General features: G+C 45.7%; 5 protein-coding genes and 1 non-coding gene across 8 annotated transcripts in view; 2 read left to right on the top strand and 4 right to left on the bottom strand.

Annotated features, from left to right (window-relative positions):
- Nucleotides 1-7,604: 7,604 nt before the first annotated feature.
- On the top strand, nt 7,605-26,606 carry LOC144128893 (alpha-N-acetylgalactosaminidase-like). Its single transcript, XM_077662674.1, has 8 exons — nt 7,605-7,880; nt 15,683-15,857; nt 19,182-19,356; nt 22,182-22,356; nt 23,706-23,800; nt 24,312-24,473; nt 25,093-25,290; nt 25,586-26,606. The coding sequence occupies exons 2-8, from the start codon at nt 15,694-15,696 to the stop codon at nt 26,309-26,311; spliced, it is 1,695 nt and encodes a 564-aa protein (XP_077518800.1). The 5' UTR covers nt 7,605-7,880; nt 15,683-15,693; the 3' UTR covers nt 26,312-26,606.
- On the top strand, nt 10,698-10,769 carry TRNAS-ACU (transfer RNA serine (anticodon ACU)). Its single transcript has one exon. It is a non-coding gene; the product is annotated as a tRNA-Ser (tRNA).
- Nucleotides 26,607-45,542: 18,936 nt separating the features above from the next.
- LOC144130500 (synaptogenesis protein syg-2-like) lies at nt 45,543-179,135 on the bottom strand. The gene is made up of 9 exons (XM_077664414.1): nt 179,014-179,135; nt 106,103-106,498; nt 71,358-71,468; nt 69,813-70,016; nt 68,212-68,508; nt 66,999-67,322; nt 55,525-55,842; nt 47,199-47,519; nt 45,543-45,978 (listed from the first exon to the last, which is right to left on the bottom strand). The coding sequence occupies exons 1-9, from the start codon at nt 179,105-179,107 to the stop codon at nt 45,884-45,886; spliced, it is 2,160 nt and encodes a 719-aa protein (XP_077520540.1). The 5' UTR covers nt 179,108-179,135; the 3' UTR covers nt 45,543-45,883.
- Nucleotides 179,136-207,053: 27,918 nt separating this feature from the next.
- LOC144128891 (N-acetylglucosamine-6-phosphate deacetylase) lies at nt 207,054-223,094 on the bottom strand. 2 transcript variants are annotated; one of them, XM_077662672.1, is made up of 10 exons: nt 222,806-223,094; nt 221,999-222,246; nt 220,903-221,042; nt 216,696-216,750; nt 214,790-214,999; nt 214,554-214,642; nt 213,099-213,243; nt 211,734-211,863; nt 211,018-211,064; nt 207,054-207,422 (listed from the first exon to the last, which is right to left on the bottom strand). In XM_077662672.1, exons 2-10 carry the CDS (start codon nt 222,225-222,227, stop codon nt 207,193-207,195), a joined length of 1,275 nt encoding a protein of 424 aa, XP_077518798.1. In that variant the 5' UTR covers nt 222,228-222,246; nt 222,806-223,094; the 3' UTR covers nt 207,054-207,192. The 2 variants fall into 2 exon arrangements, with proteins under 2 accessions (XP_077518798.1, XP_077518799.1); XM_077662673.1 differs by lacking the exon at nt 222,806-223,094 and adding an exon at nt 222,721-222,790.
- A 3,862-nt stretch (nt 223,095-226,956) lies between these two features.
- On the bottom strand, nt 226,957-229,723 carry LOC144128890 (COMM domain-containing protein 5-like). The gene is made up of 7 exons (XM_077662671.1): nt 229,567-229,723; nt 229,125-229,285; nt 229,036-229,064; nt 228,902-228,952; nt 228,719-228,814; nt 228,581-228,656; nt 226,957-228,007 (listed from the first exon to the last, which is right to left on the bottom strand). The coding sequence occupies exons 1-7, from the start codon at nt 229,694-229,696 to the stop codon at nt 227,897-227,899; spliced, it is 654 nt and encodes a 217-aa protein (XP_077518797.1). The 5' UTR covers nt 229,697-229,723; the 3' UTR covers nt 226,957-227,896.
- Nucleotides 229,724-234,441: 4,718 nt separating this feature from the next.
- The window catches only part of hiw (MYC binding protein highwire), a 132,454-nt gene continuing 122,086 nt past the window's right edge, over nt 234,442-244,809 (bottom strand). For both annotated transcript variants that reach the window (XM_077662670.1, XM_077662669.1), the window contains 8 exons: nt 244,717-244,809; nt 244,012-244,112; nt 242,878-243,063; nt 241,670-241,777; nt 239,025-239,234; nt 237,673-237,780; nt 237,132-237,297; nt 234,442-234,658 (listed from right to left, as the gene is read on the bottom strand). The exon at nt 244,717-244,809 is cut by the window's right edge and continues 43 nt beyond it. In XM_077662670.1, the coding sequence (XP_077518796.1) occupies nt 234,543-234,658; nt 237,132-237,297; nt 237,673-237,780; nt 239,025-239,234; nt 241,670-241,777; nt 242,878-243,063; nt 244,012-244,112; nt 244,717-244,809 (1,088 nt within the window). In that variant the 3' untranslated portion in view covers nt 234,442-234,542. The remainder of the gene's footprint in view (nt 234,659-237,131; nt 237,298-237,672; nt 237,781-239,024; nt 239,235-241,669; nt 241,778-242,877; nt 243,064-244,011; nt 244,113-244,716) is intronic.

Below are 244,809 nucleotides of genomic sequence, written 5' to 3'. Positions count from 1 at the left end.
ACGGACCTAAATATTTCTATAATAGCTCAAATACCCGAGATCTTAATTATCGCGCTCCGGCCTTCGCTCTGGGCTTAAAGCTTGAATAAATGTGCTTCGTGCTAGTCTGTCTGCGTAGCTCCAGCAGTTATTCTAAACTCCGTAATAAATCAGTTATTTCGCCTTCATGATTAAAATTGCGAGTAAAATGTGTTAATAAATATGCATATTCTTCACTGCATTTTAGCAGTGCATAGTATATTCAGAAGAATTTGGGTGATTTGTGTACGAAGTGGAATCGGCTGAATTAATATGCTCGTTCATGTAACAAAAACCGCCGTCTATTGCACATAAAGTGCACGCAATCAAATGTAGCCAAAACGTAGCTAAGTCTGCTTGAGTACTTCTCCCAACACGGCCGAAATAGCGCTGCAAAGACAAACATCAGTCGGGAAGTTTTCGTCTTAAATATATATTGCAATCGCTAACGCTCGGTGGTGCTTTTGAGATGAATATATGAGTTTTCGGCCACAACTGCTCCGTTATGCATGAGCTATAGTCTCGTCACTTATAATGCGGCACCCTGACTTGTATTTCGGTCGCACTTGTAAAATTTGCGCTCTGCCTTGCTACAGCTGGTAAGCAGCTCTCGGAATATGAAAGCTAGGTGTCAGTTTCTCACAATCCTCTCAAATTTCTTTGGGCTATCATTTTTCTTTGTCTCTACATAGCTTACTTTGAATTGTGTTTACTTTGTTAAATTCCTCATGGCTAAGCCTGCACTGGTTTGAAGAGATGACAGGGACAATTCAGCGGCTGCTTACGATGAAAATACAGCAAATTGCGCCTCGAAGCTTCTCCTGTGGAACTTTAAACGTGTTTTTAGAGGAAACACCCCTTAAGCTCCGGAGCTTTTAAGGCTCTTTGCGCACTTGACAAGAAAAATGGCGCTCAGAGAATCTAATATTCCTGCAGAGGCAGCGTATGCAGCGCTAAGAATATAAGCCTACGTGATCACGCAGGAAGCCTCGTATGCAAAAGGCCTCAGCAGCACTTTCGCGGCGGTCAATAGCGAAACGTGGATGCTTTGGCTGCGTATCCGTGTGGCAAACAATGTTCCAAAGTACACTCTAGTGTAAAAAAAAGCAAACGCGGCGGATTTATCGGGAATCTTTGCAATACTGACTGGCTGCCAAAACACTTCACTGCTGACCGTGCAATTTTCTATAGCGGTGTGTGTGTGGGCTATGCTTACCGGAAATGTCTGGACGTGCAACTACTAGCGAATGTTGCAAGGCAATCGTGTATGTGACTGGAGCCGTAACCGGATTGTACGATGCCGCTGTAACCACTTTTGATGGCTGGTTTTGAGTCCGAAGCTGTCAAGAGCTTGCGAAAAAAAAAGGACAGACCTGTCATACCGCTACGAAATGCTGGCGCACTGCGTGAGAACATTTGCGAATACAAGCATTGCCATTTCAGTTTTCGTCATTAAACTTAAATTTTCTACCTTGCGTAATTAAAGTGAACAATACCGGCGGCTGAATGATGATCTGAAATTCCATCATTAAACACTCTTTCCTGCTTCTAACGAACGCATTCTTGTCGTGTTTTAAGAACATTAGTTAATTGCTGATTTTTACCGTAACATCTATTAAAACAACAAGTATAGTAAATAATCCGCCGCAGTTATCACCTGTAATGAACTAATCCGCAACCGTAGTCACAAAACAGAAAAAGTTGAGCAATAAACATGTCTTTTTTATGTTTGCCCTCTTCAAGACAGTAAAGATAAATTGGGATTGACTCAGTTCAGGAGACAAATTTACGCGTACGCAGCCTACGAACACTGCATACCTCTCACAAAAAGCAAGACCAAGAAAAGAGGCAGCGTTATCTTCTTTACGGGAAGTCTAACTAACCATACACAAAACGACCAGAGGTCATGGCGCAGATAGCATCCGCTGCGCTTACTTACTGCATGCGCACTCATTCGCCCTTTTCAACACCGTCTTTCTCCGGGTGAGGTCTACACATCTTCTTTTCCTAACGAAGTTGCCGCATGTTCCACTACTAGCAACAGCCTTTTAAAGCACACACTGAGACTATTGGCTATCGGCGCAATATATAGAAACCTGATGTTTGAATCCACAGGTCAAAAATGCAATCTGACTATGAGGTTCACTATACAACCTGACCTGACCAGTCGTGGTCTGCGGCGGACACAAAAAAATCTCAGCTATAGTTTGAAAGGCTGATCTTCAAGGTGCATTTGGTTGAACAAAATCGTTTTATGTAAAAAAAAAATTGAATGCATTATCGTCGAAAACTGTCATGGTTACGTGTGAGAAATGTATAACGTCGCTGAGGTAGATGAAAAGCTGGAAAGTAATATGTTCTTAAAATTTGGAAAGCAGTTTTTGTAAATCGGCAGCACACCACGCACCGAAAAAAAAACAGCACAAGGCGAAACTTGGGACAAACAGAGCCATCTGGACGGGCTCCCTGCTTAACTTTTACTGCTCAGCTGAGCTAGTCGTAAAGGTCATTGATGACTACCGTACTCATGATTCTTTCCGCGAAAACATTGCGACCTCACTTGGCATAGTGAGATACGTCGTATCGTTCCTGTTCACTTTTTTTTGTCTTATCATTTGAGTGAGACGTTGATGAGGAATAGCACCTCTCGTCTGCTGTTCAACAGCTCAAAACTGTCATATTCCTGACAAAAGACTTTGCATATGCACGTTCGTCCAATACAGAAACAAGCTTACGATTTAGGCTAAGAAGCGGCTTACTGCACACCATATCAACACTCGTGACCGTGCTTAGCTAGACAGGCCTACTGCAAAGGGAGTCCCAGAATCTCACTCTTAAAGGCTCTGTTAGCCCTTGAACCGCACTTTTCTGCACAAAGGCAGCAGCCAGTCAACGCACATACATTCCCGTGGTCAAGACGAAAACTTAAAGCGTAAGTTCTTTCTTCTTTCATTGAAAGCGAAGGAAATCAATCATTCCCGGAATAACATATCCTCGACCTCCTTGTTCAGTCAGTCAAAGAAAGGCCGCCGCCAGTTCCTCCCAAGAGCCAGGCTTCAACGTCATCGGCGAACGACACTCAAGAGGGCCATATTGAGCGCGCCATTGTTCTCTGTAAGCCGCTGGGAGCCGAATTGGAAGGTCGACCCGCTCCTCGGCTTTTGTGCAGAATAGAAGGAACAGGCACGCATTTCGTCGTATGAGCGATAGATAGAGGTAAAGGGGGGGGGGGGGGGGAGAAGACGTATGTTTTGCTCAATATAAACGGCTTCGGCACATGCGAAGACTCTCGAATTGCGCACGCTTGCATACGTAACAGCAAAATGTCATGCGTAGTTGCCGGTTTCGTGTGCTTACAAAACAGGAAGAAAAAAAACATGCACAACTCTCAGCAGCAATCCACTGTTTGAAGTCAGTATTCGTTCAATTTAGCGAAGAAATCGCATCGCCCGAATGGTGTGCACTAACTATCCTGGCAGTCCCGTGCATGACGTGCAAAAAAAACTTGATATTGTTACTCAGGTTTTCTACAGACTGTTGGCATGAACGCATTAGGTAAACATATACCAGTAACACAGGTGTGTTGCGCTGCATTGTTTCCTCGCAAGCTGCGCAAGACGGTCTCACTTATCTCGGGGGATCTCATTAGCGTATGGTCTAAGGAAATGGAAGAACCTTTGTCGCACCAGGTAAAGAATATAGTTGTTGTTGTTGTTGTGTTAGGTTTAATGGCGCATAAGCAACTAAGGGTATCATGCGCCAAGCTCAAGGTATAAAGAATTGTTTTCTGGAGATTTTTACAAAGATATAAAATTTGGCGGTGTGGAAAGCTGAAAAAGTTATATCCTTCTACCTAGTATTGAGAGCAAAACAATATTGATAAAAAGCTAATATCAAAAGTTTCAAAGGAGGTCGGGAACCCTCATCAGCCGTCCTTGGCTGTGCAAGGACTGGATGCCCCCAACCAATCAATACAAAACCTCAGCCCTTTTCTCGGGAATGAGAAAGTGACTGAGGGGCATCGGCGAAGCACTGGGTCATGTTTTACATCTTTACAAGAACACCAACTTCTGTTAAAAATCTAAAAACGCAGGACATGTCGGCAATTGCTTTTCACCCAAGAGCAGTGCTGGGTGAAAAGGGATGCATTTATAGATAAAGATTGTGATTATAGAAAAGTTCCCCATTAATGGAGCATCAGTTATATCACCCCCGAGCAGCCTTGAAATAAGGTATACCCATGCAAATATCAGAGCTAAATTTTATAAGTAAGACAACTTTGCAGCCTATCCTTACTTGTTGCTGCCGCATGGCACAGGTCTCGTTAAAAGGAATGGTTGCATGCGAAGCCTTTTAGTTTCCGGAAGACACACGCAGCACTGAGAAAGAAATAAGCCAGAACAAAACCTTGGCAGAAATTTCTCCTCCACCGAAAAGAAGTCGTTTAATCGGTGCTTGATAGACTCGCACCTCAGTGAAGAGTTTTTTTCAGACCTCCTATATTGCCAGTTCTTTATTTGCTTCGGCTTTGTATTTTTGGATGCGCTGCACACGAAGATTTTAATGATTTGCTCCTACCCTCGATCAAAATGCTGCAGCGAAGAAGAATGGAATATTCTGCCTGAGCGCGTTGTCATTGAGACTAATCTTCACAGATTAAGGTTGTTACTAATCAACCATTTCAACGAACAATAGCGATTTTTCCCCAGCTACGCTGTTCCGCAGTCCGATGAGTTTGTCCAACTGCACTACACCCTCTTAAATCTTTTTTGCAACATTTTTGGCAATATTTTGTTTTTACTTGATATTTTGAATTTGTTGCCAAATTGTTATTCTGGTTTACTCGACTTTTCATTTTCTTATTGGCTCTCTCATTGTATTTATGACCGCTGAACAACTCTGCCCGTCGTCCATCCCCTTCCCCTTAGGTATTGTTCCTTACGGTACCAATACGGGTTAATAAATGACGGTGAAGATCGCTATGATAGCCTTCTGCGATTTTATGGATTTACATTTGAAGCCCGAAGCTCTTCAAAGCTGCGTGCTAATGCGAAAACGCAGCTTTCACAACCACACAACATTCAGCACTCATCGCTCGTGCTTAAAACAATATATTGGCTCCACGCACCGCGTTCTGCTCCGTTTTTGAGCATGATATCCAAAGTCATCCTCACTTTAATGCTGTAGATAGACCTCGTTGTTGCATATACATGTTCCGTACTTATTCAAGCGGCTCCGCTGGTGATTATTAGCGCTCAGCATTAAGCACAGAGATGGCATGCTGCGGAGGGTGTTCTGGCACCACAGCCGCCGGTGTCTTTATTTCCTCGCTTTAAAAAATGAAGGATTCTTCGATGAACCCTTCCTATCGTGTGCTAGCATCCGTCAACGTCTTTCCATGAACAGACCGCTGTTAAGGATGGGGCCTCTATCCCATAGCAGGCCACCAGTGTTGGGGGATTGAGCTTCGATCCCACCGCTGCCACCAGTTGTTAAATGCGGGCCCCTGATTCGCCTGGCCCGTCTCTCGCCAGGCCGAGGTCCCCGGCTTCCGTATCGGGAGTCTGCTGCTACGGAGTACCCGCCGCGGTGGCTCAGTGGTTAGGGCGCTCGACTACTGATCCGGAGTTCCCGGGTTCGAACCCAACCTCGGCGGCTGCGTTTCGTTGGAGGCAAAACGCTAAGGCGCCCGTGTGCTGTGCGATGTCAGTGCACGTTAAAGATCCCCAGGTGGTCGAAATTATTCCGGAGCCCTGCACTACGGCACCTCTTTCTTCCTTTCTTCTTTCACTCCCTCCTTTCTCCCTTCCCTTACGGCGCGGTTCAGGTGTCCAACGATATATGAGACAGATACTGCGCCATTTCCTTTCCCCAGAAACCAATTATTATTATTATTATTATTATTATTATTATTATTATTATTATTATTATTATTATTATTATGCTACGGAGTGACGAGGAGACGTGATGGGCTTCGAGGTGGAGAAGAGACTGAAAAGCTGAAAAGGGTTTACAGAGCTCGAAAGAGTGAGGCGGGAGCTGATTGATCACATGCCAGACTGCTGCTTGAATAGGGTCCCCTGTCCACAGGTCCCTAGTTGGGAAATTTAGTTCATTAAAAATGCGTCCAATCACTGTGATGTCTATCACGTGTCCAGTCTTTAGGATCCGCCTTCCAGGACGTCCCCAACAATACACTCTCGTCACTTCTGGCAAGTTATGGTCCGTGCTGTCCCTGCAGCAGTGATGAAAAGCCCGAATGGGTGCCCAATCGGCGTCGAAGGTCAGTCACGTGCACTGCACAGCGCTCCGTGGGAACGAAAGCACTTGTACAGATGGCTCCACGTAAGGGAAGACACTTGGGGTAAGACGAGGTCGTTTCCGAAGCACGAGCATTCCGGCGTGGTTGGCTTAGTCAAACGCAGCCGCGTCTGCCGACTCACTTGCAGCCCCGCGCCACCCGCCGCCCCTTAGGGGAAGACGACGTCGTTATGTCCCGGGTGGGTCCGGCGTCGTGAACTAATAAGAACCATGCACCCGAGAAACGTTCCCAGGCAGCGGATGACCATTTTACCCCGTAAACAACAGGGGTCCTTCGTTGACGCCGCCACCTGCATTCGTAGCGCCGCAGCCACGCCGACAGCCCCTTGAAGCATCTGTCGATTAATGGCTCCCAGTCGCTTGAACATTCTTGGCATGTTGGCGTTCTCCATCCGTAACACCGCCGAGCGTGTTCATTATTCCGCCGAAAGATAACGTAATATCGGCTAGCTCGATCAACGTTTATGCTCGTTTCATCTTCCTACAAAACAATGAGAAAATTTTATTCACTTAAGATCAGTCACGCCAAAAGCCTCGCCTGCGAAACTGGGAACGAATACTGTCGTCAGAATCTTCCCTTGCGTGTATAAAACGAGGGAGTGACTCCGGTCGAAGAATCGTTTTCACCTATCCCCGACAGTTAGTTACACATCGAGGTCAATGTGTTACCGAACTGAACAGAGAGCATATACATCCGATTTAGCTTAGCAGGCATGGCGTTCGGTGTTCGCAGCCGGTTTGCGAGCCACCAGTGCATGTGACTGTGTTCTTCTGTTCAGTCCTTTCCATCAACACGCACCTGACTTAGCCCTCTTTTTGCAAGATAATGACTACAGTAGTTTACCTAGTTTACCCGCATTATTTTCTGCCTTTACTACAAACGAAGCAGATAAAAGTGCAAGGAAATATAAAATTAAACAATAAGAATTTGAGAAGGGCGCGACACGACACTGAAAAGAGCCTAAGTACGAGCAATATCGGCTCGAACAAAAGCTAACAACAGGCTCTTTCTAACATACCCATCTTTTCTTTCCATCTTTCTTTGTACAAAGGATTGCAAGCACAAAGAGAACGATGTATTTCTAGTATCTGGGTGGTGAGGGGCGGCGAAAGGGTTAAATTCGTCGGAAGATGACAGCGCGTGGCCGCCGGCGGTGCGGAAGATTCTCGAACACTGCCAGGCATGCACAATAAACAAAACAAAAGACGAGAACGTGGACGAGGACAGACAGAGAGAAACACGAGATGCCGAGGAAAAGGCTGGCTCAGTAGGAAGGAGAGCGCAACGCCAAGCAGTAGAACAAGTGCAGCTTGTTCTCCCCATATGCGAGAACTCTCGCCCAATCTCTCTCTGCGCTCGCCACGATAATCTCGCTCGGCGCCCTTCCCTTTTCAGCTATCACGCGACGGGACGGAGCGCTCTGGGCGTCTCCGATAGCAGCAGCAGCAGAGCGCCCTCGACGGACCAGTCGGCCGCATAGAGACACCAGCCCTGCGTTTCATTTTTGCTGTCGTGCCGGACCGACGGCCTGCGACCAAAGGTACGTGCAACGCCCGTTTATTTTTATTTTTTATTTTTTTTCTAACGGCTGAGTATCGCGGAACCTCCACACGCATTCATGTGTGTGTTAGGAGGCCGGCCTCCGTGAGCTAACACGCGCCAGAGGCGCGTGAAGTTTACGTGCTTTATGGTGTGTGAGGCACGTGCCCGATGTATTTTGTGGACGTCCGAGCGTCGCGTTTCCTTACATAAGCCAGTGCGCGGTAGATAGGATTTGCCTGGAGTTAACGCGCTTGAAACGCGAGACGGCGGGAGCCTGGAATTTGAGCTTACGCCCGCAAAGAATGAATTCCTTCTCTTTTCTGTGAATTATATAATTATAATTGGTTTTTGGGGAAAGGAAACGCCGCTGTATCTGTCTCATATATCGGCGGGCACCTGAACTGCGCGGTAAGGGAAGGGACAAAGGAGGGAGTGAAAGAAGAAACGAAGAGAGAGGTGCCGTAGTGGAGGGCTCCGGAATAATAATTCGACCACCTGCCTGCTGTCCTTTATTTCCGCTGCCCCAGCTCAGGTGCTTCAGTATCGATGGCAGATGCCGGGGCTAGCAAAAATCTTTTCCTTCCTTTTTACTATTATATTTAATAAAACCACTACCACCACCACCTGGGTATCTTTCACGTGCACTGACATCGCACAGCACAAGGACGCCTTAGCGTTTTGCCTCCATAAAAACGCAGCCGCCGCGGTCGGGTTCGAACCCGGGAACTCCGGATCAGTAGCCGAGCGCCCTAACCACTGACGTGCCATCGTGCCACTGAATTGACACGATGGTGGAACAGTTGGTGTGTACTTGACGATACACAGCAACATATCGTATTTGTGTTCCCCAGTATATGATGCGCAATGCTCACTCTAACGAAAAAAAGAAAAAAGCCCGCACGTACTAGGATCCGACTCGAGCAGTGGGATGTCAGGCTAGTTTCCGGTGTCCTTCACTGTTTGCACTTCACGATGCGATGAAGTTGCACTGGTTGCGATGAAGTTGTTAGTATACAGTGCGCTCTACTTCTTTAATATGTAACTAGGCATGAACGAATAGCGGTTTTTTGGTTTGAAACGAGTTCGAAGCAAATGTTTCGAATATTACTGGCACACAAATAAGGTTGAACGGCACAATAGGAATTTCAAAAATCTTGTATTTTTTGAGCGCACAAGGTGATTTCCGGAAAAAGAGAGAATGCATTTTCTGAATCTTTTTTGCGCACTAATTTGATCTGTGCCGGCTTTCTGCAGAAATGACCGCCAGAACTTGGGTGAGCCGACCTATAGGCAGTTCCGACGTATCTGTAGGGTTTGCGACCTGTATGTGAAAGGAGGGGGGGGGGGGGTCCAACTGCTGCTTTTAACTGCTATTGCGTCGCTGCGCAGCTGTTGCTTTTCAGCGGTGATTCCATGGACACCTACTAGGCATAAGCACCAGCGCCACCCCGCATCAGTCGCCGGAATGGTGCACCTATCTCCATGTGTTTCTTGCTCCGAACGTACGCCGAACCTCGCACTCCGAACGAGGTAGCAAGAGTTTCAGAAACAATATTCGCTCGAGACGAATACTTTGAGATTTCGAATACCAACCTTTCAGATCAAATCGAATACCTTACTATTCGAACAAATATTATTCGCAAATGTCTAATATATAACGCATACATGCGTTCAACACTCGATGAAGTTAATACTAGACCAATTTAAGACGCACATGCGTTCAACACTCGGACGCTAACACAAGTTGGCATCCGAATATCCGCAAAATATATAGTATGCAGGCAAGTGAGAAAAAATTCTCAATAATAAGCTGCATTGAGTACCCGAGGTCGTATTCACATGACGGAAGGAGGAAGACGCCTGCCTTCGGGCTTCCATTTCTTTGTCCATCTTTTTATATTAAGCGGATTAATTAATATAAAGTGTTCGTTCTATTTCGCTTCATTAATTTACTAGGGACATAGTCAACAAGGTACAAAAAGTGATGATGACAACGTTCTGGATGCACTGTTGTACAAAAAAGCATGGTCTTAACCATGCGGCCAAGCAAGAGTGCCTTGTGCTGGAACTCGTAAAACATAGTAAATAAGCTTTATTAGCCTGTACGGAACTTTAAACACGCCTTACGCAACACTCCTGCGGGTTATGCAAGAAATGGCTGAAATAGCCTATCATTCGAAGAGTACTTTTCCTTGCAACCGCTGTTATCGTTCTCATTTGAAGTAATCTCCACATCCGTGTAGCAAAAAGGCGACTTGTCGAAAACAAAAAAAAATGGGTGCTTAATTTCCTTCCCTGAGACAAGTGGAAAAGTTGAAGATATGCCGATAAGAATAGAACAAAAGCAAGAACAATGCCCATAATCTCTTCGCTGCTGCATTTATCGTTTCGTTTGCAGTGCAAGTGTTCCCAGAGCAACCTGTGAATCAAAGGCACGTCTTCAGCTAAGTACTGCATGTGAGGTCACACGTTGCTACTGCTTGTTATTGCTGGTGTCCACACGTTGGCTAATGTGTACGTAAAAATTAAAAAAAAACACTAAAGGAAAGCACTTTAGAAAGATCAAGCTCGAGATTACTTCATATTGATCCCTGGTAAAGAAAGCGTGACCTGTGGAGCCATATCCAGCGTTTTGCTTCTCATGATGGGTGGTTTCATAAAATGATTACGGTGGAAAAATTTGTACACATTAAGCGAAAAGCAGAAGGTGCAATCAGCGCCCACATTATGTGGTTTTGCGGCAAGTAGAGTGTAGCGGATTGTTAGAGATGTATTATCTCTGCGAATTAGCAGTTTCTCTGCTGCTTTTCAACCCGCCGCGGTGGCTCAGTGGTTAGGGCGCTGGGCTACTGATCCGGAGTTCCCGGGTTCGAACCCGACCGCGGCGGCTGCGTTTTTATGGAGGCAAAACGCTAAGGCGCCCGTGTGATGTGCGATGTCAGTGCACGTTAAAGATCCCCAGGAGGTCGTAATTATTTCGGAGCCCTCCACTACGGCACCTCTTTCTTCCTTTAACTCCCTCATTTGTCCCTTCCCTTACGGCGCGGTTCTGGTGTCCGCCGATATACGACACAGATACTGCGCCATTTCCTTTCCCCCAAAACCAATTATTATTTATTATTATTAAGATGTTTTTCAATTTTATTGCGCCTTTTTTGTATTGTTATTCGTAAGAAACCGTCCAACAAACTAAGTGCACTATGCACGAGTACGTACTCGCCAGCGTGTTTTAAAAGCTTGTACTAAAAGAAAAGTAAAATTGCAGAAGTTCGTCGCGTGGCTGCAGAAAGCCAGAGTAAGCTTCAGAAAAGAGTCGCATTTGATTTCTATTTTAATTTATATGTGCTTTTCGTTTCATAACTGTTACTCATCTTGTGTCGACTGCATAGTGGGTTGTAGGCTGCGAGTCCAGTGGCGCCGACGATGGCGAGAGAGGGGGCAGCCTACCGGCGCTCGGTAGACAAAACAAGGCCCCGTTCTAGGCCCGTAAGACGACACCGCAGGGAAAGACCCGCGCTGGTGGCTCCGGGGACGAGGTCGTGCCGAGATACCGAACGTGTCGGTCGTTCTCTGCGCCCGCTGTATGCACGCCAACACTGCACATAGAGCTGCCGAAAGTGATGTGCTGTTGATGAGGAAAAACACCTAGGCTACTTCCAAGCTGCCTGCCCTTGCCTCCTAAACAGCTTACTTGTTTCGTGTCTATTTTACGAAAAGAGAATAGAAAGATGAAATATAGCCAGAATAGATCAGCAGCAACGCAGGGATATGCGCACACGTGGGAAAGCTTATGAATTAACAAACTAAGAACGGAAAAGAAAACATAGGATGGATGTCCCAAAGCGGCTCAGTCTATGAGGGACGCCGTAGTAGAGGGCTCCGGATAATTTCGACCACCTGAGATTTTTAACGAGCACTAACAACGCGCAGTGCACAGACCTCTCGCATTTTTCCTCCATCGAAGTGTTACCCTAGCGGGCGGGTTCGAACCAACGCCTTTCGTGCACTGTGCGATGTAAGTGCACGGTAATTAACCACGGGTAACCGAAGTTATACGGAGCCCCCTCCACTAAGGAGTCTCTCAAAGGCTGAATCGCTTTGGAAGCTTCATCCTATAATGTTGAGCGAAATGTGTCATAATCCTATTTGTCGACCTATTCAAACTTGTACGCATTTTTCAATAGGGAATTGTAAGCACTTTAGTTATTTGAAGTGCAAGATTTTAAAAAATATATGCCGCATACGCAGAAGAGCAGCGTCAGACTGTGGGGATATGTCCAGAAGGTCAATGTTCACTGATGCATGCATTGCTGCAGACAGAGTCAGGCAATGTCCTAAGTAGCCGCAACATAGCGGTGCTGGGCTTTTTCTTTAACAGACTGTGCTATTGCGTCGGTGCATGTAAGCTTTTTGGCGCATTAAGATTTCCGCTAAAGGTAAGGGATAATCAATGCTATGTGGGCTAGTTCAGGGCTAAGCACGCTTTGCAGACGCTCAGATTTCAGCATCATGATTGCTACATTACGTAACTACGGTACGCTCAGCTCTTCCGGTTTAAGAGGACTCCTTATTTCCTAATAACGGGGCACACAGAAAATGTAGTAGAGCAGAGGCGTGATATAAGTTGTGTGTAAACGATGGAAATAAGGTGATATATACGAGTTAGTACATCTATGCAATGTCCAAAAATTTCTACTAAGGCTAGAAAGCGTAAGGAGGATCTAAATAAATTTTCATTGTCTTTGAATTGCGTAAAAAGAAAGTACAGATGCTACTTGGTATGTTTAAGAAGCAGACCTTAAATTATTATATTCAGAGTAATAAAGTCCCGACGTACTCTTAATTTCAGGTAAAGATGTTTCACTTACAACATCACAATCTTTACATTGCCCCAGTCTCAGAAACAAGTGGTTCTTTTTTGTTCTTCAATCCTCAACTTTCACTTGCTAAACAGGTTTGGCAGGAAATAACAGCCAAACCTGATTCGCTCCATCTATTCCTCTAAGTGACTGCGTTGTGAGTATCCCCTCAAGGACAGCATGGGAGACGCGGAACTTCAAAGCGCTTTACTGATCTACTTTCAAGTTTTGTAAAATAGTGTCAGAACGGAGTGCATGTTCTTTAGTGCGCTGCGCCTGAGAAATGTAGCGCTTAGTTCAGGTTGGTTTTGATATACGCAGTAGTAAATTACTGTCTGCTCACTGCTAGTGCCATCTCTCAAAAAACACTTTGAGGTGGAGCTGCACCTTACGAATAGAAGCACGTGGTTTAGAATGCATAATGAGACGCATGAAGATGTCGTGGTGGCGGGCAGTATAACTTATCTCATGCAGTTAATAAAGGAGCAACAATGCGCGAAAGTTTTCATAACAGAGATATGAAATATATTTACACTTCGCAGCTATACTTGCCTGGGCTGGGACGCGCAACCTCGCTCGAACTTTTATCTCACAATGGGATCGTCTTGCAACGTGCGCTACCACAGCACGATATGGCAAGTTCCTGGTTAGCCACACATATTCATGAGAATCACTAGGGTCTTGATCTAGCCGTCACTAAAGTCTATTTTATTCTCTTTCTCTGAATGACGCTTGGTGTTGAATGTTGTGTACTGCTAATAGATATCCTTTATTTTCCACCGAACATACTGCGCATGTGCTGTTTTGATGACTAGAAAAAGATCGGCACCTCTAGCGCTGGACGTGCATCAAATCAAGAGCTCGGATATTTGTCACGTCCTGTCGACGTATTAAATAAAGAGCACAAGCTTCCGAAACACTTCATGTTTGGAAATTCTGCGGATAAAAAGTTTTGGTTAATTATGATCATAATACGTGCATAGCATGCCATGGATACAAAACAGAACACTTTCAGAGCTACAGCATAAAACAAACAGCTTGCAGAACTGCATCCTCCACTGGTGCGAGCCAGTGACATTACTCCATTCTCATAAATCGCCGTGTGAAAAGGTGTTTAGATGTGCGCTTGTGAACTGTCGGCGAGCAAATCTGTCGAAACGAATGCTGGGGCTGGTATGTGTACTGTGTGCGGTACAGTACAGTAAGTTGAGCTTCAGCATTCTGTCAATTGAATACCATGGTTGCGCCGAAGAACTAAGCATAACTTAGGGGTAAAGGAATGTTCTCGCACACGTCTACCAGGTGCTCACGCTATGCGCCCAGGCAAAGTATTCCTATTTTACAGTGGAACAAAATGCGTCCTCCTTTCACCAGTTTTGTGCGGTAGCAAGGTCAATAAAGATACCGTCACATTTTTTGCATGGCGATGTACCTAGAGCGTGTGCAAAGAAGGAAAGCTGGAAGTTGGGAAAATGTACTGTCTGTGTAGCATGTCATAAGGAATTGCATCAACGGGTGGCATGTTCTGACCGCGTTTATGACTGTCTTCTCTTCACCAAGGCTAGCTATATTTAGCATTGTCCCGGTTTACATAACTGAAACTTGCTTGGCCCCTTGTTTTAGAGGGCGTAGGTGTGGGCTAGAATGTTAACAATCTAATGCGGGCATATTGAGTTTATAGAGACGCTTAGAAGTGAAAGACTATTATACCTATAAATAGTTTCGCCCAGACTTGAGCCTCAATGGCAGGGCTGACACCGTAGATCAGAGTGTCTCGCTCTGCAACTTCCAGGTATCAGTATCATGATCAGTTTGAAAAACAGAAATAAGCGAAGCATTGTTTTGGACTAGCAGGTGAGCTACCGAAATAAATGCGGCCAAAGAGGTTCTTACCATTTAGAAGAGTTGTACAGGATAGTTTTCTTTTCTAGTACGAATGACTGGTTTAATTTGGAAGATGTACTAGACAAGTAAAGCTGTAAAGCAGGCCTGAAAGGACAATTAAGATACAAGGGCCGATTTTCCTTTGCAATGTTTGATTTGCAAAGGTCATAGAGGCTTACAAAAGCGCAATAAACTCTTCAAATATCGGCTGCAAAGAAGGCTAGGTTGCAAGTATTTGAGTAATTGGGGATTCTTCTCCAACTAAGGAAGAAGTGTGTTAATTATCCGCAACTTAGCCGATTTACTCACGCGGTCAGATTATTAAAAGCCCGAAGCTGACAAGGTGGAACGACAACCGAAATTTTCCTGCAGACAAAAGCGAACGAATGAGATAATTCAGCGTGGCTAACGAAACCACAGTTCAGCGGGCGAGCTGAGTAGGTAGAAAAAGGCGGGCTACAGCGCACACAGTGCATAGAGGTTAACCCATGTATGATCATGCGGCTTTGTCTTCCTTCCATTTTTTGGCAGCGACCTGTGCTCGAATGACACAGTTTGCCCTCTTCACATGGAGTCTTAAATCATGGAGTTAAAATGCTGCCCCACAGGCACACTGCCAGACATTCGTAAAGCGATTAGCTGAGATGCGCAGCCTTTGTCAAAAGTATAAGGCTTAAGGTGTTTGCTTCTGGGCTATGTTATGCAACCCGTTATGCATCTCCGGCGTTCCACGTCCCTTGCAGATGTGAGATATTTCGTCCCTACTATTTTCTAAAGTTAATACTTCAACGAATGCTACATTGGCCCCACTACACGGCTTGTAAGCAAACCCTATTGGGCTCTTTGTTCGTCAAACCTGTACGTATAGTCACAGAGATTAGGGGAATTAGTGTGCGAAAACAGAAATGGGTGCAAAATTCAGGTTTAGACATTCATTATTTTGGCCATGTTGACCATTCTGGAGACATGAATAGGTGAACGAAGGCTGCGCAAGAAAAAAAAAACGTCGCTTTGTTTTCATGGTCACTTCCGTACTGAACGTCTCCTAATTATTCAGGAAACGAGGCGATGACTTCACGGTTGCTGCTTCCCCTCGTGGGAGTCCTATGTTTGGCGGGCACCGGTCGGGGCCTGGACAACGGACTTGCCCGCACGCCGCCCATGGGATGGCTCTCGTGGGAGCGCTTCCTGTGCAACATTGACTGCACCACGGACCCGGAGAACTGCATCAGGTACGGCGATCTGTATTAGAGGTGAAGACGAAATAAAAAAGCATACCAGAAATACTTGCGCTAACATGGAAACAAGGACTTCTTGTCAGGAAGACACGTGCCACCTAATGCAGAGACCACTGACTCTTGAATTACCTCTGGTATCCCGAAAGGGTTAGGTATTTTAGCGTTTATTAATTGCATCCTAACCGCATTCTGCCGCAAAGGCAACTGCAGAAGACCACTCAGACTAGCCTTTAGTGTGCTCGCTAGCATAATTAATAATGCACGTAGCGTTCGTTTGCAGCGCTTAAAAGGGATTGCTGTGAGCTCTTCTTCAGTTTTTTTTTATTTTGTGATGTTTATTGACTAAGGGCATAAAGGAGGCATGTAATGATGGTTGAAAGAAAAACATGGTTCCTTAGTCGTTTACTTCAGAATGTACGTTCGTTTAATGAATTGATAATTGCGCGTGAACTCGTTACTGCATTTGCTTTTATGCACCCGCGTTACTCATTATTTGTGCATGTGCACAGATAAGCGCCTCATGAGCAGTAATCGAGTTCTGTGTGCTGTCGTTCGCAAGCAGCTGAGTTGTTTGTACTTCGATCAGTGAGGCCGCTTATAGCTCCTACATTGGCGAGCCTTGCATTGCTTTCTGGCACAGTCGGAATGACCTGTACACCGTACATGTATGCGGTCCTTTGTGCGGCATTCGAAGGGGAACTCGATATAACAAGCAAGCGAAGGATCAATCATTCCGTTCGCTCGTGTTTTGTGTGGCGGACAATGGAAGGCCACAGTTTTGAAACTGCACAGTGAAGTCTATCATTTTCCGCACATGTGGGCCTTCAAGATTTTGCGACAAGCAGCGGCCAGGAGGGGACAAAGGCTACAGCTGTCGCTGTCTTTCCGCGGTACTAGGACTGAATTACTAACAAGAAAACCGTGCTCTCGAATGACCAACCTCTCTCTTGTGAGAAAAAAAAAAAGGCTGTTGGAAACGCTCTTCTCTTCAGGATTACGGCCACAGCAGGCTCCTGCTCAAAATAAACATGAACTCGCGTTTACTGACTGCGAAGTGTTGCTCGATTTTACCGTTACGAGGCTTACCAGACGCGGCAGTTCAAGTGCAAGGATTTTTCCAAAAGCACTTCGTGCTGGAGGCGTCGTGACACTGAAGCAAACTGAAGCACGAACAAAACTAGTATTTGCCACTTGAGCCACAAGGAGCTAGAGCTTTATAAAATAGCGAGTGTCTGGACCATGGGTGATTAATCATGGCGGACCTGAGTAATGCGAGAGACTATCTGGGCGAATAAAACTAGGTTGGATTATCTTGACAGACGCACCGAAGTGATGAACGACAGCTTAGAGACCGAAATGGCTGTTTGGGCGAGTTGGTTTGTCATGATGAAAGATTTAGTGCTTGCACACGAGGACGAAGATGAGGACGTGTTGTCTTGTTTATGTTCGTTCGTTTGCAAGCCCTAAAAGCTTCATAAAGCGTAGAGATATTCTGAAAAGATGTATACAACGAAAGTAATCGGTCGGTACTCAGTTATGTAGCCTTACCTCGACGGCTAGCAAAATGCTTGAATTATGAATATAAAGATAAAGGAATATGGCGGGAGTAACGCTAAAAGACCGATATCTCAGATTAGCAAAGATTTCGAAATAAACCAAGGGTAAGTTACATTTGATCTGAACTTAGAATGACTAAACTTTAGACAGGTCAGGTAATCCGAGGAACTGATGGTGGCTAGTCTAGTGGAAAGCAAGAATGGATATCGAAGGAAAGTGTAATTGGGGACGTCAGGAAATTGGGTGGAGCGGGGGAGAAATATAATTAAATGAAGTGGGGTGTCCAAAGCTGGCGCAGGACAACAGTTAGTTGGAATCCGTGAGGAAAGCTTTCGTTCTGTGGGGAACTCCCTTTTCTCCCTCACCTTTATGTCCCCTCAACCCTTTCCTTCTGTGCATGGTAACAAACTAGCTGGTCTCATCTGCCGGTTAATCTCCCTGCCTTTCCTCCTCCTCCTCCTCGTCCAGCTAATAGTGATGATATAAACGCGCCTCCTCAGCACTACGATACGTTCTAATTTGTTTTTTACTTGTTATATTTCGGTATTTTAAAAGGCGCCATTATTAGAGTTCCAAATTTAAAGTCAACTTTCACGCATTCATGTTTCAGAGCCTCTTGAATCAGCGATGTAACGTAAGCCGCGGGTAAAATATACTTTTCTGAAGCCAGTATTAATCTTCGGAGTCAGCGACGCTTACCCCAGGATGGGATATTGCTTGGTGGAGCCACAACTTGGGTCAAGTGACAAGTACTTATGAAAGAAATCCAATAACGCTGTCGCTTACGCAACGAAGCTTTTCACCGGCGGCGCTTCCCTTGTTTTACTCATCTGCGTACTCACGTGGATGTACAGTCGTCCACAGACCTGTCTAGAGCGCTTGAACTCCGTGCCGTCTGCGCTCCGCAGCGCGAAGAGCGACCTCTAGCGGCAGCGCCTGGTTCGAGATTGCGCATCTTTGAGTATCGTCTGAGCATCAGACATGCGCTATCTCGAACCAGGCGCTGCCGTTAGACGTCGCTAGACGTCGCTATGCGCGCTGTGGCGCGCAGACGGCACGGAGTTAGAGCGCTCTAGACAGGTCTGTGTACGACTGTACCATCTTGCCAAAATTAAACAGGCAACCGAGGTTGTTACTGGCCCTGCAGTGGACGACTTTTGGCTCCCCTTAAATTCTAAATATGTGGAAGTTAGGGAAAACCCTTGTCGTTGCCTTTGAGACATTTTGGTCTTTAAGGGGGCTGTAAGGGGTCGAACTCAAGGCTGAGAAGCAAAAGCCGTTGCCTGGCTGCTTTTTGGAAAAGATCGCAAAGCATTTTAAGCAGAAGTCAAGTTCAAGAAAAAGGAGCCGCCGCTCATGAGCGTTCTGTACAAATGTTCCAGATGACATGCGCCATGTCTGTAGAGTACATGTCCATGAAACTGCCAGTCGTCTCAAACTTAAAGGGGTCTACTGACTTTTTTCGAGCATTTTTCTTTTGCGGCAATATAAAGCTGGTTGCCCAAGTAAACGAATACCTGGCTGTGGAACTCAGAAGCATATCAGAAATATTGAAGACGTAATTTTTACCCACAGGAATCTCGCTTTCTCTTGGAATTCGCGTCTGCAAACCATGACATCAGGAACACTACGACCGCCGCGCCTCCAAGCAAGCGTGCAGGGGCAAAATGAGCATGACAAGCGAGATGCATAGGGGTTATAGTTTAAAGCGCCTTAGTGCTGTGTATAGTCGCCAGATGCGCTTTTTTTATTCATCGGCAGCGAGCGGCTCTACAAGACAATGGCGGACATCATGGAGACGCAAGGTTACCGAGATGCTGGATACGAGTTCGTAAACGTCGACGACTGCTGGATGTCCAACAGGCGCGACGTTGACGGACGTCTGCAACCCAATGCCACCCGATTCCCGCACGGCATCAAGGCGCTCGCCGACTACGTGAGTCGAGAGCCTCTTATCCGGCTTTGTCTACAAACCAACTCAAATACAAACTGTTCGTTTCCAGCAAAAACAACACCCAGGGGCGTGTTTAATTTTGTCTTGTACTTACCACGACAGTGTCAACAACACAAATCTCGTCACACGCAAACTTAGACACCCGCAAAAAACAAGATAACAAAATTGAACGGATGAACAGACAATCTTGCGATCAACGTGCGTAAGCAGTGGTGATTTTGCCTGAATGCTTTTATGATTAAATGTTTTTCATATGATTCTTTTACTTCTGGTGCTTTACCAGAAACGCCTGAACTTGCGTCAGATCATCCCGTATTTTCTTTTGCTGGTTTACCTGAACACGCCGCAGTAATGCACCCCCCTTTGATTGACAGGCTGCCTTGGGCTTGTTGCAATTTTGTTTGCGATGAGTGACTAACCGCGATGCTTGCCGCTGACGTCTTGCTGCTTGGTGAGCTCGCCGAACCGTCTCAGGCTCCTCGCTGACGTCTGACGTCCTTCCTCGCTGGCATCCTGGGGCTGGCAAAGCACGCAAGCGCGCAGCTTTCGGGAGCGAAGAGAGACACTTGCACAAGAAAGCACGGTACAATAGTACTATAGTACTATAGCGCGAGCGGCAGAGGGACCTCGGCGCGGCCACACCTCTCGATTGACGTTACCGTTTCCACGAGTGCCTCCAAGCATTCATTGCCCTCACCCCTCGCTATCTCGCTCCTAACTTTATGCCTTAATCCCTTCATCACCTATAGGTGAAATGTATGGGGCTTCACTTCACCCTGACACCATATTCCTGGCAATAGGGTTTAGCAGCAGTCCTTTTGCACAAAAATATGTCATTTGGCTTCACTATGCATACTGTTGATTCCTGAGTGCCTACCTTGGCTGCAATTATGAGACCGAAGCTGCGGTTCAGAAGGCTAAGAGAGAATGAGTTGAAGTTCACGAGGGATGTTGTTGTGGGCTAGTTGTGGGCTAGCTCTCTTTAAGTTTTGAGAATGAGTTATTGTCTAAGCGGATTCTTCTTCAAAAGCCGTTTTAGCTCCGTAAAAACACTTTATTTCAAGTACATTTGATTCCAGCGATTTGGTAGGTGTAAAGAATACATACTCGCGGGGAGTTTTCCCTGTCAAAAAGGAACTGAGATGGAGGTGCTGCTACATCGTGAGATGCTTCGTATTTAGCTTCCTTTCTTTGATTCTTCTTTCTCTCATTCCTGTCTACCGCTTTCTCTGCTTGCTGTCCGAAAACCTCCTCACGACATGGCTTCGCGATTTTGGAAAGCAGTCAAATGAGAAGCACGTTAGAGCAGCGAAAAGCTTGAAACACAAAAACGCAAGATGTGAAGAGCTTCCCGGGTTCTTGCCGTTACCTTTACGAAAAGCAGTGCTTCATGCCTTCTTTTTTCCCCATTAGCTTGTTAGCTCGGAAAAAGTCCTGTTATCCACTAAGCCCCATGCGTTATGGTGTCTCCTTTCTTCCTGTGGATGTGACGAGGCAATTGCTTAAGAGCTTGCGATGTCGTAACCACTCTGATTAGTTATCGTAGAAATGGCGTGTACGCTGCAATTCACGTCGAAACTCAAGAGATATGAAAACGAGTGGCTCACTAGGTGAATGAACGGGAAGAGGGTGGGTCCTTACTTATTTCTGCCCACATTTTCAAGCGTTACGCACCGAGTCAGCGGACAACGTTCTTTTCGCAGGAGTTCTGATAGCAGGACTGTATGTCGGTGTCAACATCCGGTCGCCGTTGTTACTTCTGCATTACCACCAACGCCACGTACCCGAACGGTTGTGTGGAATAACTGAGCACCGCTTAAAGCGTATCAGTGTATTCCGGCTAAGAGCGCGTTTGTTACTGACGTCATCTTCACAGTGGCTATGAAGATGTTGATGCGGCAGCAATACGAGAATGAGAGCCCAAACGAATGCAGGAGGTACGTGTCCGCCGATAGCTGTTCAGCGTCACAGACTCCATACTTGGCTATGCAAGCACAGAAATGCGGGGTAAAATTAACCGCAGTCTAAAGAACTCAATGCTTTATGGATGGTGAGGGGTTCTACTCCAATGAAAAGGTGTGGTATGGTATGGTATGGTACGGTACGGTACGGTACGGTACGGTATGGGTATGGGTATGGGTATGGGTATGGGTATGGTATGGTATGGTACGGTACGGTATGGTACGATATCGTATGATATAGGCTGTGAGGGACGCCGTATCGATGAAGACCAAAGAGATGGAGGGAGTAAATGGCATATTTAATAGCAAAAATAAAAACCTTCCCGGGAGTGCTCCTCAGTCCGGGAGCCCTTCCAGAATGAGTGAATGGGAGGGGGCTCAGATGGGATGGGGCACTCTCAGATGTAATTACATTGTGTGACCCACTTGAGGTTTTTTAACGGCCGCTGGCATCGCTCAGTACTACACGGGCACTACTTGCGCACGGGGACTTGAGTGAATTCCTTTTTATTAGGACACAAAGCAAGCCCATAGAACAGGCGCCATTGCAGTGCACTTGTGTTTTTCATTTATTCATCAAATCGGTGAACTCCATTAGTCCAGCTTCTCATCCTAACAATGAACTCGCATTTTGCGAATGCCTAACATATCAGTCACTGCTTCACTGAATGCATGCATCCCGCACAAGGTTTTCTGATTTTATTTTATTCGAATACTTTCCAAGTGTTGTATGAAAGAGGCTGTCGGTAAGCTTAAGTAGGTCATGAAGGCTGTTCTGTTCCAGAAACCTGATCAGGCTCCTAACGCTATTTCCTTTATTGCGTCACCGCTGCGTTCTGCTCCCAGATCCACTCCAAGGGCCTCAAGTTCGGCATCTACCAGGACTCCGGCCTGAAGACCTGCGCGGGCTACCCCGGCAGCCTGTGCCACTACATGACCGACGCGCGCACCTTCGCTGACTGGGGTGTCGACATGCTCAAGCTGGACGGGTGTAACGTCAACCCGCGCATCATGGACATCCGTGAGCAACTCTGCATTTCCACACGGTCTAGCTCAAGCGATAAAAGTGAAAAGAGAAACAGACAGAGTTTTCGTTCGAGTGTTAGATAACGGGATCCCCATTTCTGGAGTGGAGTTTGAATGCCACGCTATCTTAGTGGCGTCTCCCAACCCACTGCACTAACGTCATTTCATCTTCGCGTTGTCGATCATAGGCCCGTGTACTGTGGGATGCCAGTGTACGTCGAGGAGCCCCAGATGGCCCAGAATTATCCGGAGCCTTCCACTACGGCGTCCCTCATAGCCTTAGTTTCTCTGGGACGTCAAACCCCTACAACCCAAACCAATATAATCAGATCATCGGATTAGGTAAAGTTTTATGTGTTCATTTCATGCTAAATATTTTCTGGTGTCTACAAACAACAAAATTTCTTCTCTTTTTACTTTCGATATATGCTCGAAGGAAAGGAAAATAAAGGAAAGGGAAGACACGCAACTCGACGGAGTTATATATTTCAGTAGTTTACGGTAAGCATAGCACCTGTCTTGCGACACTTTTCTCTGTGCCGCTTTTTTCATCTTTCTTCCTTTTTGCCACGCCAAAAATTTTTCAAGTAGAACCATGTTAATACGTAATTTCCCTCGAGTAGGGGAGCGTGTGGAAATTTCGGTGTAAAAGAAGAGAAGAAAACTGCACAAAGTAAGAGACTGTCTCGTTGATAGGCGATTTCGTCATAGCTCAAAAGTTTCGCCAACTTGAATTCAGCGGTTACTTCAGGTCAGGTGTATCGCATCAACCTTAACGTAAAATTTTTCAGCTCATTTATGTTTCTTTTTTTTAGCGTAAGGCTCCCTGTCCAAGGTAATCCTTTTAGGACGGTTTCTGCTGGACTATACTTTGCTCAGCACCCTGTGTGCCTCATTACCCCTCGTGCGTCTTGCGAAAGCCTCATTATTCCTCGCAAAACCTGATTATTCGCTTTACGGTTTCGCGATCCCGGCGACGAGTCAAGGATCGTCAGTTGGCGGCACTTCTGGACAGCTTGGTTGTCACGTTCGAAATTTTCCGAAAGAGCCGCAAAACTCTTCGCAATATTCCGAAAAACTCCGCAAGAGTCGACAACTGCGTTCGAAAGAAAGGCTTTATGTTTAGAAAATGTGTCCAGCGCAGCCGGAGCCAGAAGTTAAAAAAATTAAAGTTGACACACGTTGCAGCAGTGAGATTAGCATAAAGCAGTATTTTTCGCAATAAATAGAAGAGATTAATGATGCAGGATTCATAAAAAAAACGTTATAGGTGGTTGTTCCTTCATCTCTTTATTTAAGTGTTTTCTGTGTGCTGAGTCTCATAACCATGTGCTCTTTATGCAGTGTACCCTGCATACACACAGGCCCTCAATAGGACCGGCCGGAAAATGGTGTTCTCATGCAGCTGGCCAGCCTATCAGGTCGACCTTGGCATGAAGGTTGGTTGAGTACTTTTGATTTTCCCAAAAATGATTTTCTCTCTCGCAGTAAGATTTGGTACTCAAGAGCTCGTTCCTGGCTTCGATGTGTTATGCTTTCACAACGACGCTTATTGAGTACGCCTCGCTAGTACTGAACGCTTAAAAATAAGTTCCTAATTTGAAAAAAAAAAGAACTGTACCCATGAGAGCGCCTACAATTCGCTGTGATGTTTTGTAACCGGTGCTTTCGCATATGCACGCGGACGGCGTCAAAAATAGCGGGGTTCCTGATTACAAGTTTATATAAAGTTTTTCGTGTCACCTTTCCTAGTCGGGATCATGAAATAGGCAGGGTTCGACCACAGCAGTTTCAGGTACCCCAGGAAAACGGCATGGTATAGACAGGACATGTTTGATCTGGATTCGGACCGAAGATGTAAATTTGAGCTTATGGTAACGTACGACAAGACATTAGATTCTTCTTTATGCAGTCGTGCCCTACTCCCCCATCCTTCCCTTTCGAGCGCAGCCCAACTACCGGGCCATCGGCCGATCTTGCAACATGTGGCGCAACTACGACGACATCACGGACTCCTGGGACAGCGTGCTGTCCATACTTGACTACTACGCCACAGTCCAGGACACCTTGGTGGGCGCGTCGGGCCCCGGACGTTGGAGTGACCCGGACATGGTGTGTTCCAAACCATGATGCTCTCTTACAGAATGTTCTTTTGTATACTGCATAGTCTCGTAGCCGCTTACGTTTGAAGCCATTTAGGTGCTGAATGGTTTAATTGTTTAATAGTCAAGGATGCAGTCGAGTATACAGTGAATGAGTCAGCCCTGAGATTGGGGTAAATAGCGTCTTCTGTCCTTTTGAGCATGATCTGCGCGCTGCATGGGCACTGAAGGAACTCGCTATTATTGGAACCAATAGTCGTGCCGGCTTACAACCGCCGGATTCAAAACCATTCGCACTGAATGGAGACTTAGGCAGCTGTGCAGTTAAGGTTAAGGGCGACAGGCGTTCACGTCTATAACGGCGGTGGCCCTATCGGAGTGATCTTCATTGAGCAAACCCGACACCAATGAACGCAGAGGCTTCGGCATCATTCCTAAAGAGTTAAAGTGAAGAGCTTAAGAGTGCTTACAAGCTACGCCAGCTACATGAGATATTTTATTCGCCACTATTTGACAGGGTAGCAATGATAACATGAAGTGCCTGCAGACGCCCGTGAGTGTTGAATTTTCGCAGTGATCCATCTCATAACCGCCGTCCTCTTATCGCCGTGCTTGTGGGTGATGCGCAGCTTATCATCGGCAACTACGGCCTGAGCTACGACCAGAGCAAGGCCCAGATGGCGCTGTGGGCCATCCTGGCTGCACCACTCTTCATGTCCGTCGATCTGAGGACGATTCGACCAGAGTTCAAGGAGATCCTGCTCAACAAGCAGATCATCGCCATCAACCAGGACCCGCTTGGCAGGATGGGAAGGCGCATCGTGACGGTAAGTCACCCTGAGCTGTTAGCGCGCAGCTGTATTATCTAAGAGCTCCCCTTGCCTTGAGATCACCTCGTGGTCGTCGTCTGCCCGAAACGACGCCACCACATAGTAATGTCACATGAGCCATTTTCATGAGTTGAGTGATTTATGGCTCTAATTACTGATTAACTGAATCTTTCAACACGTTCTGTTATAGCATTATATTTCCATATATCCCGGTTACATTGCCGCTGACGCTAAAAGTTGTAACTTTACGCGAACGCCTCTCCAACCTTTAATTATTCCTTCACTGCCGCAGGAGAAAGGCATCGAAGTCTGGGCTCGACCGGTGACGCCGCTGGCCGACGATGGCTCGACCTCGGCGGCCATCGTGCTCTTCAACCGGCGACACATCGGAGGCCCCGTAAAGGTCACCATCCAGCTGGCCAGCATCGGCCTCAATTACTTCAACGGCTACAAGGTGGCGGACCTGTACGACTCGTCCTCCCCGGTGGCCTTGTTCAAGCCACTGGATGACATCACGGTGGCCGTGAACCCGTCCGGCGTGGTGATGCTCAAGGCTGAACCCGTGCCCGCACCTCGCCCCAAGGAGCCGCAGCAGCCACAGCAACAACAGCCACAGCAGCAGCAGCCCAGCGCACAGGGAGGCGAAGGAGGAGTCGTTTCCAAGCCTGCGGAGGAAAAGATCGCCGAAATTATCGCCACCAAGACAGGTGGCGGTGGCCTTACGGGTGGTGCGGGTAACGTAGGTGGCGCTGGAGAAGTAAGCACAGGAGGCGAGTCGGGTGGTACCGGAGGCACGACCGGTGGGGCTGAAGCCAGCATTGGAGCGGGCGGCGGAGGTGCAGGAGCGGGTGTAGGTGGCATTGTCGGCGGCGGAGCTGCTGGCGCAGGTGGTGCAGTTGGCGGGGCCGGTGGCGGCGCAACGGCAGGCGGTGGCGCCAGCAGCGGTGGTGGTGGTGGCGGGTCGGAAACCGTTGTGGTTAAGGTTCCCGAAGGTACCAAGTCCGGGATCACTGCTTAGACGTCGACACTGAACAGATTCTATTGTAGTAGTGAACCCACGGATTGGAGCATGAGGCGATATAAAAAATTGAGAGAAAAACGATTTACTTGAGACTCGTTAAAAAATCGTTAAAGAAATTTTTCACTTTAAAAGCACCAGATTTTACGTGTTTAACAGAAAGAGAAAAAAAACGAGGTTGCGTCAATTTGGCCGAACTGCAGAAAGCATTCTCTCGCATGACATGAACAGTGTATGTACAGTTATTAGTTAATAAACACACCCAATGTTTCTTCTTGGGGGTTTGTTTTGTTTATATGCCAGATTTTTCGTTTCCGCCAATGTAACAGGTCATAATTATGAATTAAATTATTATAATATTGCACGAGGAGCAATACTAATTAAGAAGGACCGAACCCGGATACCGATAAAAGGAGCAGCACCGTGTAATATGGATTGCAAAGAATAACGTTCAAATGAAAAAGAAAATTACTAAAATCAAACGCACTCCAAGTAACAGGCCGCTGCAAGCATCGTAACGCTGTTAGAGCCAAAGTAAATTTTTTTGAGCCGAAAATAAATATTTTAAGCCAGGAAATGGAAGCAAGATATGACGACAGCATGGACAAGCGAAATCGGCACCTGGAAAAGTTTGTGGTGCGCCAGCCCTACCAAGACGTTCCATTACCGTGGCGCATGTGGAACTACTGAGTGCGTACGATATGAAAAAATATATGTGGATGGATGGATTTTTTTTTTTATGGCGCAAGGGCATCTATGGCCAAAGAGCGCCGCGGCACAAGGTATTTTTCGATTACACAAGGCAGGGTCAAAGACCCATTTTCCAAGCATTTCATCCTAAATAAGCCGAGCACCAGACCAAGCTTGTAGCCATTGTATCACTAGTGGGAACTCGGCGGCACTGGGGATCAAACCCCGCACCTCCCGCATGCGAGGCGGATGCTCAACCACTCGGCCACCGCTGCGGTACTTGAATATTGGTATGCTTTCTGTATTTTTTTCATATCATTTCTACACACTTTTCGTATAGCTCTACATTACTTCTACATGATGCGGAGGACATATGAATTGCGACTTTTTGTCAAGAACATCCGTATCATACAGACTATGTGGTTTTCAGGTGGGGCATATGGAAAACATAGAGGGGCATAATAATCGTCATATGAAACATTTCGCTAGGTATCACAGAAAAACTGCTTGTTGTGTGTCTGTTTTTCGCGCTGTTTATCCAAGGTGGACAAACTCCTCTCTATAATATGAGCCGGACACAAATAAAAAACAGGCTCAGCGAAAGTTTTTATAAGACATCTTTAGCGTCTACTACGTGCAAGCATTCAGGTGAAATATACGTACGCAAGGTTCCAGCTCGCCACGTAAGTGCAACGTCGTGCGGATATTTTTATTTCTCATTGGCACGTGACACTAACAAATATGCCGATAGTGCGGCGCACGTCGTCGTTGAAGCATGTTCAAAGAATCCTTAAAACCGTCTTGAACCCTTCCGCCTTTGCTTTTGGGCATGGTAAATTTCGAGTGGCCATATGCAGAGAATCCGCGCAAGCGTGAAATCGAGTTTGTAACGAACTTAACCTTAGTTTGCCTTACAGGCTACAACACACAAAATTATCCGACTCAACATTTTTGGAACTTCGGGACCCTCTCTCACCTGAGAAGCTAATGCGAGGAATTCGCGTATAAAACCTTGTCTTGATATAAGGTTGTTATTCAGAGCTTCTTTTATTTTTTCTCAAAGACTTCACCTTTCAAAAGTTTTAGCTAGTTGCTTGTTGAAAAGGCACTCAATGCGAAGACGCGACTTTCTGCTCAAAGAAGCCATTCTTGCGTGTGGTACGGACTTAGTTTTGCCACTCAGTGCGCACTTCATTACTTGTCGTATGAGAATGCTATATGTGCCTGGTTGCTCCTAGACACGAAGAGGGCAAACCCTCGGCAAGGGAATTCATTAATTAACATGGTGAAATTGCAGTGGCAACTATGCGTTGCACAGGTGCTGTTGAATCCAAGAAAACAAAGCAAGAAAAGAATTAAACAAGCAAGCATATCGTGTCATGACTTTTGAAAGGCAAACGCCTTCAATGCAAAGCCCAACATTTATTTAAAGGAAGAATTTTGCGGAGTAAATGGTACAATACACTGAGGTTAAATGCCAATGACATCGTTTTAAATGGTAGAAATGGTAGAAAACTTTGTGTGTAAACTGCCAATTTCGAATTTACGTATTCGCGTAAACTAATACACTGAAAAATTTACTAAGGAATTCACAGAAACACATTCAGAGCAGGAAATAATGTTTGCGTGCCACAATAGAGCCTAGGATGCCAGTTGTTTACAAGTAAAAGGACAAACACTGTTGTTTTAAACGTCATAACAATAAAGAGCCGTTTGAAGAAAATTCAAGCACTGACACTAAGATACAGTTCCCTATAGGGCACCGACTAGTGATATGTCTACGTGTGAATCCTCCAGGTATCATCACTTTCAGCAAAAAGCGCTAAATACTAAAAGAAAAGGAAAAAAAAGTCTGGACCTGGACGGGCTCAACGAGGCTTGCAATTACCAAACCGTGGCTTCGGATCGATATTTTGAAACGTGCTAAGTAACTCTGATGAGGGTAACGTATTGAACTACTCCTGTCACCTACAGCTTAGGCTGACATTTGTCTAGATCACTTCCAGTGACCCCAGTGTCACTAAGAGCCCAGCAATACCATAAAGTATACCACTGGATAGTTAACGTCATGTGAAGGAAAAAAATTAGGTGAACACTTAAGTTCCACCTTCGTGTGACGCAATAGCTTTAACGGTTATTTGCTGCTTTATTTTTTAACTAGTACATCTTTCTGATTACACACATTCATTTGCATACATCATCAGACATGCTAGACCACGTGATAAACTACAAGACACACAAGGCCTCCATTTAACCAAGCCAAACGAACGTGCGTCAGTGGCCTATAGGATAGCGTATTTGATACGCAACGGAGGGGTCATGGCTATGATTCCCGACCAATTATTTCAATTTTATCTTCAGCGTAATTAATTTACTTTACATCCCTATACGTCATAATTAGATATAAGTCATATTACGACCTCATAGTCACAGTTTAACCCCAGTTTTAATCATTTCGATTCCACAGCTCAACGGGCGAGGTCGGAACTCGCTCGTCGATTCCTGAATTAGTGTGACAAAGCGCGCGGCTTTGCCTCTGAATGTCCGCTTTAATGTCGTGTTAATATCAGAGGAGGCACTTTCGCAAAGTCATCCTTCCACTTGCGACAATGGTGTCCCTGGTCTTACAGCGTTGTGTTTCCTTTTTCTTTTTTTTTGCGCGGAGGGAGGGACTTGACTAAATTAACACCGTCAGTAGACGGGTGTGGAGCCACTTCACGATTCTTGCTCTCATCATACGCAGACAGGTCACGGCCGATAAATTTTGCTCATTCACCCTTCTTATAGATGTGGTGCAGCAGTCGGAATCTCAAATTATATTGCGCAATGGCCAATGTTTGCAGTTCATTTTTCTACTCAAACATGCGGAACAAAGTGATGAAGACCCCTAGCGTCCCCGTACGGCACCACGAAAATACGGAGGAATACTGTGTTTGTGCGCGACCACGACACTCAAACTCCCCAGCCTCCTCGCAGCACTTCTCAGGAACAGACACCAGCGCAATTTGGCTTGAAGTCAACCGTATTTAACATTTATTTGCTCGTTTGTTTTTAGGACAAGGAGATGAGCTATGTTTAGAACTTAAGGTAAAGTAGCATGAGATCCTCCACACTTCTCTCCCCCCCCCCCCCCCCAAAGTGCGAGGAGCTCCCATCCTCAAGCGCACGTCCTACATATACTAATTGCTACTCGGGTAACATCAAGGTATACTAACGTGAGGCTCATGATCCTCGAGAGAACTGATATCGGCTAAGAAAGAAAGTCTCTGACGACCTTCGCCGTGGGAATCACGTTTCAGGCCTGGGTTCAAGAAAGCGGCCTAATTGGTCCCCCTGTGTGGAATCCCCGCATGACACCGCCGTGGTCCCAACTCGGCCGTCGAAGGCAGCTAGCTGTTGTGCCAGAAATTCTGGGCATCATTTTTCAAGCACGTGATCGCAGGCATGTAGCGTCAACAAATACTAACATTTTACTGGCGCGACGGGTGGCAACAGCGCGAGTGGACGCGGGCTATAGAAAGGAGTGTACGCAAGTTAAAAAAAGAAACAAGCCCACAGCTCTCTTCAGCTGCAGGCGTGGCCGCTTGTTTAAAGGAGAATGCGGGTACTGAGATCGCAAAAAATCGCGAAAAAGTCGATTTCTAGAAAAATAGCTTTTCGCACTAAATATACGTTAAACTACAATTTCGAAAAATATACACGCTAAAAACGATCCCAAAGTAAGAAAAAAATGAACACTTTGAGAGTCGCGCGGCTGAAAAAAGAAGCAGGAGCTTCGAAATTACGTTCCACTTCACGCGATCACAATTCTGAAAAGACTCGTTTCGCGCCCTTTTTAAGATGGCACCACGGCAGCGCAGCTAGCGCTACAGCCATTCAATTTCTCAATTTATGGCGGCTCAGTAAAGAATGACTTCAAACCTCTTTATCTCTGTTCGTGATCTTAAGGATATAGTATCTACGTTACAGGCTTTTTTTGTAGCCAGGCTTGGACAATTGAAATGAGCTTGGTATCATTTTTTTCCCGGACGATCACAGTTGAGCATTGATGCTAGTCTTTCTGGCTTTTAGGTCACACATTAAGTTAAGTTATTTTCCTAAATTACCAGCCAACCCTTTTTGTGTGTTCCATTCATAGATTTTTTTAGCAAGATAATTGCACCGAGGAAAGTGTAAAAATAGCATCATCGAACAAAGTGGATCTTGGGTGATGCATGATGCAGTTCTGTAAATATTTCTATTAATTTATAAACATTTTCAGCTAAAGGCCTGTAGTGAAGAGCACAATTAAAATCACAAAAAGTCCTTATAACTCATATTCTCTTTGATTTATTCAATCTGACTGCATATTTTGACTCTGCATAAAAAAATCACACATTCGTGGTTAATATGATGAAAACACTGCCATAAATAAAAAATAGTTTCAAGACTACAATCCCCCCATGAGCCTGCTTTGCACGTGCAACAGTACACGTTGCTTCATTGCAGCTTTGCGGGTTAATGTGAAAGGCGAGTTCTAAGTGACCGCACAAACTTTCGGCGTATCTAGGTTTTGCTGATGCGCACCAACCTCCTGCGCATTTCAAGCACTACAATTTTCCTTCGCAGATGGAAGCACTTAAGTGCTTGTAGGAAGCAAAAGATTCTAACGGAACGCTCAGAAACGCTTGAGGTTCTTGACGTATACGCACGTGTAGACAGGAAGAGAGCTCGAAACTTTACTTCTGAAAAAAAAAAAACAGACTGGGGGTCATGTTCTCAATAAGGTTATCGTAAGTTCTTAACCTCTGTCGAGTAACTAGATAAGTGATGCCTGCAGGCAATGGCTGGATACCCCTACTAACAGCTTCAACATAACATTTTGCTACACGCGTCGGCGGGAACATATGCTTGACACTTACCACTCTATGCTTTTCGAGAGGCAGCTGGACGAGAAAGAGGGCGCCACTAGAAGGAAGGCTCGTAGGCCTAGAAAAGATTCCAAGTATTTTTTGAAAATCTGCCCGACCTTCAAGTCTTCTCTTCAATGCTCAGAACGTTTTGCTTTGCTATGAAGCCGAGCAAGTGCTCCGAAGCACCCAATTTGAACTGGGGCTTCGGTTATTTTTCTGTCGTAGTTCAACAATTCGCCGACACGTGGCTGCACCTTCGCAAACGACGATGTTGACTGAGCAGCCGTCTGCCATACACGGAGTGAGAGCATAGAAAGAAGAAGCTTCATTTTAGGGCAAGCCTGAGGAACCAGGAAGCACTTCTCGTCGTCTCAGAAGAAAAAAACAAATTGGCACTGTGCATCACGCCAAGATATGGAATATTTTATTCCAGTGACTGAGCCGGCTCGATCCGACGTCGTTAGTATGACAAGCCTTCCCGTACGCTCAATTTGGCTGCTGACGGCGGGGCAGACAGTTCTTCAAAGAACAAAATCAGCACAACAGATGGAGTAAAAAGAGGCAGTGTGGAAGACGGCACACGCAAAACTTCAAACAGTGCATTAACAGACGGTCATCAAAACATACTATGCATGACTGTGCTCATATGACAACATATTGTGATAACTTCGGCTAAGGGGATCGGCAAATTGTCGCCTGACTATAAGAACAAATGAAGAAAATGAGTTTCCATTTCATGCAGGACCACGCACGTCTCACTGATTCAGAACTTTCCCCCTTGCGTTGATATCAAGCCGTCCTACAAGTTCGCTTGCAGTTTTGTCTATGCAGCCAAATATCAACAAAATTGCAATGACAATCTCAGCGGGAGCGAGTATTTAAGGAAGAAATATTGTTTTAACTTGCTATGTAATGGTCTATTAGTTTAGCACTGTTCGTTGTTTATACTTAGAAGTGGCCTTTCTGACAGGTTGTCCAACTGGAATTAAACGGTCGTTCCTTTTTTTACCCTCAGTGGACGAGAAGTGTGAGGACAGAGCATGTAAATGGAAACTGCGCTTTTATACAATTTCTCATCAGGGTTCAATTTTGAATAACTTCGTTGCTTTACACGAAGTCGAACCTTTCAGTTTATTCGTGCGTATGTATGCTCTCATGAGCGAGAACATCTACATACCACGTAAGAGGAGCCTGATGCCATTCCTCGCTATTTTTAGCCCCCCTTCAGCTTACTTAGTCGTCACTAGGAATAGCTGCAGCTTTGTTTTTTTTTAGCTTTTGTTCCACATTGAAAACACTCACGGCGTTTGGCGAAACTTTCGGGGGAAAAAGTATTAATACTGCAGCAGATACCGAGTAGCATGTGCGTGTCAAATATTCGCGTTTAAGAGTGATTTCGGCGGAAGCACGCGTTGGTCTCAAATATGCGCGTGCACACTACTGAAAATGGCTTCTGCGCAAACAAGTTCCCGAAATTGCCAATCTGGCTCCGATATTTTATTCTGTTCTTGCTCTGTTATGCTTCTGTGCACATTCTCCCTTCTAGGCTAAATGGTCGCTAATGCGCGGTGCATCCCATCGTATTTCTTACGCCCTGGGAAGCCTCGTAAAAAGGCGGTGTGTTTTTATTAAGCTTTATTAGGCATAAAATGCTTTTAGCTTCCATTTTCGGTAAATTAAGGCGAACCTCATCCGAAGGCCGCGGCGAAACTCAAGCCGAACAATCAGGAGAACCTGGCGGAGAACACCAGGGTGAACTTATCTTAAATATTCCGAAGCTTTCTTTCCTAATGATATCCAGCATAAACTTCAGCCCCGAGTGCAATTCCAACCAATGGCGGCGCAAACAGAACAGCGTCGATTCGCGATTGCATTAGACAACCATACCTCCGCCGGTTGTTGCTGTTGCTGCGACTGAAGGAACAATGGAAAGGAAATAGCACGCGCCTGCCCACTGGCTCGAGCTGAGCCACAATCGCTGCCACGTGCAGACAGAGGAGAGTTGAAAAGGACGTGAGAAGATAAGATTTAAGAGGAGACGCGCATCGCAAAACCGCGTCCGCCGAAGCGACAGCGCCGGTTTTAAGAGCAGATACCCCAGTCCCCGCCACCACCGGGCCGGAGCCTCTCGCGTGGCTTCTTATAACTGGTAGTCCCTCTCGCTGCGCTTTGTATATCGTCCTCTTCATCTTTCATACGTACCATGGGGGCAAAAGTAACAGACCCCTCCTACCAGTTTCGGCCCGTGCCACTCTGCGTAGGGGCGCCACCTGACGAGGCACTTCTAGCGTCGAAACTGGCCCGCTGCGCCGGTCGGTAGTTTGGAGATAGCAGTCTATTTTCAAGCCTGTAAGACTAATAACAGACTGTTTACACTGTCGTCATGGCAACGGCCGTTTGTGTCATTTTTGTTTGGCTTGGGGCATGGCGTGGAAGCTGGAGGAACCATCTGGAAGTTCTAGCCACCCTACATCCGCCAAAGAAATAGCAGACGGCAAAAAGTGCGCGCTTTGCCTTGGCTTAGTTTGGATCAAATCGGCCTCAGAGTTTGTTTTTTTTTCTGACGTGCGGTGGCGCTACGTATTTGCCCAAACGTGGCTGAACCTGTGTGTTGTTTGTCCACTGAGCGCCTGTTGCGGAACAGTCCACAAACGCTCATCCAGAAGCGTCGTTCGCGCTTTGGATTTAGCGTGCGCAACATTCTTGCGTGTTGCGTGCGCAAAGAACGCGAACGCTATACTAAAACTGTCTATTTCCTTTCCACAATACCGATTTTCATTTTTTCCTGCCATGTATTTTATGCTTACATGTACTCTCAATCACAAGATAGACTGTCGATTTTTCACAATGAAAGCTGTTTCACGAAGGTTCTACGTCTTAAACGACGCCGTCGTAGTCTGTCGTAACCGAAAACGGCCACGCTACCTGGTTGACCAGTCAGAACGAGTTCTCGTGATGAGCCTGGCTCAAGTGGCCCCGGTAGGGGGCGCTCTCACTGGAAAGATTTCTCCCTTCCTAGAGGAAGTCGACGGGAAACCGCCACTAATACATGCTGCATGAAGGTCACTATTAATACTACTACTAATATGATATATCGCCGCGAGCCTTCGCAGTGTTTGCTTGTTCATTCTTCAAAGCTGCCTGCACGCAACTTTATCTTTTTCTTTGCGATGCAAGACGCGGCTAGATTTATCTCGATTGATCGCAGCCAGGAAGAGCTGATTGTACGTTGTTCCAGAATGTTCTAGTAACTTTGCAGGTTTTATCTCGAAGCGTGCACTGACATCGTGTATGCAATTTTTTTCTTGTTTTCCCGCTTACGGTAACATAGTAACGGAATGCTAGCGCTCTGTACTCTCAAGGTGTGCGCGCGTATTCTGCCTTTAATGTGTACTGGGGAATTTGCATAGGACGGACTTTCTTTTTCTTACCTGAAGGTTCCGGGTGGTTAGTTGATTAGGGGATGCCGTGCTGCCGAGGGCTTTGCCTGCACATTCCAGAATGCTAGCTGCGCTGAGGAGAGAGTGAAAATTCCGCACAAACATAGAAACAGTGGTTTTGACGGAAGGTGGTTTAGAGCACTGCTTCAAGGCTGGAATCGCCTCTTTCCCATCAGCATATTATGCACGCACCATCGCCGGCCTCATTTGAGAGAAAAGGAAAATGAGCTCCCAGACCTGCGCGATGGCTTCCTTGTTAGGCAGCATTAGAATCATTTTCAATGATATCTGCAGCGCATTTTATGCCGCTCGGAAGAAAGCTCAAGTCTACGCAGCAAAAAAAATAAAAGTCGACCTGAATTAACAGTTTGCAAGCTAATTTCCATCTTCAAATACGTAAACCTTTATTTTCTCCATTTCTTAGAAAGTAGTCTTTATGCGAACGGCATACATAGCTCGTAGAAGAGTGTCGATATTTCGTTCTTCACGCGGAAAAGGAAAGGAGTCCCGGTTTCGAACCCGACCGTGGCGGCAGCGTTACGATGGAGGCAAAACGCCAAGGCGCCCGTGTGCTGTGCGATATCAGTGCCCGTTAAAGATCTCTAGGTGGTCAAATTATTCCGGAGCCCTCCACTACGACACTTTTTTTTTCTTTCTTTCTTTCTTTCTTTCCTTCTTTCTTTCTTTCTTTCTTTCTTTCTTTCACATCCCTCCTTTATCCCTTTTCTTACGGTGCTGTTCAGGTGTCCGCCGAGATGTGAGACAGATACTGCGCAATTTCCTTTCCCCAAAAACTAATTTTCAATTTTCGAAGAAACTAAGGAGTCCAGGTTATGTTCATCATCGGGCTGCATCTGTTATTTCTGCACAGCACAACACACCTATTGGTGATGCGCTGGAAAGCAATAGTCAGCGACTGCACATGGCGTCAAAGTCGATTTTAACCGCATTGAGTAACAGACTATTCAGAGATAATTAAATACCACGAACAGCTTCGTGAGCGTGCTTCTGCAGCCGACTTTCTGCTGCTAACAGAAGTGCCTAATGTTTGACCTGTGGAAGCGATATGACATCGCTTCGGCCACACAATGTTGCGTCACACTAAAGTGAGGGTGTTTCGGAAAGAGCTCGTAAGGGAATCACGAGCCCCTGCAGTCATCAAGCTCGACATGAACCACTCACGGAAACGGTGCCGCAGCGAACATTTTATTAATGCAACGGTCTTATAAAAATAACGCCACACAACATTCCGTGGGTAGGTATTTACAGAAACAACATGGAAAATGTAAACTCTCGCGTGATGTTCAACACAACGGTGCTTGATACGTAGTTCGCATTGAACAAAGTGCACATGTGAGGAGTTTTGTAAGCCATGATGATGACAATGACTTCTCGGCTACATCGCGTCATTCTTCTAATTCAGTCTCTTAAAAAGAATGCAGCAATGGTTGTAATAATGGCAATAATGGCAAAGAGGTCTTTACTGATGATATGCCCGGAACAAATGTTCGCTTTTAAACGCCATACGGTGTTGCGTGGTACATACATTACGCAGCAATACGTACGTATTACATGTTAATGCAAACTTATGTACGTGTCCTGGTGAGTACCCGCAACTGCACACCGGTTGTTTCACTGCCTAGAATAAGCCCGGAGTGATCCAAAGTGTCTCTCCAGGTACATTTGCTCCTCCTGAGCAGCAGCACGAACGACCGCTCGCAGGCAAATCTGACGCTTTAGGAGGCCATTGCATAAAAGCAACGAACACCACAGACGCGAAACTGCTCGGAAAGCGACAGTAATGAGGCGTAAGTGACGACGTCATTAGTGCAGGAGGCGTGCAGCAAGCAGCAGCATATCGAACGCAGCATTTTCTCGAACAATACAGCGCAAAGCCGCCTGCATACTCCACTACGGTGGCAATAACGAGGGATCCAGCCTCAGTCCAAGTTAAGTTAAACCACTCTTTGACAGTTCTTGAGCGTCAACAAATTAGCGAGGACACCGCGAGCTGTAAGAGTCCAACAATTGAAACAGCAAGATGTAATTACCAGCATGAAAGAACATGGACCGGGAATGAGAAAAAATGACAGGCGACGCTAAACATTAACGATCATTACTCTCTGAAGCACGCGCGTATATGGGCAAATAAATACGTGGTCAAACATACAGGAAACTGAGAACGCATGCGCACCAGCACACTCCGATTCAAAAATTGTTCCTTTCAAGGCAGAGATAGTGACGGCGTACTCACACACGAATACTTTTCCGATTCAATAAAGAACACTTCGGGTATTTAGCGCTCATTCTGATTATCTTTTAACGCGATGTCACATGTTTGCTCAAAGACCGGAGCATTTATATTGACATCGCTTGCAACGCGCCGCGAAGTGCCCTGAGCCTGATAGCATTTCTTCAGAGCCCGCTTTGCTGCCTTAATCCCGATCAATGGTGCGTTGTTTTCTGGTCTGGCTGATGAAGAATTTTCCACATTAGTGTGCAGTTCTTTATACCTTATTAGTACTGCGTTTCAGACATAGCGTGCGTTGTTTTGATTTTTTTAACAAGGCGACTTTTTTCTTTGCCGCACCATTAACAAATGTGCCCAATCTCGCAAGCTAAGCACCACGCGGACATTGTCTTTCTCCACCACGCTAGCAGTTATGCCTTGCTATTCGAAATACCAGCCATCCCAGCTTTCGGCTTTATAAGTCCAACGACTGTGTGCTTTGCTACGACATGGTTGTCCTCTTTCAACATCATAGAAAACCCCACTTTTCATTTTATGTATCAATAGAGGCCAATATTCAAAGAAATGGAGTGTTGTAATTTAAAGAAACTGAAAACTAACATCATAAAGAAAAGTATGAAACATAACTGTGGGCACACGCACATAAGCTGAACTAAGGAGAAACGGTCATCGTAAAGTGAACAACCGACATGTGCATCAGTGTGCAATGACTGTTTTTTAGAAAAAAAAAACAAATGACAAACTCCCTTCTTTCTTTTTAAATCTAAATTCACTGTTGTAGTGTTCTTTGTTTATCGTGTATTTTGGCAACCAGCATATGCATTCTACCCCTCTCAATGAATGAAATAATAGAGTTATTACAGGAAAGGGACACAGCCCAGCACTGCTTTGATTTGTAATTGTTGTTAAGCGCTTTTGTGCGATCCCTTCTTTTCGTCCTATTCTTGGCGCTACTAAATTCCTTTGAATGCGATGTACCAACCAGCCGAAGTGGCTTCCTCTTTAGAAAGCTGTGGAAACGTGATGGCGCGAGGCACACTGGCACGTCTAAGTGGCTCCGCCCTATGCGGGGTTGATAGACTAGGCCTTGGTTCAACATTTTGGCTTCGAAAAATGCCGCGGTTCCCGTTTAAGTAACGGCGGTACAGGGGAAAGCCAGTGTGCTGAGATTTCCTTCCCTTGCGGTCCAGTGTAGCTTCAGAACGTGTCTTTCTTTTATTTTTAACCTGCGCGAAGTTTTGACGATGAAAGTGAGCGCCATAATTATAAGCCCCTGGCTGCCCTTTTTGCGTGCTAAGTTCGACTACGAGGATTCCTGAAAATGAAAATAAAATGAACTGTTTGTATTTCATCAGCATTATTTTCTAAAAGGACTTGAGACATCAAAGCTTCTTCAACCGTAATTTTTCTTATATGGTAGATACACAGGCTCTTTCACGTAGCATGAGTAAAGGATAAAAAACTTGGGGCCTTCTTAAACACATTCTTGGAGAATAAAATGTGATAACATTTAGGTTGCCTGCTGTAGTGTACAATGAATGTCTAATTTTCTTCTTTTGACTTCCCGTGCCAACTCCGGTTAGAACCGATTCCATTGCCCTTACATGGCATGCATGAGTCATCACCGTCTAGAATGTTCGAGTACTTTGCATTGGATTAATTTAATTAGATTATGCTAATCCGACCCACTTAATTTCTTGGAGGTGGGCCAACATGCAAATTTTGGGGGTCCTCGGATTTTTGAAATTTGGTGGCTCCCTATTATTGGAACACTGGTAATCGCGGGCTGCAGATGGCGTCACGACCATCTCAATCTCATTCATAAATCGCGGGGAATCCTCGTGCCACTTCTGGCGCAGTGGCGCAGTGGTTAAGCGATGCGCCACTGCCCCGGCAGGTGGAGATTTCAAACACAGCCAATGATGGGGCTTGTGAGACACAGGCTGCGCTTCCCAAGCTCCCGTAAGGCTCATGCGTATCGCCACGGTGGGCAGGTTGCCCCGTGCCATGGTGGTCAGGTTGTGATTACGTCACAAGGTCACGTGATCTGTCTCAACCAATCAAAAATCCGCCTCTTTCACGAGATATGGCGCCTTATGGGGAGTGGCGAAAATTGGTCTGCTACTAATCTACTGCTACTGGGAGTGGGAGACGCAGGCGTGATCCAGTTCTTCGAGGCCTCGACTGCGCATGCGAAGTGGAAAGTGCGTGCTTGACAGCTGCTGCCATCTGTCGCATGCGCCTCTCACTAACATGACCTGCGCATGCGCATTTCGTTTTCAGTCGCAGTTCGTTTTCAATCAGTGGAGTTAACTGCGGAATTAACTGCGATTTGCCTCAGTGGGCAGTTTTATCATAATCCGGTAGGCAGGCTGAGACGACGTCTCAATGTCACTTAACGTCTCTTGACCAATCAGGGAATTTCATGACAGAGGAGCGTTAATTTGTGAGAAGGCGGCGTAAATGCTATCGCATTAAAAACATTGTGGGACACTCAAGCTGTGCCTAAAGGGCATGGCGGGCTAGCTTTAATGTGTCCCTTCGGCGGCCTGCGGTCCTCTTTGTATGACTTCGCATACACAGACAGTTCTTTTGGACGCAGTTTCCGCATTGAGAAATGAAACGAAGACGACAAGCACTTTATGCTGCTCGCGCATCATCTGTTGGGGCGGCGGCGTTCATCAGATCGTGGACGTTCTCCAGTGGCCGCCGCATGCCGGCGCCATTGTGCCACGTCAAGCAAAGATGATACGATAAACGCCAAAATGCAGTTTGCTACACGCTTAATTACTACTTTTGTTATTAGAACTTCTCTAATTGCACACATACTTGTTAGTATACAGTCGTAAGTTACCACTTCACGTGATAGACCACATGACTAAATATAAACCCACGCTTGCACCCAGGCCGTGCAAGCGTACCGCGTGACCTAAGGTTAGTGCATATGACTCGCAACCCAAGGATCGCACGTTAAAATCTCGACTAAAATTCTTGAATTTACATAACCTGAGATGTGCGGCGACCTTGCATACCATGTTTTTAATCAATTTCATTGTGTGCCGCTTCTGATGGTATTTTTTTTTCAAATTCCCCTTAGTTAATCAGTAAAGATTAATTACGCTAAAATTTTAATATTCATATTCGCCTTAGGGCATGCGCGTTTACTTAAGTTGCAGAGGGGGTATAAGCAACAACCGATCCAGTTCTTTGCAGCACCGTACCTTCTATGTTGTGATTTTTTTCAGCATTAAAAAATCCCCGCGAAATATATTTTTTTTTTAATTCACAGATATATCTGGCCGTCGAGGGTATTTGTAAGCAAGAAATGCACTGCAGGGAAGGCGTACTTAATTCTAGGATGGCTCATATATATACTGACATCCACAATCGAGTCTCGGGAGCGTCCTTCGTCAGCCACTTTTCTTTCCTTAGCTTTTCTTCGCGAGCAACAGCGCTCTCGCCTTTCTTTACCGCTTTTCATGTATGGCGACCCACGTGACCGGAGCTCGCCACGTGCCGAAGAAGAAGGGATGGTCAGGGGCTCCGAAACTTTTTTTGAGTGGGGGAGCAAGACTTCGAGCTTATTTTTTATTTATTTCATGCTCATTTAAATAATTTTAATTTTTTATTTTTAAACGTTCAAGGGTTGATGCAAACTCTCACGTTGTGGTGATGGCACTCCAGCAGTCAGGGAGACGACGAAAATGCTTCCAAAAGAAACTTTTTAAGGGGCTGACTCCAGCCCACCAAGAACTGAATGACTCGGCGGTGGCGATAGCCTCAAGCGTGCTCGGCGGTCATCGAACTGAATGCCTGCAGTTCTTGGCCGCGCTCAATTTAAAGCTGGCGAGGGACCCTCGAGATAAAGAGCCAAAAGCAACTGCAACAATCTGGAAAAACTTTGGAAGCATTTGCACGTGGCCCCGATCAATGGAGATAAGTCTGGTAGCATCTCGCATTACAAAAGAAAATGATGAAGCCACGTGCCGGCAGTTTTGAGTGCGAACGAACTAACGGTGCAAAGATTCACGGCAATATAAAACGAACTGAATTGGGAAGCTTTATGCACGAGGAGTGATCAATTGCATTTAAAACGTTTGTGCATGGTTTGTTTAAATTCTGCTAGTCATGATCATGTACACGGGTCGGACAGCCTGCTTCTGTTGGGACGTACATGACTGGTTTAGATTACTCATATACGAAATGCTTTACAACTGGCTACAAAGCCGAGTGGCTCAGCCTCACTGTACTTTGCATTAAAAGAGTCGTAGAACTGAAGAGTTTCAATTGTCAGAAATCTGATCCAAGTGCAAGGATTTGGAGACTTGGAGAAGGGGGGGGGGGGGGGGTGGCGCTGCCCCCTATTAAAAAATGTTGGGGGGGGGGGGGGTGCCCGCCACCTCCCAACAGGAAGAGGGTGGTTCCGGGGTCTCTGGGGATGGTACCAGCACGTGCTACACAGAACACCACGTCTTTCGCCTTGGCCGGACGCCACCTGTCCCTGCCTCTGCCCCGCCGACCACCATTTCGAAGAACAACAAATAAGGGCTGGTTACTGGCCGTGCCGAGGGATGGCGCCAGGGGACGTGTATTCTATGGTTAGTTCGCACAACGTAACGACGGCAACTCAAGCAGCGCTGTCGCCTCACTCATCCAGTGCCTAGGGGCTTTACCAGTGTCACCAGGACAGCGCGTGCTCCTCTTAGGCTGCAGAGTAGTACTTAGGCTCCTTCGGGCCGCGCTCTAGCCTCGGCCACCACGGGACCATGAAGACGCTGCTGTTGACGCATGCGCCGCTCTGGCGGCAGAGCAGCACGTAGAGAGTGACTGAAAGTTTCGCCAAAGTTCGTTCAAGATTGCCTTCGTGTTCGTTCTTGGATTCTCCCTCCATTCTGGCGCCTTCACCCGCGGCGCGCCGAGCTAAAAGCATTTCATGCTTTTCAAGAAACGCTTGCTTGCGCATTATTGCGCTATCGTGTTGCAGCGCTGTCAAATCCATTTTGAACGAACGAAGTCGGGGGGGGGGGGTCAGCGTCTCGAAGTGAGCGGCTGACGTCGCTGTCAGCGCAGTCGTAAAAATGCGTCAGCATCTTCGCCCCTAATCGTGAAAGCACGTACCGTGATCTACGATAACCGATAGGCAGGCCACCGAAAATAAATTGAAAATGAAGTGAAGTCACGAAGTTCAAGGTAGCCTCTGTTATTTTAACGCGCTAGCGTTGAGGCTTCCTTCAAATGAGTACCCGTCAAAGCAGGCGGCGTGCGACAAAACGCGGATTGATTGAAAAGGTACAAACGTCACACGTGCAGCGGCGGATTTGAAAAGTCATTAAAACATCACAAATTGTGAATATAAGGTCGCAACATGACTGAAACGTGATTACGACTTGTAAGAATGTAATTAAACTGATTGCACTGAAAACAAAACAGGGGTGAGAAGGGAATCGAACCTGTGCCCCTTGAACCCTGAGACAGACATGCCACTCCTACGCCACCGCGGCTCGTTCGTTCGACGTGGTTAAAGGGAGGCCATGTGTGTCCTGTCCAACAGTTTTCATGCTCGCGGAATAATATGCAGCCTAAAAGCGGCGCTTGAATATACCCGGAATTTTTATTTGCATAATTGTGCAGCCCGTTGAAATGAGCGGCGATCGCTCACTTGAGCCCGGCACAGTGCGCACATTTCGTTTTTTTCAGCACACGGCTGAGAGCGCTGCAAAATGGTAGCGCATGAGCAGAATTACGTGCTTTTTTTCATATTACGAGGGCTTTCTTTAAACGCCGAAAAACCACGCCGGAAGTACGTTGCTAAAAAAATGGATCGGTTGTTTCTGACTCCCATCTACAAATTATATAAACGCGCTTGTCCTTAAACTAAACATTAAAAATTTGGCCGAATTCATCGAATAATTATTTAGTCTAGCGTAGTATAAAAATACTTTGGTGAGCGTCACGTGACAGTAAACGATATATGGTTGGTTTCACCCAACTGAGGCTTCCCGCCTTTTTTTGAAACCTTAACTCATGTTTCATGAAACACCAGTTACCATCAAGCGCGACTTTAAGCGCTTGAGACGGCGGCGACGTTATGCCCGACTGTGTCGAGAAACAGCTAATAAAGCCCCACATTTCATGCAAGTAGCCTCTGCACATTGTTTATGTTTTCGATAGTCAGCGGAGGTATTTTTTATACCAAGCTGAATTACTAGAGCTAGCAAGGAACACTACGCCGCTTCTTTCGACAAAAAGCCATTTACCCATACGGCGAACAAGCAACAGAAACTTTTTGCTTCAATTCATCGGGTCGTATAAGGTCCAGTGACGTTCCACTCGGGTAACTCTCCTTTTTCAAGACATTTTAGAAGTCAAAAATTGCCTCACTTTCTAAATTGACGGAGTTTTCAAGCGTGAAGTGAAGGGTCTGAAGGAATCCCATCTGGTCGGGATGGTACACAAGAAAATCAGGTAGTGCCGACCAAAAGGAAGACGACGAAAAGACTTTCACTGTGAACAAGGCTCCCGTGGGAGTGCCGAAAAGTGTTTTTCAGCGAGTTCATTTTTGACCCGCCGCGGTGGCTCAGTGGTTAGGGCGCTCGGCTACTGATCCGGAGTTCTCGGGTTCGAACCCGACCACGGCGGCTGCGTTTTTATGGAGGAAAAACGGTAAGGCGCCCGTGTGCTGTGCGATGTCAGTGCACGTTAAAGATCCCCAGGTGGTCGAAATTATGCCGGAGCCCTCCACTACGACACCTCTCTTTTCCTTTCTTCTTTCACTCCCTCCCTTATTTCTTCCCTTACGGCGCGGTTCAGGTGTCCAACGATATATGAGACAGATACTGCGCCATTTCCTTTCCACTAAAACCAATTATTATTATATAATAATTGGTTTTTTATTTTAGTTGGCGCCTTCTAATTTCGTCATTTTTCAAGTTCCTACGGGAGAAAAGGCCTGAAATAAAGGTTTTTGCGTCTAACAGAGGCAATTTTTAGTTACGGCACAGAAAATGACTTACAAGATCCCGTAGTGGTGGGACACGCACAGTGTGTTGAAAAGGTTGCCCGGCTGAATAGCTGCGCTCACAGTAAGTGCGGGAGGGGGGGGTCATTGCAGTGGCCCAGTAATCATCTGCGACGTGCTGCATTTGCGATCAAAACATGTAAAAAATATCCCCACTATCACAATCTAACATGTGCTACTGAATTAACACCACCGCTTCGCCAAGGAATGTTTCCAGTTTATCTCTCTCTGGCTGCAATCAGGCCGGCTTAGAAACTTCTCGAACGAATAAGCGCTAAAGAAACAAGAGTGCTGACCATAGCACATTGTTATGCCTGACGTCAACGAGTCAGCAGTGTCTGCGTCGCGTTGTAAATGCGACAGCATTTAGGTTGTCGTTATCTAAAAAATATCCGGTTCCTCGGTAACGAAATTTCCTGACTAGGCAAGAGGGTCGTGACGTCATCAGCACCACACCACAAAATCTGAAAATTTGACGGCTAGAATGTTCGAGTACATTTTGTTGAATTATCATATGGAAAATAAATAATCTGACCCACCAATGTACCATAATCCGTTATTAATCCAATAAGCCCCACTAATACACTTTAAACAATCCAACAATCCACATTAATCTACCCAGTAATACTCATTCATTCACCTTAATCCACCCGTTAATTGCCATTCATCCACTTTTATAATTTTTCTGGACTAGGCCTGTTTCTAAAATTTTCGGGGTGGTCACCTTCCAAATGCTATACCATTTTCATCGTTAAGAATGTGGTTAAGAACGCCCTAATGATTTTACCAGGTTTAAGTGTCGACAAACGGGGCGCTTGCCAGGTGCCTCAACGAAGGTGTTTGAGTACCTTCGCTCTTTTCGCGAAGGCGTCATGGGTGATGATCCAAACAAACCACTCGCGGCAAGGTTCCGCAATTTGGGAAAACAGACTGTCCCGGTTTGTCTGCACGTGATGTCACACAATGCAAAAACGGCCACAAAGCTGAGAGATAGACGCAGTCCGGAGCACAAGTTCCTTTCCACGGTCAGCTAGTGCCTGCACACGATGATTGTCCTGTGGAATCACAGAATGTCGAAGCGGGACAAGCTCTGAGAGAGAGGAGCGGACCGGCCTCGTAGCATTCGACGTGCAGTGCTGTGGTGCTGAGAGGAAAATTGCTGCTGCTGTTCTTGGTGCAAGGCTTTCACTCTTTTCACCGCCATGCCTGTGGACTGTGCGCGCTGAACGATTTGGGGAAGCAGTCCCGTGGTGATTTTCTCCATCCTCTGTGTCACTACCGTCACCGGTTTATGATGAGAAGCCACGTGGTAATGAAGGGGAGAGCCACTTGAGCCAGGCCCGTAGTTGTCAATAATGCGCCGCTTGGTTTCTTGTCTGAAAAAGAAACATAAAAAACAGAAACCACGAGTGTTGAAAAGAAATTCAACTTTCCCTAATACATGCAAAGAGTAGAATCTCAGGCCCTCAGGCATCTCTAGCGGGTGTAAAAATAAATTGGACGGCAAGCTTGCCTGTATCACTTCAGTGCAAAATAAAAAAAAGTAAGAAAAAGATTTGCATGATAATATCTCGCGCATAAATTCCTCCGGTGTTCATCCTCACTGCATCTTCTGAAAAGCAGTACACCTACGCCCCCCGCCCTCCCCCCCCCCCCCTCCCCCCTGGATTCTTTCCGGAAAATGGTCTAAAACAAACGCAACAGAGCTGTTCGGGTTAATGTGTACCGCATGTTGAATTCGGACGATACACGTCGAAACTTAAAAAAAAAAACAATACACGCGGACAGGATGAACACGCACTTAACACATGCCCGGCTCTGGCTCGGTTGTTGACACGAAGCAGCTGATAACCTTTATATCGATTCATATTGTCACGAAGTGGTCACTGCAGTCCAGAGAGCAGAAAGCCTGCGAAAATGGTGTCTAAACAAAACTCGAACAGAATGCCAGCCGCTGCCGGCCGTGCTCAATGTAAAGCTGATAGCGATTTTTCTAGATAAAGCGTGCAAAGTTACTAGAACATACTGGAACAACATAGAATCGGCTCTGCCTAGATGCGATCAATAAGAGATAAATCTGGTCGCGTCTTGCATCGCAAACAAAGCGATAAAGTGGCGTGCCGGCGGCTTTCAAGAATGAACAAACACGGCAAAGATTCGCGGCAATATTAAAGGGGAAGTTCTATTTTGCTCTAAAATGGCTTCACAAGACAGAGGGAACTGAGGCATATTACGTACTGCAGCGATTAATAATAGCTGAAAAAAAACAGATTCATTGGATTGGTTTATGGTTTATGGGGGTTTAACGTCCTAAAGCGACTCAGGCTATGAGAGACGCCGTAGTGAAGGGCTCCGGAAATTTCGACCACCTGGGGTTCTTTAACGTGCACTGACTTCGCACAGTAAAAAAGATTCATTCATTCATTCATTCATTCATTCATTCATTCATTCATTCATTCATTCATTCATTCATTCACGAATGAGATTTCTGCCTGGATAGATAACTCAACCTCTATAGCTTAACAACATTTTTATTTTAGAAATATGCACCCAGTAAAAATTGATCCCCCTGCACACGGCATTGTGAACAGCTCACCGGCCGAAGCGAGCGGCGCCGTGTAGGGGTCAGCCTGCAGCGAGAGCCTCACGGCCGGTCCCCTGGCCCCCGTGGCGCTGACAGCGTACAGCACCAGGCGGCAGGCGGCGCCGGGCTCCAGGCTGGGAATCCAGAAGGTGGGCCGCTCGCTGGACAGGTTGGCCAGCGGAGGCTGCGGCAGCTGCGACGATTGCTGCGACACCCCGTGCACCTCGAGCACGAACCGCTGTCCGGGCCGCGGGTCGGGCTGCCGGCACGACACCAGCAGGCGCTCGTCCGACTGGTTGCTCACGCTGCAGTCACGAAGCTGGCTCGGCTTCTCTGCACGGCGATAGAGCGAGAGACAAAAAGAGACACACATGGCTGATTACCCTGATGATGATGATGATGATGATGATGATGATGATGATGATGATGATGATGTCTTTTAGTGGTGCAAGAGTAGCCTGGTCAAGGGGTGCCATGGCACAAGCTTTTTGTTTTCACAAGGTGGGGCTAAAGACACATTTTTCAAGCTCTTCACCTCAGAGAAGCCGAGCACCAGGCCAGGGGAAAGCTTGTACCCATTGGAAAATCGGTGGGCACACGGCGGCACTGGGGATCGAACCCCGTATATCCCGCATACAGCAAAAAAAAAAGTAATACAGTTTACGGTGTCTGTAAACTGGTCGACAAGACGGCGAGTGATTGGCATACGACAAGGTTCTCTGCAATTCTTAAAAATAGGCTTTTTGATTTAGAACAGCGCTTTTTTGGCATAGCTTTGTCAGGGGTGTAGCGCATCAGAATACAGCTCAGACGTGCCAAGTAATTAACTTTCTACTATTACGGTTATTCTCCTTATTAATTGGACGGCGTGTAGCCCATAATAAGTAATATCCATATCGCAATGCTGTGCTGAAAAAACCGCTTTTCTAACTCAAAAAGCCATTTTTTAAAAATGCAGAACACCTTAAGTGAAACAGCCGGAACACTGCAAGACTGCTTCTCAAGAGGAAGGTTGAGCTTGGTCTGGATTCTGCCTTTTCTACTCGATCGAAGGAGTAGGGAATGTAGAAGCGATTTCGATACAAGAGCGCTGAGCCTATGTGGATGAACCTTTCTGTGGTGAAAAGAAAACTTTTATCGACAAGCATGCCGAACTTTGACTTGCGGCCCGTACGCCTTATTCTTGGAACTTGTCTAAAATTACATAACACGGAAATAATGTAGTTTTGCAGGTCCATTCGAACAAGAGGCATATACACATTTATTCTTACACGCAAACGTACGCAAATAGTACAGGCTTGAGAAAGAGTGGAAATACCACACAAATGGTGACAGAACTGATTGTGAGAGCTATCTAACGGCGCGTGCCTGTTGTCGAGATATGTTCAGGGCGACCTCCTTAACGTGCTGGCCTATTCGCACAATGATTTTCGTCTGACACGGATTTTTATACAGAGAAGCCGCCAGGGGCTGCTGTGCGCTTCCACGCGGCCAGGCTGTCTGGGCAATTGAGTTAGCGCACGCGAGCGTTTTATTAGTACATCGCTATCGCAAGTCGCTATCGAAGCACAACTTTGTGCACATGTTCTGCATGCTGTGTAAAGCAATGAAAGGGTTCCACTCTACGATTATTGTTCCCAAGTGACCATGCGACAGAGTGAAACTATATTGGCCAGTTTCTTGTGCCGAACTCATCCGGAGTTCCCGGGTTCGAACCCGCCCACGGCGGCTGCGTTTTTATGGAGGAAAAACGCTAAGGCGCCCGCGTGCTGTGCGATGTCAGTGCACGTTAAAGATCCCCAGGTGGTCGAAATTATTCCGGAGTCCTCCACTACGGCACCTCCTTCTTCCTTTCTTCTTTCGCTCCCTCCTTTATCCCTTCCCTTATGGTGCGGTTCGGGTGTCCAACGATATATGAGACAGATACTGCGCCATTTCCTTTCCCCAAAAACCAATTATAGCTGTGTCTCCTGTGAATGCTGCCGCCCGTGCAAGTCAACAAAAGACGACGGATCGTTGAGCTAAACTTGCAAGACGCTACCCAGCGCGAAATTTTTCGCCACATTGACCGTTCATGAATTTATAGATAAAAATTCTAGCGCGCGCCAACTGACTGGCCCAGACATCCTGCCACCGCGCTAGCGAAGAGCGCTCTCTTGCGGCTCCTCAACAAAGCCGTTTACAATGGAAATAAATGCACGTGTGGCGGGGCGCATCGCCCGTATTTCGACAACAGGCACACGGCATCAGTTAACGCTAATAAATAAACAGCTCTGCCACCGTCCCCGCGGTCTCTCCACTTTTTCTCACGCCAGTACATGAGCATACACACAATTTCCTGGCAATATATAGGTATGCAGCCAAAAACTGAAGAGTGTGCTCTGCACGTGCCTTCACTATGAACTGTGTGCCCGTCAATGTCAGGCCTCTCATATGCGCAGAAAGAAATTGAAGGCTTTTCGCGGCTTCCGTGTTCTGAAATACTTTTTCGGGAAACTAACTGTACGTGCATTGGTACATACGCAGAAGAAAGCTCAACTTGAGTGTGCAGCAGTAGAGGGTTCGCAAATATTATTCCGCGCGTCAGCAGTAGTGCTTTTTTGCTTCTCGTTCTGCTGTTATTTCTCAGAGCTGGAGATCCATAAGAAGTCACGTGTCCCACTCACAGGCGAAGAAGGATCGAGCGACGCTGTGGGTACCAAGGTTGGTAATTGCATTCATCGGCAATGCTTCTTCGCTTATCGGCTGGCTCGCGGAATGCAAAACAGCTGGACGCTAACAGTTAAGTCGGCTGCACGCGTGGAAAACTCACATCCGGAGTGTACACACACCCATCGTGCAAAGCAAACCAGCTCAGTCCGTTCTTTCGCTGTGGCATTCCATTAGTGCGCATATGCTTCAGGAAAGTGCTGCATTCCCGCCTTGTACGCAGTTGAAACGCTCATCGGCGCCGATCGATCATGCATAAGCATGCATTTCGTCAACATCGGCTCCCTCATTGTGGACTCTCATCCTCAACAGTGGAATATGGTTCGCGTATTTATTACAGCGACAACTGTTAAAGGCCTGTTCCCTCGCTTTAGCGTCGTCGTCGTCGTAGTAGTAGTAGTAGCAGTAGAAGTAGTAGTCAGCGTAACTGGAGGGTGGCAGCCATGAAGCAGGAAGAGGAGGGTTACCGTGCGAGGAGGATGGTATGGGGAGAGCAGAGGAGTGCGCAGCTGAAGGCTGACTACCACGGGCACCATCCGGACGATGTTTACCGTGGAAAGAGTAGGGTCGACGTAAAACCGCGAAAGTTGTAAACACAGACAGCCCATTTATGCAGTTCCTGGTGCTCGTAACTGAGTCGTGCGCTCTGACTCCAAGGCGGTTCTACAAGCTCGCAGTCCCATATGGACCAGTATTCCAGACCATAGTGCGAACACTCAGCACCGCGCAGGACGCGGTATAGGTATTCAGAGTAGAGCATTTGAAAGCAGTAGATATTTATGTTACTGCTTCGCAATTCGTGACGTACAGCGGAGAGGGACACACACACACTGTCTTTTAGACACTGCGAAAAGCCAATCCTAGTTCCTGTTAGTGAAGTTGATAGCATCCGCGAAATGTCACTTGCGGACAACCTTCTGCAAGCGAAACGCGCTTGAAGGCTTCTACTGAAGGCTATTATCTGGCCTTGTTGATAATATTAATTGGTTTTGAGGGAAAGAAAATGGCGCAGTATGTCTCATATATCGTTGGACACCTGAACCGCGCCGTAAGGGAAGAGATAAAGGAGGGAGTGAAAGAAGAAAGAGGTGCCGTAGTGGAGGGCTCCGGAATAATTTCGACCACCTGGGGATCTTTAACGTGCACTGACATCGCACAGCACACGGGCGCCTTAGCGTTTTGCCTCCATAAAAACGCAGCCGCCGCGGTCGGGTTCGAACCCGGGAACTCCGGATCAGTAGCCGAGCGCCCTAACCACTGAGCCACCGCGGCGGGTTGGCCTTGTTGGGTGAAGTCGTATTTATGGCTAAGTTTCAAACACTACTTCCGAAGAGAATCTCATTTGAGAGGCTCCGTGGTAATGACGGAGCACGAATTAGATCACCGCCCACAACCCTAGCAAAGGAAACGGCAAGAACAAGCAACAGCAGAAGAAAGCGGCATTTGGTCATCCTGAGATTCGCTACTAAAGAACGGATATGCCACATACGGCTGTCTGCCGCTTCCTTTTCTAAAGCCAGGCCGGGAGCTTCGAACGTTTCCGACAAGCCAATTGTGCGTCTTAAAATACGGAGGATACACGATCCTTCATCAAATTATGATAATTTATGGGAGAACTAATGGCGAATTCATAAAAATAAACGGCCTTCAGAGTGCGGCTCCTATCTGAGGTACAGAACATAATAGCGTTATATGTATGCGTCCAGACGTTCTTGCACAACAATCGTTCCGTGCTGGAAGCGCGAGCCGATGTGACTGTAGCGTTGCGATGCCGTGGAAAAATTTTTTTCCTCGAGATCACTGTTTGAACGGGATTGAATTCAACGTGAATTTAGGGAAATGCGATTCTCGGTCTTGGGTAGCGACGCAGTGCTATACACTTCATCGCGTGTGCAGCGAAGAGCCGAAATACGCTTCACATTTCCTTTAATTTGTTTTCTCTTACGCGATTACAAAGTACGCTTATAGATTCTCATTTCATACGCACACTGTACGATAAATAGCAGGCCGATCAAACCTCCTAATGAAAGTTTCTTTTTTGTTTTCCTTTCGTATAAAATAGCTTATAAGTCATGCGAAGTTCACTCCATGCTTTGCTACTTCCAGCTTCACTAAGCGAAAAGACATGAAGCCTGAAAAGAGTCCTCGGTTTTGAATATCCGACGTACGGTGAAGTGATACAATTTCCAGCTCGCATTTTTTTGGTCATTTATTTTTTTTTCCTGAGGCCGCTGCCCAAAATCTAACCCGGCTTTTGCGTGAGATCCACTTGAAACGACGACAATAACTGCTAATACCAGGCTACGAAAAATATAACCCGGTTATTCCATATCAAATTCACCTTATATAATTCTCTTAACTTCCCAAATTTTCACGTGCTTTGTGTTTCTGGAAACAAGATTTCGCTTCCTGAGCGTCGCTCGCATCTTAAAGGCAACGTAGGGCCTGCGCGCCCTCGTTAGCCAAGCAGTTTTTTTTTTTTCAAGTACTATGTATCATCGTGGATGAGAACATGTTGCAAATAAAACTCACAGTAAGGTACACTAAATGACGTTTACCCTGTTACTGTTGCGCTGTATGCGGTTACGGCAAGCTGCCTAGCTCGCTTAAGTGACGTGGCTGATTAAATTTTGGAAAACAGTGCGTTGTCGAGCCTTTTTTTCTCGATGTCAAGCTAACGAATCTGAAACTATGCTTTTAAACGATATTTAAAGCGCACACTGTCGCAAGCGAGCACAGGGTCACCAACTGCTTCGACGAGCTGACTCTTTGATAAGGCATTCTATTCGTAAAAGCGAACTTACTCCATTCGAGTCTGTTTTTTTTTTTTCAAACTCTTCAAAATACAGTTCGATAAACAAAGTGGAAAGCCTTTCAGAGAGCAGTTGTATTGCTTTACGTACACAATTTCTTCTAAAAAGCTCGTGAGCCAATTAGAAGTCGGGGCTGATTTAATTTTTCTCTTTTCTTTTTGCGTCGTACTTGCTATTACTGGTAACCCTTTCAGCCAGCTTATTGATACGGTTGATACCTATGCACGTTCGGGATAATGAAAGGTAATCGCCGTAAGGGCACTTCTTCACTTCAGTGTCGCCTTTCATTTAATCGATCAACCAGTTCTTTGATTGATTGATTGATCGCTTGGTTGATTGGTTGATTGACAAATCGATCGATCGATCGATTGATTGATTTAATGTAACCTTTAAAATACTTTTCTTTTTTCTGTTTTTCTCACCATGGAGAATATTCAACGATGTGGGTTATCACAGAAATTCTTTTATTCTTAGTGTATATGCCACAGTCAGTGCAGATGATATTATTATAAATAGTCAACGCACAAACTGCTTTTCTCTAGTCTCCATTACGGAAGAAAAAAAAAAGCCCGGTTTTGCTAAACTTCGCGGCTTAGCGCATAGTATTCTTTTCGCGCGGTTATAAGAGAAAAAGTTTTGACGAGTATCACATGAACTCTTGTAAAACCGAAATTTTCGTCGAGAGCCGGTTTAATGTGCGCTGTGTTGAGCTGCTTTACATTTTTGCTTGCATAGCTCAGAGCAGTTACAGTTTAGCGCAGAGCAGCCATAGCAAATACAGGCGGGCTGTGCTGAGCCCAGTACACACAACGAAGACGGGCGACATTATGAAACTCCTTTTTTTTTCTTTGTTGCAATCGCGCACGACAAGGGCTCTTCTGCGGCATCGACGACGTTCGCTCTGTTGAGAGCGACGGCGGGCGGGAACTTCTAAGCTCTAATTTAGGTGGCGCGAAGTTGCTGGCATTGCATCAAGTCCAGCTCCGACCACCTGCTTCTTCCATAGCTCTAGCTTATCTTAGGCCTCTGCTTCTCTTCAGTTACATCTTATATTAGGCCGCGCAATGTCACTGGAGTCGCGCCAGCTGTGTGAGCGGTTTACACTGAAGCTCGAGTGGCTCAGGGTCCGCTGAGTAAAATGGCTTTCACAGTAAAAAAAAAAATAGCATAACTATTACGAGTTTGTAACGTGGTTGTTCGTGATCACGGAGATATGGAGGACATTTAGAGATAATATATTAGAGTAGATGCTCTAACCACTGAAGGCGACGCAGCGGTGTCCTTGTAAACACCGCCAATGGCGTGACAATCTGCTAACCTTAAAATAATGAACCAATCAGAGCCGTGCCCCGCCTTTCTGGTTCGATGTTCCGCGTTTCTTGCTCTTATAGCCATTCACAACGTGCCAACCAACTGAGCATCGCGCTTACCCAGCAGCAATTCGGATCTGTTATGAGGTCACGAATCTGCAAGGGGATCATGGCCATGCATGAGGGGTTTAATGAGTTACATGAGCCATTTACAATTAATGGGGTCACGTGACCATTGGGGAGCCACATAATTCATCAAAGTGACCATTCTGTCCCATGACCGATGATGCCGGCACCGATGATTATCGTCATTTCGTGCGAAAGACGCGATATGCGCACATCAATCCTTTCATAGCTAACGCTGTGAAAAAAAAAGTTAGCTGTGGTTGAACCTGGCTCAACATAGCAAGACGAGCGAAAGCTCTGTCAAGCATAGCTATCTAATTTGACGTCTTTCCATATCATCAAAAAATTGACGGTGGTTTAGCTCTGGTTAAACCTGGGGTAACGCGATAGCTATAGCTGGCCGAGTGGAACTCGCTCAGTCAAATTGCAGTCAGTGTTTCGCCGCTCCATTTCGCTAGGCGTTCCTTCGTCATCTTCGTCCCACTGGATACGGCGCATGCGCACAGCTCTGGCAGCTCGGTTTCGGCGGCGCGCCGCGCCGCCGGCATCAGCAGCTGCTCCGCACCACGTGGCTGGCCACGTGATCAGCCACGGAGCCGCGCCGCCGGCAGTAGCAGCTGTTCCGCACAACATGGCTGGTCACGTGACCAGCCACGTGACGAACCACGTGATCAGCCACGGCGCCGCGCCGCGACAGCAGCTCCGCACCACGTGACAGTGTGGCGGCGCAGCCGCGGAATGGCGGCGTCGACACTGCCACGGCGCCGCCACGCTGAAGGCTCGAAATCAATCAATCAATAATTTTATTTCTTCCTCACAAAAAGATTAGCGGAGAACGAGGAGGGCTCGAAGAAAAAGTGGAAGTTTCCACTTGACGAGCTTCGAGCCCCCTATTTACAAGGCATATACAGTGGAAGATTAAGAAACATACATCTTTATACATTAGAAAGTTTAAAAGTCAGTACGTATAATATGCAATACAAAAATAATATACTCATTTTTGAGCCACAAATAAAGGTCAGTATGTACAAGGAAGGCAGCCACGGTAGCACACCAAATGCTACCGTAATGTAGCTATCGCTACAAAATCATTAGACTCCTCTTGACGGCGACGATAGATCGTCGAAGCACAATTTCCGGCACGTTGCTCATCCATGGCTTTGTGTGAAGGTAGGCACACGCCACACGCTTTTCTATAACGAACGGCGCGTCACGTGATTTCCGGAAGTTGCGAGAATGACATGACATCAGAGCCATGACATCAGAGCCAAGCCTCCGCCCTCCTGGTTCGAAGGTCAAATTTCATAGCCACATGACCTTCAGCTCTGTACGAGAGGAGCTAGTAGAGGATCCGCTTTAAAAGGAAAAGTAGCAACGTACCTGTTGCGTCCACTGCCAGGACGCAGGGGCTGCTCTGCTGCCCGACGGCGTTGCGCGCCCGGCAGTATATGGTCACGTCTCCCGCGGAGGCGAAGGCGCGGTGGGGCACCCTGAGCACGCTCAGCGTGGTGCCGTTGTAGCCAGGGGAGGGCAGTAGCAGGGCGCCGCGCTTGGCGGCCGGCTGTTCGCCCTGGGCGTCGCGCACGCTCCACGAGAAGCTCAGCTCGTCGTCGGGCAGCGCCCGGACACTGCAATGCACCAGGGTCTCGTTGCCACCGGTCGACGGGGAGGACCAGATGCGTTCGCAGCGCGGAGAGTCTAGGAGGCAGAGAGGAGGGCGGAAAAAGAAGAGAGCGTTTTTTTTTTTTCATCGTGTGCAGTTCTGTGGCACGTTTGCATGTTGTAATCGAAAGCGAAAGAGAAGTGAGTGAGTGAGTGAGGAGGAGGAGGAGGAGAAGGAGAAGAAGGAGGAGGAGAATCAGAAGAAGTAGGAGAAGAAAAAGGAGAGGAAGTAGAAGAAGAAGAAGGAGGAGGAGGAGGAGGAGGAGAAGAGGAAGAAGGAGGAGGAGGAGAAGGAGGAGGTGGAGAAGGAGGATGAGAAGAAGAAGGAGGAGGAGGAGGAGGAGGAGGAGGAGGAGGAGGAGGGTGAGAAGAAGTAGGAAGATGAGAAGAAGAAGGAGAAGAAGAAGAAGAAGAAGAAGAAGAAGAAGAAGAAGAAGAAGAAGAAGAAGAAGAAGAAGAAGAAGAAGAAGAAGAAGAAGAAGAAGAAGAAGAAGAAGAAGAAGAAGAAGAAGAAGAAGGGAAGCAGGCAAGCGGGGCAGGGGCAGTGCTATCAGGTTCGCATCACCGTGATCCGATTCAATTTCTGGTTGGCATAGGGCTGCTGGCTATATAATTTTCTTTTAGTTTTAAAATTATAGAAGGTGCCGATGTAGTCCCTGACTGCTGTACACAATAATCTCTAATCTTCGCACATATCAAACCGATTTCATTTTATTTTGAGATAGGATGAAAGAAGGCTGAGAAAAAGACAGAAAGAGCAAGAAAACAAATCAATTAATCTTTCTTATCGACGCTAAATTTAAATGATTAACTGCGCGCTTAAGTAAAAAAGTTCACTAAGACGGGTATTAGGCAGAGATTCCAGAAACTGGCTTACCAAGCTTTTAATACACGCACATAATCCGTGGCATAGCTACTCGATTTACAAATCGTGCAAATCACAGACACAGTGACGGCGGGCGAAAATCCCGGGTATGAATCTGTGCAGCAAGAATGTTCGCCGCCTCCACCTCGTCGTCATCCCCTTTAAAAATAGTTTTCTCTGTGCATGGAGCTTAAAATAGGTTATCACTATATCACGCCACTAGGAGTGGGCTACAGAAACGAAATTCGACTTTTTTTCAGACGGCGCTACATACGGTTCAAGACATTGCGTTAAGCACGGCGCAGCTGTTGATACTACCGTCGTGATTCGCACTCTGTTCATAACAGAAACTGCCAGCTGAGCAAAAGACAGCTTTCAAAACACGCACCGACAATTTTTTACGAAAAGTGCTTTGAGGAGGTTGCATAAGTTCACCACAACGAGTCAAGACAAAGGCTGGCTCAAGGCCACCAGCCATTTCAGTGCGCCGGTGCCTAAACCAATACGTCGTGAATCACTTGTTTCTGCTAGTGAAGGGACTTGATACCCGGGAACTGCCACTTGAAGACATTTGTAACTTTCAAAATAGGCTGACGCTATCGGTTAGGGGCATTTGAGAACAGCGGGGCGCCAGTGCGCATGCGCAGGACAATAACCGGAGGGACGTTATAACCGGAGGGACAATAACCGGAGGGACGTTATCGTCCTGCTCCTGCGCACTGGCGCCTCGCTATTCCCCTATGCCCAAAACCGAGAGCGTCACCCTATTGTAAATGTCTTTATTAGATACATAGCGCGTACCGCTACCGCTATTGCTTACCGCGTACCGCACCCCGTCCCTGCGCATTTACTGATTGGTCCAGGCGCTGCAGGAAGTAGTGCTGTTGACGGGAACGTGGCGCCATCTGGCGCCCTCAGGACGATCTCTCTGAACGCGGTAAGCGGTAGCGGCAGCGGCACGCGCTATGCTTAAATGTATCCGCAAGGCAAATACGTGTTCGTAAAGCTACGCAGCAGTCCGTGTAGTTATGTCTGCGCACACCACTATTTGTCGCAAGGCCACGACCATCTGCCTGCAGTTCGATATTAGAGATATTTGAGGTCGATACTAAAGAGGTGATAGCTGTACCGTGTTGTGCCCGGACAACCAGCCCGGATTCCACATTTACAAATTTCACAAATTCTCCTGCCAACGCCCTGTGACAGGCCCCCTTGGACTAGCCCGGTGCTGCGCCGCAAGGCAAAAGCGCCCTAACACTCCCTGGACAAGCTATGATGCTGCGCCGCTAGGCAGCGGTGGGATATGGAGAAGCATCGGCGAGCATCATGTCCAAACGTGTTGCAGCATTGCTAGACAGCCAGGCGCCGGTTCCCATTCCCCCTGGGAGTCACCGCGCGCGGCAAACTTGAAGCGGGTGGCCAGCGCGGTCGCTGGTTGGACCTCTCGGACGGCTGTCAAGTGCTGGATTTTTATTTGTTCGTTTGTGTGACGACAGTTTCTCGGGGCTATATAAGCCCCAACGCTGCCGCCTGGAGAGGACTCCGGACTCCGATCTTCCGAGCTCGTGCTGAGTGTGCCGCTCCCGAGTGGAGTGTGATGTGTGACGCGTTGGAGCCTCGCCGGACGTCACCGTGCGAGAACTGTCGCGTTCGCGGCTAGCTCTCGGCCCCTGTGCCGATCTCGTCCTGTATAATCCTCTGTACATAATGTATAAAATCCTTTTCGTTGTTCTCATCGACGCCTGACTCGGAGTCTTCGCTACCGACTGAGAGCTGGCGACGCTCTGTCACAAAACGGGTGGCGAGCGTCACGGGACCACCTCAAAGTCACAACAACCGACATGAAAAACGAATTAGAGTGGGAAAGTCTTTCTGCTCGAAGAAGAAAATTGCGCCTTAAACTGCCGTGTCAAATATTTCATGATAGAACCGGCATTCAAAGGAAAAAAAAATATTTACACAGGCCCCATTACGTCTCTCCTCGTATTGCTCACTGCTTTAAGATTTTGGAAAACCGTACCAGTACTAATATAATAAACTGAACAACTCCAACCAAAAATTTTAACTTTAACCAGTACTAATATGTATGCAAATTTATTTTTTGTACGTTCTATCAGTGAATGGAATCGCCTTTCAGGTCAGCAAGTGTGCTTTATGAATGAAGATGTCTTTTTTTTTCATCATTGTAACCCCCCTGCTGTAGCGCCTTCGGGCTAAGCGGGGTAAAAATTGAATAAAGAATAAAGAGGCATACCGCAGACCTACTAGCGGCGACGTATGCGATTTTTACGGAAGGGAGCAGCGCATGCGCAGAGGCGAGTGCGCGGCCGGGTACACGTCTCCGCCAGTACGTCTGCGGTATGCTAAATCTCTCTAGTAGACGTGTTTAGCACACCGGACACGTACTTCCAGATATGCATACCGGGCTCACCGGACGCCGCGCATGCGCAGTGGCCCCGCCTGGCCGCACATACCGCCGCCTGAGTTACTGGCTAGCGAGTTACGAGGCCAAACAAAACAATAAAACAAAATAAAACAATGCCTGTGCAGCGAACGTTGCTGTCAAGAGCACAGTTCCGAAAAGCAACTTGAAACTTCAATAAACTTATTCAAGACACTTATCTCGTATGTAAAGTACGTACTAAAGGTATCGGCGAAAAATCGACCTAATTGATAATCGCATTTCAAAAATGCGCAGTTTAGACCTTTGCAAATACCGCGAAGAAAAAACTAAGATTTAAACTCCCTTAATGCTTCACTTGGCGCCATGAGGAATAGGCAGAACAACGCAAAGGACACGGAGGACAGAGAAAAACAACACGCCGGCCAACTGCTAGACGACTTAAAGCGGCTTATGTTCGTGCTCAATATAAACCGACGAGAAACAAAAAGATCAAAGACAGCACGTGATAATAGGGAGTAAAAAATTGGCAGTGGGTTCATCTCAGCTATGCCAGGATATACGTAGCGAGAGCTGCAGTTCTCCCCTGGTCTAATCGCGTGGTCGGTTGTTGCTGCTGTTGCCTCAAATACGATGGCACATACCCACGGTGGGGATTGGCCAGGGTTTGGTGACGCCCAAACAGGAAAAACTCATCCATGTTTATCTCAAGCGGCTCATAAATATAGGGGAATTTGAGAGTAAAAGAAAATCACGGATTTTGAGACATCTGGAGGAAATTGTAATATAAATCGAGGAAACAAAGCAGTGTGGGTGGAATAACTAAATTTTAATGAATTGGTCAGTAAGAAAATAATTTTGAGAGGAGAGTAAAGGCATCGAGAAGTTAACACAAAAATCTCCCGGTTTCGATAATATACTTGTGACGAAGCTGACACACCTGCCTAATGGCATGCCCTTTGACGGTTGCACCGAAGGAGAGGAGCACGGGCAGAGTAAACGGCAGTCCTAATTGAGCGGGAGGATTTTGCAAAAACTGAATTCTCTGCCGTGCAAACCGCCAGCAGTAGAGGATGAAATGATCCATCCTTTCAACGTCCCCGCATGACGTACATAGAGTAGATGGCGTAAACCCTGAACGGCATAAATATAGATTAAGGCGAGGAATCCTGCAGCGCAACCGCGTCATGGAAACCTCACATTGTTTTGATGCGCAAGAACGTATGTTCCATGGGAATTTAAAATTTTCGAAATCCACTGCACCAAGGATGGGCTCATGGGTCATGTAATGTTGTATTTGGTAACGTTCATAACGGGACGTGGTCAGCAGGGTGAGGTTCGGAAAGGCATGGGGAACATGCCCATTGATGGCTGATTTCGCTAAAAAATCGGCCATCGAATTTGAAGTAATGCCACAGTGCCCTGGGATCCACTGAAAGCGCACCACTTGGACGTGACGTGGCACAAAGTACATTAGGGTTCTGTACAAGAGACTAGTTGCCGAACTTTACGACGGCATTTACATCTGCCTCTTCAGTTGTGGTTGATGATGATGTTGTTGTCATTGCTTCATATTGATTTTCTCGCGAAGGAGCCATGCTAGCTGCTATGAGCTTGCTACGCTCCGCCTCTTGGCGTCTCCGCTTGGCAAGACGTTCTTCTTTCTGCTCAGGCGCCCCCGCCGCTCGTTTAGCCTTCTTATGTTCATTCTTTCTGTGAAGAGCGGCCAAGTGCCAGGCGACAACTTCTGGGTCCGAAGAATTGATCTTCTCCTGACGATACCGCCGCATGGCGGCGGCTGGAGTCTCCTTTTCGTCACCAATACGAAGCGATTGTGATACACCGAGTCGTATCACGTCAGCTTTTATACACACAGCTGCACATACGCAGTTTATCCACACGTCCCCACACGCGGGGGCGGCGGCCGAGCTCTGACGTCAATGCGCCGCGCACCTGCTGCCCTTCTCCGGTTGCCGCGCATGCGCACTATCGGCATCCCAGGCTCACGGCGAAATGCTCGACTGGGTAGCGTAGTGTAGCTCTCGCTACAAAACGAAGCAGAAAAGGGTTGCCGAAGACAATTACAGGGATATAGGAACTCAAGAGTTCAGATCGAGCAGTTACTTCTTCAAGGGGGCGATCGATGGCCCAGTGACGCAAGTCTCTCCCCTCGTGCCGGCAATGAGAGCTTTGTAGGTTACCCTGGCTGCTTTCGCTTGATGTCTTCTTGAAACGCGCGTCTGGCGCAGTTTGATCCGCATATTTTATTGCATTGTATGGCGAGATTGCTCCCTGCCCAGTCGTTAATGAATCTGCATGCTAACGCAGCCAGTCATTAAGGCAACGTCCTGTCTGACCCACGTATACATGTGACCACATTTTAGCGGTATCTAATATGCAGCAACGGGCCGTCGCGGTGGCTCAGTAGTTATAATGTTCGGCTGCTGACCCGAAAGACGCGGGTTCGATCCCGGCCTCGGCGATCGAATTTCGATGAAGGTGAATTGCTAGAGACCTGTGTACTGTGCGATGTCAGTGCACGTTAAAGAACCGAAGGTGGTAAAAATTTCCGGAGCCCTCCACTACGGCGTCCCTCATAGCCCGAGTCGCTTTGGGACTTTGAACCCCATGAACTAAACGAAACCATATACAGTCGTGCCTCGTTAATATGGACACTTGTTCCTAAGAAAAAGCGTCCATAAAGCGAGTCATACGTAATAACGCATCATGAAAAAAACCAAAAATAAATCTGAAAAAAAAACTATAATTACGGACTGCTTCTCTGCATAGCGGCGGGCAGTGAAGTGGAAGTCGAGCACTCTTGGAAGCTCCAGGTGCATTATTCGTGTCGCCATTATCTTTAAAACCACGCGGTCCAAATTTTAGCTCGTTTGGAGCGCATAGTGGTCCATGAGACGCATGATGGCGCCTCTTGGAGGTGCTTCTTGCTAAGACTGTGCACATCCCAAGAACTCTGTACTGGCTCGGCTGGCAGCTGCTGAAAGTGGTTTTAAACGCAGCACAGAGAAGGAACTTTTTAGCAGCCGTTCATGCAATGCGGCAAATGGTGAGGAACGTTGCTGCTGTAAACCGTAGAAAACCAAAAAGACCTTTACCGGGGCATTCGCGCTTTCGCACTGCCTTTGGTTGGTGTTCTGCACTCAATATTCCAACGGCGGAAAATCTGGCAGAGTCGCTCGGGATTTTATTCTCATCGCTGTCCACATTAAGTGGACAGAAATACATGGGCCCCAATGGGCTCCTTACATTTTCACTCTGTCCATTGTCCGGACAGCGCGTTTTTATATTAACGAGGCGTGAACACATTGAAAAATTTCGGTCCCCAGAAAAATTTCCCATAATTCGAGTCGTCCACATTAGCGGGGGTAGTATTAACTGAACACGGCTGTACAGCACCCTTCTGGAATTGACCAAAATGGGTGTCATATTATTGTTTTTTTTACGTATGACGGGCGCTTTGCCTCTCTGAGCATCACTTTCCAACAAAGACTGCCCAGCTTGCTTCGTTCCGCAAAAGCAACCCGGATGTCAGCGTGGTTTCCAGCCCTCTTTAACCGATGGGTACCGAATGTGGTCGCAAAATGCGGTCGCCATCACATAGGTCAGACAGGACGTTGCCTTAATGACCGGCTACCTAAACAGGTAATTTTATTAGGGAGTGACAAAGGGCAACCTTGCGATACACTAGAAGTATAGTAAAAGATGTGGAACAAATGTTCGCCAGGAGACATCAATCGAAAACAGCCAGAGAAATGTAAACGAAGCTTTCACCATTCATACGAGGAGAGGAACTTGCGTCAGCATGCCCTCAGTCTCATTCTTGAATAATGAACTGTTCTACCGAACTATTAAGTTCCTGTATACCAGAAATTGTGTCCGGCCCCTTTACTGGTTTCGTTTTTTTTGCTCGCTATAACAACATAGTGCCTTGCATGTTTTTGTTTCGCGTAGTTTTACATTCCACACGCACATAAAACACTTTGGGGTTGGTAGCGTTCAGCGCGTGTGCTGCCTCTTTTTGTCTCCCGTGTCCTTTTCGCTGCCTTGACTATTCGTAAAGACCAACTAGCCCAAACCACCACTCTTCATTAGTTGGCTCTATGTTCTACATTGCGGGTAAAGTGACAGGGGGAGCTATGATACCTTAACCGCCTTCTGTTTTGTTCTTCTAATGAATACCGCCATTGTGATTTTCAAAGATAGAGTTTATACTTTTCTACTGCATATAAGGACTGGAGAGAAAATGTATAGCATCTAGCATAGCTGAGAGGCAAAAGCACGCACTGAAATTTTGGTATAAATGCCATATTTTGAAAGCATCAATCAAGGTTCCAGTAGCTGAAAAAATGAGCGCCCGATGTGAAAGTCGTACTCTCGTTCAGATCCTTTAAACGAAAACCACGCGTACTTAATGCAGCATGAAAGGATTACCGAAAGGGCAGAGAAAAGGGTACTCGAACTTCTTAGCCGAGCGTCTTTCTCACTAAACTGTGCTGCGTTGCAGATGCTACAACCTGACAAAGTTTTCCGGAAGTAAAGTGCAATTAGGAGGTGGAATTAGCGATTGTGAGTCTTTTCGGCTATGCTATCGACAGGCAAGAAACCGAACACTATGGTCGGTTAACACGGTCGCTGGTCACTGACGAACCTTTCTTGCAAAATAATGGCTTCGCGAATTCGGATCCTGTTTCGCAAACTCTAGACCTAGAGTACATTTAAATGCTGCACTTTATTTTTTTCAGGCTGCAGAGTATAGTGAACTCGAGATTCCCGGGAAACGTTTGCATCCGCCTAGACGCGTGTGCCTATTCGTTGGAATGATGAAGCGAGGACGTCATCGACTGCACACCCGAGACCCCAGGTGCATTTGAAACGGCGACTGTATTTTCTATCCGTGTTGGTCGTGGGATGAAGGCACGGCTGGCTCTATGTTATTTGAGCAGCTTTAGAGCATGCAGGTAGGAGGGATTCCGCTTGCAGTTGTTTAGGCGGTGACCTAACTGAGTTCTGGACTCCTACTACTACTGCTACTACTGCGACTGCACCCAACCAAGTTAGCAGTACATAACTGCCCATTTTTTAATAGGTACGCTGCGTCCCATGCGGTCAGACGACTTCTGGAAACTTCCGGACCTCGTCGCCCTCCCGGTTTCCCGTCATCTCTGAAAACGCTCTCCTTGATGCATTATATGTTCTGTTGCTCTAAATGTTCGGAGGTCGCAGCCATGTCAAACGCAAACGCGGTATGCCTTTATTCAGCTTAATTTCAGCCAGAATACTCTCGCCGCGTATTAATTCGATAACATAACAAACCTCATCATGAAAAAAAATACGTCGTCAGTCATAAAATTCACTTATTGGCTAAAGGAAAGTGACGTCTCCAGACCGAACGTGACGTCACTTCTGGTAAATGAATCAACAGCTTCTAGTGCTATCGCGTTGCCAACACATAATGAAATTAGGTGTCCCTGTGAATTGTGGTTCTATCCCCTAAATGTACACTAATTGTTTTCCTTTTTATCACTCTCCACGCTGTACTCAGATTTACCTTCACGTTTATTACGTTAATCTCAGATTTGTAAATGAGTTCTAGCGGTGCATTTGTTATGCAGTTTTTTTTCTTTTTCATTACGAATGTTAGCAACCTGCTATTCAACAGCAAGCAGTGAGTGCGAAATGCTGTCAAATCAATTCCTATTTTCTGTTATAAATTCTTTCCTAACAATCACGACCTACTATGATTTCTTGGTCCATATGTATTCGATGGTTGCTTCTATTATACCACTACGCTTAGTAAGTTGTTGCTTCTCGACAGAATATTGAAATCTCAAGCATGACAAAACAACGCTTACAGACCAAATACCGTCATACCCTTAAACAACAGAAATTGCGTTTTGTTGTTGCTTTCGTAAGTTTAGTATTTCGTAGCCAACTCGCTGAACCTGCTGTTATTATTTCGCCACAAATTGTATTGACTGACTGAGAATCGCTGTACAATCTTCTAAAGATGAGATCATCGCGTGAGTACTTCACAATTTGTAATAATTTTTTGGAAATAACAATACTGGTTGACTTGATCTAATGGGAATAGAGGTTGTAATTGCAATCTTAATAATTTTCGAAACCAGATAGCAGTGAAAATTTCTAAAAACGTATATAAACTGCGCACCTGCATCCAAGGGTGCTCATTTATGGGCTTATGAACTGAAAAATCGGCCAGTTTCATCCTTAGTTCGCTTTCTTTTAGTACCCTGATTTCTGTCGAGACTATTGTAGAAAAACAGAATATTTTTAATGCAAACATGATCGAAACATAATAAACAGGAATAAAAATTTTATACATACGCACATATTTGTTTCTCTCGGGCGTTGTGCACACGTCGAACTTAGGTTAAACGATTTTAGACGAGCACCGGTTTAAAACCGCACATTCTCTTACGACGCTACAAACAAGTTTATCTGGCTGTTGACGCAAACCAGACAGCATGGAGCTTTTAAAATTACCCGATAACTTGGCGTGCGACCACCCAGGCATCTTGAATACCTTTACTAGTGGGATGGACAGTCCTTTTAATGTTTAACTGTCACGCTTGGGATTAGTTTCTTCTGTTATATTTTACTCCTGTTTCTCTCCTTAATCGCTTAGTTCTGCTTGATTTTTCTTCTAGTTTGGCTACTTCTCATTAATAATAAGGGGTAATTACTCATTGACAACCCCCCAAGCGTAGCCCTATGGCTACAAAGGAAAGCTATACAGCTTTCACAGAAACTTCGCAGTTAAATAAATACTCGTCCTAGTCAGGTGTTCGAACCCGGGACCACCGCTTCGCCGGAGCAGTCGTTTTACCAAGCGAGTTAACCGGGACGGCAAGCTAATGGTAGAACGAGAGCGAATTGATCAATAACTCGAAGTGGGAACAGCGTTGGTTAAATGTTTAGGAAATCCCCCAAGGTGGAGTATATTTGTAATAAGGGAGTAATTACTCCTTGCCATCCACCCAAGCGTAGCCCTACGGCTACAAAGGAAAGCTATACAGCTTTCACAGAAGCTTCGCAGTCAAATAAATACTCGTCCTGGTCAGGTGTTCGAACCCGGGACTACCGCTTCCCCGGAGCAGTCGTTTTACCAAGTGAGCTAACCGGGACGGCAAGCGTATGGTAGAGCGAGAGCGAATTGATCAATAACTCGAAGTGGGAACAGCGTTGGTTAAATGTTTAGGAAATCCCCCAAGGTGGAGTATATTTGTAATAAGGGAGTAAGTACTCCTTGCCATCCACCCAAGCGTAGCCCTACGGCTGCAAAGGAAAGCTATACAGCTTTCACAGAAGCTTCGCAGTCAAATAAATACTCGTCCTGGTCAGGTGTTCGAACCCGGACTACCGCTTCCCCGGAGCAGTCGTTTTACCAAGTGAGCTAACCGGGACGGCAAGCGTATGGTAGAGCGAGAGCGAATTGATCAATAACTCGAAGTGGGAACAGTGTTGGTCAAATGCTTAGGAAATCCCCCAAGGTGGAGTATATTTGTAATAAGGGAGTAAGTACTCCTTGCCATCCACCCAAGCGTAGCCCTACGGCTGCAAAGGAAAGCTAATATTTTGACGATAACAATTCTCCTATTCTACAACAACGCATGTCCTTGTCTTCTCCAAAGTGCGCTCGGTACGCTAGGTGAAAGATAAATAAAAGGTGACAACTAATCAAATTCGATAGCCGTTATCATTAGTACTTAGGTTACTGTAGGGAGAAAACAAGATTATATATCTAGAGCAACGAAGGCGCACTGAGCCCCCCATTGTCATCATGTGTGACTTAAGCTGTTCTCTGATAACACCTTAAGTGACCCAGAAACTTTTGACTGAGAGTGCTCCGTCCACAGGCGCTCCCTTATATGCCTCGCCACTCACAGTGCACGGTGAGGTGGACGGCGTTGCTGCGTACGCTGGCCAGAGGGTTGGAGGCCTCGCAGGCGTACGCGCCCGCGTGGGAGGGTCGCACGCGCCGCATCACCAGGTACGGGCCGGCCACCAGCGGCGACTGCTGCTGCCGCTGGGAATGGTCGGTGCTGACGGTGGAGTTGCCAGGTTCCAACGGAAGGCCCCGGTGGAACCACTGAAAAATGTCGGCCGCTGGGTTGGCCGACGTCAGGCACTCGAGGTACACGTCACGGCCTTCCTCAATCACGGGCTCGTGCAGACCACGACCCAGGAGCAGGGTCACGTTGGGCGGGTCTGCGGTTAGACAAATAGGGATAAGTAAATTAGACGCGGACGAAAACCACACACCCATAGCTGCGATCTAGACCACGGCTCAAAATGAAAGTGTTCATGTAATGAGTAGTCGGCTAAAGATTACTGCAGAAGCACGAGATTCCCACTGCCTTGTTGTTGTTTGCTTGTAGAAGAATTAAACTTCGTTACGCTTTTCTGGTTCACCTACGAACTAATAGCAACGCTGGCGCTAAACAAAACAATAATAATAATAATAATAATAATAATAATAATAATAATAATAATAATAATAATAATAATAATAATAATAATAATAATAATAATAATAATTGGTTTTAGGGGGAAAGGAAATGGCGCAGTATCTGTCTCATATATCGTTGGACACCTGAACCGCGCCGTAAGGGAAGAGATAAGGAGGGAGTGAAAGAAGAAAGGAAGGAGGTGCCGTAGTGGAGGGCTCCGGAATAATTTCGACCACCTGGGTATCTTTAACGTGCACTGACATCGCACAGCACACGGGCGCTTTAGTGTTTTTCCTCCATAAAGACGCAGCCGCCGCGGTCGGGTTCGAACCCGGAAACATAACAACGCTAAACTACGCTAAACAAAGAAACACAGTGACAATTCTACACATAAGAAAAGAAATTCTTTGAATTCTTTGAATTTTCTTTGTGCGTGTAGAGCTCGACCGGACCACTGAGGGTTCCCTGAGAACTTGTGAAATATCTCTTGTACCATGAGCATCTTTGTTCTGGATCTCCTACAGAGCATAGCCCTAGCCACGCTCTCCACCGGCTCATCTCCGCTCATCAAGACGCGCTGCAAGGGTTGGCACCCACGATGAAGTCATCGGCACGTTAGAAGAGAACACAGCAATGACGGCACTCACACTGCACGTCAAGTGCCCACGCGGCCTCCAGGGGCTTCTGTGGCCAGCGCGGGTTGGCGGCCAAGCAGCGCACCGTCTTGCCGTGGTCCTGGGCCGTCGGCGTGAGCAGCAGCACGCTGAAGCTGTCGTTGCCCGTGTCCGACTCCTCGTGGAAGAACGGGTCGAGGCGGACGTCGTCCAGCCACCAGCTCAGCTGCGCCGCCGGCCGGGAGCCCAGCGCGCGGCAGTGGAACTCCGCGGGCATGTCGGCGCGCGACGCGTTCTGCACGCTCCACAGCCGCGTCGACAGCGGCCGCACTGCAAACCACGTAGCCAGGAGATTCGTAAGGGCGAGTCTCTCAGTGCTCGACAGACATGCGTGAGTATGGCGCAGCGTGCCATTTCGCCGCTCCTTCAGACGCAGCAGTGAGGTGTGTCTTTTAGGGCGAAAGCCTTTATTGGCTCATCGCTGTCCGTCCGTCCGTCCGCGAAACCTGTCACACTATAGCCGTCAATCAAATGGCGTCAACACGATAAGAAAAGAAATCCTTGTGCACGACGGGATGCGAACCATCGTCCTTCCGTTCCACAGCCGAGCGTACTAACGACTACGCTACTTCCTGCTTTTTGTCGTTATTGCCTGTTTAGCACTACGCAACATCCTGCCAACACGTACATGTAGTTCTCCTCGCCCGTTATACTTAGTGGCACGGGCAGGGACGCTTTATCTTTCATTCTTTTTACAGTTCCAGAATAATTTTGGTCTAGCGTAAGGATGCTGGAGAGTGTTTTCGGAAAGGCGTCGAATCAGATGGATGCCTCCCAAACGCCCTCCAGTGTCTCCAGCATTTAAGATTCACAAACAATTGCGTACTTAATCAACATCTTAACCACACATCTGTGACACAAGCACTCACCACACTTTAGGTCAACAAAAGTGCCCTCCCCCCTTGGAATTTTTTCATTCCTTTTTTTTTAAATTAGCGTAATTTACAGAAACAGTCTTTCCCCGGAGTATAGTCTGCATGCAGGACTCAATTTCGGCTGTCAAAAAAAATTCCTAGATTGTCCGCAGCAGGTACTACGGGGGGCAAGACTTTCTGGGACGCGAGTTATAGGAAAGACGTTTATTGTAGCTCGCTGCCCACACGCCTGATATTGTACGAAGGCATTAAAGGCATAAATGCTCCTTCCTCTGTTCACAATATCAGGCGAGGGGGCAGCGTGGTGGAGCTACAATAAACGTTTTTCTTAGAACTCGCGTCCTGGAAACATTTTTCCCCAGTAGCACACCGCCCACAAGGGCTAGGTGTGCAATCCGCGCATAAAATTGCACGTGCACGTGCTGATTATTATGATCCGGGCTGTATTGCAAATGGCACGATGTCAATGGCGAAGACATCGCCTCTATCGTTCTTATTACTCGACCAGAGTCCGGAAAGAGCTCTAAACGTCCCCTCTTTGGGTGCTTCTGGTAGAATAAACCTCGGCTTACACCGAGGGGAGGAGTTTCCAATTAAAGAAAATCTCTTGACCGCGCATTCTTTTCGATCAAGTGAACCTGGCTTGACTCCGCGACATGTCGTAAGCCAAGAAATATTTTCGGTAGGGAAGTAACTCACGGTTCATGTCTATGGAGAAGGAGCTGTTTAGAGGCTCGGGCATATCCTCCACGGCGCATAAAAAGATTTCTAGAAGGAGTTCTCTCGCCAGCGACCCGATGCGGAGGGTGCTTCGCGTTAGGTTGCCTTCGCGGGCGTATTCCTCTTTCGCTTGAGAGCGCTTGTAACCGCTTCCGGACCAGACGAGCTTCGGTGGCGGCTCTCCTGGATGAAAAACAAACAAAAAAAAGCAACAAAAAACAGTACGCGTCAACAAGAGAACGAGTGAATGCATCGAAAGCGAAGGCATTATAGTGTAGATATACAAGTTCAGAACTTCACCTCCTTCTCATGCAAAATATAGTAGTAGCCCGACAGCAAGTACTTCTACAAATAACCGTCGTTGTGTGAGTCAATTACGACCATTTTTGTTGTCAGGGCTCCAAATTGGTTTAAGAAAAAAAAACGCAAAATCAGACGAGAGTCAAGCCTCTTAAAATTTGGGCTTTTTAGAGAGCTCACTGAAGATGTTCGGCACCTTGCTTGTTAGTACAACCTGCTACAAAAATTTAGCTCGCCACTGTTTATCTATTATCGTAAAAGTGTGGAAATTTTCCAGGCAACCATTGTTATTTTATAAAACTTCCTGCGTGAAAAGGTCCCGGTTTAGCATGTCAATGCTGTCTGTCGTAATCTGATAAAAATGCTAAGTAGTACTGGTCTCCGTCGATAACTGCAAGGGAGACCCGCGTGCTATGTCTGGAGCGCTGACGGATCAAAAAATAAGTATCATCAGTGTTGCTTGACCGCATCGAAGAAATTTGGGAAACTGCGAGTATATGTTAGACATGGTCCAGTCACAGGCGGTAGGGGGGCACGTGACGCACTGAAGATTGCTAAATTCCGCAGGATATGGGCACGCCCTCATTAAAAAAATTGAGTCTGGCAACGTTTTAGGACATAAGATTATCTATACGGGAAGCCTATAGATATGCTTCAGAAAACACCTATCAAAATCTACTCGCGCACCTTAGGATTCAGAGAGGTTAGGACTGGTGAACCATTAAGTTTGTTTACTGACGGGCATGCATTAGAGACCAAAAAGAGTCATTTTTCATTCGTAACAACTTCAGAAACGATTAGAGGATAATATGCGTCGTGGTAAATCGAAATAACAACAGAAAATTGAGGGTAGTTTGAGGGCAGTTCAAGCATGCACGAAATCTATCAGTGATTTAAGCCGCCTCGTGTATATACGCTGAGGTATGAGCGTATCTGTTCCCAGCACACGACTAGAGAAACAGCGAAATTTTCTTCCATACGCCTGATTGCACAACACGCAGCAGCGCTCAGAGATTTAGAAAAGGAGGTTGGCAACAACTTGAAGCGCCGATCGATCAGTGCCACAGATCATCTCAACTTTCACTCCTTAGGTCAATATCGATCGGACATTAGGCCACGTCGTCAGCGCTAACGAAACGAACATCACAATGTCAACAGCCCTCAGCCCATATAAGGACAATAACAGCCAAATGCAGCAAGAATGACAGAAAAAAAGAAATTCACCTCCGCGCACTTCGCATGATATGACCAGGCTGATGTCTTCGTCGTATGGGTCAGTGACGCTTTGCAGAACGATGCCGCTGCCGTCGCGGATGACGGGAGCACCGGGTGGCTCTGCAAAAACAAAAACAAAAACAGAATGACCACAAGAAAAACATGAAGACGATTGGGATTCGGCTTCACCGGTTAAAACCAAAAAAAAAGTTCGATGTAAGAAAAGATAAACAGGAAGAAACGTCTTACCCAGCAGTTCTCGACAAAAGCATTTTTGAGCGCGAAACCGTTTACGAACGCAATTTTTTTCATATAATGCAAGATTTCACTTTAACAATCAATATATCCGTGGATCACACAACGGCAGTCTTGTATATTTTTTTTCTATTCACGTGTTTGCTATCGTCAAAAGCGTTCCCTATTGGTTTTCTATGGCAGTATTAGCAGTTCGATGCGATCGCAGGAAACGCTTTAAGAGAAAGGTTTTTCTACGTATCAGAATAACGGACCATTACCTTCACCAATTTCATAACAGTGTCTTCAAGTTTTACATTTTTCAAATTTTTTGCCCGAGAAAGCCGGATTTGTTATTTGCTCGATATAATTAATTTCTTTACATTCTTTAATTTTTCTCCAGCAATGTCCTGGGAGAGTCCCTAGAATAAAAATGGCCGTAGCAAACTGATCTAAGAACACACACGGCTGTACGCTGTCCTAGCGGAAACTAAGCGAACTAGTAAGCGAACTAGAAACTAAGGAAACTAGTAATCTAAGTTGGAACAGTCATATTGCCAATACATGCTCATCCTCCTACAGAAAACTTGAACTTCTTCGCCACGAACTTAAAAACGTTCCTTACCGGATAAAGCAGTTAGCATACTACAGCCTCATAAGACCCAAACTAGAGTATGCTTGCGCAGTCTGGGACCATTATACCAAAAAGAATATTGAGGCATTGGAGGCTGTAGAGCGGAAAGCCGTGCGCTTCATCTTTTCTAAATATCGCACATCTGAGTTGCCTTCCATTTTAATGAAAGAAAATGCTATCCCACTACTGCAAATCCGTAGAAAAATCCAGAGACTAAAATTTTTATTTCTGCCGAAAAACGACAAACTCGCATGAGTTCCGACCTTAACCTTGCACCCCTTGCAACTCGTCCCACAAGACATCATTATGCACATTCTTTAATGCCGTATCAAACTAAAATCACTGCCTTTAAATCTTATTTCCATCCACACACTATCGAGGAATGGAACAAGCTGCCTTTCAAAAAAAAAAAAATAAGCTGCCTTCTGATGTCATCATGTTCATTGATTTCATTGACAAATTGTTGTCGTCTAGCTCGTAGTCGTGTTTCGTATTTATGCATGTTTTATTGTCACAGTTTAACATGTCTCAATGTATTTTACTTACTTATGTTTCGCACGATGAATTGACATTCACAATGCTGTATTTTTTTTCGCCCCTCCTGCAAGGGCCCACTTAGTGTCTGCAGTATTTGTAAATAAATAAATAGGTAAATAAATAAATAAAAATAAATAAATTAATTAATGAAGCGGAGTTGGCCCCGGCTTGTAATGAGAAGAACATCGGTGGTTTAATGGGGTAGAAGAGTGGATTCAAACGGACGGAATAGAAATATAAAAGTCATGTGTAGAGACGAGGTTAGCAAGCCTCCCTGATCCTACTGCGACGCGATGATGATGATGATGATGATGATGTGGAAAAGAGAAGCATTGTGATAAAAGAGGAGAGTCGGTACTTTCACTTGAATGTAGTAGCTTATAACTTGATAGAAAGGTTACAGCCATAGAAAGAAAATGCACGAAACGCACCCCGAAGTTGGTACTCTGCTATTATTTGAAAAGCGCCGCTCACAAATGGGCTCAAGAAACGCTTATGGAAAGGACTTCAGGCTAAAGATAACGCCTTATCGTTGGTCCCAGTGACAATACCACAGCAATAGATTGCCTAAAGTAAAAATAAAAAGTGCGCATATTGATTTAAGGAGGATCCGACGCACCAAGACGACGGCTCGTTCTTAGGGCGTACCCTGAAGCTTAGGCTGTTGCCGTTCACCAAGACCATAGCCCTCAGGACAAGAAGCGGTTGTTGTTGACGGCGGACTAGCTGTCCGGATTAGCGATTAGCATAAGAAAAGTAAGACATGGCCGAACTAGATGAAGCTATTCAAATTACATTCATGAGGTGCGCGTGCTAATGTGCATAGAAATGAGGTTGCTCTAACATACATTATACTTTCCACGGATCATTTTGTCAGAGCCTGTCGGCTAGATCTTCCTCGTTTTCATCATATAAGAAAATTCTCAACAGGCGAAACCTGTGTACATTACGTCCAAATTCACGAGAATTGTGCGAAGAATAATACTAACGCGAAATTAGGGCACTCAAATCAATCTAGATTGTTACACCCCCTGTTTCTTCCTATTCTGTTATTTGTACATGCTGACATCATGTTCGCCACTTCCATAAATAGTCTTCATCGTAATGCGCCCGCTTTAATTTGGCGCACCACTTTATTCTGCCAAGTTACGCAAACGTGCACAGGCTTCGCTATTTCGCTCTGCAGAATATTTATTGACGTTAAAATTTAGCATGTTGATTACGAACGGAGCTAGCGTTAGCAAGGGCAGCAGTAGTGGAGCGTGGACCAAACGAACACGACGCATGAAAAAACAAAAAAACCTGTCGGCCTGATTAGGAAATGCCCGCATAATAACCTGGGTATCCATGCGTAGGCCTGGGCGAAACAGTTTACCTAACACTATAACGACTGAAGCTTTTTGACTGCGTCTAGAAGCTCTGATAACAAAAGTGCGCCTCGTCTAGCGACTGGCGTCTCCTTATTTTCCACTATGAATGCGCTTGCACTGACTAAAATTGTAAATCTTAATCAAAGCAACTGCACAAAAAAAGATAGTTTTCCTTTTGTATTGTTTCGTTCAGCGCGGTAAATTTAGTAACATTGATTTCGTTCATTACTTAGCAGCCGAAGTAGTCTCGCTTAACTCGCTACAATGAGCATGCCAGGAAATCCGCTTCCAAAACAAACCCACTGGTAAAGACCCAATGTAGCTAGAATGGGCATTTGGCTCAAAGTAGTCACAGGCGTAATCCAGCGGTGATGAGGGTAATCCGGCAAGAATGACGGCTACCACGAAAACACTGAACATTCTGAGTGAATGAAATAATATGAAGAGAAAAAAAGCTCCGGCGGGCACATTAAACACTGATAGAAAAAAAAAACAAGGTGCGTATTCGCTCATGAGCTTTTTTGCATCATTCGTCGTTTTGCCACTCACGAGGCGGTGATGACGAATGGTAACAGGAGTGAGTTTTTACAAAGCCTAGCCCCATGTACCTCCAACGCTACACGTCAAATGGGCTAAGCCGCCCGCGGTTTCCGTGTTTACGCACACGCTGTTGGTAGCACATTCGAGGAAACTGTGCAATCTCGAGTATGCAAATGTGCTATCCACCGCACTTCGAGGAAAAAGAGGAACGCCCGCAGCCAAATCGCAAAGAGGTAAAAGTTCCTGCGCCATGAGCGAATAAAAAAAAGAGGATTTTTTTTTTACTTCCTCAAAAGAGAACGGCGGCTGCGTTTTTATGGAGGAAAAACGCTAAGGCGCCCGTGTGCTGTGCGATGTCAGTGCACGTTAAAGATCCCCAGGTGGTCGAAATTATTCCGGAGCCCTCCACTACGGCACCTAATTCTTCCTTTCTTCTTTCACTCCCTCTCTTATCCCTTCCCTTACGGCGTGGTTCAGGTGTCCAACGATATATGAGACAGATACTGCGCCATTCCCTTTCCCCCAAAAAAACCAATTATAATTATATAAAGAGAACGGTGAAGAGTTTGTGCGCGGTTCGGAGAGTGATGCTAAAAAGAAAACCATCAAAGTCAAATGAAGACGCGAACAACAGCGTAAGGTGCCTGCTGCTGACAGAGGGTTCAAGATCGAGTCTTCTAGACCACGCGCAAAGGCAAGTTAGCACAAAAGCAGTGCAAAAACAACTTCGCATTGCAGCACATTCAAATTATGAATCGGGAGAAAAGAAAAGGGTACCATGTAATTCAATAGGAAAGACACAAAACTTTGTGAAGACGCCAGACACAACGTTAAACTGGTGTTTCAAGTAAGATGTTCTGCAATTTTTTTAAATAAGCTTTTTAAGTTCGAAGAGCGCTTTTTAGACATAGCATTGTTGATGATGTCGCCCGTCATAATACAGCTAACACGTGCTAACTAGTAGTCTAGTTTACTAATATAGAATAGTTATTTTTTAGCTATTACTGTTAGTCGTCTTTATTTATTGAAAGGCGTGTAGCTCTCTGTAACTAATACCTATATAAATTATTAGAATTTCGAATTCGCAGTTACCCTCGGCGCTGTGGCGCAGAAAATATTAGTTATTTCGGCGAGTTACCTGCACCGGAGAGGTTGCTTTGCCTGCCAGCTTTTCGAAAGGGCGTGTATTCTGGCGCGATGTCGGCAAATTTTGCTGGGCACTGCGCCGAGAGTAGCTGTGTTCTTGAAATTCTAAAAACTGTTATGGATATTTCTTGTGGCGGACTACAAGTATCCAAATAATGAAGAGAGAGGGGAGATATTTTAATATATACAGGAGAGGTCGGTCTGGTTGTTGGCCTAGCATGCTACTCCGGGTGAGGGTGAAAGAAGAGAAGATAAGAGAAGAGGGCGAAAAAGAGTGGAGAAAGGAAAAAATAAAGGGAAGAAAAGGTTTTAACTCTTACTAACAGTAAGAGTTAAAAAGTTAACTACACAATATTAGCTAACAAGAACACTAGTTAGCACATCTTAGCTGTACTCTGATTCGCTACGCCGCTAAAAATGTTATTCCGAAAAAAAAAAGCACTTCTGACCGAAAAAGCGTATTTTTAAAAATTGCAGAACATCTTAGGTGAAACACCCGATATACGCGTACACAAACGGCGCATGATAGCCTTAGTTGCTTATGTGCCATTAAACCCAACACAACCACATATACAGTGCCAGCCGCACCCCACGAGACACGCGCGAAGTCATTAATATCTGCGAAATTCGATGATGGGAACCCGTGACAGCTAGCAAGCAAAAAAAAACATTCAGTTTAAATCACATTCCACGTATATCTGCCTTCCACGCACTCTCTCTCCTTAGTGAGAAGGTCGAAAACTTTTTATATATCACCTTCCTATCGCACCTGTTTCTCTTTTTGTGTGTGTGAGAAAAGAAAAGTTAAGAAATGCTCTGATACAACACAATGCGCCCTCGTCATTTTACGTCAGAATCGCTACGTGACGTTTTGACGCGTTTTTAGAGTCAGCGTTGCAAATTCGCCGCGGCGCTGTAGCTACGCAAGGCAGTCATTACTCGAGGAGGTTGCGTCGCGCCGGGAGCCTTTTCGAAACGCGGGGCATCGAGTGGCTGCGCGGTCCGGGCATTAATCACGGCTCGGTGGCGACGGGGCTGCGCGAGAAATTCCGTCGATTTGAATAACGCTGCTCGCGTAGATCGGCCAGCGCCAAACGGCTTCCGGGCTTCGCTCCAGCGGACACGACCTGGTTCGCGTGGCTTCCTCAGACCGCGCCATGGAGCGCAAGCGTCGAGGTTTGAGGAGGAGGAGGAGGAGGAGGAGGAGGAGGAGGAGGAGGAGGAGGAGGAGGAGGAGGAGGAGAGGAGGAGGAGGGCAGTGCGCGCTTACGAACAGGATCCCTTATGCGTGCACGGTGTGGCGCGGCCATGTAAACACACTTCTTTATGTTTTGGTGATTACGAAAGAGCTGGTAGTTTTCACAGCTCCGGCTAGGTCGTGAACGGAAATACATTTAAAGGCGTGCTCTGTGATTCGCGTAGACTTGGAGCCTGATGGCACCGGCTAAAGTCATGCTAAATACGTTTTTTTATTTGTTTTGTTTGTTTTTTTCTTGGTCTCTCATTTATACATCGTGCACTCCGTGTTATTCCTCTTTTAAACTTGGTCTTTATATTTCTGACTTTGATAACTCAGTAAACGCTCTAACCATTGTTAGCATGTTAGCACTTGCTTTGGGGACCAGGGCACTTTCCAGATGTAGCTTAAATTGCTCTATATGACAGGATGGAGTTTAGTGACATACAGTGGTTATAACGAGGGGTGGGGGTAAATTTGCTGGGATACGGTGGCCGCAGCTGACAAAGGACAAGGTTAATTGGAGAGACATGGGAGAGGCCTTTGCCCTGCAGTGGGCGCAGTCAGGTTGATTATGATGATGATGTCGATGATGCTAAAAACAAGATTAAATGCATTCAGCTTGCATTGCAGTTGTACAACGGGCGCCATTGTATGGCAGTGAAATTAAACCCTTTTCAAAGAGGCCACACAAATCGGAAAGACAGAGAATATGAGGGTCTAAATCTTTTCATCATAATGAAAATGAGAGCCAACTGTGTTTATTTACTAATTAATTGACGTTTACTAACCTACACGTTTTCAGCCTCAGGTTACGCGTCGTCCGTCCTCTAAGCCTTCGTTTACTCATTTCTCCGCCAAACCTAAGTGTCTTGTATGACACGCACATTTTTAGTGTTTGCAGACAAACTAGGCGCCCCTGTATTCTTATGGAGGTTGATCTGGCTTTTGAAAGCACCATGATGGCTCCTTTGCGCGCTGTGCAAACACCGGTATTTATATGCTTACCCGTAAGTATGGCATACCGGCAATACACCGCATAGAAAGGTGAAGCGTCTTTTACAGAGACCTGTACAACCAGTGTGAAAACGGGCTTTGGTGGTGCAAGCGCCTGGAATAGGCTACGTGCATATGCATGCCACTCGCTTCTTCAGGCGACGCCTGCTGTGCGCTTCAGCCCTAATCTGCAGTGAAATGATGTCTGCAATGATGCGCTGATGGCAAGCAACTTACATTAAGAACCCCTAGCAAACTTTCTTTCCAAGTGTAAACTAGTGCACTCATTAATTAACGTCACCTGCTTTCAGAGTGCTCAAAAGGACCGAGAGCTGAATTCCAAGTACACTTATGTAATTTTTTGCAAACCTCGGTTTTTAAAACAACCTCGGTTTTTAAGAACCGGAACTCACAACGGTTGCATTAAAAACGCGGCAAAATGTTTCAACCAGGAGTTCATTATCTGTGAGCCCACTCACTTTTACGTACCCCGATCCTGCAAGCAATGATCCCTGAGCGCGATTGCATATTCACGCTGAGAAAAGTGTCATAGCGAAACAAATGTATCGCCACACTCCAAGAAAGATAACAGACTTTCACTGCGCAATGCGATTTTCATCCTGGCACATACCGATTTCGTCAGTTTATTACTAATACAATATTTTTAATACATATTTATGTATTTTTGCATTCCTAATATATGCTATTGCGCGGTTTTTTCTAACATGCTTATTCGAATTTGCCTTTTTTATTTTCTTTTTAAACACGCATGCGTACTAAAACGCTGATCCGAGCCGCCATCCTGCACCTAGTATGGGCGCTGCTACGCCGCCGTTACACTTGTAACGATGCCAGTGTCACTTTCCAACATAAATTTTACCTCAGAAAATGTGCTAAAGAGAGAGAGAATGCTAATAAAATATAACAAATACTTTCAAAAGAAAGGATGATAGATTTAAAAGCTAGGCTACGAATACCAGTATTTAACCATGTGGTCAAATACACCGATAGTACGAACGCAGAACGTCGTAGAACGTCGTACTAACGTTCAACGCACAACGTCGCTTCATCTCATTTGAGCCATATTTTGGGCCTAGTTAAAATTTGAATTTCTCGTTTAACAGGCAGTAGCCTGCCAGGTTCTTTCCACACAAGGCTAGCGCCTCCCTTTCTACCATAATCTCATAACAGGTTTTGTTCGCTTTCCGGTCCCTCTAAGGCACTGCCCCTCGCACACTTTTCAAATTATCTTATTTATTTATTTATTTATTTATTTATTTATTTATTTATTTATTTATTTATTTATTTATTTATTTATTTATTTATTTATTTAAACTGCCGGCACAGGCCAAGGCAGGAGTTGCAGTTTTACAAAGCACACATCTTGTTAGAACTTTTGCATGTAAAATACAATCAAAAACAGAAAAAGAAACTCTTTGAACATTAGGAATTTTTTCACGTCACTGACGGCAGGAAAAAAAAATAAAATATTTGAATAGCGCACAAAAACGTCAGCCGCTGTGGTGCAATGTGAAGAAACAAAAGGCGCGTGGCCGTAATAGCAAATTACAACAATTGTAATTAAGAGTAGGTCCGACAGGCAAAAGCTAAATAAAAGGGGCCACAAGCAAGAAAATGTACCACCACATTATGCAAAGCGTTTTTTTTTATCGGAGACAGAACAAAGTAAAACACCCAAGAAGGCCGAGAAAGTGAAATAGCTCACCAAAGAGCATGGTCATGTTGCTGAGGGATAGGAAGTACAGTTATTTTCAAGGGGTTGCGAAAGTGGGTCTCAACAAAGATGCGATGTGCCTAGGACGCTAAAGGACGCGCTTCACATATATTTTCCAGCAGGAATTCTTTAGATTCGTTTTGTGGAAGCTGAGTTATCTGTAGTCAAAATTTGAATCTCCGCGTCTTCGCGCCTTTACCTCTCCTCTCTTCACTTTTTGCACGCTGAAACGCGGCGCTCCTCCGCCGGCCCCTCGCACTCGCCCCCTCCGCCGGCTGCCGACGCGCGCGAACCAATGCTAGCAGTCCGCTGCTGACGTAACGAGCGCTACATGACGTAACGAGCGCGGATGCTGACGTAACGAGCGCTACATGACGTAACGAGCGCGGATGCTGACGTAACGAGCGCGTATTCGGGCGAAAGCCCAGCACCGCAGGTCGCCGCTAGGGGCGGAATCGGGAGTTTTAAAAATTGTATTGTAAATTATCGGCTCGCTTTTGAGGTCTTGTACGGGGTATGAACGCTCATTGGCATGTACTCTACATAATGCGAGCATTTTATAGACAACCTCAAACACCTTTTTCAGGGACCCTTTAAGAAAAATTCGGGGGTCACTTACGTTCTTCCTTAAGGGTTTACGACACGATAGCGTTAATGGATTCTTTCAGCGATGTGGGGTCCTCTTTGCATGTCACTTCAGAGACACGGACACTGTTCTTTGTTTTATTGAAATTTAAAATAAATTTATTTTTTATTTTATTTTTTTCTAATTTTTTATTTACCACAAGACTAACAAGGCCTCCCTTTATCCAAGTCGAAAGAGAACATTCCTGCCGCCGCGGTGGCTCAGTTGTTATGGCAGTCGACTGCTGACCCGAAAGACGCGGGTTCGATCCCGGCCGCGGCGGCCGCATTGCTATAATGGCGAAATTCTAGAGGCCCGTGTGCTGTGCGATGTCAGTGTACGTTAAAGAACCCCAAGTGGTAGAAATTTTCGGAGCCCTTCACTACGGCGTCCCTCATAGCCTGAACTGCTTTGGGACGTTAAACCACCTTAAACTAAACTAGAGAACATTCCTTTGATGTTTCGGAAGGCGGAGATGTGCCGGGGTGTGGTGGGTTTGTATTAGACAGCCTGAGGTTTGTGGCATAAGCATACTCAGATTTTCTTTTTCGAACTATTTCCATGCAATAAAGGAAAAAAGGTCCTCAGTGGCCGAGTGGTAGCACGCATTGGCTAACGACCCAAGGGGCAGCGGTTCGAGCATCGGCTAGACCATTTTCCTTTTGAGCGCATTTGGCTTCTTTTCTTTCTTCAGAGGCACTACATAATAGCATTCGAATGACGGCACCACCCTTTAGACCAATGACAAATTGTGCAGTGGTGTCTTCACTGTTCTGCTGTGTGATCATTGTTGAGTGTTTGAATTACCCCCGCGAAATCATGTGATTGCGACGTCACGACCCTCCCGACCAATACCAATTTTCTCGACAATGCAAAAACTGCGGAGGTTTGCCCGTTCAATAAAACATAACTACAGCGCACAACGCCTGCCGTCGTAAGTACCGCGTCCCACAGACAAAATATTTCGACTCATTAGACGCCGATTCTGAGAAGAATGACCCGAGAAGATGCAATACGTGCTAGTTAACCTGTTTGTTAAGCGCAGCGACGCTTGAAGGGCACCCCAACTAAGCACCGCCGGAAAATTAGGAAATGCTGGTTACCTTGTTCGGCAGAGTCAATCAGGCCGCCCGGAGAGGTCACGAAACCAGTATTGCGAAACCTCCTTGCAGCACGCGTCATTCTGTCTTTTTTTTAAAAAAAAAAACCCTAATGATGGTAAGCACCAAGCACCAAGGAGAACCAAAAAAGGTGTGTTTTTCAGCTCGAGCAGATAATTAAGCCGTCTGAAAAAAATAAACATAAAACTACCCCTATTCGTGTCGTGTTCGGGCATAAGTGTCTAATATTCCGATAACCTGACCGAGAAAAAAGGGCACAACGGCCCTCGTGTCTTGCAAGACAACGACGACACGTGCCACAAGCCGTGTGGTCATTCCACCTTCGATCGTGGCGTGAGCCCGTGGCCTTTCTTCTTTTCTTTATTTTTCAAAATAAATGCTTAGCTACCACGCACTTACAATGGCGAGTTTTGATTTCGCCCAAGTGCACAGAAAGATAGAAAAAAGGATGCGCTTGTACTGTTCTAACTCTTCCTTGCTGGTTATCTCTGAAGCGGGTAATGGGCACTTCACTCTTTGAGAGGGATTCGTGTTCTTTACTTTGCTCGTGACTCCCCTCTTGTCTGGCATGCAAGAGATCAACAATTCGAATAAAAGTGGTCTTGAGGAGCTCGGACCGACGCAGCTCGCTAATTGGGTTGTTTACGTTACTTTTGCGCTTGGCGAACCGGTGGCGCGAGGAAAAAAGATGCAGCTTGAAAACACAAGGATATTCATTTGCGACGAGGCAATTGGCACAGCTTGGCAATCAGACCGTGACAGTTAAATAAGGATCCCGCACGAGTCACAAAAAAAAATATGCACTTGAAAAAATCGTATCGAGAAAACAGTGTCGCGAAAGAGTCGCTTTCAACTGTTCTTGATTCTTTGTCGCTAAGCAAAACCTTCGTTTCTTTACACTAACACGCACATTCCATTCTTAAGGACTCATATGACGAAGCTTCTTGCCTAGTTGCTTCCATGAACAGTCGTCTGCCGCGTCTTGGAAGTGAGTTCGACCATTAAACCGGTAATTCAACGGTATCTCAAAAGCAGCCTCGCTTTCTAACCGCGTCTATAGCCGCGTTTACATGAATGCGACAGAAGTCGGCTCCTGTTCCCTTCTGGGGGGAAAATGCAGAAACGTCGCGGAAGAGAGAAGAGGACGGGTCACGCCTTTCCATCTTAAAACCTGCTCTTTCCCTCAAAGCGAAGACTGGAGTCGACTTTTCTCGCGTTCATGTAAACACCGCTTATTACGGGAAGAAGAGCTGTTTTAACGCGATAGCATTAAGGTTTTCGTTCGGCAGGAAATCAGGCGGCATTGTCGGCGTTGTGGACGAAAATTCCCTGAGAAGCGACCTAGGTGCGCCGCCTAGGTCACGTGACCTTGTGGCGTCATCACAACCTGCCCGCCAGACTGTGAGCAAACTGCCCACCATGGCAGGTGGCATTTAAAATAAATAATGATTTGTCGCTCGAGAAGAATAACCTGGGTCGCACAAGTCCGACCGGTGCAGTACCTGTCCCGCATGACAGTGGCCCATCGCTTAATCGCTACACCACTGCGTCAGGAATGATATGATGACTTCCAGGGATCTATGAATGCAAAGTCGACAATGACCGATTCCGCATATATGGGCATTAACCCTTTACCTATCACATCATACCCTTCGAGTGGAGCTTAAGTGTCCCCTCCAATCTTCGCTTCTTGGACGAACTCCAGGAGTTCTTCGGGAACGCTCAAAACCAGCTTCTGAAGTGCTTCTGTTCGCCGAGGTCAAGCCTAACTCCCAATGCGTTAGCATTAGAAACCGGATTAGTGCAAAAAGTGTCCGGCGTTGGCGGCGGCGTGTGAAGCCTATAGGGAGAGAATGAAGAGTGGAGAGAAGGAAGTCGAGAGAGAATGAAAGAGAGAGGATGGAGGATAGGTAGACGAGCAGGGAGTGCGATTCGGTGAAAGGCGACGAGTGGAGAGAGGGAAACCGCGGCCACCAATGATGATGTTAGTTTGCGTGATATCGCATCATTTCAGACTTGTACTGCATTTGATGTGAGGTGTGTTTATTTGGTAACACAAAGCCGATACGACTACACAACATGGTTACACTACTTGATTACCCCTCCTTATTATGCAGTTTCACAAGCAAAGTCTGATGGTCCATACAGTAATTTGAAATTGACTTGACATCAGACACAATGATTTCACTTCGCAATAACAAGCCCTGGCAAAGCATGTTGAGTCGTGATAGTTACGTTTAGTCATGGTAAATTATGTCAGTCATGCAGAGTCATGATTAGTCATGATATATAATGGTCAGTCATGATAGTCAAGTTTAGTCATGGCAAGTGATGGCAAAGACAAGTCATGCTGAGTCATAATAGTTGAGTTGAGCCATGGCAAGTAATGCTAAGTCACGGCAGCCCTCGCAAATGATACTGTCATGATAATCATACTGAGTCATGTTTACTCATAACAAGTCATGCAAAGAAATGGCAGTCCTAGCAAATCATTCTTAATCATGGTAGTCATGTTTAGTCATGTAAAGTCGTATTTTGACGAAGAAGAAGGGGCGCCGACCAAAGAAAACAAAAAACAAAAACAGACGTTTCGGCTCCCGTACGGGAGCCTTGTTCACGTCTGTTTTTGTTTTTTGTTTTCTTTGGTCGGCGCTCCTTCTTCTTCGTCAACATGTTTGTCCCCGACCAGACGAGTTTTCGTCGAACTCTCGACTTCAAAGTCGTATTTTCTGAGTCATTATAGTCGTGTTTAGTCATGACAAGTCATGTTATACTGAGTAAATATAATCATGTTTAGCTAATGCAAGTCTTGTTAAATAATGTTAGTCATGTCATGTTAAGTCATACTGAATCATGATTATCGTGCTATGCAGTTCATAAACTCGGCTCATCAGCGCCGGACTGGGGTTCACACAAACTGACAGACAGCGGCTTTTCGGCTGAATGGGAGCCCGGTTAGCGCTAGGCCACTAAAACGAGCAAGGTCGCGAAAGTAACGCATCCTTAATCCTCCCGCGTTCTGCGTCACTCGATGTATCCATTCACACGGGAACACTTTCAGCCGTCTGGCGGTGAAACACGATCACATGGGGGCTACTCTGAATTCCGTCACGCATCACCAAGCCTTGCCTTCGAATGTGTCGTAGCCCGTACTAGGCAGCCTAGTGCTGGACGCCCGATGACCGTATCGCTCCGTGCAGGGACTGTTCACTCTTGCAGAACCACGCTAGCGTGCATCACGCCGCCTCCGGGCTAAGTGCCTTCGTCGCGAAAATTGTGGACAGCGTAGTGGAAGCCACGAGCGCGGGGCGACGGATATCACACGCGTGTGGCTGGCTCGTGAGCCCGTGGCAGAAGCACTCATGTGGAAGCCGCCACCTCGCGCTCGCAGCTTTCGCTCCACTGTCAACAAGTTGTGACGCGTTGTAGTGGCACAGGAACGTCGCGGATCAAGGCAGGCTGAACGCCTTCCCCCCCACCGCGCCTTTTGTGGACGATGGTTTATCGTCGCTTACTCGCGTGTGAGCTGAAACCGCGTGTCGCGAGGCTTAAGGGCTTAGCCGCTGGCGCGGCTCCACCGGAGTGGAAGCAATTTTCATTCCAGCCCATCCGCAGCTGCAGCGTAGTAAGCAAACAGGAGGCAATGGAGAAGTGAGGGAAAGGGACGCAGTGGAGAAAAGAACAAACCAGAGCTATTTGAACAAAGTGTTGCGCAATATGTGACTGTTTCAGGGGCAAAATAGCAGCGCCTATTCAGACATGATGTCACCGCTGTCGACGGGGGTTGTTATGTTCACAACGTTTTGCCGGACCTACGAGTCATCTACCCGCTCCTCTTCTCTGATCCCTCCGTCTTCCTTTCAGGCTCCCTACGCACACCTTTTGTCACTCCACATTCTCCTATAACGCATGCCACAAATCGTGGCGAGAGCTTGTTCTGTATCGAGAGCAATTTCTTTATCCTTGCTCCTATTTACCTCCGGATGACTTCGCGTCGCATCTTGCAGGAACGCTACAGTAAGCTTGTGTCGCTTTCAACGGCACAACAATATATATATATATATATATATATATATATATATATATATATTAATATATATATATATATATATATATATATATATATATATATATATATATATATATATATATATATATATTAAGAGAGCCTTTACCTTGTCTGCTAATATATATATATATATATATATATATATATATATATATATATATATATATATATATATATATATATATATATATATATATATATATATATATATATATATATATATATATCAGCTTGAGAGCTCAAAGTGCTGTCATCGTCGCAGAGCGCGGTCATGCACTTCCTTCATGCGAGTTTGTGGTTAGTTTCTTTCATTAGTGTCGCATATTATGTCCCATACATTTCTTTCCAACAGTCCTGGACCGCGTTGAGCACGTATATGGGCTTAATCCCTCGTTGACAAAGCGGCGGACGCAAAAAATTTACTTCATTTGACTTTTTTCTTTGTTATTTCTTTCTGGATTGTGTCCAGTTCTTTTTTTCTCTGTTGGCGCGCTCGGAGTTGCGGCACAAGATGAGATACGCAGAAAGCGCGTTCCGCTCTCTCTCCTTTTTTCGTGTGAACCTCAAGGTATGACCTTTCAGGGCACATTACGTAATCCGCTCTCGTCTATCCAATCCCTGCGCCCTATGTGAGAAGAAACAAGGGTATCGGTTTCACTGCCGTTGCAAAACAGGTCTCCGTACATTTTATTATATTTCGTCAGGGCACACATCTCTTTGAAGAGCTGCATGCGCGTCGCCATATTGATCGCAGGGCTCATGTGCGCAGTGGTTGTTGTTGTTGTTGATGATTATTTTGTTGTAGATGATGATGATGATGATGTTGTTGCTGTTGTTGTTGTTGTTGCTGTTGTTGTTGTTGTTGTTGTTGTTGTTGTTGTTGTTGTTGTTGTTGTTGTTGTTGTTGTTGTTGTTGTTGTTGTTGTTGTTGTTGTTGTTGTTGTTGTTGTCGTCGTCGTCGTCGTCGTCGTCGTCGTCGTTGTTGTTGTTGTTGTTGTTGTTGTTGTCGTCGTCGTCGTCGTCGTCGTCGTCGTCGCCGCCGCCGCCGCCGCAGTAGTAGTAGTAGTAGTAGTAGTAGTAGTAGTAGTAGTAGTAGTAGTAGTAGTAGTAGTAGTAGTAGTAGTAGTAGTAGTAGTAAAAACGTTTTAGTTGAGAGCACAAATAAGTGCTCAAACTGTACACCAGTCCCAGTTTATCCTCTTCTCGAGGAGAAGCCAGCCAGGTACGCCATGGACGAGAGCGAGAACGAAGGGGACGGTAGTAATGGAACTGATGCCCGACAGGTGCGTAGAAGAGCCAGGTGTGTGGCTTTTGAACTGCGGCAATCGGTGCAGCAGTTTCGAACCTGAACTCTTCAGTTCGGCCAGCGTGTGCTTCCCAGAGTCTAGGGATGATTGTGGCGTCGGCTAGCCAGTTGTTTGTGATGAGGTAAATCGAGACGCGTTGTTGGCAGAGTGACATGAAAAAAAAAAATTAGGCGCAGGTGGGATAGCATGAAGGAAACCAGTCCTGTTTTTACGCCTAGTTATAAGCGCAGCCAACCTTGCTTTCAGCCAACTAATGAAAGTTTGAGTTCACTTTTATTTCTTTAATTTTTAACCAGGCAATAATGCAAAATCGCGAGAAAACCGGCGAGTGCGGCGTAGGTGGCAACCGTATCGGTAATTGCTTTGAAAGATTGTGTGTTAGTAAGTTTACTACAACGTACCAAAATTTTTATCGAAATGTTTTGCTTTCTTCCTCGGGGCTTTTATGGCGTTCGAAGGCAACGTCGCCATTTCTTTACTATCAGCGACACTGCGTTTTTCTATATGAGTTGCCATTACCGACCCCACGCTAGCACAGATGGCTTGAGCAAAATGCAAGCAATGTGCTATAACTTTTCTACAGCCGGCTTCTCTTATTCGAACAAATCTGATCTTATAGGAGCATGCACTTTGTCTATTACCACTAGAATTACAGATAAAGTGAAAATTTCACGAAATAGGTTTCACTTAAATTACCAAAATTTCATCTCACATGTCCTTATATTGCTTTGCCTCTCTCCAGTTTGTCCTATCTCGCGCTTAGACTCTTGACAGCGTTTTATTAATACACCGGAACTAATTTTTATACATGATCGCTTTGGGTATCAACCTTGGTTTTCTCTGAGACTTACCTGAAAATGTTACGTCAGATTGGATAGCCAACTATAATTTTGGCTATGAGCCCAGTTATTTCTTATACAGACTTCCACACTTTAGAGCCAATAATGCCCTTTCGTTTATGGTCATAACTTGAACTGCACGAGCATTGGATCGAAACGGCGGGTAGTGAACAGCCATGATAGAATTCAAGAAATTAGGAAAAAAATTTAACTTGGCCTTTCGGGAAGGACGTATTTTATAGAAGGGCACAACCAACTTTAATCCTGGCTTTGAGCTCTAGAATAGTGTCTCCTAAGAAGCTAACTATTTTGCTCGCACAAAAGTTACTAACGTGACAAGGCTAGAACATTTGTATTTTTTCTGCCCTGAAGAACTCTCCTTTATTCCGCACGAATTATACGTCAATGCATAATGGCTGATGCCTTTTATCGAAAACGCTGCATATTATAACAAGCCCTTCAAACTACGGTATCCCTATTAACTTACCAGCTAGAATAGTTGATCAAGCAGATCTTTTCGTTGGAAAAGAAGGTTACCAAGGGCTCCCCCAAAGCAAACAAACTTGTACAAACCATCTTGGCACATCGTAATTACTCCCGAACTCAAATATTTTGTGTGTTTGCTTATGCGCGTACATTCAGGACATATACCTGATCGTAGAATCTCTCGTTCAGGTGAGTGAACCTCTTTAAGAAGAAATCTGCTTAGATTGTAAACAACTTGGCATAAACCCCGGGCAGAAACCTTCGCCCTATACGTGGGCAGCCTAATGGAAGAAAAATATTGTATACATGCACAGAATGCTTTTTCATTGGCTCGAAGAGTCGTTCGCAGCAAATATTAACTCACGCGCTCTGAGCTCAAGCGTCCGTTTCTGCGTTTTGCAGTTCTCAAATACGTACCCTTCTCAATAATTCATGCCGTTTTAGTTCCACTCATGCTGCATTTTGCTTCCAACAGAAATTGGATACGGGGAACATTGCGAGACTTCTTCCGGGCTATTATTTTTGTACGATAACAATTAAAGTGGGCATTCCCCGAATTTAACTGTGTGTGTGTGTGCGCGCGCGTGTGTGTGTGTGTGGGGGGGGGGGGAGGGGGGTTATAAGGACTTCCAGGGATATATGAATGTAAAGTAGAGAATGACCAATTACGCATATATGGGCATTCAGCCATTTTCGCTACTCGAACAGTTTCCATCCGTGAACAATGGATTCGAACACCGGAGCCGAACTGAAAACCGGGGTGCTTGCGCGCCTATTTATCATTTGGCCAACTTACGCAAAACTACCGTCGATTTTTTTTTCCTTTTTCGGTTTCTGCCTCTTTTCTTTTCCTGCGGGACGTTTTTAGAGCGCGGTTCTGAGGCACCCGTTCCTGCGTTTCGCGTCGTCGTCGGCGTTATCGGCGTAACCGGTTGTCCCAATAGCAAAGCGAAACGTTACCTGAAAGGTGACTGTCGCGGGAAGATACCGGAGGGTGGGTAGCTGCGTAACACGCCACCTGCCAGCGGTGGCGGATGGCTTGCGAAGAGCTGCGCTCAAACTTCGCATTCCGAACTACTGTAATCGACTGTCAATTTTGTTCTGCCTGAGAACGCTCTGTTTTTATTCTGCGCTACGTAAGGCTTCAATTTTTTCCTTAACAGTAGCACCTGTCTCTTTCGCGACATAAAGTATACGTAACGATCTTCAGAGCATAATCTCTCTGTCGCTTGCTGTGCGCATCTAAGAATTCCTGGCTTTCACAGTCGTCGTCCCGTGCATGGCGAGCTTTGAGGAAAGCAACGGTGGCCAGCGCTCAACGACGAAGCGCGCACAGGCAAGGAATTAAGGCCGGCGCTTATGGCAGGGGCGGTTTGAGACTGATCTAGTTTCTGCATACAAGTAACAAAGATAGGCGTCAGTTGAATTGACAAGTTACGTTTATAACGCGCTTTGCAAATTCAGAAAGGAGTAAAAAGTTTTCAGCAATAAATGTCAATTAGCGGCATCAAACGATAGCGGAAATTAGGGACTATAGCTTGTACATCCTCGTCAGACCCCGCGTACATTATAATGCACATTTTATTTTACAGAATCGTTAAAAACGCATCATTCCCGCAGCCTAAGTGCCATTGGAAGTCAGAGTGCTCAATGTTCTCCCACGTAGCCAGCTCTTCAACATGTGTGAAACAACAGGGGTGAACTAAGCAGCCTCCAAAGTTGGTTGATTTGTCTAAACCAGATTTCTTCCCCCAGCGCCAAAACAGCTCCCAAGTATCTCGTGCTTTTCCATGAGATATCTTGGATTTTGATTTAAATACGCTTTCTGTCATAAATGTATTTAAGTAAACATACGCCATAAAGCGTTATTGCACGTCTATGTAGGCTAAGATCTCCGTAACAGAAAGCACGGAGAAAACTAATAAGGGAAGGACTGTTGGACCTACGGCTGCCAGATTTTGTAAGTAGATTCACGGGAGCACCAAGGCTTAAAATATGCATTTATATTAACGCTGGAAGAACTTTTGCTCGGGTCTGACGAGGTTATAGGCTGTCGCCGATCGCCAGAAGGTAAGTGCGAGTATAAATAATATACATAGTAAATGTAGTAGTAACGGCAGTAGTGGTGGTAATAATATTAAGGGGGGGAGGGGGGCTAGTAGCATTTGGGGAAAAGGCAAGTAGCAATAGTTGTAGTAAAAAGTATCAGCAGTCGTCGTCGTATAGTAGTAATACTTGTAACAGTACTACCAGTATAAATAGTAGCAGTAGTAGCAATAGTAATAGTAGTAGTAATTGTAGTAGTGGTAGCAATAGTAGTAGTCTTGCAGTGCTAGTACTAGCAGTTGTAATAGTAGTAGTAGTAGTCGTCATCGTAGAAGTAGTCGCAATAGTAGCAGCAGTAGTAGTAGTAGCCCTAGTAGCAATAGTAACAGCAGTAAGGGTAGTAGCGTAGCAGTAGTCGTAGTATTAGTGTTATCGGAAAAAAAAAAAAGAATGAACTTCACGGCCCTAATGGCTGCCATCAACATGGCCAATATCGAAGCTGCGCACAGATAGGAAAGGAGAAAAGTAGTGAAAGCAGGAGAACAAGAGACGATATACGCTTCCCAGCGCACATTGGGAACAGATAAACCCCGAGCCCGCCCGCGGGTTACTTTGGAGTCTAACAGTCGAGCGCCGCTGTCTAGGCGGTGGCACTGTGCTACAAGAGTAGTTTTGCACACAAGTTCCAGAAAATTACGCAACAAAGTAACACACATACGTCGGTGTGAGACGCAGTCACATTAGCTTCTCCGACCAAACTACGAGATCATCGAATTGCGCAGGCGGTGTCAAAAGCAAATGGAACACAGTTTATCTATAAAACTTCCCTAACGAGCAGCTTTGCGGAACCCAGCAGGCTTTCTATACATATGGGAACCCGCCTAGGTGCCTCATTTGTGCGCCTGGTCATACCACTCGTCCGAATTTCAGATGCCTTGCTCGTACCAGTGCCTTTATTTTACGGAATTGCGCTCAGTTCCGTTCACTTTGGCGCGAGTGGTGCATTTAAATGCAAACACAAGTGCATAAGAGTGTACTTTTCTGAAAACTGTCAACCCATTAACTGAATTGTCTGCCACAAAATTTAAATACGTTACCACACACTTGTATTAAGCTGTGGAACAAGCATGGATAATTTCGATCGAGCTTTGAGCTGGAACGATACTGTCTCTTGCTAGTCAGGCGTTGCAAAGTTTGCGTTGGAGCACGTGCTGAGCGTGAGGAGTGTGATACTATGGGTGGCATAAGTAAGGCCAACGACGTATGTTTGAAATGCAGGGGATTTCTCCAACTAGCTATCCCGTTGCCGATGTTAAAAAAACAAGAGTTCAATCTGGCCCAGAATCCAAAGAGAGCGCTATAAGGAGCATTCTTTCTTCAATACAAAGAAACGCGGATGTTTATGGCTCGCATAAGCAGATACTTTCTTACTGACGGCAAGACAACAGCTGCCAACCTGCCGAAGCATACACCTACGGGTTTTTATATGTTCATCATGCAGACGACTGTAACGCTGGCTGAAAGAAATTAAAGGTAAACACTCACTCGCAGCAACAAACAAATCAGGCAGGCGTTCGCTTGAAAGCGCGGAATCTCAAATCTCTCTCTTCGAAGCCCCGGCGAAAAACACATCCGATGAAACTTCAGCGGTTTCCTCTGCACCCTCGCGGGCTTTGCTTCGCTTTTTCTAATTTAATATTTCTCCCCACACAAGTCAAAGACAAAAGGCAAGCGCGCGGCCGAGACATCCGATTCCGTTTCATTTCCTGAGGTTGACGACGACACCGTTGCGAAAGAAATTCCGCGGACATCCGCCTCCGCGCATCGCGCTACCTAAAGATCGATCGGGTCTTGAACGAGGTTTGAAAGAGTGCATACTATCACATCGCCTCCGTTCTTTTTTTTTCGCAACATTTCTTTTATACTGTCGTTTCAGAGGGAACAAGAGGGATCCCTGGCAAGTGCAACCGCGTCTGAACTAGATTCGCCGAGTTAAATTTCAGCGAGACGTTCGTTTCGTACAGACAGCGATTAATTGTAGCCTGCCGCCACTTCCGTTTTAGACCTTCAACTCACCAGATTCACGCGCTTTTGCCAGTTTTTCTAGTACATGAGGCATGAACATATTTGAAGCTGCAGGAATTCACTTCGACAACAAATAAATTACAAACCCTTTCTCCTGAACTTCGAATGGCTTGGTAATCTAGGCGAGACAACAACGCTCTGGTTTCTGTTTACATTCTTTTTCCCGTTGTGCTATTTTGTGTCTGCCGCACAGACAATCAGTGCAGTCAGCTTTTCGCCGAGTAGATTGGCCGTATAACTGGTGCACGATTCTAACAGCGGCAGCTAGTTCAGTTTCAATCGAACTCGCAGTTGCGTAGCAACAAGAGTTTCGCCATATAATTAGGACGCAGTAACAAGTTCCTCTTCGTTGAGCCGCCTCTAAATCTGTTGGCGTTATTGTTTCGCGCAGTTTTTTTTTGTTGTTGTCTGCTTCCTGTAGCGCTCCGAATGTTATTAGGTGGTAATTTGTTCGTCCAGTGCCTTGTTAGGGAGCTGAGATAAGCATGTGACGTATGGGTACACAGAGAGAACTAGCAAATAGCTGCCTTTACAGCACATGCTACACGGTTAATAACAGTTTAGTACCTCTCCGAGGGCGTCATTAAACAAAGGAGTGTGCGCACAGGTATGCCAGTAAAAGCTTAGGGTTTGTCAGCCGACATAGAAGGCCGACAAATACCTGCGTGAGTATTGTTCTTTTATTTCCTTCTCTGTGCAAACTGCCGCTGTTTTTTTTTTCATTTTATTTATTTTGTACGCAAGAGCAGCCAATTCTTAGCGACGGCGCGGAGGCTTCAGTTCGCTTCGAAGCAGGGAAAAGAAAAAAAAAACGCACAGTTCATCAAGTCAAAAGAAGTTAAGTTCTCAAGAGTAAGCCGTGATTGTTAATCTACTTAGACCTCTCACATGCATGTTTGGGTGACTTGGTTTGTTAACCTTAGGGTGTGAAGAAAATCCTGCGCTTAACCGACCGCTTACGCGGACCCCAAACAAAAGACGACGACACAGAGGCATATTGCGGTCAGCAGGTTAAATATTTATTACGGTGTAAACTGCGATTTGCGTAGCAAGCTAAGGAATAGACTGTAGTTTACATGGCTGTCCCTCACATGCCATGAAAGTTCTCCAGTGTTGCATCGAAGGCTGTGGCATTCGGCTGCCGAATACAAGTTGGACGATATCGGCCGCGTTAAGTATTCTGTTAAGTATTAAGGAATTAACGCCTTCCATGAGTTTACATAGTCCACTAATATAACGCCGACAGTCAGCGCCTGCTGGCTGCGCATCATCATCATCATCATCAGCCTGACTACGTACACTGCAGGGCAAAGGCCTCTCCCATGTCTCTCCAATTAACCATGTCCTTTGCCAGCTGCGCCCACCTTGTGCCTGCGAACTTCTTGATCTCATCCGCCCACCCAACCTTCGGCCGCCCCCTATGCGCAAATAATACGGGACGTCGCTCAGCTCAAATCTGCCCAATACAGAAGAAACTCATCTAAAACATGCGCTGTCAAAGTGTTCTACCGGGGTGCACTTGTACTCTCCTACTATAACTTACATCAAGGCCAAAGACGGCTTGCTTAACTTTCAGAATATATTTTAAGTAACTACAGATAATAATGCTTCACAAAATATATGAAACTTTTTTTTCTGTGACACCAGTATTCATTTTTGTCATCTTTGAGCAGGACGTTGGTTTAGGTTTATGGGGGTTTAACGTCCCAAAGCGACTCAAGCTATGAGAGACACCGTAGTGAAGGGCTCCGGAAATTTCGACTACCTGGGGTTCTTTAACGTGCACTGACATCGCACAGTACACAGGCCTCTAGAATTTCGCCTCCATCGAAATTCGACCGCCGCGGCCGGGATCGAACCCGCGTCTTTCGGGCCAGCAGCCGAGCGCCATAACCACCCAGCCACCGCGGCGGCTATTTTGCGCAGGACGTACAAGTCACCACGTGACAGTGTACACACCTCGAGCACGCATTACGACCTACTTTCGATTTTTGTGTGTGTGTGTGATGATGATGATGGTGATGAATTTTTATGGCGCAAGGGCACTTGTGGCCAAAGAGCACATGGCACAAGGTTTTTTTCTCCTACTCAAGGTGGGGTCAAAGACCCACTTCCCAAGCATTTCGCCTTAAATAAGATGAGCACCAGACCGGAGGAAAGCTTGTACCCTTTGTGTCACCGGTGGCATAGCGATGGCCTAGCGACAGACTGAAATAATAATGCCAGTAGAACCATCGGTCATACAAACTCAGTTCATTTCAGGGCCGCCCTGAAAGCAGATTTTATGAACGCCTTTTACATCTGGCGATGCTGATCAAAATTGTTCTTTAATATCGCACCATAAAGAAGTAGATAAGAAATGATTAATTATGACTCTTAATTGGCTATTTCAGCAGAAAGAAAAGTTGATATCAGACGTTTATTTTTGTACAACGTTTATTTTTCATGCGCATGTAATATCAGTTTTATTCGTCATCCCCAGACGGTTCCGCAAGACAAAAGATTGGTTACCGAAGGAGCAGTCACTTAAATAAATACTCCACGCAGAGCCTCTCCTGCTAGGCCCACCGGTGGGCGCGACCGCAGCGAACCGTGGAAACGGTTTCATAAAGGTTTCACAATCGCATCGAATCGAAATGCGAACGAATGGAGTAGATTGTAAGCACATATTTTTTTAACCATAGTTACTCGAGGTCTTTACAAGGCATCAATGTGTAACCGATTGCAATAGGAGAGAAGTTCTACGCCAGAGTCTTAGCTACGACACTTGTTTGTTTAAGCTAACGATAAAAAAAAAATCGAAAGACTGTGTGTTCTGGCCTTAATAAATTATTTGTATTTCAATTCTGCGGGACGGTACGTATATAGGAAAAAAGGAACGAAGATATTACCGGTCGTCCGCGGAACTCATCGCGCTCTTATTGCTTCCTCTTTGTGTTTTTCTCAATACCAGAGATTCGCCGCCTTCTCAGACAACATACCCTTCTTTTCAGTCTGGAAGAAGAGCAGAAAGGACTTGGTTAGTATAGACGAGAACCTTGGGACGTTGTCATGCTTTAGGAACCGGGATTGAGGAAGAGAGTAGAACTGTATTTGAGGTAAATGTTTGGGCCTCATAAAGAAGCTCATTCTCCGCTGAGGACCGTTCGTGATCGATCGAGCCTGAATAAATTCAAGTGTGTGCAGGAGTTGGGACGATAAGTTGGGCCATTTGATAGACATTCATTCTGGCCAGGTTTTCAGCGCAGCGTTTAAAACACGAGACGGACAGGAAGATGGACGACACGAGTACTGACCCACAATAAGCATATTGAAAACACAAACATTCCTTTTTCTTATAATTCTTTATCGTTTAATTTTTTTTCACCGCACGGAACATGGCCAACTTCGCACAGTAAATAGAAAGTATCCATACTTTCAATGCGTTATGACTTGCAAGAGTGGCTGCTTGGGGTAGTTGGTAACTCATTTTTTGTTTTAAGTTTAAAGCAGCGCCGTAGTGTGCGTCTCTCTCGAGTTCTTGACTTTCTTGCGCTGTTTTCATTTTTCAATCAATAAATTTGTTTCGAGTCTCTAATCATGTCATCCATCCTCGTGTCCGTCTTGTGTTTTAAGGGCTGCGCTGAGCACCTAGATAGGATGACAGCCCCAGGAGGAAAAGGCACGGTGTGGGAGAGGGGGGGACGTAATGGCAGCAATATATGGACGCATGATGTTTTCTGCATCGGCCCCGATCTCAGGAGAGCCGGGGCGGTGAGCTTTATCACGCCTCCCCAACTTGCGGAGCATTAGCTGGGTGAGTAGAGTGTTAATCTCAAATCTGCGCTGTCATGAAAGTGCATGTCGTCCGTCTTGATACTGCTTGTTCCGTCGCTCCTCATGAAGCAAGAAGGATGAAGGCTGTCTGCACACAAGTTGACTGGCGCCAGCCTCCAACGAGCAGGGAGCGCTTTACGTATAGGAGCTCTTGGACACGAATAAAGCGAGTGACAGCATGGTTACGAAGGTTACGAAGTTCGAAATTGCATTTGCATGCGTACGCGATGCATCCTTGATTTTTTTCTTTCATTTGCATTGAGAAGTCTATGCACATATGTGCAAGAACTAGAGAATGTGCTTACTTTGCAGGACAACCTATAGCAGGAGACCCTATAGGACTTGTGTAGAATGCACCAGCGGTGGGCTTAGGTGCGAAAAAGGTGGTTTCTGACAATACCTCCCGGTTTCGAGACGGTGTCCGTGCATCTGTGGTTTGTATGTATACTCGAGTCTACTTCTCCGCAAGCACTGTTTTTTATTTTCTGCATCTACAGTCGGGGGCTGCTTTCTTCGGCCGTTTCGGCGCCTTACACGAGCAGTGATTCGAGCAACTCACAGAAGCACTATAAAGGCGGAAGCAACGAAAAAGAAAATGCCTGAATGTCTTTGCATCCTAAGCAGGCGGGCAGAGAGCAAAAAATGCACATTGCACCTGCCTGTGCGGTCTGCGAATACAAGGCACCTATCCACTGCACAATTCTAGTATAGGTCGCGAGGATAATTAGCATGTTCTTTGTGCGCGTGTTTTTCGCGTTCCCAGAAGCATTATTAGGCGTATTCATTGCATTTAGTATTTCACTACGTTTAGTATTTACGGATATGTGTGCTTTGTGTGCATTGCGTGTTTCTAAATACCTTTCGGAGTACATAAGCTACTGAACATGCATAGGCATATTTTGAGCTGAATATGAGTCACGCACTTGCATCGATATTCATGGTGTGGCCATTCCTTTCGACATCCTTCCCCTCTTCATCTTTCGAACCTTTTCTTACGCATGAGTTATTATGAGGCCACGATAAAAAGCTTGCTCCGACATGGGAAGGAGTCACATTGAAATGTCGTGTTCTTTTCTCCATAATGGCATAAGGACCGCTAGTTTTCATACCATTGCCCCAAGTTTTATCCAAAAGCAAGAAACAACATACTGACAAAAGCCGTGATCGTCGGACCGTCGACAGAATGTTGAACCGTAGCAGTGATGACCACGTGGCAGAACGTACTGAGATCCAATACCAGTTCTCGAAGAGATTAACGTTACGCGAAATACCCGCAGGAATTTGTTCATTAATTTCGAAACTACTTCAGGTCCTTACAATGGGCCCAAGCAGACAGACCGGCAGCCTTAACGCTGCCGCGTCCAAAAAACACAGGAGGGGGCGTCTAGCAATGACCTGGACAACTTTATTTTGACTCTGTAAATAGTGTATATATGACCTCTCCCTATGTCCTTTCTTGCTGTCCCCTCACCTCTTTCATTTCCCTTCTTCATACTGCCTTCTATCCTTTATTTCCGCTGCACCAGCTCAGGTGCCGCCGATACAGTGATGGCAGATGCCGGGGTGAGCAAAAATCTTTTAACTTCCTTTTTATTATATTTTTGATTAAACACTTACTACTACTACTACTACTACTGCTACTGCTACTACTACTACTACTACTACTACTACTACTACTACTACTAATACTGCTACTACTCGCAATACCCTTGAAGCCCAGACATAAAAATTAAAATGGGGAGAGTCCGTCCCTCAAGTAGTCACACCACGTGATAGCGTGTGGTGATATCCACCAGGGCTGCGCGCGCGCATGCGCGGACCAGTGTGGCGAATTGAATGTAGACCACGATGTAATAAAAATATCCGTACACCGTGATGTAGACTAGCCTCGTTGCTGTAGACGCCCGGGCCATAAGTCGCGCAGACGCGCTCACTAAAACATACCAACACCTTCAACTTGATGCCAGCGAAACGAGCTTTTATTGAAAAAAGCTCCCGCAGACAGTACCAAGTGTGATAGCAAATAAAAACAAAAAAACAGTTATCAATGGCGCTGATTTGAAGCGTCTGGGCATCTACCTCAAAAGGCTTTCATGGAGAATCTAGTCGCCAAGATGAAACATAAATCCGGATTGAAACAACCAAGTTCAACTTTCATGGACATGTTGTTTAACTGAGAGGCAACTGAGGAATATCGTAAAATTCTGTTAAGAACATGGTGATGAGAATGGCGTAACCTTCCGATGCCTAGCAAAACCTCGCTTTTGAAGTTTGTCCTTCATTCGCACCGAGTAGTTAAGACTGCCATAAAAAATCAAATGGGGTGCATTTTTGGGAATAAACAGCACGCGTCCCGAGGAGGGATCTGCGGATATATCGATTTTTATGATGCAATCTTACGATAGGTTAAAAATTTTTGCTAAAAACACCTTTTCGTTGAAAAAAATGTGCTCTTATTTTTTTTCAGAATTTATGGATATGAGTGGAAATATTGCAACTCTCCAGCGCCAAAATATTTTTTTAAAAGCTCGCAGTGCTGGCTTCCCCTGGGAAAGCATTCGCATCAACTTTTTGCTTTTCCCTTCCTTAACAACCCAAATCCCCAACAAACGGCCTTGAGCCTCCCTTTCTAAATAAATATCTCATCCATCACATTTTTTACAACGCCCAGAGAATCCCGGAGTTCTGTCATCTCCGTAAAGGCCGTGCACACCGCCAGTTCAGCGTGCGACAAAAAAAAGATTGGATAAGTCTAGAGGGAAACGTCTTGGGAAGCTGAAATGCAGTGTTATTGTTTATAAGAACAACGTACCCTGCCACACGGCGCGCTTTCTGTTTTTTTTTAAAGCAATCAACGCATGTGGCTTAGAACTTTCATGGCAGGGGCCTTCACTACCTGGCCTCGGAACCTAAGACTCATAAGTTCCTTGCCGTTCAGACACGAACAAAAGAATAACTTTTTTTGGCAACGCATTCATGGATGCCTTAGGTGAGGGGTGTGACTTCCAAGAAACATCTTTTTAATTACATTATTGAAAGAGTTGGCAAAGCTTCAACCTTATGATCTGAGACTATGTAGAAGAGCAGGGAAGTTTTATCACTTGAGGACAACTGCGTCATGAGTGGGAGCGAGACCAAGTTTTCGGTTCTCACTCGTGCCCCACATTTTTAAGTGTCCTAACCACATAGGACATCTTCTAGATAATGACGTAATTTTCTCTTTTTTTTCTCTAATATTTTGAGGCCTTTTTCATTGCTAACTTGTAGAACACACTTCCAGGATATCTTATAGATCGTGAGATTTTTTTTTCTTTCTTTTGCATCGTGGGGAAATCTTCTTCCTAACCTGTAGAACACACTTTCAACTCATCTTTAGCTCAAGGCATTTTTGTACTTTCTTTTGCATTGTAGCCCTGCAAGCTGCGCTACGCCGCGGGACGCAGGAACAACTTGTTGCTGAGATCCGTCTACTGTACCACGGCACCGTTTCCAAAGGTCATGACATCATTTTTCAATGGCTGCCAGGACACTGTGGTATTAACGGTAATCACCAGGCCGATGCGGCTGCGCGTTCTGCTCACAACGACGGACTTCCAGTGAGGATCCCAATATCGAGACCTGACGCTGCGTGTGGGCTTCGCCCTTTGGCGCTGGAGCTCACACTTTCAGCGTGGAACACGGGAGAGTTTTGCAACCTCCGCCTCAAAGCACTGGACCCTGGACTGCGCCTTCGTCTCCCACATAACTTAGCACGTCGCGAAGCAACATTGTTATGCCGTTTATGGATCGGTGTTGCTTTTACCAACCACTATGCTTTCCGGAAGGGGATGGCCGACAGTCCTGCCTGTGAAAGCTGTGGTTGTGAGGGGACCATCGCTCATCTTCTCTGTGAGTGTCCTGCATTTGCGAGTGCAAGACATACACTGTGTTGTGCCCTGGACCGCCTCGATCCTCGCCCATTAACAGAGCAAAAGATCCTCGGTCCGTGGCCGCAGCAGTCGACTGCCCTCAAGGTATACAAGGCACCCCTTGCCTACTTGCGAGCGACTGGACTGAGTGACAAATTGTGACAGCGTTGTGCGTGTGTGTGTTATGCCTTTTTCCCCTTCTCTCTACCTCCTTTTAGTCCCCTAATCCCTCTTCCCCAGTGCAGGGTAGCCAACCGGAACATCTTTCTGGCTAACATCCCTGCCTTTCCCTCCTCCTTTTTATCTATCTATCTATCTATCTATCTATCTATCTATCTATCTATCTATCTATCTATCTATCTATCTATCTATCTATCTATCTATCTATCTATCTATCTATCTATCTATCTATCTATCTATCTATCTATCTATCTATCTATCTATCTATCTATCTATCTATCTATCTATCTATCTATCTATCTATCTATCTATCTATCTATCTATCTATCTATCTATCTATCTATCTATCTATCTATCTATCTATCTATCTATCTATCTATCTATCTATCTATCTATCTATCTATCTATCTATCTATCTATCTATCTATCTATCTATCTATCTATCTATCTATCTATCTATCTATCTATCTATCTATCTATCTATCTATCTATCTATCTATCTATCTATCTATCTATCTATCTATCTATCTATCTATCTATCTATCTATCTATCTATCTATCTATCTATCTATCTATCTATCTATCTATCTATCTATCTATCTATCTATCTATCTATCTATCTATCTATCTATCTATCTATCTATCTATCTATCTATCTATCTATCTATCTATCTATCTATCTATCTATCTATCTATCTATCTATCTATCTATCTATCTATCTATCTATCTATCTATCTATCTATCTATCTATCTATCTATCTATCTATCTATCTATCTATCTATCTATCTATCTATCTATCTATCTATCTATCTATCTATCTATCTATCTATCTATCTATCTATCTATCTATCTATCTATCTATCTATCTATCTATCTATCTATCTATCTATCTATCTATCTATCTATCTATCTATCTATCTATCTATCTATCTATCTATCTATCTATCTATCTATCTATCTATCTATCTATCTATCTATCTATCTATCTATCTATCTATCTATCTATCTATCTATCTATCTATCTATCTATCTATCTATCTATCTATCTATCTATCTATCTATCTATCTATCTATCTATCTATCTATCTATCTATCTATCTATCTATCTATCTATCTATCTATCTATCTATCTATCTATCTATCTATCTATCTATCTATCTATCTATCTATCTATCTGTCTGTCTGTCTGTCTGTCTGTCTGTCTGTCTGTCTGTCTGTCTGTCTGTCTATCTATCTATCTATCTATCTATCTATCTATCTATCTATCTATCTATCTATCTATCTATCTATCTATCTTTTGCATTGTGAGGCAATTTTCTTTCCTAACTTGTAGAGCGCACTTTCAGCTTACAGTTTAGATCATGGCGTTTATTTTTTACTGGCTTCCTTTTGAAATCTGGGGTGCTTTTTTTTTTCGAACTTGTAGAAGACTTTCAAGCCATGTGTTTTTAATCCTTTATGCTGAGTGAGCCTGGATGCGTAGTAGTTCCTGGCAATAATCGCGAAAATTTTAATACGCTCTGAATTTTGCCACTGTAATTTCATCCAGTATATGACCAGCGGACTGAGAATTTGCATAGAGCTACGATGTACAGTGTTCTACAATTCGTTTTATTTTTCGAGCTTAGAAACTGCGAAGTTAGGTACTAAGTGATAGTTCATGTCCTTCGGGTGGATGCATAGATTAACTCACTTTGGTAACTGCTGAATGTGTAGTGTATAATTAAAAAAGTGGTTCAATTTCTGCTCCACACGTTGAATAAGTTCAATACATTTCTAAACGCGTTTTTCTAAGCAATTTTTATTTTTCCAGCATTCGACGTAAAACTGGTCATGAAATGGTCAGAACTGACAGCGGCTATGGACATCCACTGTACTCTCTGAATGACATGCTCCTCACCAGCACCGTCAAGTTTATCAGCCCTCCCCTTTGTCTCAATTCCTCTCTCTCGTCGATTTTGTGGTCAAAAGCACCTGTCAAACGCAAATGGGAGGCGAATTTTTTCTCCATTTCTTGACATTACAACGTGAAAAATATGTGCAAGTAAAATTTCAGGTAGAGTAAGTCATGGTATGGACAACATGGACACACTTCAGCATTGCACAAAAGCCATCATCGCTTGTTGTTGCCAGCGCAAACTCAAACTTGCGCAATAATTCCTTCATGCAAGGTTTTATACACTTTACCTCGGATGATAGGAAACCAAAGTTACTCTACGACGAAACTAACTCGGCTAGCACGCGACAGTGGTTGCGATAACATTATTCTTTTCTGTTGTCTTTTTTTTAGAGCATGCGAGAAAAATGTAGGCTACTCGACCATCTCTATATCTATACATGTTTAGACAGCGTTTCAACAAAGCGTGAACATAATTTTTTTTTCTTTTCCTCAAGGAATAAAAAGCGAAGCGTCAGCAACAAGCAGCGCAAGAAGTAGCACTTGTCCCATCATCCCTTGTCGATAACGGTGCCTGTTTTATATTTATTGCTTGCCTTTCCAGCAGGTTCCGGCGAGGAGCAACGCATCCTCTGGAAGCACACATCGTCCCCGAACGTTTACATCGCTTAAAACCCAGCTGCGCCGACTGCGAGCTGCGAAGGCGAGATGGCCTGACTTCGATCAGGAGCTTCATAGAATCGGGAAGCTCGCACCGTGAGCAACCTCCTAACAGCGCTTGACGGTTCTTGCTTGAGCTCTCAACGTAGGCTATAGGCTTTCGGACAGATGCACATCTCCGCCCGCGGCAGCACTGCAGGCGTACGGACCTTACTGAATCGATGCGACCCAGATAAGAACGCGGAAGGCGCGAGATGTCGAGCTCGCAAGCGCGGAGCTCGAAGTAAGCGTGCAGTTCGCTCAACTGAAGTGGTGCACTTCCAAAAGCTAGCGCTCGCTCCTTCCGCACTACTGTTTGTGTGTGTGTGAACGTGTACGTATTATTTAGGCACCATCTTTTTTTCTCTTTACCTCCTATTACCATCCTTTCGTAAATATTTTCTAGTCTTTTTCCTTTAACCTACCGCTCTACCTTATCCATTTCATTCCTTTCGGCTGCAGACCAGGTGCTCGATGAAGGCGAGGAAGTTTCCGCAGCCGGTGCTAATATTTTCCTTCTTTAATATTATTTGGGTAAACAATTTACTACGACCAGGAAATAAATAGAAACGGCCACATGGTTCTCCGAAAACGATCATTTTATACCTCTGCTACATGGCATTCATTCCCCAAAGGCTTTCCTTCCAGAAAAAGCGCTTTATGTCACAGAATCAGTGAGTGGGCCACTAACGACGGATCGTTCGATCATGAACGTTCAGTGCTATCATGGGACGGCAGGCCCATCCGTTACGGAAGCAAAAATTTTTCTTCACTCAAGTAATCAATGTCCTTCGGCCAGCGTAAGGTGCAAGTAGTGACTTTCATTATTAGAGGCGGGCGAGTGACTTTCATGATTAGTGACTTTCATTATTGAGTTGTATCCAGCAGCGCAATTGATCCCTATTAGGGCGTGAGCCGTTATACTGAGCCCACACCGAGCCTTAACGTGGATGAAGCCCGTCCAAGGTCACCGAATGAATGGGCCAGGAGGGAAATATGCGATAACGAATAGTGGGGGGCTGTTGCTGACAGATAGACTGAAAGTAGAGATAAGCGTAGCGATGCCGCCTGAAGCTCGTTATCGAAGGCCACCGGCAACGTGGGCTTTTCTAATCGGCTCCATGTTTCTCTCTCCCCCCGAGCGGCAGCAGCTCGGAAGCGAAGTGCTCGGTGAGGGGGTCATCAATCAACATTCCTTCTGCAAGCTGCCCTTCCATTACCCTTTTATTAGTCCTCTCAAGAGAAGAATAAAAAGAGAGAAGGAACCCGGAACAGCGTAGCTTTGCCGGTCTTAAAGCCAACACAAAAAAATTAGACATCACTGCGGCTGCCCACACTCGGAGAATGCGAAAGCGTTGACGCATCCTCGACACTGGTCGCCATTCATATTTGGTGCCATGGTCGTCTTCTCGTTCACTTGATTGATTGGTTATCGATTAACCCTGATCATACCCTCGTTTCATCTTGGCAACCATTTCGAATTTTCAAACTTTCCGCCATGCTTCGTTCCCGCCCACTCACTATATACCCGTTTAGTCTATTTACCCGTCCATTACCTTTTGCGTCTCATTAATTACATAATTGCCTCTAATATATTTTCTTCTATCTCCTGGTTACGTATCGATCACTTATCACTTGTCACGTGATTGCCCATTTCGAGTTTTCAAACTTGGCGCCACGCTTTGGCTCCGTCCACACTTTCGATTTTTCAAATATGGCGCTACGCTGTAGCTCCGCCTATTTTCGTCGTTTTTAAATCTCGCGGCACCTTTTCTCTGGCCCCGCCCATTTTCGGCACATTTTTGGCTCTAATTATTAACTACTCGTCCAATTCTGAAAAAAAAAAAATATTTTTTTCGGGCAGCATCCTCACTTCATTCTCTTTCGATTACAACCACTCGTTTGATTACAACCACTCGTTACAACCACACCTCTCCTGAGTTGCCCACAACTTCTGGTGACACATTTTGCGGACACGATCCCTGCCGACGTAGCCTATAAAGCTTTCGATAGAATAACGAATGTAAACGATGCTCGTCGCGTTCGTGGTCGCGAGGCTCGCCGCCGACAAGACCCAGTTATGCACGCCGCCGAGCGAGAAGCCGATCGGCGGCTTGCACTTAATTCGACAAGTGGACTCTCCGGATTGTACCACGTGCGGCGTGCTAGAGACTGTAGAGCATGTTTTAGTGGCGTGTCCAGCATATGCACAAGAAAGACTCATGCTAGCATCTGCTTTGAAGTATTTTGACACCAGGCCCCTCTCGGAGGATTTGATCCTCGGCGCTTGGCCAAATGGTTCGAAAACTCTACAGGCAACGCGAGCGCTGTCACGCTTTTTAAGCGACACGGGCCTTGACTCGCGTTTATGATGTTAGAAAGTGTGCCTTATCTTTTTTGTCTTTTTTTCATCTGCCTCCTCCCATCATCATCATTCCTCATCGTGACCCTCTTTATTCTCCTCTTCCCGTTCCCCGTGCCAAGTAGCAGGTCAACATCTTTGCCTTTCCCGTCAATAAACCTTCTCTCTCTCTCTCTCTCTCTCTCTCTCGCGATCGCCTTCGCCTGCTAGCCGCGTTGAAACGCCCGTCATTTACACCATATAACTGAGCATTACACACTACGCGTGGAAGGACCCCAATATAAAACCCCTCTTGGAGTGCCCCGCTTGACAGGGACGCAACTTTTTGCCGATGTGAACTGCTGCGCACCTAGAATATAAATTTTGCAACCGCTCATAGCAGCTGTGCTATATTCGCGCTTCCGTGCAGAACGAAGCTGTCTCGGAGACACTTTCGGTGCACGGTCGAATGCCGGCCGTAACACACCGTAGTCGGTCGGCACCTTAATCTCAATGCCGTTACTTTACCGCAACTCTCGGGTGAAATGAAGCCAGCTATAAAAAGCGACTTTTTTACTTCCATTAAAATGAAAATTCATTGTTCGCCGCATTGGTTGGCTGATGGTGAGATTGCGAGAGCGTGGCGTCGCTTTAACCAATGACAAGTGGTTCGGAACGACATTCAGAACGAAATACAGCATTAATAAATTTGATTGATTGATTGATTGATGTATTGGTTTATTGATTGATTGATTGAATGATTGATTGATTGTAGAAAATGGGTGCCTGACGACATTTTTTGTGGGAAAAGGGATATGGGGATGGAGGATAAATGGAATAGAATCCATTTTATGCTAACCCGGTCGGAAATGGAGTGCTCAACAACGCTCGGCACGTTACTCACCGACGACCTTCAGGTGCACGGTGTGGTTGAGCCGGCGCCCGTCGGCGAAGGTCACGCTGCAGACGAAGGTGCCGCTGTCGGCGAGCTGCACGCGGCCGATCTTGAGCAGCGCCGGGTCACTGTGCACGGAGAAGTAGGATCGGCTCTGCCAGTCGGCGCGCACCACGTGTTCGCCCTGCCAGAAGTTGCCCGCGCCGGCGCCGTCCACCACGTACAGCGTGCGCCGAGCCGGTGGGTCCTCCAGGCGAGTCCAGCGCAGCTCGGACACCGCAGGCGGCGCGTCCAGGCTGGCCGGCCTGGCAGAGCTCACCGTCTTCGTCAGCAGCGGACATGGAAGAGTGGTCTGCGCCCCGTTCCGGGCTCGCACGGTCAGCCCAGCTGGGGGAGAGGAGGAGCCTGCGAATACGGATTGGGGCTTTTAAGTGGAACGTTCTGAAGAGCTCCTGGATAGGTTCCCAATTTGTAACAGCGGTTGCATCCAGGGCGCCCTGCCGCGGCGGCTCAGTGGTTAGGGCGCTCGGCTACTGATCCGGATTTCCCGGGTTCGAGCCCGACCGCGGCGGCTGCGTTTTTATGGAGGAAAAACGCTAAGGCGCCCGTGTGCTGTGCGATGTGGTCGAAATTATTCCGGAGCCCTCAACTACGGCACCTCCTTCTTCCTTTCTTCTTTCACTCCCTCCTTTATTCATTTCCTTACGGCGCGGTTCAGGTGCCCAACGATATATGAGACAGATACTGTGCCATTTCCTTTCCCCAAAAACCAATTATTATTATTATTATTAGTTCGGCCTCGCGTTGCGTAGCAGTTTTTTATTTATTATTAAGCGCTAGACCATCTGCTGGAGCATAAATCAGCGAACTTTGATTCCGTTTCGGAGAAATAACTCAACTACCGTGATGAAAGCGGCGGACTGGGCTGTTTACACAGAGCAAGCCGAGACGAAATCCTGTATCAAAAATTGGCAGCGCCTTCACTTGGCTAACCCTGGAATTCTGCGAAAACCAAGCACGCTTGCTGAGCTGCCCGGCTACACGCTCGCGACAGCCGTACTATATATACCCACACGATCGCATGGCTACGACGGGGTATCGCAGGGTCTTACGACGCCCCCATGGGATGTCATCACGTGGCTCCACATCACCCTGTCCGATGTTCTCAAGGCCAAAGGTCAATCCAAAAGTCAAGGTCAGCGGTCAACTGAAGGTCATGTTTCAAGGTCGGTGGTCACGGGTTCGACACCATAACTGTTCCACATGTGGTCGCACACGGCTAAGGTGGTTGGGCTGAAGCTCGTTCAAGGTCATTCTTCAGCAGCCTACGCGACGACTGCTTTACCTAGCGTAGTGAAGAGTGTCGCTTCAAAAACGCCAATTCAATTGCAAGAGTAAAGATGCGGCTTTCAACGCAATGTGTGCTTGCGCGTGGCGGGTGACACTTTCGATTCCACATCGGCGTCTCACAGCGTTCCAACAATATTGGGTCGATCACAGTACGATGACAGCGTCATGGCTTTTCCTATTAGCGAACGCCCCTTAGGGGAGACAAGGCTCACACGCTAATAACTTGTGCGTTCGCGCCGGCAGGCCGATAAGCAGCTCTGGCACGTCGCATGACGCCCGCCCTGCGGCATTCTAATGGTGACAGCGACACAGCGAGCCCGCAGGCCCTGTCTCCGGAAAGTAGTGTTGACTTTGCTCGCCTGCTTTAGGCTGAGATGAAATTTGCCACTGACATTAGCGCCCTCATTTCGTATGCGTCGCAACGTTAGCGGCACGCACGCGTCGTAGCAGCTCCTCATCGCGAGTTTAGCCGGAGGACCAAGAGCGCAAAGCTAGAGTGCCCTAGCTTCCTCAGCGTTTCCTCAGTCTTTGCACTCCTCTGACAAGTTTACAGTGTACACGTAGTACTCTCGGGGACATCGTTCAGGTCCTGAGCCGGCCTATCTCCTGCACTATGATGTCATATCCTGATACTGATACCCTGCATTATCGAGAGTTAAAACGTAACACATAGATCAATAGCAAACTGCACATACTGAATACTTCCTGGAATTCCGCTGTTTCTCGTTTCAGCACGAGGCATGTCTCTCTGCCGTGCACTGGAGCGTCTAGATCCACGCCACTAGCCGCGGCCATCATCGCCGTTGATGGCCTCTCAGGCCGTGCTCAGCGTCTTGAGAACTTCTGGCTCGCACGAAGAGCTAATAGCCAGCTGAATTTGCATACTGACTTCATTTTCCTGCTATTAGATTTTCTCCTTCATCTTTATATCCTCTCGTCCTTTTCCCCCTGTGCAGAGCAGCAAACCGGTCTATTATTCCGGGTCCGGGTAGCCTCCCTGCCTTTCCTCCTCCTCCTATTCCAACGTAGCTCCATGAATCTATGCTGACGGCAAGACCAAAGTGATGACCCCCACTGGACCTGAATCTGTGCATATTGCAAACAACCAATTTCGGACTCGTTAGTAGTTCTGTACCAGGTAAATCCATTTCTTACTGAAGGTTAGTTCTAAACTTAGAATTTAAATGAATTGATTGATTGATTGATTGATTGATTGATTGATTGATTGATTGATTGATTGATTGATTGATTGATTGATTGATTGATTGATTGATTGATTGATTCGCGTGGCACGTGCAGATAACGAACACAACTGAGATACACCGATATTTCGTACTGTTCCCCCTAAAAACATGCGATGAAGTCAGGGTCATGCCAACTAAATTCGTAATCCTGTTACGATCAACGAAGTCTGACGTAAGCGAAAGTATTCTACTCTCTTACTTTCTTTTCCTAGACCGTCTTTTGTTGGTATTTTAGAGACGTTCACTGAACCAACACACATTTTTTCACGCCTGCAACACCAGCCTCCGTGAGCAGTCTGAATGCTAGAATTCTGCATAGTGACTTCAAATTCCTACTACTCTCTTTTCTCCTTCATCTTTTTATCCCCTCATCCCTTTCCCCCCCGGTGTAGGGTAGCAAACCGGTTATTCTTCCGGTTAACCTCCCTGCCTTTCCTCCTCCTCCTCCTCCTACACACATTTTCTGCGCCCTCCGTGCTGGCCTCCCCTGAGCTCGTACCACGCTACACGGCCGGTATCGAGGGGAGCGCGCGCTTTTCTTTTTATGAAAGAGCGCACGCGCCCCTCTCGAAACCGGCCATGCAGGCTAATACCGTTGACAGACCAGCAGAATCAAGACATAAAAACGGCGGAAATGCTCACTAAAGGTAGTTATAACGCCTTTTTATAAGCCTTTAAAACATCTTAAAGAAATGATTGGAATAGCAAAAGAACGTGCGCCTAGTGGGCGCAAACGTTTTAGGTTTCGCTTAAGTGACATTATGCAACACTTTTGCCCGGCCAACTCCGCGCCATAGTTCTGTCTAATCCCTTTCTTTAATTTCTTGTATCCAAGTCCCTGAAGCAAGCGAAGCCGAGGGCTACCACTTTGAAAGAAGCAAGCGCGTTTCGACACCGCCCCAGCGACTGCGTTGATGCTCACTGTACCGACATGCTTTCCTTCGCGAATCCAGTCTACGCGCTCAGCAGGGTAATTTTAGCAATGGCATCTCTCGTGCATTAAATATTAAGGAGCCGAGTATATATTGTTCGTTTTTTTTGTTTTTTGCTGTTGTTGTTAAAGTAACCGCGCGCAAAAAGAGCAAACAAAATTTAAAATTGGGTGCGACGACTTGCCGCGGCGCCACATCGCGGTTGCTCCCGCATGACGCTCGAAGTAGAATCACATGCGTCGCTCTACAGCTTGGCGATGCTTCTTAGGTCGTTTAGTTTTCGCATTCGTGGATTTTCGATTTTGCTTAAGTTCTATTCGAGGCACCTCTGAAACAAAGTACTTTACTGAGTGAGCGAGCTGTCGCAGTCTAACCCGTTGACCAGCGTTCTCTAGTCGTCATTCAGAGCATATGTTGCTGCCTTTATGAACAACACTGAAGTTACTACGCCACTGGAGTTAAGTGGTTCTTGAATAATAATATAATCATTGGTTTTTTGGGAGAAAAAAATGGCGCAGTATCTGTCTCATATATCTTTGGACGCCTGAACCGCGCCGTAAGGGAAGAGATAAAGGAGGGAGTGAAAGAAGAAAGGAAGAATAGGTGCCGTAGTGGAGGGCTCCGGAATAATTTCGACCACCTGGGGATCTTTAACGTGCGCTGACATCGCACAGCACCCGGGCGCCTTAGCGTTTTTCCTCCATAAAAACGCAGCCGCCGCGGTCGCGTTCGAACCCGGGAACTCCGGATCAGTAGTCGAGCACCCTAACCACTGATTCCTGAATACCAGCGAAAAGAGCATTTCTACATGCCAGGTCGACTACTGATCCGGAGTACCCGGGTTCGAATCCGACCGCGGCGGCTGCGTTTTTATGGAGGAAAAACGCTGAGGCGCCCGGGTGCTATACGATGTCAGTGCACGTTAATGATCCCTTGGAGGTCGAAATTATTCCGGAGCCCTCCACTACGGCACCTCTTTCTTCCTTTCTTCTTTCACTCCCTCCTTTGTCCATTCCCTTACGGCGCGGTTCAGGTGTCCGCCGATATATGAGGCAGATACTGCGCCATTTTCCTTTTCCCAAAAATCAATTATTATTATTATTATTATTTTTGCGTGGCAGGTGCGGAGCTGCACAGAACACAAACGCTTATTCGATGCAGTACAAATCAAATGCGGGCCAGTCGGTTTAGGCTAGTGCTGTCGGATTCGGCGCCCTCTTACGGGGCCCTTGACCACGCTTGAGAACCCACTTTACCAATATTCTCTTACTTGGGTAGGTGAAAGAGTGCCAAAGCAGACACCGCCGAGCACCCTACCAAAGGTCAAGAGGTAGGCTTCAGCCTCTCAAGTTATGGCTGTTAACCTGCCGCGCGGTTCGGTAGCCTTGCCCATCGACGCCATTGTCACTTCAAACGAACGCATCTTCTAAAGTGGTTTACTCTCTCAAGACGCCTGTCGGCACCGCAGTAAATAGTGAACTCACCTTTCCCGTCTGAATTGGGCATTTTGGTTTCACTGTGATAAATGCTTTCCTAATGGTTACCCCCCGACAAAAGAAAACAAGTCGACTTATTGGGAACATCGCAGCGCAGATAATTGGTAATGAAGACGCTAGCAAACAGAAATACCGATAAAGCTGAGTCATAGTTTGAAGACTTTTCATGTCCCAAGAGAACAGTAGCAAACAAGCTTGCACAGAAACACGCAGGTGTTCACAAACGTCGCTGAAATAAGAAAATAATGTCAACGTCCGCTAAACTGGACGGCTTAAGTCGCGTCTTAAGCAAGAGCACTGCGCAAAAAAAAAAAAAATACGGGTGAGAAGACGACAAAGACGGACGGCACGGACCATGTATGACCGACTAGACCAACTGCATGCACTCTTGAAGCGGCGCCTCCTCTCGCTTGCTCACTACTCCTGTGCTCTTCATCTTCTTGGTGCAGCCATTCCTCTAGACCAGACATTACTTTAAGAGCAGAAACATGCAGAAATAATCGCTTTAATCGCTCATCATAGCAGCTTCTGGGAGCGCCGTCCATTCGTAGCGGGGAACCCAAATTTAGCAAAGACCTCCTCAGAGAATTACTCAGAATGCCGGCCATATACAGACAAGGCACAAACTTGAAGCGTACGTTAACGAGCAAGCCAAGCGTGTAGATCGCCAGACGGAGTTCAGCGTTCGACCACGCAACAACTGAGGAAAAGAAACACGACTTTGCTACTTGCATATACACGCAACATGACTTGCCAAGGCAGAGTCCGGAGCTACAGTCTCTGTCTGCCCCGCGCATTCGAGGCCTTTGTCGGCGAGCTCAAAGGAAGATGCTAAAGGCACTCGGTTGCGAGAAACGCGACGCATAAAATGCGTCCCCAAGCTCCGTTTCAAGCGAGCTTTCATACAATCTGTCTGCATTTGTAGTTACTTTTTTGCAACATAGCACGTGCTCTTTAACCCGAATATTCATGTCCCGCAGCGCTCTTTGAAAACCGCGCGAGCTCCTCATCGCAAAGATATCCTAACGACTCGTAAGTGGCACCCTGAACGTGAGGCCTCTTTAGTCAGCGATTGCGTCACCATTTCAATTAATAATAATAATAATAATGATAATAATAATAATAATAACAATAATAATAATAATAATAATAATAATAATAATAATAATAATAATAATAATAATAATAATAATAATAATAATAATAATAATAATAATAATAATAATATATAATAATAATAATAATTGGTTTTGGGGGAAAGGAAATGGCGCAGTATCTGTCTCACATATCGTCGGACACCTGAACCGCGCCGTAAGGGAAGGGATAAAGGAGGGAGTGAAGGAAGAAAGAGGTGCCGTAGTGGAATAATTTCGACCACCTGGGGATCTTTAACGTGCACTGACATCGCACAGCACACGGGCGCTTTTTGAGTTTCGCCACCATCGAAACGCAGCCACCGCGGTCGGGTTCGAACTCCGGATCAGTAGCCAAGCGCTCTAACCACTGAGCCACCGCTACGGGTCCATTTCAATTGCTAGCGCAAATGCTAGCGCAAAAATATTTCGCATGCTTTACCTGCAAGTTTCCCACATTCGGCTCGTTTAAACTCGTCGAATTCTAAAACCTCTTCAGTTGCCCTTTAATCATTTAAGGCACTTTGTACACAACTGTGCACGTTGCGAATTCGCAGCTCTTTCTCAGAGTGTGCTGTCTCTAGCACATATTTATTTTGTTTCAAGCAAATTTATGACATCCTGCATGTTGAAAATAGAATACTTCTTTATCCCAAATACCGAGCACATCAAATATACTTGTCACGTGCTCCACCACTTTCTCGCAGACAAAGTGTGCCCCCAGTACTAATGTGAATTTTTATTTCTGATTTTTCAGCGTTATGTGCATCGTTGGGAAAAAATCATTTCACAATTCCTAGGGTGTTAATTTCACAAATCCTGGCATTTTGTGTGCTAGAATTTCTACACATTTTGACATTTTGTAAGAAAATTTTGTAAATGCATGGAAAAAATCAACCGTTGGTGCTTTCCGTTGGAAAACTAACGTATATCTGCTTTCTTGAGTCCTCGATATAGTATTTAGGTGGAAAAAATATTTGCTCTGAATCTAAATTCTAGTAGGTTCATTTCCCATTGCCTATTTCCTGTATGTCTAGAAGTAAACTTTCTTGAATTAAATTAAAAATTAGTTAAATGATAAATAGCACCTGAGAGGCTTAGCATTCACTGTCAGTCTATCATCATTAGCATAGCCTCCCATTCGCTTGAAAGGCTCAACAATCACTGACAGCTTATCACCATTAGCATACAGCGTCCCATTCAGTACCACTCATAATCCCGCAGACTACTTGCCTAATGCTATATACTTGCGCCCTTTATCCAGAAAAACGAGGCAAAATAGTAAATGCTGGAGGCGATCGAATCGTTAGTACTCGTAACTCCGTTAATGATGGCAAGGGTTGGCTCTAGCTGCCAGTGCAGTCTTTAGACTGTGAGGCCGCTGGCCGTCGTGATGGAAAAACTAACTGCTTTGGAGAGCCCAATGCTGCACTACCTGTTCCTGAATTCTATCGGTGCTAAACCTGCAACGTTATGTGCGTCTCTAACGGCTATGAAAGAACATTTTTCCTGTGAAGAACTGGGAATACATCACGTTGAGCATGAAGTATATTTCTTCATATATAATGCCTCATAGGCGGTGTCTTTGAGAAAATAAAGTTGTCTCTCAGATTATAGCCTTTGCGGCTGTTTGTCGGGACGTGAACAGCCGAGAGAAGGAGAAATTTAATTCGTCAACCTTACACGGAAAAACAAGAGCCCTGTATGTAAGAAGAGCAGTCGCTGTTAAATAAAAAAAGAATGAGCAAACAGGAGCTACTGAGATACATTCCGGAGCTATCATAAGCACATTGTTTTGCCCGTTCAGGCGTCTTCCTACCAAAAAGAAACGATGGTCCCTGTTTATTCCTACACACCGAGAAAAGTTAGGGAACCCGCGATGTATAAAAAAAGATAAAAAAAAGCGGGGTAATGTGGAAATCCATCAACCATTCGCAGCTCTGAAAATGAGGAAGAACCGGAAAAAAAATTCAGCTTGCAAAAATACCCACACGTGGAAGACGCGTATACGCTGACAAGGACGACAGGGCACGTGTCAAGAACGCCCACGCGCTGAAACTTTCTCCTTGTGGGTCGCACAGACTCCATTTGATGCGACCCTGGCTTGAAGTGCAGCAGCAGCGGCCGTTTTTCATCACTCGCTCCAACGCCTTTCATTGCATTTGATCCCCACGAGCGCGATGCCTAACAAAATGCAGACGGCCCGTCAATCGTCCCCCCCCCCCCCCCCCACCCCGCCACTCAAAACTACTTTCTCTTCTTTCCTTTCAAGAAAGAAACACATCGCACTTTCCTCCTTTCGCGTTGCAGTCATACATCGCACGCGTGAATTCGTCCCCACGAAGACCATTGTGAACGGAACGAAGCGAGGGCAAAAACATGCGGCATTTCCCGCCGTCGACGTCGATTGAGTGCGGCACGCGGCAACACTTAGATCTGCTTTACGACTGTGCAAAGCGAAGGGGTGGATTTTTAACAGGAAGAGGGCGAAGCTGAGGGCAGCAAATGGTCAGGAGGGCAGGTGAGATCAGGAAGTTTGCCCCGGGGTCGGGTGGCTGCAGCTGGCTTAGGAAAGGGCAAATTGGAGGTCAGTAGGAGAGACTTGTGTGCAGCTTGGATGATGGTGATGAAAGATTGGACGCGCGGGAATGAGCGCACACACAAACAAAAAAATGGTCAATGCTGTACAGGTTGCCTATTTAAAAGATACAAGCGGCAAAACTAAACGTGGTAAACCGGCGTCGCATTTAAAGGGCCTCTAAAGGAGCTCTATAAGGTTGCGGTATGCCTGGGATGTTGATCACCCCGCTTCAGGAATAATGTCACCAGCAAGGATTTTTTAAATGCGCTCTGTAGAATCTGAGTTATCTGTATTCAAAATTTGAATTTTAGAGTCTTCGCGCCTTTTCCTCTCCTCTCGTCACTTTCTGCACGCTGGAAGGTCGGCGCTCCTCCGCCGACCCCACCGCCGGGGGCGGAGCTTCCTGACCAGCCGGAGCTACGCAGCTTACTGGCCGCGGCCATGGTAGCTGCCTGACGTCTGAAAGAATCTAACCAATGGCCACCTCTCACCTTGTCTACGCAGTTGCGAGCGACGGAGGAGGGTGCGAGCATGAAAAAGCCGCCGGGAAGGAATCGCCAACTTTCGCGCGTGATTGTGGGTCGTCTGCTGCGTGTAGAAGAGTATTATTTGGCTCAGGTGTTCATGGCAACACAGTGCACTGATTGAGCGAGTTGATGTGCTCTTCTCACAAGGTGTTTTAGAGCCCCTTTAAGGAATGTAGATCAAGAACGATGAATGTGAGCGCCCTTTACGCGCTCAAAATCTAAACACTATGGCAACCGGCAGGCGCAAGTTCGAGGCGCGTAAAGTTTCACACAGTTAGGACGCTATTCGCCGACTTTTCGGCATGCGTGGAAACCAAAACACGAGGATGTATCCCGCTTTGAACAAGGCAATAATGCATGACGTGGCGACGTGTGACGCCATACCTTGTCTGGCTTTTATCCCGGATGCCACCGGCTTTCAATGAATTCAGTCAAACCAGGTAAGATTGACTAATCGCGATGAATTCCATTAGATTCATTTCGAGCGCGAATCATCTCTTCTCCAACATATTTTAATTAAGGAATGCATTTAAAGGCTACATTTCTGTCCATCCTTTCGTTCTTCCACACCATGAGAAACCTCGAGAAAATAAACGCACGCGGAAAGGTATATGTTTTAGTGAGATCCGAACTCACACGTTTTAGGTGCCAGAATAGATTGTGGCAGCGCGGAGTGCTGAGGCCGCTTGCGCCGACCAACATCGGACATGCAGGTCGTACAAGCCTATGCAAAGGGCATTTGCTCATGCAATATTTGCTAGCCAGGCAGAGTTTTACACTGGCAAAGTCGGGGAGCGCGTGCTGCGACAATATATGCTCTGCGCGGTGACGTCACATAGGTGACGCTCGCATCAGGTGAGGCGGGGTTCATGGCACAGCTGCAGCGTTACCTTCATCACACCAGAAAAGGGTGCAAGGCCTAGGAGCTGTGAAGCATTAATTCGCTACAAAAACAATGACGAGCGATCAAATGATTTGATGCGACCAATCTGCGTTAGTATTATTGGTGGTACATTACGTTTTTACATTGATCGCCTTCCCATTTCGTCGTTTGTTTTCGTTCTGTTGTTAACTGGACTTGAGGTGGGTCGAGATTTCTGGAGGGTTAAATTAGGTAGGTGGGTTGGTGGGTGGAGGCTTCGGACATACAGGCTTCAGCATTTTCGCCGAATGAGGACAAGACTGCCAATGCAGTAAAAGAAATATGCAGCTCGGGACTCCTCTCGTCGAAATTCTTATGTGACGAGGACCTCACTGTAAAGGCACGGAATTTAGAATGCTCAAAGCCAACAATGCCTCTTACGAGTTGAAAGCAGAGGTGCATCTCAACGTGTTTGTGAAATCGTGCAGTAAAGAAAATGTAGACGCGCAGGCGCACAAAAAGCTGACTACACTGACAGAAAGACTAGCCGGCCCGTGTAACCTTTGTTCAAAGGAAATAAAGAGCGAAAGATTTAAAAAAGTGTTTCCTTTTCCGGTCTCCTCAAATGTCTTTATTTTCCTTTGCATTCTCTTCTACCTTAACCAGGCCTCGACAAAAGCTCTCATCACTCATCGTCGCAAAAAGACTTCCTTCGCTGCCTCGTTTACAGTGACTAGCCCTGCTTAACGTGACGAGCAACGTACGCTTTATCTTTCTCCTACTGTTTTATTTTTTTAGCACAGCGGTTACATGGGAACAGTACTGTAGGCGTTACCGAAACAAAAAACTAACTACGTTACTCGTTACGCAAAAAAAAAGGAACGCGTTGCCGTCCTGCGTCACCTACAAAAAAAGGTAACGCGTTATCGTTACCGTTACCGAAAACAAGTACCGCACGTTACTTTGCCGCTACTTCATGGCCATTAATTTTAATTAGTATTCGCCTTAAGAACTTACGATAGGAATTTTATAAAAGTCACATTTCACATAAAACATCTATCCCAAACAAGATTTTACGCGGAATCCTGATTTAACGAGAATACTGTGCACAAATGTGCAGGAGCATAGCAGTGTTATAGTGGCCTAAAGCTGCCTGTAGAGTTACGTGTGATGGCATCTAACGCTGTGGCACATGGTGAAGCCATTTTATGAATGTGACATTAAACACAAAATGACACTTCCTCATCAATTCTAACTGCACAAAGAAAACATCGCTGAATTCTCAACAAATTTAAGGTAATTCTCAAAAATGTGATGTTCCAAAATTATCCGCATGCTTCCGCTCTTTAGAGAGCTGTGTGTGTGAGTGGTTTGGGAAGAGTAGGTAGGTGAAGGCAAGTGTGTGAATGCGTGTTCGTGCACGTGGTTTTTGGTTTATGGCTATTCTGTCTTTTTTTTAGTTGGCTGCTTTGTCAAGGGCAGGAGTTTTCTGGAACGCATGCGAGCCGCAAGGAGGGTCGTGGGGAGCACCCGTACATTTTGTTTATTTAGAACATCACTTTAATAATAATAATAATAATAATATTAATAATAATAATAATAATAATAATAATAATAATAATAATAATAATAATAATAATAATAATAATAATAATAATAATAATAATAATAATAATAATAATAATAATAATTGGTTTTGGGGGAAAGGAAATGGCGCAGTATCTGTCTCATATATCGTTGGACACCTGAACCGCGCCGTAAGGGAAGGGGTAAAGGAGGGAGTGAAAGAATAAAGGAAGGAAGAGGTGCCGTAGTGGAGGGCTCCGGAATAATTTCGACCACCTGGGGATCTTTAGCGTGCACTGACATCGCACAGCACACGGGCGCCTTAGCGTTTTTCCTCCTCTGCGCTTTTTTTTTTAAAGGAGGGCGGAGTGGGTCTCAATATTAACAAAAAGTAACTAGTAACGTGGCACCTCACGTTACCGAAAAATGTTAACGTAAGTACGTTACCACTTAAAGTTCCGAAATGGTAACGAGTACGTTACTAAGTTACAGAAAAAAGTAACGCGTTACCGGTAACGCCGCTACTTGTAACGCGTTACCGCCAACCCTGCATGGGAAGCAGTTTCAAACCTTAGTCAACTGCCTTAGTAAGCTTACACAAACCTGTATTAGTGAACTTCACCTGAAGAACGAAACATTCCTTTGTTTTTCTTTAGAAAAGTAGAGAATCATCACATCTTCTGAGGTGAGCGAAAAATGAGACTTGCTCAATGCAACACGGTTTATCGGTTTTCTCTCATGGTATCGTTTTCAAACTCAACATGATTTTGGCAGTAAAAAAAGCAGAAATAAGCAAAGTTTCGTAATATAGCTGCTTAGCTCACGTCTCGCTGCGGCTAAAGGTGCAGTTCTGATTACTGCAGGTCGTTCTGCTCAGCTTCTATGGACTAGTAATGTATTGGTTTCGGCTAGTTGGTTCATGGTTGAAAAAAAAAACACAGCGTAACCAGGAACGAGGTCAAGGAAACCAATACCTTGCCTTTTAAGCCTATTTTTGTGTTCTCATCTCCTGCTGCGCAGTGTTCTCTTCAGTTCTGTGAACGACTGCCTGCAGAGGTAAATTGGCCTGCCGCTGCCCGGTCGAATCCGAAGGCACATACATCCAATGCGAGATCAAAAAACGCGCGATGAATAGCCAATACAAAAACCCACGACGTACAAGTTGAAATATCTATTTGGGATTGAGGAACAAAATGCAGGCAAATAATCAGGAGAGTTCAGTATGACGAGAGTTAATAGATGATGATGATAATTACGATGATGATACGCGAAGAAAAATACAAATAGGTTGTATCCTAACTAAAGACACCAGCTACACTCCAGGAGAAGGCTTTCTACGGAGCACAAACCAGTTTTTTTTTTTTACAAGTAAAATCAAGAAATCGAACTTAAGTTGTTCTAAAGGAAAGCTCATTCATAGATATTAATTGTGCAAAAGCTGTGAGAACGTCCGATGCCCTGTAACGCCTAGAAAACGTTCGTGCAGATCCTATGTCAAATAAAAAACTGAGACAGATCCTACTGGCGTACGGTGCAAAATGAGCAAAATCTATTCGTGAGAGCTTTCTTTGATAGCTTGAGCATCATACGTCGGACTGTTTCGAGCGTAGTTTCATTTACTCTCTCCGCAACGCTGCTTCTTCACCGACTGAGAACGATACTACTGAAATTCGCGCTCGTCCTTAACAACAACTAGTTAAATAATAAACTGTGGTTGGTTACTTGAGCGTCAGTGCTGCGTTCTGTATATCAGTGCGCTTTCTTTTCCCCGCTCCATATTTAATGTCAGATGATCAACAAGCTTTGCGTCCTGCACTGTAGCTTAATTCAAGATGTATAACTGAGATTTTACCCTGAAATGAGAGTATGAAATTTTCAGAATCATATTTACTTTTTGATACAACTCCCACAAGCACCGAGGCGCTCCTGCGACTCATGAAATAAGAAATCTGTACTTTCACACTGTTCTGCCTCATTCATCTTACAACCCCAACTTCTTGTGTCATGAGTCTTTTGGTTATGTCTCAAAACGAAGGAAGAGCTCAGAAAGACGCTCTAAGGAAGAGGTCCCCAATGCGGTGAGCCGTTGATATTGTCAACAAACCCCTTGTTCTTCTATGCGACGAAATTCAGGGATTGAGCACCGCTAGCGGAAGGGGAAACTATATCAAGAAGTGATGTGCGGCCGGGGAAAAGGTCAATCCAAACCTACATTTGAATGCAATATATTGTGAATATATTATTAACAAAAGCGGTATATTTCAGGGGGCTGAACTTTTTTGAACACCCCTCTGGATTTATTGAGGGAAGTTTCGGCCACTGCTGCCCAAGTCAGGAAAGTCAACTTACAGAACGGAACCTACGAACCCAGTCCTTAAACTGTCGTTTTCAGCCGCGAAGGGTCGTTATTTTTGCTACCGCCATTTCAGAAATGGCTGTATATTCTTATTATGTCAGAGAGGTAGCCGTGCGAAACGCCTTCCTTTTTCGAGCGGGGTATTTCAACATTAACCAAGTTCAAACAAAACAACAAAAGCAAGCCATGCGATTTGCGCGGCCAGTTCATCATTCCTTCAAGACATTGCAGAGTAAAAAGCTAAAACTAGGATCAAAAAGAAGTAACTAGCAGACGGTACAGACGCTGACTTCCAACTAATTCCTTTTTTATTGTGAACACAGACCACTTTATACGCTTGCGCGTTTCAGTCATGGAAGGGATTATAGAGCAACAGACCGAACTGCAATATTTTTCTGTTCGACACGTTTAGCAGCCCTGAAGCAAGATCACCGCTGTTTTCTTTACTCGTAATTTATTTGAGAATTTCCGAATAACGCTTACTTTTCTTATTCGGTTTATGGTTTATGGAGGTTTAACGTCCCAAGGCGACTCAGGCTATGAGGGACGCCGTAGTGAAGGGCTCCGGAAATTTCGACCACCTGGGGTTCTTTTACGTGCACTGACATCGCACAGCACACGGGCCTCTAGAATTTCGCCTCCATCGAAATACGACCACCGCGGCCGGAATCGAACCCGCGTCTTTCGGGACGGCAGCCGAGCGCCATAGCCACTCAGCGACCGCGGCGGCCCCCTTTTCTTATTCGTTATTTTTTTTTAATTGGTTTTTTGGGGAAAGGAAATGGCGCAGTATCTGTCTCATATATCGTTGGACACCTGAACCGCGCCGTAAGGGAAGGGTAAAGGAGGGAGTGAAAGAAGAAAGGAAGAGAGAGGTGTCGTAGTGGAGGGCTCCGGAAATAATTTCGACTACCTGGGGATCTTTAACGTGCACTGACATCGCACAGCACACGGGCGCTTTAGCGTTTTTTCTCCATAAAAACGCAGCCGTTATTGCTGTTTAAGTTAATATTAGGGCTTACAGTGTGTGTTTTTAACGGTAGCCTAAATTCACGCTCCGACACCGAGCCCGAATGCGTGCAGTAGCTTCGATCCCACTCACACCGTAGTCACGTGTCGACAAAGCCCGTCCACGCGCAATAATAATAATAATTGGTTTCGGGGGAAAGGAAATGGCGCAGTATCTGTCTCGTATATCGTTGGACACCTGAACCGCGCCGTAAGGGAAGGGATGAAAGAGGGAGTGAAAGTAGAAAGAGAGAAATAGGTGCCGTAGTGGAGGGCTCCGGCATAATTTCGACCACCTGGGGATCTTTAACGTGCACTGACATCGCACAGCACACGGGCGCCTTAGCGTTTTGCCTCCATAAGAACGCAGCCGCCGCAATCGGGTTCGAAACCCACGCGCAAGCAAGCGCCGTTTCACTTATGCCGACAGTGAGGCGCCCGCGATTCAGATCGCTGTCTTTCATGAACCCCGTTGGGACTCAAAAAATAAAGGGGAAAGCGGCTCCCCGAAAGTCAAAGCCGGTAGGTTCTAAGCTGCTGAGACGTGTTTTCTCTTCTTTTACTCGCCGGCTTCAAGATGCCCACAAATGCCACTGAGCGCCAAAAAAGAAAAAAAAAAGGAAGGAGGAGAGGGAGACATAGACACTGGCCAGCTGTCGTCTTTCAAAAGTGGCTTGCCACAGTTTCTAAAAGCTCTTCGACAAAGTCCACATGGCGGTGCCGCCGCGGAGGCCCTACTTTGAGTGCCGCCGCTCAAAGCTGGCAGAGAAGACGCCATTTGAGCTATGAGGCGGCTGGTATAGCAAGCAGGAGCGTATCACTGAAGAATAAGCCACAAAAACAGAATCTCGCTGGGAGATAAACGGTGAAGACGACTTGCCGCGGCGCCGCCAGCGTCGAATGACAAAGCTGGCAAATGGGATCGGTGTTCAATAGGTAAGAAAAACAGGAATCACACGTGCGCGAACAAAGTTTAGAGGTCTAAAGACAATAAAGAACCTAGCACTAAAGTCACACGAACGCGCAAAGAAAAATGCATACAAAGAGAGTAACTCGATGTCTAAACACAAACATTTTCACTGGAGAAACTGCTTATAGAGCCTTGATCTTGCCGCTAACTCAAATAGTAATTTCGCGGCAAAAAGAACATTTAAAAAAGTGATATAAAAGCCTAATAAAGACTTTTGCACGAGAAAAAGTAACTTTTTTTTTTTCGTTCAAACAGTAGGTGGTGCCGCGAAAGAAAAATAGGACTAAAATTGCTTGGCTTGGGCCTCGCGCAACTTCAAGTCGCTTTCAAAGCGCTGAGAAGTTTGACGTAAAGCGAAAGTCAAAGGACCCTCTAATTGGCACAAGCTCACCTGTTCAGACGTTAGCGCTATTTGCGCTGTCCTGAGTAGGTGCCACTTTTCATAGAGTCTGATAAGAGCAATTCATGAATGAACTGTCTCCGCGAAAAGGACACGGGTTCACCTTTTGGTGCAAAGCAGCCCTCTGCGTCTTCGGGCTTTAGCTCATCTCTTGAGACCGATGTTCAGATATTCATGGATGACTGTGTGAGGCTAGTACCAACTCTTTTCACCGATAATCTTCTCCTTTCAATAGATCTCGAGGCCGTTGCGGTTTCGTGCTGAAGTTTCATCTCGAGCGGTTGCTTCCGCGAAGTCTGCCGTTTCAATATCCTTTGAACTGCTCGCGATTACATATGCGGTCCGGTTCATGATGTCGCGCAATATCGGGCAGAAATTAATACTTTCAGATTCATAGCGAGTACATAGCGTTACCAAGTTAATGAGCATTAAAGAAGTTTAAACTTTCAATTACCATTGAAGCCAGGGACCATGGGACTTAATGAGCATAAAACGGTGCAGCATGAATAAGTTCACCAGCCACGGCAACTCTAGATAATTACCACTTGTACAAGTTGTTTGGCATCCAGGATGAAGCGGCGGTTTAGAAAACATGAAAAAAATATTCACGGGAACGTCTAATTATTTTGTGCATTGGCAAAGCTTTAGCTTTGTTGTTGCCCTTTCCGGATGTGACGTCACTTCTGATCTGGTGACATTAGTTCCCTACAGCCAGTGGGTATTATGAGGTACAATGACGTTACTTCTCTCCATCCAATGCGCAAATATTATGACCAACGACACATTTCTTTTTCCCCTATGAGCACCTTTCATGTACAGTTTTTCATCATTTACTATTGACAAGCCGAAGTCGACTTGGCGGAGGTTCGCGAAAATAAGCAGCATAATGACGTTTACTGCCCGCGACTCTTGCACACGTCGCCCATGGTTGCCGGTGTTGCTTTCTTTGCACCTTCCAGTACGCTTCACACGAGAAGCAGAAGAGCCGCATTTATTTCAGATTTAAAATATCGTTTAATCTGGAAATATGAAAGCGGCACATACCGACGTAGTTGACGGAGCACGAATGTCCGAACAGTCTCTAGCTCCTGCGTTAGCTGACCGCTTCCAGATATGCGTAACACCAGTGCTTAGGGCACTCTGTTTCGATGTAAACGCATGTTGCATTCACTCACTCGCTATATACACGTGCTCCTGGTAGCCCACAAGGCAAGACGTTCGCATCGAGTGCTGGTTATCTGTCGTGCTGGCCACTGAAAACTGCGGCAAGAGCGCGATAACCTCATTGTGAGAGATTAAACTGGAAATTAGAATAAACAGAAGCGGAAATGACAGATATATGATATAGACCATCACAGTCTTAATCTTGACTATGACTAGAAATCCGATCTCTTTCTTCTATGTTAGCTTGCTGCACGCATAAGGGCCAGGAGGAGGTGAGTGAAAAAAAAGAAACCATCGGAATAGGGAGAAAACTAAGCTAAGAGAGAAGCAACACTATAGTTATCAGGTAATTCAGAAGGACATACGGCATATATGTCAGTAGAGGGGAATAATTCAGGCCTGAGGAGCCTTCCCCAGCCCGATGGAACCGCAGCTGGCGTTCCTGCACTAAACCTAAGGTCGCAGATTCAATGCTTTACTGCAGTGACAGAATTTATAGAAGGCAGAAATATTCGCACGCTGAGCTGGCTGATGTTCCGAGATTCCTCTGCTACGTCGTCCTTCGCAACCAAACAGCAGCGTTAGGACGTGAGCAGCTTGCAAAATTTTCATGTAGACTATTTCGCATTGCAGTATATTTTTATGGATTTTCTAGATTTTTTTCTCCCTCCTTTGGCTCGTCCTGACTTTCATTTTTTTTTGCCTGCATTTCTTATGCATCCTCTAAATTTTGCATGTTCGATTGCCGCTCTTTGGATTCTTTCGGCTCGCTATGATACCAGCTGGATTACTCTGAGATAAGTGGACACATTTGTTACTGGAAAGCATGCCATGCTTGAAACAAAGGCCATAATGAGAACAAAAAAAAAGGACAGGATCCTGAGAATGAGTGATAACCGCGAATACATGGGAGCGTTTTCGAGTATGTGGGAGTTTGGAGCTCCAGAAAAATGTTCCCTGAAGGGGCCCGACCTTGCGAAGAGGCCAGACGTCTACGATGAAGACGACGGCCCACCGCTAATCTCATTAAGATTTCAATAAATGTTTTTCTCTTTCTCTCTCTCTCTCCCTGAAGGGAGCGGGATAGCAAATCATTGTACTGTGCATAGCTGTGGAGTCTATTTCCTTGCCTCGCTGCTGCATTCTTGCTTTCACTATGAGCTCACTTAGGAGTGCCTCAAGACAAACTCCCACAAGTAAGCAAGTCTGCTTGTTGCGCAAGTGCCACTGAGATCCACTGACGACACTTCCTGACTTTTTTAGTATTTTGGTTGGCTAGCAAAACATGTCAGGTTTCTGGCTTGCCATTATAAGAATCGATAACGAATGATTCTAGAGGCCCGTGTACTGTGCGATGTCAGTGCACGTTAAAGAACCCCAGGTAGTCGAAATTTCCGGAACACTTCACTATGGCGTCTCTCATAGCCTGAGTTGCTTTGGGACGTAACCCCATACACCAAGCCCGAATGACAGAGCTTTCAATTAGTCCACATACACTGACGCTGTATCACAAATAAAAATTTGTCTAACCACCCTTTCTCAGCGCTCGAAAGGACAGCAAGCATTCGAAAAGAGTTCCTGTTAGCCCAATTTTTGGAAAGCAATCGCGAGGCTCAAGTCAGTGGGATTGCACTTAAAAACGTACGCCAATCGTGACAAGTTTGGTTTATGGTATATGGGGGAAGGGGGGGGGGGGGGGGGTAACGTCTCAAAGCGACTGAGGCTAATCGTGACAAGTTGTTATAAGGTTTCATGAGGGGGAAGAGAAAATGAACCGCACAACTTTTATTCGTGTTTGTTTTAAATGGGACGCACCGAATAGTCGCAAACGGGGTGCCCTAACGGAGGGCTGAGCGAGGTCTCCATACATGCGACAGTTTCAAATAGCTGGCGGACATATAAAAAAACTCGTCGCTTGTTTGTATGCGCTGAGACTGCAAGGCAGACGATGCACCACGATCCCACTATGTATCGCTTCTGCTCTCTCATCGCTCCTCGCAATCTGAAAGCGCTGCGCACGGCTTTCTCGTGCACGGACGTGTAACCGTCTGCAAGCTTACATGCCTGAACTAGGAACGAGCTCATATCGCGGTTCGGTTAGTACTCCTCAGGGCGGGACATCATTCGCAGAGAGTGTTTGAAGTTACGCTTAATTTTCATTTTTCGTTGCTCGAAAGATAACAATAAAAATGGCTACGATGGTTCTGGCCTCAATGAAGAGAGTGTCTTTGACCGCCCTTATTGATGCTTTGCTCTCATTAGTCCGTACAATTTGAATGCAGTAATAGCAGCCCTGCTGGCACCAGCTTGTGAGCACACAGGACACCGTTAAAATCTGCGAATAAACGGTGATTAAAGAGGAGCGCTTCGCTTCGTAGTCGTGTGTAGCGCACTTCAAAACTTCCCACGGCACTTGTCCTGCTAGTGGGGTAGTCATTGAGCTGTGCAGCAAAGCCCTTTCACGATGATGAAATTCTGAATAAAGTGAAAAGAGTCGCTGTTCTTTCACCGACTGGTAACAATACACAACAATTCCGGACAACAGCAGTTTTGAACGGGAAAGAGTTTAGGAATGCAATTTTTTCACATATTGTAAGATTTCACTATAACAATAAATATATCTGCAGATCTCCCGTCGGCAGGCTTGCATTTTTTTTTTTTGCTATTAAAGGCTTGCTTTTGTCAAAAGTGTTCCCCCTTGGTTTTCTATGGCACACTTAAATGCTCGACGCAAGCGATGGAAACAATATAAAAGAAAGATTTTGCTACATATCGAAAGGATGGAACACTACCGTCAGTACATCGATACCAGTACTCTCAGGTTTTCCAAGATTCAAAATATATGTCCAAAAATGCTGGACATGTTAAAACGTCTCGAAGATACAAGGCGCAGGAGCAGACAGGACTAACAAAGAAGGAACACGGACAAGGCGCTCTACTCTACTCCTGCGCCTTGTATCTTCGAGTCATGCACCAACTTGCCCAGACGTCGATTAATGAAAACGTCTTCAAAGCAAAAGAGACGCCGTCACAGTACAATACGGCTTTGGTGATCACAGGAGAAGTGACTGAGGAAACTGTGAAGTGCAGTGTATTTATTTTATTTATTTATTCAATACTGCCAGCCACCTTTTGGTGGCCAAGGCAGGAGTGGGGATGCAATTGCACAGTGCTTTGTCAACAACGGAAAAAGGAAAAAAAAGGCCTGCAGGCAGGCAGCAAAATTATTTCTGTGAACAACTCAAATAATGGACGAGTAACAAACACTCCACATTAAAATTAAAAACAAAGCGCGACAAGGGCAACACTCCAGAATCGAACCAAACACCCTAACTTGACCGGCTGGGGTTGATTGCAGATAAAAGTGTTTCGGCTGAAGATAAGGTGACCACTTCGCGAGGTAACGCATTCCAATCGGCTATCGTTCTTGGGAAGAACGACAGCTTGTATGCAGTGGTTCTGCATTTGGGAACTACAATTGTTTTATCGCGTTTGTGCCGAGTTTGTCGTGTTCTGTTGTACGACATATAATTGTCAAAGCCTATTGTGGTGTGATTATAGACGATGTCGAACAACATTTTTAAGCGATGCGTTTTGCGACGAGATTCCAAGGTGGGTAAACAGGAACAGACTGGTTTTATAGATGTTCATTGAAAACACCCGTCGTATGCCTGAACGGTGTGCGACAATGTGCCACAAGAGGCCAAAAATGTTCCACAAAAATTTCTCACAAACGACGGATATCTCATTTGAACGGTGCTGAAGATAAACATAAAGAGTGCGAAATACAAAGGAAGAAACACAAGCGAAGAGCACGGGCTGTTTTTTTTTCTTCTAGGGAATGAAAGGGGCGCCTTGTGATGGCTCAATAGGAAAAGCGCACGTCTTGGAATTGCGAAGTCTACGGTTCCATTTACTGATGGACGAGAAGTGCATAAGCTCCTCTATGTTTGTTTGTTTTTGTTTACACAGCAGACGAAAATGTAAACTCAAATGGTAGCAATCAAAGCATACGAGATACTATGAAAGCACAGGAAACGCACAGGAAAAACATTAAAAAATCTTTCATAAAAAGAGCACGAGTACAAGATCAGGAAGGCAGTTCCGAATTCCTATACTGCGGCCGGGGAATGAAACTGTACTTGAACAAGTGAGTACGAAGACCAAAAGGCTAAATGTTTAGTTTGCGGTACCTTCTTAATGACGACGGTTTATAAATATTTAAACAGTTGAAAGGTGACTCAAACCGGGAAGAGTGAACATACACGAGAACTTCAAATCTTAAGTGCGACGATCGGAGGAGAGTGGAGTGAGCCCCCGATTAGACATATGAAAAGAATGCAAAAAATATGTTGCATATCGGTGAAATTTAAAACAGACAGCCTTTTTATGAATCCAATCTCATTTGTTTACATCCATAACTTATGGAGACTCAAAACGACATACCAGTATTCCAGGAGAGGGCGGATGAGGGGTTTATACGTAACTTGGTATCTAGGAAAGCAATATGCAAAGTGCTACCAGGTGTCCGAGACTCTGGAGAGCTTTGTTAAAGATCAGATCGATAAGTTCAGACTATGACAAATCCTGCGCGAATGTAACCCCAAGTGCCTGCATTCCAGAAATATTTTTAGTCATCTGTTTCTCAACAAATATGCGAACAAGGAATTAGATGTACGCCCAGAGAATGACGTGAAAACAGTTTTGGAGAAATTTACACTCATCTGCAATGTAGCGCATCACTTACATAAATTTGAGAAAGCATTGTTAAGATGGTCATGATCCAGTGGTGATATCACTGTATAATAAAGAATACAAACGTCAGCGTAAATTAGTGTGTTTGTTAATACATGAAGCAGAAGATCATTGATGTATTACAAAAAAAGAAGCGGACCCTGAACTCTGTGCGACGCCTGATGAAAGGTCAGTGACCGATGACTGGTGGAATTTAAATATACGTATTGTGACTATGAGCACTTGGAAAGAAGACTAGCTGTCAGTAACAAGATAAGAGTTTTTTTTTTTTTAATATAGCATTAAGCTTTTGAAAGTCTGCGATGAGGAACAGTGCCGAACGTCTTTGATAAGTCTCTAAAAATATGCAGTCACCCTGCTCGCCAATGTCAAGAGAACTGATCTAAATGTGTGATAGTTCTAAATCCATGACGAAAGCCATACTGGAGGTTACTCTGGACATTGTTGGACTCTAGGAAAACGGTGCTATGCTTGAAAATGTTATGTTCTAGCAATTTACGTGAATAGACTTCAGGAAAATATATCTACAGAGTGAAAATAAATGCATGTTACCGTATTTGTGCAAGGGGAGGATTTTTGCTAGCTTCCGTACACGTATAAATTATGTCGGTTGAGAGAGATGTACGAAAAATAGCCTTGAGCTATCTGCTAGTATATACAGCATATCGCACTAGAAATGATTTGGGTATCTCATCGGGTCCACAGTTCTTTTTTTTTTTGTGCGAACCTGAGATCAAATTAAGAACACCGTCATTAGAAACGATGAATATCGTCAGTTGAAGAATATAAATACAAGTGAAGGAATTAGCTTCTAGATAATCTGTAATGAACACTGATTGAAAGTAAGCATTTAATGCAGATTCAAGAGACAGAGGGTAACGGTTAGGAACTTCGTTAATTATGCAGGAAAGTATTCGATGTAGCGCTACAGGGCAGTACGGATTTCCGAAACTTACATGGGTTGCTTTTCAGGAAAGTGCTCAAGTTCACATTGTAATAAGAATATTTTGCGGTTATGGTTTTAATAGGAAGGCCCTCCTTGCATTCCTTGAATGTTTCAGCATTGTCAGCACCACCGCTATGTTTTGACCGAGGTAACCTTGCGACACCACGTGAGAGTTGGAATATTCCACCTGTAATTCAGAAAACACTAACATTTTTTTTTCTTTTTGTTTTGAGAGGAACGAAGTGACGTATACGAGATACAAGTTTTTTTTTTTTTGAAGAAACTAACAAGTGGCTTCACATAACCGGTGACAGCAGATGAAACGTTTCAAATGAGTCTCTGAGGGCGTCGGTTATAGCTGTATCATATGCTCGTGTACATAACCAGGTTTAGCGATATTGGATGGAATTAAAAAAAGCACTGCGTTCTGGTCGAAAAAGCATCTATATGATGTCTCAATCGAAGCCATTTTAAAAAAGAGGGTAGAGAGAACAACCAAATCTACGACAACGTTTTGTCTCATGCTGTCATAAACTGTTAGATGTAAGCTAAGGAGAGCGAGAAATTTAATATTTCTCTGCCGACTGAGAGATGAAGACGGCTAGTGGATGCCAGGAGCATTGAAGTCACCCATAAGGATTAAATCGTAGGTTAGTTTGTGCCAAAAAGATATTTATGTATAGAATGTATATATTTAACCTGGGGACCGGTAAATAAATTCGTGCACCGGATGTAATGCAAATAAACTTTGCACCATACTGATTTCAGTTCAGGAGAAGACTGAAGCACGCAGAACTTGTATGTGACCTGAAAAGGAGAGCCACTCCACCTCCTCTACCGTGTGTCCTATCTGTTATAACCAAACTGAAGCCAGAAGAAGTAAATTTATAGCCATACACACTTTCGAGCAACCCAAACTTCTGTAACCCAAACAACGAGGGCGAAATGAGAAAATACAAGTGAAAGCAATTCGGGAAACTTGTCCCCGAGGCTTCCCGCCATAATGCGCAAAAAGCAGTTTTTAAAGCGAGAGCTTTGAGGACCCCGTTATGCAGAAATTCCGGCGCAGTCGACGTTGACCGTGCGTTGGCCGCGAGCGAAAAGTTATCGTTTTAAAATCGTGGATTGGTCGGCTAGCGTCTCATATTTGCGCAACCGATTGGTGCAGTGTTGTGGTTGAAGAAGAAATACACTATTCATTTTTGCCAGGTTCCATTTACCGATGCCATTCGCAGGCGAGAGCAAATGATTGTCCGTCAGTATAATGAGGTGCTCTAGGAGCTATAAGCTGTAAGCGACTATTCGAGCCTGTGACCACTTGCAATCAGGGAAGGCGGGCAAGCGTTGTCGTTTTAAGTAGTGTTCCTCTATATTCTCCCGCAGGGAGCAGAGTTGCCCGAAGGTCCGCCATCACGTTCCAGGCTGTGCGGGAAAGCCACTGCTCGTGCGTACAGGGGCTGCGTTCATGGGATCGCTGTGTAGAGCGTTTGGGTTTGCTTTTTTTTTTGTTTTTGTGCAAATTGTACTCGATCGCAACTTTAAACGTAACGCCGAAAACTAATCTGTGACTTGCCGAGGGTGTGCATAGAGCATGAAAAAAAAAATCGCCAACAGTTGACAGCAAATCGTAGTCATGACAAACTGACGAAAAAATGCTAATAACGGCCTGCGAGTTTTTGTTTTTTTTATCTGTAACAAGTAATTTCAGATGATCAAGCAGTCCCGTTCCGGATGGGACAGCGTCTGTCCCGTCCTGTCTTCCTGCGTGCTCGTCTCAAGAAGAAAAAAATAGAGTATAGCGGAGAATTAATTTTTCCACAACTAGCACCGCCGTGTGTTCTGTGCGAGTTACGCGCGGAAAATACGAAAACGCATTCGACCAGCACTACGTTAAAATGATTCTGCAACTTGTTGCAGGCAAGTGCAGACTAAAGAAACACCAATGCATTGAACATGCGAGTGTGACCTAACGAAAAAAACTCAAAATCAGTAGTTTGCCTGAAACATTTTGCATAATGTACCCCGCTGCTAAATGCAGTGAAATTAATGACGACTCTTTAAACGACCTTGAAATTAATATTTCTCGTTGATATTATTAGCTTTCGTAATTTTGATTAAAAAGCATTATATTTTGATCTGAGTTAATAAATTATAATATTTGGGCGCTTTATCGCGGCCCATTCCCAAAAGCCATTTTAGCCGCCGACGCACTTAATTCAGCCGCCGACCTTCCCAACTGGCACTTCGTAAAAGGCTTTGCCATTTCCAGTGTGGTTGCTGCGGTTCTCCGCACTGCACCCAGTTAAAACTGAGGACTGCGTCCCTCACTACTACAGCAGAACAACAAACCTAAATTCACAGGTGTGCACGGAAAATGTGCGAAAAGCAGCCGACAGCGTAGGCTTACATGAGGCGTCGAGATGACAAGGAGTCGCTCGGCACTGAGCCTGTGGGAGCATATAGACCCTTTCATGACCCTCGGGAAAACTGGTTTTCTGGGCTGTGGGGAAGCTTTGTTTCCAACTATTTCCTGTACTACGAGCACAGCCCAGCGCCCAATATGGCGGTGCCCATGGACCTCTTTTTGAAAAGGTCTTATAACCCTATGCCTGTGAAGTCAGCTTCCCCGCGGAAAGTTAACCTTGCCGTTACGAAAACCATGTGATCGCCTCTCGGCGAATGGCGTTCGGAGCGGCAGGGGACAACAGACGCGGAACTCTGGTTCCTGCGGGAGCATATACAGGAACCCTAGTCTTAAGTTGTGCGATGCTCCGAGCATATTCAATGCTTGATATTTGCTGTCTTTTTGAAGAGAAAAGCTTCACTGCGCTACATAAGGCAGTCGTCGCGTAGGCCGGATAATGACCTTGAACGACCTTCAGCCACGTTAGCTGTGTGTGACTATATGTGGTGCAGTTATGGTGTCGAACCCTTTACCTCTGACCTTTGACCTCTGATCTTGAGTTGACCTTTGACTTTGAGTAACCTTTGGGACGACCTTTGACCTTAATAACTTCCGATGCGGTGATGTGAAGCCACGTAATGAGATCTGATGGGGGCGTCGTAAGACCATGCGATACCACGTCATAGCCACGTGGTCGTGTGGATATATATAGTACGGCTGTCGCGAGCGAGTAGCGGAACTGCCACGGACGAGCCTCAGACGCTTAGCAAGAGTGCTTGCTTTTCGCTGAATTCCAGGGTTAGCCAAGTTAAGCCACTGCCTCCTTTTTAAGGGCCACATTCATAACTTAGTGCTTTGGTTCTCAATTAAATAAGACCGACAGCCTTGAGGCACTGTTTAATACAAGCTTAAATACACTGTTGAGTTTTTCCTTGACCTGTTTTTGGCGTCACTTACACATGTCATTCTATGACCAACGTCGCTATCTGTATTTAATGCTTTATCATTTCTTATTTTTCAGTATTACTTTAGTTCTTCCACACGTCTGTCTCCATCTTAATTAGTGCAGCGCAGTCCACTCTGCCACCAGGCGTGGCAACCGTTTGCAACGATCAAAGGTAACGCTTAACAACGGCAGCATCTGCTTTACGTTTTCCCAAAGCTGGGCATTGGATTCGACTGCACGTAGAAGCAAATTTCTGAGAAATGATAAGAGGCATAGTTAAAAAAAGAAGCTATTTATCTTACATTGAGCTGTAGAGGTTAACAATCGCGGGACATTCATTATTAATATATGCAAATTCCGCAAACCTAATGAAGTTTTTGCGATTTGATTTATCTTCATTGTACAACTAAATGACAAGTTAAAAGTCCGATTTATTCACAGCGCTGAATAATTAGCTAAGTTGAATTCGCTTCGTCTAAAACAAAACAAAGCTTCCATCTTACTGACAAAGAATATGTATAATCTGTTCAGCTCTAATAAATATGTTGTTTCAATCCAGGACCATGGTTAAGCAATGTACTACAAGAACAGCGTATATGCATATAGGAGGAGAACCTACTTCAAAAGTGGGCCTACCTTGTGACTATATATTGTTTCGCTTTTCTATTGATTGAAGGAACCACAAAAATCACTAGACTTTGAGATAACCACCCCAGAGACCATATCCTTGAGGGAAGGAAAATGTGTATATCTCGCTTCCAGCAAACGCAAAGCGTGCAATAATGGCTGATGTCTCCCGTGTCTCTACCTACATAGTACAAAAATTGTAACGGACACTTTGGCTTCGTCTTAAGTGTATGACGCGATAGCATGATGAGTAATGCCCCTGCCACAAGGCAAATTTAATGTCATTCCCATCGAATGACATTAGCACCTAATGCCATTAATCGGCTGCTACACAGGAACATTTAATGTCATTAGGCTGGAATGACATTCGCCATCGAATGAGTTTGGGGAACTAATTCGCATTCGATCTTAAACCGAATGTGTACTCTGGACACCAGATACGCAGCAGAAACAAGCGACGCAAAAAAGTAGCATGCGCGATGTCAGAGTTAAACATTGTATTTATTTAGTTCTGCTAAAGAAATATTAATTTTGGTGCGAACCACTTGACACTAGAAGCTGTCGCGGATAGCTGTTACTCTCGGTCCCAGCAGCAGCCAACGGCAGCAGCCGACCGTGAAGCAGGGCCTTTCCCGCGACCGTCGATCATTTTGGGTTGCGTGTTTCTTGCTGGTTGGCGTTACATGTTCGTTTAGCTCGCAAGGTCTTAAAAATGTAGCTGAGCACTTCGCCTTTTGGAAGTCATTTCCACGCTCCGTGCGCTGCCGCGTCAGCCATTTTGTTTGTTTGCGTTTATCGGATTTGTGGTTGACTTTGTACTTGGCTTGCCTTTTTATGGCTAAAGTGCTGGTCAATTGCCGGAAATAATATTTTAAGCTTATATTATTGTACAAAATTGGTTTGATCATAGAAGGTTGTGGCCAAGTACTACACCAGGGTGGCCAAATCCTGCTCTGGTGAGAGAGTGCGTTGTCGGTTCTGGTCACCGAGATAAGGCCGCACTCCAGGCCTGGTTATGCAATTCCATCGACACGCGGATTTTTTTTTTTAAACCCGGTGGAGAATTGCGCGGCACCAGGATTTGAACCCCGGTCCTCTTGCACGCGAGGCGGATGTTCTACCTCTACGCCATCGCTGCATCCTAACAGCTGCAAGATAACAGCTGGTCTTTAAGGGTAACGGAGTGGGTTCCAAGAGAAAGTAAGCGTAGCAGGGTGCGGCAGAAGGTTAGATGGGCGGATGAGATTAAGAAGTTTGCAGGCAAAGGGTGGATGCAGCTGGCAAAGGATAGGGTTAACTGGAGAGACATGGGAGAGGCCTTTGCCCTGCAGTGGGTGTAGTAAGGCTGATGATGATTGTACAAAAATGTTCTCACCCGCTTTTGAAACAGTAGATAACAATTTCAAACATCGTTCATGCGCGCTGATGTCTTTCAATTGCACTTTTTTTTCCACTGATCGTCACTGCCATCATTCGAATGACACTATTTTTTACCGTGTAGCACCGAGTAGACCGAATAACATTCGATGCATCGAATGACATTCGGTTAGAATGACATTAAATTTGCCGTGTGGCAGGGGTATTAATTGCCATATATACAGAAGGTCATTCTCCACTTTACATTCATAGACTCCTGGGAGCCCTCATCCCCCCCCCCCTTCTCTCTGGTGCAATGGTGCAGCGGCTAATCGATGCGCTCCTGCCCTGCGATGGCAGGTGCTCCCAGCGGTGGGCCTTGTGCGACCCAGGTTGCTATTCCCGAACGACCAATCATTGATTTAACTGCCGCGAGGTCACGTGACCTAGCTGGCCCACCTGCCTCCTAGGTTGCAACTATGGGAATTTTTTGTGGATTTTTCGCTCGCGGGCAACGACGCCGACGATGCCGGATTTTCTGTGACACGAGATCATTAACGCTGCCGCGTTAATAACCTACAAGTTCTTAACTATTAAAGTCATTGTTGAGCGTGTTTGGTGCCTACGAAAAGCTTTATGCACATTGAGTTTTGAACTTGATGGCGTCCCTGAACTAGACTTCTTTGTTTGTATAAATAACGCGACTGAACACAAAGGGGATCTGTGCTGGCTTGGAATTTATTCAGTGCTGCATAGCTAACTGACGCAGGTGGCATTGCAATAAATAAATATATAAATAAATAAATAAATAAATAAATAAATAAATAAATAAATAAATAAATGGGTATATATGACAAGTTTGAATATAATACAGGTAATTAGTTGTAAATAGGTTATTACTGGTTTAAGAAAATTTGTAGTAAAAGGAAGGAATTAACATCATTAAGCATTAATGCAGGGATAATAGGTATCCATCACATAATCGTGACTAACACAGTATAATTTTATGTTAACGCAATCATTATGACATCCATGTCGTTGACCAAAGTGCGAATTATGGTAATTCAATTATTATATGAGCGACAAATGTTTAATAACTTCTGGAGAGTAGGTGGGGGGAGAGGCTCAGTGCCTGAGAATACTACCGAAGGTAAATTGGGATATTTCGCGTGTCGAGAATGTGGTGAATATAAGTAGCGGTTGAAATACTCAACAGTGCAGCAGCAGTGCATTGCCGTACGAAGATTCATTTTACGCTCGTACGTGTTTGGTGTGGTACTGGAAAAAAAAAAAAAGATAGCCGCTCTGCGTGAGGCGACACGCATCACCACTTGCCTGCAATTATGCTGTCTCGCCATGCATTCCTAGGCGGGCTATTAGTTGTGGCATATGCATGTGTGCACGAAGCAGGAGGGCTAAGCATCCGCACTGAACAGCAATTCCGAGAGTTAAATGAATAGGTGCATTATCTTTGGTCGTAAGTGATTGCCCATAACGATCACTTTTTTTTTTGTAGCGATAGCTACATTACGGTAGCATTTCGAGCCTTCAGCGTGGCGGCACCGCCCCCCCCCCTCCCCCCCAGTGGCTGCGCGGCCACCCTGTGCCTACGCTGCCACCCCATGGCTGCACCGCCACTCTGTCACGTGGTTGGTCACGGGGTGCGGAGCAGCTGCCGGCGGCGCGGCGCCTTGGCTTATCACGTGCTTGGTCACGTGACGAGCCACGTGGTGCGGAGCACCGCACCTGCTGCTGCCGGCGGCGCCGCGCACCCGCGAAACCGAGCTGCCACAGCTCTGCGCATGCGCCTTGTCAAGTGGGACGAAGATGAAGAAGGAACGCCCAGCGAAACGGAGCAGAGAAAGACTGACTTTGAAATTGAACTGAGGAAGTTCCTCTCGGCTAGCTGCAGATATCGTGTCACTCCAGGTTTAGCCAGAGCTAAACCACCGCCAATTTTTTATCCTGTAGACGTGGAACTCATTCTTGCTCTGCGCAGTGTACACTGCGCTTTCCTACTTTTTATTTCCATAGCATTTTTATTCGTCGAATTATAACGCTGCCACCGACGCCAACTTTTTTATTACTGTTACAATTGCATGCAGAGCTCCGCTCCGAGCATTACCTCCCCCCTTTCAGACTCCACTATATAGTTCGCCCCCTTTTCTGGGTAGTACGTTTAGTACCACCAGCAAAGCACAGTGCGCACAGCAGTGATCGGTCAGAAGACTACAATGTGTCGATGTGACCGACGGTGTCGTTCCGTGTTCCATGATTAGACAACCACAGGAAAGCCTAAAACGAGCATAGAAAAGAGTAAACAAAGTTATGTGCTTTCGCTGCCTTACGCTGCGACCCATTCTCCGCCCGCGATATCGCGGGAGATCAGCGCTTTGAGTGCACGCGCCTCCGGCAATGGGGAACATCACCGTCCACCACGGTCGTCAAGACGCCGTAACGAGAAACATGATCCGGCGGCTTATTTCTTGGCTCCGAAACGATCGCAGGCGTGGCGTTCGCTCGCCGGGGGCTTGCCACGGCGGCATTCGCAGACGACGGGCAGCAGTTATGGCGAGCCGTCTTTCTGCTGATCACGGAGAGAAAGACGCCCCATCGATCGACTGATGCTCGTCCTCGCGGTACCTGGTATACGCAATCGCAAGAGCGACGCCACTCTGATTACGAAGACTGAACTTGGATGCTCTTATTCGGCGCAGCGGGCAGGGAGCCTGATAGCGGACCGAGGCTGACAGGCCTGCAACGCCAGATGGAATTCCGCCACAGTGTTGGAGCTCTGCGGTGATGACTGATATCTATTTCAAGAAAAAATGGGAGAGAAATAAGAGATTTCGCATCTTTCACAAATTATGCAGGCTTCCGCGCTCGTGGTTAAAATCAAATTGCTGACACAATTTTAAAGATGGTATAGTATTATATATGGAACTTAACGTCGCAAGCGCCCCACGGGCTATGTCAGGCGCCGTAGCGGAGGGTTCCAGATTAATTCGACCACCTGGGGACTTTCAGCGTGTCCTGGCATCGCACAGCAAAGGGCGCTTTTCACCCTTTGCTTCCACACAAATGCGGCTGCCGCGATTCGATATCGCTACCGTATGACCAGCAGCCGAACGCCTCAACCACTAAACCACCGCAGTGAATCCTGCGTTATTGAAGTATCTACATTTACGATCTCGTTTGTTTTTTTCTCTTACATGTATCGTTCGACCCTGATAACTGCCGTTGTCACTACTAAGAAAAAATGGCTGCAGCCATTAACGGACTCACAATTAAGCGGTTTACAGATGAGATACCAGTTAACAGCTGAGGCAGAAACGCATCCAAACAATGTTAACTCTTTACTAGTCAACAGGTATGAACCAATGGTTCTACAGAACGTCAGGTTGCCGGATAAGTTGAGGACGTTAGCGGGGATAAGGTAACCGCAGTTGTCCCACGGCAAGTCTAATTGAAGAGACATGGGAGAGGCCGTTGTCGTGTTGGTGGACGTTGTTAGGCTGCTGATGATGATGATGACGAATAGTTATGCAGACGCTGATGTCACATTTTCATCCCAGCAATCTGAGGAAAGCAACCGGAGAAGTTTGGAGACATACTCCTAACGAGTTGATTTGTTAATGATCAACACGCGAGCCCCCGAAAGGCCATGCGAGATGAAGTAGTTATGGGTCGCAGTTAGTGGCGTACTGCCTCGTTTTCCCTCTCGGTAGAAGAGCCGGGACACCAGCCTTTACAGCACTGCGCCCAACTGTGCCGGATGCGCGGTCGACGCGCATTTCGTCGGAACAAGCTCGCTCTCAGTCACCCATTCCCTGTCGCAGATTAATCGAAGGCCTGTTCGAGCTCAGTAAGGAGAAACTGCTTTGTTATCGGCGCAGCAAGCTCCTCCCTGGAGGCCCGCATACGTCGACACTGGCTCGACAGAGATGGATCGACGGAAGATGAGCATGTTTTCACGACAGATGATGCAACAGTAAAGTGCCGACGAGGGACAGACATTAGTCTGCAATGTACATCGCACGGCTTTCAAAGATCGAGTTCCGCACAATGATTCTGCCTAAGTTACAGGCTGCATTCTCATCTCCCGAAGGGCCAATCATCTAGCTCACTTCAATTTTTATTGAAATTAAGTTTAGTGAATCTGCCCCTTAGAACACCGCAGACAAAATGGATTGATAAATACGAACTAGTCCTTGCGTTTCACCAAATGGAGCACGTTACGACGCCCTGAAGAAACCTTGACGAGGTTCAAGGATCCTGTTGAGAATAACAAACGTCTAAAGTGACTGTAAGGCACCTGAATAATTGTAGTTTCTCTATTACAAGACAGGGAATGCAGACCGGTACGTCTTGAGAAGAAGGGAAATATCTGCGTCATGATGCAATTCGATATGTTGCGAATTCAGACTAATGAAAGTTCGCCGAGCGTAGTCACCGATACAACGCCTACTAACAGTGGGATAACTGCCAGCAAACTATTGCAGTCATTAACGTCCCAATGCGACTCTGGCTAAGGGTTATGAGGGATGCCGTAGATGAGGGTTCCGCAAATCTCGACCACTTCGGGTTCTTTAACGTGCGCTGACAACGCGCAGCACACGGGCCTCTAGAATTTCTCCTCCATCGAAATTCGACCGCCGCGGCCGGGATCGAACCCGCGTCTTTGTGATTGTGATTGTTTATTGGTTTCTTTCCAATACAAGGAAAAAGCGAAGGGAAAGCTAAAGGCTATTGGCCTGACGAGGCTCTCCCTCCGCATGCAGTTTCGACAGCATTACAAGAAACACACATTTGTTGTTCCACTTTACACATTTCTAGGTCTTGCAGGATGCAGTACGTATGACTATACACAAATATAAACAACAAAGAGAATAAAATATTAACAAAGGTGCAAAGCTCAGTCATCGCGGAGAACATATGTGCATATAAAAGAGAAGAAAAAAAGAAAGGAAAAAAAGAAAGGCGACATCCTAAACACAGAGAAAAAAAAACAGTACTGGTTTACAGACGCTGCACATGATTTTAAGAGAAGTCACTGGTAACGAATTTCTTTCTCAATAACCAATGCTTTTACCGTTTTTTCTTCATTGGTTTCTTTAGGTTAACATCATCAGGCAATTTGTTTAGAAGCACCGGAATTTGGTAATTTAAATGCTGTTTGCCATAATTCGTGCGCGTTCGAGGCTTTCTGCGCTCTTGCCTCCGAAGGGCGAGCGTATGTTTCGACAGGGCTACTACTTACGTGAAGTTTATGTTTTTGTACATACTGCAATAACTTGAAGCAATAAACTTCATCAGCTCTTAGCAGAGAATACTTTACAAACAGTGGACCTGTTGGTAAGTCTTGTGGGTGTCCTGTATACCTTTCAAGCAACCGAAGTACGCGCTTCTGAATCTTGAGTATTCGCAGGTAATTTTTATTAGAGGTTGTACCCCAAACCAAAATACAGTAGGAAAGTCTGGAATAAAAGAGAGTATAGTAAAGAGAAATTTTAAGCCACAAAGGTATAAGTGAACTTATTCTATATAGGCAGCCGAGCGATCTACTCTGCTCCAGAGCAAGGTTATCAATGTAGGTGTTCCAAGACAAGTTTTCTTGCCTGGGATCAGCAGCCGAGCGCCATAACCACTGAGCCGTCGTGGCGGTGGAAATGAATACGTGCTCATGACCAGCCGCGTGGAGCTGTCGCTCGGCACACGATGTGGAAGATTAGCGAGACGATGTCGTTTGCAGGGCCTGCTTGGCGGGGCTCCGCCTACCGTCAGACAACTCCTCTGGGAGCAAACAGATCTAGAAGACATCACAAGGAAGCGCACGCATCCAGCAAATTCTCTGGAGGATTGTATATGCTCCCCTTCTGAGCACACCGAGGCGGCCTTGTGCTCTTGACGGGCCTTTGAAGTTGAATGTGGCGTTATTGAGCTTGTTTGATGTCAGTGCGCTCGAGCGGCTTCCCAAGTGTCACGAGTTCCGCTTATACTACTCAACCTAACCTTAATCCCCAGGCACGCGAACGAGCGAGCCATGTCATAAAAGGTTAATTAATGGCTTGCTTTCTCCTCATGACCACCCTTGAGAAAACATAACCCCGCGGAAAGAGCCCTGCTTTGAGAAAGTGGTGCTGTTCATAGACGATGCTTGTCTTTTAGGTGCGATGGGTTAATGGAATCAGGAGCATGGGTGTGCTCTCTATGGTACCTTGTGTCTTAGAAACTGTAATTACTTGAAGTACTTAATTGTGCCTTTAAAAAATCGACAAATTTCTCGAAGATATCGCCGCGTAGTGTTTCGCTTCTTTTTTCATGTTCTTTGCTTAACGTCGCCCGTGCGCGGCCTTATCACTTTCCGCTTGCTACGCGAGACGCGACCACAGCGCTCTAGAACAATTAGTATCACTTAGGGCACCTTCTGCGCTCATCGAGATGGTTGTCGGTGTTTTGGCGAGTCTTACTCAGAAATTCTCTGCCGTGATTGAGTCCGACAGGCATTTTGATCTTCGGCGATCATCGCCGCCGATATGCTTTCCTTTTTTTTTTGCTAGGGCACCAGTTCGCCGAAATTAACAGTTCTCGCGCTTAACGGCCATCTGCCTGTCGCCCTTCTGAGCAGTATCAAATACATGGACTTTTGAAGGGAAGCGTGGTCCCGAAAGCCGACTGCAACTTTCATTTTGATATGCGCCCTCTGAAACAGTGTGCACGTTTTTCTCGCTGCTAACAGAGCTCTCACCGGGCCGAGTTTATACTTGCTCTAGTGAACAAGTCTACGGGGGAGTCAAAAAGTTCTGAAATTCTCTTCAGTTCAGTTCTCCGATGGTGAGAGTCGACAGTGACCTTATATGACATGACCCTCGACCCGTTTACAGCCCATCACAAAGCAACAGAGCTACCTTAAACGTGCGCCACAAAGTGCCGAGTAAAAGCACTTAGCGAGAAGCTCGAACCGCCGCCCGGTCGCTCCAAAAGAGACGCTGTGCGGTAAGGCAAACTCGCGCCTGCGAACGACAGCTCTGTTCCGCGGGTTCCTGCATTTATAACCTCGTCGCCTCCCCCGTGTTTCCGTCTTCTTCAGAGACTTCATTCTGAACGTAGCACTCCCTCTCGAGAAAAGAAACCAAACACGCAATGTAACACCCGCTGAAAACCCCGTTTCTTCCGACGTGCCTGCCTGCAGTCTATTAAATATGGCGATGGCTTCCGCTTCCTAAAATTGATCGCTGCAGAATGCAGTATTTATGTACACTTTCCAGGCTCGAGGTTGGTACGTAAAAGCTGGGGCACTTACGAGCTCATCCTCCGCCAGTGTTCTTTTTTGGCTTATAGCTTTATTGGTTCGCCGCGTAGAAGCCGGCGGAAAGGGAAAAAAGGAATTAGTGATGGCAGCGCAGCGGTACCCTCAACAAACGCTTATAGATCCTGGATTCAGACCGATAACACCGCCAGCGGGATCCCAACAGAAGTACAAGCGGGGGGGGGCGGGGGGGGGAGAGCTCGTATTAGTGATGCCTCTTGTGAAGTCTGCATAGGAGATAAGCCTTACTGTCTAGAGACACATGTAGTATGTTGAGGCCACAAAATGAAGAAGAATAAGTGCCTCTCCCGCACCACTACTGTATCGTGGGTATAATCCCAATAATGACATAAAAGATGTGGCCCTGGGGCAACTGAAATCTTGCCACCCGAGGGTGGAAAGAAATCAATAGGAAAATGCTACCACAGCGACCCACAGCCGAGGGGGCGGGCCCTGGGAGACTCCCCTTATCTCCCCAGGGAAGTAGCGGAATGGGTTGGATAAACGGGTTATGGGAATTGGGATTGGAATGGGGACAGCGAGTTTTGGCTCTGATCCTTCATTTGTCTCGACTCCATTGCTGGCCTGTCTGGCCAGGACAGGGAACGCGTCGAGATTGCCCAATGATGCGGCCCCCACTCACGTGATGCCCGACCACCCACCAAACGCAAATATGTCTAGAGACAGCCATTACAATCTGTCCCGCTGCTGGGAGTAGAACTACCGTTTTTACTAGAATTTTTCCTTATAGATGGTGGTGCCACTTTTCCCTCTAGGTAGTTTCGAGAAACAGTATGCTTTTGAGAACCTCGCGTCAAAAAAAGAGCAGACAAAAAGATAAGTGCTCTATCGAAGCGCTCTTCGATTTTAGCTACATTTACCTAGTTTATGGGTATCGTGTTTTGTATGAAAATAACGGTGGACATATTCTTCTAAAATTACAACGGTAGTTCTACTCCCAGCAGCGGGACGTATTGTAATGGCTCTCTCTAGACATATATATAGTTTTTTGCCTCAACATACTATATATATGTCTAGAGACAGCCATTACAATCTGTCCCGCGGCTGGGAGTAGAACTACCGTTTTCACAAGAATATGTCCACCTTTATTTTCATACAAAACACGATACCCATAAACCAGGTGAATGTAGCTAAGATCGCAGAGCGCTTCGGCACAGCACTTATCTTTTTGTCTGCTCTTTCTTCGACGCAAGGTTTTCAAAAGCATACTGTTTCTCGAAACTACCTAGAGGGAAAAGTGGCACCACCGTCTATGCGAGTTACTTCAAGAGCACTTCCTCCACCGCGGGAATGCGTGGAAGACGAGGTCTCGTATTTGGCTTGGCTGGTGTTGAGCCGGAAACGTGGATTCCGCCTCGAAATCGATCGCTTCGTCTGGATGCTCTTCTTTTAATAAGGCGTTCTTCACTTCTCCAACAAATTTAACGCAAGTGAAAGTTCGGTGTTAGGCTGGCATATAAAGCATTTATACGAGGTTTGCCCCGAGAAGACCCGTATTGTTATCGTTGAATTCATGTTATATGTTCATCGTATATGTTCGTATATGTTATATGTTCGTATAAGAAGCCGCATCTTCACGGCATTCCGACGCCTCGCCTTGGTGAATGAACTTCGGTCGCGTTTAGAATCGCGGAGTGAATGATTTCGTGTAAACGCGGTATACGCGTCGAACAGCTGGGATATGTGCTGCGGCCATATTTTAATATTTCTACATTTGTAATTATGATTTTTTATTAACTATTTGCCCCTTGATTCCAGGGTTGATAGTTAACGATCAACGTCCGCTGGCGGTCCAATATCAAAAGCGGAAACGACCTATAGCAGAGACTCAAAAAACATTAACAGATTCACAGGTGCAACCAGCACTTGAGTTCAACGAAGCTCACTAACGGCTTCATATTAACGTCCTGAAGCGATCCGGATCCGGAATTGGGCACACGAGGCTCATATAAAACACCGCACATAACAATGAAAGACTATGTCGGGTTAATAAGCACACACAACATTTCTGGACAAAAGCATCTTTGAACGGGAAAGATTTTATCAACGCATGTTTTTTCATATATTTTAAAATTTCATTATAATAATCAACATATATCCGCAGACATCTCGTCAAAAGGCTTTCATTCTATTGAGGTGAACTTTTCTGTGATGGTCAAAAGCGTACCCCATTGGTTTTCTATGGAAGTCTTAACTGCTGCATGCGAACGATAGAAAAACTTTGACAGAAAGATTTTGCGACACATAGGAAGAATGAACCAATACCTTCAATATTTTCACAACAGTACCTTACAATTTTTCAATATTCAAACTTTCTGTCGAAAAACTTTCATCATGACAAAGCCAGCAGTTTGTTACTGTGCCTTTATTGGAGAAGAATTTTTTTTTGCTTCAAGTACAAAAATCAATCTCTTTCTATGACGGCAAATAACTGTGCACAATGTTTTCTGCTTTTGCACAGCCGATCTATTCTTAATGCCGAAAAACTACAAAAAACCTAGGAAAGAAACAGCTAATGTAACACACCGGTATACTGCTTTGCCTCGCGAAACAGCTACTGCCATGTGTCCTCTTTTCTCGCAAATACCTAACATACCTGAACAGGCCCCCTTACAATGAAGTGCAGCTTCATAGAGACGTTCCAATCTTCACTAAAAAATGGTCGCCTTTACTCTCGAAATTGCTTGATTTTTTCTTCATTAATCTTGGTGAATTCACTGCCTTATAATGAAGGAGCCAACCTTCAGCCGGACATGTTACCTGCATACAACTTTCTTTTTCTTTATTATTTCGAGGATAGATATGAGCCGCTCATATATGCCTTTAATCATCCCCAGCGCCAAAATTATGCTAGCCTTAAACTATGCGGAGCGCTATTACAGCGTCCCTCGTATCATTTCTGTGTACTTTAGAACCAGTAATGAATTAAAGTTCGAGTACGGAGGAAGACCGTGCCCTCCGTAATAGACCTGGCACGCTGAATTGACTTGGAACGAGTACGGAAATTCCAGGCATGTCTTCTCATTTAACGTTGCCACGAACATCGCAAAGAAAGCTTCGCCGAGGCCCGCTAGATTATTGGTACCCATTTTATCCTTCTAGATACCGTCCATGCATTTGTAAAATGGAAGAATGCAAGCCTGCGTTATTATATTTTTCGCTTACGTGAGAGCGCCATGAGGTGAAACGGTTCAGTTAGATTAGTATTAATGAAAATAATGGTTGTTCTTTTCAATGAGGGCAACAGAAAACTATTTTCTATGGGGGGAGGGGGGGGGGGGGGTACGTACAACGTACACGTGCGTGCAAGAATATACAGCTTGAAGCTGAGTCCATTAGTTTTGTTCATGAAACGCAAATTGGTTCGAGCACGGTCGCTACCCACGTAATATAGCGTCGACAGAACTAAAACGAAGAAACCTAAGGAGGCGTATCAAGGAACTCTGAGTTATACTTTTTTCAGTATAAAATGAAAGCAGCCAGCAACGTTATTTTGATTACTTTTTTTATACATTTCGTATTATCTTTGCCTCTTGCCATGAAAGCACGTGGGATTAGAACTCGCCTCTACAATACTGTGATCATTCGCTTCCTAGGCGCATATAATACATAAACACATAATGGCGTGCGTGTTATTGTTCTTCCTTGATTTTGCACTTGACGTCATCTTCAACCAGCGGGGTGCCGATTGACGGTGAAGAGGTAGAAGCTCGGCAGAACTCGCTCGAGAGCCCGGCCGCGACCGCTTGGCCTGTCTCTGGCGCCTGCTGCTGTGGTCCTGGTCCCCCATTGTGTCATCGACCCGCGTCGTCTGAACGACCCGTGACAATATATCGCTACCATTGGATCCGCAAACAGAAATGTCCGGTTGAATATTTCAAAAACCTGAGTTTAAATGGTACTGCTCTCACATAAAAGAAGCTAAGACTGGCAGCGCACTGGGTCAGAAAATTTACAGCCCTATAAACAGAAAAGAAAGAAAACCTTTGGTCTCTGGCTAATTGGGACGACCTTCACCTGTCTAATCATGTTTCGAATGCCATGTCGTGGTTTGTTGAGAACGCAAGTGTTCGGTTTTGCCAAAAATTGTCGCCAAGCTGAAGACAACTTTTAAATGCGAACAATGGATCTTTTCCCTTCGTTTCTCGCAGCCTCGTCTATAAGCCTCGACACGGTTCTTTTTGTTTTCCTAGTTTATTTGTTTTCTTCGTTGCTCTAATAGTTTCTAACTTTTTTGGTCACTATAGGTCCAGACACTCAGCCGGGAAAAAAAGGTGCGCGCTAAGCGCTTCAAGCATTCGGTGATGAGTAGCCAGAGACGCGGAACAAGCAATACCTGGAAAACATTTCAGAGTCCCGTGCATCGAGTAGGAGTAAACAAAATTATTTGCATTGATTGTTTATTACCCAGTATGTAAACAATGCAACTTGCATAAGGTCACAGGCGCCCACTCCTATGACCTGTTTATTTCGTAGCGCTTCGTAGAGGGTTAAGAATGCTCGGCTCAGCGAGTCAAGGAAGGAAGTCACGTTGTCATGAGCCGTGACGAAAAAAAAACACAAAATCGCAGTAGCCCTGACTATAAACCGTTGCACCACCGCTATCATCCTAGTCGCTATTTGCTTTTTATTTCGCCGTTATTGCCGCATTTTCCCTGGAACGGTGTATCATTCAATTTTGTAACATGCTCAGATCTTCACGTCTGGACTTAATGCCATTTGCCTAGCAGAAGCGAATGTGCTTTAATTACGGCGTTCGTTGTATGCGGATTAGTTTTGTGGAAATGTGCTTTCGTTTCTGTGCTCGGTACGCACGCTGCTTTTTTGGTAATCAATTTTCGGCAGATTTTATTTGAACTTTCAGTGGGAGCGTTTACTTTCCGTGATTTTTTTCAGCGGCCAGCTTTCAGGCAGCCTCCAAGCTTGAGTAAGCGGTTATCTGATAAAAAAGAAAACTGGAGATTAATTTTGGGGGAAAGGAAATGGCGCAGTATCTGTCTCACATCTCGACGGACACCTGAACCGCGCCGCAAGGGAAGGGATAAAGGAGGGACTGAGAGAAGAAAGGGAGAAAGAGGAGCCATAGCGGAGGGCTCCGGAATAGTTTCGATCATCTGTGTTACCAACCAACTGGGGATCTTTAACGTGCACTGACATCGCACAGCACACGGGCGCCTTCGCGTTTCGCCTCCATCGAAACGCGGCCGCCGCGGTCGGGTTCGAACTCGAGTACTCTGGATCAGTAGCCGAGCGCCCTGACCACTAAGCCACCGCGAAGGGACATAAAACAGTCAAAGATAACTTTAGCAAGTAATACATCTATTCTTGTATTTTCACTGCAGATAAAATGCGGTCAGATAGAACATAAGGCGGGTACTTCATATTTTCCAGCAGAAATGAAAAAAAAATTGAAAGAAGTGTGTTGTGGCGCAGACTCCAGCGTAGGATGCGAAGATAGAGTGATTGATTAAGTGATTAGGTGGTCGGTCGGTCGGTCGGTCGGTCGGTCGGTCCGGTCGGTCGGTCGGTCGGTCGGTCGGTCGGTCGGTCGGTCGGTCGGTCGGTCGGTCGGTCGGTCGGTCGGTCGGTCGGTCGGTCGGTCGGTCGGTCGGTCGGTCGGTCGGTCGGTCGGTCGGTCGGTCGGTCGGTCGGTTATTTTAGGTTTGAGCAATGACCAAACCAGCTATAGTACCCACCGCGAGTCTTTCAGTTCGCCAGTGCAGTGGCATATGCTAGTGAGGACGAATGTGCCATCTTTGCCAAAGGTAACCAGGCAACAGGTTTTCTTCTCACCCGTACAGTGCAGCTCTTAGGGCACCTGTGGAAACTAAAATATTATAAGATAATTTTGAAGCGCTCCTAGACTCGCGTGGATCTAGCAACCTAATTGACACCGCTACACGCGTGACACTATACACCAACACGAATTTAACCTTAAATAATGAAGTCGACAAACACTACCGCCGGCGTTCTTGTTTCGCATGTAAGTGACCACACGCGAATTTTTGTATTCAGTTGAACGATATCTCAAGACAGTGAAAAGAATCCAGATGTTAGATTAGAGTTGTCGGCTTAGAGTTGCAATATGGCTGAAAAAAATTTCTTAGAAAAGATTATTTCTTAGGAAAGCATTAGTTTTCTTTTTACATTAAACTACCTCCAAGTCATTTGTACCTCGTGTGGTTGTGAACTTCTTTAACAATTTAACCTTCCGTCCTATCTTTTAAGGTATTCCTTCGATATTCAAGGTTTCTGTAATTAGGCTGACTTTTGCTTAGGAACTGAAATGAATGATACGAGATAACTAAGCATTTATAAACAGGCACAAGACATTATTAAGCGCTTCAGCAAATGTTTCTGAGGAATATACAATGTCCCAGTCTCTTCCTAAAAGCACAGTGCGAAACTTTTGCCATGTACTGTTTTTAAGGGGTACCATAAGTGGTACCATCATAGTATAAGGTAACATAAGCGGCACCATAAGGGGTACCATAAGTGGTACCATCCTACTATAAGGTATCATAAGTGGCACCATAAGGGGTACCATAAGTGGTACCATCATACTATAAGGTATCATAAGCTGCACCATAAGGGGTACCATAAGTGGTACCATCATACTATGAGGTATCATAAGCGGCACCATATTGGGTACCATAAGTGGTACCATCATACTATAAGGTATCGTAAGCGGCACCATAAGGGGTACCATAAGTGGCACCATCGTACTATAAGGTATCATAAGCGGCACCATAAGGGGTACCATAAGTGGTACCATCATACTATAAGGTATTATAAGTGGCACCATAAGGGGTACCATAAACTAGTGCTCCGCTACATGGCTAAGAAACAAACCGTGCTGCTTGGTTACTTTTGACAAAGACGGTACCTTAATCGAAGCAACGCTAACTTCTGTGCAGGCACCCGTGTGTGCAGCCGGAAATGAATTATTTATCACGCTAAGTTGTCTACGAGGTATCAACTTTCGCGTGCAGGCAAAACAGAATGAAAAAAGCCTTCTAAGAATTTACGGCACCGCAGTAGTAACAGCTGCCCAATACGTCAATTATCTGATAAAGCACATAAATCGGACAACTGACGCTGCAAGCTTTTGTCTTACGTTGTTGCGTAATCACGTAAAATATGCCACAGGTAATCGAACGTAGAAATTCTTCTGAGAGTGAGGTGCCACTTTTGTCGTTCTCGAGCGCTTCAAAAATAGTAGCTACGGGGTTATAGGGCTATAACAAGTTCAGTCCTAAACTTTCTAATTTCAGAGATATTAGACAATTCTATTTTGTACAGATAAAATGGTGAGAAATGTAGTAAATGCATACTGCGACACTTTTTTTTTAGCAAGAATTCAAGCAGTGCTTCGTAATTTCTGTTATCGCTGAAGACGACCTGGTACTAATTATGGACAGCAACAGCACTAGTGCTGAGTCGGACACCTCTACATCATATGGCAAGAACCTGCTTCTGTCACTGGAAGAATGCAAATCGATCATGTCGCGTGTTGTTCAAGTTACGTTCAAGTTGAAGCACATGCAACGGCTACTCCTGCACGAGGCCTTCGATGCTAAGTGGGCACAACCTTCAAGACAGCGCGCATTTGACGACGATAGTCTGAGAAAGAGCAGACGGACAAAGCGATAAGAATAGCCAGCATGGAGACACTCAAAAAGCGATGAGAGTTACTGCAATCAGCATGAATCAACGTTTCGCTCACGCAAGGATTCACCGGTTAAGTCAGACACAAGTACGGCAACACGGACGCCTGCTGTCCCTGTCACAGTGAGCGCGGAGGCAGCTCTGTGCTTACAGATTTCCAGTAAGCACGCTCATTACCGCTCTAATTAACGAACAAATGCACACACCAAACACAGCTTTGGATGATACCTGTGCTAACTATACGCCCATACTCTCCCGTGCATCAAGTTTTTCCCCCCAAGAAATGCCAAGCCCAGCTGCTGCCGAACTTTCGAAGCCACAGGGCACCTTTCTGCAAAGCGAGGTACCATTCCACAGGTGCAGATGATAACGGAAGAGCTTAACAGACACGGGTAAAAGAAAATGGCGGTACGTTCAACATTCCCATGCCTGCTCCGAGCAGCACTTACCGTTCGGCAAAAAAAAATATTCTTATTTACGCCGTCTTGACAAGAACTCGAGCTCGAGGCCCCAGGCAAAATGAAGGAGTAACCCAAGCTGCAGCGAAATTATCTTTGGCTCATGAGCAAAAACACACTGTCACAACCGCAACTAGAAGGCGTTCGAAGCTGTTGTCAGTTAAAGTCTCAATTTAGCTGGCAAAAATAGTTTTTTTTATCCTTTTTTTACTGATTCCCTTCGCAAAGAAGGTGGCGACGACAATCATCGTTCTTTAGTATATCTAGCATTCTGCTATTTCTTTTTTATAGTTAATGAACGATGGTTTACGAACTTTGACATTGTACTCAGACAGCGCTTTTTCGATTTCTGACATGTTAACAATTCCTCGGCAACAACACCCCCAAAAAGGACAAAACTTGAAATTCAGAAAAATAAAAAGAGCAGTTAACGGGATGATCAATTCTCAGAGCATCACGGCAAAAATGTAGCAGGTAATTATTAGGTAGTTTGTAGCTGCACCTGCGTGTATCATTCAACAGCATGCAAAGTAACGGTATGCACCACATCAAAATGTCGTTTCCTTTAATTGAGATGCCTCTATCCTAATTAGAGCCATACGCTATGTTTATTTCTCAAGTCGAAACTGTGAGCTCACGAAACCTCATAATTATAGGAGCCCGCGTCTTCTGCAATCTCCGAACACGTGCCTGCAAGAAAAAATTTGGCATTTTTTTTTTTGTGTGTGTGTGGCACCGCAGCACCGTGTTCGAATTCAAAACGACCCATGCGGCTACATAGAACACAGTCATAAAAAATATTCTTGAAAGCAAAGGACACACAAGAAAGCCTCTAAGAAAAGCCACTAGATGGCGTGCAGTACAACACTAGAGACGCGTTTCCTCTGGAGACAAAAAAAAAACGATGTGCAAATAGCGGTAAGATGTAAAACATACTCGTCAGTACTGGAGTGGCGGATACCTGAAGCCGCTGACTGTGCTAATAAACAACATATAATTTAAAACTTCGTACCCTCTCCAGGAACTTATCGCTCAGCACAGAAGACGTCGTTGCCACACGCGATGACCTACTTTTTATTACGCACGAGTTCAGTTCAGCACAATCGAAATATTACATGATGATTAGGAGGTGAATTACGCTCTATGGAACAGCGGTTACTGAGCGCCTCTAAACGTCCACTCAGTACGTTATATGCTTGCAGAGTGCTAAAAATGATATAACTTTCAGCAGTACCGTGCTGAACTATGCTACTGCAATATGTCGGCATGGTGATCGAAATTTCACTAGCCCAGTAAATCACTGTACATTGTAGCAGCAAAAATATTAAGCGCACTTTGACACACAAGTGACATTTACTAACTAAAAGTACATGACTCCTTTTTTTTTTATGCGACAGTCGTCATATATGCAACTTTATTGACTAATGAAAGCACAAAAGAAATGGATTGTGTAGCACGTGATTTTCCGAAACAGACCAATTAATTTCTTACAGCTCGTCGGCCGAAGGGCTTTGAAAGGTAAGAGAAGCCAGACACTCTCCCCATTCAAACCATCACCAACAGAAACTACGCCTTCCATTGGCTTATCCGCAGAAATGTGTACAACCTTTAAAAAAGTTAAATATGCGTTTCGTTACGAAGACGTACCGAAACGTAAGGGCATTAATCCCCAAAACAGCATGAGCGTGAATTGTGCTTAACTGTAATTATGTGTAAATATATCGAGGTAGACAAATCATGCTAGCAAGCAATGGTACTTTCCTTAGCTACGATTTACGCTGTCTTTCCTCCATGCGTCACTTAACCTTTCTGGCTTTCCGAGGTCTCTGTACAACATAAAGATTTGGCGCATTTAAATAGCAAACTCTAGAAGCATTAGGAACAGCGTGAAATATTCGTGGTTATAGATTGCAGTTTTTTTACAAATATAGGGAATTTATAAGCTTGGCATAGAGATGTGCAAATAAAGCATGAAATCCATCGTGAACCACCGCGCTGATATTTTAAAGTGTAGCAAACCTTGCTTTCTGTTCTTGTTGTTGGGAAGTTTCTACATATTTTGTTTACTACTCAATCTAAACAAACGTTCTCTGCTTTCAGACTGTAGCTCGTTTTCCTCCCCTGTTGACTGATCGACGAAACGACCGTTATGAGTAGTTTGCCATTTTCTGCACCTTCGGAGATCATAAACGTTCAGCCGTAACCTTGCTTTCACGAGAAATCGAAGAGAAACGAGCTACTACTACAAATCTTGCTGATTTCGTCGATGCCATTTGGGCTAGCGCAGAGCTGCTGCCGGACGTAAATGAGCCATACTCCAAGTCCACAAACATCTTTTTTTACGACCGCCTTACGACGCTGAGAGACTAACTGAATACAAGACAAACCCAAAAAATATAAGAACTTTATGCCTGAGTGTTTCTTCAAAGCACCGATTTCTTTTCTTGTGCGTGTTTGTGCGTGTGTGCGTGTGTGTGTGTGTTTTTGTGTATCTCCATGGTGATGAAACCCTGCAAACCTCGAAACAGCACAACTACTTAATAACTACGCGTCGACCAAATATCTTTGAAAGGCCAGAAAATCTAGACATTCTCTCCGCTCCAATGTCTAAAACCTTAAAAATCCCTCACGGACGGCCTATGTCAATCGTGAGACAGTGAATAACGACACTCGGCAGGAAACAATTCCCGAATAGAAGCAAATTCATAATCAGACAGTCATCGTCAGCAGCTATGAAGTACCTTCTGCGAACTCGTAACTTCATTTCAAAGTGAATGAGTTGCAGTGTAGCCGCTAAAAAGCCAAAACAAAATATTGCTCTTCATTTGAATATATGGATTGACAAGCTATTTTTGACCGCCTCGCTATATAGCTGGCCTTCCACTTCGCTTTAAACTTCACGGCAATATCTCTATCGCTCCCCATAATGCATCCTGTATGGATATCTAAGTGCTTGTGGGCAGGAAATATAAGTTTCACTTAGCGCTAATGGAAAGTTACGTTGCTAGGGAGTTTCAAAGAAGCCTCCTAGGGCAATCTGCTTTACTCATCGGGTAGTTCCTCTTACCTAGTTATGCAACTTTCTGGGTATTACAAGGCAGCCTGAATTCGCCTGCCCTGAATTCATTAGCAGGTAAGCCTAGAGCACTATTGCATTACTGCGCGGTAACAAGCGGTCGAGCAGATTCATGCGCGACATCATTCGACATACACTAGAAGCCAGGGAAACTACGTTAAATGACATGGATGAAATAAGACTACACCAACGCTGAACTAACAAATGAGGTTTATTGTCCATGATATAGTGAGGGCAGGAAGATAGGGTTTCTTGACAAGAAAAACAGAGCGAACCAGGGGAGCATCCGGGTGCTTAGCCAACGTTTCGACCGGAGGACTTGTCTTTGCCAGGGCAAAGCGGTCATCATTGGCGGGGGTTTTATCAGGTCCTTCGCTCAGAAGGGAAGTTCTGATGGGGCGGGGAAGCCATGTGGGAAGGGAGGTAGGTAGTGAGATGGTGAGCGAGAAGTTTAAATTTGTTCTTCGGGCGGGACGGCTGCTAAAGAGGATTAACCGGTTAACCTGCAAGACTATGATAGATAAATAAATACCCAAGCTTAACAGAAATGCATCCGGAGGGAGAGAATGGTGGCGAGATAGCGAACGTGGGGAGTTGAGACAGGTGGTCTGGTAGGTCTGGTTGTGCTGGCCTGGACAAGCTAAGAGAAGTAGATTGAAGAGTACGGCAGGAGAAAACATGGAGAATGAATTTTTTTTAATAAGGGGATGTGGAAAATGAGTGTAAGAAAGGGGGGGGGGGAGGAGTGCGAGATCCAAGGTTGCTGAGAAATGATAGCAGGAGGTGCAGAGCATAAGGTAAAAGTATCTAAGAATAAACCATAATAGTAAAAGAAAAGAAAAAGTTTTTTTTCAGGCCAACCCAACCAGCCTTACCAGACTGCCTGTCCCAGCTCCCAATTCGTGCATCGTGCACGCACCTCCTTTCAAACCCACGTTCGCTATCTCGCCCCCCTACTCCCCCTTCCCCCCTCCAGATTACTTTCTGCTGAGCTGCCCTATTTCTTTATTACAGTTTTGCAGGTCAACCGAATAATCCTCTTTAGAGGCCATCCCGCCAGGATAGCAAATTTTACGCTCCCCCTCCCACCACAGCCCCTCCCACACCACAGCCTGCCCCTCCCCGCCCAGGGGAACTTTCTCCCAGGAGCGAATGATCTATAAAATCCCCGAGGATGATGAACATTTTGCCCAGACGAAACGTTCCTCTTGTCTTGTCGAAACTTTGGCTAAGCACCGTAAGGCTCCCCTTTTCCTAGTTCACTTTGTGTTAACTGAGATTTATTGTTATACAAAGAGAAAATTTATAGGTCACACAAACGAACAAATAGCACGAAACGGGATATCATCAACCTATTATCAATGGCATTATTAGCGCGGCAGAACACGTGTTCATCATCATCAACAGCCTGACTACGCCCACTGGAGGGCAAAGGCCTCTCTCATGTCTCTCCAATTAATTCAAGCTAAACCTGACATCTGTCACCAAAAAGAAACAACAAACACCCGCGCATCCTGTTGAAAAAAAAACAGCGCTTAGTGGTCACGAAAGATTGATAAAATAAACAAAGATCAAAATAGTCATCAAGATAGACAAGTTACTTCTTGTGGAGTGCGATCGAAGGGCTACTGATAAAGTGACGTCCAATCTTATGTATGCATAACGCTTTGTAAATTTCCCACGGCAGCTTTTCACTCTGTTCTTTCTTTTTAATATGCGGCACCAGTCTAAGCAAGGATTGCAGTGTTTACAAGACGTACAATGAACTGCCAAATTGGTCCCGGTTCCAGTAGCCGGGTCGCTATCTGTTCTTTTCTATCTGACAATTAACCTCAGCTGTTAGTTCAGCGCCTATGTAGCCTGGTATCGTCCTTGTCATCAGCGCTGTTCCAAACAAGCCCGCCAGAATGCCCTATTGCCACATACGTCATTTACAATGCCACGCGAGCCCGCAACAAGTTTATCCGGAGCCTTCCAGCACGGCGTCCCTCATAGCCTGAGTCGCTTTTAAACCACATACACCAAAACAATTCCAAATTTCTGCATGATGTAAAAATACGCGTTGAGAGCAGGTTACCTGGAGAAAAAAAAGCGCCAGCGTTATTTCTGCGGCATTCAAAAGACTTGCACCGCTCTCCTTTCGGTGTTTTCGGTCAGGTGCAGATTCGCAAAACAAGCTTTCATCTTCCGAATGAAACTGTTATACTGCTCTGATGGCTGTCCTGTAAAAGGTGCATCACTGCAGTAATTCTCACTATGTGGTGAAGACAACACAAATGCGCAGATCTTTTATTGCGCAGATTTGCCCGCCCCTCGCCCGCAATAAATAAATGCGCGGAACTTTAAAATCGCATTAAGGAAAGCTGTAATTTGTAAAAAAAAACTACTCATCCCTGTTTACGCGCACACAAGAGACGTGCTCTGAGTTTCTGCTAAACATCATAGAGGGATTGATCAATCGTGACAAAACAGCGCACACTTTGACGAAAAAACAGAGAACAAGAAGGAAGACACCACTAGCGCTGCTCATAAAAGAGAGTATACCAAAAGCCGCCGGCACATACAAAATATATAGACACATAGACAGGAGTAATATATATATATATATATATATATATATATATATATATATATATATATATATATATATATATATATATCTGACAAGGTTACACTCGTTTTTGACAAACATATGAAGGGAGCCAACAGTCACCGAAACCAAGGTGCATAGGGGAATGTTTTAACTTTTTTATGTGTAGCGCTAATCAGTGGGATAATAATACTTAAATTAATCTATCGCTTAAAGAAGATTACTTATAAAGCACTAGAAAAAACAACCAAGCCGCCGGTGGGATCCGAACCCACGACCTCCGAACATCGCGTCCGGTGCTCTTACCAACTGAGCTACGGCGACGGCTGTCCAATCTGCTGCTCTCGTGGGTATTTATGTTTATTTGGTGTAAGCGAACCATGAGAGTGTTCACCAGCGCCACCCTCGACCATAGCGGCGGACGTAACACGTCCTGTAATACCGCGAGCGTGACGTGGAACGTCATCTAACGGCGAAGGCGGAAACTGTGCGAGAGCCCTCTTAAGCAACCTGTGGCATCAAGACTGCCAGAACCGAGACCCCCGTTAAGCTATTAGCAGAGAAGGCAAATGAAGTGAGGGGCTCGTTTGACAAACTTATGAAGGGAGCCAACAGTCATCGAAACCAAGGGTGCATTTGGGAACGTAATTTTTTTGTGTGTTGTGCTTATCAGTGGGATAATATTACTTAGATTAATAAATCGCTTAACGAAAATTACTATATATATATATATATATTTATATATATTAAAGAAGCCAACAGTCACCGAAACGAAGGTGCATAGGGGAATGTTTCTATTTTTTTACATCTAGTGCCAATCAATTAGTTTTTAAAGAAAATTACTTATAAGGCAGCAGAAAAAACAACCATGCCGCCGGTGGGATCCGAACCCACGACCTCCGAATATCGCGTCCGGTGCTCTTACCAACTGAGTTACGGCGACGGCTGTCCAATCTGCTGCTTTCGTGGGTATCTATGTTTTGCGTGTAAGCGAACCTTGAGAGTGTTCACCAGCGCCACCCTCGTCCATAGCGGTGGACGTAGCACGTCCTGTAATACCGCAAGCGTGACGTATAACGTCGTCTAACGGCGAGGGCGGAAACTGTGCGAGAGCCCTCTTATGCTACCTATGGCATCAAGACTGCCAGAACCGAGACCCCCGTTAAGCTATTAGCAGAGAAGGCAAATGAAGTGAGGGGTTCGTTTGACAAACATATTAAAGAAGCCAACAGACCCCGACACGAAGGTGCATAGAGGAATGTTTCTATTTTTTTTACATCTAGTGCCAATCAATTAGTTTTTAAAGAAAATTACTTATAATGCAGCAGAAAAAACAACCATATATATATATATATATATATATATATATATATATATATATATATATATATATATATATATATATATATATATATATATATATATATATATATATATATATATATATATTGTAGCGAACCATGACGGCCGCGCCTGATGCCGCATAGGCAGATCATTGACCAAGCGCCGATGAAGACGAGGCGCCGGTGAAAGACGAAGTTTCGCTGCGCTGCAGGAGATCGCTTGGTTTTTTTCGGACTGGCCGTCGGCGCTGCTCGGTGCTCGTCGTTTTGTGTCGCCCTTCGAGAACTTTTTCCCCTGACATATTTGTGTACAAACACCCTTTCACTATATATATATATATATATATATATATATATATATATATATATATATATATATATATATATATATATATATATATATATATATATATATATATATATATATATATATATATATATATATATATATATATATATATATATATATATATATATATATATATATATATATATATATATATATATATATATATATATCGAAGGAGGTCGTTTATTGCAGCCAAAAGACCCGGACTTTCGCCTTTTACACACTAACTTCTCTTTACAAAGTGACACTGTACACACAAACCACCCTCTCATCGTAATCAAATCACAAAAGAGAAGACCGGTTATCTCTTTTGCGCATATACAGCCCAAATTTATTTCTTCGCCTTATTTTATCTATACTGCCAACTCGCACGTGTTCTCAGTCCACAAAGTTTTCTTTCTCTCTGTTGAAATTTCTCTCACCTTAAAAAGTGAAGGCCGACTAGTAGGGCGTTCCTCTTTTAAGCACGAACATCTGAGACACTGGAAAAAAGTGAACGGACGGCCACGCAGCGGTTCTATTCAGCCTTTTATCACGAATAAGATCTTTGTACCGCAAATGCACGATGACTGTCGTTGAACCCACTTTGTTTCTGTATGTGTAACTGTCAGGCAACTCCACTTCAACTTCTCCCAACGCAGCATACAAAGGTAAAGACGCATCACGCAATCCTGTAGTCTAGAGTATCGCCTCGATTGCGCACTTGTCATTCGGAGCTCCTACCCACAATGCAGTTTTCAATTCTTTCTTCTGATAGGCCCTCCAAAAGTAAGAAGCCCACTCTCAAGCACGTAACGATATTTCGTCATGCTACTTGCGAGCCATTTGCGACGACTAGGCTTACTTCATGCAAGCATTCTCAAAATAAAGAAAAAACAGTAGCTCTCGGCAAAAACAAAAAAAATAAATAAAAATGGCGCGCGACCGAAGGTTTTGAGAATTCATTCGTTCAAAATTCTTGACTTCAATTCCCTTTACGCTCGGCGTTAAGCTCGGATCGGCAAGCGGCAACGTAACGATTGACGGAATGATACAGACCAGGCCAAAAAAAGTGGTGCCGCAATATAATCGCATTCTTTCTTCTCTGTGTCTTTGATTGCGAGTGGTTAGAGTGGCTGAATGTGAAATGATGTTAGACGCCGAGTTTTAAGCCACGGAAAAGAATTTTCAGAAAACTTAAGCAAGTCAATATAGCGTGCTTACATAGCAAACACTAAAGTTGTGTATGACAGCACAGTTCGTATTATATTGATGACGGCTTGAAAACCGATGCTTGCATATGTTACCAAGCGCTTATACTATCGATCATTTTTTTTTTACGTGTGCATTAGTGCGCGACTGTATTGCCAGTTAACGCAAGAGCTAACGACATTGAAAAAGCACGACCGCCTGAAGATTCAAGAGCCGTCATTGTCCGGTTGTTGTTGGCATGTTTGTTTCTTTTGCTGCGCTGTGCTTTATTCCAGATGAATGAATTTAAGGGTCTGATGTCGCCAGAGTGACATCAGATGAAAAAGCACCCTAATTAAGATTCAAATTAAGATGTGGGAAAACGCTAGGCCGAGACGGCAAGACGGCCGTGCCTGGCGTTTATTCTAATGGCGGACCCGAGGCGCGTGCCACAGGCGGAGCCGCGGGATGACGATGATATGTACAAGTGAAAGAAGACGATCCATGGAATGTTCACAATATATTTACTATTCGTAATGGTGTGAATGTAATGAATAGGTAAGCGCATCAGAAATGGCAGTGGGGAAGTGTGTACGGACGTCCCTAAAAGAATTAAAAATAGAAGGGGCCCTGGCAGCCATGACGTACACTTCAGAGAGAGCTGCAGAGAGCCCTTCAGGTGGTTAAAATCTTTGTGCAGCGTAAATCTTGGTCAGTAGAAGCAGCTGTGTGCACTCTAAACATCAAGCAGTAGGAAGGAAGCGCTCCCGTTCATAAAAGAGAGTGCGCTAAATGACAGCTTACTCTTTGTTTTTGCTGCCATATTGGCGTATTCGTGTATAGAGTGCATGTCAAATGACAATTTTCAGTTTTCGGTGTCACTTTAAGATTTTGTTGTTTATCTTTAGGCACATTAGGCTGGTCGTCCAGTGAGACAAAAGAGTGAAAGTTGTTATCAATTTAAGTCAGCAATAACATGGTACGAAGTCATTCCGCAAAGTCGCTTTCTCTATTAATCAAGATCCCCCCCCCCCCCCGGAAAATAACTGTGGCTGAAGGCGACATTCTGTTGGATAAATTACACGTGCACTTAGCAACCTTGCCAGTATGAATAATGCATGCGCTGAGAGCTCCAGCAAAAAATATAACAAAAGCCTAACGCGAGTTAGGCTTACGTTCTTCCCCGCGCTATACAGTAAACGGCAGTACTAACTGGACGCATCAACCAAGCGACAAAAAAACGTAACCACATGAGCCCTAGCACATGAGCTGCAGGCTGGTTTTCATTTCAGGGCGACGCTAATAAGCGAACCGACACGTTTTCTGTCGCTCTTGCCGGAAGGATTGACAGGCCCCAGCTATCAAACTTCTCTTTTTTAGAAATGAGGACTTCGGAGGATGCGCAGAAATCTCCAAGCTTACTTCAGCTGAGATGCGTTGCGAATGAGGCGACAGAAGCACAATCCAATATCCCCTGGGTAGCCGACGAAGCCGGTCGTCATTAAGGAGGTTCTCGTTTTCCTAAAAGAGTTTAAAAAATAAAAGACAAAATGCCCCGGCGCCTATGCGTGCGGAAGTCAGAGCCGCTAGAACACGCGCAATTAGCCGCGCGGTGAGTCCGGCGAAATTTGCTCAGAACTGATATCGCTGGATTATCAGGAGGAAGCATTAATGAGAGCTTCGGACAATAAACGAAGGCACCTTCTATCTTTTTTTTATTATCATTATTGAAAAATGCCGTAAAAAAGTCTAGTCCGCTCATGTATTTTGCTGCCGTTGTGACGCGTCTTTCAGGGCTTTAGCAACACCCCTTTGACGTGAAAACACGCTTGCGACACATGCGGCACACTGATTACACCGTTTCCTGCTTCGATTTCAATTCAATTCATTTTATTTTACCAGAAGTTTGGAAGGATATCTTGGCTAAAAGCTGTAAATCACAGCTTGAAGAAAACCTCTGCACGCCAGTGCCGACATAGTTCCTAACAATAGTTAACAGAAACAATGGAAATATGGAGAATAGCAGATACTGTACAATAATAATTTTGCGTAGTTTTCTAAACACAAACAAGCTTAGTTTTCAAATGTTATCAGAAATAATACAAGAATACATCATACATACATATTTGAATAAAACTGTAGATTTATACAATCCTAACTGAACTCAAGATAACGTAAATGTAAGAGGAATAATATATCAGTGAAGCAAACATGTCAAAACACTATTATTTATAGTTTGAAAAGGTTTCTTGCAGTTTAAATTAAATTATCTCGGCATATTGATGCTGATTGAGTATTTGTGGGAGGTTGTGCTGTAAGGACTAAAATTTGTATGTGTAAAACGCACGCGCGCGCGCACACACACACACACACACACACACACACACACACACACACACACACACACACACACACACACACACACACACACACACACACACACACACACACACACACACACACACACACACACACACACACACACACACACACACACACACACACACACACACACACACACACACACACACACACACACACACACACACACACGCACACAAACAAACAAACACACACACGCACGCACGCATACACACACGCACACACACACACGCGCGCACACACACACACACACACACACACACACACACACACACACACACACACACACACATATTCAGGCATCCGTACAGAGCTGAAAAATCTACAACATGGATCCAAATAAAAACTAAATATGATCGTCAACCCTGCGATATGAACAGGCACGTTAGAGGAAGTTAGGGCTAAATTCAAGAAGGGCAATTAATGCATATTAGCTGATAGTTGCATGTTGATGAGGAGTGTCAACCATTATTAAGTTTTAACATGACTAAATAGCCTATGGAATGTAGTTGACCCAATCTCATGCAGACGAATTAAAAAGCCTTGTTCCATGGTTTGCTTTAGCAATGCTGTAATGCGCCGTTAAAATTAATCACCGTCATTACCAAATTTGTCAACCGCAGGATGAAATTTATGTTCTCTATTCCTTGCTTTGCCCTTTTTTTTCACGTAATTTTTGCAATAACGATTTCGTCACAACAAACGATCTAGCAGAAGCAAACATTTTGGGGTCCCTCTGCAAAGTGATTGTTTCAAATTTACTTTGTTGTAGGTATCCTGCCACTGCGAATATGAAGGCACAAAAAGGTATCTATCTATCTATCTATCTATCTATCTATCTATCTATCTATCTATCTATCTATCTATCTATCTATCTATCTATCTATCTATCTATCTATCTATCTATCTATCTATCTATCTATCTATCTATCTATCTATCTATCTATATATATATATATATATATATATATATATATATATATATATATATATATATATATATATATATATATATATATATATATATATATATATATATATATATATATATATATATATATATATATATATATAATGGTTTGGTTTATGGGGGTTTAACGTCCCAAAGAGATTCAGGCTACGAGAGACGCCGTAGTGAAGGGCTCCGGGAATTTCGACCACCTGGGGTTCTTTAACGTGCACTGACATCGCACAGTAGACGGGCCTCTAGAATTTCGCCTCCATCGAAATTCGACCGCCGCGGCCGGGATCGAACCCGCGTCTTTCGGGCCAGCAGCCGAGCGCCGTAACCAGTAAAATAGCACTTTACTTTTGCTACAACCACCATTATTCTCCAGTTATGCTATTTTACCTACTGCATGAGGCACGCAAAGTGCTATCGCAATCTTTTTTTTCCTTTTTTCTTTTTTCGTTTCTTTCCTTTTCTTTCTTTCATCTTTCTACTGCTTCTTCTTTTCTCGCTTGGCTTGGCCTGGCTCTTGGCCTAGCTTGCATGGGCTTCCGGATTTCTATGACAACTAAAACGGGCTTCAGATACACTACTACACAGGGTTTGCTTCCATTTACGGCTATCGCCACAAAATATGCGATGCACGCACCATCGCATTTATTGTTGCCTTCACGCAGCGAAAAAGAGCAAAAGATGAAAAGTACAAATTGGAACAAGGCAACGCACCCAACTCAGCGGAGCTCAGTCCGTCGCGCGTTTGCACGCTCCTTTAGTTCTCTCAGACGAACAGCAAACCATTTTAACGCTCTTTTATTCCTCTAGCGTCTGAAATAAAAAAAAAATGAAGCAAAGATTTTATACCGGATATCTTCCTGGTCCTCCATCGACAACTCCTCGGAGCTTTGGATTCAATCGTGGACTTTCTGTCTGTTCTATCTTTCTGTCCATTACCGGCTGCCTTAAATCAGTCTGTAACGGCGCGACGTGCGGAAACGCGGAAATGGTGTCTCGATAGAATCAGAAGCCCTCCACGCTGATACCAACTTTTTTCCGCAGTGAAGTACGCAAGGAGACCGGTTAGAAAAGAAAAAAAAAGTGGTTGGAAAATCCTCGCTTGTCTCCACAAATCCGCTTTTCGAACTGAAAGGCGCCTTGGACGGAAAGGGGCATAGTTTCTTTTTTCGCTCTTTTCTATCAATGTTTTTTTCTAACCTTGAACGAAGGTTCGCAGCACATGTGCGACTCCAGAAGAAGGGAAAAAGACAGGTGCGAGCTCATTGATCGCAGGCCGACCTCGTTTAGACGTGCAACATAATGGCGTTACTGCGCCCGCAGTCAGCTCAATTGCTAATCTTTAGAAGCGACTTATTCGCGCTCTGCAGCAATATACGGATAGTGACTATTCTCGCACTCTCAGGTGCACGTCAAAGCAATAGAATTGAGGCAAATTTTGTGTTTTCGAGCGAGCTGCTACATGTAGCGCATTTTTTTAACGCGGTTGAATGCAGTGAAATGCGAGAAGACACACTGATGTCACAGCTGAAAAGCCTCTACCAAACGACAGAACGGACTGTGAATAAAACGATAAAAACGCCATAATTTCTAGCTAGGCAAAATGACAAAAGTTAGGGCGAAGTAGTGGGCCAGGTCTTCAGAACATATTACTTTCATACAGGAGGTGCAGGCCGTATGAACGAAATAGGATTAGTGACCAAAGGAAGAAATTTCGTCGGCCGTTTTCACCTGCGTGATTTTTTTTTTCAATGGCACAGAACCGAAACTTCCTGTCAAACGAGAACCTCCCAATGGCACTTCAATACTAGAGATAACAATACCACCCGAGGCAGGTCTGTACGTTCGATCTGTGAGGTGACCGGTAATATCATTCTTTTCACTGTTTTTAAACAATTCCCTCTTTGATTTGTACAATATAAAGGTCGATATATTTCTTCAGAAAAAGCACAGTGTAAGATATTTTGTTTCAAGTTGTAAGTATGCATACCTTGCACGCAAAGGCGACGTCGGGGGAAAATGGCTCGTATATTTGCCACAGGGTAATTAACGTCTACTGGGACGGAGTTGTTCGAGTCGATTTTCATCAACTGCCTTTGATGTTCCATGCTGTAACTGAGAATCCCCTTAAGTGGAATAAAAAATCCCTATTTATGGCCATTCTTCCCTCGAGTTGTTTGCAGAGAGCAGAAATATAAAAAGTAATACACGTAACGGACACCATCAAGAGAGAGAGAGGGGGGGTTTATTGATAGGAAAGGCAGAGAGGTTGGCCTGAAAAATAAATATCTGGCCTGCTACTTTGCTCTGGGGGACGGGAAGAGGAGATAAAAGAAGGTCACGATGGTTACGCTCTTGTTTACACCATCAAGGCATGTAAGCACAGTACTGAAATGCAGATAAGCAAGACTTCTGACTGAATTAGTGCACCGGGCGTGCTTGTCCAATCTTGTGTTGATCCGAAGCAGGTGTGGTGTTTAAAAATGTTTTTTTTAATGACGCCAATGTACCCAGCATAGCAGTACGTGGCCTTGGGTAATGCCCTTGGCTGCGGAGGAAATCGCACATGTCCGGAAATTTCGGCACGCTCTTATTTACACTCTGGTCCGAGTTCACCTTGTGTCTCACGCTAACCAATAAAAAAAAAAGCATTCAAGCCAATTTTTCTCGGATGTGCTTACTGTCAGGATAATCGCTACTTTTCGAAGAATTTCGTGCAATGCGCCTTGTTAGCTAGAAGTATCGACGCGTAGCTTGTTATCTTGGCCGGACGCAAGGCTTGCTTTCTTGCTTGCTTTGTACCGTACCTATACTATCCCTTCCTTCTGCATTTAAATCCTAGCAGTCGCGTGGCATTACTCACATGCTTGTTCAGAAGCTCAGGATTTGTGAGTTATTTTGAAAGCTTTGCAAGCTAGGCGAAACGAACAAGTATGACGCATCTCCGCCAGTCGAGGGCAACAAAAAGTCCGAAGAACCTTCGTTAAAAAGGTGATTTATTTCAGGAGGACTGACGTCAAAGCAAGTGCTGTGAATTTCGCCTTCATCAAATTGCGACCGCCGCGGCCGGTATTGGACCTGCGTCTATCGGGTCAGCAGCCACGCACCGCAGCCACTCAGCTACCGCAACGACACAGAGATATGATGAAGTCAATAGGGTTTCTAGAATGTCGAGTCATGGTGTCTTTCCATATCGTCTATTTTTGGTTAAACTTCGACCAACCTGGGAAGGTGAGTAAACAGCTATAGAGAGGCAGCCAATTACTTATGTTCGCGTTTCAAGTCAATATAACTGGTTGTACCGGGAAGTTAGAGCCTATAGTCGTCAACACACAACTGAGAATCTCTACTCCGTAAGGACGTCATTCTGTCCCTAATAAAATAGAAGAATCAATAACATAGCAATGAAAGCAAGGGCTTGGAGAACATATCCCTGACTTTATTTATGAACCTGCATCGAGAAGGGTTTTGTGGCTGGAGTCGTACGTAATGCTAACGGTTAACAATTTTGGCATGCATTTTTCTATATGCATCACATGCGTACCTATAATGCGCACATCAAACGCTATCGTAAACTGGCACACGTTTGTAATTCGCCTTTATTCAAGAAACACGCAAATGCGCCACTCTGGGTATACTCTTGGTTATTTTCCTGTGCTGTTTTCTTCTCGCGTAACCTGGTTTTGTTTTGTAACCTGACTAGTTCATTTTTACATCTAAGCAAGCATCAGGGGCCGTAACTTGTAGCGTAATGAGGGTCTTTGGAATAGTGTTGGCCGCCTAAAATGAGTAAAGCATCAGTGCACAGCTGCGTTTCGCCTCCTTCGAAACACAAGCGCCTCGGCTGAAATTCAAATTTCCCATCCGCGGAGTGTTTCCCCACATGCCTCGCGCATTCTTCCGGCCACCAAGAACGCATAAGCAAGGAAGTTGGCGCGTCAACGAGGGAGAAAACAATCACAAAAGTCGTTGACAGGTGTGGTTTTACAATGAGCACATTGCGATAAAGCAACACTGAGGAAAAATTAAAGAGCTAGTAGAAGTCATCAAGCGAAGTCTGGAACACTGGTGGCGTCCCCGAGAGGAACCCAACACAACTGAGGGCCACTTATTGTGCCGAACTAGAACAGTGCAAGTTTTGCCTTTTATTTTGTATTTTTTTCTTAGACATTTCGGCCTGATCCGAACTTTCGTCGATCGCCCAATGCAAATGGAAGGTCACAAACATCATCATCATCATCACCACCACCACCACCACCATAGTCATCATCATCACCATCATCATCATCATCATCATCATCAGCTGTATGAACAAAACATATGCTTACGTAAAACCTGCTACTCTAAAATCTGCTCACTTGTAGCACAATATGTCTAAAACTATGGGCCTAGTTTTATCCCAGAATAAAACAAAGGTGGCGAATGAAGTCCGGTTGTGGAGCTAGAGGTTTGACAATGGCCGGCATCTCCATTAATTATTACAGAGAGCGGCGTTGTCTTCTCAACCATACTCATCAGATTCTCAAGAATAAAAGCCTCAGAGGGCAAAAAAATGGGTGGTCTGTCATAAAATTCGCCCATTGGCTGGAAGTAAGTGACGTCATCAGACGAGATAATTCCGATTTGCTGGAGGAAAAACGACGCCGGACCGGATACTTCGCATTGGCTGGTGGAAAATGACGTCGCATTCGGTAAAGGTATCAACAACTTGTAATGCTATCGCATGCCAACTCATAAGGTAATTAAATGTCCCTGTGAATTTTTGTTTTCTAAATTGCACCTGCAGCGTTCCGTCAGAGGTTTAGATGAGCGATCGCGAGCATCGTGCCAGAAATTGCTCTTTTAATTTTTCTTCTTTTTTAGTTGCAACGCTAACGGCTTCTTCAGGCGCCGACTCATTTCACTGCTCTCCTTTAACAGTCGCCGCAGTTAATTAACGTCGCGGACAAAAAACTGCCTTAGGTACCACTTCCAAAAGCTTTCTCCTAAGTCCGAAGTCTGGAAATGTTGGCTTTAGATTGGTGCGTCAAGTTTGAGGTTTAATTCGTACAGATTCGCACTAGTGTACTAATGGTTACAGGTAGGAAACATTAAGGATCCAAGGATATTATTACTGTAGAGAAACCACCTCTAATGAAACACAAATTTTCCTCGCCCTGAATTAAATATTAATTTCCTTCTGGTTACGTCATCAGTGAGATGAGAGATGCAGGGGGAAGGCATGCATCCAACTGCGTACATCCCGCATCGCAAAATCAGCGCTGACACACAGGCACGAGTGAACACGAATTAGCCAGCCAGGCACATGCGTATAGAATGAAGTGCGGCTCAGTTGACCACAATACCCCACATTTCATAACAAACATCATAGACAGAATCACTTCACCATTGCGCCACGCTTCAAAATTGTGACTGTCATCACCTTCGCTTCCCTTACCTATTATCCCTTCTCCTTTAATCTGCCTATAGTAGTAGGTCATTGAAAATATTTTTGGCCCATTTTATCTGCGTTTTTTTTAAGTGAAAAGCTTCACTACGCTATGTAAAGCCATCGTCACGTAGGCCGGAGAGAATGACCTTGAACGACCTTCAGCCCAACCACGTTAGCCGTTTATGGCCATATGTGGTACTGTTATTGTGTCGAACCCTTGACCCCTGACCTTGACCCATGACCTTTAGTTGACCTTCAACATTGGGTGGCCTTTGGGTTGACCTTAGAACTTAAGAACATCCGATTGGGTGATGTGAAGCAGCATGATGACATCCGATGGCGGTGTCGTAAGACCATGTGATTTCACGTCATAGCCACGTGGGCGTGTGGGTATATATAAACGGCTGTCGCGAGCATGCAGCGGAGCTGCCATGGACGAGCCTCAGACGCTTAGCAAGCGTCCTAGCTTTTCGCTGAATTCCAGGGTTAGCCAAGTTAAACCACTGCCAATTGTTTTTAACAGCTGTCTTCATGTTCTCCAGCGTGACCAATAGGTAGCCCGAGGAGCAGCCTCAAGTCACCGCAGTGGGTCAGAGGTGATGTCACACTTCTGAAAAGACGAAGGTTTCGGGTTCAATTCTCCACCAAGGTGACCGCTTTTCGCTAGAGGAGAAGCGTAAGAACGGTCGCGTCCTAAGGGTTTGGGGAAGGCAAGATAGCCCAGAGCGGTCGGAATCGATTCATAGCCTTTCCCTAAGAGTAACTCCCTCTCCCAAATATGGCCTTTATAAAAAAAATACAGCTCCTGTTCGTTGAAGCCCCATCAGGGAAAACCTCTCCCAGAAAATACCGTGCAACGAGGCGTGGAGTGTTATTCGTGAACAATATTCTTCCCAAAAATCCCTGCCCGTGCCTCGGTAATGCACTCAAGTGCGGTCACTTTACGCGACTTGGGGACCAGTAATGCGCGAATACGGAGGCGAACAGGGGGGAAAAATGAAGCTGATCAAATATGTTACTCGCTGCTGCTTGCAAAGCAGCGAATATCGTCTGTATAACCTGCCCGTAAAGCACTCAACGGCGGTTAAATATAATAGACGTAAGAAGAAACGCAACCTATTTTGTTGCATCCGGAAAAACGTCGAAATTTGAGCGCTTCGTATTAATTATGGTATCGAATACCAGGATAAAAACATCAGGACACGTTTTTTTTGTCGGATTCATATTTCAGCACTGCAACGCACATATCCGCCTTTTATTGTATTAAAAAAGAGAGCTTCCGCACTCTGTCACGGACCTCTAATTAGAGCGTCCCTGGCGGGCATGGCCTAATTACTGGGAGAATTTCTTTTTCCGTCGAATTTTGAGCCTCTTGCGTCACACTCATAGGCCTGTTCGTGCAAAACTTCAGGTATAGTGGACACTGATTTCGGAAAAAAACGAAAAATATTAATCGAAGGATAAAGCTAATTATGTGTGGAGCGCTTGGTACAAGCAGGCGCTCAGATATACAGCCCTACCTTAAAACAAACTACAACCTTTGTCCGTAAGGTTCTGAGACTGAGTCCATTAAAAAAATGCGTTTAACATTGAAATCATTTCTGCAGCACCCCTTCAAAATAGTCTCCCTTGCAGTTTATACACAGCTTCCAATTAACGCTTCTTGAGGTCCTGGAAATAGTTGGAAAACGCTTCTTTTGGCAGGGCTGTCAGCTCCTTTGTCGTGGCCGTATTGAGTGGCCTCCATACTCCCCATCCAGCGACCTTTTAGGGCTCTCTTCACACGAGGAAACAGGAAAAAATCGCACGGGCAGAGGTCAGGTGAGCATGGCGGATGGGGAAGTACAGTAATGCTGTGCTTTGCGAGAAATTTTGTCACGCTGAGAGCAGTATGCGGCCTTGCATTATCGTGGAGAAGGCTCCATTGTCCAGATGCCCTTAAGTCAGGGGGACGGCGTCACAGTGCATCACACATGTGTTGGAGCACGCGGATGTAAAACTCCTGATTTACCGTCTGCCCTTGCGGGATGAACTCGTGGTGTATAACACCTCTGGCATCGAAAAAAAGAAACTATCAGCATCGTCTTTGTTTTGGTCTTCTGTCGCCGCATCTTTCTCGACGCCGGAGAGCTTGTGGACTGCCATTCGGCGCTCTGCCTCTTTGTCTGAGGATCGTATTGAAAACACCATGCTTCGTCTTCAGCAATGGTGCTGTCGACGCATCCGTCTGCATTTTCCTTCCCTTGGAATCCATTCCGTTATTCCAGGGGATCACCTGACCATTGCATGCCCCACCTAACTCCATTTCTCCCCTTTATAAGATAACGCATATTTGCGCTGTAATTCACGCTGATATCTTCCCGTTACTTCCTGTCACAAAAAGGAAAGTATGGCAAGTGCGAGGAATGAGCACCTGGACGGTGGTTATCACTGGAACCATATATAACTATAGCACCTGGCGCCCCCATTGCGCAGAACGCAATGGGGGCGCCAGATGGCGCCACGTTCCCGTCAGTCAGCTACGTGCTCGCCTGCCGCGTCGGGACCAATCAGCGCTTACGTAGTGGTGCCCGCGGAAGCGGATCACGCTATGCTATAACTCTCTAGTATGGCGAGAGCGTAGGAATGCGCTACCAGAGGGGGTTGCCACGGAACTACCTTACGCCAGCGGGTAAACCTTCATAGCAAACAGGATCTACGGCATCGACGAGGAGGCTTACACTTCTTTTCCGGCAAAGCAGAGAAGAGGTCGTCATAGAGACGGAGTGGCCTTGCGAAAAAAAAAAAACAAAGAAGTCGTGCGGAAGCTAGGGAGGATATAAGCAGTACACATAGAACTACTGAGAGTTATAACTCCATGATGTTAGCTCATGACATCCCTCGACGTAGAGCTCAGATGAAACGGAGGAAGAGTAAACATAAGGTAATCCATAACAGGCGGGCACTGCGGGACTAGATTGCGCTGTTTTCCGGCCGGAATTATTTGTTGTGTCCAGATTATTTGTTGTGTCCACGGAAGGGTTATTTGACGGCGGTCGGCGTCAGACACTGGAGCTATCTTTGTATTGGTCCTGAGTGAAACCAAGGCTGAGGCACAGCACAGCGTCGCAACGCGTTCTTTCTTTGTTTTTTTTTAAACATGCTTCTCGGTTTCTCGGTGGGTGTGTGACCGACAGAAAGGAGATAGGTTCCCGGTCTATGTTTGTGCGGCAAGAGTAGGTTCTGAAAGCAAGCTTTGCCTTCGTAGAGCTACCGTGTTACGCTTAAAAAAACGCAAGCTAAAGCATAGTGACTTAAGGGGCGACGTCCTGACTCAGAACGCACGTTACTATTATATGCAGTGGAGTTCTATTCGAGGATTTTGGCCTTTTTTTAGGGATTTTGCAGTCTAAAATTGGGCCTAAAGTGAAACTTCAATTAGTTTTCAGAGAATATTAAGAAGACAATTCTTTTTTTTTTTCGTTGACGTCGTTACAAACTGGCTCAATAAATTACTGCCGTTATGCACGACATCAATGGTGCTGTCGACGATTGGGTTGTTTGCCGAACAGCACAGGAACGAAAAGAAGGCGGTGCCATCTCGCGTCTCTGCACTCGTCTTTACGATAGGCTAAAGTACAGCCCTGTCACCAATCAGTTATATGCGATACGTTGCGCTGGCGACCTTAATCGCAAGCTGATGGCTCAGAGGTTCCGTTGTGAGATTTACAGAGCATCGCGAACTTAACTTTACAACTTTTTTTTTCAAGCTTACCAAGGTTAGAACGTCTATTTATACGACGAACCGCGACCTATTTGAGAGTAAATAATATTCATTTTGAGCTTGACATTCATGTCAGTTTGAGTTGAGTTGTAAAGGTACAAAATACGTGTTCTAGCTAGTCGTTTACATGTTTGTTCCCTTTACCTTCATTAAGAAGTGCATTCTGGTTGAACAAATCTTGAAACTCGATTCGTAACAAATTTTTATTTTAACACGTAGCGTCAGGTGACGATGGCGGCCAATCGTCCGGGCTGAAATATGCGAAAAGCAAACTCGAGCACATTTAACGAGTGGACTTCGAAAAGTCATGCACCTTGGCATTTATTAGTCCAAACGAAGAGCAAATATTAACGAAAAAAAAATGCTATAAAGTAACGCAGAAAAAAATGAAGATTTCCAAACTGTAGCACGGAAAATGTGCCTGAAATATGGATTCTTTTGTGTTTTAAAGTTTAAGTAAAGAAATTTTAGGTTATGGCATGGATCACCACTGGTTCCAAGAAAAAGTTGAAAAAAGAACTCAACATTTCAAAATCTCTATTTTTTTTTCTGCAGCATCGTAGGTTAACCAGATATTTTAATTATGTGGATTCTAAATTATATAAACATCGAAGTGAAATAATTTGGTGTCTACAATGTGATTGAATGGCATATAAATGATTCATAAACAAGGTTTTCGCCTAAACAGGATCACTGCAGTAACATTTTCATGAAGTGTGTAGTCATACAATGACAGTTTTTTCACTCTGCGAACTCTTGAAAAAAAAAACTGCAAGATCCTTATCCGTGATGATTATACCGTAACATTTTGGAATTTCCTCTCTTTAATTGTCATATTCTAATTGGTAGTCACATCTTCAGGAATTATAATATACCTCCGCTTCTGCATATATTCCGGCGGGCACATAATATTCAGGAAAATACTTGTGAAAAGATCTCCGGTGCAACTGGACAAAAAAAAGCAAGCGAATATAAGTCCATGTATCTATTCGGCACAATTTAATCGCGAAACTTGAAGCCGCTTGCAACCTGTGCGATTGTCGCCTCCGCCTTGCTCATCAGCGAACGTGTTCGTACAAAGTCTTTTGTTTCAAGCGAGTTCTTTCACTGCGAATTCAGTCGTACGGATAGCGTTAACTGCGTTGAGCCTCGGGTTCCCCAGAGAGCGCAGACGACCGTAAACCTTATTTAAACTTCATTTCCTTTCATAGCAAGCGCTCAGCTGTGCCAAGAACGAGGATTTTAGGGTTTGGTATTATGAAATGTAACGTCTCTAAGCGACTCAGGCTATGACGCCGTAGTGGAGGGCTCCGGAAACTTCGACTACCTGGGGATCTTTAACGAGCTCTGATATTGCACAGCACACGGACCCCTAGCAGTTCGCCCCCATCGAAATGTCACCGCCGCGACCGGGATCGAACGCGTGTCTTTCGGGTCAGCAGCCAAGCGCCAAAACGCCTGAGCCACCGAGGCGGCTTCGAACGAGGATTTTATTCAACTGTACATGAGCTGGACGTTGTCGAGCGTGAAATGCATTGAGCTTCCATTCTGAGAAAATATAAGGCGAGCATCGTCCAGAAACCGCAACGAAACTGAGAGCGAACATGAATCCGAACTTGAAACGAAACTTATCCGGAGTATTCGGAAACTTCGGATAAGTTTCCATAGCTTTAAATGGGATTCGAACCATAGCCCTAAATAAGATTCGAACAAGCGAGGGCCGAAACAGAACATTTACGTTTCCCGATGCTCCAGAGCACTCGGCCATTACCGCAACCTCTCGCGCTGTGCGTTTGAAATGTCTTCGTCAGCTTTCAACCGTTCGTTCTGCGCCGCGAATGTTTTCTAAGGCCGCTAAAGATCACGCGAGCTGTGTGGCGCTTCAAACAGCGAAAGTAGCGAAAGACGCTGAGTAATAATTGGTTTTCTGGGGAAAGGAAATGGCGCAGTATCTGTCTCATATATCTTTGGACACCTGAACCGCGCCGTAAGGGAAGGGATAAAGGAGGGAGTGAAAGAAGAAAGGAAGAATAGGTGCCGTAGTGGAGGGCTCCAGAATAATTTCGACCACCTGGGGATCTTTAACGTGCACTGACATCGCACAGCACACGGGCGCCTTAGCGTTTTTCCTGCATAAAAACGCAGCCGCCGCGGTCGGGTTCGAACCCGGGAACTCCGGATCAGTAGTCGAGCGCCCTAACCACTGAGCCACCGCGGTGGGAAGACGCTGAGTGCAATGTGCAATACTCGCACGGAAATGGGAAGTGGCTACCTGCCGCGGTGGCTCAGTGGTTATGGAGCTCGGCTACTGATCTTTAGTACCCAAGTTCGAACCCGACCGCCGCGGCCGCGTTTCGATGGAGGCGAAACGCAAAAGGCACCCGTGTGCTGTGCGATGTCAGTGCACGTTAAAGATCCCCAGGTGGCCGAAATAATTCCGGAGCCCTCCACTATACGGCACCTCTTTCTTCCTTTCTTCTCTTAGTCCCTCCTTTATCCCTTCTCTTACGGCGCGGTTAAGGTGTCCACCGACATATGTGAGACAGATACTGCGGCGTTTCCTTCCCCCAAAAAACCAATTTTCTGAAAGCTGCGAATGAAGCCGATCGCGCTGGGTAGCTAGGAAAAGAGACTGATGGGGGAGGCTCCTATAACTCGAAGAGTAGAAGCGGGCGGAGGAAAAGGCACATAATAATAATAATAATTGGTTTTTGGGGAAAGGAAATGGCGCAGTATCTGTCTCATATATCGTTGGACACCTGAACCGCGCCGTAAGGGATGGGATAAAGGAGGGAGTGAAAGAAGAAAGGAAGAAGAGGTGCCGTAGTGGAGGGCTCCGGAATAATTTCTACCACCTGGGGATCTTTAACGTGCACTGACATCGCACAGCACACGGGCACTTTAGCGTTTTTCCTCCATAAAAACGCAGCCGCCGCGGTCGGGTTCGAACCCGGGAACTCCGGATCAGTAGTCGAGCGCCCTAACCACTGAGCCACCGCGGCGGGTCAAGGAAAAGGCACATTAAAATTAGTTTTGAGTAAATGAAAGGTTACCCGCCGCGGTGACTCGGTGGTTAAAGCGTTAAGCTACACATTTGGAGTTCCCGGGTTCGAGCCCGACCTCGGCGGCTGCGTTTTTATGGAGGCAAAACGCTAAGGCACCCGTGTGCTGTGCGATGTCACTGCACGTTAAAGATCTTCAGGTGGTCGCAACTATACCGGATCCCTCCACTAAGGCACCTCTTTCTCACTTTCTTCTTTCACTCCCTCCTTTATAACTTCCCCTATGGCGCGGTTCAGGTGTCCAACGATATATGAGACAGATACTGCGCCATTTACTTTCCCCAAAAACCAATTATTATTAGTAAATTAAAGGCTGAGTAAGTGTGCCTCACTTCTCGTGGACAACAAAACTGCAGGTGCCGTAGTGGAGGGCTCCGGAATAATGTCGACCACCGGGGGATCTTTAACGCGCAAAGACATCGCACAGCACACGGGCGCCTTTTTGCGCTTCGCCTCCATCGAAACGTGATCGCCGCGGCAGCAGCCAAGGTACCTGTCTATTACCAGAATGAGACTGCCACCATCTATGAGTTGTCCTGGAGTGCACTCTGCCTTACCTGCAATGCATTTCATGCTTTCGTATCTGCTCTCGACGACGAGATATACTATATTTTTTCCACTCTAAACTTATTGCCGTCATGATTACATACATCAATAACAGAGCCCGTATTTATGCTCTCAGCCAATTACCTTTACCTGTCATATTTCTCCTCTGAGTGTTCGTGCAGGAAATATCTAGCGCGCACTCTCGAACGCATTGCTCTGCGATGGTAAGCACGGTTTGAAGCGTTATTCAGGCCCGTGTGTGTGACACTTCATTTCGCATTTTCTTATTGAAACGAATATGACCTAGAGATGTTCCAGGTGTGGAAATTAAGGACATTTGCCATCCGCGGTGTCTAGGGAGGTAGTGTGAGCAAACAGTGCCACAGTTACGCACCTTTACTGCAAAAAAAAGGTTGGTGGGGAAGGGGGGGGGGGGGGGGGACTGCTGTTTTCACAGTTAGCGCACGGGTATAACTGGTGAAGTAAAAGTGTAAGGAAGTACATCAGTGCCACCGACAGCGTTCCAACGAAAGAAAAGTTAGTGCTGCGCTACGAAGTCATTTGCGGTGCCCTGTAACGACACGGCGGCTGCAACCATGCTCAGCTCAGTGCGGAACCAACGGATACGCTGAGACCAAAAGTCCCAGTGATACTCCGGCATCAGCAACAGGAGAGGGAAGGGGGGGGGGGGGGGGGGCGACAGCCCATTTTCGGCGCGCAAAGTCACTAGCGCCGCTTGCATCAGAGTCAATTTTGAACGGCGAAATTGGTCTTTAGAGGCGCTCGCCCGTCTTCGGGGCGTACATGGAACCCCGAGAAAAGCAAACGAACGGTGCAGGCTGGTGGCAGCCAACGAGGCTTTGGCATGCATCGTTGCTTTCAAGGATGCCTTTTCGCGGGAGCGTATAAGGACACTGTCGGCGTCGTTACGCTTTCTGCAAGCCTAACTTTCTGAATATTGAGAAAGTAAGCTATAGTGAATGCAAAAAATATATATATGCAGTTGACACAAATTAGGATGAACAGCCCGCTTCCTTCGATTTGTTATCGTTTCGACAGCGGAGCTAAGTTAGAATAAAGCAGCGCCGAAGCACGCTGTTCGCATCTGCTGAAGCCGCTCGACATTTCGACGGGTCTCCGCTAAGGTTGTTATGATCTTTTCACGGACGTGTCAAAAGCATGTTTGTGGAGCTTGCATGCGCACAATCTACCCCCCCCCCCCCCCCCTCTATTTACTCAAATGGAAAATTCGAGACGTGAAAAACCATTTTATTTCAGAGCGATTCGCTTTCGTTAAAACCGATCCTAGTATCGTCATGAACGCGAAACGAAAATGTCCATGAAGGGAAACACGGCGCAGAATTTCGGATCATATACGTCTAAATACCGTATAGAGAACAGACACGCGATGCGCTGCTTCTGTCAGCTAGCTGCTGTGTACTCAACTGCCGTTGCCTCATTTTGAGAAGCAGGGGAATAATGTCAACGTCCAAAGATCGTCTTTCCCGGTCAGCGGTTTTCCATCGAGTGTCATCACCACTGCCAGCATTTTCCGGCAATACCTCAGATTTTGAAAGAAGTCCGGACGTTTCAACTTATTGTGTTTTTTTTATTTAACCTAAAACCACTGATTATGTACCTTGGAAAATATGGGAAAATGTAACCGACCATAATGGTGAACTAGCATTCAGAGCAATACAAGAAAGTAAAAGCTATATCACGGAGACGAAAAACTATTTCCGGAAACTGTCATGTCACTCCGTCTACGTCGACATAAAATATACCCGCAGTAAACGGCATTGGGTATTTATTCTCTTCTTGTCTCTGATGTCCATAAAAACCCTCTAGGCGCCTCAGAGGTCAATTCAAATTTAAAAAAAAAAATCAGCACACGTTTCTTTTTTTCTTTATCCTATACAGGTACGTAATGTTCTGTTCTTGTCTACTTCATTTAGCGATGCTACATTTTGGTCAAACTTAATTTCTTAGAAGTTAAGCTTTCGGCATGCCTTGATATCAGTAAGAACTGAGCCGTGGCCGAACACTTGACTTCTATCGTGAGTCCTTTTTCTTACCTTCGATTTGCAGTTACTCTCAACGCGGCAAAAAGCATCGTCATTGCCCTCAACTTTTACACTGCTACATTGCGACAAAGGATGGAGCGGCGCTGCCGAAATCTCTGGGCTGATTCTGGCTGAAACGCGATACCATTTATGGGCTCTGCGCGGGGCTTATGGAACGGCGAAACTGAAACTTCAGGGCTAAGAGAACAGCAGCGGCTCGTCAAGAAAGTTCTTCACGGACTTTAACTTTTGCGGCGGCTGGGGTGCGATTTCAAAGCCTCCAGGTCTCGCAAGGAAATGCCGAAAGGATGCGAGGGGCGTTGACCTTTCGTGCTGAGCGACGCTGCCACATTGAGCTGATTTTGTAAGCCGTCTTGTTCAGTGTCACCTTTCGTACTTATGCAATTCGTTTCGCGTTCGCTCAGTCTCGGCATGCATGCGCTAATTCAGGAGCATCTCTCTCTCTCTCTCTTTTTTAATTCTTTCATCTCTCCCTTCCGCTGCTATTTAGCCGCCTACGCCTTACCTTTCCTCTCAACCTCCTCCCCCTCGCTCGAGAGCTGCTTGCACCAAGGCAGCATGCTTGCTTTTGCATGCCGTAGCTTCCGATGTATTGCGACAACTTCAGCGCGGCGAATGCACGCCTTTTATTGGCACGCCTCTGAGAGCGACCTTCCAAGCCACTTCACCAGCTTCCTCCACATCGGCGTTCTCTCCAGACGTCACTCTCACCTGCACCTTCTATTACCCCGCCCAGGCACTCTTTCATCCTCCTTTTACTTTGATGCCGAGATGCAAACGTACGCCTAAAGCGCCCACAGTACGGCCACAAATGCAATTGCATTTAAAGGTGCGCCACGCCGCTTTCACAACACGTTCCTCGCCAACGAGTGCATGTGCAAACCAAGAACTGGTACGGCAGTATGTCGATTGTAACAACGAATGACACGGGCGACGACCCAGAAAGAACGCTCCGTGACCTGCAAAGCCGAGCTAAAAAAAAAAAAGAATGATAAGAATGTGCAGCTTGAAAAGACGCTTATGAAACAACCTCAGGTGACATGAAAACCAAAGCGAGTTTCAAAAAGAGCAAAGAAGTAGCTTCGGAAGCGCGTACGTATGATCCTAATAAAATAAAACACGCAGTAATAGAAGTATTCGTGCAATACTGCACAAGTTCCGAGAATACACTGACAGACCGCTTCAGAGGCGCTGTCGATCGCACACCTTTGTGAAGCACGGGTTGTGAGGACGATAGTTGCCAACGCTTTACGTAACCATGTGAACTCAATCACGCTCTCCGAGCGCAGTAGTAGAGGCTTGAGAATGTTTCTAAAGTGTTTCCACACTTTTTTTTCTTTTTAACGCGAACTACTCGTAATCACAACAGGTTACTAATGTCACTCCGACCTTCCTATCATTCGCTTTGTTGAAGTCGTATAAAGGAAGACTGTGTTGTTGCTCTTTACGACGAGGAATTAAACTGAAAAGTGTCCGCCTCCCAACATCTGTCTACAATCTTCAGGCAGTGAAATATAAATAATTGAGATAGGCCAAAGCCATATTATAAACAAAAACGTAGCATATGGACGGGGCGAAGAAGGGCGAAAACAGGACGGTTGCTACGGTTGCTTCTTCGTCCCGTCCATATGCTACGTTTTTGTTTATAATATGTCTGACCAACTGGCTCCTCAGTATACTCTGTTAAAGCCAAAGGCAGTCTTGAAACCTCCCCGAAAACAAAGCTGCGCGGACATAGAGCTATTAAAGCATGAATAATTCCACTGCAAAAAAAAACAAGAAAAAAATGAAGATATGCACGATGTCAGTATTTTCAAGCGCTCTACATGTAGTCCATGACAGGCTTCCAAAATTTCAAGTAAAAAAGGTAGAGCACGATCAGTTCGTGGAAAACAAATTTGTGCACACACAGATAATTTATTAGAGCATCAAAGACAGGACACGCAAAACTGGTTTAAACTCCAGCACAAATAAAGACCATCAATGTCAATATAATACTCATCGCATATGCAGGTGAACAACGGTGAACAACGAAAGGCGTCGAAGAGATTGTCAACAAAGTTTTCAACCACCCCGCGACTCACCTGCGCTGGCCACGAGAACCACCGCAAACGCCAACACCAGGCACTGTATCCACAGCCGGGGAAGCAACAACAATCCTTCACAATTTCCTCGCATGCCGACGCCGGCGGCAGCCGCAGAGGAGGTCTTCACACGAGCCACGGAGGAGCGATTCATCACGTCGAGCAGCGCGCGTCTTCGGGACGAGCAGAGCAGCCGAGGAGCTCACACGACGCACCCGCGACGGTCGGGGTCGGTCCCGACTCTGACTCGAAGCCGCGAGAGCCCCTCTAACCGCGGCCCGCGATCGATGATGAAAGCAGCCACCGGCGGCGGAGCACCTTGCGCCGGCCTGTCTTTCCGCGAGGGCGGCTCTTCACCTGACACAGGTGTCTGTGCGCTTTTACGGCAAAAAAGCACAGTCTATCAAACTAAGAAATCGTGCAGTGTCGTGCGAGCGAGAATTGTTATTTATTGTTGTTGTTGCTGTTGTTTGCCGTTACAGGTGTTGCTCTTTGCTGTCTTTGTTTCGTGAGAGCACACAAAATGCAGGAAAGCAAAAAGATAATGAAAGGCTAGAAACTGTTGCCGGAAAAAAACATACAAAGCCCTTCTGCTCGAAAAGAAAGTAGAAAGTCAGTGGAAAATCGGAAGTATCGAAAGCGTGAACACGAAAAATGAATGAATTAATGAGTAGACACATACATAAAAAGAGGAAACCCGCTAGGGAGGCACCTGAAAGACAGGAGTGCGGGTCTCATAGTATGTACGTATAACACGACACGTATGCCCCTGGCAAGCGTTCTTCATGAAAGAAAAAAAAAGAAGTTGAGCACGGTCTATTCGCTTGACAATACGCCCACAGTTCCTAGGTAAAAGAACATTAGACGACAATAAAGACGATGCTCTCGGGAAAGCACGCAGCCTAATTGAGGGAGGGGGCGAGTTGCTTTGCAAGTCTTTTAAACAAGAAACTACATTGTTAAACGTCATTATTTGCAAAAAACAAATAAATGGCTTTTGTTCGCTGCATCAGCCGGGCGTTGGGAAAGAAGCTGCATGTGCCGCAGTTTGCATGGCTGTAAGTTGGTACCCTTGGGAAAGTATTCTTCCTGGGCCGTCATCCATCTGCAGAACAGGAGTAAGGATGTTCTGATTTCAGTAACGAGCCAACCTATGTATAAGACTGGTAAAGTGTTCCCAGCTGTCCCCGGTACCCTGCCCCAGGCTGGAGCGCAGTTTGGCCAGTTCCAAATGAAGTGTTCGGTCATGGCGGGTTCTTGTCACGTGCAACGTACGTCATTCGGTTCGTCTTTAAATATTCTGGCGCGAAGACCAGGCGTTAAGGCGGTATTTGTAAGAAGGCGCCCAATCGCGGCCTTCTCTCCTCTGTTCAGGCCGGGTAGCACGGCCGGAACAAGAAGTTCCTCTGCCAGGGTCGCAGCTTCAGGGCGGAGGTGTAGGAGGACGCGTTGCGGCGGTCCTGCTTTATTCTCGTTATTATTTCGCTAGGATCGCTGTGTACTCGACGTGTACTCTCTGACGTGTACTCGAGGCTTCCGGCGGGGCTGTGCGGTAAGTCCCAGTTATAAAGAAGGGAAGAAAAAAAATGCACGCGCTTCACTGCGGGTTCGCTCATTAGCCGCGACGTAGTATTTTGCTCATGAGACAGAGTTCTTGCGACGCGATGAATGTGGTGTACGACTGGGTTGCACGTTGTCAGAGCATGCCGGTAACCGTATAATCCGCACGGAAGTCCGCGCAGATTTCCACGCGGTCCGGGCCTGTCCTGGAGCGGACGTGATCAAAAGCGTGGTCGGTGGCTGATTTGGTGGCGAGGAGTTTGAGGGCTGTGGTAGATAGGCGTGAGGAGTCCAGGCAGCTTGTGAAACTCTTCTGTGTGGTATAATTGTACGAGGCGTGCGCAGTCGGTGCACTGTGGTCGGGAGCTGAGTACGGTGGTGCACTGTCTGCATAGATCACTGTAATTTAAAGGTGCCAAAAACCACAGACACACCGTGCCTGTGCCAAAAACCACAAACGCACGCACGCGCGCGCGCGTGCGTGCGTGTGCGTGTGTGCGTGTGTGTGTGTGTGTGTGTGTGTGTGTGTGTGCGCGTGTGTGTGTGCGTGTGCGTGTGCGTGTGCGTGTGCGTGCGTGTGTGTGTGCGTGTGTGTGTGTGTGTGTGTGTGTGTGTGTGTGTGTGTGTGTGTGTGTGTGTGTGTGTGTGTTAAAATGATCATTAGAATTTGAATGAAATTCTAATGATCATTCTAACACACAATGAAGTTAGAATAATCAATTACAAACTAGCCCAACAAGAGGAGGAGGAGGAAGAGGAAAGACAGGGAGGTTAACCTGAAGAGGGGAACAACAACAACAACAACAACCTGAAGAATAACCGGTTTGTTACCCTGCACAGGGGAAGGGTGACGGAATACAAAAATGAAGAAGAAAGGAGAGTAGCAAGAAATTCAAGTCACCAAGCGTTGGTAAAGTCACAGCCTATCGTGCAGGCCAACAGGAGCCCAGCAATAATAATAATAATAATAATAATAATAATAATAATAATAATAATAATAATAATAATAATAATAATAATAATAATAATAATAATAATGATAATAATAGGTTTTTGGGGAGAGGAAATGGCGCAGTATCTGTCTCATATATCGTTGTACACCTGAACAGCGCCTTAAGGGAAGAGATAAGGGAGGGAGTGAAAGAAGAAAGGAAGAAGGCGGTGCCGTAGTGGAGGGCAAGAACTCCTCTTAATGTCTGTATAGATGACGAGGTGCTGGGAAGGGCCGATGTTCCGGAGGCAGTGGCTGCCACTGCCTTCGCTGCGTGGGCTGTCTGGCGCGCTGGGTTGGCTTGGCCAACGTTCGGTGGTGGGGCATCTTCTGTAAGTAAGGCGTTGCATGTCCACCGAGGGGGTGTGGTTGTGTGTGATGCGGCGTCTCCTAGATGAAATTGTGTATCGTCGAGGTCCATCAGTATTTTTCGCCCCGCATTTGCAGTGGAAAGGCGCATTCGCCGATTCCTGCCTGGACCTGATGCACTATGAACCGTAGCGTAGTGAAGGGAGGCCTGAAGTTCGGCCACGAAAAAATATACATCGTATTCGAAAGATTCTCCCCTGTCAGAGCACAGAAAATGGCAGCAGATGGTGTTGACCGAAATGGACTGAGGGGAATAAAATGGCCCCTGCTTCTTTAGCGAGCTCTAAATCACATTATTCAGAAAGTAGTTAAACTCGGAGATAACGTAGGAATCCTATGAGAGGTGGCACTTTGAGCCATGGAACGTTAAAACAAGCCGAACATTGTACGGTCTACAAATGCTGCAGAAGAAATTGCCCAGGAAATTGAGCAGTTTAGACGCTAGAAACATTGAGTTCGGGAACACCACGTTCCAGACATAGCGCGACCTTTTCAAAGTTTAGTACTTGTAGTTAATTTTATTGTGTTCGTTTTAAATTGGAAGCTGTGTTGTCATGTTTTTCACATGTGAAATCTTGTGAGTTCAAACAACACAAACGGAAGTCCGCAGCAAACCCAAAAATGGGATAATGGTCCACTCCCCATGCGGTTAGGTGCCGTTGACCACTTCACCTGGACGTCAGTTGGATGTAGAATCAGGTCTATAACTATGGCTGAGGCTTATGACCGAAAGAAGTTAGGACTTTTACCACTGGCAACACAAAGGTTCAAACTATCAATGGTGTCCACTAATTGACATCCGCTGCAATCGATGTTCGTGTCACCGCAGACAGAGTGATGGGCGTTAAAGTCACCACAAATACATCGTGGGGCTGAGCAGCAATCACAAAGCTCCCGCAAAACCCATCCAACACGTACACGGATACGACAGACAGACAGACTTCGAGAGCCGAGCTTGTCACAGCCGCTAGTTCAATGAAGTCCATACAAGATCAGTGACGTTGAAAGCACATGAAGGGGGGGGGGGGGGGGGGGGGGGGGGGTTCCTGGGGTATGTTAAGTTCGTCACTTCCGTCAGGAAAATAGTTTGTGCTATAGTTTTTATACGCAACATATCCTAATAAAGATCTGCCACTTGGCAAGCCTGCTTTCGAGAGGGCCAATACTGGAATACAGGTTTGTTTTGAAATCTTGTTAGTAATCTGAGCACAGTTCCACTGCATTATAAGGACACTTTTCGCCGATGTTGACCTCCGTGAGGTAAGACACGAGCCATAGTATAGGAGGAGAAAGTTCGCTATGAAACCCTTAATCCTTAAATCAGTATCCACATGCACACAGTCTCGGTAATTACATCTATAAGTTCCTCATCCCACTCCACCTAAATTCGGTACGGTAGCTTTGGGTGCCGGGACACATGGGCTGTCACTTAAATGAGGTTGCTGATTCCTTAGCAAGGACCTCTCTCTGCGGCCCAGTTATTGCTGTCCTGCCAACCTGTGCATATACAGATGCGGTGAGGTTTCGCAGCTGCACAATATTTCAGAAATTTGCTTCCTCGGCACTTACATCATCTCCCGAGTGCCAGCATTTTCATCTTTGGCGTAGCAAAGACTGGCGCTCACGCAGACTGGAGGTCTCTTTCACGCGTTTGCGTTGCCGGGTTTCACTGCTAAACTTCTACCTTCAGAGATCTGGTCAGGCGGTCTCCCCAATGTGCACATTTTGTGCCGAACCTGAGACAATAAATATCTTTCTGTTATTCTACAGCCGCTTCTCTTCTTTGAGGAGGCGCTCATTAAAAATTCCATTTCACCTGTTGGGTCTGCCTGTGTTCACTGCGGTTGTTATTTCGACTGGCACTCCTTTTCTTGGATGAAGCGACAGGAGTGTGCGCTCTGCTGCGCGAGATTCCATTCTAGAAACGCAGCGACTTCCGATTCCGTTTTTTTTTTTTTTGCTTTCCAGCCCCGTCAGTGCGAACTCGAAACATTGCATGCATTATATCCGAATTTGCGCATAAACGCCATTTTTCCGTATTCAATTTCGTAGTTAACAGGTCCCTTATCGTTCCGCTGTCCAATCTTTTCAGCAATAAGCTATTATTCATATTTACTTTTTTTTCCTCCAAACCCTTCTCTTTCCTGCAATTCACCACCTGTGTCTTGGCCACTCCCCAGTAGTACGTATGTGCCATCTTTATTTGAGGCAAACCAACCAACCAGCCTTAATCACTGACTTAATGAAAAGCACAAGTTGCCAAGTGGCATGTCCGGGACATGCGAGCGCACGATCTCAAACAAAACGCGCAAAATGAAGAGCAGACCCCCCTATTTCTTCCTTTCTGGTTTTGCGCAAATTATTACGCATTCCGTTGCGTCATGCAGTGGAACAGGCGCGCAACTCACCAGACGGAAACCACCAAAGTTGACAAAAAGGAGGGCCTATTTGCAAGCCTTGAAGTCGTAGGCAGCTCCACACCGTTTTCAGCGTTGATCCTTGGTGCAAAATTTAGAAACATGTCAAAATAATAATAATAATAATAATAATAATAATAATAATAATAATAATAATAATAATAATAATAATAATAATAATCATTGGTTTTGGGGGGACACATATCGGCGGACACCTGAATCGCACCGTAAGGGAAGGGATAAAGGAGGGAGTGAAAGAAGAAAGGAAGTAATAGGTGCCGTAGTGGAGGGCTCCGGAATAATTTCGACCACCTGGGGATCTTTAATGTGCACTGACATCGCACAGTACACGGGCGCCTTAGCGTTTTTCCTCCATAAAAACGCAGCCGCGCGGTCGGGTTCGAACCCGGGAACTCCGGATCAGTAGTCGAGCGCCCTAACCACTGAGCCATCGCGGCGGGTTTCATGTCAAAACCGTTGACATTGGAAATAACTGGGAGGCGAATATTTTGTGAACCCAAGAACGATTTTTGCAGGGCGCTCTGTGGTCGGAGTGAATGTAAGCACAACTTAGTAAGTAGGTTGCACTGCCCATTCCTTTTCAGGAACGCTATAAACAGCGTATAGCGCCTCCCAAGGCGACTCCGACTGCCTCCCAGTCGGCCTCGGGAGGAAGATTGGGTTCTCTTCCCTTCCGTGAGGTCGCGTTGAGAGCGCTCGAAAGCGAAACGGCAACACACTATGAAACTTGATGAACGTAGTCGAGACTCTGAAAGCACCTTGACGATGTAAGAAATCACCTTTAGTATATTTTTATTACGTGACGGCTGACAAAGGCCACGCAAGAGCAGCTGCGAAAACGTCATGAATTTCTAAGGCTTGCCACAGTAAATTAATTAGCTCCCGATTTACTTCATTAAACTCAATGCGACGCCGGTGCGCTGGCACAATATGAATGGACCCTTCGCTTAGGTTACTTATGACAATTTTACACACAATGTAAGAGGCAGCTGGCGCGACGCGGTTTCCACTAGGCTGCAGCAAGAGCACTACCCTCCGTTCCACTTGGCTGCAGCTGGCGTGGTAGTGGTTTATTATTAAAATAAAATTAAAAAGGAAGGAAAAGATTTTTGCTAGCCCCGGCATCTGCCATCGATACTGAAGCACCTGAGCTGGGGCAGCGGAAATAAAGGATAGCAGGCAGAATGGAGAAATTCATTTAAAGAGGTGAAGGGACAGGAAGAGAGGATAGGGGGAGAAGTAATATATACAAACTATTTACACATAAGAAATGTGTCCAGGTTGTGCGCGTGATTAGTTCACTTCAGAGGAATTAAAACACGCGCTCAGCATTCAGGGGGCATTTTGGCGATCTAAAGTGCGCGAGGCGAAAGCCTTTCGGCGCCCACTTTGGCATCCTCGGTTGCTGATTGAAGGCTGTTTACGAATGATATACTATGCCTGTGTTGTCGATTCCAGGAGTTGCTTTATTTACGCGTCAAGCCTACGCCCAGCAGGGGCGCACGATGTCTAGGATTGGAATGGCAAACGATGGTGGGTTAATAAACCGCTAACTGATTACAAATTAATGACTAATCAATAAAATAGTTATTTATTAATAATTGATTAATGACTGATTATTTGTGAATGACTAATCACTGATTACAATTTTTTTTCTAATTGTGAAGAGTATATGGATTATAGCATATTATGCCATTGGTGACATCACTAGGATGATTGACAGCTATTGTGTAACATATTTCGCGGACGGACGGACGCACGGACAACGATGAGCCATTAAAAGCTTTCGCCTTGAAATTGGTACCCGCCGCGGTGGCTCAGTGATTGGTGCGCTCGGCTACTGATCCGGAATACCCGGGTTCGAACCCGACCGTAGCGGCTGCGTTTTTATGGAGGAAAAACGCTAGGGCGCCCGTGTGCTGTGCGATGTCAGTGCACGTTGATCCCCATGCGGTCGAAATTATTCCGGAGCCCTCCAATACGGCACCAGTTCCTTCCATTCGTCTTTCACTCCATCTTATCTTGTCCAACGATATATGAGACAGATACTGCGCCATTTCCTTTCCCCCAAAAAAACAATTATTATTACTTAAAATTGATTATGAGGAAAGGAAATGCCCAATAACTATCTCTCTACTCGGTGGACACCTCAAGCGCGCCTTTAAAAAAGGGAGTAGGGTGGGATTGAAAGTGATAAGAGAGAAAGAGTTGTGAGGTAGCTTTGATAAAAGTGCAGGCTATACATGAAAAACAGTATACAGTGAGCATGGCGCGGAGACAAAAGGCACAGCAGCTATAAACACAAGCTGAGTAGTGTTTTCGCATCAGTAACAGTTTGGGCTATGAGTTTTGATAAACAACTTGGCCGACCACCTTAAGCGCCGCTTTTCGGTTCTTGTATGCATGTTTTTGATTTGAACATTGCGAGAATTACTCATCAAAATTGTAGCCCACCAAGCGGACTAGTCTGCGCTTAGTAAGAAAGCGTTTGGTGGGAGGCAATAAGGGCAGCAGGTACTTCTGTCACTCTTTCTGCCGATGACGTTGTGGTTTTTAAAAGAGCGCTATCGCGCTCTCTTATGATAAAGAGGCATTTGTCTGCACCGAAGGTTAAATTGACCAAACTGTAACTACGTGACTACACTATCAGCAGTTGGTTCACGTAGCGCCTCAACTGGCGCCTATACTTTCGACTGCTTATATGTGCCAATACAGTGGCCATTGAAAAGTAACCCTCCCCCCTCGGGACAACCACTGCCTTAAAATATGGCGGCCATCCGTTATAACGCAGAATGTTCGAAGCAAGTGTCCGTGGTAAAACTACCAATTGAGAAAAGGCCAGAATTTCGTGTGGTATTTGCAACGACGACCTTTGCGCACAAAAACAGTGCATTCCTAAGACCTTGAGACGGCGATTACGGCACATTAGTTTGTCGCATGGGGTTCCAGATGGCGTCAAACCATTCGGCGAGTTGTTAAGCACACGTTTGTAAAATTTATCAACTTGTATTGCGAGGAGATATACCGGATATAATACAGCCAAGGTGCCTGTAAATCGCAATGGTAGCGCAAAATGCATGCGGTTGACGGCACTAAATGTGTCTTGAAGGGATTTTTCCGGAAAGGGAACATCCGCGGATGTTTGCATTTGGTAATTATCGATGTAATCACTTGAAGCTCCCGTAGCTAAAGCACTTAAAAGTGCAACACTGAGGCACTGTTTTCTGTTTCCGCTCAGTGCATGACTTTTTTGCAGTTCTCTACAACATTTGTTCCTGAACACATATTGGCAATATATGTGTGCTCTGTCCAGGCCTTTCAAATCTCCGTAACCCTGTATATACTTTGAATCTGTCAGTCAGCTGCAGCTGCCGCGAAACCGCTTTTTCGCCTTCACCAGGACATCACTAGAGCCTCGTTTAGATGAACCCGACGGCGGCGGGTCGAGGCAGGGTATCGAGTTGAGAGAGGTCAGTCCAACTCGACGACTACGTGTTTACATGAACTCGATTTTAGCGAGTCGATACCGGTTCAACTGCAATGACACCAAGCATCGAGCAGTGCAGCGGGAGAAGGCACTGGCAAGATTGCGGAACGCCACCGCTGTATCGGAGGCGCCACGGCGCAAGCGAAAAACAGGTTCGCATTTATCATCTCCCCTCCCACTAACTCGACCCTTCGACTCGATCCGGTTTACATGCTATCTGCCGTTGGGGTCGAGCGCGTCAACCCACCCCCTGCAACGGAGTTAGCTGGACTCGCTCCCTCGACTCCCAAACCGGACTTAGCGGCGTTTATATGAACCCAGCAACCGGTTTTCAACTCAGCTCCTCAACTAAACCCTATCATGTAAACGCCGCGCTGCTCTATAGTAGGACAGTAGCAGTTGCTAACACTGGCCACGGTTCGCGGCATCCTGTATTACACCACTGGCCAGTTACAGCAGTGAACAAAACTAGTCTTTTAAAGTATGACTGCATAAAACAAGCCAGAAACATCAAATTTATTAATCTTATAATTTCGTCTAGTGATTAGCTTCTTGTTTAGGTAACAAGAAAATCTTCTACAACAGTCTACTTTTTGTCACGCAGGAATCCTGTTTTTCGATCCTGGATGTGGGCAGACTGCAGACTTGAGTTGTATCCTATACTATAGGGCACACAGCGGGTTTTTCGCTAGTGACCCACCTAGTGCTAGCACACTTCACCTGACAACCGTGGCAGATGGCATCTGGAAGAGGGAAGCTTCACCTGAGACCGCACGGCTAACCCGCCGCGGCGGCCCAGTTGTTAAGGCGCTCGACTACTGATCCGGAGTTCCCGGGCTCGAACCCGACCGCGTCGGCTGCGTTTTAAAGGAGGAAAAACGTTAACGCGCCCGTGTGCTGTGCGATATCAGTGCACGTTGAAGATCCCCAGGTGATCGAAATTATTCCGGAGCCCTCCACTACGGCACCTCTTTCTTCCTTTCTTCTTTCACTCTCTCCTTCATCCCTTTCCTTACGGCGCGGTTTAGGTGTCCAACGATATATGAGACAGACACTGCGCCATTTCCTTTCCTCCAAAACCAATTAAAAAAAACCGGACGGCTATATCTCTAGCCAGGCATCCTAGCGCAATAAAAAAAAAAAGATTCAGAAATTCTTTCTAGTAATCCTTTTCTTTGAAAAGAAAATGTGAAATAGTACATTCGTGACCATTTTATCACTGCCATGAAATATTTCGAGGCAGCAATTATTAATTACGCGTTAACTGCCTAAAATGGTGAGAAATGGTAATGTTTCAATAATTGGTTTTGGGGGGAAAGGAAATGGCGCAGTATCTGTCTCATATATCGTTGGACACCTGAACCGCGCCGTAAGGGAAGGGTAAAGGAGGGAGTGAAAGAAGAAAGGAAGAGAGAGGTGCCGTAGTGGAGGGCTCCGGAATAATTTCGACCACCTGGGGATCTTTAACGTGCACTGATATCGCACAGCACACGGGCGCGTTAGCGTTTTTCCTCCTTTAAAACGCAGCCGACGCGGTCGGGTTCGAGCCCGGGAACTCCGGATCAGTAGTCGAGCGCCCTAACCACTGGCTCGTTTCTTTTTTCTGTTCAATGCAAACGCTCAATAGTATGACATGATTGGACGCTACGTCCAATCATGTCAAACTATTAAAATGATTAGTTCACAAGTGTATGGCCCGCCCTCCAATTTCCGTAAGGTATATAACCCCCTCCCTAAAGCAAACAAGACAAAAATGGACATCAAATTCACTTCAAAAACCCATTTTCTCAGAAAGGCGCCACAAAACCATTGGTCCACTGGGCTGCCTGCCCCGCCCGGCAGCCTTTTCAAAGTATTAACAAAACAATCTCTCCCGCAAACAAAAACAAACGCACAATCATGCCCGCACGTGCAACCGCTTTCTTCGAGGCCCCTCAACATTCGCGCCATCCCGCAATTAGGGCTGTCATCGGTCTTCGGCGGGGGCGCTCCCTCTGTGCGAAACTGCCAGCTCGGTCCCGAGTTTCCCAGGGGGATTAGCTCCGCCCGGGCCTACCGGCTAGCTAATTAACGCCTCATCGATACCCGTTCGGTGGGGTTATCTCAAATCTGGCCGTCGCTGCCCATTCGTCATGTTTATTGCCCCCTTCCTTGACAAGACTGCCATTTTTCAAACTCTTCCTAACAAGACGTTCTGGCCGCCGCTGCACGGGGTGCAAGACGGACGCTTCTTTTCGGCGCGTCCCCGCCGCGCCTGTCGCCGGGGGGGGGGGGGGGGGGGGGGGGGGGGGGGGGGGGGTTGAAAGAGAGGCTGCAGCTGTGAGGCGCCGAGACCGGGCGTCCGGTCCCAATGACCCCGCGGGTCATCGATTTCTTACAAGTGCAAATAACGCAAATAGCGGCTCGAGTTTGTCAGGCTCTGTTTAATTCAGCCTGCGCTATTCATGTCGATGAAAACCTCTTAGATTGCTCCATGGCTAAGCTATAGTTGCGCAAGATTCACCTTCAAACGAAATGGAGCTGCGCTCATGACGCACATAAATTTCGTAGAGCTTGCTCGGCCACTAATTACTGAAAGCAGGGGCATCGCCCTCGAAGTCCTCAGTAGCTTCCACCGCTTCGACATGAAATTATATCGCTGTATGCTACCCGAGGCGTATAGCGGTGGACACCAGACACTGTCTCGAAAAAATTGTGTATCGTTGGAAAGCTGCGGAGTTGCCGTTGGTGAAATAGGAGACCAAATTTGTCCAAGTCGTGACGGCTGCACGGAACGCAACTAACGCAAAGAACGCCCATTTCGCGAATCCGCATGCTGACGTCTCGATTGAAAAGAGGGAGTAAAATAATTGAGAAAGAGGCGCAGTAGTCGAGGGCTCCAGAATAGTGCCGATCACTTGGAGTTCCTCAACGTGCACTGACATCGCACACGGCCGGCTTTTACGCTGCAGAAAATTTGTTTTGGGGGAAAGGAAATGGCGCAGTATCGGTCTCCCATACCGGCGGACACCTGAACCGCTCCGTAATGGAAGGGGTAAAGGAAAAAGTCAAAGAAGAAAGGAAGAAAGAGGTGCCGTAGTGGAGGGCTCCGGGATAATTTCGACCACCTGGGATCTTTACCGTGCACTGACATCGCACAGCAGATGTTGTCTGTTGTTGCCAGGAAGAAAGAAAAGGTAAGAGCACAGGCCTGCCCACTGGCTCAAGCCGAGCCGCAATCGCTACCACGTGCAGATAGTAGGAGAATTCAAAGATGGGATAGAAAGACAGGATAGAAAAGACGCGCGGTATAATGACCCAGGCCGATCCCGGAGGCAGTGCAATACCGGGCCAACCGGAGGCGGAAGTGAAGCAACCTTCAAACACTCCGCCACATTTCCAAAAATAAGTCCAATTAGGACCCGTATCAGATATTCTACGGGGTCTCCCTCGCACAGCAGACGGGCACGTTAGCGTTTTGATGGAGGCGAGCCCTCGCCACATTGATGAGAACTCCGAGATCCCTGCTCCGTTAAGGCAGGAAGCCACCATGACATCGTACAGCACACGTGCGGCTTTTACGCTCCAGCGGAAATGAAAATCGGTTTGGGGAAAGGAAGGAGAAATAATTAACCCTCTCCCTTCTCGGTGGACACGACAACCACGCCGTAAGGGAATAATTATTAATTTTTAAGGAAAGGAAATGGTGCAGTAGCTGTCACTTCTGGGTGACATCTCAACCGAGCTGTGAAGAAATAGAGAAAGGTGTGAGCGAAAGAAGTGAGAAAGATGTGCCATATAGTGGAAGGCTCCGGGATACTTTCGACTCGACCACCTGGGGATCTTTGACGTGCGCTGACATCGCACAGCACACGGGAAAAATGAAAATTGGTTTTTGGGGAGAGAAAATGGCGCAGTATTTGTCTCACATATGGGCGACACCTGAATCGAGCCGTAAAGGAAGGGATAAAGGAGGGACTAAGAGAAGAAAGAACGACAGGAGCCCTTACTAATAATAATAATAATTGGTTTTGGGGGGAAAGGAAATGGCGCAGTATCTGTCTCATATATCGTTGGACACCTGAACCGCGCCGTAAGGGAAGGGTAAAGGAGGGAGTGAAAGAAGAAAGGAAGAGAGAGGTGCCGTAGTGGAGGGCTCCGGAATAATTTCGACCACCTGGGGATCTTTAATGTGCACTGACATCGCACAGCACACGGGCGCCTTAGCGTTTTTCCTCCATAAAAAAGCAGCCGCCGCGGTCGGGTTCGAACCCGGGAACTCCGGGTCAGTAGTCGAGCGCCCTAACCTCTGAGCCACCGCGGCGGGGCGACAGGAGCCCTTCAAAGTACAGTTCAGGACATTGTCTACCCGAGTGGAAACCAGACATGCAAAAGGGAGGCTGCACGTCTTAACATTTCTGCAGGACACTGATCTTGTGTCTAAATGGTGACAGCAGGAACGGACTATGGTCTACTGTGATCGAATGTGTGCGTAGATGGTGTCTCCTGGAGTGGACTACGTTATATAGTGAAGCGAATGAGTGCATGGATCGTGGCACTGCAATGGACTATGTTGTACTGTGACTGAATATGTGTATAGATGGTGACTTCTGGAGTGGGCTATGTTCTGCTGTTGGTGATAGTGTGCATACATGGTGACTGCGGGAGTGGAATATGTACTATTATAAGTGACTATGCACATAGCGGGCAGACTCGACAGGTTTCAGCTCATTATTAACATATAAGTGACGCTACGGTGGAGCAATTGCCGGAAGAATAAGCAAGGCTAGTCCCACTTGTAGCACACAACTCAACTCAAGAAAGAAGAAGGAGGTGCCGTTATAGTATAAGTTGAATAGGACAAATTGTCGGGCTAGTTGGTGCTGATCCATTGTTGTTAACAGCGCTTAAAAAAACACGGACAGAAGACAGAAAAACATGGAAGACAACGTCACAGGCGCTGAACCAGCTGATCTCTGGGCAATATTTTGCGGCGAATGCAGAAACTGAGCAGTCTCGCTCCGCAAGTCGCTGCAGCAATAAGGGGCACTACTTGGCAGGGTTCGGCGAGTGACGAGGTATATAGTGGAGGGCTCCGGAATAATTTCGACCACCCGGGGATCCTTTAATGTGCATTGACATCGCAAAGAACACGGGCACCTTTTGCGTTTCGCCTCCCTCGAAACGCGGCCGCCGCGGTCGGGTTCGAACCCGGGTACTCTGGATCATAGCCAGAGCGGCCCTAACCACTGAGCCACCGCGGCGGGCTCAGCACAGAGGCGTCTTTTGCGTTTGGCGGCCGCGTTTCGATGGAGGTGAAGGAAAGAATGAAGTAGGGAGTGAAAGAAGGAAGAGAGAAAGGGGCGCAGTAGGTAGAGCTCCGGGGCAGTTACGACAACCTAGGGTCCTTCAACGTGCACTGGCGTACCGCCTCGGATATATTATAACCATTAGCTCCGGCAGCGCACAAAAACAAGTACTGAAAGAATCCGCCGGGGTGGCTCAGTGGTTAAGGCGCTCGTCTATTGAGCCGGAGTTCGAACCCCCACCGCGGCGGCCACGTTTAGATGGGGGCGAAACGCAAAGGCGCCCGTGTGCTGTGCGTTGTCAGTGCACGTTGAAGACCCCCAGGCGGTCGAAATTATTTCCGGAGACCTCCTCTACAGCACTCTTTCTTCCTTTCTCTTTCACTCCCTCCTTTATCCCTTCCATTACAACGCGGTTCGGGTGCCCACCGAGATAAGTGCAACAGTTACTGCGTCATTCACTTTCAGCTTTTTAACATCTGACTGTATCAAACAAGCCAAATGAATAAAGATTCTTGAGATTATGATTTAGTCTCGCAGTTAACTTCTTGTTTAGGGTAACAAGAAAAGCTTTAACAACGGCGTACTTTTTCATCACGGAGGAACCCTGTTCTGTGGTCCCGAATGTGGGCGGTGCTTCACCGCAGACTTAGGTTGTGTCCGACCACAGTGCCATCAGTATCAGTATACGAGCGATTAAAGACCGCCATCGAATCACATTTTTACTGACACATTTTGTATCCGCCATTTTTCTAGTAAAGCTACGGCAAAAAAAAAATGGTAAAAAATAAAGGACGACACGTGTCACGGACGAAGAGACGACCGCACTGCGTGGTGCTTTCCAGCCGCAGGCACTTGCGGCATCGGTTTTCCAGGTACTCGACGGTGCATTAAGAGTCGGGGCTTGCGTTGGTCCCACTGCGACTAATTACCTGCCCATGCTTCGACCTTGGCACGTGTCGCCATTATACGCGTCTTGTGTCGATACTCGACCCGAAGACCAGCACCATCTTTTTATTCATTGCTGCGAGTGTTTGCGCCCACGCCCAGGGACGGCGACAGTTATATATTATTGATGGTTTTTTTTTTGTTAATTTAGGGCGAGCGTAGTTGCCGGCTGTGGGACCGAAAGTTCACGTGTTCAAATGACGGCCATTCGGAGCATGACATGTGAGATGCAAGTACGTGTCATCGGTGGTCCTGTTTAACACAAACTCAAGTCTTTCGTCTCTCGTCCTTGTATTTTTCACATTTTTTATTTGAAGATTAGGAAGAATTACACGCGGGGGGGGGGGGGGGGGGGGGGATACAATGTGCAAATGGTAGTACGTTAAATGCGCCCCCTTGAATCCCACTTACAGTGAACTATTCTAGTTCACTATAGTCCCACTGAACAAACACGCATACACCCTTGCGCATGTCGATGGCCGCGCCGCCTGTCGCCAAGACCACGAAGCGTAGACGGGTTCCTCCCGGCGCTCTCCTCGTCAGTTTCTGTGTCCATGCGGTTGAGCTTTTTATAGTTTACGCCATGTGGAGTGTTGATTAGTCGCGGATCTGCGCTCACGTAAGTGTTGCTTGCTTTCTTGCCGCTAGGAGGCCTTCATTGGCGCCCCCACAGGAGATGCACTTAGCCTTATAACCTTACAACTCGACACACAACCAGCAGCATTTTAACGCGACAGCGTTAATGATCTCGTGTCGCAGAAAATCCGGCGTCGGCGTCGTTGACCGTAAGTAAAAAATCCACGAAAAAAATCCCAGAAAAGCATCCTAGCAAGTTGGTGGGTCACCTAGGTCATGCAACCTCGTGGCGTCGTCACAGCCTGCCCACCGGATGTTCAGGGAAGCAGCGACTGGCAACACTGTAGCTTAAGCTAAATTTTCTACGGGGTTGGAGGCGAAATTTCGTTCACTGAGGCCCCCTCAATTTGTTTTCGAGTTTTAGAAGGTTAATCGAGAGAATGGCTACTTCCCAAGCAGTTTGTTTTAAATTACGAAGGTAAGACAAAACAGATTACTCAAGCGCGAGAGGCGACAAACGAGGACAAAGTTGTCGCTGCCAGCTTAATTAGTGTGACCAAGGCAACAACGAACAACAATTAGTGGAGCCGCAGAGTTCAGGCCCGAAGGCGACCGCCCATTTCGCAATAGGTTACTTCGAAAAACAAACAATCTCAAAAAGCAAGAATAAGTTAAGTACAACATGGCCAAAGCGATCACTCGCCAAGACACGGGTTTGTACGAGAGTACAAACGCCCGGTCACAGGACAGTGGAAGGGGAAGAAATGCTTGTCTGGCCTTCGGGCCCGAACGGAGGGGAAAGAGAACAGATACTATAGTGTCTCAGCATTGCTTTAAGTCCGCTACCAAACCCCAAACGCAACTTCATGCGACAAATGCTGTTGTCATCCGCCGTGACGCGTCGTCAGACGGAGACACCCACTTCATCAGCGACGTGTCAAGCATGTTGCTAGTTCGCGACAAGAGCACGACGTCGTTGCAATATGTCAGCTGACACACTTCTCAAGTCGCAACAACCACTGCGCCTGGCGAGCTTCCTGACACTTTTGAGAGAGAGTTTTAGGCCATCGGTCAGGGCTTGTGGATACCAGTCGTGATCATTCTCGTTTGTTTATGTAGTTTCAATAATCTAACGGCTCTTTTTTGTCTATCATATATTCATAAGTACTCTTACAATACCTCTATCAAGTACTGTATCTCTATCTTTGTGCCTTTCACTGTACCTAAGTATTTGGTTCACTATGAGCTTGCTTTTATATTTGTTGGGCAGTTTTTTTTTTATATGCGCTTTTATAACCTGATTTATCCAATTTGTTTTGTCGTTACCAGTCCATTGAATATTGCTTCTTTCTTTAAGTCGCAGTGCTCTGTTGAGTATAGCTTCGCCACAAGTCCTTTGGGGATATTTCGAATTAATCGACACGCAAGCCCAATATAGCCAAACAGACGACCTAATCACGATACCAAAGAAATAACGTGCCGAGCAATTACATCAATTTACGCAAACAAGTATTGAGAATCTCCCCCCTAATTATAAGAAACAACGCGTGCGGAAAAACCAGTTGGGTTGTAACGGCGCATGCTGCAACTCGCGAGCTGCACAGTGCGTTCTAAGCAGTCATTGGAGACGCGAATCTAGCTACGAAGGTACGTGTTGGTTTACGCTAAGTCAGCGTGCGTGACACCAGGACAGACGCCGCGTCGAAATCAAAATTGGAGAAGTACACGCATGGCCCTTCCGCTCCATGCAGATTGAGTGCCACTTAGCGTGCGCGGGGCCGAATGTCAACTCCCAAGCACGGTGGTAACCCCGCTCGACGCGGGCGCCTTGAATGCAGTCAAAAGGGCCCCGAATGCAGAGGAAAGCACGCCGTGAATCTTCGGCTGACCACGAGAGACAGTGGGCGTGGGACAGCTCAAATTGGCCGGATCAGGTTCTTTAACTCTTCGCTGTCTTTCTATGGCACGAATGAAAGGCGAAAGCCGGCCCAATGTTTACAGTCACACGCGCTGCGACGCTGAATAGCTCGCCCGTTCAAGGACTCGGGGGAGACAGGGACCGAAAATTCGATAAATGCGTGTTAAATGCACGTCACCTCAGCTCCACTCCGCACACAATAAGTACGCGCACGTGAGTAGTGCACTATAGCAAAAGCGTGTCATTCGCCGCCAACAGCTCCTGTTTCATCGTTCCTTGTGGGGGATAACGCTTATAAGTGAAATCTCGTTAATTCGAACTCAAAGGTATACCAGGAAATTGTTCGAATTATGTGAGCTTAGAAATAAACAACCGACCGAGGTTGACAATGACGGGTAGAAGACATTTCTTCACTTAAACCAGAAGTTCGATTTAACGATATTCGTCTGCACTGCGCTGCAGAGAGCGGAAACTTGGCAAAAACGTCAAGGCTGCAGCTCCCTCAACAGCGGAAGATGTTTGCCATAGCGGCAGAGACCGTTCTTGGGCGCCTTTTCGAGGTACAAAGTATGCATGATGCTGGAGGCGCTATAGCACGGGACAGATCAGGGCTTGCTTCCGTCGCACACGCGTCTATCTGCCGTTAAGCGCATGTGCATTTGGTGCATGCAAGATTCGAAATGCATATCTGCCTTATTCGGTACCTATAGACGTTGCCACAACGACACAGGCTTGCCTAGCTTTGATTAACGTGTGTTTAAAGTTACTATTCTCTTTTCAACACACAAAAAGTGAACAAAGGAGGGAAAACCCCCAGGGTGCTTGCCCAAGTTTCGACAAGAGGGTTTGTCTTCGTCTGGGCAAAGCGCTCATCATTGGCGGGTTCAAATAGGGCCTTCACTCCGAGAAGGCGGCCTGGGGCTAGATTACGTAACTGTCAATTAGGAAAATTGTCAAAAACTTGTCACAAAGGTGTCAATAAGCCTCGCTCCTATTGGTCGGTTGTGGCCAGCGGCCATATTGCTTTTTTGCGTCATGAGTGGCTGCTGATGACGTCACGGATATGACAGAAGTGATGACGTTGCACACCTAATTATGCACGCGGTTATTGACAGTTTTTTGTCACAGTTTTGAGGCTGTCAATTTGACCGTTGAGTTTGTGACAAAAAATGGCGGCGGTGTACGCAGCGATACGACTGAGGCGGATGTGCTGGCGCGATCAACGGCGAAGGAGGGCGCACGAAGACGCGTTTGACTTGCCGGACGAGCTGTTTCGACGCCTTTTTCGACTGGAGAAGCAGACTGAGGAGTGGCTATGCGACGATGAACTGGGAGGTTTGCGTGCGAGTGCGCTGTCGGTGCGGCGGCAGGTGCTGTGTGCACTGCGGTTATTTGCCACGGGCGGCTTTCAGGCTGCCGTTGGTAGCGAGGCGCACGTCGGCATCGCACAACCGACGGTGAGCAAATGCGTGCGGCAGGTATTGGAGGCAATTTGTAAAGTTAGTGCGCAGAAGGGGTGGGTTCCGTCGTCACCTCTTTGACACACAGCTACATATAAATAAGACACGCTTATAAGCTGGCAAAGCACTTTATTTTTCCCAGTAAATGGCACTTCGTGGTCGTCTTCTGTTTCCCAAGGGGAAAGAAACAAACAACCACTCGTCACATACTGCAAAGCCTCACCTTTTGGCATTTTTGTCATCGATCGAAGGAGCCGAACAACACAGACTTCAACAAGTTGTCTTCGTCGATTTCGTACCAAGCGCTTCTTGCAAGTTCGCTCGGTAGTCACGTAGCCTTCACTGCATTCGTTGAAATTTTTCTGTGCACTTCGGTCAACCGCACAGTAGCTCGATTCCAGACGCCGCGCAAAAAAACAATAACACGGCGTGAAACAGCTGCTTCTGTGCAAAGCGGCCTTTTTACTGCCGTCAGCACACCCCCGCGGCACGGAAAGTTACCCAGCAGTCAATTTAATAGCACAACTTCGAATGCATTTTGTTTTGCTTAATATTTTCGAACTTTAGACACAATCTTTTGACAAAATAAGATAATAGTTATTTTCATCGTTGCTTATTTCTTATTTCTTTTTACAAAAAATTAAGCCGACGGTCCCTCGAATGCTCTCGGGGTGCCGCCCTGCTGTAATTGGCTGATTCCTCGTTGCGTCACGTGGTGACGTCTCATCGTGACGTCATTTTGACGTCACTGTCAATAACATTGACAGAATTTGTCACCGTTGCGTAATCTAGCCCTTGGTGAGGGAGAAGAAGGGTGTGAAGATGAAAGAGTGTTAGGATGGGTAGCAGAGCGTTGAGCGATTTGCCTTAACAGACGAGCCGTCTTGACTGCCTCAGGGCCACGAACTTACGCATCGCGTACAGGCGTTCAATAACCCTTCAAAACATAACGCGTACATATTTCTGGTAAAACAGAGCATTATTAGATAAAAATAACTAACCCTGGCGCTCCTGCGCTGAAAGTGAGCGCCCATCGCACGCTACCGGTGCGTGTACCGTGGGCGGCTGTTGCCTTGTCGTCGCCAGACGGACGGACAGAGCGGGTTAATCGATCGCCACAGTCGTGCAGAGGCCGCAACGTCGGCGACGATCCGAGACGCTGGTTAAGGCGCGGCAGCAACCCGCACAAAGGGGCCGGCACGACATGTCCCGCGCCAGAGAGAGCCACGTCAGAAAGTCATTACCACTCACCGAAATACCCCGCGCCACGCTTCTTGGGCAGGTTCGCGGGCATTGCTCCGCAGCCGTCGGGGACAGAGTGCCGTACCGCGATCCCGGAGTATAATGACTCGTAATGACCGCCACGCGGCAACCATGTACTGCGCACGGAGCCGGATTATCAGCGGAGCGAACCCGCGGGATCGTTGATGTCACGCTCACTGCGGTTGGGCTGCACGAGTGTGGGGCTACACACGCAGCTTCCTCACGAGACGCGCTTCAGCTCATGCTACAGCGACAAAGCCGGAGTAGCATGAGCACGCTTTCCGGAAAGCCAAAAGCAACAAGGCTCCGGTAATGACAGTAAACTCTCTTCAGGCACCGGGCTCTCAGGGCCCACATGCGGCGATGACTTTTTACTCTGCTCGATGCGTTCTTTGTTGAACGTTTTGTTTAACTGAACCTTTTCTGGCTGGTTTGTAGAACAGAACTCCGAATCACTTTACACGTGGCCATTTTTCGGAAAGGCCGGGATGTACAAGCAGTTTTGCGTTCAATAATTACTACGACGAAGTGTTACCTCTGCGTTATAACAAATGAGAATTTCAACTTAATAGGGACTCGCTGCTTTCAGGGGCGAGGGAATCAGAAGCAAGTTTAGGGGATGACGGGAGCGGTATGGTGTAACCGGGAAAGTGTGCTTGACGGGTCCAAACCTGCCTTGACGCGACCGAGTCGTGTCGAGCTTGCGGCCGCGCCTTTTTCTGTCGCACCAAGTCGGTGCGCTCCCGAAACGCAGTAAGAAGAATCGTTTAGGCAAGAGTCGTGCCACTAAGTGGAGCAGTGAGCGGCAATCCGCCAATCCGCTTGGCGGCTGATGCCGCGAAGAGATAAAATCTCTACGTTAGCCTTTAGTCACGGAGGCTCCGGCCCCCGCCCTCCAGGCCTGCGTGCCTGGGGCGGTGAGTAGTAGGGGCCTCTGTTTCGGTGGAAATAAAAGCTGTCATCCACCCATCCATCCAGTCGAGATTTCCAACAAGTGAAAATGTCGCGAATTGACTTTCGCTGCCGGCGCACTACGCGGCGACGTTGGTTCCGCCGTTTCCTGAAGCTGCTGATGGCTCGAACATGCAAGGTGAAAGTCCAAACTGTTCAATGCTGCTTGAATTATCCATAATTTCCAAAACGTAGCGCTTAAAAGCTAGCGGAAGCAACGCGCTACGCAGCAACGCCGTCGGTGCCGGCCGGAGATCCCCGTTGATGACGTCACGACAGTCCCGGCCAATCGCGGGTAAGAGCGGTGTTCGCTCGGCGCCCTGAGGCGATGGGGCGCGTTTTCTTCTAAAAAACAGCTTTTTGCATTTATTCCTGCTCTTTTTGAATGAGATATTCTTTTTCAGCGGACTAAAAGCTATAAACGACGTAAAACACACTTTTTTCAAAAAGTGTTTCAGCTTCCCTTTTATTTCCAGTTACGAGGTTGGAGCCAGACTCGACCGAGAGCTGAGGCGGACACGTCTCCACCCCTACGATTATTGTTTCCTCTTCTTGCATCATGCAGCTCGTCTCATCCTCGCTTCTATTGCCCATAGACCCCGGAGGATAAGAAGGAATGGGAAAAAAATACTATGACACTAAATTGCATTGTGTGTTGGCAATGCGGCGGCACTGGAAGCTGTTGTTGCCTTTACACCGAGTTTCGTGTCATTCATTCCTGGTTGTATTTACGGACCCCTACGCGTTTATCTGCGCACAACCAGACAGCTATTCAGGTCCACTAGCTGGTGATGTTTCCCCGAACGCGTTTAGAGGTAGCGACACGAACACAATGATGCTACACCGAAACGTATAGTCGTCACTTCCGATTTGGCGATGTCAATTCTGGACTTGAGAATTTTGTGACCGATGACGCATTTTTTCCCCCAATGAAGCTTCTAACGTTATCGCATTAAAAACTTCGCCGCTGTGGACGCTTTTTGTACACTCACCAAAACAGGTAAAATTCCACGGATTCCCTCGCGTTGTGGTAATGTGGTCATGTTTATAGCAGTACGTTTAGTAAATTGCGTGGACAGACCGGTTGATTGATTGATAGAAAACATCCTTGACACAGAATGTTTGAGCATGTGGGCAGGGCCGCCTAGTCTGGCAGTCCACTGTTTATCGCTGCCGCGTTGACCTACGCCACCAGCCAACGCTGATGGTCGGGGCTGGTGGTCAAGGCTGGTGGTCATGGCCATCGCTGAGAAGACTGGCCTCCCACTGCTCCTTCGAGGAGTTTGGAATGGGCGACAAACGTCAGCTGCCATCTCCGGTGAACGCTGAGCCGAGCAGATACCAAGCAGTGACGGGGGTTTGGGAAAGGGTCTACAAATATTTTCCCCACAAGGGCGATCTAAAGCAGTTCGTTATAGGTTTTTCTTGATATCAGAGTTCATGTATTTTTTTTTACGCGGACTTTCCTTGGCTTGGAGTTTCGGCAGCTTTGAACATAAACTTTAGCTTTAGCATTCATATTTTCCATTTCAATTCCCTCATAAGCTTCGGAGTTCCCCCGACTTCAGGCATTTTACCCCGAAGTTTCGGACTTAAATTTATTAACCCGGAATTTCAAATATTTCCAAAGAGGCAGTTTCACGATACTGAAAGCCGCTACATTAATTCCGGATGCATGCCTCTACTAACTTTCTCAATGGTGTTACCTACCCACTGCTTCGCCTCTGCTATTTCATTTTAAGCTTACACGTACCACAAGAGCCAGCACCAAATTTACGTTGCTTTTTTTTTCTGTCTCCCTGTAGTCATTGTTGTCGTTGTTGCGGCGCATACTGAAGATATTTTTTCTCCCTTTGCATACTTTACCGCACGATTAAAAGCTCGACGAACAACTTCTTCACGGCGGTGCCCCGTGCAGTCCGTCTCTCACGTAAGGGGCCTCTTCTCGAGCGAGCGCATGTTGCAAGAGCTCACTGTCCCGCGTGCACGCCGACAGTGTGATTTCAGTGCTGTAAATGGAGTGCTACTGCACCCTCCCATCATTTCCAGATCTGCACCCGACACGCAGATCTAAAAATGATGGGAGGGTGCAGTAGCACTCCATTTAAATCACTGAAATCACACTGTCGGCGTGCACGCGGGACAGTGAGCTCTTTCCAGATCTGCACCCGACACGCCGGGTTCGAACCCGACCGCGGCGGCTGCGTTTTTATGGAGGAAAAACGCTAAGGCGCCCGTGTGCTGTGCGATGTCAGTGCACGTTAAAGATCCCCAGGTGGTCGAAATTATTCGGGAGCCCTCCACTACGGCATCTCTTCTTTCACTCCCTCCTCTATCTCTTCCCTTACGGCGCGGTTCAGGTGTCCAACGATATATGAGACAGATACTGCGCAATTTCCTTTCCCCAAAAAACCAATTATTATTATTATTACCCGACACGCGGGCTCACACGTGCCTAAACGTACCACTCCGCCGCATCCTCTTCTCTATTATCATAAACGCTGCTAGGTCTGTTCGATTTGGCTGCACTTGCTGCACGAACGCTAAGAGTGCACAGTACTTTCGCATTCGTTTTGCCAGTTCAGCGGCGCGCGCCGACTGCACCTCCGCATTCGTTTTGCAAAAGTGCCCGCCTAGTGCAACACGAATTCTTGGCTGGCTTGCACTCTCCCAAGTCTATAATGAAATTGTGGCAGTTTTCTTGAAAGGAGATGGGTAGCTGTGCGTGCATGGTATCGGGGTTGTAAATCAGAGCGGACAGTCTAGCCTCGAAGGCGGCATTTCAGCGCATAATCATAAGTCATCTGTGCAATAATGAAAAAACAGCGCAAGGAACGAGACGAAAACACGAAGGAAGAAGACACAGACACGGGCGCTGACTAACAACTGAAATTTTTATTTCGATGCAGGACACAAATATACACTACAAAGATGGGGGTGTGTCCAAGGCGATCCCGCACAATCACCGAAACAGTGTGGTCACGTCCAAGGTTACAAACGATAAAAAGGTGAAAAGGCCGAAAGAAAGACAAAGAGGCGATAAACCACGGTGTAAGAGGCCGGGACGGAAGGTGAAAGCGATGAAAACGATGAAAACAGATATGCACGCGTCAAAAGGAAAAAAAAAACAGCGTTAAACTAACGGTAAAAACGGGACTAAAATCGCGGCACAAGGTGATTAACAAAAAAGGCAGAGAGGGGTATTTAAGAACAGGATTAAACGTTTACCCTGCCTCTAAGAAAATCCAATTCTTTTTGCGACAAGCACAGGGAGGGTGTACTCACACATTGTTCCTTTGCGTTGTGGATTTCGAATGCTTCTACGATTTCCCTGGATATCCTATCCCGTCCTTTAGCAAGAATTGTGCAGCGATTGAAATCTGGGTAACAGGTTTCGTCCGGATCATCATCCTTACGTTTGCACTTTTTGCAGTGCTTGGCAAGGTGCCCAGAAATTGCCAAACTGTCTACATTATTCCTATGCTCTTGAAGCCTAATGTTGAGGCACCTGCCTGTTTGGCCAATATATCTCTTCCCACAGGATACGGGTAGAGAGTAGACGACGCCGGTTTCCGTCCCGGCCTCTTATTCCGTGGTTTTATCGCCTTTTTGTCTTTCTTTCGGCCTTTTCACCTTTTTATCGTTTGTACCCTTGGACGTGACCACACTGTTTCGGTGATTGTGCAGGATCGCCTTGGACACACCCCCATCTTTGTACTTTATATATGTGTCCTGCATCGAAATAAAAATTTCAGTTGTTAGTCAGCGCCCGTGTCTGTGTCTTCTTCCTTCGTGTTTTCGTCTCGTTCCTTGCGCTGTTTTTTCATCATGGATTACCAACTAGCCCGGCATCTTGCACATCTGTGCAATACATGCAACGACGTTGCAGGAAAACGATTCCCCGGGGCTGGTTCATGGCAACACTATATTGCGATTTGCTGCTTGAAAATTCTCCGCGCGGTTTGGGATGTTGGAGGCCGCTGATGCGGGCGGCACGCAGCTGGCTGCAATTTGGTAGCCAAACCAATGCTTGCAGACGGCCAGGCATGCACTCGACCGTCCTTCTGGAAGCCTGAAAGGCCGGCTCAAGCTTATCAACTGGGCTCGCTCGACAGCTCAGGTCTCTGGAGACCTGGACAAGGGGCCCCACCCACTACACATTGGGATGCAACACTTCTCTCGCAGCGACTAAAAGTCACGCCTTCATACCCTAGCAGCTGCACCCCTACTCCTCCAGCTTCACAACCCTTGATTGGTTATTGATCCCAGCAACCCCGACACTCGGCAAAAAGGATTCACTAGAGCTTACCCGTGACGCTAATCCAGTGTGTGCCGGAGACCTAGAAGCAACAAACAGCTTACACGCGTACCCAGTTACTAAACACTCCCATCCCAGTTATCACTAAAATTTGCATTACCACAAGGGTAAATGTCCGGCGATTTTTTTTTCTTCTTCAGCGATGCTTATATTACAGACAGATGGCGGCCTTATTAGGTAATTCTTCTAATCCTGCTGCTCAGAGCTTTGTAGAAGCTGAGTTATCTGTAGTTAAAATTTGAATATTAGCGTCTTCGCGCCTTTCCCTCTCCTCTCGTTACTTTTTGAACGCTGGAAGGTCGGCGCTCCTCCGCCGACCCCCCTCTGGGAGCGGAGCTTCCCGACCCGCCGGAGATAAGCGGCTTATTAGCCGCGGCCACGGTAGCTGCCTGACGTCTGAAAGAATCTAACCAATGGCCACCTCTCACCTTGTCTACGCAGATGCGGGGGACGGAAGAGGGTGCAAGCATGAAAAAGTCGCCGGGAAGGACTCGGCAACTTTGACGCGATTGTTGGTCGTCTGCTGCGTGTAGAAGAGTATTGGCTCTGGTTTTCATGGCAACACAGTGCAGTGATTAAATGAGTTAATGTGCTCTCCTCGGAAGGCGTTTCAGAGCCCCTTTAAAAATTACTCCTCCTCTCCCCCCCCCTCAACTCGTACACGCGGGGCACCAGACAAAAATAAAGAAAACAGGTCTGGGACTGGGCCCCGCCCATAAAAACGTCATCCGCTAACGTTCCCTTTGCAACTTCCGGTTGTCGCACCCAGCGCCCCAGCAGCAGCGTCGGCGGCGATTGCGGCGCGCGTCGGGTTTCTTTGCTTGTCGTTTGTTGTAGTTAGCAGTAATTCTTGACGTTCATGCCTGACTGTCGAAAGAGCGCTGGGTTATAGTAGTAAGCGTCAGGTGCGAAGTTTCGACCGCAAACGCCGAGACGTCGGCGGGCGTGCGACGCTGGCAGTCCGATGCGTTCCATCCAGGCAGCTCGCTCACGCACGTCTCTAAGAATCACATGCCCGAGTTCAACACCTCGCCAGTCACTGGGTTTGCAGCCGACGACACAGCAAGGCGTATTCATCTCGGGCGGATGAAAAAGACACTGCGAGTGGTTCTAGAATTCACGACAGAAGGAGGCGGCAGAGGAAAATTGATACCATATGCGCGGAGGCAGTGCCCTGGCTCGCGGTTGCCCGAGAGGGTCGCGCGGCGGCACGAGCAGACGATTTTCACAACTACCGGAAGTGTGCCCGTGATGTCGTGGCTGCCGCGGCTCCAGCGAATGACAGCGCGTGGTGGCCTGGGTACGTCATGGGTACAGTGACGTCTTTTTTCACGATTTTAATTCCAAAGTCGGTTACAACGAGCACACCAATCGGCCCCCACATTTTAAAAAACACGTTTTTTAAAAATTTATAATAAATTGCCGGCTCAGTTCCGAACACATACTTGGTGTGAATGCTCATTAGCATCATTTCTAAGCATTGAAAGCATTTACAAACGACTTTGAATTCTTTGCATAGTCCCTAGTCCCTTTATCGTTAAAGTTTTCAGTCCTATACTTCTAACCTTGTATCACCTCTCTGCTTTTGAGCCACCAATCTTCCAATCGCATATTGCTAACTTCTACCGCAAATTTATTTACATGACCATTGTTATCTTTAAACCCTACAGCCTCAGGATGAGGCCCTAGGCGAAAATGAATCAAAAAGCACCGTTAGGAGGAACACCATTGACAGGGGTGCGGCTTGCCGTTAGATATATCGAAAAGACTGGTGAAACTGGAGTTTGATGTACTGCGGAACTTCCCTATGCTTTTACACAACAAGACATGTTCAATACCGCCAATAATTCGAAATATCCGGGTTCGATATGCCCGGGCTCGACTCCAATGAAACAATTGTCTTTTTTGTCAATGCCTTTTTATTTATAGGATGTGGCTCTCAACATGAACTATTGTGCCCAGCACAGCCTTATGAAAGCTGACAGATGTCTATGTGTTTCAGGGAAGTCTCAACAATTTGCAAAAATAAAGGCTTTTCGGGTAAAAATGGTAGGGTGCCTCGATGTGGCTTTTGTAACATAGTATTACCAGCACTGGCAGACACCAGAAAGCCGGAGAGTTGTCTTTAGTAAGCTAGCTAATTTCTGATAACTAACTTTTTAACTATCACAGTTAGGCAACTGGTTGCAATTAGAGATTTGTAGCCGGTTGTTAGTAATAGCCATATCAGTTTTTAGAATTTTGAAAACGCAATTACCCTCGCTGCTGTGGCTCGACAAAAGTTGGCTGCATCGTGCAAAAATGCACGTGCTTTTGAAAGCATGCAGGCAAAAGCAACCCCTTCAGTGCACGTAACTAGTCGAAAAACCCGGAAAGCACTTGGCCTGATGGTAACACAGTCACGGTTCAATTGTCAAAGCAGGCAACCTGTCTTACCTCATGCAATTGAAACCAAACAGACTACTCGAACAGGATGTCTGAACATAAGCTTAAGTTCTTTTTATTCGAGGAATTGCACTTAAACATTTGTCATAAACTGATAATTATCAAACATATGTAGGTAAATATTTACATGCACATCAGTAAGGCCTCTGAATTTAAATTTATAAAATTCTCTAGCTTCTTGACAGCACATTAGGTTTTGCATAGATAACTCCAAGTTCACTGTCAGGCTTCATCCACACACATTCTCCCGCAATCCATGTGGAAAGAACATGGAGGTCATTGTCCAGTATCACAAAGTCTGCATCTGCACCAAAAGCAAGAGTTCCTTTGCGGTTCTCGATACCAAGCACTTCAGCAGCATGCAATGATGCCGATTCCAGAGCCTCAACCGTACTGCAACCTGCACACACACATAAAGGACAACTCGTTATAGATCAATTATAAACAATGGCATGCAAGTGCTATTAGTTTATGAATTGCTTGATGATGATGTGATCTGTGAGATTCACAGTGGTCTTGCGATGAAACATGAGCAACCACATGGTACAGTAAAGCCTCGTTAATTCAGACTTCAAAGCAGTGGAAAAAAACGTCCGAATTATCTGACTGTCGAATGTTTTAATTCGTGCACACCCTAGGGAGTGGCAGAAGCAGAACTGCTCCACAATGGTAAGGGTCACCAAGGCTTCTTTCCAAGTCCGCAATGGTAGCGCTGGAGCTTCTTCGCTGTGGCGTCACACGTGATTTAGTATATGGTTTATGGTTTATGGGGGCTTAACGTCCCAAAACGACTCAGGCTATGAGGGACGCCATAGTGAAGGGCTCCGGAAATTTCGACCACCTGGGGATCTTTAATGTACACTGACATCGCATAGTACACGGGCCTCTAGAATTTTGCCTCCATCAAAATTCGACCACCGCGGCCAGGATCAAACCCGCGTCTTTCAGGTCAGCAGCCGAGCGTCATAACCACTGCGCCACCGCGGCAGCTGCGTTGCGTGTGAGTAGGCTTCACTGAACAAACAGCAAACAGCACGTGACGAGCACGGAGTTTTAGCTAGCTGCAAGAACGGAAATTCCATGCGGACAGAAGCGACAGAAGTGCGCACTGGCGCCGGAGCGGCAAGACGCCTTTGAAAAACAAACGAAAAAAGATCAGCAACAAGGCAATCGTCCCAACAAACGGTGTGCAGCTTGGCTGGCTTGCTGATTTGCTCAGCAAATATCCGCCGTCGCCGCCGGCTAGCGACAAAGCTCCGAAAACAAAACTACGCGGTCAGACTCCCTCTCAGCGCCAGGAACCTGCCGACTGTCAACGCGCCTGCCTTCGCGCGCAAATCAGAGGGGTGCGGGAGACAAATATGCAATTCAGGCCTGTGGACGAATATCTGGATGATTGCCTGTCAAGCACACCATATCTCGACATGGCGCCCCTTGGTGGCCCGTCCGATAACCAATGGGAGCCTTGTGGTGTCCGAAGAAACGAGCTTCCGACACCACAGACTTGTATGCGCGTTTGGCGGGACACCGGCAGCAGTCCGAATCATCCGAATTTCTGGATTAAGGGGGCCGAATCAACGAGGTTTTACTGTAACTGTTTTTATATGCAAGAGTACAAGCAAAACACTCAAGCCCCAACAGGGCACAGATATAGTTTTTGTCACACCTAATAGAGGCATAGGTGCCTTCCACCTGTCCTGCAAAAATACAAGGCCAATGCACCACTTAAGAAGTTTCTATAATTTATTAATTACTGATACCGTTACCCCTCATTTGAGGACCATTACAGGGAGGGGACAACTAATACACATCAGTATAAGTGAGATATCAGTCAAATAGTGTTGCCTAACATGGCAAAGAAACATTCCCAACAGATTTAAGTTCACTGCTCAAAACAAAATATGAACTGCATCAAATGGTGACACCTGTACAATCAAATGGTGATACCTGTACAGAGTCACACACACATATTCAAAATACAGCAGACTCCCTGTGAGATGAACCTGAAGGTGCCAGAAAATTTGTTTGTCTTATCAGAAGTTCATCTTAAAAGAAGTACCCCCCCAAAAAATATGTGTTACATGAAAACAATTAATAAGATGACCTTGCAGTGAGAGGATAATTGAAAATGGAACATATATGGCACTATGACGTGAGCTGAAGTGTGAGGGCATAAAACAAGCTCTCATTATTTTACTTTAAAACAGCACTGTCTATGTCTCTTTTTCACTCTCTTACATGGCGAAGCAGTTGCCTGTTCATGCTTTTCTTTTTTTTTAAGGCAGAAGCGTTACTAGCCTCATCAAACAAAATTCCATCAGCGACAGCTGTTGCTGAGGAAACTGTTTAAGGCATAACTAGCGGACCTCTATGTTATGCCAGTTTTCTCGACTTTCGTATCAAAACTGTGAAGCAACTGTTCATTGCACAGCGCTCTGGGTGATGTCGTACGATTTCTTGTTGCCCATAACATAGATCTGCTAGTAAAATTTGACGCTAGCTTGTCACAGAGATTCCAGCCGACTACATATACACTCATGTACATACCTCCAATTGTATGCCTTCTCCAACATTCATATCAAAACTGTGATGCAACTGTTCGTCATATAGCGTTCCAGGTGGTGCCATATGATTTCTCGCTGCACATATCATACATCTCTTAGTCAAGGTGCAGGTTAGCTCGCAACAGAGATTCCAACTGACAACATAAAATCTCACAGTGAGACAATCATGCTTTCACCTTCATAGCATGTAAGCAGTCTTTAAATGCTACCCGTATCTTCTTTTTTTTGTTCCTGACTAGATTTCTGAGGCTTCAAGTGCTCTGATGGTCCCCGACTGGGTATCCATCTCTCTCTCTCTCTCTTATCTCACTCCTTCAAAAGCATGGCCGTTAACAACTCTGTTATCAACAGGTACACCATGTGCCTTCGGGCGCTGCAGGTATTTCCAATAAATAAATGCCCATGCAGCGTGGATATCTGGCCATCTCCACACGCACCTTTTTCGCATACCGCCGCGGTGGCTTGGTGGTTAGGGCGCTCGGCTACTGATCCGGAGTTCCCGGGTTCGAACCCGACGCGGGTTCGAAGGCGCCTGTGTGCTGTGTGATGTCATTGCACGTTAAAGATCCCCAGGTAGTCGAAATTGTTAGGGAGCCCTCCACTACAGTATCTCTTTTTTCTTTTCTTCTTTCACTCCCTCCTTTATCCTTTCCCTTACAGCCCCTTTCATGTAACCGCCAATATGTGAAACAGATACTGTGCCATTTCGTTTCCCCAAAAACAAACCAACCAACCAACCGACGCCATGTTGAAAATTTGGTTCCCAACTGTTTTAGCCCAAAGTAAACGAACTCTGCATCTGCGTGCCTTTTTGTCCGCCGGTAGCAACAAGTAGAACTTTACGCGCACACGATACCGAAATCTGGCATCTCTGCTCCGTTCACAGGCAGGAGCGAACGTGCCCTGCCTTTTCCAAGTTAGCAAGAAAGTGCTTACCCGCAAGAGAACTTCTCCGCACAGTTGCCTGAAGTTTCACAAAAGCTGTCTTGTAAAGGAGTGCTTAATTGCGTGGAAACATTTTTTACATTTTTCGTTTGCTCAATATTGCTGCGCAGATGCCCTATGAGTACTGTTGCACGGGTTGGGCGAGGTTGGCAATCACTGCAAAAGTTGTTCTTAACCGATGCACACATTTGAAACAATTTGTCTTCGGGAGATTTTTCTACACTGAATCTTATGAGGAACCAACCAAATGTCTCACATTGTTCAACTTAACCGAGAACCCGTCTTTAACAGGAGTTTACTATAACTCAGTCGGTGAAACTGCAGCAATTATACACACGCAGTCTGCAACTAATCTGCATATGTAACTCTGTCTTAAGACAGTAAATAAGGTAGCCAGAGCTTAAGTAGTCAGAACAGCCAGTAATTCTTAATAGAGAACTAATGGACAATTTCAATGCGCTTCTGTGCAAGTAAATACGACCTTACCTGTAGATTTCTGCAAGTATCGGACACAGAAATCCATTGTTGCAATGCTGCAAATAGAAAAAAGAAATAGAGTAAGTAACAAGCAGCATACATAACATTTGTGAAATGATATAAATCACATCTATCTTTAATTCTACTCCATTTTGCTGCTCAATTATAGCAACAAGACCTTGCAACAGCAAGTTTTATCAAGACGCTGAACAGCACAGCACCACACTTACAGCACATTTACAGCAGCAGCCGTACAGGCAATATATGGTGCAATCATGGTGTTAGTCACCGTAAGCCACACAAGTTGTACCCCCTGCCCCTCTTGCCCTGCACCATGATTGCTTACTGCCCCTGACTACTCCAACAATGTCTGCACTGCACCCCCACTCTCCGACTACACACCCTCCTATGCATATGCATGGTTGCACACATGATGCCTGCCTACCCTACATCTCTACCCAGAGGTACTAAGCACTCTGACCGGCATCAGCATTACACACCACCCCAGTTGTTGCTGAAATTGTATTACCACTGAGACGAATGTTCAGTGAATTTTTTATCCTATGTTGCAGCACGGCACACCTGCACATTTGCTGACGTGCAGGTGAGAGTACACTTAGGTGAAATGCTGTGCCAACAAAGAGTAGGAAAGCACAACAGTAATAGCAATGACAGGAAAATGAATGAGATTTAGCACGAAAAATCGTGAAACTCAATTCAGTTACCTGCCACAGAGGGTGGTTGTGCCAGCGATCACAGCCCGTTTGCCCAGGACCTCAACTTTGTTGTCCCCTATGAAGTGAATGCCTGCCTCGAGACCCATGGCTGACATTGCATCAGTGACCAGTGTCAAGCCTGCAGGCAAAGAGGGGCGTTGGCATATGACCAATCTGTAACACAGTCTTGCAGCAAATTAGATTTTACTGTGGCTTGAATGCTAAAGCTGGAGAAAAAAACTTGCTATGGCAGCACAAGACCTGTCATCGAGTACAACCATAGCCACAGAGACTACATGGTGAAGAGAGAGACATTCATCTGAAACCTAGAGCAAGTGATGAAAGCCAAGCTTTGTTTAGTGACCTTATCCAAGTCAATAAAGCACAGGAGAGTACAGAAGTACAAAATGATCTGATATTCCAAGAAGACATTCATGAAGGAGGGTCAAACAGAACACATAGTAGCTAAGCCATCTCTCTTTTCTGATCATGTCCTTTTGAACTTTCTCATTTAGACAGGGAACTAGGTCAAGCAACCTATTTTTTACACAATCATCACCACAAACCAGTTTATGACAACGCTGCCTTGTGTGTTACTCCAAGCACAATATATCAACTGAACACTAATTATAAAAGAAATAGCCTGAGTCATTTTGGGACGTTAAACCCCATAAACCATGAAACTAATGATGCAAAGGTTCACTCTGCCACATCAATAACATTCTCAAAACATACTGCTGTACGGAAGATTTATGGGATACCAGTACTACATATGAATAGGAAAGTTGCAAAAATTTGGAAAGAAAAAAACAGTTTCCTTGGAAACAAAGCGCAGCAATGCTACTGTAGTGATGATGAAATGCTGCCTTAAAACACAACTGCTCTCAACCCTACAGAAGAACACAGTTGAAGGCACAACATATGTCATGTACTGGATGGTTTCATATCGACAGGGCGCCCAAAGAAGCACACCGCAGTTGTCAAAGACTGCACGTCAACAATAGCTCTATTGGCATTATACCACTTTATGCTAACTGCCAAATATTAAACAAAATTTACTATTCCATCCATTGTGTCCACATCCATACACAGCTTCCTTTTCTGTAATCAGCACCATTATGCACTGAGAATTTTTAAAATTTTTGTGCTGCAGAATAATAACTATGCTGAAGAAAGCCCAGTTACTTCGAGCTGTCTTAAACGGCCGCTAACAACACGAAGTTTGCTTGTAATTTGCATCAGAGAGAAACACCAGTTTAAAATGTTCGGTACACTGTATGTGCCATGTTAACCCTTGTGTTAACCTTGGAAGATGAACATTTCTGCTGCCGAAGTCACAAAGATAAGTATAGAGCGAGCAGTTATGGCACGTACCTCTGGAGTTAGCCTTGTATGCGATGCGCAGTGCAGCAGGATGTGTGTGGATGCCATCGGCTATGATTCCGTAGAATACATTCTTCTCCTCTGGGAGCTTCTTGGATGTTAGCAACCCTACCAGTCCAGGGTCCCTGTGGTGAAACTAGAGGACAATGGTTTAAACCTTTCATAAAATCATAATGCTCGGGTAATGTCCTACATAAAGAGTGCCTTTTGAGGGCACAAAACAAAAAGACATGCTTTGCCATTGCTACATACTGTTTTAATGAATGCAGTTCAGTTTGTAGAGGAATTTCAATAACATAATCAGTGCACCATTGTGGCTAAGTAAGCACATCACTTTCACAGCCTCTGGATCTGAGCTTAAATCTTTCATGCCACAGAGGCAGCACGATATGGTACATAGTAATAACCTTGAGACTTCACTGCACTAATCTGCTTCAGGAAGGGTATTTTAGCAAAACCTGTGAGCAGAATTCTTTGAGCAGTTTCTCCTTTACTATCGTACTTCTTGATCATTTTCTGTAGTACTGTAGCGACCAGCTTGAGAATAAAGAGTGCTCAGTGATTCAATGATAGTAACAGCCAGCAAGAGACCACAAACCAATATGAGAATGCTGTGCAGGTTGCGAGTTAACAGTAGTCTACGTCACACAGTAAAAATAAGTCAAAATAACAAAAACAATAAATACGACGAAAATCCAGGTGGTGTAAAGAGCCAAACTGGAAGAAATATTACACCCCCCAGATTTTAGTCACTTTCATATTTTTTGTTACTTTGATTTTTTTATTTGTGACGTTGACTACTTCTGTTAACTGTTGCTATCTTTGCGCTGTCAACCAACAAGTTCAGACATAGATTTTTCTGCTCAGTGGTTACAGTGCTTGGCTGCTGAGCCCAGGGACGCAGGATCAAATATCGGCCCTGGTGGCCATGTTCCAATGGAGGCGGAATGCAAAACATACCAGTGAGCTGTGCTGTGCGGTGTCCAGAATCTCAGGTGGTTGAAATTAATCTGAAGCCCTCCACTACAGAGTCTCTCATAACCCCCCTGAAGCTTTGGGATGTTAAACTCCATATATCATTCCACTATTTCACGATGTTGTCTTCCTTTTTGATAACTGCCCCTTTCCTTATCCTGGTCGGCTTGAATGCCCGCACATTAAAGAAAACCATCACACAACTTGTCAAATGTAAGAAGACTCGTTTTATGTCTTGTATGTTTTTTCGGTATTATAACAATGTTTATAAGGCCAGAGAACCCAATCCAGATATAAAGAAGCCTAGCTCTGAAAGAAATTACTGGAAAATAAAAAAGGCAGTTCTTTCAATGTAGTCTTGAACGCCATTATCATTGAGACGGTTGCCATTTTTCGCAGACTCGTAACATGGTCTTGTACTAGGCTGGAGAACACTTATTGTAAACTTTGAGAAAGTGGTACAAAGCTTACAGGCAACATTGCATTGAAGAGATGGGTGATGAACGATGCTCCATCATGCATAGCCTTCTCACCTTGCACCAGATTGGCTTCAGAGTGCCCTGGAGATGAAAAGGAGGGCCGATTGAGTGGTTTTCAGAAATATACATCTCGGCAAGCAAATAAACTCTGGCTCTTTTGGCACCGCTCACATGAAGGTAATATAGTTACAAAGAAGCTACAATAAATTTGCAGACTGATGATCCCACCTATAGAAACCGTAACCCCTTTTTCAACAAGCGCCTGGATCACTTTGCCATCGGGGTCGAGTTCAGGTGCCAGTGTGACAATGGCAGCACTGTCCAAGCTTCCGTACACATCCATCAGAGTTTTAAAGCCACCTTCCAGGCTCTGGATAAGTTGGGCCTTGTGAGCACCTTTCTTTTGCTTGCTGATGAAAGGACCTTCAAGATGGACACCTGCGCAAAGAAAAATGAACCAAGAAAATGTGAGAAAGGGACTAGGTGCAAACTGCGGCTATGAACCTGCAAAAGTTGCAAGAATAATTGGCCCTGCTTTGCTAATGACAGTGCCGAGCCCAGGCCTATAAGCAGCATGCAGAGAAGCATGAAGCGCTTCAATGTTTTCTTCATAGAACGAACAGCAAGGAGACATGCAATGTGCAACGCATAATGTGCCAGATCACAATACTTAGTTGGACTTGGTGCAAAAAAAAATAAAAAATGCTGTAAGCTGTCCACGTAGCTAGATTCAATGAAGCGCAGCCATTCTAAAGTTCCTCCAGCTCACCATGTTTAGAGCGAGTTGGCGAGTGCATGGTCAAATTGTAACTCAGCCTTATTCTCTAGCTCTATATTCATACTAGGAATGATGATTAGGAGAAAAAGGCTCCTATAATTTCCAACCTTCAGCAAGGTGTAGACATGACAGTGAAAGCTTTATCATTCCCATGCTGGCTGTTCTTGCCAATTTCGACCAGCTTGCTTCTGTTGTCATGTGTGGGGTGCATCAGCCTATAGCCTCTGCACAAGTATTGCCAAGCTGCTCCTCAGCAGGCTTGTGTGTTCCTGTGCAGAAATCCTGCATACACTAATTTCTGTACGGCTATAACAGGCTTCGAATACAGACACCTATCAAACGTCCTAGAAGCAACAAAATCAGGCTAGCCATAGGCACACACCACATGCAGTCACCTAGGATGACACAATGACATATCACTTTGCACCAACAGCGAGCCGCCATCTGTCAGTTACAGACTGACAGAAAGATAAACTGGCTCATGATGGAGTACCATATGTAAGACGCAACCTATAAACCAATGTGCCACGCACAAAAAAAAACTATACAGTAACAGCTATTTTGTGTTATATTCGAGGTGCCACAAACACTGGTAACAGCAACTACAATCCTAACTCAGAAGTGCAATCGACAGTCCCTCATTACTGAAGTAATTACAACCAACACAAGTTTATACCCTTTATTCAACTTACTGCTAACAGTACTGTTGAAATGAATGAAGCATTATGTTGCCACCACCTGCAGATTTTCAGCGACTATTAAAGAGACACCACATTTTACAGCCACAGGCAAAAGTCTGGGGATGCAAGTCATTGAAAGAGAATTTACTTCTGTGTTGGTATCATTCCAGTGGATGGAGCGTACATGTCATGTCCAGACTTTTCATTGAACTAATTTGCCTCAACACACATAAATCAATTTTTTTCTGTGAACCTGCATCTCATAAACTTATGCCCCGGACTACACACTGATTAACATACAACATAGTAGGAGACCTCTTCATTATCACATTTAATACCACATTCATTACTTTTATTACTCCTCTTTTGCCCATATCTTGCAACAGACTAATAGGATGTCTTGAACAACAAGTACAGTCTTTTTTAGAAGTATACAGCCCAAGGGGCCTGCTTCCGAGCCCTACAGTGTGGCTCCTCTTGCATATTCAGGAGCCCTAATCTCATGACCGCAGGAGGAATTTAAGTGCTCAACCCACCCAAACTCAGGGTTGTCAAATATGCTAAGGAGCCTCGCTACATGCCTTGGAAGCAAATCCCTTGGGCTGTATATTTTTGACAAAGACTGTACATGAGAATAGAATGGAACCACAAGGCCTGGAAAAAAAGTCAAGCTTACCAAGAACCCCTGCTCCTTCAGCACTGCCATTATGTTTCTTAACAGCCGTGAGAGCCTGGAAGTTGTTTTGAGGTTAGAGCTGCCACAATCTTGAACACTGCGCGATGTCATAAGAAATGTCTGTTACCAGCAACAAATGCTAAATTTGGCAATTCGAGCAAAGGCATGCAATAACAAGCAGGAAAGGCAGGCTGGCTGCTCTAGCTCAGTTAAAAATGCTATCTTGGGACTTGTACCTCAAGATAATTTGTGAGTGATTTTTGGTGCCTTTCAAGCATGCGTTGCCAATGGTTAGCCCCTGACACTACACTTAGAAGCACCTGTAAGAATGTGGAATTCTTACAGCATGTGTACAAAGAAGCATGAATATGCTCGTAGACTGTCGGCTAAAGACATACTGCAGTGGGCTCTCGTTAATTCGAACTGCCAGTTAATTCAAACTGATGATTTGGTGCTGTCAGCATCAAGTGTGCCGAAACGGCTTCACTAAACTCAAACTCTGGATAATTTCCAACAAATTTCCAGCTCCCCTTTGAGTCGACTGTAAGTGAAGAAATATGTCTGAAATGGGCAGCATTGCACCTTAAGGTGGGGTGAGACTTATTGCTTTGCAAAAAAATTCAGTTCTGAGATTTTGCGACCATCTGATAGAATATTTATTTATCTTTCAGAAAATATGTTACACTTAGGATGATAGAACATTTATTTATCTTTCAGAAAATATGTTACACTTGGGTAATCGTAATTTGAACAATAATTTTTTGGTCTTTTTTCATCATCACCTCAACTGGAAAAGTGGGTGCATTTGGATGTGGTCTCTTTGCCTTTTGGTTCTTGCATAAATTCAGTGCTCTGAAGTTTTTCATCAGAAACACAAGTGTTAATTTCCATTTGGAATTCTGGAGCCCTCCACTACCCAGGTGGGTACCTCTTTCTTCCTTTCAGTCTTTCACCCCCTTCTTTATCCCTTCCCTTACAACACATTTCAGGTGTCCACTGATATGTGAGACAGATACTGTGCCATTTCCTTTCCCTAAAAACCAATATTCAATTTTTCTTGTTTGTAGTATATTTTTCAACCACTAGGGCACCTCCTATAACTCATCTGTCAGGAATCCCTGGCCAGAATACAGCACACAAATGATGTCATCACCCCTCCTGGAGCAACAGGCCACAGGTGTCCCCACCACCACCTACCTCAAAGCAAAGCTCAATTGAGATGTCCACTGACTCAGGAACCCAGTTATGCACCTTTCCTCCTTCTGCTAGTTTTCAGAAAAGGAAAGGCACATAACTGCCTCAATTTGTAGGTGGATGCAACCTGCTACTCACAGCACAATTGAGTCCACTAACACAGTGAGACAGTTAAACTTGCTCTCACATTTACACAACATAAGAATTGCTTAGGTGCCCCCATAATATTGTGTTCAACGCACATAATTTTGGTACCAGTTGCATTGATTGCTATTCTGTACAAAATTTCAACACTATAGTTGAAAAAAATTCAATTTCAATAAATTTAAATCTAGTTTTTGACTCTAATGCAGACTGAATCTATCTTTAAGATTCCTTGCAAAAATTACAGCCATAGCCTTTACTTCAAGCGCTGTACAGTCAACTTTTGAAAACCATTTTCAGTCTCACCCCATTTTAAATACTAAACAACACAAATTGATGGGCAAGTTGTTAGGACAGGTTAAGGCAAAACAGCGCACCAGCACAAGGATGAGCTCCTTGTACTGGTGTGCTGTTTCACCTTGACCTTAAAGAGGTCATGACACCTTTTTTCAGACTCAAGCTGTTCACTGCATTTTGTTCACTATGAACCTCGGAGCAACTAGGCAAAATATGAGCTTATTTGGTGCACCAAATAATCTGTAACTGAATTTTTAAAAGATCTCCTGAACTGGTGGCAGTCAGGCAACACTGGCATGATCACGATCCATGACGACATAAAGCGACATTCACGTACCTGCTCACGTAGGGTGCATACTGAGCGTAGGGAAGTAAGTTGTTCACTGTCTGGGCTAGGGGTGCGGAGGGGTGAAGGGGGAACTCACAACAGGGGGACAAAGGCAACAAAGGCCTGTGTCCTTCCCTTTTCTGTCTAGTTTCTGCTCGATCTCGGCGACTTCACCACAATATGCCACGGTCGGCCAGACTCGAGTAGGCGCGCTCTGCTCCGCACTGACTGTGCACGCGGCAATTTTGCTGCAGACGACGGTGCCACTGGTTTATGAAGTCACTCGGGCTGCTTCAACATGGCCGTCATTGCCATGAGGAGGGGCCTAGAGCTGGTATCTTCAAACTGCAATTTCTAGCTCAAATGCGCGCATAGAGCCCTACTTCTTTTTAAGTACGCAGAGCAATGCCATGGCTAGTACCTGCAACATGAAACCACAATTTGTTGGTGGACCATGTCAAGATCCCTTTAAATAATGCCGTGATATACAAGATTGTCTGCTGCAGAAATATTTGAATTATAAATAAGTTCTCTTTTGAATTTCGTTTTTGGACTGCTCAGTTGTTAAATTTCGTGGTGCTGGCCTCACCTAACTATTGACCTATTTTCATTTAGAAGCTTGGGATAAAGACTGACAATGTTTGCTGGTTATACTGCCATGAAGGAGAGGTGAAGGAGGAACCACTTCATTACGGTCATACTTTAAGCACCTAGATCATCCACAATTCAGTGCACCAAAACAAGTTGGTTGTCTTGCTTGGGACAATGCCCACGAGGCATGCCAGGACAAAAGAGGAGAGTAGAGGGAGTCGAGGGATCTGAGGCTGACAGGACAGCGGTAGAATCACTGCTTCAGGTTGGAATACAATGAGGGGCAATTGGGACAATAGGGGGTCAGAGCGGATACCACAAAGGTATAGCTTTGCAGGCATAAGGAGAGCATTGGTTTGAATTTTTTAGAGTGGGACTTTGGTTGCAACTGAGTAATGTCACGTCAAAATTGCGCTGTGTAGTTGTGTCGTATTGGGTTTTATGGCACATAGGCAACTAACACCAGCACACACCAAGCTCAAGGTTTAAGAAAAGTTTCCTGCAGAGTTTAATGTGAAAAATCATCGGTGGGCAGCGCCTAAAATGTTAGTACTAAGTAGTGACGACAAACGAAAGATATTTAAGAAAATGGCTACTGACGAAGCTTTCAAGAGGGTTGGGTAACCTCAGCACTCATCCTTGGCTGGTGTCAAAATTGCAAATAGTGTTGTGTCAAGATGTGTTTACAGAGCCACGTCTAGTACTACGTAGTGATGACAAACGAAAGATATTTAAGAAATGGCTACTAAGAAAAACTTTCAAGAGGGTTGGAAAACCTCAGCAGTCATCCTTGGCTGGCGTCAAAATTGCAAACAGTGTTGAGCCCCAGATGTGTTTACAGAGCCACGTCTGAATGCTCATAGTTGGGTTGACCAAGGAGACTGCCAGAGTCTGGTTGCGGAGACCATGGACAAACTGATGAGCCAGCTCATCTCTGGCGATCTCTGCATGGCCAGGATCCACCTTTGAACAACTGAAGCAGGGAACGGTGTGAGGAGAGTGCCGTAGAGATATTCCCTCAAGTCAAGAGGGATAGTACAGTTCTGCATCAAACATAGGGATGCTTTGGAGTCTGTGTCGGTAGTGTAGTTCATTGTGCATAGAAGTTGCATAAAGGTCCGTATAGTGTGTACACCGCCATGATGTGTTAACTTTGCATTTTCTTTCAGTTCCATTTTTACCACTGTGTACAGACCGCACTTTTGTCTTTAGCTTCGCTTCATAGGTCAAGTCTAGATCTTGCGCTCCTAAAAGGCAACTAGACTGTTCGCATAAAATCACCACTATGCCCATGCTGTTGGCACAAACAAGTATAGCTTGCCTCCAAAGCCAGCATCAGTCTGCTGTCCTGCCTATCACTGCAGTCATGTGACAGTATCAACATAAGATAAAAACCTCCTAGGATCCCAGCAAGCACATGAAAAAAATTTCACTAAGGTTTCAAAAAATTAACCACAGTAATATTTTTTTGTGTAAAGTATAAAACAAGGCAGCAAATGTATGCAAAACAGTGCACTCAGGCTTGCCATAAAGTATATATTTTCTTGACCTGTGAAGTTTGAAAGGGAACATTACATTAGGTCACACTGAGTTCACCAGGTATGCCCAGCAAATTTTATAAATCAGACAGCAGTGAATTAGCGTTTCACTCACCTTGCGATAAACATCAGAGGTAGAAGTCACTATCGTTGGGCATATAGACGTCACTCCGAATGGCAGAACACCCTTGGCAACCTTGTCAACTGCTTCTCCAATTGTGTCCACATTATGAGAAAAGTCTACTCCCAGGCCTCCTAAAACCATAATTAGAAAATCATCTGACATCAAACATATTTCATGCACACTATTTTAAATGGTGCTTGGATGCAGTAAGCCCAGTCACATTGAAATGGTACACCCCATTTTTGTACGGGGATTTAATTAGCTATGTGGAGAAATGTGCAGCTTAAGATTAGAACCGAGTAGCCTGTATCTGAGTAGTTCAGGAGTGCTGCCAAAGCTGGAAGCATATGCACTTTGGATGTTTATTTTCACTTTCCAAATGCCAAGAACAACAGTACTGTCAAAGATGAAACCACATATATTCATGATTCTAGGTAATAAGTTTATGTAACTTAAGATAATCATAAGGGGAAACACAGGACAGGCACGTTGTCCTTTATTTCTAGTTAATGCTCGTCCTGTGTTGCACTAGCTTATTACCTAGAAATATGCACCGAATACTCAACCAACAAGGTTTACATACCTGTGAATTTGAATTTAGAGCCCCACACAGACCGCAGACTATTGATCAAATAGGGAAGACATGTTGATGAGAAAAACACAGGAAAAACTTTTGTTGCTGACAACACAAAAATGCATACTTTTATGACTAATTGCACTCACATAGCAATGTTGAGCTATGAATTGCGCTAAGCACTTACTGACAAATACAGCTATACATATAAGACTATGCAGATGAACAGTGGACTGGCTTAATTCTAGCATTTGTCGTAGACAACCTGCAAATACTGAAATACGCTGCACCACCAGCAAGTCCCATACAAAGTTTTTTCTAATAGCTACAACTGCCATCATTAGCTAATTAGTAGTGGCTCTGGCCCTAAGCTTTTAGCCATTTATATACTATGGAGACTGAACGATACTTCAAAGCCACACAACTGATATTGAGAGTAACATATACTGTATCGAGATAAAATTCATTCAAAGTGAAGTGGACTCTCCTTCAGAAAAACAAACATGCAATCACCGTTAATTTGAAGATCAATGTAGCCCGGTGCAATGATGGCTCCATTGCAGTCTAACTGGATGTCAGCAGTGGTTCGTTCATCAAAAAATATGGGTTCAGGGTTCACAATGACTTTGTCTCTAACCCAAAGGTCTTCCACAATCAACTCATGGTCACGTAATATGGTGCAGTTTTTGAACTGAACCAAACATGAGCTTGGCCATTTCTGCTGCGCGGAAAAGGTACCCATGTCCTCACTCGCCCTTTGTCTAGAGGAAAAAGAAAAAAAAAATGGAACAGATGCGCACCGCACTCGCTAGAACACAACAAATACAAATTTATTTTAAAATATCTTCGTACACCACATAGAGGTGATCACGTAACAGCATTGACCAGCTCCCAACTAGACCGCGGCTGTGGAGAAAGACCACTTAAAGGACTTGCCCAATTGAGTTTAATGGCATGAAGACAAGGTCATGGATACGCTCTGAACTTCCTTCAAACACATTCAACGCTGTCCCAGCAACAAAAAAAAAAGAGAAATTTCCTAGTGCTTCAATGAACATGTTAACGCCGTGGCCGTTAAGTAAATAACAAAAACAAGACATAGCCTTGTTCGATTACGATGAATACGTAAGCAATACTTCAGCAAGATCATTATCTCAACCGCTCAATGAGCCACCAGTTTTCTACGAAAGCTCCAAACTGGTTTCAAAACAAATCTAGCCAAATCATAAGCTTACGATTCGCCCTTAGAAGATGACGTGCAAAACACAAGCTTGTTACTTGAACGGCAGAAACAAACGAGAAGAAAAAAAAAAACGTTACCATTCACTGGTCGCCTCGGCGAGTCGGCATTCAATGGTATCGCTGAGCCAGAATCAACGTATCGCGATGATTGGCTGTCAGTGCTGATAAGTTCGAGAGGGACCCGCTCTTAAGCTGATAGTGAGGTGGAAAGACATGAAGCACGGGATCGGCCGAGTGCGAAAGGCATATGCGGAAATAAAACTGCAAAATGTAGTACAGAGTTGACGCGCCGTAGAAGCGATACAAAGCCACTTCGCAAGCCACAAACGAAAGCTGGCAAAACAAGCGGCAGGCACGTGCGATCTGTGATGACCGCTATTTTGACGGGGAATACGACATGCAAATAGGGAGCATTGATGCAAGCGGGAAAAATGGGGAGCATTTGAATCATGATTTGAATCATTTGAACTGTGAAAAACTTATGCACGAAGCGTTCGGAAGCTCTTGTACACCAGCGTAGTCTTCAAATTTCACAAGGCACAAGTTTGCAGAATTTTTCTGCATACAAGTTCAACTCAAACTGAGGAGCAGTGGATTACGCTTGAATTGGCAGCGAAGCACTAAAGTAAGAAGACGTGCGTGGAGCCCTTCTCCAGGAGTCAGAGGCGGCGCTGGTTAGACACATCGCACAGAAGTGCAGCTGCCAACGATGGCTTGCTCAGCGTACCAGAGGCGATCCCTGCAATCGCATGCCAAAATAAATTAACTTCAAGGAAAGCTCACTTCTCGGTGGGCACCTCAGACGTGCTGTGAGGGAAGGGAGGGAGTGAAATAAGGGGGGGGGGGGAAGAGGTGTTGTAGTGTAGGGCTCTGGAATAATTCTGACTACCTGGGGATCTTTACGTGCACTGGCATCGTACAGAATACAGGCACATTTTGAGAAACACGGGCGCCAAGCTTATTGGCCATAAAATTAAGGAGGCTGGACTTGTTAAGCCTCGTTGTCAGCAAGATCTGCTGAACTAGTTCACTAGGTCTTTGTTGTCAGATTCCCAAAAGCCAAAGGGTTGGCAGGCGACTGAAAAGCCTGGCCAAAGGCGATTGGACACGACGAATGTTTGACGTCTCCGCGCTTACCGCTGTGATGCTGGCACACGTAGTGCAGGATTCCGGCCACCAGGAGCTATGTAATATGCTTTCAAGTCTCAGTGTAGGCATTTTTTTTCTTGTTCAGTTTGGTTTTATCAAAACGCCGCCATCGCGGCTGGGATCGAACCCGCACACTCGTGCTAAGCCGAATGCCACTGCCACATGTTCATAGTGGCGAGTATTCTGAATCAGCGGAAATTTTGATAAAAATTCAATATTTGATTCTTTTACACATTATCAGTGGTGGAACTGGCAAATGGCTTCTTGTAGCAGCTTTTGTAGCAGACGAAATCGCAGTTTCTAGTGGTTAGGGCGCGCGACTATACTGATCCGGAGTTCCCGGGTTCGAACCCGACCGCGGCGGCTGCGTTTTTATGGAGGAAAAACGCTAAGGCGCCCGTGTGCTGTGCGATGTCAGTGCACGTTAAAGATCCCCAGGTGGTCGAAATTATTCCGGAGCCCTCCACTACGGCACCTCCTCCTTCCTTTCTTCTTTCACTCCCTCCCTTATCCCTTCCCTTACGGCGCGGTTCAGGTGTCCAACGATATATGAGACAGATACTGTGCCATTTTCTTTCCCCAAAAACCAATTAAATAAATTCAATAAAAGCAGAAATTTCAAGTATTGTAGCAGGAAAAATGGCATTTTGTAGAAGATATTTGAACTTTTGTAGGAGGAAAAAAACTGTTTCTTAGCAAAATTTCATGTCTCGAAGCACTTAAATAAAGAAGGCTTGTTTCATTTCTGGAACAATCAATTGCTCAGGTGTTTATGACAACAATAGCCATACAAAAACAAGCATCAAGCCCAAATTCAGTCCAAAGTCTGTTCTTTCCTTAAAAAGCTGCAAAAATTTGCAAACAGGAGATTTTGCTAAAAATAAAGCCGTTTTTATTCAGATGGACGACATAACGAGATATGCAACAAAAGCTATAAAAAATTATTCCATTCTTAGAACTGCAAATTTAAGGTACTATTTCTTTTCTTTCCTTGATGACTCCAGCTCAGACAGCGCCGCTGCGAGCCTTTCCAGTCCATTCTTCAGAAGGGGTTGCAATATCTGCAAAATTTTTAGATTTGACGCCTTTTGCGAAAAGCAGCTCAGCATTGGTGATCATATTCCTGGCCAGCCTGATCTTTTCCGGTACCTTCTCATCATTCTGACCTCTTTTCTGGGTGTCCTTGTCCAGTACATCAGCCTTCTTTTGCTTGTTTTGCACGTGTCTCTTCTGCTGTATCTGCCTCCAACCACTGTAGCTTTCACTTCCGCGATACTATCAGCGCTCTGATAAAATCGTTGTGTCATAGGAATGGCAGCTGGATTTCGGCCGAAACGCTGGGAATGTGTCATTACAGACCTAAGCCCATTCACAATTTGTATTCAAAAGGACGATCGCCCTCTCAGCACTCGTCGATTTTCATTGAAGCCCCTCTCCAAATGAGCATCGCTGTGCGAGAAGCACAGTAGTGCTTTTACGAGTGCCGCCAACAAGGGATATTTTCGATCCCCATCCTCTTGCTTGAGTTCGAAAAATTTTTGCCAGAAGTCATAAAGTCGTTCGGATTGTCTGGCTAATATCTTCTGAGACACAGACTAAACTCATCCATCAGGGCGGAGACCTCGTGAGCTGCGATGACCAGCATGGATGAAGATGGACACTTTCTTCGCGCCATTTTCTTCCAATCAGAATAGGTTTGTACAGTGTTGCCGGCAGATATCAGATTTCGCGACAGTGAATTTCGGTTTTGCTCTCGGCAGAGTTATTCAGTGGCGTTTTGGCGAAGACGTGGCGCAAAAGTAGGCAAAAAATCGATTTTGTAGCAGCATGTAGCAGGATTTCTGATTTGGCGCAGCACTTCCACCACTGCATTATTTTCACAGACGCGCTTTACATCAACAGATTCCATCTGGATCTACTACCCGCCGCGGTGGCTCAGTGGCTTTGGCGTTGGCTGCTGATCCTAGCCAAATGAATATCTTGACCAATGTAACTGGTTCATGGAATAATTCCCAGTTGGTTCCAACTGGGACCAATCGAATTCCCGGTTAGTTCCAAGTAGAACCAACTGTGAATTATTTCATAAACCAGTTGAACTGGTCAAGATTTTCATCTGGGTGGTCATGGGTTTGATCCCGGCAGCAATTCGATGGAGACAACACATAAAAATGCTGTGTGATGTCAGCGCACGTTAACAAACCCCGGTTGGTGTAAATTAATTCAGAGCCCTCCACTGCAGTGTTGCTCATAGCCCATGCCTCTCTTCAGCTTCGGGACATTAAACCCCACAATCAACAATTTATGCTACTGATGCATACTGGTGCAGCACAAATTGCTACGGATGCAGCATATCTTCCTCAGACCTATCGCCTTAGTCTGTTCCCAGATCTTGAGTTCTAAATAACTGATTTTTAAATTACTTTCTGCATATTGCACCAAAACTCTGATACTATCACCACCTTCCCTTCATTTGAATCGTATTAAAGACTGAATCCCACATTACAATGGTCGACCACCAAATATTTCCTATAAAGGCATTTCTTCTTTACTCAAGCCCTTATGTGCTTCGGAGCTTTATCTAGAGTTTCCCAAATTCTGTCTGTCGATTAAACGCAGTACCACAGGTTTCCACTTGCATAATTCTGCTTGCATTCAGCGTCCTTGAAATGTTTGAAAGCACTACATACACTGCCAGCAAGGTCGTAACATGTTCTCCTGATTTCTGTGCTCATGACAAGCCAATTGGTACCCAAATGGTCATAAAGAATGTGAGTAAATTAAGTGCATGCCAACTCCACGATGATTTTGCTTTGCATATCGTATCACACAGAATCATAGTGAACCATCAGTGAAATCCTGCTTAAAGTACTGCCTACATTGATATCATACATAAAATGTAATGAAATTCACTTTCACTAGTACTTTGTGTCAGTTTTATTGTCCAGTCAAAAGCAGATTTACGGGCCACTCGTGGAAGGTGATATCCTATTTGTGCAAAGCATTCCTTGAAGTTTGTATGTTCGTATAAAATGTGGAGCCCACACACACAAAGTTCAGTATCTAACAGCAGCAGTTGCGGGTACTCTCATAAAAAACTTTATTATGCATATTACATACATAATTAAGCACCAGCTCGTTACTGCACGGAGCATTTACAGAATCTCTCACTGCTTGATGCGGCAAGACCAAAATGATCTAAATCACACAGATACTGCACAAAGAATTTTAGTGCTTAGTTTCAATGCAAGGTGGCACATGCGCTTAACCTTAACAAAGTTTGCAAACAGAAAGCACTATTAATAACACTTAATTTTAGAGCACTTAGTCCCTTGTGCAGCGAGCTTGTTGTCCACAAGCATACACATAGCCCGAGCACGAGCATACACATACATACACAACACCAGTACAAGCTAGTAATACAATCTGCCACACAGCATCAAATATTAGGCATGTTGTATAAAGACCACAGCAAATTAGCACTCTGAAACTTGTGCGCAGCAGGTAACACGGACATTCCGGGATAGACTGAACTAGCTCCAGTCTTTTATGGTTGCTCACAGCAACACACCTGCCGATGTTTTTATTGATGATGTTGATGATCGAAGTTTTTTTATAAAAAAATGTGCAAGCACCTTAAAGTTTGACACATAAGCAGGGCGACAGCTAAAAATGTCTATTTGGCTCAGAAGTGACTAATGCAAAAGCGAATGAAAACTCATGGATTCCGTATTGCTAGCAACAATGGAAAAGCCACCGAGCTAGTAGTCGTGGCAGTGGTGTGGTCAGGCAACCAGCCCAAAGCTGTTTTCGTAAAGAATATGTTAAAAAACTGTTGTCCAATGAGCTGGAGCTTTCTTGGAGTTTTCTTGTCTACAAAAAATCACAGCCTTTTCTATTTCTGCTTATTTACCCTCCTGTGCAGGAAGGAAACTCCTTTCAACCTCAAAAAAAAAAAAAAAGGCCACTTATTAGCCAGTTCTTGATGCATAACATTACTGAATGCTACCAACAAGACAGCTGTTACTGCATTGAGTGCAGTGGCATTTTGTCAACTTTTTTTTCAAGCTCTTCCATCTCCTTCAACGCTGTGGCAACAGCATGGCGCAACTTGTGGAACTCTGCTCTCTGCACCTGCACAAATGATGGAAAGCATCAGTGCAGCACATCTTCATAAGCAACATGACAAGTGCATTACCTCTGCTACATAACAAAAGCAACTATGAAAATGAAGGGGACTATGTTCAGTAAGATTTCATTCAGTTGAATCCCCTGGGCAACTACAGCAATGTAGTTTATCCAGAAATTTATTTTATTGAACAATGTTGACGTAAAGTGCGCCCAGAAGCAAATACTGTACTTGAGGGCTTCAGCATCTGCAGGGCTAGTAATGACCTGGCATTACAAAATTAATTTTCTGGTATTTCATTGTTTCTTTTTTTTTCTGCACATCATTGGGGGGTATTCTTAACAGACTATTTGTGAAAGGACAGCAGTACCAGTGGAATATCGCTTTTTTGGCACACTAGGGCTTATATAAATTCACAAAGCTTGACAGACATATCACAGTACAACAAAAGAGTCAATTCTGGCTCCTTAGCACCTAGCATTCATAAAGAACAGTATACTACACACTCAGCTTGTATAAAGCAGCATGTGCGAGTGATATCCAGCTACAAATTCAAAAGCATGCTGACAAAAACTCACTTCAAATGCATGGACTTCACCATCAGATGTCGCCATCTCCATCTGTATGGCTGGCTCGAGAACTCTGCTCAAGGCACTGAAAATGGCAAAGCAGTATGTTAAAGCTTCTGACGACAGTAGCCTTCACACGGAACGCACTTTGTAGAAATAGTAACGTCGACCCTCCACTTCAGACTCTCCAGTGTTGGGTATTTTGGACCCTGTTCAAGGCTGTTGTGGTCAATATTACTCCTCCTTAAAAATAAAAACAGAACACGGTTAATGGAAAAAGGTGGATAACAGATATAGCCTATTGTAGACTCCAAGTGATATGTACCACACCTGGATCCGAAGACAACACTCACAAGGTCCCCTGCAAACTCTGGTGGAATGCTGAAAACAAAACAAGGATCCCAAAATGGCCAAGTTAGAGGAGTGCTTCAGATATTACGAACATACTCTTATCAGCAACTCACCGCAACGCATCAAGATCTTCCCGAAAAACCTGCCAAAAGAAGAAGCAAATGTTGCAGGACGCTAGCGAGAAAATGATAACCCGACATACCTCTTGTTTTAATACCGTAGGCGGCAGTTTCAGTGCAGCTCGAAGCAGTACGTGCAGGGCGGCGTATACTTCATCTAGTGAGTCTGGATCGGCCGAACGGGACCGCAATTCATCATAAACACTAGGGCTTACTTCTCGGCCTTCGAAGTCTGCGACGGCAACTGAAACAAGTCCGAAACATTTGCTTTAAAGATTATCAACAAGCAATGCGCTTTTTTCGTCAAATAATACGCACTTACGCTAACAATAGCTTATCGAAGAAAACCTCATACCTACAGCAAATGATTCCGAGCTATAAGGACACAGTATATACACAAATTACCATCACGGTATCGCACTCTCATCTCGTCGGATTATGACCGGCCTGACTTTAACCACTGACACGCCTCTTTGGGAGCACGCGATTTTGCTACGACCGCGTTCTTGAATAGCTAATTCTTACCTTTTAGTAGGCTGCGGAAAAGCTGTTTTTCCATACTTGGTAACAGTTTTTTCAGGCATTTCACTTCTTTGGGAATCGTAGGCCCCAAAAAAAGCACCCTTTCAGTTACGGTACCTGCTCCCGCCGCCATTTTTAAACACTCCACTCAATACGACTCATGTTGGCTTTCATATTCTTCAGGCTTGGATTGGAACGATTTTGTTCAGTCCGTTTTTTCCCCCATACCTGCCAAACCATTCCCAAAACCTTACCACCTTACTGTCCTTGCATGTAACAAGAAAAGTTTTTTTCACAGCTTATTCCTTTGAGTTATCTTTGGTGTTTCTTGAAATAGTACATTTTTCACCTACCTTGCCGAGTTTGCTGCTGCGTTTACAGCAAAATGAGGGTCATTAGGGATCCTGGAAGAGGAAAGGGGGCGCGGCAGCGGCAGCAGCGGCTCCAACTGCTTGCTCTCAGATCTAGAGATGGGCGTAACGGCGAGTAACGGCTCACTTCAGTGAGCGGCTCAGAACGGCTCCGCTCACTGAAGTGAGCCGGATCATTTGAACGGCTCACCCGCTCACTTGGGTCGCTCAGGAAAGAGCCGGGTCTTTTGAGCAACTCCTTTAAAGAACGAGTGAGCCGTGGTTCTTTCCTTTCCACTCCCTCTCTCCACAAGTGCGGCGCAGGGACCATCACTTTTTTTTTTATTTTCCTTCCGCATGCTACCGGCTCCTTCAAGCGCGTCTCTATGCGTCGCGGGCCTCCGCTATCTGATATTTCTGGGACGAGCCAGTGGGTTAGTGGCACCGCCAGTTAGCTGAGAAAAAAAAGAAAGAAAACTTGTCATCCTTCGAGAGGCGACGCGCAGGTGGGGCGGGGAAGGAAAAGAGCATCACGCAATAAGGGTAAGGGCTCCCGTAATAATAGGTTTTTCGGAAATTTTCGTTATGTGTTTTTCTTTTATCCAAGCCCTGGGCTCGAGGTTGTGTCAAACTTCAGGGCTGTACGTGGCTACCTTCATTGGTTATCGAAACTTAGGACGGGCCTCGACATACGGCCGCTCTAACTTCTTTGTTTATAAAACTTATAAAAACGCAAGCAAATGCATTACAAATCACAAGTCGGTATTGCCTAGTTTAGCTAGAGGCCCCGTGCAGTGGCTTGTAATTCTGCAAATATACCTAGGCTTTAACACGTGGGTCGATAAGGTCTTGTAGTGTATGTTCTCTGTGTGAGAATTACCTTTTTTTAGTTACAGTTAGTTCGGCCGTCTGTGTGAGATCTGCTTCTGTAACTCAGTTTGCCTTTTTACATTTATGTAGATATATTTCCTCTCTTCATCATCTGCATTCGACAATCGTCCCCATCTTCAAACACTGCCTGGAGAGGCCCTGTTCCTCTCTTAAGAAAAGGAAGAGACCATGCCTGAATTTACTACACAGCTATTTTACTGATGCATATATCGTTTTGTTTTCAAGAAAGCCAAATAACTAGCAGGTTACACTGTAACCTCTGCTATAGAGTTTAGTTATTTGCCTTTAAAAAAAACGATATGTGCATTAGTAGAATAACCGTGTTATAGGTATTTTTACTAATACCTTCGAAATGTTGCACCAGCTCACGATGCACGATCAGTGGGAGTCGTGAGACATCGCTCGAACAACAGCTGTCAACGAACGGCGCCATCCTTTGCCAATGATTTGCCAGAAGACACGTTCTGAGCGAAACAGCGCTCGCAGACAACGGACGACAACAAGGAAGACACAACACCGCAGGACAACACAAAGCGAGGACAAGCTCTGCGAGCGCTCTTTTACTCGGAATGTATCTCAACCAACTCGCCCAGAAATACGCACTTTGCCAGAAGACCCGGCTCTGATTGAACGGTTCTTCGAACGGCTCACTGAACGACAGAGAAGCGCCCCTTCAAAACAGCCGCACGGCTCACTGAACGAGAGAGAAGCGGATCTCCAAAAGAGCCGCACGGTTCACTGAACGAGAGAAGCGCCTCTCCAAAAGAGCCGCACGGCTCACTGCACGAGAGAAGCAGTTCACCAAAAGAGCGACTCTCCAAAAGAGCCAAACGTCTCACTGAACGAGAGAATTGGTTCACCAGAAGAGCGGCTCTCCAAAAGAGCCAAACGGCTCACTGAGCCAAAGACCCGGCTCTTCAAAAGATCCGGATCTCCAAAGGAGCCAAACGGCTCACTGAGCCAAAGACCCGGCTCTTCAAAAGATCCGGATCTCCAAAGGAGCCATTCGGCTCACTGAGCCGAAGACCCGGCTCTTCAAAAGATCCGGATCTCCAAAGGAGCCAAACGGCTCACTGAGCCGAAGACCCGGCTCTTCAAAAGAGCCGGATCTTTTGAAGAGCCGGGTCTTCGGCTCAGTGAGCCGAATGGCTCCTTTGGAGATCCGGATCTCTCGTTCAGCGAGCGGGCGACCCGTTCACTCAACCAGCTTTCTCGCACTGCTAATAGATGGCGAGCAAATCGCACCCAGCAGCTCTGACGGACGGTTCGACACGGCTAACTGAACGACAAACCAGCTTTCTCGCACTGCTAACAGATGGCGGGAAAATCGCACCCGGCAGAAGACCCAGCGACACAGCTCTGACGGAACAGACAGTTCGCCGTTCGGCACGGATCACTACGCTGGACTACGGTCCTATGGATCAGTGAGCCGGATCTCCAAAAGAACCGCCGCTCACTTTTACTGAGCCACGGCTCACCCGCTCTTTTAAAAGAGCGGCTCAGAAGATCCGGCTCACTCCTGAGCGACCCATCTCTACTCAGATCAGAATTGGGGTTGAGCTAGTTGGCTTCGTAGCCAGTCGTAAAGCATTTCATTCGAAGAACCTAAGCAAAAGCATTGAAGGACTCTGCCTATACCAATCATATGTCAATTGAAGTAGCCGACTGACTGAACCCTATTCAAAAGCATGATTTGCAGAATCGAAGCACACTACGCCCAAACTTTTTTAATGGTGTCTATCACCCCTTGTGTGAACATATTATGAAGCTGCCCGTTTCAATTGAAGTTTTATTATGCATTAACAGATGTACCCTTAACAGTGCAAAATAAGAAAAATATAAAATTATGCAAATAAAACACAAAATAAAGTTATAATTAACAAAAACTTAGACTCCCCCCTCTAAAAAGAAGTTCTGGAGTCCCTGAGGGTCATGTTAGGATTCATCCGATGCAGTAGGTTTTCTTCACCAGAGTGCAACTACGAGCGAGTTTCAGCTTGGCGTTCCAACACATGCACGGTCGACTGCCAGGTCACTGAACTTGCAAGCTGTAGGCCATCCGCTCGGAACACTTCCTTCTTCCCACACCTACAGCTTGGGTTGGACCATGCGTGTTTAAAAGCCAAGCTACAACTTGCTTGCAGTCACACCCTGATGGAGAAACTAAGTATGCATTCAAATTTCATGTTTCTTGCGAGAACTTGGTTGGTGTCGTGCTCCAGCCTGTACCATTGAAGCTTTGCACTGCGCACCTTCGCACTTTTCTCTGCTACAAAGAAACGAACAGTTGTTTAATTACACCTCATGAATCTTCTCTTGAAATGACTCGCGAGTAATGACAAGTACTAAACATCGATTTCACCCTCCTTATTTTATGTTTTTCTACAATTTCCCAAAAATATGAGCAAGTCTGAAAGGCTCCCGGAACAACACACTGTGAAAAAAATGCTCTGAAACCACAGCGATGGTCTAGCGGTTGGAGCTGTAGGGTTCAATCCTCTGTACGACTGGGTTCCCAAGGGTTTCTAATGGGTACAATCTGTCTCCTGGCCTTGCACTCAGCTTCTTTCGGCTGAAATGCTTGGAAAATGGGTATTTGAACCTAACTTGTGAAGACGAAAAATGCCTTGTGCCATGGTTGTCTTTGGCCTTGGTGCTGCCCTTGCATCTTGCCCTTGCGATGCATTCTTGCTACCTTTTATGTAGTTTTTTGTTGATCGCGGCGATGCATGTCTTGTAGTTACGATTTGCCCTGTATAGTTATAATTGTTTTTACTTTTTTGCCTTGTACAGTGCGCTGCATTTAACACATTGCTCCCATCCTACTTAATCCGTTACTTTGCCCCCCTTACTCAATGCCCTTCTTGGCCCTGTAAGGTATTTTGAATAAATTCATCACCACTACAATCATCACACCACAATCATCATCATGTCCACAACCATTCCTTGCTCCTTTCATCTTCATCCACCTCTTCCATACTGTTACTGACGTAGCAAGTAATGTGTTATTTTTCCCCCCTTACTCAATGCCCTTCTTGGCCCTGTAAGGTATTTTGAATAAATTCATCACCACCACCATCATCATCATGTTCACAACCATTCCTTGCTCCTTTCATTTCATCTTCATCCACCTCTTCCATACTGTTGCTGATGTAGCAAGTAATGTGCTCAATCTCATGCTGCCTCAACCAAACGAAAGAACAATTCCAATGTGTTATAGTTTTAAAGGGACAGGTATGGTAAGAATCCAACAAAGATCATGCAAAAGCACGTCTAGCTTTGGTGCACTGATAACAATTTGCATTGTCAAAAACAAGATTAGCTATCAGAACTTAACAAAATGTATTCAATAACTGCACAGTGACTGCAACAGAAAAATTATGTTCATTAATTTGTGAAAACTTTGTCACATTTGTCACGGAACAGTGTACATATCTTAGCCAGTTTTCAAATAATACACTATCGATGCCTTAAAGTCACTGATAAGCTGCATCAAATTACCCTTGCACACTAGCTGCAAGAAACTCAAGCAAACACACATGCCTACATGTTCACATGCACACACATACAAAATAAGGGAAGTAGAAAAACTACAGTGCCTACTCAAAAAACCAGCCATCACACCAAAGCACAAGGAGGCAATGCATAAACTTGTATATTATTTCCATATATAATACATGACCAGAAAAAAAGGAGGGAAGCCTATCCAAGCCACGCGCTCCTTGGATCACATGTGTTCTAGAAAGTGTGCGTGTTTCGACACACGCCACATCCCAGAGCAAATTCTTCGCCTGTCGGCGGGTGCTTGATGTGGAGCGGGCACTCTTCACCTTCCAGCTGCTTGGCCTTGGGTCCTGCACCAGCACCATGCAATTTACATTAGTATACACAGACAGATGAAAGCAGCATTTGGAGGGTTCAGTGGCTAGGCACATTTGACTGATGCACACTACACTGAAGGTCCAGTAAGTAGAGATATACTAGTTCCAAATGAAAGGGAACAGTCAGTTTGCGCACAAGAGAGAATTCTTTTAATATTTCTGCAATACATAGTTGAAATTGTCTTATGAATATTCAAATGCCCAGAGGAAAACTATAAACAAAAAAAATCTGTTTGTCACTTATACTTGCTCAGTAATCATTGGCTGAAGGCTCATAATGTGTTACCTTTCACACGAGCAACTGGCACATTTCAGTGATGACAGTTTTCAAAAGCTCTTGTGTACTGAAATTTTGGGACTTGTGTAATTGCTCTAAGTGGCAGAAATCCAGTACCCTTCTGATGACCCCACAGACCACAGTGCACATGGCCTTGAAAGGGTAGGATTGCGGCAATATCAAAGATGACTGCTGTAAAACCGCATTAACTGAGATTTAAAGAGAGTAGAAAAATGTATGAATTATTCAAATGCCGAATTATTGAGCAGCTCACAAAAACTGCCAAAAACCGTTTGTGTGAAAGTAAAATTTATTTTGTGAAAACCTGGGCAATGGTCACCTCCTCTAAAAGAGGCTCTCAATAAAGTTGCAGTATGCCTAAAATGTTAAAGGACGCCTCTTCACGAATATCCCCCAGCAAGAATTTTTTTAATGCATTTGTTAGAAGTTGGCTTGCTTGCTTTTTCACCTCCTAAGTGTCTTATTGTTTTTTTTTTTCACTCATCACATGTACTACCTTTGGACGCACATACAGTCAAACCTCTATACTATAACTAAGTCATACTAAGTTGAGGTTCCTATGTTTCAGCAGTACAAATAGAGGTGCAGATTCAAGGAACACTCCTGGTAGATGGCCAGAGTGCATTGTATACAATGCATTACGGTTTGGGATGATTTCTCAAGTCACAGCGGATGATGCGAACACTCGAATCAGCAGGCACCTGCCTGGCAATGAGTGCTTGGCAATGATAATGACACCATTCAAAAGGATCTAATTGGCAACATATCGAGGGAAAAAAGGTTCGAATGAGCACTGCAGAATTTTCACGCTGAGGATAACCGAGCCGAAAAAACCGATATAGTATATCAATTGAACAACCAGCACTACGCGGTGCTTGCGCTGATGGCAAGTAGCAGGCTTCGCCGCTCTACAAAAGTGGCTAATGGTAGAGCTTGCCCACCGATGGTTTCATATGTACACGACTGATGGCGCAGCGGCACATTCAACTGAACAGATTTAAGCCAGTGCATATGATGTGCGAGGACTTCGTTATATAGAAAGTGCGGCATAAAATTACTTTGTCAAAATCGCAACATGATTTTCAATGGGGAAAATAAAAAACGAAAAAATTTGTTACTTTACAAATTTTGATAAAACTGAGGTTTGTTATATTGAGGTCTGACTGCATACAAGTTTTCTTTCAATAAATCCTTCAGGTTATCATAGTCTTCTGTGTCCCCATCCTTTTCTTGCGCCAATATTTGGTAATTAAAATGAATGCTTCTTTACAACTAGCCCAACTTTCCATTACTTTGCTTACATGGGCATTTGGCGTGACTGTGAGGCAGCCCAAATCCTCTAATTCATCAGGTTTTACTGCACAAGGAAACACTACATGTTCCTCATGCAAGGAATGGGCAATATACATAGAACCTGTGGGGACCTGCCTTGCAGCCCCCTGTGTTTGCTTTCCCGCATGGCACCGCGCAGCTGCAGTCTCACCTCGAGGATGAACGCATTCCCTTGTCAGTTACATTAACTGGCAAGAGAGGGCGCCAGCATCGCTGTGCGGGAGACTGCCAAAGCCCGCGCGCGGGAAAGGGGGCATGGGGCTTCGGCTGGGATCGTCGACGCGGGCGGACATGTCGCTCGCGGCTCTGCTCTTAGCCGGCGGGGCGAGGAAGCGACGGGGAGACAGGTTCCCGTACTCGTCCCGTCCGGCCTTCGGAGTATATATCCCTTGCCCTAGCACGGGTGAACATTCACTCGGAACCTTGCTGGTGAGTCGGACGACCTTGATTCATTAGCGTACCTTGTTGCTAGCTGGCGTTATTGTTTCTATAGCAATAAATGCCTGCTTGTGTCAGCCAATGTGTCGTTCCTTTGTTCTCTCAGAGCAAGGCCCTCCGTGGTCGGCGAGCACTCGGTAGCGTACGCGATCATGGGTGGGGTCCGGGCGGCTTTGAACCGTGTCAGCCGCGAGTGAGTGGGGAGAAACTATTATCTCCCCGAGGCAACCCCACAAACCGTACCTACTGGAATACAACATCACAATACTTGCTGCTGCCACCGGGAATCATTGTAATGACAGCTGCAGCAGCAATACACCCAAGAACAACAGGAATAAAAAAAAAGGAATAAATACAGCAAAGCAATTTTGTGCCTACCCGCAGGACATCTGGGCAGCTGCTGCTTAGGCAGGTTGGCCACCCGCTGAAAGTCGTCATGGCATGCATTGCAGAAGTGAGTGGTGCCAAAGCAGAAGAACACCGCCACTGAACAGCAGTAGCGGCACTTGTATTCCAGGAAGTCTGTCCCATGTTTGGGACACATCTGCACACCATGACCAGCACAATGTCACTAGCACCAAACTCCAGACCACAAACATTCAAACATCTCATTGTTAAGCAGAAAGTTTAGGGGACTGTGCCAATAGAGGCACTGATCCATGTCTGCAGGATTCTGCAGTGTTGTCCCTCGTATGCTGCTCATACTGGATGAGCTTTGCATCTCTAATGCATGCAGCAAGCTCAGATGAAGGCCGCTCCCATAACATCAACCCCAGTTTTTTTTTTTTTGGACTCGTTCCTGCTTGCTAGTCTGATGGTGAGAAAATAAAGCAACTGAGAAGCTTTTCAATAAGCTCAACTACAATGTAAAATCTAGTACAATCTGGCAAGACAATAACACAAACTATAGAAACCATACCTGTGCCCTGGAGATGTCAGAACAGCCACCACAAACAAGTTCAGCTGGGTTGTAATCATCTGCTGGGCCAGCTTCAATGTCGCAACGTACTTCACCGCCATAATAAGCCTGCAAGAATCACACCCATATATAATGAAGGTACCATGCACCGGCTACAATCCTCCTTCATACTCCAGTTGCCACCCCTTGCACCAGAAGCTAATGCTAAGACTGCTTGATAATACAGTATTTACTCACATAATGGGGCCACTCACATAATGAATCCACCCCGCCACTTCTGTAGTTGAGAATTTACTTGTTATTTAACCTCGTGTAAAAAATCACACACCTGACCTGCAGGGCCGGCATCAGCATGTTGGCCTTATCTAGCCGTGACTAGCTGGTGCCATCGGCTATCACAAAATCGTCGGATCGCGCTATTATACAGAGAGCACCTTTTGAAGCGAGCGAATCTAATCATTGGCGACGCAAACGTGGGCGACGTGGGGATGCAACTTGTCAACCGCACACTTTTGTTGTTGACGGACAGACGAATGCAGGGGTGGGTGCAGATGCATGTGGGCGGACGTACGATACGAGATTTAAATTCTTACAAAAAAAATTGTCGAAACCTATCTTTCCTGCACAATGAACCCTATGCCCAAATTGATGTAATTTTTTTCTGGAAAAAGGTGGGTTCATTACGTGAGTAAAAACAGTAAATCAAGAAGACTTTCCTACCTGGCAGGTTGTTGTAAAGTAAATCACCAATTCAGTGCTAACAAGGCATTTCTTCTACAAAGTCAGCATATTAGATAAGCACACTTCTCTGTTTGTCTGGATGGCACAGGTAGAAACTAAATTAATATTCATTAGACCTATGATACATTTTAGCTATACAAGATATTGTTACAACACACAAACTTTTTTCAGGTTGCTGCAGGAAGTATACGCAGATTTCTGCTTGCCAATCCAAAAGCTTGCCAGAAAGGAAACATCTAGGAAGAAGCTGCCGGCGTTCTGAAATAGCTGTGTGCTCAAGACTGTGTTAACGGATGTGAGCAACTGAGTAATAGATACTACTACATTCACATTTCAACACAAACATGAGCCAATCCCCTATTTTCATAACTCTGAAACAAGACAGACTGTAAATAGATAAACTGACCCCCCCAAATAAGTTTATGATGTCACAAGCTTCATTACAGCTCATTTGACATTACATTTTAGAACAGAGTGCCAAATGATACTCGTGCCACTACTTCCCGAGGATATTTAGACACTTGCTTTGTAAGTTAAGGTGCCAGCTTTGGGATTCCAAAGCAAACTTTGAAGCCTCATAAAATCAATGCTCATAGCACTACAGTACTGACCTTTTTGCATTTGTAGCAAACGTAGTAAGCATAGCGCTCCATGGCGAATCCGGCTGGATTGTCGTAGAAGCGAGCACCAGCCGTGGTGATGGCCTCGGCTCGATGAAGCCCCTCATACTCCAACCTCATGAGGGCCTTGCGCTTGACGTCCTCGTACAGCGCTCGGATCGGCTCCAGAAGATCTTTCAGCACTGCATGCTCCATGGGTGCCTGGAGGAAAACACAACAAAATAAACCCATGGAACACACCACCAAACACACTCACCAGTGAGTCACTAAGGTGACCACTCTGTGCTGAACCAAACAGCTTTAGTACAAACCCTCAATCGCAAGACTCCAGGAAGGAAATGAAAATCAAACAAGAGTAGCGTAGGGCACAAACAAGGTCACCAAGCATCAACATTTCACTTATATGTTTGTGTCAAGACATGAAATGACTTTCTGCCAACAAAACAATAACACAGCAAAAATGAGCACACAGCCACTGTCACAATCTGCCAAGTTTTTCACTGACGGGCATCAGAATCCACTTTTAAGCTCCCAAAAACATGCGAGTGTTTTTTCTTCAGAGCACTGATGAATTCCAAACAAAGCAAAACAAAATAAATGTTTTTACACAATGGAAAGATAGTATGGCATGCCTGGTTTGGACGTCCCACAACTGCACAAGGATTATGATAGATGCCGTAGGGGAGGTCTCTGGAGTAGTTTTGATCATCTGGGGTTCTTTCATGTGCACTGACATCGCGCAGTCGCACAGAACACGGTCATTTTTGCGTCTTGTCTCCATCGAAATGCGGCCGCCACAGCCAGGATTCAATTCCATGTCCTTGGGCTCAGTAGCAGGTACACAATGAAAAGAGCGGTGGCGACTCTGGTCACAATAAAAAGCACAATGTCTACTATTTATTTTTACTAGTAAGTGCCGCACCTCATAAAAGCTGTGAAAGGAACATATTGCAACCGTGACTGCATATTATATCTGAGTTAATAAACTTAGCCATGAAATTCCCAACGGCAGAGTGCTGAAACCAAAAAGAATCGCAAAATTCTTCCAACGAAAGAAAGCATTTCACTACAATACTCCAACAAAATGACCTGTATTAGAAGGGGATACAGCTCAGGAAAGCCATGGATACAGAAAAGAAACACCACAATGCGCTGCTCAGAAGAAAGGCTAAAGAGTGCTTTGTGTGCTGTTTCTCCTCTGCGTTCAATGTTTTTTCTAAGGCTTAGTCCCTTTCTGAAGCAAGAGACGCCAATTAGCATGACCAAGTTGCCCTGCAGGACTATGATTAAAACTAGTTTAGTTTAGTTTAGTTTATGGGGGCTCAGCGTTCCAAAGCGACTCGGGCTATGAGGGACGCCGCAGTGAAGGGTTCCGGAAATTTTGACCACCTGGGGTTCCTTAACATGCGCTGACATCGCACAGTACATGGGTTGCTAGTATCTTGCCTGCATAGAAATTCGACCACCACAGCCGTGATCGAACCCACATCTGTCGGGTTAGCAGCCGAGCACCATAACCACTGAGCCATCGCAGCGGCTACGATTAAAACTCAAGTGTAAATGTTCATTATTGGAATGTGAAAAAAACAAAACAATTTCCTCTGATGGCAAGCGCAAAAACACTTCTGTTTGTCATCAGAGTATGACGAGTGATTAGTGCTAGCTGGTTCATGAAATGGTCAACACAATGATGATTCCATGCATGACTGTTATTACCACTGAACAAACACATTTATTAGCAGCAGCTTGTGAATAATTTGGATGACTTATGGCTAAGGGGGAGTGTATTCATCATCATGGTCTGGGTTAGGACCTCTAGCTAGAATTCAGTAACCTAAGTTGGCCTTTGCTGGAGGATGGAGACCAGGGCCACGAGCCGAGCCGGCAGCTTTCTACATAGTATGTACATACATACAGCAGAACCCCGCTGTTATGTTCCCGAGAGCTGCATTTTCTTGGCTACTAGATTTTTGTGAGCTAGTTTCATTCAAGATCTCAGAGAAATCCATGCAATACAAACTTGGCTGTTACTTCGCATTTAATTGGTTTTTTGGGGAAAGGAAATGGCGCAGTATCTGTCTCATATAACCTTGGACACCTGAACCGCCATAAGGAAAGGGATAAAGGAGGGAGTAAAAGAAGAAAGGAAGAAAGAGTTACCGTAGTTACACTATTTACATCGCCTACACCCAACACTTTACGAAGACAAATGTCCATGGTGCGTAGACACCCCAACCCTAACAAACACCACATGGACATGTCCCCAAAAATCCCAACATCTAAACAAGCGTAATGCGGCCCTGGAGCTGTGGGAGGTGAAGCTGACAAGCGCACGCCTCGACGACCAGGCAGCCCTCCTCATCGCCAGAAGGTCGGCAGAAGCCTCCAGAGCCCTGGACTCGCAATCCAGCCACCAGCCTCTTCCATAGACGTTTATTCAAATCAATTCAATTCATTGCGGCTGTTGGTGCAACTCCATCACCGTTGCGGCACGAGTGCGAACGACTGAACAACTGAAGGCCCACAAACAACTGTGCTGTGTGGGCAGCACTTCGAGAGCGTGGTGCCAGGAAGATAATTTTACCGTCAACATGATTTTAATAATAAAAAAAAAAGGCGACAGTGAAAGGACTTGCCTTGCAGATGGGACAGAGGGAGAAGCCAAAGGTGATCCGTGGTCCTGACCAACTTCGTGAGAGCACTGTCTTGCAGCAGTGGTAGTGGAAGACATGCCCACAGGAAAGCTGCAAAGAGTAGGCAAAAACACCCAGGGGAAAATTCTTTATGCTCGGTTTCAGATTGCTGCCACACACCAGGGAATGGAAGCCAGACGGGAATGAATGAATAAATAAATAAAAAGTTAAAAACAAATAATTAAAATGTTCAATTCTTGCACACTATCACTACATACATACTTAAAGCAGCCCCTGAAACACTTTGTCAGCATGGCAAGCAAACCCACACAATTCTCGACCATGTGCAAATGAACGTCCCAGAAAGAGCTGTTCGACATATCTCAGGGCGCCGAGTGTCCAGCTCCAACTGGCGACCATTTCCTGCTCTTCTTGAAATTCCATGCCTCTTTTTCGCATCCCTAACGCACCATTTCCGCTTCTCTCATGTCAACAATGAAAAAAGCAGGCTGAGCAAGCTCGGTGAGTCAAGCGCGAGCAAGTGAGCTAGTATACACACAACAGCTTCTTCTTCTAGCATGCAAAGCTCAGGAAACTCAAAGAAAGATTTAAAATGTAGTCACTGGAGGAAGCACTGCGACGAACCCAGTTCTGGGAATGATGCGCAATTTCCAGACTACAGGAGAGGTAGACCTTTGGAAGCCAACAAAGGGGAAACTTTTGAACCCTATCAATTCCCTCAACAAATACTGCTTTAGAAAAATTCTTATGATGGATGATTGCACAAGTGTTCTTCCATACTTGACAGGTTTCGCAATTTTGGCGAATAGTGGTTTGGGGTCGGAATGAATTACTACATACGAAAAGCTGCACCTGAGTAAAAGGGCTACTTATCTTGGCTACCATCACTTTGAAACTATTTGCAAAGAAGAATGATGATTTAGAATGCACACAAACAGTAGCTCCAGAATGGTGCAGTGTCAGTGGCAACTCCTGCCCACTATGTAAACGACATCCTTCACATAATCTAACCAAGTGAAAGGCCTGTGATCTTGCACTGCAAATTTATAATTCAAAATAGCTGTTTAATAGACAGAAGCTTGCCTGTCACGGCAAAGCAACACTTGCAATTTAGCTGTGTAAGGGTTGTAACAGGAAGGATGCATTCTCCACTTCACATGACAACACTTTCTACAAACACTCTAGCACACCTGAATGGCTGGAGCACAGGAGAGAGCCTCAGAGAAGCAGATCATGCACATGTCGTCAGCATCCTGGCGCAGTCCCTTTGCACCGGCACAACCGTGGAGGCACGGCAGGCAGGTTGTCTCGCCTCTGATGCCATTGCACAGGTGACCACACGGGTGCGTCTTTGAACAGGCATTGGCTGCATGCTCCTGCATCAGAAACCAAGTTTGCTTGTCGTCAACACTTTCCAGAGAAATAAAAAATTATTTAGTGCATATCTAAAGCTAGAGGGTTAAAGGTACAATGAAGACAAACCCATCCTGTTTTTGCCCTCACTTCGATAGATCTTTCTGGCTATGCAGATCTTTGTTTGCCATCGAAATAAGCATTTATTGCAGAGGAAACTGAAATGGAGCATTTTTTTCTCTGCCACTTGATACAAACTCAAAAGCGTCAAGACTGATAAAGACTCTGATCACCAATTTGAATATACAGAGGGTTATTATATAACATATTACGGAAGGATAAAAAAATAAACGCGCTTTCACGTTGCAGCTGTACGAAGTGAGTCGTCACCCATCTCATTCGCAGCACGTGTGGTATGTGGGAAGGCCCACTTGCGGAATTACGCAAGAGGTCAAGCCTAGCCGCATCGGAATGCGATCGGTCCACGCGATAAACGGTGGAGAAGAAAGAGAAAAGGGCGTTTGTATTGTTTTTCTGGAACTTTAAACTCTATATTCAGATAATCTGCCCAGATATTGCGCTTTTGCCACAATCGAATTTACGAAAGTCGGCGTTGTATATGATTGCTGCCAAGAATTCGGGAATTTTCGAATATTCGGAAATTCTCGAATATCAATTTCTCGAATACAAATATGAAACATATTCGATTCATATTCGAAATTTTGAATATTCGCAAACCCCTAGTCTTGACATCATAAAGTTTGTTTGCAACAGCTGGTAGTGGTGACACCTGCACTTTATTTTTTACCTCTTCTAGATAGTAAAAGCTGTTTCCAGCTAAAGTGGCCTCTTTGTATTTTAGCACAATAATCTACCGATACGGGACAACTTCGTCTTGAGTGTCCCTTAAAGGACATAACGGCTCACCCGACAGTCTGTACAAGTGGCTGCTTAAGGACATAACGGCTCACCCGACAGTCTGTACAAGTGGCTGCTGCTGAGAGAAGTCCAGCTGCTCCGGGAGCTCCGCAAAACCGGCAAATGCCCGCTGTCGGCACAGATGTCGACTTTCCTGCAGAGACATGCAGCACACAAAGTCAGCACCTGCCTGGTATCCTCAGAGGTAGAAGCAGCCACAGGGTTACGGAGCCACAGTGGATGGTTCAGGCACAAGTAAGGATCACGAGGGTTAGGTTTAAGAACCAAAGGTTCGAGGAGCTGCCTTGACACGAGCCGAGTCGTAGAAGTTAGTTTCAGGGAGAAGTTAGTTCTAGAGGTCGACCCAGAGAGGAGGGAGGCCTGGAGTAGCTGATGCTGCGCTTAGGTTCCTTTTGTGCGGCTCCCAGACGGAAGACTGGATGGCCAGGCCCACTTATTCACCAAACGTGCTCCTTTTGACATAAAGATATAAATCTACACTTATAACATCTGTGCACATTCCCAAATCAGTAGCCTAGTAGTTGAAGTGCTGTGTTCAGATCTCCAAGACTGTGAGCTGCAGTTTAAAATGTGAAACCAGTGAAATTTTTTCCACACATGACAGTTGTTGCCACTACTGTAGCACACAGCACACTATGAAGCGATGTTATCAGCCTACGACACAATCTGTTGTTTGGGACAGAGGGCCGTACATGGATGTCAACACGAAACAGGATCAGGCCATTGTGTTGCCATACCTCGTGTGTTCTCACGAAACTCCACCATCGCTTTGAGTGTCTTGGAGTCGGCTAAAGCCATCACCCAGAAGAGTTTGGTCCGGCCGCAGCCTT

This window comes from Amblyomma americanum, chromosome 4, assembly GCF_052857255.1.
Source record: "Amblyomma americanum isolate KBUSLIRL-KWMA chromosome 4, ASM5285725v1, whole genome shotgun sequence".
Lineage (NCBI taxonomy): Eukaryota > Metazoa > Arthropoda > Arachnida > Ixodida > Ixodidae > Amblyomma > Amblyomma americanum.
This window is presented reverse-complemented; position numbering and strand designations above follow the sequence as displayed.

Bases quoted from the DNA above. Each gene is read 5' to 3' on its own strand.
- LOC144128893 (XM_077662674.1), top strand. From the start codon at position 15,694: ATGACTTCACGGTTGCTGCTTCCCCTCGTGGGAGTCCTATGTTTGGCG. The intron at 22,357-23,705 runs GTGAGCAACTCT...CTCTTTATGCAG, and splicing joins CCCGCGCATCATGGACATCC to TGTACCCTGCATACACACAG. The intron at 23,801-24,311 runs GTTGGTTGAGTA...TTTCGAGCGCAG, and splicing joins AGGTCGACCTTGGCATGAAG to CCCAACTACCGGGCCATCGG.
- LOC144130500 (XM_077664414.1), bottom strand. From the start codon at position 179,107: ATGCGAGGAAATTGTGAAGGATTGTTGTTGCTTCCCCGGCTGTGGATA. The intron at 106,499-179,013 runs GTGAGTCGCGGG...CCGTATTCGCAG, and splicing joins GGTTCTCGTGGCCAGCGCAG to GCTCCTCCTCTCCCCCAGCT. The intron at 70,017-71,357 runs GTGAATTTCTTT...TTTTTCATCCAG, and splicing joins ATCATGCGAAGTGCGCGGAG to GAGAGCCGCCACCGAAGCTC.
- LOC144128891 (XM_077662672.1), bottom strand. From the start codon at position 222,227: ATGGGTACCTTTTCCGCGCAGCAGAAATGGCCAAGCTCATGTTTGGTT. The intron at 221,043-221,998 runs GTGATTGCATGT...TTATGGTTTTAG, and splicing joins CATTGATCTTCAAATTAACG to GAGGCCTGGGAGTAGACTTT. The intron at 216,751-220,902 runs GTGAGTGAAACG...AACAACTTCCAG, and splicing joins CCTCTGATGTTTATCGCAAG to GCTCTCACGGCTGTTAAGAA.
- LOC144128890 (XM_077662671.1), bottom strand. From the start codon at position 229,696: ATGGCGGCGGGAGCAGGTACCGTAACTGAAAGGGTGCTTTTTTTGGGG. The intron at 229,065-229,124 runs GTATGTCGGGTT...TTCTTTTGGCAG, and splicing joins CTACGGTATTAAAACAAGAG to GTTTTTCGGGAAGATCTTGA. The intron at 228,008-228,580 runs GTGAGTTTTTGT...TCATTTGTGCAG, and splicing joins GTGAAGTCCATGCATTTGAA to GTGCAGAGAGCAGAGTTCCA.